This window comes from Pteronotus mesoamericanus, unplaced genomic scaffold (assembly GCF_021234165.1).
Source record: "Pteronotus mesoamericanus isolate MK-2021 breed Mesoamerican mustached bat unplaced genomic scaffold, CSHL_Meso_final scaffold_165, whole genome shotgun sequence".
Lineage (NCBI taxonomy): Eukaryota > Metazoa > Chordata > Mammalia > Chiroptera > Mormoopidae > Pteronotus > Pteronotus mesoamericanus.
The window spans coordinates 1829874-2073666 of NW_026555307.1; the positions used below are offsets into that span (position 1 = coordinate 1829874).

Genomic DNA, 243793 nt, shown 5'->3' on the forward strand with positions numbered 1-243793 from the left:
CAAATCTTTCTCAGGCTGCATCTCTCTGCCCTTGTCTTCTGCCTCTCTCTTCTACTTTTAAGGTCGTTTATGATTGCACTGGGTCACCCAGATAATCCAGAATAAGCTCTCTATCTTAAGGTTGGCTGATTAGCAACCTTATCCATCTGTAGTCTTACTTGCCCTTTGCCATGTAAGGTAACCTAATCACAGGTTCCGCGGGTTAGGACAAGGACCTCTGTGGGATTTACAACACCAGGGTAAGACCTGCATCTCAGAATGTTCCCTGATAAAGCCCTGGCTGGGTAGCTCAGTTGCTTCAAGAGCGTCATCCCAATACACTAAGGTTGTGGGTTCAACCCCCAGTCAGGACACATATAAGAATCAACCAGTGAATGCATAAATAAGTGGAATGACAAAATCAATCTCTCTCTCTCTCTCTTTGTCCCCTTCCTCTCTCTAAAATCAATAAATACAAGTTTTAAAAAAAAAGAATAATGTTCCCTGCTAAGGAGAGGGAGCTGGGAATCGGACATCTGTGAGGCAGCTCTAGCTGATCATTCTTGGCCACATGTGCTGTCCTAAGCCCAGCAGAGCAACACCCTGCTAATAAAAGGACTTAGACAAGGAGACCTCACAGCAGTGGGGGAGGAAGCTGGGCCTGCCGGGACATGGGACACGGGACACAGAGGGGCCTGAAGCAGCGCCGGGAAAACCCCCGATACTGTCCTGCCATCACCTTGCCAAGAGCTGTGAGTGACATTCGAACTCTGTTCTCCCCCATCCTTCCTGGAGGCCTGGAGGATGCAGGGGCCACAGAGCCCCCACAGGAGGAGGGCCCCTGCGACATCCTGTCCTCCTCAGTGGCGGCCATGCCCTGGGCCTTGTTTTTCTCACTGCACGTGTGTCAGTCCAGCTGCCGGGCCCAGAGACCCAGCTTGAGCCAGGACAGCGAGGTTTGGGGTCCCAGTTAGGTCACCAGGGGGCTGGGCCTTAACTCTGTCCAGGAGAAAAGCAGCAGTGAGCCAGCGTCCACGCCCTCTGACGGAGCCTGGACTTGAAAGCAGGCGAGAGTGTCCTTCCACCTTGTGGAATCGGCCGCACGTCTGTCCCCTGCCTGTGCACAAAAACCTCTTTATTCCTCAGACACCAAAGGAGTCCTTTTCCACCAGCCCCACCACCTCCTCCCCAAAGTGACATTTCTTCGGAGGTCCCCTTCTCAGCCTGGCCTTTTAATCACCTGAGCCCAACCCAGGCCTGTCAGGCCCCAGCCCAGTGGGAGAGCAGTCGGCACTGGCCTTGCCCCACACTGAGGGGCCTGTGTGCCCGGGAAGGCCGGTTCTCACCCACTGCAGCTGCACTGGCTCGGGTTTCAGCCAGCCACTAATTTCCTCTCCCTGACGAACGGCCTCAGAAAGCTCCGGCCAGAAACCCTCCACCTTAGCGAGTCTTCCGCTTGCCTGGTGGCTCCGCTCCCTTCCATGAGCAGGGCGCCTGGGAGAGCCCAGGGCAGGCAGCAGTCTCCCGCCTCCTTGTCTCCTTGTCTCTGTCTCTGTGTGTGTGTCTCTCTCCTCCTCTCATACTCTCTCCTTTCTTTCCCTCATTCTTCCATGCCTTCTTCCTTTTCTTTCTTATGATTTGCCTGTATTTATGGTACTAACTCCTGATTTGAGCAGGATGGGGAAATTCAAGCCCATCAGAGAAGGAGGAGACAGAATGTGGGTGAGCAACCCTCGAATATCTGCTTCAGCGGACATCCCGAAGGGGTTTCTCCCTAGTCACCCACAGACCTGCACACATTCATGCACACCCATATAATACATACACACACATCCACACAAGAGACAGGCATACACACATGCACACATTCACGTGTATTGCCCGATGCTATGATTTCCCCAGTCTGGGCTGATGCAGAGAGAAGCTCCGCCCAGCTGGCCGACACCTGCCGACAAGCCTGGGCCTCGGCTCATGAGGAGCCTCCAGGAAGGGTCTCTCCACCTCTCGGCCCCCAGGTCCTGCTCTTCCTACAAGGCAGGGCCACAGCGACACCTCCTGCAGGAAGCACTCCTGACGCCCGCTCAGCACCCAGAGCCAACTTGCAGTCCTCTATTTGTCCTTGCTTTTTGTCACAGAGATGTCCATACACAGACTGAGAAGTTAATATGTGTCCCTTTAAATACTAAAGAAATAATAATGCAGCCCCTCCCCCGTGGCCCTGAGTCCTCACAGCCAGTGGGCCCTGGGGCTGACAAACAGCAAGACTGACCAGCACCGCAGGAGACCCCTTGTGGGTCAGAGAACCAGCTTCTCCTCCACTCAGAGCAAAGCAAAGTCAGCAATTAAAGGGTGGAAGGGCCACATGGATACGCATGTAACTAGGACAGACACTGTACCCTCTATCATGTGACAGGTTATTACTGAGATCCCACATGTGGACTGAGGGGCACAGCTCCAGCCTGCACCCTGGGCCCTGGAAAGCCCAGTGGGGCTTCCTGTGCCCTTTCAGCAGCTACCCAGAGTTAAAGAGACCCCACATGCCTGTTCCCGCCTAGGCTCCAGGAACACAAGGGCGGGGTGTCACAGGCCATCACATTCTTGCTAAGCTATTAGGAATCGCCCACTCTGTTGCCTCTGCTCCCCCGAGTTCCGAGCCCGTGAGGCTGCTTCTGGAGAAGCCGGGCCAGGCCCTGGCCTGCCCCACGCCCTCTCTCGGTTCCTGATGTCCAGGCCTTCTGGGAGGCTGCACAGCAGGCACGGTTCTTCTTCATAGAAAACCCCAAGCAGAGAGCTCCTGGTGCCTCCTCCACCCACCCCGGCCCCGGCCCAGCCTGTCCATTGCCTGGAGATGCTCTGGGGTGAAGCATCGTAATTTTGGTAGCTGGTAGTCCCATTGGAGGGACTCATCCTAAAAGGTCTACCCCCCTTCCACCTCCTTGGCCTCATCTCCTGCCATTTCCCTCATTCCTTTCTTTCCCTCATTCTTCCATGCCTTCTTCCTTTTCTTTCTTATGACCTGACTGTATTTATTATACTAACTCCTGATTTGGGCAGGATGGGGAAATTCAAGCCCATCAGAGAAAGAGGAGACAGAATGTGGGCGAGCCACCCTCGAATATCTGCTTCCAGCTCGCTTGCTGGAATCGTCCCCGCTGGCCTCCTCGCCTTGTCTCAGGTGTCCCCCTACGCTAGAATACCCTTCCCCAACACAGCTCCTCTCTCACCCGCTTCAGGTCGTACCGCAAGGTCCCTCATCTCCAGAGGCCTTCCCTGCCCCTCTATTTTAAACTGCAGTTTCAGGGAAGTGAAGGTCTAAAACAATTCATTTCCGTTCCATTAATACATGTTTGTCTACTAAACCCTCCACTGAGCCCTGGGGTACAAGCAGACAGCCAGGTCTGAGTGATGCGTGAGGGGCCGGCTGGGGGCCGGTTGGGGGGCGGCTGGACACGGAGGCTCTCCCTCAGTGCGCATTATTCCGAAACAACCCTGTAAGGCAGGTCTTCCCACCTTGCATACAGGAGCGCAAGGCCGAGGCTCAGGGCTGGGGAAACGGAGGCTCAGGGGCACAATCAGCTTGCCCAGGCCACACAATTCTGACTGCATCATGACCCTACGCAGGGCGAGGGAAGCCTGCAGCCAGCCGGGGCGGGAGAAGGCCTGCGAGTCTGCCTGCGAGTCTGCCTGCGGGGAAGAAGGCCAGCCGGTGATTTATCACAGAGAGTATCTCAGGAGCTGTGAGACAGAACACAGTCGGAGGAGAGGGGGCGGTGATGGCTTTCTCAGCAGACAACAAGCCCCTGTGTGCAGGAAAGGTACCCAGACAGCTATAATTTGTGTTAATGTGTTGCAGTTTAATCCATTTTAAATATGGGTGGGCGGGGGTGCTAGACTTGACGGGAATGAAACGCGAAATGTAAAGTGCTCAAGGGAGGAGCTCAGCCTCCCTGCACTCATCTGGGTGGGTGGGTAACAGAGTGCAGTGAAATGTACCAAGTGGTGAGGGCCTCAGGCACATCCTGAGCTTCTGAGCTTCAGTTTCTTCATGTGCAATACGATAATAGGTTTTAAATCCCCAAAGATCTCAGCATGATCTAACTTCACCGTTGAACTATCAGGGGGATGATAACAGCCCACATGTACTGAGGGGTGACTCTGCACCAGGCTGTGCTACACAGACTGAGCCAGACAGTCCTGCGAGCCAGCGCAGGGGCATTGCCACCGCCCGTCTGTAAAGACCAGGAGGCTGAAACAGAGAAATCAGTCGCTTTCCAGGGGTGGCACAGCAAAGAAACGGTGAAGCCAGGATGCAAACCCGGCAAAGCGTCTGAGCACCAGGCTTTGGGGAGTGGGAGTGGGGGTGGCTGGACCCCTGGCAGCAAACTTCAGGCTGCAGGAGGGGAAGCCAAGTGGGCAAATGAAGGGACAGTCCATGTTCATGGATTGTTCATTTACTGTGAAAATGGCAGTTCTCCCAAATTGAGCTATAGATTCAATATGAGTCCCAACAAAATTGCAGCAGCCTTCTTTGTTTTGGCAGAAATTGACAAGGCAATTCTAAAATTTTTTATGAAGATGTAAAAATGTCTAAATTTTCTGAACTCAGTTGTGATCATTGCACCGCTTTAAAAAAAATAAAGTTACTAAAATCATCGAGTTGTGCTTTTGAAATGGTGACATGTTACACTACATAAAATGTATCTCTGTAAAGTTGTTTGTAAAAATTCTCAGGAAAGTCTCTGTTTAGAGAAGGCACTCACAGTTTCCACCCAGGACTCTTTGAACAAGGAAAGATTTTCACGACCCTTCCTGCAGGGTCAGAGCAGGAGAGGTGAGAAATTCAGGTTCTCCTCTCCACCAGAAGAGGCGACAGAGGGGTCAGGGGTCCGAGACCCTTGAGAGTAACGGCTTTTGATGTGCTTTGTTGCTATGGCTGTCATTTAATCCCAGGAGTCTACCTCACTTCAAATTCCCCTTGCCACCGTGTAAACTGTGTGACATTAAGCAGGACAGTACCCTCTCTGAGCCTCCATTATTTCTGCCTTAAATTGGAAATGATTGACACACTGCATTGGACCCAGGGCCCCTGACTTCCAGGCTAGAATTCTTTCCATTAAAATTCTACATCCTGTACCCCTTTAATCATTAGAGGCTCCATGTCTTTCTGTAACTAGCGATAACCCGAGGTAGCCACAGCGACTTCTAAGGTGAAACGCTGCTGCCCCAGGCAGGTGCGGGGGGGACTCGGTTCCCCCCATGCTCCCGCGAGCCTCGTGCCTGGGGATTCTCAGCTTCCACTCCGGGCAGACGCAGGCCCCCACACTTCCGTCAGCATGCCCTGTGACTCCCCTTATTCATCCCATTTCACCAGGACATCATGCCCTGCCGTTTCCTGGTTCCCTGCATATTCTTCCCAACCCCGTGCATGCCCACTTCCTCCGGAGCCTCACGGCCCAGCCACCTTCGTCACTTCCCCTCGGCTGAGCACCTAAAACAAAGGCAGTCCCTGAGGCTCAAGTGGGAAATATCATTGGCTCTTACTTCCTGAACTAGAGGCTTTTTCTGCCTGGCTTCTCTGGAGAAGGGGTCACCGTGGCTTATATTCCTTACTTTACATGACACCCTCAAGCTCCTGTGTGTCAGATCATGGTGGGTGGTTCGGCGGAGACCGGAGTCTGTGAACTGGCTAGCTGGAGGAGAGGTGACCTCCTCCACAGGCCAGAAGCAGCGTTCTGCCTGGCAGGAAGGCAAGGAGTTGAAGGCTTACAGGAGGAGGAGAAAAAGAGCAAGGAAAATCCTGCATGGTGCCAGGAGCCAAGGCTTCGGTCCCCTTGGTAAGTGGGGGCAGGTGGGGACGCACGCTGGAGAGTAAAGGATGCAGGCTGGGAAACCGAGGCAGCCCTGGCTCTGGGGCAGCTGGCAGCGAGGCCCCAGGAAAGCTGGAATGGCTGAGCCCGTGAACCAGGCTGGGGTACCAGAGTCCCGCGTCCCCTGCCTTGTCCCCCACCAGTGACTGGCCCAGTCAGGCTCCCTCCCCAGCATCTCATCAGGAGCCGGGAGCCAGAAGCTCTCCAGTGTGCAGAGCAGTGGGAGGGAAGCCTGGCCCCGCTGGGGACCTGAGAGAGGCCGACAGGATCTCACTGCCTCTGTTCATTCCACAACCAACCACCGGTACCCGCTATGTGTCAGCAGTGGGCAAAGTGACAGCAAAAGCTCCTGCCCTCATGGAATTTATATTCCAGTTGAGGGGGGTGGGGAGAGAAACTTAAATATTTAAAAAAGTCAATAATATAAATACCTGGCATGTCAGGTGGTTGAAGAAAAACAAAGGAGGAGGAGAGTGGGGTCAGGATGTGGGGCAGAGTGGGGGCCGTCAACAGGGGGCGGGGGTTGGGGACTAGGGCTGGCGACCCTCCAGGCCGTTGTGAGGTTTGGGCTCCACTGTTAGAGAGGGGCAGGCACTGGCTGGGGGCAGGGTGGGGACTGAACAGGAGGAGTGACCGGTCTCCTGCCCACCTGCTGGCTTCTCTCCCATATTTCTTCCAGCCCATGCTGCAGACACATCATGAGATAAACTGACTCCTGGTGGAGCCTGAGAGAAATTTCCAGCCAGGTCCACCTGCCTCAGCACAGAGGATGAGAGGGAAGCCCTCCTCTCGTCTCCCCTCCACACTTCCACCCACCTTTCTCCCTGACCGCTGCCTCCTGATCTATCTCCCTTTCCCTTCCCTCTATTTCTCCCTCACCCCGTCTCCCTGCCAGGGCTTCAGAGCTAAACACTGTTCTCAGTAAGAGAGGATCCAAAATGCTGCACTCTCTCCCCGCTTCTCGGCGGTGGACCTAGACCTGGGTCAGCAAACTTCTTCTGGAAAGGGCTGGACAGTAAATGGCTTAGACCCTGAGGGCCGTGGTCTCCATCCTGACCACCCAACTCTGCTGTTGTATAGCAGAAACAACCACAGATGCTACATGAATGAAAGGGCACACCTGGGCTCCAATAAAGCTTTATTTATAAAAGCAAGTGGCGGGCCGGGTGTGGCCCACAGGCCCTAGTTTCTGATCTCTGCCATAGAGAATCAACTGGGCTTCATGTACTCGAGATTGAGTTGAGGTCCTGAGCGAACCTACTCAGGAAGAAATAATAATAATAATGGTGGTAATAATGATGACAATATATGCTGAGTGCCAACTTTCCGCATGACCATTCTTCTACCTACTGAATATCCATTCAGCTGGGAATACACTGATGAATAGGACAGAGGGACCCCTACTCCCAGAGCGTTTTGTCTGAGGGGAAGTTCCCAGACACCACACAAGGTAGGTGCAGTGTGTATCTCCGTGTGACAGGTGAGGAAACTGCAGGGAAGTGACAAAATATGCCCACGGTGACATGGAGGACGAATGGTGTGGATGCAGGTGAATCCCAGCTGTTCCTTACTCCCGTTTGACAGCCATACGGATGTCACAGCCTGCATCACTGCCCAGCAGAGGGTCAGCTCACAGCCACGAGCTCACGCCAGAAAATGGCCCCCAGTGGATGCAGAGAGAAGAAGCATGGGGCTCGTGCCTCCCCGAGCAACACATGAAACAGCAAGCTAGCGTTGCTCAAGCGACACGTGATGCCTATAGGACATCATCTTTGACACTCCTTTTGAAACAAAGACTTTATTCTCTTGCCAATGTCTTCACCCTCAGACAGGAAGAAGCCTTTTGATCTATGAACTACATTCCTGCACTGCTCAGAGCTTTGGTGGGATGACTTATGTCAGAGTGACAGGCATCCCAATCCCGGCACCACCGATCACGGACGTGCCTTTGACTAACAGGGTGTAAGAAACTTGATGTGGCCCCCACCTGGCCAGCTGGCGCCCAAGTGCGGAACAGGCTCACGGGCACAGCGGCGGAGGCGAGGCGAGCCCATGCCTGCCCGCCGTGGGAAACCACCGCAGCCCACACGGGGAAGCGCCGGGCACGTCGCTGAGTCTCTCCCCGCAGCACCCGGAATCTCCCGGAGGCTGACCCACATTGAGGGTGGACGCCCCGTCACCACGCCTCAGACGAGGTCATCAGTGCAGGAGCTCCTTGATGAAATGAAGGCCCCCGCAAGAGAAGACAACTGGACTTTCAACCCTAGACTCAGAGGAAGCAGCTCAATAGACTGACCGGGGCTGGGGTCAGCCGTGCCAATGTGGACTTGGAACAGCCAGAGACGACTGCGCCCAAGGAGCTGGCTCCGGGTGCCTCTTGGATTGAGGGTCCCGCCCCAGGAGTGATCCCATCACCTTTGCCAAAGCTGTGGCCGCTTCCTTTCTCAGGTACGTCCTGCAGCCCACAGGTCTGTGGCTGCCACAGGTGAGGCCGCTGTTCAGAGGAGGCCATGCTTTGGGAACAGGGGACCCGAGTGTTGGGCTGCAGGAGGTTGGGAAGGACCTCTCCCTGTCGCATCATGATCTGTGACCGATTCACATAGCTACTAGGCCTGGCCCTGGGGGGTGCCGAGTTTCTGTGAAATCACTGCTTCTGTGTTTACCCACAGACTCACCTCCACGACTGGGATGTGTTCTGACTAGAGCCCCGCCTTGTTCTCCGAAAAAGCCAAGGCCTAGAATCCTTGGCGCCAAAGGCCCCGCGACTGGGAAATGCTTGGCACAGCCGGGCTCCTGCCCAGTCGCTGCCTGTTCCCTCCTGGGGGTGCCTTGCAGCTCCAGGAGGCCAGCTGCCAAGAGCCCACCTATGGTCAGTCAGACCCCTTCAGACACACTGGGTGTTTGGTGAAACCAGGGGAAGTCCCCTAACACACGCACTGGCGATGGCTCTGATCTGCTGAGCTGCTCTATACCAGGACCTCATGTCCTGTCACTGTGAGGACCTGTTGGTCAGCCGGGGCCATAGGAAGCAGGTGGGAGCTAAGGGTCATGCTTACATTTTTAGTGTTATTAAAAGTAAAAACAAGAAAAATATAGGGGCACATATATATATAATTCACAGAGCTTAAAATATTGGTGATCTGCCCTTTCACAGTATTTGGTGACCCCAGAAGAGGGCCTAATAAATAGGGGGAAGGGAGTGGTTGCCATGGCTTCCAGAACTCAGAAAGCAGGGCAGCGGGGAGGGCACTGCCAGTGAGGAGCCGTGTGACAAGGGACAAGGCCAGCTCATGGAACGCTGCCCCCTTGGAGAGCTGGAGACTCCGACCTCCCACTCCCCTCTCTTAACCTGTCACATCAGATCTCCCACAAGCCAAACCCACCTGGAGGCAGAGGTCAGGGGTCCCACTGATGGAGCCCACACAGGCTGGCCCCCCAGGACAGACAACAGGGGAGGGTGACAGTGGGGCACCCTGCAGGGTGGCCACTCCTGCTGACTTTACCTGTGAGGAAAGAAACCTCCGAGAGGTAAAGTGACTTGCCCAGGACCACCAGGTCTGCCTGCCTGAGCAGGGAAGAGGACTCTGCTCTGTGCATCCCCAGCCTCGAGCCCATGTGTCCACACAGGCTCAGCTGAAGCCCCGGCAAGCCCGGAACTTGCCTTGCCTCTGTCGCTGGAGATTATCCAGCTCACTCTTCTGCTTGGGCTCTTCACTCACTAAGCAGCCTTCTGAGAACCATTCCACTTCTCATGCAGCGTTCCTGCAGGGAGAAAGTGTGCTGGCCAGGCTGAGGTGAAGTTTGGGAGCTGGTTATGAAGGTGTCGTGTGGCCCAGGGAAGGAAGGCACTGACCGGCTGACACCAACATCTGGCCCACCGCGGCCCCCTGCTGACCACACGCAGCACTCTGGCATCCTGTGTGCACATTGGTCTCTTGTGAGTTGGGTTAGTATGAGTCACCCCTCCAGAGTGTGTGCACATTCCGGGGCCCAGACTAGATCGCATTCCTGAACCTACCCTAGGGCATAGTGACCTCCCTGGGGCCCTGCTTCCTGGGGGCCCTAGCTTGGGCCCAGCTGGCCTGCCCTGGGGTCCTCAGTCAAGCCCTCCCCAGGCTGCAGCAACAACGAGCTCCCCGAGTTCCTCCATCAGAATTCCTAGGGAGGGCTGAGGGCTGCGTCTGCATTACTGTGAGGGATTAGGAATCAGAAAATCAGCTCTTTTAGACAAACTGAAACTAAACTAAAACTAAAATGCATGGCCACTTTCAAAAGCAAAAGAAAGTAAGGACTGTATTTGAAAACGCGGAAAAAGAATGGGCTGCTGTCCGTCCATGGCTGCTGTGGGGAACCTTTCACATCGAGCGATCGAAAGCAGAAATGCAACACCATTGCTCTTGCATCTCCAGGGATGTCTCGACCTTCAGAGGGGAAGGGCCCCCACGAATACTGCCAACACATGACCCTGAGCAGGTGGGGCTGCCAGCTCGCAGACCACGCGGTCTGGCTGGGGGCTGGCACAGGCTCATACCCTCTTCTCCAGCACACACAGTGGGGGTGGTGGGGTGGGGGAAGGGGCTTAAAGGAAATAACATTGGGAAGCCACTGAACTCAGTGGCTCCCAATGGTCTGTGAGGAACAGACTGAGGGGCGGTAACCAGTACCGGGAAGAGGGTCCCTGCCATTTATGATGTGGCCTCGTAGAAGTTGCTACTGGGATAAGAATTGTCACCAGCATCACCTTGCAAATGCAGGGACGGCATCTTTTCCCCAGAGAAGTACCAAGCTCCACCCTTTCCTCCTGGAGAGTCCAGAGGAGACTTAGAGGTGCTCCCAGCGAGAAGGATACCGCAGAGACTCATAGACACAGAGACTGGGAGGTCACGGCCACCAGACTCAGTGCCAGTCTGCCAGGGCTGCTGCAGACCCACGTGCAGGACGCCTCCACCTCAGAGCATGTCCTGGGAAGCCCAAAGCTTCCCCCGGCACTCACGGCCTCAATGGCCCTCTCCCAAGCTGACTCTGGGCTTGGCCACACAACTTGCTTTAGCAGATGGGACATTAGCTGATCTGAGAAAGCAAAGGCATGATAAGAACTTGCATGCCGCGGACCCAGGGGCCCTGCTGTGAGAAAACAGAGGTGCTTCTGCTGAAGAGAGAGGCCCCGGTAGAGGCAGTGGGGCAGAGGCCCCATGGGAGGCAGGGGCGGCCTGCGTGCTCAGGCACCATGGAGCGGCCAGCTGAACGCAGCCAGCCGGTGACCCCCAGACACTGCGGGCAGGACCCGCACCTGGGCAGCCTGCAGAGCAATAAGAACACAAAATCAAGGTGTAAAGCCATTAAATTTTGGGCGGGGGTGGCTTATTAGGCAACAGTGAATAACTGAGGCCAATGTCCGCCACCCCTGGGACCCCAGAGGACCTTGCCTCTTCAGCTCATCTGTAATTGCACTGAAAATTACAACCTAGTGGCACAAGCCAGTGGCCCCCTCCTGGGCTACGCCTTTGAAAAGGAATGCTGGGAGCCAGGACGACCCAAGTTCTAACCACCTCTGCACAAGCAGCCATGAAGAACCGACATCATCAGTCATCGTATTTGTGCTCCTGGAGTTCAATGGCCCCGTTGTCACTCCTTGTTTTCTCTGCCCTCCATCACCGGCTGTATGTCCCTGGCTGAGCTGCCCAGCCTGTGAGCTGTGATGTCAGGACCCAGTAGGGCAGTTAGTGACCAACCCAAAGTCAATAACCCGCACAGTGGCCCTTTGACTTAGGGAGTCCCGGGGGCTGCTCGCTGGTGGCATTTGAGCTATTTAAGAACACTGCTTGCCTAATTGCATGGCCCTTTTCTGCTGATGAGGCTCGCACTGGGGACGGAATTTGGTGACGGAGGGCGTGGGTTCCCAGCTCGTCTAAATCCAGGAAGAGCCTTTCTCATTAGGAGGCGACTGCAGTGCTGCTTTGAATGTCCAATGTGTGCCAGGTATTGTGCTAGGACATTTGCATACAGGACGGCATTTTTAATAAAAGCCCCGTCCACAGGGCAATGAAACTACTCTGTGTGACGCTCTAAGGGTGGATCGTGACGTCATGGATTTGTCCAAATCCGTAGAGTGTACAACACTGAAAGTAAACCTCATGGACTTCAGTTAATAATAGTGTATCAATATTAGTTTGCCACTTGTCACAAATGTACCTTGCTAATGCAAGGTGTTAATAGCAGGAGAAACTGTGAGGGAGGAGGAGGGTGTATATACTATCTGCTCAGTTTTCTATAAACCTGAAACATCTCTAAAATATATCCAACAGGAAGGAAAGAGAGGGAGGGAGGGAGGGAGGGAAGAAAGGAAAAGCGGAAAAGTTTTGAGACTTCGGAGGGTTTCCCCGGACCCATCTAGTCATGATTCTTGTCTCTTAGATAGAGCATGATGGTGTCTAACACTAGGGCTTGGGCTCCTATGGAAAGATAGGGTGGAAGGTAGAGGACAGCCATTTAGGAGGCTGTTACCATAGCCCAGGCCTGCTGTGAAGGTGCGGACCCGGGGAAGGCGCTGGGGCTAAGGTTAACATGGCCAGGGACCGGGGCAGGAGCGTGGCGGGGAGGCGGCGCCCCCAGCCGGTCTTGCTGGAGCTGTGGCCAGGTGATAACTGTGGGCTCAGGCACTGCCCCTTGGGATGAGTCATTTTTGCAAATAAAATACAAACCGATAACTTTACATACATAATATACTCAGCTCAAATCCTATGAGTAGTGTGCCAAGAGCTAACAATTCATGGAAGCAAAAGAAACCCTTAAATTTGCAGTTTTGACACACAATTCTGCGCAGTGCCATTACCATCTCTAGAAGATCTGAACTTGGCATTTTTTCTGGTGGGTGAATATCCACTGTAGGGTGCTGATCTTTGTAAATACTTCAACAGAAGAAATGCAAGCAGAAGTGGTGAATATTACTATTGAACACTCCAAATGAAATCAGGAAACTGACTTTACCTGAACTTTTAAAAGCCAGCCTCAATGGCAAAACCGTGACCAGGCTCCAGACAATATATTTCCACCATTAAAAAAGGAACTGAACTCACGTGAAGTGACAGGAACCTAGTGCTCAAGTTGCAGATGCTTTTGCTCATCATCTCAGCCACCCAATCAATGTAAACATCAAAGGAAAGAAGTTTTTCTACATCTGGATTTGAACATTAGGGCCTTCAGATAGGGCCAGAGGGCTGTGTATTTTAAAATTCCATCTTTAAGATTAAGTTTTCATTACTAAATATTTGTGGTACTTCAAAATTTTAAATGACTTTTATTTGACATTTATTTTGTGTTAATGTTTCTTTCTATTAACATTTTTTATCATAAAACATCTGAATCAGGTACAAATTAATGTAAAATGCTACCAGTTGTTGAATTATGTAGTATTTTCAAAACATATTGATTTAAAACAATAATAAAGCATGCATTTATCATTATACTTTTTAACTTAAAAAAAAACCCTAAAACTTTTCATATAATCTCATCACAGAAAAATGATTTACTGTTATGGTTTCTCATTCTTATTTAAACCACATAAAGTGCTGTGGAAAATGTAGAATAATTTATGCTTTCAGGAATTCCTGCAATTTCCCAGGAATTCTGATATGTTGTTCCCAGATCCCAAAGATTCATATCTGTTGAGAATTTGGAATTCCTAGCCCGATCTGAGTAGCGGGAGCCAATATGGGTCAGAGAATTGGACGGGACGCGGACATGGAGCTGGGGTGCTGGGGAGAGCGGAGAAGGCACGTTCTGGAAATGGCAGCCCCTGCCAGCAGCCGAGTTCTTTGGCATTTGCCCGAGTGATCAGAAAAATTTAAAAGAATGGAGATGGGACAGACATCTGGGTTGGAAAGACCCACCTTCCCCTTCAATCTTGCCCCCCACTGCAAAGTCATAGGCATGATGCTGCCCTTAGGAGAGCTCCGGGGGAAGGGGACCTTTAGATAGGGCTTCTCTCCAGTTGCTGAGGGCGGGGACAAGGTCTGGCTGGATCACTTAGGCCGCGCAGGTGGCCGCCCGTCCAGACAGACACGGACACGCCCCCCCCTCCCCCGCCCCACCACACGCAGGCTGGGGAAAGTGGGTGGGCTGGCTCTCCGCGCTCCGGTCCAATTTGGCCCCAGTTGAGCAGCAGCTTCCCAAGCCTCGTCGGCAGGGCCTCTGAGCGGGCTGGATATGAGGCCCTGCGTAAACACACGGTATTTTTCTTTGAGGCTTATGAGCGCTTATCCATGTCATAAATTGTCACCTACTTCCAGTGAGGGATTCCAGGCCTGCTTTTCCAGGGAGGTCTCAGCTCTCCCAGGCACGGGGAAGTGAGGGCTCCTGATTAGCTTGGGAGGGAACTAAGAACAACTCCCACACAGGGACCCACGGAAAACGTGAGGTCCAGGCAAACTGGCTCTGTGCGCTTGGTCACTCATTCACTCACTCAGCAAACACTTGGCAAGTGCTCCCTCTGGGTCAGGCCCATGCTCAGAGTTTCAGACGTACAAAGAACACACAGTGCAGGGGGAAAATAAACACTTAAAAACCATCTTTTAGAGACACATCCTGAAATATTTATGGATGCAGTGATAGTATGTCTGGGATTTGCTTCAAAATCCCAGATTCTGAAGGACGGGCCATGGGAAGAGAGGGTTTCTGGGGTGGGTGATCTGTCTACCTTTAAGCATAAATTTCGTAGGAATTATGCCACTGAATGGTAACAGTCATGATGGGGCTGAGCAGTGTGAGAGCTGCGAGCCAGAGAGTTCAGCCTGAATGCCTGGCTCAAAGCTCAGCTCTGCTATTTGCCAAGGCATGTGGCCTTGGGCAAATGTCCTAGCCTCCCTGTTCCCCTGTTTCCTCATCGATAAGATGATATTGGCACCTGTCTTATCGAGCCGTGGGGATCAGGTGCATCGGTGTCTGTGGAGCCCTGGCTGCGTGCTCAGGAAGGTCAGCGTTCAGTGTGTTCCCCTGCCTGCTCTAAGTCTCTTTATTTCCCGGATGAAGACACGGAGGGTCAGAGTGGTGGAAAGACATGTTCGAAGCCACACAGCTGAGAGAATGCCAGAGCCAGGATCTGACCCAAGGAGCTCCCGATTCCCTTCCTCTCCAATGTAGGACTGAAAACAGTGCAGCAGGGGGGACGATTTGGTCTGCTGGGATGGATGCAGCTGGCGGGCAGCAAGGGAGAGCCCTCCATAGCCCTGAGGCCCCACCAGGGAAAGGCCTCCTTCCTCATGCATGCCAGCACCTGCCCCAACCAGGCGGGCCTTGTAGGGACCAGACTGTGACCAGAGCCTGGTGTCTTTGGCCCTGAGGGGGAGCGGTTTTGGGCAGACTCGGCCACCAGGAGCTGGTTTTGCCACTTCGCCTGACCGGCCCTGTCTAACGACACCACCTCTGCTGGGCCCTGCTGGTCCTTCTGGCCCTAACTTAGATACCGCCTCCCCCAGGAAACTACCCCCAGCCTCCACAGCCTGGCAGCTCCTCAGAAAGCTAAACATGGTGCCAGCACAGGGCCTGCAATTCCACTCCCCGGTACAGCACCAAGGGAATGAAAACTGGTTCTCAAGCAAAAACTTATACACGAATGTTCATAGCAGCATTAGTCATAATAACCAAAAATACCAGAAACAGCCCAAGGTCCATCAATAGGTGAATGGATAAGCAAATTGTAGTGAGTCTGTACAAGGGAATATTATTCAGCCATTAAAAGGAATTGATATGTGTGCTATGATGGGGCTGAGGCTCAAAAACATGCTACGTGAGAGAAGCCAGTCACAAAGGCCACGTAGTGCATGTTTCCATTCAGACTGTCCGGGACAGACAAATCCACAGACAGAAAGGAGATTAGTGGTTTCCAGGGTTGGCGGAGGGGTGTGGGGAGTGACTGTTAATGGGTACAGTGTCTCCTTTTGGGGTGATGAAAAAATTTGGAACTAGATAGAGATGGTGGTTACACTAAATGGCCACTGGACTGTTCACTTTTCAAAAGGTTCATTTTATGTTGTGTGAATTTAACCTCAGCTTTTTAAAAAAGGCAGAATGAAGTCCGGGACGATTCAAAGCCCTGGAAAGTCCATTATTCCATTCCTGACATTATATAAGCGCGAGGCCTGCGATAGGAGGGGCGGTGGCGGAGGCAGCTGCACTGGCCAGGAACGCAGGGTGCGGCTTGAAACGCTCGTGGTTTAAAGTAACAGGAAGCCTGAGCAATATCATAAATCAGGATTTTCTGACTGGGCTGCTTGTACTGAGCAGAACAAAGTGTATTGAATGTCCCGAGTAGGTGTGAGTCCCAATTGCCAGGCCCTGCCAAGGGAGGCCCCTAATTTGACAGTGGCCTCAAACTGAAAGTCGCTCAACGAAAAATTAGGTTTCAACATTTTAACGAAAATCGAGCTGGAACTGGCATTAAACATGAGCCAGAGGATTTCAGTAACTGCAAGGAAAACACAGACGGACAAATGTCTCGCATGGCTAAAGCCATTGGGGGGATGTTTCCTCTTTTGGGGCTCACTTACGGGGCTCAGCGCTCCGGTTGCAGGTGACGCGCTGCCTGGGGGCGGGCTGCGTCGCCCCTACTCCTAGCTGCTTCCTGAAGCCTGGGTGCTTTATCCACCCTTCTCCTCCAGCTCTTTTCCTGCTGGCCTCTGTGTCCTCAGAGGCGACGGCATCGCCTCGGAGACCAGGCCCTAATATTTTCGCATCCTGGTCAGCTGGGAGCTGAGAACCTACGGTTCTGTTAAACCCCAGCCTCTCTTCCCCCCAGCTCTAGGGGTGTAAAGCTGGAACTGGACTTTGGGAAGGTCCCACCTGTGCACCTGCGCCATCTCCTTCTGAGCCAAAGTTCTCTCATCTCATCTCGGTAGTGGACACTGGTACCACCTTGTTGGCTTTTCTGCCTTGGCACTCTGGTCCCTGTGCCTGGCACATTCCTCATTCCCTTCTGTCGTGGGCCAGCTCCATCGCCCTTCATCCCTCGCCTTGACCTGAACCTCTCAGGGCTGCCTGGCCTGACCCATACACTGGGTTCCACCCCTCTTGATACACACCTGTGCTCCCCTGCTGTCAGTCTAATGCTGCCTGCAGCTACTTACATATGGGCCCTCCAGGATGATCCAGGATAACCTTCTGTCTCAAGATTATTAACTTGATCACATCTAAGGTGACATAGCCATAGGTCCAGGGATTAGGTATGGATGTCTTTGGGGACATTATTCTAACACAGGTGGGAAATCTATTCTCACATCTCCATACAAAACAGACACAAGTTATGGCCCCATGGACCTGATAGCTTGTAGGGGAGAAAGATGATTAAAAAAATTGCATGAATAATTGCTTTAAGGGTGGTTAACCTTTCTAACTCAATAATGACAGTGACGAATACACACACACAACGCACGCACTCACATATCTATATATAAATATATATAATTCTTTTTTTTAATGGAGCACCTGCCATATGCCAGGCATTTTGTCAAATACTCATAGACATTAGCACGTCTCAGCAATGATATTAGAGGGTGGGTCTTGTTATACCCATCTAACGTAAGTGGAAACTGAGGCTTTAAAGGGTTATGACTGGTCCATGGTTCTTGTACATATGAAGATGCCCAAACTGGGTTCCTGACCGCTGTGCTCTAAAGGGAGCCCAAGTTCTCGGTTCATGACCACATGCAACATGACCGCATGGTGGAACAGAGGTCCAGGATGACTCAAGAACTATTTGTCCACTTCTTAACTGCCTAGGAGAGGAGGAGAGGGCCCAGACAGGCCCCAGGGGAGCGGCTAGTCCACCTGGACCCCTCGAGCCAGGAAGTGAAACACTGCAACTGATGGCATCGTTGAAAGCCTGCAGCATTGGGCTGGGTCTCAGACTGCCCCTGGGGCAAGGCATCTTTCTCTTTGGCAGTAAACAAAGCTTCTAATTATCTTGACTGTGATTCTGAAATGCGTTTCTCCTGTCTCCACTGAGGATGGTTTCGCTGTCCATGCTAGCTCGCAGGACATCCACTATTTTCACTGTCCATTCACGAGGTGTTTCAGTTATCCAGAACTCAGACATCTGGACCTCACTGGGAAAATGAGGAAGGAGAGATGAAGGATCTCTGAGTACCTCAAACATGTACAACAGGTCCGTAATTAACTGGGTTCTTTTGTCCATAAACAGATTAGAATTATCAGTTGAGAAAGGAAAAAGAAAAGGACCCTCGTGCGTAATGCATTCACTGATATCGCTGGCTTCTGATGACCCAATAGGTATCACAATAAAGACAATGGGGAAAAAGTGAAGATAGGAGTATAGCTGTCAGAAGACATGTAACTGGGAGACGAGTCCTGTCCACCTGAGCGGTCCCTGAGGGCACTGTGGCATCAGACAGTATCAGGCACTTCCGCATCCCTCTGTAAAGGCCAAGATGAAAGCTCAGACCTCAGCAAGGTTGGCTTTCCCAGTGGGAAGCAGGACGACGTTGTGAAACGAGAAGCAGGGATGCAAATCTCACTTAGTCTGGGGTAGCTGCAGGGCCCGCCGGACTCACAGGCCCTCGGGAGACATAGAGCTCTCTCTAGGTCCTGAACCCCTCAGGGTGGCTGGGGGAAGGGACTGCTGCCCACGAATGCCAGGTGCCACGTGGGTGCCCTGTAAGTTGTCACATTTGGTTCTCACGGCTACCCACGTGGTAAACACAGCTTCCCCCGCTTTAGAAATAACAGAACTGAGCCAGGACGTGGGGAGTGAGTCTTCCAAGGTCACACAGCCCATGATGGAGAGGCAAGGACTGTACCCCAGGTCAGTCTGACCCACAGCCGTGGGTTTTTCCCAATACCTGTTGCTGCTTGGCCACCTGGCCAGAACAGGAAGGCTCATGTTGACAGGGAGCTGACCTTCTCCTGAGCTATTTCGTTCTGCCATATTTCATTGCAGGGAAGTGGCAATGAGGCAGACTAGATTTGAAATGCTCAAACCTCCACATTAAAAAAAAACATGAATTGCAATGGGTTGAAATTCATTAATGAGGTTTAAATCTACACGTTTATAATGATATTAAAAATCCAATTGATCACCTTTTGAGAATGACAGTGAATCAATTTATCATCTTGAGAACTAGCTAAATAAAAGAGCCAGTCCTTTGCCGTCTCTTTCCTATATGAACTGTATCACTGGGTGACCAAGTGATCAACGAGGGGAGGTGTCTCCATATAAACTCATTCCAGCTAATAAATGAAAACAAGATCATGGAATTAGAACTGGGCTTTTTTGCAGCCCCTAATGAATTAATGGAAAGCCAGTAAGCTTCAGCAACCGCTAACAGCAGAAAAGAGTGGAAATAGAGAAGGAACTTACAGAGGAAAAATCAGAACTCTCTTCAGTAAGCAGGGGAAAGACAAATTCCGGAAACACATAACAGTGATTTTAGCCCCAACAGAGGTGTGTGTGTGTGTGTGTGTGAGAGAGAGAGAGAGAGAAAATGTACCTGGCAAGTGTCAACAATATGCTGATATTGACTGAGATAAATTACCCTTTCTCATGCCTTGGAAGCAGAATTTTAAATGACCAACAAGGAATAAAAACCCTAACATTAATCTAAAAATCTCTTCTTATTTTCATAATAGTCCCATCAAATATGAATTGCAAAATTGCATTTAATATACACATTCCATTACCAGGGCAATTCCATTGTCCTTTATATCTATTTTTGGTTTTGATCCTTGAGGCAACTAATATTCATATTCAGGAAACGAATCTATGAAAATTACACCAGCTTTTGTGCTAAATGCAAAGCGAGTGCGTGCGGGTTCAGTGTTTCCAGGCAGGGAAGGCTGCGCTCTGCACTGCTCACCCTGGATTCCCAACATCTGTGGGTCCACAGCGGAATTAATTCTTCAGGAAAAGACCCCTGCCCTAATTAGATTTTACTTGGCTTATTAGTAAATCTCATTCACCGACTTAATGAGAAACAAAAGTCATGTGATAAAAGAGTCAAGAGCAATAAAATGTTAACTAAATTTATACAGCAGAGGGCTTGAAATTTTTCCTCCATATCAGCAAAACTGAAATCCACAGTGGAAACAGGAATTGCTATAAATGGCTTCAGACCTAGGCATGGGGACCTTTTTATATTCAGGATGTAGCTAATTCCAGAGAGAATACACACAATTTAGGCATTTAAAGTGCTAGACGTGTCCAAATCTTTACTAATTGGGAGTAGGAATCACAGCTAAGATTTATTAAGTACTTCCTATGTGCCAAGCTAGTCTAATCGCCTTAAAATCATTAACTCATTTAACTTCGGGAGGCAGGCTATTATCACTGCCAGTTTACAGATGGGAAAACTGAGGCTCAAAGGCAAAGGGACTTCCCCAAGTTTACTCAGAAATAATAGGCCCTGAAGGAGTCCAAACTCCAGGACAGGAGTCAGAGCCCAGCACTGCCTGGGCTCCTAACACTTAAAACTCGAGGGAAGTCCTTTTCATACTCTTTTGTTCAGAAATTAGTTTTTTGCATTATTATGGAAGAATTCAAAAGGACGATTACATGTTGGGGTTTCCATGAATGTCAGTTGCGGCTTGCATATGAGCTCTTTCAAGTACATTTTTTTCTTTTAATCGTAGTATCTGAATTTCAATTACTATCAAAGGGGAGACAGAGGTCTTCACGTTTCTCAAAGGGGAGCATGGGGTTTAGAACTCAAGGTCAAGATGGAATTGCATTTCCCTGCAGGACATCTTTATGTGGCCAGTTAGCCTTACGCAATAGGGCCCTGTGGTCACCATGGCATGAAAGGAAAAGAAATGTTCATAATGAGCACAAGTGCAGTTTGGGTGGAAATGGGTACCTTTTAATAATTTTTTTATTTTTTAATTATAGCTGACATGCAATATTATATTCGAGTTAGCTGTACAGCATAGTGATTAGATATTTATTTAACTGATAATCGCTGGATAAGCCTAGCACAGAAATGGGTACATTTAGTAAACAGGCATACATGCACTTTGCAATGAACTTGAGCAGCCCTCATCTCACTTGGTTGCCCCAGGAGCTCTGAGAAGGCAGCATTGTTACAGTCTCAGGTGTTGGTGGGGAAAGCCCAAGGTGAAAGGACAAACCCAGGTCCGAGTAAGGACGGAGGGAGCTGCATTCACCCTGAACTTCTTCAAACCCCACATTCCTTCCACCACACGGCAGCCCTTCTGCCAAGCCTTTGAGCAAAAGCCCTTGAGGGTATTGGAATCCAACCAGAGAGAAAATGACTTCCGTATGGTCCAAGCTATGGAGGACATCTGGATGTGCAACTGCTTAGCCTCCTCTTCACCCTTGGACACCTCTCCCCTGCAGGTTGGGAGTGGGACCCAGGCCAGGCCAGTCAGATGGAGTGTTAGCCACTGGAGCCAGCACGTGGATGGACTACCTGGCTTTCTGGTGCCAAGAGGCCAGATGCTGGCTGGCTCCCTCCTTCCCAGAGTCTGAACGTGCAGTCCTTCCTTTGCATTTCTCAATCCCAGCGTCCATCCGATAATCCTTGTTCTTGGTTTGTAATCCCAGCTGGGGAATTAGTTGGGACTCCTGGCTGCAAGGACCAGAAACCCCTCTCAAACCAGCCTAACCCAAAGGCTGTCTGACAGTTGGTTCCCTCAGCTAGAAAATCAGTGGGTGGATCTGGCCGTAGTCACACTTTGCTCCGGGGATCCTACTAAAATTGCCAGGACTCTGTCTCTCCCTCTCTGCGCCTCTTGATACTCATTGTCTCGATTTTGTTCTCAAGTAAAAATGATCTTCAGCAGCATCAGGTCTTCCTGGTCCATGAAACCTGGGTACAGAGGAGAGCACCTCTCTTCCAATAGTTCTGGGAAAGGCCTGGGGAAGACAGGCTGGCTTGGAAGGGCCCCGTGTCCATCTCTGTCTGTTACCATGTGAGGGAGAGGTATGGAGAGCTCCGGGGGGCCAGGTCCGGCTCACGCGCCGTCAGTCGGTGGGCCAGGAACCAGGGCCAGCCTTACCCGAGATGCGCAGATTACAGTGGAATGAAGCGTTGGCTCTGCAAAGGAAGTGAGGCCAAACACATAATCCCACAAAAATGTTAGATAGGACAAGGGTCTCAGGGTCTGGGCGGTTCTTACTAAATGCTATTCTTGCTAAATATTAAAATGTAGCACAGTATTTTGCAGACAAGCTGTAAACAGGAGGAGCCTGACAGGAACACAATCAAATAAGTGAAGCCAACTACAGAAAAGAAATCAATGTGCAATTGACGAAATAATGTCTGTAAGCAATGGCTAAGCCTCAGTCAGGGAGACAGAGCCCTGAATGCAATCCCCTGTCTCCTTTAATTGCTGCAAGTAAATAAAGCTACTTGAATAGGATACCCCAAGCTGGGAATCCCTTGAGTTCAGCAACAAAAACACATGTTCCCCCAATAAAAATAAGATCAGTCCAGTTAAACCAAAGGACCCATATGAGGTCAAGTGCACTGAATCCACTCAGAATGGCAGAGATTCTGAGATACAACGACCACAAGGAGGGATGGCGTAGTCAAGGAGCTTCCAGAAAAGGCATCCATGGGGTGTGGATAACATGCCTGAAAAAAAAGGACAATCTTCCAGGCACAATGAGGACAGCTTCAGGCTCCACTGGGGACCTTAAGGAGACCTACCTTCCAGCTCTGGTGAGCGGAGGGAGAGATGGTCCAAAAAGAACAGCTCATCTAAGTCGTGGCCATCCGAAGTGACCAGAAGGAGGTAAGAGAACTCTGGTGAAACCAAGGAGCCACATTCCTCAGGAATAACTGGCATTCACTTCCTTCAGGCAGAAAGGAGACGGCGTGAACGCCGAGGTGCCGTCCTGCAGGGATGGGAGCGTGGGAGGACCGGTGACCCCGCAGGGCTTCTCACCCTCCTGGCTGCTTTTCCTCCAGACTCTGACTAACTGGCGCTATCAGCCTCCCAAACATCTGTCCACAGGTATTTTATTTGCCTCCTCTCCAAACTGCAAGTAGATACCCACCCTTCAGAACAACCCAAAAGAGGTCCTGGAAAACAAGGCTGGCCACAGCGCCTGGTTGCCGGATGCTCACTGGTGACCAGCCAGGTGACTGGGCTCTGTCAGGTGGCACATCACTGAGATGGGTTCTCCAGGCCCCAAAAAGAGCCCCAAAGGATGAGCCCCACTTCCCACGATGGTGACCTGCCCTTCAATGCCACCTGCACGGGTCCCTGCCCTTCCCATCCCCGAATGCCTCTTGAGACTCCCTCTCTGAGGTTTGCTCTGGGAGGGGGAAGATCTGTGTCTGTCTTGTCCCCTGCTGAGTCTGCAGTGTGCGTAGTAGATGCTTGATAAATTTGATTTGAATGCTGAGTGAACAAAGATGCCTTGGCCTCACCTTCTGAGAATCAAGGCTTAATGTTCTATGATCCGGTATGGACAGGCTGATTTACATGTCAGGGAATTTTCTGGAGTGAGAGAAAGAAAATGACCTGTCCAAGGGCACAGAATCAGTAGTTGATGTGCATCAAGGGCTCGGACCACCCATGGGCATCTTTTCATTTTAAGAGAAAGAAACCCAATCCAGCTAGTTTAACAAAGGAGATTTTAATGATAAAGACACAAGGTGTGTCTGGAAGTCAGGGAGAATGCGCCTTGGCCCCTTCCTCGCTGCTCCTGTGTCCGTCTCCTCTCTCTGCGAGCTAGGGCTGTCTGCTCCTCGGTCCCGAGGGGAGCAGGGTTATGTCCAGGGCGTGAGTGTGCATGTCTCCCCAGTGAGGACACCAGCCCAGCCTGGACGCCAGCAGTTCTGTTGCTACTGGCATAGGCCGGGGGACCTCGGGGACCAGTCCATTGTGATCAAAGGCATTCACGATATAAGCACTGCTTCCCAGGCACGGTAGGGTGGGGGGTGGGGAAGAGGTGTTAAAGGCTCACCTGGGGTCCCTTCCCCTACCCAGCCACCAGCTCGAAGCCTACCCCCACCCCTAAACTGTCTTCTTTCCCTCATCATAGTCTTTCTGACGTCTCTACACACCACTGATCACACCCACCAGATAGCTATTCCTTTCCTTTTTTTAAGAAACTCATTTTTTAAACCTTAATGTGGCTATTCTGTAGGCAGTACTGTCTGTGAAGTGATGGGTTGCAGTTGTTAAAAGTGTTTTTCTCATGTCAAATTACGTATGCAAGCAATATTGGAATCTGAGGCAAAGGGAAAATCAATAATATGGATCCCGGGTTCAATTAGAATGTTGATATTGTATCGTGCATGTTTTTGCATTTTGATTTTGAAATGTTGCAATCTAGTATTTATGTTGATGGCTCTGGTTTGTTGGGTGCCCCTTTAAATTTTGTATCAAAAACCAGTGACTTCTTGGCCTCCCCCAGCCCCTGCCCTGAATAACCATTTAAAGATTTCAAATACCCACACCGGTGTCACCTAAACTCCTCTATGACCTGCATTGTGGGGCAACACTCCACCTGCTAACACTGACACAGATGAGCTGGTCCAAGTCCCTTGTCAACCACCTGAGGAAACCAAAGCCTGGAGATGTTGAATGACTGGGCCAAGGCCACACGGTTATTTGATGGAAAACTCAGCCCTGGAGCCCAGGCCTTGCGGGGTGTGGGCAGGGGGCGTAGGCTGCATTTCCCTCCCATCTCCCCCCACCCACCCGGGGCTGGTTAGGGGAATCGGGGAGGAAAAAGAAAGTCACATGGTGGCCTCAGCCTTCCGCAGCTTTGTTTTATTTCTGGAGGAGCAAACCAGCTCTGGCCGAAGAGGGAATCATAAATTCCGCTGGGAAGGAGCCTGGAACTCCTGAGCCAGGGCCAGCGCTGCCCCTGGGGAGCGCGGGACTGGCTGGGGAGAAATCTCAGCGAGTGCCCCTTCCACAGCCCCCGTCTGCGCCCGGCATTTTTAGGCAGTGACATCATGGTGCAGGGAGCAGAGACCACCCTTGAAAGGAAAAACAAGTCACCAAGAGGGCAGGGGGGTGGTGGAAGGGGACGGGGGGCCTGCTGCTCCTTTGCCTTGGCAAACGCCATCAACTCAAGAATAAAAATAATCCCTAGTTATATAAGGGTGGTATTTTTTTAAGCCCATCCGTGGGTGCCAGGCCCCGGGCTGATGATGAAACACATCATCTCTTTTAAGGCCTACAAGAAAGGTGCTGTTTTATTCCCATTTCACATGCACGGAGACTGAGTCTGAGAGCGCTAGTGTGACCTGCCCCAAGCCTCTTTCTTACTCAGCCGGCGTTCAGACCCAGGCTGCCAGAATTCACAGGCGCCTTGTGAGCAGATGGCTGACAACGCCAAATGAGTGAACCTCCTCATCTGCCCACAGGAGGCCCCCAGCAACTGTGACAGAGTCAAAGGCTTGCTCCCCAGACCCCCGACTCCAAAAATTCAAATCCCCCATTCCCCGAATCTCTTCCCTCTTCCTCCTCTGCCTCCCGTCCACCGTCGGGCTCCCAGATCTCCCTCCTTCCCTAGCTTCTCTTTTACCAGATCATTTGAATTACCCAGAGGGGCTGGTCGGTGCCCCAAGCTTGCACCCCTTGTGCCAGACAGAGAAGTTGGCCCTGAGCGGATGAAACTCAAGATAGATCTGTCCACCCACATGTGAGGTGCCTGCAGAATTATGTGCATTTTTTTTGGTAGGAAGAAGGGGGGGCTTAAATATTTCTGATGAGACTGAACCAAAGCTGGCTGGAACCATTCTGTGAACGGGCCATCTACCGAGACGCACGATCTCCCCACTTATCAATTAACCGCCGACAAGGAACCCACACTATTGCCCAGCCAAGAAGCGCACTGCCTCGAGAATGCATCCAGTGTTCCTTTCCAGAAGTGGGAGAAAAAGCCTTCCTACTGCGAAGCCCATTTCCTGCTCAGCCCAGGTGGAAAATCTGCTAAACTCAAAAGGTCAAACCCAGTTTAATTTTATACCCTTTTGTTAAGAATGTTCCCTTAAAAAAAAAAAACAAAAAAAAAAAACCCAATGTTTCTTTCCAACTTTTCAGAAGTTAATTCATGTGGAAGAAAAAAAAAGATTAGGATAAAATTTCAAATATTAAATTCAAATGCAGGATTAATGACTTTTATTTCTAAGCCCAAGAGGTTGTCTGGAATTTAGGACATTTTTGGAGCGGTTGAGACCAGACATAACCAGATGCAGTTGTGTTTTGGACCAAGTCAGCACAAATTTCATACCTTGAAAGACTATATCCCTGTCTGTCTTAATACAAACAGTCCCTCCTTTTCCAAAATGCTCCATCCAAAATTAATTCAGAGCCATTGGCTTAAAGACAAAGACTAAACACTTTTTGTAAGTGGAAGTGAAAGTAGCTGACGAATGTGAACCTTCATTAAACACTCTGCGTGCGCATGAACCCTTTCTTCTCACCTCCTTTTTCACCCTCCTCAAATATACACATAAACACAGACCAGAGGGACAGGAAAAACAACTAATTTGAAAGAAGGAAATATTCCTAATCCTGTGATAGCATGCCTGATGATGTCTCTCAGGTTCTGCTGACCCTCCAAAGTCCTGAAACGTCTCACACAACGGCCCTCGCTGGTAGTTTTCCCAAAGTGGTTGGAATTACTCAGGATAAAGTCTGAACAGGAATCTAGATCAGTTATTCCCATCCACCAACGGGTCTCATAAAAGTATCCCACCACCCCGTGACATAGGCACGAGCAGGATGGATGTGGAACAGCGGAGACGCGCCCGATGACCGCAGGTCAATGTCTGGCCAGAGGAAGAGTGTGCTCCATGGAACATGAACCCTCCTTGAAAGAAAGAACTCCATGGTTCCACATTTGGTAAATACTCTAAACGCCAAGACAGGCCACCAATTGCCAGTGGGCCCCAAATCGGGCCCACTGCTTGTTTTTGTAGATTAAGTTTTATTGGAATAGGGGCCATACCCACTCATTTATATATGAGAGGGGATCCCCCCGCCCCCCGCAAAAAAACAGAATTATCTTCTAGAGGGCAGGCCCCTTGCAGTACAGGCTTCCCCCACTAGGTGAGTGCTCTAGGAACCCATCGGTATCAGTGCACCACAGCGTTGTCATGAGGGGCTATGTTCAGCTTAAGTGAATTTTTTTTGAGGACTCTTTCAAGCACATTTGCCCACTTCATGATGGGTGATTTACGAGCACACCTGTCCACACTGTGCTGAGTGTTCAGCAATTTTTGACCAAAAATGGCATGACCCCGATGCCCCACTCTCCCTATTCACCCGATCTCACCCTGAGCAACATTTTTTTTTTGGTTCCCCAGTCCTCAAAGGGAAACATTTTGCCTACACGGAAGAGGTGAAACAAAAAACGGCAGAAGCACTAAAAGGCATCAAAATCGAGGAGTTCAAAAACTGTTCTGAGCAATGGAAAAAAATGTCTCAATAGGTGTATAGCATCAAACGGAGAGTACTTTGAAGGTGACTGAAGTTTAAACATGTAAGGATAAATACACAAGTTTTTATTAATAAATTCCAGGGGGGTTTGGGTCCCCCCTAGTATTATCTGTAGCTGTTTTAAGGCTAGGACAGCTAAGCTGAGTACTGATGACAGAGACCAAGTGACCCTCAACGCTTAAAATATTTACCAGCTGGTCCTTTATAGATAAGTGCACAGAGCCCTGCTCTAAGACCTTTCTTAGAGATTATGAATTAATTCCATTAGTGCATTAAAGATTCCAAGAAATCCTGCAGTGAGGTAATCCATTCATCTATGTTTAGCATAATATTTCACAACCGTATTTGATTTAAAAATTTTTCCCTCCATGAGATATGTATTAATTTTTCACATAAGATATGTCCCATACATACTGGGAAATGTGGGTGTGTGTGTGTGTATGTTTCCATGCACAGGAAGGAGACATTAAAACAATCACCACAGGGAAATATCTTTTTTCAGGTACATCTGTTCTAACATGCAGTGGACACAGAACATCCTCAAAGTGGTTCTTGGAGTTCTTTAACCAACCCACACCATATCCATACAACCAAATAAAATGGTTCAATTGTTCAGAGGGAGAGAAATCATTTGATTTCAAATGATTTGATAGTTTCCACAATGGACATCTCCTTATTGCTAAAACAGGAAATAAAAAATAGATTCAGGAAAATGAGACAGAAGCTTCCCATGATGAGGAGGAAGAAAGAAGATGCAAAGGTCATGAGCTGAGTTGTGTCCTCCCCAAAGTCCTGTGCTGAAGTCTTAACTCCCACTACACCAGACTGTGACTGTATCTAGAGACAGGGTCTTTAAAGAGGTGATTAATTTAAAGTAAGATCACTACAGTGGATCCCAAATCAATATGACTGGTGTCCTTATAAGAAGAGGAATTTGGGACAAAGATGCACAGAGGGAAGACCACAAAGACACAGGGACAAGATGGCCATCTACAAGCCCAGGGGAGCGGCCTTGGACAAAAAATGAACCCGGCCAACACCTTGATCTCAGACTTCCCAGCCACCAAGTGGTGAGAATATAAATCTCTGCCATTTAAGCCACCGAGGCTGTAGTGCTTGGTCACCGCAGCTCAGGGAAACTAATTTAACAAATAAGGCATTTTAGCAGAGAGGTTATGAAAAATGCCTGATATTTCATAGCTATATTTTATAGAAAGTGCTTCATAACTAAGGTTTAAGCATCCAGCCTACAGTTAGATCTGAGTTTAAATCCAAAAGTGGCCATGCACTAGCTGTGTGAGCTTGGGCAAGCTACTTCCCCTCTCTGATTCTGTTTCTTCCTCTGTGACATGGAAACACCTTCTCACCTGCGTGCCGTGCTTTCCCCACAGGTATTTGTGAAGATTGAGGGAGATCGTACAAATTCACACAGTTAGCACAGAGGGCCATGAGCAAGCAGGGGGCTCATGGCTACCATATTTCCTCGATGCAAGGCAACATCTATTGTGATCCACCATCAACTTACCAGGAGGTCTTACAAGAGAAAAGACACTAGAATCCCTGTACTGAATCAATGACAAGATGCTTTCTGTTTCAAGAAATGCTTGGCTATGAGGGGAAACAGAAATGTGCTTCTGAGCTTAGAGAAAGTATGATATTGCTCTTGGTTTTATACTTAGAGAGGCATGCCCCTCATTGGGACGTGGACCAATAATAACAGATTCTGATGCAGGGCTCTGTAGCATGGACTTAGACACTGAGCCCCTAAGCCTTGGGCTAATACGTCACACAGGAACAATAATTGATATAGAGGCAATTCCTATTGTGATTGCACTGCTCAGTGACAGGAATTTCATAGAACCTATTTGTCTGGCTATAATTAGAAAAGTTATGGACACAAGGACACCAAAGGCTCTGCTCCCAGCACAACTTGGGAGCTATCCTAAGAACTGGACAAGCAAAAATCATGTCTTGCCTCTTTACTCATTTATTTATTAACCACTTAACAAATATAAATTACCCACATGTGAACAGGCAAGTGATTCATCAATAGAGAGGGCCACCACAGTCCCTGCCTTCCGGGAGCTTACAAATCACAAATGTGTCCAGTGCTATGAAAGGAAAGTGTACCCAGTATAGTGGAGCATAAAACAAGGTAATCAAGTCCCACATTGGGGAGGGGGAGCTCAAAGATGTCACTGAGGAAGGGGCATTTAGCAGAGATCCAAACAATGAGCCCTAAAGGCAAGGCAGATGTGGGGGGAAGAGTGTGCCAAGCAGATGGAACAGCCTACGCAAGGACCCTGAGGCAGGAGAGAGCAGCCTGGGTAGGAGGAACTGAAAGGAGTCCCCTGTAGTTAGAGATTGAGCTGGGGGAAGAGAGGATTGAGATGTGGCTGGAGAAGTAACCACCTCCCCCACCCCACCCCGGCTTCTTAGGTTCCATTCTTATTTGTAGTTGACGACCAACAAAACTGAACTACACAGACTCTGGGTGGAGAGTGAATTTCACTGACCAAGTGAAATTCTAGCTCTGGACACTTACCAGCCAAGTGACCTTGAGCAAATCACTAAACCCCTCTGAAGCTCATTTGCAAAATGGGGATGATTAAAGGACCTACCTCATGGCGTTGTGGTAAGGTCTGAAGAGTCGATCTGTATTAGGCTCTTAGAACAGGCACATAGTAAGTGTGGCATGTTTCTTATTACTATTATACATGGAGCTGTTAGGAAAATTTACTCAGATAATAAATATACAGTGCTTGGAACAGAACATGCCTCCAAGAATGTCATATTTATTATAGTTACAAGTGTCTCTGGCTACCTGAATCAAAATGATTTCTGAGCTTGGCTCAGTGAGAGTGTGGATAGTAGCTAATGACCATTTTGTCATTCTTATTATCAGGAATTCCTGCTTCTCTAAGCAGCATCCTTCACATGGCAAAGCAGCAGTTCCAGAAGAACCAGGGAGGTGCCAGGCGCCAAGACGCCCACCCGTCGGGGCCCTTTCCTGTCCTGGGTGGTGGAGGAAGGGGCAGGGCCATTCCTCCCCATGCAGCTCAGCCAGCTGTGGGCCGGGCAGCCTGCCCGTGTGGATGACATGCTCCGCTGGGACCGATGAGGCTACACAGGCTCTCAGTGCAGGAGAAGGGGGCCTGGGCTCTGCCGGGAGCAACATTCCCACAGGTGCCGCTGGCAGGACAGCCAGGGAGATGGAGGCCAGGGGACCTTGGAGTCAGGCCAGGCAAAGTAGGGGAAGCCTGCGACATGCCCATTTGCTCCCCTGCCTCAGGGGTCACAGGAGCTGGAGTCGGCCAGCATGCCTCGAGCCATAGGCTCTCAATCTGTCATGATGCCCCAGGAAAAAATACAGTGAAGTACTGTTTTTTCATCCCATTTATTACCCTAACGAGACTTCACCTGGAAACACTGTTGGCATCAAGTGGCAAAATGCAGCCTATGGAGAGTATGGGATCGCCCACGTGTGCCGGGCTTGCCCAGGGTGGGAGAGCACTCACTACAGAGCCCCAGGTCACAGAGGCCTGGGCCTTCGAAGGGTGAGACAACAGGAACGGGCGAAGAGGGGCCAAGGGGCAACATCCACCCTGACGGATTTACGGCCTGTACCCGCTCCCATAAAAGTCACTGTTGCAATGATGTCAAGGGGTCTCCCTGGCAGACGTCACTGTGCTGGGCAGGGCCACCTGCTTTGGAATTCAGAGCCAGAAGTCAGCTGTTTCCAGATACAAGGGGTCATGACCCTTGAGCTAGATTCATGGGGGGACTGTCCAAAAGCCATGGCCCCTTCCCTACACCAAGCAGTTCACAGCCACTGGGCAGATTCCACCATTAAAAAATAATGTCCCTGGGCCCTGGCTGGGTAGGTCAGTTGGTTAGAGCATCGTCCCAATATGCCAAGGTTGCGGGTTCAATCCCCAATCAGGGCACATACAAGAATCAGCCAACAAATGCATAAATAAGTAGAACAAATTGATCTCTCTCTCTCCACACCCCCCTACAATCTATCTATCTAGCTATCTATATCTATATCTATATCTATATAGATACATACATATAAATATTTAAATATATATATATATATATATTTTTTTTTTTTTACTAGTTTCTCCAGACACTGCTGTACTTGGGTCCTGGATGGCCACACAAAGGCCCTAGGAGTAGACAATGGACTGGTATTTATCAGCCACCAACCACTGGTATCTGAGGGGTCCTGCCACTTCCTGAGTCCTTTCTGGACCAGGTCGTGGATGTTAATGGTACTCCTGCAAGTATAAGAAGATGTACAGGCCCATGCTCAGAGGGACCCACACTTGCTTCAATGCTCCACTGTAGGCAACTTTAAATTCTTCGTGATATTAGAACCAGGGGTCTCCCATTTTCATCTTGCACTGGGCCACCGCGTTATGTAGCTGGTGCCACCCACACCTCATCCTTCCCAATCCTGTGCCATTGCCGACCCTTCTCAGACCATTGACCTCCTTTCAACCAGCAGCTCCTGAAATCCTCAAGACAGCCCCAGGTCTAGGAGACTAGTCTTGATCCTATTTTGCAAACATGGAAACTGGGATGCACCTACAGCCCTAATAAGGAGCACACCCAGGACCCAGTGCCAGGTTTTCTAAACCCAGAACCCATGTTCCTTCCCTGACAAGAAGGGAGGAGGATGCAGAGGGGACCCCTCCACAGGCCCACTCAGGGCTGCTGGGGAGGCCTCATGGGGAAGGGAGGAATTGGGTCATTACCAAGCAGGGAGCATTAGTGGGGCAGGGAGCTAAGAGAAAGATGGGTGCTGTGACACCCACAGCTCTGCAGGTGGATCGGGGGACCCTCTAGGTCCCTCCTCTCCCTGGCCTCCCCATTCCACTTATCCCCCCTGAAGCTGTGCCATGGCCCAGGATGACACCAGCACCCAGAAGCCTCTGACATCATAAGGGGTTGGCCCCCCAATAACAAGGACACTGGGAGCCCCTAGCACGACAGCAGGGACTGCAGCCCGTGCTCCCAGTCTGCATGACGCCCGTGATGGCGCAAGTGCCTCCTTTGGAGTAAGAAGGAGCCTGACCTCATCCTGTCCGGGGCTGGGCGGCATTAGCAACACAGCCAGGAGCCTGAGGAAATGGGTCTCATGTGGAAGGAGCAGAGGCCACACGCAAAGGCCAAAGGAGCTCAGGAGGGTCAGTCCAGAGAAGCGACAGCTCTGAGAAAATCCTAACACTGCAGCCCAGGGCACGTGCGGATGGCGACTGCCAGGTCCCTGCTTCCCAGGGAAGATTCCGCAGAGACAAGCAACAGAAATCCTGGCTGAAACTGGCTTAAGCCAAATGGACCTGCGTCCGGGGATAGGCCAGTGTTCAGGGAGCAATGCCAATGGAGCTCGGTGACGCCCTCAGGACTTCAGCTTTCTGTCTTTCTGCTCTGCCAGCCTCCTCCTCTAATCGGGTGCAAATTCCTCCAGGCAGCTGCTGGCAGGTCAGCTGAAGAACAGGGAGGAAGTGAGTGGAGTGTCCACAGCGTGGCCACGAGAGTCTCTGCAGACCGATGCCAACCTCAGCATAGAAAGGAGTGAGAAGCTCAGAGCACAGTATTTGCCTCCAAGCCCTGGCTCTGCCATTTACTGGCCTTGTGACCATCCAATAGTCCTCCAACCTCTCGTGAGCTTCCTGTGGCTTTTAGGAAAAATAACAAAGTTTGTATCATGACCTAGAAAGCTGTATCAGACCTCAGTATTATTCCCGCATAACTGAAGCTCAGCTGGGCTGAATTAAGTTTTGTTATTTTTTAAGGAACTTAAGAGGATGTTGCTGGCTCCCATTATCGCCAGGAGTACGGGGAGCAGGATTAGGGGCTGAATGGCCGGGAGTGACTCCCAAGGCCGTGCCAAGGACTGGGCACAGGGGGTTCCCGGCCACTGCCTCGCGGTCCGCTGTTACGGTTTGACTGTGTCACAGATGGCTTCAGCGGCACTGAACAGAAGCAAAGTACCAGCGGCTGAAACAAGATGTTCATAGAATTTATTTTCTTCACATAAAGGTCTGAGTTCTGCTCTCTAAAGTCACCGGCTCCTTTCTCTCCTGCAAGTTGTTGGGTTCCCCACGTGGGCTGTGATAATTCATCCCCATGTCTGCATCAGGCCACTGCGAGGACCCAAAATGAGGGAAGAGGAGGGCCTGCCCTTCCCTTGATGGACACATATGTCCCTTTTCACGTCACATTGACCAGGGCTTGTCTCATGCACTTCACAGCTGCAGTGGAGGCTGAGGAAATAGGTCTTTATTCTGCATTGTAACGGACCTAGTTAAACACTCTATTACAATGCTCTGGAAGAGAGGGGGCGCAATGAGCAGGCCCTCCCACCCTCCCTGCACCCCAGCTGCCCTACCAGCAGCTCCTTTCATTTCTCTAACAGGGCAAGTTCTGCACTCAGGCTACTCCCGGTGCCTGGGACCCTGTTCCTCTCCTTTGCCTAGCGAACGCCTGCACCACCCTCAGAACCCAGCTCAGACCTCCTTTGGTCTCCGTCAGGTCTCCTGCCACATGCCTTGCCCATCCTAGCACCTTCCAGATTTCAGATGATCCTTCTGGAAGGTCACCTGACTGATGGCCACCACCTTCAGGGATGGACAGCTTTCCAATGGTGCGAACTTTGGTTTCTTTCCTGATAGGTGCTAGCACCCAGACCAGGGCTATTGCTATTGGCTCAAGGACTGAGTGAATATACGCACCTTGCTAAGCTCCGGGTCCTTACCTGCAAATGGACACAGCTTAGAGATTGGAGGAAGAACAATTGCAATTGTAACAAAGCCTCACTACTGAGTGGCAGGCACTGTCACCCGTTTTCATTTGTTTGATCCTCCCAGTAACCCTTTAAAGTAGGTTGTTGTCCCCATTTTACAGAAGAGGAAACTGAGACACAGAAAGGTATAAGCTAAGTGGCAGGCTAGGATTGCTTCCCATGGTCCTGACACTAGTACGTAATAGGGATTCAGGCAGTTCCCTTTCTGCACAGACTCCCCATGCACTCCAGACTGGCTGGAGGTGGGGGGAGGCCCACCTCTGTTCTTGTCCCCAGACACTTCTGGGAGCAGGTCCCCAGGTCTCCACCAGCACAGAGATCCATGCTTCCATGAAACCTGCCCTTCCAGAGAGCAGCCACATGGCCCAGTCACTTGCAGCAGCTCCCAGAGACATGCAGCTGGGTGACATATGCCTGCCCCTCCAGGGCCACAGGCCAGAAAACAGGCAGGCACATGCTCCACAGACGAGGACAGAGGGGCATCCAGCCCTGCTGGGCCACGAGGATGTCCAGGAAATGCTAAAACATGCCTGGGGTGACATAGCCAATTTTTACATCATTTAAAAAAAAAAAAAACCAACCTGTTTTTATTACAAAAGGGATACACATTCCTACAGGAGGGAGAGGGGGATACACGTAATACAAGGCAGGAGGATTGCCCAAAGCCCCGTCAGCACTCACGCCAGGCGCGTGCCCGCCTGGGCGCCTCGCTCTCCGCGTCAGGCCTCATTCTTGACAGAGGAAACCACGTTGCCATGACATTTCAGATTCCATGTGTGCATCCCTCCATGACTTCTGGGGGCCAGTGTTACGATTTCCATGTAAACAGAATGGGTCGGCTGTGAAGACGCCCTCACAGGGGTGATGTGCGCAGACAGTAGTGAATGCCTTGGACAAATGGCGCCCTGCTTGCCCCACCCACTAAAATTTGCTGGGGTCCCCTCTGTGCCCTGGGGAAATGCAGAGCTGGCTGAGACTCGCTTTCTGTCTCCTATTCACTCCTAACCCCATCCTCAGCATCTTACCACCCTTTATTTTGCTTCTACTAAACAGTTTTCTAGCACTCTCCATGTGTCAGGCATTGTTCTAAGGACTTCACGTTAACTCACTTAATAACAACCTTAGAAGTAGGCACTCTTATTATCCGCATTTTACAGATAAAAAAACTGAGAGGTCAAGTGACTTGCCTGAAGTCACATGGCAAGCAAGTGGTGGAGTCTGAACTCAGACCCAGGCGCTTGGCTCCAGAGCCGTGCTGGCAGCCACATAAACACAAGCTAGCTGACCGTGAATGTGCGGACCACGCTACACCAGCCTCACCCAGGGAAAGACAGAGAGACAGGAGGTGACATGTGGCACATAAACTCCTGCTAAGTCACATATTTTTTTTAAATCCAGCAAGAAAAAATAATAAGTAAAAAAGGAGTAGATCTGAACCCTGGCCATAGAGAAAAATCACCTGAGGCATCTTGAAAACCTCTACCTATCTCCTAAGTCCCTGTGTCTGGGGTGGGGAATCCGAAGTCTTTTTAAGGCTTCCCTGGTGATTCCACTGTGAGGACAGGTTTAAGAATCTTAACTCTCAGAAACAGGCTCTCTCCACACACCCGAATTATCTGGCGCTGGGCTATTTGCTTTGCCTCAGTTTTCACATCCGCGAAATGGGAACGTGTTTCTCTGGCGCGTATGAGAAGCCACATGTGACGTACACACCGTGGCAGAGCCTGGCACCGACAATCAAGCCCCGGACATTGTCAGCTCATTGCAAGGCACACACTTCTCCCAGCGCACGGGCAAACACCAGGGTTAGTTTGTTCAGGCTGTCTTGACAAAGTGCCACAGGTGGTCTCATAGACCTGAAGGCTGGAATTTGGAGACTGAGGTGTTAGCAGGGACGGCTTCCTCTGAGGCCTCTCTCCTTGGCCTGCAGACGGCCGCCTCCTCCCCACATCTTCACGCACTCTTCCCTCTGCGCCTCTCAGTGTCCTAATCTCTTCTTAGAAGGACACCAGATGAATTGAATCAGCGCCCAACCTACTGACCTCATTTTAACTTAATCACGTCTTTAAAGGCCCGATTTCCAAGTACAGTCATATTCTGAGGTGCTGGGGGTTAGGACTCCAACATGTGAACTTTGGGGGACGCAGTCCACCCAGAAGGATCAGTAATTGCAGACAGCACCTGTGCGTTCTTGGGTGTCGTGTCCCTAACGACAAGGCACAGTGAGGCAGGCAGTGTCCATTTAGTGAGTGAGCTAATGTGGGCTCTGCTCCGGGCGTCCCCCATGCCTGCCTGCCTGCCCGTGGCCGGGCCAGCCCTGCGAGGGTTAATCTGGGGTCTCTGAGTTGGGTGGATTTACTGCCCCCAGACCTTTATCATCTCACCCTGACGGTGAGGGCTCACATTTCCCACTTAATTACTTGTCCCGCAATCAGAAGAGATAGCCGTTCTGTGTTGAGTTGACTGCAGCTGTGAACTGTTTATTTACTTTTCCTCAGCCCGGGAATGGCTGTAATTTAAAGGTTCAGATCTCAGCTACCCTGCCTGGTGCAAACGCTGCTTAAACACTTCCATATTGCTGGGGAGGAATGCCGCTGGACGCGGCCCCCACCTCCCTTCCCGGACCGGGAGGACCGGGAGCTCTGGGAAAGCAGGTGTTCCTGGTTATTTATCAAGACCGCAGGGCTGGAGAGGGAGACGGCTGCCAGTCCATGACTGCTAGCCCTGCAGCCTACCTGAGACCTCGGCGCAAAACCTGCAGCTGTACAGGAGCAAGGACCACGAGATGCTAGGACGGACTACCCCGAACTGCCCCCCTCCAAACAAAGAGTTGTCCCTGCCACAGTTCAAGCCACGGCTCTCACTAATTCCTGCGCCAAATGGTGTAATTACCACTTAAGTTGTCAAATGGCATCCAGATGGTCTTACCTTTCACACCAGCGGTTTAATAAGCTTTTAGGCGTGACCTTTGCAGCTTGTCCTCCACCTGCACAGCCCCCTGGTTTGTGAAATCTGAGCCCACAATTAGATCTGATAATGAGTGCCCAGGCGACCAGCCTTGAACTCTGCAAGCTCGCTTCAAGGGGTGCCCAGCGAGTCACCCCACGCCACTGACAAATGGCATGTGTCCACCACAAACGGAGGGGCCCCCATGCACAGCCCCCCAGAGTCCTGCCGGGGGAGATCACAGAAGCCCTGAGAGACTCAAGAGCACATTTGGGGGGCCAGGCAGCTGTAGGCAGGCTGTTTCAAGAGCTGAATTCTGGCAAACCAGAGGGTCACACCCAACGGTGTCCTCCAAGTCCTGCCTGCCCCAAGACGGCCCACAAGGAGGAACTGTTTCTAAGCCGGCCATCCCAACGCACCAACAGGTCGGCTGCCAACACAGGAATCGCCTTGCTGCCCGCGACCCTCTCCCAGTGCATCCCCTTAAGTATACTCAAGCTGGAATAGCTCCGCAGTGAGGCTTTGGCACAGGGAAGAGTGATCTTGCATTGAAAAGGATCATATTCCACTGTCTATTTGGTCGAATTATCCTTTTCCAGCATGGGGCGAACTCTGCTGATAGTTACGGAGCTAGGAAACATGCATGTACCAGGCACCATTCCCAGGACTTCACATGTCTCGGGCCATTTAATCCCCACAACAACCTAGGTGCTGTTTTTATTCCCCACCCATCCCCCCACCATTGGTAGATTAATAAACGGTGGCACAGAGAATTTAAGAAACCTGCCCAAGGTCCCACAGCCAACGATTGGCAGGAATGGGATTTGAACCCAAGTAAGAAGCATATGTACATTATGAATATGTACAACCATGATCCCATTTGGGTAAGCAAATAATAAGTTAATTAAAAATTTATTGCTATGCACGTAAGACAGCATGTTACATATATTGAACAAAGTTTGAAGGTTTCTGCAGCTGTTCGGGAAATGCCAAATATTCCCAGAAGACCTCCACTCACCGATCTCTTCAGTGCCCCAGAAAATGGCAGGAAAGGGTACACACAAAGAGAAGGGCAAACCAGAGCCTTCGCTGTGATGAGATGGAACAGAGGGTGATGAAGAAGGGGCCGGGCCCTTGGCCAGGGAGAGAAGCTTCCCTGGAAGAATCTTGTCCCAGAGGGCGCTCCACATGCTCAGGGTCTCTGCTGTTGATGCCAGCCCTATCAGCTCAGTGATCACCAGCACTTTGTCGGGAAGGTTATGTCTTTGACTATCATTGTGGACAGTAAGAATCCTTTCCTGAACACCCTATCCAAGCCTGCTGTGTGCCAAGCACCCTGGGATTTCTCCCAACAAACCCCTAAGAGAGATGCCATCATTCCCAGTCAGTAGAGGAGGAGACTGAGGTTCCAAGAGGATCCAAAAAGCAGAGACCAGGAGGGGTAGCAGTGAAGATGAAACTCAGCCTGTCTGACTCTAGCACCTACCTCTTCCTAAGCTGCCGGCACCTACCTGACTCCAGCACCTACCTACCTAAGCTGCCGGGCCCAAACGTGCCCAGTCAGAAGAATTACCTGGGGCCTGGTATATGCTGTGAATCAGGGTCTCACCCACTCCTAAAGAGTTTGACTTAGAAACCCGGGCCCAAGGATCTTCATTTTCAAACAAACGTCACTGGGGTAAGAGTGAGAACCACTGCCCACACACTAAGGTGGAACTAGAATAATTACCTATTACCGTCCCCTCATGGCTTCGTAAGAGCATCTTTCAGAAGTGGCACTGAGGTGGGGGAAGAGAATGGAAACCCAGCCCGAGCCAGTAGGCATGCCTCCCCCTGCCCTCACCAGCTGCACAGCGCCCCCGAGGGCCAGGCGGGGCACTGCGTCCCCCACGGCCCCTCCCTGGTGGGAGACCCACCCGCAGCCTCCACGCAAAGAATGGGCGGAAACGGCCCCCCAGGCAGGAATTCACCCCTGCCATTTCACACTGCTGTTGCTGGGATGGGCCTGCAGGGGAGCGGAGGGCCTGGCGCAGCTGAAAAGGCCAGGGACACGGGGAGCCTGGCCGGTGCAAGGGGCTGGCAAGCAAAACACAGCCCCCCCAAAGCTGGGCTGGAGGGCGGCTGAGCAATCGCCCTCAAAATCTGCAAGCTCATCAGGGCACTTGGAAACCTCGGTGGGGACACAACACAGGACGCATCCTGCTCGGAAGAGATAAGAGAATTCCCAGGTTCTCACTGCCGAGCCTCTCCCTGGGGACAAAGAGCTGGCAGGGAGTGTGGAGGAACAGGAGAAAGATGCCCCGAAGCAAACTCACTGCAGGGAAGCTCCTGCGTGCCCTTCACCTTTCACCCGCTGTGGATGGAACCTGGGGGAGGGGTCCCATGCTGAGCTGGAACCCCGGTCACCCATTTCACTCATCCCAGAAATCGCCCTTCAGGCTGGACTATGAAGCCCACCCCACCACACACTAGCTGTGGAGCCAGGGCCAGTGGTTTTGCCTCTCTGTGTCTCAGTTTTTCCACCTGCAAAATGGGGCTGCTGTGGGGAACTACTTCATGGTGTTCTCCCGGGGTTTGTTTGCTGCAGTCATGTGTGCGGAGTGACCGCTGGCGTTAAGAGAGGACCCGCTGCGCCCTCAGCACTTTCCTGTATGACCCGGTCCAGCCCGCACAGCCAGTCCTGGGAGCGAGGCATCCTCACAAGCTCCATTATTTCAGTGAGGAAGCTGGCGACAGGAGGACACGGAGAAGAAGCGCAGTGGAGCCGGGGAGACCAGGCTTGGAGCCAGAGGCCACGCTCACCCTGTTGCGTAAGGCTCATTCTGAGAGCCTGATAACAGAGCGGCGACTCTAGTTGACTCAAATTACATTCCTATTGCGTGGGGCCGTGCCATGTGGCTCCGTTCCATCCAGATGCTGCGTATTTGAGCTGTTTGCGAACATCAAAAATGATAATAAGCACAGAGTGAAAGCTAGCACTTGCACAGCAGGCCCTGTGTGCCGGGCCCTCCCATGCACTTTCCACACCACAGTCCTCGGGAGGGCCCTGGGGGGAGGGGCTCTTCTTACCCGCCCCCACCCCAGGCGAGGTCATTGAGATTCAGAGAGGTTTAATCGCTTGCCCCACCGCCACCCTGCGCTAATCAGGGGAGTACGGTGCAGGCACCCAACACTTGGGAGCTCACCCTCTTTCTGTGCCCTCCCCTTCCCTCTCAAGGGCAGCGGTCTCATCTTGTCCCTCTCCGTGTCTTCACAGGATTTGGGGCACAGCGACCAGTGGATGGAAGGTTCAAAAGTGTAAGTCGAATTGACTCCAATTTTATTTCCCAGATTGTTTTGAGCACATGGTGTTCAGAACAGGCTAGAGGAGGCGCCATGCTGTTTGGGGAATGCGGTGGGGGGGAGGAGACCTGCCCAGTGGGACTCCAGTAGCTTCTGCCTCTAGGAGAGACGCAAACTGCCCATGAGATTTGTTTCCATAACTCCAGGCCAGAGGAATGAGTTCAGACAGAACCAGCGGGTTTGGGGGGAAAATCAACAATGGGGGTCCCGGGACCCAGCTAGGACACAGAACTGTGACCAGTTTTCCAGGCAGAATGCACACTGAGCTGATGTGCTAACAACCCCTAATGAAGCCACTCATTCAATTTGCCCGAGAGTTCGACAGTTGAGACAGAACAGCCCATAAAACAGAAGCACCGGTGGGGGAGCCATAGCCTTTCCTTTGCCGTATTGATGCCATAACAGTACCTGCGTCTCCAGACCCGCCTGCCACCACCATGAGCTCACCGATGCCACACCCGCCCTGGGTGCCGCTCGTGCTTTGCTGAGCAACCACTCGGAGCAAGATGTGTTGTGCACTTGGCACACATTCTTTCCAGCTCTCAAGTTAAGAGGTGCTAGATCCCTGGCCACTGTGGCTCAGTTGGTTGGAGCATTGTCCGGTTACCAAAAGGTTGTGGGTTCGAGTCCCAGTCAGGGCACATACCTAGGTTGCAGGTTCGGTCCCCAGTCCAGGTGCAAACAGGCGTGAACCAATAGATGCTTCTCTCTTGCAACAGTGTTTTCCTTTATCCCTTCCTCTCTCTCTAAAAATCAATGAAAAATAAAATGTCCTCAAGTGAGGATTAAGAAAAAGAAGAAGGTGCTTGAAGCTGGAACAGCTCATTCCAACACCTGGAGCCTCCCCCAAAAATTCCAGGGGCAGGTTTTGAACTTAGAGCTCCCAGGGCTCCTGCCAACTGCAATCCACTGGAAAGCTCCAAAGACATGCTCCAGAAGCCACCACTGCCTACCTCCTGGTGCCCTGTCTGCAAAGACTAGCTAAAATGAGTTCAGAGACTTGCTACAATGGGAGGGGCTCAGGCAGGTACTGTTAATGTGCTTCCTAGCATCATTCACGCCTGTCTTCTCCCTTGCCACCTCCCAATTTAGAGGAAGCCTATTGTGTTCCTTACTAGTCTCATTGGGAGCTAATATGGATGGTCAAGTGACAGCTCCTGACCCCTGAAACTTAAACAGAGCCTGTTAGGAAACTACTAAGCAAGCTTTTGCTTTCCTGATAAAAAGGCACAGACCCAGCAGGTGTAGCCCTGGAAACCTTCTCCTCCTTTCCATCCCCTGAATGCAGACATGATAGCTGGAGATGCAGCAGCACCTGGAGGCCATGATAGGACAGACAAAAATAACGTGGTAGACAGGATGGTGGCCATGCCCCTCAAGAAATGTCCACATTCGAATCCCCAGAACCTGTGAAAATGTTACTGTACATGACAAAGAGGAATTGAGGCTGCAGCTGGAATTAGGGCTGCTAATCAGCTGACCTTGAGATGGGGAGATCATCCTGGATTATCCACAATGGAAGAAGGACATAAAAGAGGAGATCAGAGATGTGATGATGACAGACAGGCAGAGAAATACACATTACAGGCTTGAAAGATGGAGGAAGGGCCCATGAGCCAAAGTCTGTGGGCAGCTCTGGAGGCTGGAAAAGGCCAGGAATTATACTTTCCCCCAGAGGCTCCTGAAGGCACGCAGCCCTCCTGACACCTCGATTTTATCCCAGTGCGGCCCATTTCAGACTTCTGATCTGCGGGACTGTTAAGATACAAAGGCGTGTTGTCTTAAGCCATCACGTTTGTGTTACTCTGTTACAGCAGCCACAAGACACTGATACAAGCCATAGGAGAGGCCGAATTACCAGTGTTGACCCAATGAGAAGATGCCAGCAGCTGCCTTTCTCCAGACGTCCTCATCGTGTGAGAAAAAGGGCCCTGCACTGGTTTAAGCCGCTTCAAGTCAGACTACTTGTGACTTGAAGCCTTGTCCCGTCCTAATTGGCATCTGTGTGAGCTAGGTAAGCTTTTATTTCAAAATTGCTCTTGTGAGAGAGAAACATAACCAGCAGCCAAAAATATGAACCTCTATAACAGTACCCCGAGGTCGAAGATGAGTTTTGAATGGATCTGGGACCTTTTCCAAGAAAAAAGGTATAGTAAGATTGGATTTTCTTGAGCAATTCTCTTCAGAAAAATTTCCCTTCATATAATGCCCTAAAGCCCTTCAATAGAAATGTTTGCTAATTAAATGTTTGTTGAACCATAAACTGGGCCTAAGACAAAAGAGCTAGTTGCAATAAATAGAACAGTTAATTTGTTTGGACATCGTGGCCACTCCAAGACAGGGTCCCTGGGACAATAGACATGTTCATAGTTGCCCACTTCACAGACCTGGGTAAATTGGTCCTACAGTTTAAATGGCCTTACAGGACCAATTGCTTGTGTTTTGCTTCTACAGCAGGCTGTTGTCATTCATATGAGCTCATGGATGGATAGCCGGGTTTCAGGAACACAGCTTTACCAGAATGTAATTTTTAAGTCGTATTTTCCCAATCTCTTTCATTACTCATCCTAGAACTGGGTTTCCAGAAGGGGTTGCAGTAAGAGGCTGGAACTGCCTCAACCTATTCCTGATGGACAGGTGAATCCATGAGCTCGGAAGCCACGGGCCATTTTTCAGGGAGCTGCCTGCCTGCTCTGTGCTGGGTGCAGGGAAACCGGGACTCTGCAGAGGAGCGCTCAGCGCAGGCATGGGCTTGAGAAGCCCTGCCGACATTTTATCCTTGCTGCTCTGGCAGTGGTCTGATGCCAGTTACGTATGAAAGAGAGGATCCAGTGGAAGATTGGGCAGAGGGCCTGGCAGATGATCAGTTCTCAGTAAATGTTAACTATTGAAATGTTTTTCTTTCTAAAACTCACAGCAACCCAAAAGGAAACCTGAGGAATGTTCCCACATTACAGGCCAGGAACTGAGGCTCACAGGGGCTAAGTGACAGCATGAGAAAGGCGCCAATCTTCCCTCTCCACTAAAGGTGCCTCCCCATGGCACCCGATGGCCGTACCTGGATGTGGGTTGTCGTGGTGATCACAGCCCTCATGCTCTCCCATGAGCCAGGCACCCTGCAACCACCTTCCTCTTTCATTCCCCACAACAGCCCTGCTGAGGGGCCTTGTGCTGCACATTCTCAAGATGAGGAAGCCGTGACCTAGGGGAGACAGCGCGTGCCTACCAGCGTGTGACATGTGGAGATGGGTGTGAATGCAGGCTGCCAACAACCCTTCTGGGCTCTTCTCAGTGACTGTTCAGCCCGCCAGCCACAGCAGAGCCTTCTCTGGCCCCACAGCGCACAGTGAGCTTGGGCAGAGGCTCTCAACCAGGAGCAGACAGACTTGCCCTCCCTTTCCCACCCAGGGCTGGGCTCTGGGTGCAGAGAACCAGCTTACGGGAAATCAGGATTGACTTTAGGAGGAAGAGGGAAGCAGTGGGCCCCCCAAGGCCCGACACACATCGCCTCCCCAGGTTGTGATCTGGGCGCCCCCTCCCAAGCATGCCCCCGCCTCCGTGCGTGCCCACCTTCTCTCACAACCTCCTTACGGGACCAGGCGGGAGATGTTTGGATTGAATTCTGCTCTGGTGACACTGGACAACCCCCTAGCCTTTCCATGCCTCAATTTCCTTCTCTATGAAATGACAGTCACGAAAGAACCCATCTGCAAGGGGAGTTTTGGCCGAAAACACCAATCCCTTCTTTTCCCAACCCATAAAAACGAAATCACTCATTAAATAAAATGAGGCCGTCAGTAAAACATTCAACATTCTAAGAGGTAAACATCTTGTCAGTGCTTTTTTTTTTTTTCCTTTTAAAGTCTCCATCTTTGAATCAGGAGAGCGGCAGGTAATAGATGTGACCACGCAGAGCTCTGGGCCCTCTGCTGGTTGCCTAACCACATCTGCTCCCCACCCCATTCCTCCTTGCCGACAGGATTCTGGTTTTATTTGGCTTGGCAATGGACCTGGCTAAAAATATGCAGTTTCCCAGACTCCTTTGCAGTGGAGAGTGGTAGGTGACATAGCCCCAGCCAAGGCAACAGAGGTGAGCTGCTGAAAGAGGGTCCCTCCAGAATGACAAGGCTGTGCCTCTTTCCCTTTCACTCTTTGTCCTTCCTGGAACAGACATGAGTCTCATAGTTGGGGCCTTCACCTTGTGGTGGTGAGCCCAAAAGGTGGGGAGCAGGGGTCCCTGCCAGGACTACCCAGCCCCAGCCTCCCATCTGAGACAACTGCCCCTCTGTTAGGCATTTTGTTACTACAGCTGAATGTGTTCCCAACTGATGCACCAAGCATCCAGGTTTGAGGAGCAGCCACCCCCACCTCATGGGGGAGTGAACATGAGAGGTTAGAGAGACAGTCTCCATGGAAACAACTACCACCCACATCTGCCTCCCTCTTGCCTGAGATGATTGATGGCTATGAGATCCAATCAACATTTTATATCTCCTTTGAGACACTGAAAGGCAGGCCACTTCTATTCATTAAGATATTTTATTTATTTGTTTTATTCCCTTATTTATTTCCTTGATAAAACCAGCCTTTAGGTTTCCTAAGACATAAAATGGGACACCCAGACTGCCTCTCAGGCCGTTGCTTCCTCCTCAGGCTGAGTGATGGAAATGGCCTCTCAGTGTCTGTCTGTGAAGTGGGGGTGACCAGACCTCGCCTGCTTGGTCCTGCCCAGTTACCTGCCCTGACCTCAAGGATCCAGCCTTAGCCGGGCTCTCTGCCCACACTCCCCTCACAGTCTGCTCTCCCATTCTGGCCCTTGGGTGGTCCCCGTGCATCCCCGCAGGCTCCCTTACCCAGGCTGGTGCCCGGGATACATCTGCCCATCCCCACACTGGGCTGACCCCTCACAGACGTCTCAATAGCTTCCCTGAATCGCTTTCCCAGGCAGGGGTTTGTCCTCCCTGGTGGACAGAGATGCACTTGCTTACTGTTCACAGCCATAAACCTAGAGCCACCCTGGCCCAGAGTGGGTGCTCCATAAATACTTGCTGCCCATTGACAGGCTGGACAGCTGAATCAACAAGCGAATGTAGTAGTTTCACAGTGGGCTTACATTTGGAGAACTGATGTAACAAAGCTTCGTTTTGCCACATCGATGTTTTTCTGCCACAACACCATATCCTTGCATCTTGCACCTCGGGGAAAATGTGGCCGGTGAGCATGTCGCATGTGGCATGTGGGCCCTGGTATGAGTGAACTCTCACACTCCGTGATGGCAGAGGCCACTGACCTCAGATGACCCTAGAGTTAAATGAAGAATATGCTCATCCATGCAGAGGAGGGCGAAAGTAGATTTATAGTCATGAGTATGTGAAATACAGAGTTTATTCTTGTACTATTATTTATTAATTGTTGGATTATTTATTTGTATTACAACTGTCAACCTCCTTTTACCCACCCCTGTCTAACAGGAGACATGAAATACTCAAATAATTACTCTTCAGTTCTCTGCTGCCCTCAAGTGAGGCCTTGAAGAAAGGAGGAGACTCACCGGCTGGAGGGGAGGGGACAGCACGCCAGGGAGAAGGACAAGCACACGCAAAGGCCCTGGGGCATAATGGAACATGGGCGTTTGAGGAATGGCAAGTCGGGGCATGGGAGCCGGGGAGGGGGCCAAAGTGGATCATGGTTGCTGTTGGGTTTTATAACATAACATTATCATTAATTCTGCTAATAACAATGGTGGCCTTTATCAAGTTCTATGTTCCAGGTACTTTACATCCATCATCTTAATCCCTCCAACCACATATGAGGTAGGTCCTCCTATTATCCCCCATCTATTGAGGACAAAACTGAGGCCCACAGAAACCAACTGACTTTCCCAGGACACCCATCAGGAAGAGGCAGAGCTGGAGTCTCAGTCCAGGTCCCCCTGTCCACAAACATGGGCCACATTCCACACCCCTGGGGCCACATGAAGAGAGCTGCTCTTTCCCCAGGTGGTGACATATCAGTCAGCTTTCCCGCACTCATGCTGCACAGCAAAAACATAAAACCTCGTGGTCTACAAGAGTAGCATTTATTGCCCGTGCATCTGGGGTGACACCGGCTGGGCTGATCCACTCACACCTGTATGAGCTCCACTGCAGGGAAGGGCCACTAGGCTCTGCATGTCTCTCGTCCTTCCTTGGGCCAACACAGGCATTTCTCACGCAGATGGCAGAGGCTCAAGAGCACCAGTGGAAACAGGTGTTTCTTCACGCTTCTGTTTCTGTGATGTCTGCTAGTATCCCACTGAGCAAAGCAAATCAGATGGTGAAACCCAGAGCCCAGGGACCAGAAAATCTACCCACCTCTTGGCAGAAGGAGCTACAAAGTCCTTCGCAAAGGGCTTGGACCCAGGAAGGAGTGAAGGCCTAGGCCATTTACACACTCCACCTGCCGCCGGTTAGGAAGGCCTGCGCCAGGGCCAGAGGGGTGTTGAAGCAGGAGAGGAGGGACCCGCTCTGAGCCCAGATCCTCCCCTGGGCATGAGAACAGTGACTTGTCCAAGGCTGCAGCACAAGTCAGAGCAAGAGCTGGAACCCTTGTCCAAACCATCTTTCTCCAAGACCCTTGCTGCATGAGCCTGAGTGGATCACTAGATCCAACCAAGAAAAACAGACATTTCCCTGAGTATTTAAAACAGAGAATTCAATACATGGAACCAGTTGCTCTGGGAAAAGAGAAACTGAGAAGCCAACCGGGAGAGCCCAGGGGCTATGCATCGTCAGAAACCTGCTAGCACCCCAGACTGGAGGGACAGAGACGGGCCAGCGTCGGTGAGAGCCTGGTCCTGCAGGCAGCACCGTGGCTGCAACAGTGAGCAGGAGGACCAGGAGGAGACCTGCTGGCCGCCCCTTCCTCTGCCTCCCCCCTCCCCAGCTCTCAGCAGTGCCTCTCACCAGCCAGGCCCAGCCAGAAGCTGGGCGATGACCAGGGAGCCTGCGAAGTGCAGCCCCTCGGCCCGAGCCGCGCAGCGTGGCATGGGAGAGACGAGGGATGGGGCTGAGGGCAGGCAGATTCAGGGAGTGGGCTCCTAGGAAACCGCCTCCCGGGGACAGGTGGCCTCTGTCTCCTGAGTGCCCCCAGGACAGAGCTTCTCCAACGGCCAGGCCAGTGCTCACAAAGCCCTGGTTCTGATTCAGAAGCTCTGGGTGGGGCCTGAGACCCTGCATTTCTAACAGGCTCCCAGGTGACGCTGACGCTTCTGACCCTGGGTCACACTTTCTATGGCAAGGCAACACAGGGGTGCGGCAGGACGTAGAAGTGCCTTTGTGGAGATGCTGAGCAGGCATTTACTTAGTATTCACTATGGCCCGGCTTTCACTCCTTTTGCAGCAGAAGGAATAAACCAAGACTCAGCATGTTCAAGAGACTCGACCAGGGTCACCCGGCTTATGGGTGGCTGAGATGTGATGCCCGGTGGCCACTCTGGCTATTTATTTCTGGGCTCCTGGGAAGTGACTCAGACACAGTTGTGATGCAATCTTCTGTCTAGCACGTTCCAGCCTTTTCATTCACAATCTCAAATCCTCACAAATCCTTTCTTTTTCAAATCCTGAAAAAGAAAGATCACTAGCTCCAGTTTACGCAGGAGGAAATGGAGGCTTGGAAAATGTAAGGAATTCACCGAGAGTCACCAGTGAAGGAGGGGCAGAGCCCCGTTTGAACCCAAATCCGCCCTGCTCCAAAAACTTCGCTCCAGGCATTACACCCACGGCCTCTCTAATTCACTCATTCATTCATTCACCCAACAAATAGTGATTTAGTGAAGCCCTATGAGGCCCTGATTAAGAATGCAGGGGTCTGTGATCCACCGGCCTGGATTCAAATCCCAATTCTCCCCAGCCCTCCACACCAGGAGCGCCTCCTTGGAAACTCTCCTTGGCCTCTGGGGACTCAGTGTCCTCTGCTGTCAAGTGGGAGGCACCCTCTTGTTGAAGGGCACCCTCTGGTTGTTCTATGCAATACCTGGCATGTCACAAACTCTGGATAAACACCAACTCTGTCGTGAGTATACAACAAGCCTAACACTTAGATTCTAGTTGGAGGAGACAATCAATTCATTAATCAAAAACCTAAGGAATTTGTTAAATGACTGATTTATGTCCAAGATTAGGGTTCCAAGGGAGCGGGGCACTGTAGGATGTCCAGGAGGGCCGCTGTCACACAACAGCAGCGTGGCGTTGTTTGTTGGAGCCCTTGCCCAGGCCAGGCCTGGGGCCATATTTGCTAGGGTCCTGGGACTGGAATCGGGACAGCTCCCGCTCTGTGATTGCGCGACAGCTCCCAGGAAGGGAATGCATTCCACCTCGGTCACTGCAGCCGCCTTGCTGCAGAGCGCAGCCTGGAATGTCTGAGGCCTTCGCATAGCTCCTGCCTGGACACCTTCCGTTCAGCGGCTGCAACGGCAAGGCCATTGAAAGGTGGCCTCAAAAGGCTCGTTTCTCCAAACAGTTCAAAAGACGTTGGGCAAGTTCGTTTCTGAGAGACAGGCAGGGATTTGGGTTCCTGGCACTTGTTTGCACAAAGGATCTCAGGCTTCTTTCCCCTGACATGCAGCTTAAACATGCTAGCTGACCCTTGAATGGAATCCCCACGCTTCCCCAGCTCCTTCCGAGAGAACTTCACTGGGGGAGAGGGGAGGAGGCAAACACATTGTGTCCGGCAGGCCTTACTCCTCTTCTGACGGCAGTCTGTTTAGGGTTCCAGACTGGATGCTAAATGTGTCTTCTGGTTTGTTTGGGTGTATTTTTCTCTCCTCTTTTACCTTTCAACTAAAGCACAACACAAAATAAGCGCTCTGATTGCATTCAGCTGTTAGGAGGGAAGCAACTATGCCTCCCCACCTTCACTGGCAGATCAAACGTGGCTTTCTCAAAAAAAGGAAAAATGGAAAGTTTACAAATACAGAGCCCAGAGCCTGCAACAGCACGCCATCCCTTCAAGCCAGCAATGCGTGCCTGCGACATGCTGGCTGGCTACACGGGCCTCCACACTGTTTCTGCAAGCCTACGGGCAAAGGTGGTGCTGGGGCCACTTTCTGCCCTTATGCAAAATAAAAATAAAAATAGAAAAGCCCAGAAGAGGAAATAAGCTTGGTCTTAGCAGTCTATTAGACAAAGTAAAATATAAAAATATTTTAAGCTGATATTGATCAAATAGGTGGCTCGAGTTCATTTTCTAAAATAATCTTGCCCCAAACCAGTTTATTCATATATATAAAACCTGAAAGTGCTTTCCCTTGCTGGGTTTCTGAAACCCGAAATATTTTCAACTAAATGAGAAAATGCTCGCTGTTGAATGGCCTATTAGAGCTGTCACATATGTGATTGCTGGAAATAAACATGATTGTAAGAAGGTTGGCAAGAGCAGAAACGTAAGTCAACATTAATAGGTGGTGTAATTAAATTATCCCTTAAGCCAAGGTGCCAAGTGACACAAAATTTTTTGTGTTAATTCTAACATGTTCACCTCCTTGGGCTGCACAAATCTGAATAGATCTCCCTCCAGAATTGCTAATTTTATTTTTTTCAGTTTCTACATAGCAAATAGTTCTCTGTTCTGCTAGTGAACCAAAGTACTTGGGACGTACAAGTTCGTATTTTCTCCATATCGTTTTACAAAGGTTCACTTGATACAAACCTGGTTCAATAAACAATGTTTATTTTTTATAGGTTAGTATCTTGCTCAAGAAAATTAGAGCTAAGTTTCAGAAATATTTATTTTCATTTTAACTATTGTTCACTGGTCACTGCCACTCAATACTTAAATGACTTTCTCCCCAAAAGACAAACCTTTAAAGCAGAACAGAATTTATTTAAACAGCTGCTTTTTTGCACATTTTATTAATACATTGATTTGAGTTATGAATAGTGGGTGACTTGCATAGTTTATAAATACATACAGGTATAATAGCTGGCATGCATTTCAATTAAATTTTTAAAGAACAATATGTGATTAATTACTACCACACATGATGAAATATTGTACTATGCTTCATTCGAATATTTCTACATCTTAAAATATTTCATATTAGATGTCTAATGAATTCCTCTATCTTTATTTTCAAGGACAATACTATCATTTTTAAGAAAAGAAGTATCTTTTGTTCCTCCTGTTGAATTATTTTTTTTTTTAAAAGAGTTGTTAACATGTGCTCTAGTTCTTTTTAAATTAAAAAAAAATGGTATGGCAAATTTTTACATAAAACAAATTATGGAATCATGCTCCATGAAAAATTAAAACATTAGAGTCATCAAAAATGTTTTTAAATAATTTTAATTTCAATATTAAATATGTTGAAGAATGTTCTCAACATTCTTTGGAATTCTCTTTAGCAAGAGACTGGGATAGAAAAATGTGGGAGGGGTTGGAAATAAAGTAGCAACTTGGAGAGATAGAGTTTTAAAAGCTCTAAGAATCTGGTGATACTGTTTTAGCAGGTACTGGTCCAATGGAATACAATGTCCGGTGTGGATATTCTCACACATATTCATCACAGGGAAAGAAAACACTTTTCTAAGAAGGTAAGATTCTGATGTCACTATCTGTACATGCCTGATTTTACTTGGCCATTTCTATGCGTATAAAGTTCTATGCAATACAATAACATACATTCTTCATGATTATTATACAAGAACCATAAGGATAGCTTTTATTTCTGAAAACATAGACAGGCAACTGATAAAATACTGAAACAGATTTTATATTGAACATTTCCGGAAAGTATTTCTTTGAAGCCTCCCTGGGCTCTGTCTCAGACCATTTCAGGAGGGTGAGACATTTGGTAATTCATATTTGGCTTAAATACTTTAAATACTCTTGGGTAGTCCGCACATTTCAGGCAGGGTCTCTAAAAAGGTTTTCTTCTTACATTTAGCACTTACTGGACTCACTCTGAGAGAAGCCAACGGGAGACCCGGCACGATTTTGGGTAAATCTCTGTGTCTATCTCCCCCACCCCCACCCCTATGAATCACTCTAGAAGTAACATCGCCATCTACTGGTCAGCAGCCGAATCTCCCTAAGAAGGCGAAGGTTTCTGTTTCGGCAATCCAAATTAGAAAGCTTAAAAATATATCTATTTAAGGTGCAAAATGCCATAGTTTCAGGGGCAGGAGAACAAGAACAAAACACTCTAATCAAAAGCAAAGGAAAGTCTTTTTGCTCACCTCTGGTCTGTAAACAATTTTGTAAACTGGCTCTGACCCATCACCTTACCCCCTGCGAGAACCCCCAAAGAGGAAAAAAATAGTAAGAAGTGTGCTATTTTTAATTTATAAAAATTTTATACTGGTTATGAATTTCTGGAGTGAAGAGTTTTTTCACTAGTCAGCGCCTACCTTTTTCTCCCCACATTTCCGGGGGGCTGGGAGAGTAAGAAAAGCACATATCAACACGTACACGCACCCCATTCTTTTGGAGTTCTTTAACCTAACAAAGTTTTGCAAACACAAGAGTACAAAACTGGGATAACCCAAATATTATTCTAAATTTTTTTCAGGCACTTAAGCAAAACAACTACCATTTTTGAAGTTTATGTAACTTTTCCTTATAAATATAATCACATTCCGATTATACATCTACGATTACAAATGTTGATTTCTGGATTTTCTCATGCAAATAACCATCTCGCTTTCCTCATTCTTCCTGCCCCTAAGTGATCACTGAATTTGCCTTGAAATTTGAGAATTAATTGCCTTCTCTTGGTAATTAAAGCCAGGGTATTCTTTTCACGAGAGAACTACATTGTTTTACAATTTCCCATACTCGGTTGGAATAGTTTCATGGAAAGGAAAGAAGTCTATTGTGGCCTAGAATATTAGCATATGTTTTCTTTAAAATTCTCCTAACATTTGACAAGATGTTCAAGTTTTTTTAAAAACATAGACAACTTATGTTAAATAAAAATTACAATTAAATTTATTAAGGATCACAATTCACCCATTTTTAAAAAGAAACATTTTTACCCAACTTGTATTTTCTTATTACACATCATAAAAAAAATTTTTTTTAACGTCCTAAGAGCCTAAAGTCAGGCTTGCTATTGCATTACAGTCAGAAATTACTTCGTTTCATATATATATATATATATATATATATATATATATATTCACTTCACATATATATATCAAAGTATTTACATTTTGTAACTTAATTTCTCACTCACTAGAGTTTGAAAGATCTGGACATTATAAAGGCAAACTCATTTTCTGCTGGAATGAAATGGGAAAATGAAAATTTTTTAAATTTATTTTATTAGGTAAATTCAGTAGGGACTCACTGTTAGCCCCTGAAATAAACCAGCCTGCTTCTGTTTACTTTCCCCATCTTTTGGAGCCTTAAAATGAAAATTGAAGTCACTGCAATCGGTAAGCACACTCCCCCTCCCCTTCCTATACGTTGTTTGTGTAGAAATTGTAGAGTCTCTTTTCCTAAAAGTGGAGAATGGTTCTGAGGGCCAACAGTGAGTGCAGGCAAGGCGCCCCGGGGAAAGTTAACTGGTCGATAAAGAGGAGGAAGGCAGGACAGGCCGGAACGGAACGGGACACACGGGGTCAGAAAGACACAGGAGAAAGACCACGGAGTACTCACAATTTCCAGTGCCTGCTGCTGTCTCTGTCCTGGTCCCGATTCCAAAAGGAAATGTGGCTCTTTTGTGCAGAACCAGAAATGAACATCCAGGAAGCTGGCAAAATAACTAGCTAAACAATCAATAGAGGAAACACAACAAATTAAAAGACCATTTGGGGTTTCCCCCCCCCCCTCCAATAAAAAGAAAATGAGTCAAGGTGGGTAAAGGAAAAGAACATATTTTAATTTTTTCCTGTGACCTGAGCTGGGCCCCATGTTAATCTAAGTTCGAATTTAGATATTTGCTCTCCTGCATCCACTTAATATAAAGATCACTTGAATGACGGCAATAGATTTAGGTTTATCACAACCCCCGAAATTCACTCTGTGAACCGGTCTGAGTTCCTGCCGCAGATCTGAAATGAGTTTTCCTATGAAAATCCACTTTAAAACTCAGCGACCCCCACCCCTAATGAATGCCTTCAGTGACAGGAAATGTTAACCATTTTAAGCGTTTTATTTGCATTTGCTCCAAAGCTGAGGGAGTAAGGGGAGAAATGTACATTTAATGATTGGTCGTGAAATTGAGATCGATGAAGTGAGCATGGACGTGTTTCTGAGTAAGGGGGTGAGCATCCTGGGTCCTGAATTAGCCCCAGACCAGAGTGACTTCCCCCCGAATTCTCACAGGAGCAAGTAAGCATTTGCATGTCGCGGTCGAGCCATATTTCAGATTCTCTTGTGTTGTTGATAAATTAAAGGCCGTGTTCTCCACTCTTCAGCGACAGTCTGAAGTAAAGTGCCCGTCTTGCCATGTTTGCAGTGCTGAGATGCGTTTTTGTGCGAGTGTTTTCTCCCTGGGATCAAAAGGGGGGAAAAAAAGATTTTTTCCCCCCAAATCAACTAAACACCAAAGCTCAGAAACACACGGAATGTGTATAACATTGTCCTTCAGAAATCCATCTTGAATTTTTTTAAAAGTCCTCTCTTTGATCAAAAGCCGACAGAGAATTACATTTTTCTCCATTCTGTTGCATTTAACATGGACTAACACAGGGTGAGTTTAAACAAACAGATGGCCCAGGCATGAATGCTCCTTTCAGTCTGAGTAGCTAGAGGTGGGCTGGATCCATTGGGGGTGGGGGGTGCGGTTGGGAGGATTAGTTAGGGAGAGGGGTGAGAAGCTGCAAAGCTTGTGGGGGTTGAGGGGGGGAGCTGAGACAAGAATAAACCCGAGATGAAAAAAACTTAAACTACCTCTACGCGTTGAGCCTACAGTCCTCTTGCCAGTGTGCAGCGTAACTGTTGAAATTCTTCTGCCTAAAAGATAAATGGCCTATTTTATTCAAGAGTGTCAAGTAGGGAAACAAAACAAAACAAAAACCCCTCAAAGTATATTTTCAGAAGATAATCTAATGCATGATGAGTGCCCGGTAAGAGGGGCGTGCGGGGAGCGGGGCCAGCTCTTGATGAGAAATTCTGCACTGGAGTCAAGCCTCAGCCACCCAGAGAGGGAACAGGGACAAAATGAGAAAGTCCCGTCCTGTTCAAGGGTCCTCAAAGCGGGTGAACCGGGCCTACTCCCTGCACGGCTGCCCGTGTGTGAACTCTACGCCTCCGACACGCGGCCATGAAAGCCTTGGCCCAGGAGGCACACCCGAGGGAGCTCGAAGCCGGGCGCAGAGCTGGGGCAGGTGGGCGCTGTGAGGTTGCTGCTGCATAAGACATGGTTTACGCTGTGGCTCCTCTGTGCTGAAGAGCAGAGGGGCTGGCTGGGTGCCAGTCTCCCCATGATGAGCATGAACATTCCCCGTGCACCTCAGAGACCTTCCAGAAACCTGTTCCTCCACGAGGGCAAGACGCTCAGGAGGGCAGCCGTCCTCGCCACTGTCCCCTGAATCCCCGAAACCCCCTCCAGATCCCAAGTGTTACAAGAAGTCCCCCATATCCCAGCCAATTGTTTGGACAGGGTCTGTTACCTGGCTCTGGGGCCAGAGGCTGATAAAACACAGAGGGCATCACAGAGAATTGTCCAAGACGGCTTTTCCGTTTTCCCCTTTCCTGCACACAGAGAAAGCATAACCTCCCCTCCGCGCCCCTTCCCTCCCATGCTCAAGGCCGGCGGCTGGAAGGAAGGGAAGAAAAAGTTACAGGTCATATAGAGTAATTTATTAGCGATCGCGCATGCCCCGGGAGAGCACAGTTAATTAAAGGCCAGGCATTTTCTGGAGGCTCAAAGCAGAGAAGAGGAACCAGGACACTAATTGCAAATGCTGACAAGACCAGGCTGCTGTGTGGAAATTTGGGAGGTCTCTGGAACCCCACAACCCAGCAGCTGCCCCCCTCCAACTCCCATCGCGGTCTCTTCGTTTTCCAGGCACCAGCTAATGTGTGTACCTGGAGCTCTTGGTTGCTCAGATTCCCGTTTTCCAACCATGTCGGGGCAGACACAGCTGCCCCAAGCCTGGAGCTCACAGGGCCCTGAAAGGGCAGCCAAGGCAAGAGACCCTGCAGGGGACAAAAAGGAAGAATGTTCTAGAAGGCAACGGAGCCCGGACCCCGGGCCCCAAAGGCAAGTGACATCCGCTTTTTTTCTTTCACTGGTCTTTCTTCAGAACACCAAAAATTAACTAGGGATGGTATATGTTTATGTGTAAAATGTAATTTAGAGATTGCACACACACACACACACACACACACAAACATGTTTTATTTTTAATGTATTTACTTTAAATATCCGGCTATTTCTCCTTACTGAAGGCCCTTTCTCGCACTGTTTTACCCCCCTGGCTCACAGAGCTTCCCTCCTTAATGTAAACGAAGGCATTTCCCACAGCCCTTTTGCTGGAATGTTCTAAAATGCTAGCATCGACACATTTCTATTTCATTTTATTGCAGAAACGTTATTTTATGGCACGGAGTGTGTGGTGTGTGTGAAGAGCGGGCAGGGAAAGGGGGGTCCTGCTGCAGAGGGGAGCCCCCGCGGTGCCGTCGGCCTCATATAAATCCTGAAAAGTGACAGTAGAGCTGGCAGGAGAATTTGGGAAACCAACAGACAAAATATACAGTGCAGCCCATAGGCCTCACCTTTACGAGGCAGAGAGCTTCTGGAATGGATGGGCCGGGACCTCCGAGGCCACTCATTAGGCACTTGATGAATTGGACGTGGGGCCCATTGCCCTCCTGGGGCAGAGAAATGCTCGAAAACCAAGTTTTATTAACCTAATAAAATGAAAGGGGGAAAAAAAAAGTCAGGAAAATTTCAGCTGGAAGAATAAATGCAGGGAACACAGTAAGTTAACCTACTTTTAATATATTTAGAACCATTTTGGCAGCCAAAAGCAGTTCCCAAAAAGACCCCGCATTCCTAATGGCAGATTTCAGCTGACTGGCTAGCAACGCGCACACGCAAGACCCGTCTAAAGAGATCCAGCGATGCGGTGTTTTCACGTTCTTAGGAAGAAATGACAAATTAGTACTTTTTCACCTTATTGAACACCAAAGCCAGTGCAAGAAACGTAGCAGAAAGATGTCTTTGGAGCAAAGAGGCATTTTGGAGAATGAAATGGATGCTGCCCTAGCCCTCTGTGGACAGGAAAGGAAGCCATCAGCACTCAGTAGTCTCGGAGCTGCTGCCCCGCGGGAGAGAATTCTAAGAAGGAATTAGAGAAAATAAGTCAGGCACACACAGATGCAATAGGGCCTCTTTTTATACACAAATATCTTCGGGGATCCTAAACTTTGCAACTGGGGACTGTGAGGTTATATTTTAGAACAAGGCCGGCACAAGCCGGGCTTCCTAGCTCTCCCGGAAGACGCGCCCAACCGCTAGGAGCAGCGAGCGGCCGTGTCAGCGGGCCACCGCCATGTGGACCTCAGAGCACGCTTTGTCCAGGGCCCGGGCCAGGCCACTGCTCACTTCCCTTGACACCCCCAAAAGCAAGAGCGTTTCGTTATCTCTGGATCCCAGAGGACAAGAATGCCGGCGGCTCTGAGCTCACCCAGCCTCTGCACAGGGAGGGAGGGCACGTTTCAGCAGGAACGTGCAGAGGGAAAGCTGTCTCCTGCCCGGTCCCAATTAGAGGTGCACGAGCTCAGAGCTGGCCTCTGGCACCATCACTCATGTGGCAACACGTCGACAGCAAATGCTTTATAAGCCAGAGCCAACAAGCCCCCTGTACCCCCAAACCCCACCTCCTAAATTCAGGAGGGAGGCCGCTACTAGTTAGCGGCCAGGGCATGAATCACCATGGTCGTTCCCCATTTTTTTTTAGTCCTCTCCCAAGAACATCTTTTCATTGCTTTTTTAGAGAGAGAGGAAGGGAGGGAGAGAGAGAGAGGAAAACATCAAAATGATAGAGAAACATTAATTGGTTGCCTCCCGTACGTGCCCCAACTGGGGATCAAACCTGAAACCTAGGTATGTGCCCTGACCAGGCATCAAACCTGGAGCCTTTCAGTGTGTGGGACAGCACTCCAACCAGCCGAACCACACGGGCCAGGACCCCACGGGCATCCCCTTAAAAAAAAGATGCATAGATACTAGCATTACCATTATGTGTATGCACTCGCATTATTCTCTACTCCTTCCTGAGCCAAGTTCTAGCCTCCGGTGGCAGTGGCTCTGACACACCCCCGCCGGGGCCCTGGCTGCCTGGGCCTGGAGAATAGGGTGTCATTTGCATGTTCATTGGGATGTCCAATTCCTAGGGTATTTTGGCAGCTCTGAAATTTGGAACAGCTCTGTTTTTTAAAAGTTGCTTCAAAATTTCATTCCCACAGGGGACTTTTAGGGCAGGCAGTGAGGACCTTCTGTATGACACTGTGATGGTGGTTACATGACGTCATGCATTCGTCAAAATACACAGAATGTATAATGCCAAGAGTGCACCCTCATGTAAACTACGGACTTTACCTAATAATCACGCGCCAGTATGGCCTTATCGAGTGTACCCAAGGCACCAACTCAAGACACTCAAACAGAAAACTGGGGCGGGCAGGAAGTCGTTGGCAACTCTATTTCTGCTTAATTTTTCTGTAAACCTAAAACCACTGGAAAAAGCAAAGTTTGCTAATAAAAGAAGCCTCATTGCTGAAATGATAGAAGGAAACTTCCTGTGCCTGTGCTCTTCCCTGCCTGGTATTTCCTGGGAAAGGACTTTCAGAAAGGAGAAAAGTTCAAAATCAAACCAAACCAAAAGCCCCGCCAGTGCCCCGCTGTGTCATCCACCCCACTGGGGGCCATTCTGTGCGGGGGTCTCGTCTTGGCGGACGTTTGCGGGGACAGGGGTCAGCAGACAGAGGCAGCCCAGTGTCTCCGCTGCGGCGCTGTTGACAGAAGCCAGGCTCCTTCAGCAGTGCTCCCTTTTATTTTATTTTTTATTTTCACACCGATGTCCCACTGCACTGACTGCAGTGGCGTGTCACTAGCAATACGCTGAAATCCTTGCTTTCCTTCTGCAGTCGGTCAGAGCCGATTTACAGTCCGATGTCAGACTGCCTGTCCTTCAAGATTTCCAAGATCCTTCCGCCCCTCCCCTGTGAGGCCAGAGGAGGGCTGAGCCTGTGGATCCGAAAACCTGGCTCAGGTTACAGAGGAGGAAGCCACCTTGGGGTGCAGACTCTGAGGTGGTGGTGACCTGGGGAGCCTCCTGCAGCAACAGGGCCCCGCTACCGGCCTTTGCCAAAGAGAGGCCCAAAGGGCGGGAACCCAGGGGGGCGGCGGCGAGGGGGGAGCGGGAAGAAAGGGGAGAGAGATGCTTATAAAACCATGGTGTTCGCCCACTGTCCTCAGAGATGCTGACATCTGCAGCCTAGGCTACCTTGTCAACCCAGACCCCGGGCCCAGGCGGCAGCTCTGTCCTGCAGCCACCGTGGCGCCACCAGGTGGCGACGGGACCCACTCAGGTCCCCGCCCTTCGGCCCCTCTGCAGGAACTTTTCAAGGGAGTGGCCCCAAGGTTTCAAACGCCGCACAGAGAGGACCACGCCGTGAATACACCCACATCCACCTCTCACTTGTGCCTAGAGCATGTGGCATGGCCCCACTGCGCTCTCTGAAACCCAGCCAGACGAACACCCAGGGGAGCAAACCCAGAGTCTGACACCGCGCCCGCCGCCGTGCACCCACGAAGGGGGTGATGGCAGCCCCCGAGCACTGGGGGTTTTTTATTATATTTTATCATTCATGCTATTACAGTTGTCCCCACTTTTTCCCCCTTTGCCCACCCGTCAGAACCCCCGCTCATGCAATCCCCACACTGTGGTCTGTGTCCTCGGGTCGTGGTTATATGTTCTCTGGCTAATCCCTTCCCTGGGCTTTGAAGCGTCACACCCAGGGAGGTGAAAAGCAGCCCCGGACTGTCCCTGGCTCCCTCAGGCAGTGCAGCCAGTTTCCAAACCCCGAAGCACGGCCCAGCCCTCAAAGTTAGACCTACTTCACAGGGTTGAGAGGGTTGAGGAAACAGAGGATATCTAGCAGAAAATATGTGCTCCAACAGCAAAGGGCCTCGTTAATATTCAATGAGGCTTTGGGCCATGGGGTGGGGGCACCGGGCAAGGCCAGCAAGGGGAGAGAACGCCCAGGCACGGCTGCTTCCTCCTGTTCCCATCCTTCCTCAGGGTTATTCTCTAGACCAAACCACAGACGTTTTTATGGCACTTTTTAAATGGTAGTTGGCACTGAAAAATAAACTTCAGCTAGTACTAGCCATAAACAAGTAATAATTGTCTGAGTTGATGTTTATAGGGCACTTCCAACAGGTTGGCCCAGTACCTCACACATGTTAATGCAGATGACTGGCCACATTCTACCAGGCCCTTCTGAGGAAGGTGCCAGCATTGCGCCCATTTTAAAGAACAGAAAGTTGAGTCACAACAGTTGTTGGTAAGTGACTAAGCTGAGGTCTGAAGCACACAGCCGGGCCCTATCTCCACCTGCCTCTTGCTACCCAGGCCATGAAGGGAGCTGCCCCTTGAGAAGTCTGGTTATGGAAACCCAAGGCCTAAGAGAAACAAGTTTCACTCCACTGGTTTCTTCCCAGACCTGCAACAAGGAACAGGAGGCTCAGGGAGAAACATTGGAGACTGAGTAAAACAGGCTCAGCTGCGCCAAAAGTCATGTGGGGGCTGCTCCCACGTGGGCACAGGGGTGCAGGGTGCAAGAACGCGCCAACCCGGGGATGGCGCCTGCCTCCGGCATCCACCCTCTCCCGGGGTGGGGGGGTAGGGGGTTGTCACCTCTCCAAGTGGGCACCGCTGAGAGCGAATGGACGACTTCCCAGCACAACCGGGAGGAGGCTGTGCAAAATAAGGCAAAATAAGGAGGGTGTGACCCTCCCAGGGCCACAGCCCTGCAAAACAAAGGGGTGGGCCAGTCACAGAATTGTATTTGCTGCTTTTTTTTTAAATTAAGTTCGTAGGGGTGACATTGGTTAATAAAATTATATATGTTTTGAGTGTAGATTTCTGTGATACATGATCCTTGAGAACACATTTTCTTCTTGCATAACCAACCCTTCCCTGTCCAAATTATCAGCCAAATTAATGTGATCAACAATGAAACAACTTTCCCTACCATGACTTGGGTTATTCATTTTTCTTTTAATAGGAATAAATATTTCTTTGCCTATCCCCTAACTCGGAACCTATTTGTTCCCTTGTTTCTTCACTCGCCCTGCTCGGCCCCACCTGCGTGAGGGAGGTGGGGCTTGTTGGGCAGGAATTCCCCCACACCTTTCTCTGTCAATTCCCATCCCTCTGCGGGACGAGCAAGTATTTCTTGTTTGCAAAACGACTCAACACCTTGCATCTAATTCACTTAATGACACACCACATGTGCACTACACCAACACACGCATGTCTACAACATGGTATTAATTGCAGCACACCATTCAAGATTTCGGATGTGCCCAGTCCATCCCACAATCCCTAATGATCGAGACCCAGTGGTGTCAGCCTTATGTCCTAGGCATACAAGTGTCCTACACTGTCAGGGCACCTGCTGCTTTTTGTTTGTATAAGTTAAATTCCTCTGTGTCCGACTGCAGGGTCAAATTGGATGTGCATTTCGAATTTCCAAAACAATTACCAGATTTTGTTCCCTTGCCAACGTGCAGCAATTTACATGACCACAGCAATTTATTGATGGGCACTTTCCCCGACATCAGCAAGCGAGGCATTACCTATCTTTTTATGTTTTTGTCCATCTGAATCAGCCCCAACTTCAAATTTTGGTCATGTCAGAGCCAGAGGAAGAGCACATTACTCCCTTGGGTTATCTTTGTCTCTGATTCCCTTCCCAGCCATGTGTGCAAGATCACAGTGGCCAAAATGGGGCTCCTGGGTAAAAAGTTCCATTGACCAGGTGCATGTTTACCTGTTTCCCTCCACCCTCATTCCACAGAGGACTTGAAGTAGTTGGACATCTTCTGAGAGCGCCTATGATAACGCCTTTTCATCTGCCTCCATATCCTCAAGTCAATCCATGAGTTGATTCCTGCCACACCTGACCTTTTTGTCCCCAACTAAACAAGGTCTTGGTCACTTTGACCTGCAGCTGCAGGCAATAGGAATACAAGGGGGAAGAATTCAGTAAGTCTTAACTGAATGTCATCAACAGGTTCTTGGAAACTGTCACTTTAAGTGAAACCACGTATGAGAAACCAATTTTATACCAGGCTAATTGATAGAAATAAGAGTTAAGTCCCTGCAGCATATTTCTGGCCACAGAAACATCACCAAACTTCTAAATAAAGACCCCAAAACACTTCTAATATTAAACAGCGAAATAAATGTGAGCTCTACATACACTTAAGAAAAATGAATAAAACAAGATAGTTACTTTCCAACCCAGTTATTCCAGTTGAAGGTCTCAGGTGGCCAGAGCCTCTCCTGGCAGCCGAGGGTGCAAGGCAGGAACCCACCCTGGACAAGATGCCCTTTCATTGCAGGGCCACTCACACATACCCCATGCTCACGCAGACAGGGACAATGGAGACACACCAGTTCACCCAGCGTGCACATCTTTGGGACATGAGAAGAAGCCAGAGTACCTGGAGAAAACCTACCCAGACATGGGGAGAACATGCAAACTCCACACAACAGTGGTCCCAGCTGGACTCAGTAGTTTATTTTCTCATCAATACTATAACAAACCAACATGGAATGAAACAACATTATTTGAAGACCTGCTACACACACACACACACACACACACACACACACTGCACACATGGAAAATATGACCTGTGAATAAATGTGTGTGTGTGCATGTGTAGAGGAAAAATAATAAACTATACCATAAGTCAGTATTTCTCAAACGAGACTCCTAAGATATGAATGTTCCAGAAAATGTTATGCCTTAAATAAAACATTCCATGGTTAGTTAAATTTGGAAAATGCCGCTTCCTCCGACCCTCCTGGTGCTTTGCAATGGGTCAAAGATTCTCAGAAGACTTGCTGTAAAAGTACCTGCTCAGCTATGTTCAAGGCAGCATCTCCAGCACGTACTTGGCTTTTGGACTTCGTGTTGGTCTGCACATAGTTGCTTCATTAAGCAACAAGATGCTGTCCATCTACCACATGGAACAAAACCAGACCCATCCTCTGCCATCCTGGTACTCTGTCCAATGACAGAAGAAGTAGACGTCAATAAAATCACCACACAGAAGTAAAGTTACAACTGCAGTAAGTGTTCGGAAATTAAGTGGGTGGCGTGTTATGGGGCATAAAATAGGCAGAGCAGACCTGGCCTGAGACACTCCGGACGGCTTCCCTGCTGAGGTAGCAATGGTGGCGAGAGTAAAGTGATATCGCAGGAGAGGCTGAAGGAGATGCTAACTACTCCCAGCATGGAGGGCCCAGTGAGCAGCAAACCCCACGTGAGTGCAGGACCTTGGAAGGAGGGAACACAGCAGATCTGAGGACCAACAGAGTCAGAGTAATGGAAGCAGAAGTTGGACAATTTGGTTAGATATGCGGCTGGAAAGGAGACAGGGAAGGCACACAGGGGCTCTTACAAACCATATTAAGCATTTTTTTGCATTACCACGTTAAAGCCTGCAGCCCCACTAGACACATAGCTACAGATAAAAAATGAGCAAGGGAGACCACGCCATGAGTCACCAGGGCATCTCAACCTGGAGAGTCAAGAAAGGATACTTGTAGGGTTTCATGCAACATGAGTTAGCAACAGGGTGGTCTGGGCAGGGATCAGTTGGAATCTGAAAGCTGGACAGGTGACTGGGGGAGATGGGGGGTAGCAGCAATGGAGGCATGATGCATGATCAGACTTGCATTTGGTGTAAGAAGGCCAAGTTACAAATATATTTTTAACTGATGGGTAGATGTTCTGGTTCTATTCAATATTTTACTGTGAAACAACCATCGTGAATTTTAGTGGTTTAAAACAGTGATAATTATTTTGCTCCTGACTCTGCAATGTAGGCCAAGATCAGCAGGGGCAGCTCATCTGCACCACTCCCCGTCACATGGGCAGGCTCAAAGGCGGCCAGCCAGCATCGTCGGAAGGCCACGCGCCTGCTGGTCAGCACCATCATGTGGGGCCTGGCTGGGCTGCCCAGCAGAACATCTACACACGGCCCCTCCAAGCAGCCCAGGCTTCTTGACCGCACCATGACAGATTCCAAGGGCGAGTGTCCCAGAAGGAGTACCAATGGCAACAGTATCACCTCTTCCAGCCAACACTCTGAAGTCATGTGGCATCATGCTGCCCCATTCTTTCCACTGAGGCTGTCACAAAGGCCAGCCGATATTCAAAGGGAGGAAAATGAGATTCTACCTTTTATTTTAAAACCACCACAGTAGGAAAGTAGGGAAGAAGGATAAGGAATCACATGACTAGATTTGCATTTTTGAAAGATCATTCTAGTTGTTGTGTGGAGAATGAATCTGAAGGGAGAGAAGGGTGCATGTAGGGAGTCCAGATGGGCAGGTGGGACTGTAGGTTAAGAGATGAGGGTGCTCTGGACCAGAGGAGTGGAAACAGAGGTGCAGAGTCGTGACAACCTCAAGAGGTAACAATGATAAAGCGTGGTGAGTACAAGCCAGGAGTGAAGAACAATTCCTCCTTTTCTGGCTGACTTCGTAATCACTCTCCCTCTTTTCTTCTCCTTGGCCTTCACAGGCTTCATCATGTCATTGAAGTATCTGCTCCAGTGTCACCTCTAGAAGGCTTCCCTGACTCCTCAGTCCAATACAGCCCCACCCACTGACCCCATGCTTCAGGCTCTCCTCACCCAGCTTTACTTTTACCTATGGCATTTACCCTATCCTAAAACCCATTGGTATGTTTGTTTCTTTGCTTGCTGAATGTTTGCCTCCTCCACTAGAGTATAAACTCCACAATGACAGGGACCTTGTCCATTGTTCATCATATCTCCAGTTTCTTACACAGAGTAAGTGCTCAACAAACATTTTTTTCAATAAGTGAAGGACGGTGGGAATGATGGCAAGTGGCATTTTTGGAGACAGAGACTCCTCAAAGAAGGCCAGGTTAAGGGAAAAAATATTGACCTTCAGGGAGAAATGTTGAGATTTAAGTTAGTTTTGTGATATTTTAGGCAGCTCAGACACTGACCAAAGCTGAGAGGGGAGATCCAAGATAAATCTACAGAGTTGTCATCTTCTGGGTAAATATAACAATTAAAGCTGTGGGTTTGAATGAGTTTGCTTAGGGGTAGAGTGTCAAGTAGGAAGTCACACAGGCCTAGAAATGAATTTTGAGAAAACCAAACATTTCATTGTCTAATAGAGAAGATGAGCATGCAAAGAGAACACAACAGAAGTACCCAGAGGTATAGAAGGAAAACCAGATATTGTGCTCCATAGAAGCCAGGAAGGGGTACTTGAAGAAGGAAGGTGTGACCAACAGTGGCAAAGGCTACCTGTGGTCTGATGTTAGGGACAAAAAATGTCTAATTGGATACAGTAATATCAAGGTCCTTGGGGGCTTGGGCAAAAGCTGTGTGATTGGAACAATGGAAATGAAGCCAGAATTCCATTGAGTGAATAGTCAATAAAAGATTAGTTTCATTAGAGAATGAAACAGTAAACATAGACCACACTGCTGAGAAATGTAGCTTGAAAGGAGAGGGACTAATCAGGTGTAGCTGGAGGATGGTATGTTTGTTTTTTCTTAATGTAAAAGAATTGGTCATGCTTATACATCTTTTTTAACATATTCAGTAGTTACCCTGGGGTTTGCAACATGTATCTTTATTTGATCAGAGTTTATTTTCAAATAGTATTATATGAATTCACATGTAGTATAAGAATCTTACAACAACATACTCCCAATCCCCCCTCATATTGTTTTCCCTGTTTTTATACATTTTACTCTTACATGTGATATAAACACACTGTATGTTGTAACTATTTTTGCTTTAAATATCTTGTAGAGAAATATCTTTTATAGAAATTAAAATAAGAAAAAGTAAAATTCATATTTATCTTCATTTTTATCATGTCCAGCACTCTTCATTGTCTTATATAACCCCAAGATTCTGACTAGTTTCTTATACATTTTGCCTGAAGTTCCTTTAACATTTTTCATAGTGCAAGTCTTCTAGTAATAAAATTCTATCACTTTTTTGCTTGTCTGAAAAAATCTTTATTTATCCCTCATTTTTGAAAGATAGTTTTCACTGGGAATATAATTCTAGGCTGATTTTTTGTTTGTTTCCTTTCAGCACTTTAAAGCTATCACTCCACTGTCTTCTGGCTTGCATAGTTTCTAAGAAGAAGTCAGCTGTAATTCTTATCTTGGTTTTTCTATATGCAATGGGTCTTTTTGTCTCTGGGTGCCTTTAAGATTTTCTCTTTATTTTCAGTTCACAGCTTTTTATATCATAATGAAAGCTGGAAGGAACTGACCATGCTTAAAATAATGAGAAGGACCTAGGAAAGAAGGTGCTAGAGAAGCAGGAGACACGTGATTATCAGAGTTCCTGAGAAGATGAGGTGAAAAGTCAAGTGGAAGGATTGGCATGTATGAGAATGAACAGTTTCTCATTATAACAGCAATGGAATAAATGTTTACATATGCAGACTGGTCTCTGTATTAGTCAAGTTTTTCTAGGATAATTAGCCTAACAATCAACTCCAAAATCTCAGTGACCTATATGAATGGACATTTATTTCTCACTTGTAAGTGTTCAGCTTGGTCAAGCTCAGTTGGGCTCAGTTTTGAGTCTATTCCATGTAACCCTGATTCTGAGGAACAACAGGTACTTGGATGGTTCATGGCACATGGCAGGAGCAGAAGGTTGGAGCAAAGACTTACAGTGACTCTCTAAGCCTCTTCTTAGAACTGTGCCCTATCATTTCTGCCCACATTCCTTGGGCCAAATCAGGTCACGTGACCAAGTTCAAAGTCACTGGACATGGAAGTGTGCTCCACCGGGGATGGAGAGGGGTAAAAAAGTAAAATATGACTACTTGTGTAATAATAATACAGTCTATCAGAACATCTTTGGGAACCCAAGTTGAGGACCTTCTTGCTTGATGACTTCTATTTCTTCTGTAAAGTAGAAGACAAACTCAACTTCTGCAGATGAAGGAAGGGGTAAACCCAAGTTTTAGAGAAAATAGAGAAGGTTTAAAATAAAATGGAAATAGTTATAATCTGTGAAGCATGAACTTGAGTAATGTCACTATAGGTTCATTCCCCAGCAAACTGTTCAGCAGTGGGGAAGCTTAGCAAGAAGAACACTCCTGGCAATAGCTTGGCTCCAGCGTGGGCTCAAACATATGAGCAAATCCTTTTCTTAGATTTGATGACTCTAAAGCAACATAACCTTGTCCCTGGGGGCCAGGGCAGCAGGAATTAATAACATGCTTTTACCATAGTTTTCCTGTTAGATTTTTAGAAACATGAATACTTAATGAAATTGTGTTTCCATGATTAGCTTTTGGAATAGAACCCACCTACCTCATTCAATCACCAAAGCCATTTTTTCCTGTGTTATAGCAGAGAGTAACTTAGCCAGGTAACACTCAGCATAAGTGGAAGCTGGAAATGCAGGTGGTCAAGGATTCTGTCCAGAGTTGCTTCTGACCTGCCCCAATATGAGTCTTGTTAGAATGTTCTGAAGGTCATTCCAGAGCATTTTCATTATAGCCAAATGCACTCTGTTTGCTCAGTCCACTTCCTTTAAGTGTTTGGGTGCCATGGTATTCAAGAAAAATTCACTTCCAGGGTTCAGTTCATTTCACTTTAATTGTCAAAATGCCTGTTCCTGGGCTGTACTGAGATCTCATTAAGCCCTACCCTTTGACCCAGGAAGTATTCCATGCCAGCTTCAAGTTCCAGAGGATGGGATTCAGCCAAGAGCCCTGGAGCCCGGCCTGGTTCTATGGGTTCAACAGTCGGGTGAAGGTAATGAGTCCACTTCCAGAAGAGGTGAAGCACTCTTCCTTTTCCTACCAATAAAACACACATTTGACCACCTGCTTAGTCACTCTCTAATTTAAATAAAAGAAAAATCCTGTTTTCTATGAGGGAGCTCATGGTCACTTCATGGGCTCTGGAAGTCTGTATAACTCAGCAATGACTGACCTCACAGGCTCACTCTGGGACAGTGGCAGGCTAGTGAGGAGTGATGAAGCCATCAATTGTGCAATCAGATATTGTGATCAGAAGGAAGTCTTCATTTGTCCCCATAAGCTTGTGTCTTACTGTCCCAGGAAACTGGCACTCAGGAGGCCAGCACATATAAGCCTCCAAGAGAACATGTGTTTGCTCCCTTGGGCATGACCTACATTTGACTTCCGAGCTCCTGATTCAGCTCAGCTGTAATGAAGGCTCCTAGAGTCAGCACAGACCAAAACACAAGGGACTACCGCCAAACATGGAATAGTCAAACTCCCTGGCATATTTTGACTGGCCTCTTGTGCTGGTAAGGAGACTCAGAAGTTTGCCAGTCTTCCCCACCCACTAATACCACCACTGCAGAGCCTTCTGGCTGGGCATTAGCAACTGTCCTGTCCTCTAGCATCTGAGAGCCAGCCAAGGGATCATCTCAAAATTCACATTTCCAGCTAATCATGATTAGCCCGTTTCCCGGGACTACTGCCCTCCTAGGGTAAGGAAACAGGGGGTACCATAGCATCCTAACTGTGACATTCTATTGGCTACAGGATAAGGCAATCTCAGAGTATGCCACTCCCACAGTCTCCTAGGCAATCATGTTCTTTATCATGCAGTCCTCTTATCCATAACTTACTGAGCCAACTTTCTGAAAGGCTGGGATTCAGACAGGGTGACAATCTGCATATGAGGTCCGCTTTGGAGCAAGGAGCCTTTCACTACTGCCATGTGCCTAACTAGTCCTCCAACGAGTTAGCCTGGGAGAGCAACCCTTTTAGGCTCTGGGACCAAGTTGGATCATTATAAAAATGAAAAGTCAAAGTGTACATAGAAAACTAGAAAGGGCCAGTTACTGCTAAATAGATGGGGTGAGAGGCTCATTAGGCAAAAGACTGGATTTAGGTACAATCAGCGTGAAATTGGCTTTCCTAGTTTGAACACTGATGTCTAATCCTCATGACTTTCTGAAAGAGGGTATATCCATTTCTACTTTGCAGAGGAAGAAATTGAGACAATTAGGGGATTTGTTCAGTTTCACAACTAGTGATACAGACACAAATGGCTTCAGGGTCATGCCGGCTCCCATCTAAATGCTGTTATCATTTGGAATAAATATATTTTTATTAACATGTTTGATAAACAACAATAAGCTTAATATGTGACCAATGTAGCTCCAAAGAACATGAGAACTTAGGGAGGGGAAATTGACCTCAGCCATTTCTAAATTTCACAAAGCTAATTCCATTTTTACAAGGCCGAGTCCATTTCCCAAATTTTTCATCCAGGCATTTTCATCAAGTCTTCTTCTGTTAGGACTAGGTTACAGATAAGTGTAAATTGTTACAACACATCTGTATAGCAATTTAGCGATGTGTATCAGGAACTTCAAAAAGACTCATGGCACTTGATGAGGGTGACCTTATAATTTCTCATCCACACCAAGAGATTTTTGAGAGTAAAAAAGACCACTGTCACTAATTACATCAGAACAACAGGCAAGAACGGGGGCACACGGCCAAGCCTAAGGTATGGAAAGCTTACTGCAGTCCAAGTAAGTCTTCACCCAGGATCTAGCCTGAAGAAGTCCCATTCATTCATCCGTATTCATTAATTCATAAATATTAATTAAATACCTATTATATGCAGATATATTTATGTTAAAGGACCACCAAAACAGTGTTGATTTTAGTAGCAATAATTAGGAAACTACCTACATGCTCATGTTAGTGAGGTAGTCATATTCTGGAAGATCCAGATGATGGAAGACTATGCAGATATTAAAAATCAAGTTTTCCCATAATGAATCAGTATGAAACAGAAGTAAAACATTACCTAAAAAGTCTGAAACAACTGTATATTTAGCATGATCCTAATTTTATAAAAAATATATAAATATGCATGCATATGCATTACATAGACAAAAATAGCAAGCAATGTAACAAAGGTAATGGTAGATTGCTCTCAGTAATAATAGTCTGAGTGATCTATATTTCCTTCCATGTGTTTTCTTTCTTTCTGTATTTTTTTAATTTTCCACGGGAGCATATGCTCATTTATCACAAGAGGCAGAACTGAACGCAGGCTCCGAAGAGCTGCGTTGTGCAGTGAGTATGAAGAGCAGGCACTCCACCTCAGTCAGATTGGACTCTCTGAGCTGCGTGACCTCGGGCAAGTGGCGGCACCCCTCTGAGCCTCTGTTCCATAACCTAAAAAATGGGAATAATGACAGTGCCTTCTTTTGGATGTATGGGAAGAAGAGTTGAGAGCACTGGCCGCCTCCCCTCACCCATCTGTCCTCTGCCCAGTGCCGCCATTTTGGTCACTGGCTTTCTTGGGTTCAGGCTTTTCATCCCGTAGAGGAAGGAACCAAAGCTGAGTGAGCTGATGCCCACGGTTCTTTCAGCATGACCACTGCAAGACACTTAGGTACTTCCAGAATGACATCTTCTTGCCAGTGACATAGCGCTCTGGGGGTCCCAATTATCCTGGACCCTGCCAAGCATTCACTCTCTTCAACAACAGTTGCAGATCTTTGTTGAGTGGATTCTGGGTAAAATCCCAGCCATGCACTCACTAGCTCTGGGACTGAGGGGGCATTAGTTTGTCTCTGTGCTTTGGGTTTCTCACGTGTTAAGTGAGAATAAAATAGAACCTTCCTTCAGGGGCAGTTGTTGTGTGGATTAAAAGAAATAATGTGCATAAACGCTCAGAACCGCACCTGGAGTACAGCACATGTTCAGTCGACAGTCACCATCTGCGATCTCTGCTGTGTTACTCATTTGGGGTGCCTCCTCTTAAGCGGCACCCTGCCTCTTAAGTCTAAGTCTTCTTAAGTCGCACCTGTCAACAGGACAAAACGTGCATTTGTGAATTGAAATGCCCCTTTGTAGTTCCCACTCTGATTAAAATTTGGTTAAGATACACATCACATAAAATTCATCATTAATGACAATTAGTACATCACAGTGTTGTGCAAGCATCATCACCGTGTAGTTCCAGAACTTTTTAATACGCAAAGAGAAACCCTGTGCCCGTTAATCAGTCAGTCCCCGTTCCCCGTCTTCCCAGCCCCAGGCAGTCGTTAATCTGCTTTCTGTTTCTATGCATTTACCTACTCTGGACATTTCATATGTCATCATAGAATATGTGGCCTTTGTGACTGGTTTTTTTTACTTAGCAGAATGTTTTTTGAGGTTCAGCCACATTGTAGCATGTGTTAGTACTTCATTTTTTTGAAGCTGAATAATATTCCATTGTATGTGTAGACCACATTTGGTTTATCCATTCATCTGTTGATGGACATTTGGGTTGTTTCCACCTTTTGCCTATTGTAAATAATGCTGCTGTGGACATCCCTGTACAAGTTTTTGTTTGAACACCTGTTTTCATTTCTCTTGGGTATCTACCCAGGATTGGAATTGCTGAGTCAGACAGTAACTCGATGTTTAACTTGTTAAGGAATTTCCAGGCTGTTTTCCACAGTGGCCGCACCATTTCACACCCCCACCAGCAACGTACAAAGGTTCTGATTTCTCTGTATCAGGAGTTTCTCTTGACCAGCCGCTCACTTCAAGGTCAGCCTCTGTCAGGAAGAGGGTTAGGCCAGTCTCCCCCACAAAGTTTCCTCTCCCACAGAGGTCTCCTGCCGGCGTGAAATATGGCATGGCACCATGGAGAAGGGGCGTGGAAAGGTGCACGCTGTCCCAGTGTGGAGCTTTTACCTGCCTGCCTGGCACTGTACAGCAGACCCTGTCCACTCGCAAGATGACCCAGTCCTTGGGCCTCCAGGAGCAGCAAACACATGAATGGCACGGGCACTTTGGAGACAGTCCCTGAGAACACATGTGGTTCCCATCAGGCGGAGCCTGTGCAGCGTCCATCTGTCAACAACTTATTATTACTGACAAAGTACCCTCCCTTCCAATCTCAGGGAGCACTGGCTATGCCTGCGCATTAGCTCTGATTGGAAGCCCCGGGTCTGACTGGAACCGTCATATGCTGCAGCAGCTCTGCTCGTGGCAAAATGCGTGAGATGAGGGAAAATAGTGTCTCCCTTGGTGCCCAGGAGTCCTCACTGTTAAGAGGGGGTTTTATTCAATTTGCAGAACCAGAGAGTAGAATGGTAGTTTCCAGGGCCTGGGTAGGGTCGGGGAGCAGGGGACAGGTAGGTAGCACAGAGGCAGGAGACATTGGTTAAAGTTACAAACTTCCGGTTAGAAGAGGAATAAATACAGTTAATAATCCTATATTGTATGCTTGAAAGTTACTAAGAGAGTAGGTCTTAAATGTTCTTACCACAAAAAAGGGGAGGGGGCTAAATGTGAAGTGATGGAAGTATTAGCTGACCTTATTATAGTTACTGTTTCACACTACACATGTATCAAATCATTGTGGTGTACGTGGTGGGTGTCAATTATATCTCAACAAAGCTGGACAAAATAAAAGAAGTGGGTTTACAACTGGAAGGAAACCCAGGTTTGTGCCTGGAACAGATTTCCCCATGAGTAGAAAGACGGTTCGGTGGAATGTAAACCTCAGACCGGGAGCTGGTTTGAGATGCAGAGTCTCAGGCTCTGCCCAGGCCTGTGGATTCAGAATCTGCAGGTGACCTTGGTCCCCAGGTGAGCCCTCTGCAAGTCAGAGTTTGCAAAGCGCTGCTGTCGAAAACATGTGCAGGCTCAGGAGGGGGCTGAGCTCAAACCTGGCTCTGCCAATTGTTTGCTGTGTGGGACGAGTCAGTTCCTTGGCCTCTCCAAGCTTAGCTTTTACCCACCTGGTAAAAGGCATCCAGAAGCATCTGATTATTTTGATAAACTTGTGCTTTAGAATCATCTCATGGCATGCGTTTTAGTTCTTACTGCTGCCAAACAAATTACCTCCAAATTTAGCAGCTTGCACTGACAAATTGTCCTGTGTCCCAGAGGAATTTCAAATGCACCCTGAACAGTAATGAATTTAAAAGTCTTATTCATAATCATCGGTGTCTATCTGACTCTATTTCACACATAAATACAATGTTGCAATATGCATTAAATTTCTCAGGGATGTAACCGCTGTGTACGTCAAGGCAGGATTGTGTTATGCTTGTTCAGAACCTTCTCAATGGTGATCATCATATCAGAGAATCACATCGCGAATGACAGCCCTATTAGTGGTATTCGAGTCACGTACAAACATCCCATGTTCAACCTACATTCATAGATGCTGCATTCCCAGTGTCTCTATGCAAGGACGCGAAATTCAATTCTAAATCTTTCATCATGAGTTAAGTAGTTGTGCTCTTCAGCATAGTGTGCACTGTAAACTTTCATCAAAATTTTGGAGTTACAAATTTGTGGAGCTGATTTAGTTTAGGGAAGTGCCTGCCATATAACCTAAGGACAAAACTAGACCTCAAGTCAACCGTCCAAATCAGTTATACTTTCTAACTGAAAAATAAATGTGTCTTCCTTTTGTCCATTCAAATACATGTGTTAATATATGTCTCCAAGGACAAGCATCTTATATTAAAATTCTAATTCTAAGGAAGGTAGAAGAAACATGATTAGTTAAATAGAAACGCACACGGATGGATGGATGGAAAGACAGATGATGGATGGATGGATGGATGCATAGGTTGATGGATTCACCAATCCGTCCATAAAGTCAAAGGATACAGACTTACTCTGATTTTGTCACCCAGAAAAAATAAGACTTTAAAATATCTTAGGGGAGCTCTCTTTGCTTTCCCCTTCTAAGGACCACTTTGGGGGCCACATGCTCTCCAAAGTAAAATCCTATGCTTTTCCTTGATAAAATAAGAGAAGAGCATTGTGAGAGAGGAAGTCACAAATAGTGGAAAGAAAGAGGAAGGTAGACAAGTTCAATTCTGTAGAAGTTGGTTCCCTTAAAACTACCCATATTCAAGTAGTTCTTAAAAAGCCTCCATGTACACTTTGGGTGCCAGAGCTGGTCTATAACATCCTATTAGGGACTCGTAATATTTCCTTTTTAAAAAAAAAATTATTTTCTTTTAGAGAGAGTGAGGGAGGGAGAAAGAGAGGGAAAAAACCATCAATGTGTGGTTACCTCTCGCACACCCTGCACTGGTGGCCTGGTCCTCAACTCAGGCATGTGCCCTGACTGGGAATCAGACCAGCCACCCTTTGGTTCACAGGCCAGCACTCAATCCACTGAGCTACACCAGCCAGGGCTGGACTTGTAATATTTCATCATATGTCACCCCTCATGTTCCATGGGACACAATTGGACAAGCCATCAGTCCAGTTCAGCCCCATTAATTTACAGAGAAGAGAGCAGGTGGCTTGTCCAAATGCTCAGAGTGAGTGACTAACCTGGTCCTAAAACAACTGAAGCCCATTTTTCTTGGCAAGCTCAACTGAGAAACAGAAGCCATTCCCCAGACGCAGACCTCTCGGCCTACATCACCCAGGCACATTTGTCAGTCACCTGGGAGACAGATGCAGGGCAGCCCTTTCCCCAGACACACTGGAACCCGACTTCCTGAGAGGACCCCAGGGCCTGACTACTCGGCAGGCTTCTCTCCTGAAGACGCTGACCCCGGCCTCCCCAGTCTAAATCCCTGTCACCCAGTCTCTTCCTAAGACGTCTCCAAATATGTAGCCAGTCCTGGAAGCCCACCTGCAACAAGGTGGCTTGTCCCAGAATTATAACACTTGCAGGGGTTGGCCAGGATCGCTGTCAGACTTAGGAACAAAAGGACCATTATCTTTGGTTGCTTTTTTCAGAAGTTATGCTGTTTGGATTTCATGTCAAGGCCCAGGGCCCAGGTTTTATTTTGCTCTCAGCGGCCTGGCTGTGGCCAGAGTTCTGTGCCTTCACCAGGACCCCCTTGGAAACTAGGCAGATGTCTCTGGGGGCCTTTTACAGCCTGAAAAGTAGTGATCAGGCCAACAGCAGGAACATGGGCCCTTGGAGAAAGTCTTACTGCAAGATGACAAGAACCAAACAGAACTCACTGGTAAACCTGGTGGGGGGCGGAAGGCAGGAGGAGGAGAGGGGAGAGAGAAGAAAAGAACAAAGAATGGGGTCAGAATGGTTTGTACAAGGCAAGAGCATTTGGTGAAGGAGGAAGGCAAATTTGTTTTCTTGCTCTCTGTTTACGAGAGGAACCGGCACACGAGCGTATTCATAGGCCCCCGTTGGATACTTGCTGAATCTTAAGGTCTGTTTTGTTCCCCAGGTAGGTAACACACGTGCCCTGTTTGGTGAACTATATGGAGGTCCTTTATTTGGTGGGCGTGGCACCCTCGAATGTCAAGCTGGGGGACTCCTGAGAGATTCGCGCGTGCCCTTTTCCCGCAAACGTCAGACTGAGGGGCGCTACAACCACCTCGCACCTGCACGTCACACCTGCACTTAATTATCAGTGCTTTCTTTGCCTTTTAAAAAAGATTTTATTTTAGAAAATGTCAAAGCTACAGAAAAGTTGCAAGCAAACTGGACGTCTGCCTTCTACTAGGTTCATTTAATCACATGTTGCCATATTAGGGTTCTCTCTCACACACGTACTCACGCACACACCTATTGTCATTATCACTGAACCCCTTGAGGGTAGTTGGCAGATGTCATGACCCCTTACCGGGAACACTTTAGCATGTATGTCCTAAAATCAATGCATTCTCAAACAGAACTGTGAAGCAATTATGAAATTCAGAGAGTTATTACTAACACATAGCTGTCATCGAATATATAATTCATATTCAGATACCCCTGGGAGTCCCAGGTATAATACGTCCTTTATAGCAATGTTTCCCAGAGCAGAATAATGTCATGATGTTAGTCATCCCATCTGTTCAATCTCCTTTAATCTGAGACGTCCCTCGGCCTGTCTTTGTTTCTCAGGACACTTGCATTTTGGGAGGGTACAGACCAGTCGTCTTGTAGGATTTCCCTCAGTCTGGGTTAGTCAGATGTTTCCTTATTATTAAATTCATGTTACGCATTTTGGGCAGAAACATCCCAGAAGTGACATTGTGTCCTTCACAGGGCATCACATCAGAGCCCATGGTGTCATTTGTCCCATGAATGGTGATGTGAATTTTGATCATTTGGTTGAGGTAGGGTCCCCCAGACTTCCCCACTGTAAAAGCCCCTTTTCTCTCCTTTGTCATTAATAAGTAATGTGTAGGGATATGTGCTGAGCCATGCAAATGCCCTGTTGCCAACAAACTCATTGTACTTTTAGCATCTTTCAATGATTTTTGCCTCAGTCAACTTGGTATTACTCTAAATAAACTCACATTTTGCTTAATCAAATATTTAAAAGAAAATACCACGCCCTGCCATAAATAAAACACTAGTATCATTTTTCCTTTTAAAAGAAAAGATAATATAAATACAACAAAGAGTAAGCTACAGTTGTCTTCTGTGACTCTGAGCTGAGGCTTGCTGTCAAAAAGGAGAGAAGAGCGCGAGTGTGACAGTCAAGGACCCATTTGTGCCCAGCAAAGACCTTCTCCATGAACTGACCCTGTCAATGGATGCTCTGTAGGAACCAGGAGGTAAATGTGATGACTCTGCCCTACAACACCCCGAAGACGCCCCTCCTGCCCATCAGTGAGGAATGACCCCCAGCCCTTTAGGTGATGGCAGGTGATTACTAAGCTGGAAAGCCCAGCAATGAGTGACTTCTTGAGAAGGGGCTTGTGCCAGGCTTCCTGCCTTTTGTTTTACACTTCATCAACTCAGAACTCCTTTCTTCTCCCCAGTGAGGCAATGCCAGTGGATAGTTCGATAATCCAATCCACCTCCTACTAATAATATGCTCTAGAAGTATGTCATTCTACAAAGGCCAGGATCGCACAGGGATCTCTGATGCCTTCATCAGCTTCAGTCCAAAAGAAAGCTGAGTTTGATTCCGCTTTTACCTACCATCTGTACTCCTCAGCAGAACCAGGGCCCTCTAACTTGTCTACTTTCTAACTACATCGACTTGGTGCTCATAAAACATTCTAACCTGGCAGCCTCTGTCTGCAACCCAGAGTGGATCATTTTCTTCCAAAAAAATCCCTCCCAGGGTCTGAAGCAGATCTTTAAAACACAGCCATTCTCCTGGAGGTGAGGAGCCTTCAGCCCGCTGCCCACTGCCCCATTCTCTCTGAGATGACCCCACGTCATTGCCAGAGAACACCAAGTGCTACTTCATAGGATGAACCCAGTTTGAGGGCCACCATTCCAGAACACTGTGACAATCATATTCTAGAGCCCAAATGGGGCGCATTCTAGAAAACAATGAAGGTGAACTCCAGCCTTCAGAAAGAAAACCTATATTCTAGGACACAAGGCAACCCAGTGTGACGTGGGGCACAGCATGGTCTAGAGCACAGGGGAGCCAATGTACCTTCTCAAGTTCACTTATATTTCTTCTTGCAAATTTATTTACCACTTAGAAGGAAAAGCACTTATTAAGCAGAGATCCACCATGTGCCAACCTCTCAGAACACTCTAGATTTCACTTAAATGCTCCCGACAGCTGTCACATGTGATAAGATGACAATGAGCCCCAAGTCACTGATGAGGATGCTCAGGTTCACAGATGAGGAGGTTTGCTGGGTCGTTCGGCCAACAGGTGGCTGAGTCAAACTCACAGCCTAGCATCACTGACCCCACGGGGTCATGCCATGTAGGCAGACAGGCGGGTCTGTGGCCCCCACTGACCAGCAGGCAGGAGTGGGGAGTCCAGCAGTGCAGGGTCGCCTTCCTGCCACTGGAACATGACCCCTGGGAAAGCTGACAAGATGAGCTTCTGAGCGAGCTCACAGGAAGGAAAACTGGGAGACGATGCAGACTGCAACCCCAGGTTCACTTTTGTTTGGAGTTTGATCTTGTTTTTGGTTTGGTTTGGTTTTAATCTTCCTCCCTGCACGCAAGGCTCTGTGAAGGTAGTGATCTCAGCAGAAGCTTTCAGAAAGCATTTCCTGGGCCTCTGCATGGCCCCAGGACATTCACCTGCTTCACCAGTAGTCAGGGCCAGCCTGGAGTGACCTTCACCTTCAAGTCAGACAGAGAGCATGGACCCATAGCTAGGTAGCAGCTGGGGGTGACGAAGACTCCGTGCCCCACAGATGTGGCAGATTCAGCCAGTACTTTTCCTTTCCCCTGGGGCTCAAGCAGGGAACATGGCACACAGAAACAGCAATTCTACCCTTGCAGCTAGTGCCAAAAGCTTTCAAGTCAGACAGACTTGATTGAAGTCTCAGCTCTGCCAATAAGAAGCTATGTGACCTTGTACAAGTTACCTGTCCTCTCTGAGCCTTTGAGTGCAACTACAAAGCTTTTTTTTTTAAAAAAGATAAAACACAACAGCACATGTAAAAAGCCTGGAATAGGAACTAAGCTACTATTAAACAATCAGAAATTGGGGGAGGGAAAACACTTACATAGGGAAGGAACTGTTGTGCTTCAGTAATACATTATATATACATGTATATTGTATTGTATGGGTATGTTCAGATACACTCAGATATCACTGAGTCTCTCAGCTGCCTTAGATCTAGGAAGTAATTTTCATACATAAACATTGTATACATATATTCATATACACCTTGCATCACTGAACTCCTAGCTATTCTTTTTTAAACAATAGGAAGAAGCTTTGAGACATATATATTATTTCTATATGTTCAGATGTATATTGCATCACTAATCTCAGGCTGTCCTGTGACCTACCAAGTCAGTCTCATATATTGTAGACATATAGTCAGATACACATTATATCGATGAATATCCCCAAGTTACCCTATGATCTAGGAAGTATTTTTCTTACAAATACATTACTGCTATATATTCAGAATATAGACTCAAGATGTTGTTCTATTTATTCAGGTCTTCTTTAATATCTTTCAACAGGATTTTTAGTTTTCATTGTGCAAATTTTGCAATTCCTTAGTTAACTTTTTGCTAAATATTTTAATTTTGATGCTATTCTCTGTGGAATTAGTTTCTTAATTTCGTTTAGATTGTTCATTGCTTATGTATAAATACACAATTGATTTTTGTAAATTGATCTTATATTCTGCAAACTTGCTGAGCTCCTTTATGATTACTATGGGTTAAAAGATTATAGAAGCCTGAGCTCCTGAATCATCATGTGGAAAAATGCCCACCAAATCCTCAATCCAGTGTCACATGAGCAAGACATAGCCTCCTATTGTGTTAGACACTGAGATTGGGGATTGATCCACATAGCAGCTGCCACCACCTTAACTAATTCAACCTCCAAATAAAATGCCATTTCCTTTCTTTTCAAAAATTTTATTTATTGATTTGAGAGAGAGAGAGAGAGACATCGATTTGTTGTTCTACTTATGCATTCATTGGTTGCTTCTTGTATGTAGCAACCCTGGCTAGAGATCAAACCCACAACTTTGGTGTATCAGGGCAATGCTCTAACCAACTGAGCTATTCAGCCAGGGCTACCACCTCATTTCTTTTTCACTCCCTCCCTAAATTAGAATATTCCCCCCTTGATTCTCTGTCTTCTTGTTTCCTTGCTTATTAAAAATTATAATTGTTTAGTTATTTGTGTCATTGATATGTGTTTCTTCCCCTAAAGGCCGAGACTGTATTTGTCTTATTCATCCCTCTACTGCCGCTGGCTTTAATGCGGTACATATAACCACAAGGCATGCTCAGCAAATACTTACTGAGTCCATGAATGCATTTTTTCTCTTTTTGTTTGGCCTTTGCTGCCATGCCTTGAACACTCACTTCATGCTAAGCAACGCTGAGGGCTTTATTCCTATTCCTTGAATCTAGGTTTGCATCTCATTGAACCCTCCTGGCAATCTTCTGAGAGAACTATTATTGCACCCAATCCACCATCCAAGAAAGGCAGCATCAGAGAAGGGAGGTCGCCTCCCTACTGGTGCTTAGCTAACAAGAGACAGCCAGGATTTGAACCCAATTTGCATGCATCCTCTCACACGACATCCTCTTGGTCATTCTGCAAATTAAACTTCTTGACCACTTCCACAGGAAGATCCTGTTCTGTGGGCAGCCCTTTAGCATTTCCAACTCCTTCCAACAAAGTGCAGATTGGAGAGTCCGAGGGAGCCCATAGCAGCCGAGATCTCAACGAGGACCACCCAGTAGAAACTATGGTGGCTGGAGTGTGAAAGAGGTGCCGGAGGACTTTGGGGAGCTTTGTTCTTTGCCTGCATCTCCTCTGAACCCTTGGTTTAATATACACAGAAGGAAACTAAGGTTCAGCAGCATACTCCAGGTCACACAGCTAGTAGGTGACAGACAGAACTTGGACTGGAATCCATGTCTATCTGACCCTTCTCTCCTCTACTCACTTGCAGCATAAATGGATGTCCCTGGCTGAAAGGCATCACTAGTAGACAGATCAACAACCACACTCGGATCTTCCTCAGGATTTATTGGCTGCCAGTCTGGAAAATGCCTCTTGCAAATACATATTCAAGTTTTGTTCAAGAGCAGAATATAAAACACCCTCGTAAAAATCTCTCCCTCCCTCCCTTGGTCTCCAATGCTACATTCATCCTGATTTATGGAAGCATTTCTGTGCAATAGGATATGCTGGAAAGTTTGAGCCTGGCTCAAGAAAAAGCACAGTATGTTAATTTCAAGGCAAATTAATTAAAATGCAATCCAAGATCTTTGGAAATAATACAGAAACAGTATTCAATGGTTGGTATCCGTCCAGGCAGAAACAGGCCCACCTGCCTTGGGCCAGCATGGAGACAACCTCATTCTGTCTCATTTTCATCTCAGATTTTTGGTTTCATCATTCAAAGAACTCAGCTTTGAGTATCACCTAGCACTTTTGTATTCCAGTCTTTTCATCTTTTCAATAAATATTAAATATAGAGACTGCTGAGTCAGGTGGGGTTTCATTCAGGGTCCCAGCAAGAATCAGATGGCACATTAAAAGGAGGTAATTTGAGGAAAGTTTAGCAAAGGGACAGCCAAAGGTGTAAGAAGAACTTAAGGAAACCGACAAGGGATAGTGCAGAAGCCAAGCAGTAGGAGTAGGGATGGTACCACCTGCAGGGCTTTGGGACAAAGGGAGGGAACAGGTACCAGAATCCAGAGAAGGTAGCAGCAGAATGAGGGCCGCCTGACCGAGCCATGGTCTTGGGTTGAGGGACTTGTCAGGAAGAAAGCTAATGGAACAAACACTCTGGTCTCTGTCCTCCTGCCTTCTGGTCCCTGCCATGCCTCCTGTTGGCCAAACCCAAGTAGAAGGTGGAGAATGAGGAAGCCATTGATGCAGCCCATATAAGTCAGGCTCCTGGGGCACGGAGTGGGGTCTGGGGGCAGGGGAAGCGGGTGGAGGTGGAGCTCGATCTCAAGCACAGACAGAAGGCATGCAGCACAGGTGGCCTCATCTTGGTCTCTTTCTAGATGCGTGCCCTACACAACTCTTTAACCTCTCTGCCTCCCTCTCTTCTTCTGGAAAATGGGGACAACAGTAGTCCCAGCACTGGGTGGGAACTTTGTTGCGAGGATTGACTGTGAGACCTCAGCCAACCATGACTGCCATCAGTCTCTGTCCTGGTCACTCAGAGAATGTCACAGTTTAGAAGCATCCAAGACTCAGCTATCATAAGAGAGCTCCTGCCTTGGCCCCTTCTTTTCCATGCTCACCTAAAAGACTGAGACCTCAAAGTCACATCATACTGGATATACCATGAGAATAATGACAACAGCAATGAAATTGGTAATACAACTACCTAAGAGGATTACTTCATGAATTAAATAAGCTCATGCATATCACACACACTTAGAATAACATGTGAACCAAAGTAAATGCAGTAGACTGAAAAAAATGGCCCCAGGTTTTCACAGCCTCAGAAATGAGATGTTGCTCTTCCCATCACGAGATAAAGCCTATTTCCCCATGCCTTCACCTCCAGGCAGGTCTGTGATTCGCTTTGACCACCAAACAGTAGCAAAGGTGGTAATGCAACAGCTCTGAATCCCAGCCTTGCCCTCCTGTGTTGGCAACATCCCCCGTAGCTCCAGCAAAAGTGCTATAGCCCCATGACTGGTGGCCCTGGGTCCTGTGCCCACCCTGAGATGATCTGTAAGTTCATGGGGTGAACGGTGGTTACCGATAGGTCTTATGAATGTGTTCAACCCTAGACCTGGGAGGGAGAGGCCAACTTAGCCAACAGCAAGGGAGGAAATTGGGGAAGAGACATCAGGATGCCATCACCCAAATAAGGAGGAATGTCTGTGAGGCCCGAACAGAGAGACCCACATAATCTTGGCTCTGATCTTTGGAATTGCCCAGTCCCAGGAGGGTCCTAAAACTCCCAGTAGAGGAACAGCCTTGCACTCTGATTACATCTAATGCTGGAACCTTCTAGAAGGTCAGAAGACTTTACACACCAAGAGATCTGGCTTCTAAATCACTTAAGTAAATCACAACATATTTTGGCTCCTTCCCACCATGCCATTGTAAAATGGCTGTAGGTCCTTTAGTATGTCATATAACTTCTTTCCTTATCCATAAACTAAAAATATTAATATTTGTACTCCAGAGGGATCATAGGTATAAAATGTCCTAGGCCAATGTCTTGGCTAAATTTTCTATTTCTTTTTTACCACTTTTTTAATATAGCATTTCACAAAGAAAACTGAAAAGAGGTGACAGTTTTCTTATTTGCTTCTATCACTCAATGGGAACCCTAGTCACGCCTTGGTCTGTATGGTGTCAACATCCACTTACTGGTCACTTCTCAACGCTTTTCCTGTCTTTGGAAGTTGGTATTTCTTGGAAGGCACAGGGATTGCTGGAGAGTGTCATAAGCAGTTGGCTTTCATTTATTTCTACAGATAGAAAGTTGTTCCAAGAATCAAATAGAAAAAAGTCATGTCAAATGTCAGCCTCATGATTAGCCACAAAACTCCAGGGTAAAGGATTAATTTGCTCATAACAAATCAAATCATTCTACTGTAAAATTTGAAAAGGTACTCAAAACCAAAGGTGACAGAAAAGAATTCAGCCTTTCTTGAAGTGAAGATGAGTTAGTAACGGCAGCAGTAACAACATTTCTGGACGTTACTAAGCGCTGGGCAGTGCTCTCGTCCTTCTGCACCAACCCCTCCGACCCTTCAGCAAGCCTGCGCGACAGTGATATTACTGTCCCCATCTGAAAAATAAGGAAATGAGACCCAGAGCCCCAAGGAGGTAACTGAATAAGAATAGAACAGGCAGGGAAAGTGGAAAGAGAGACAGACAGGCAGAGACAGAGAGACAAAGAGAGAGACAGAAAGAAATGAGAAAGACAGGAAAGGAAGAAAATAAATGGCCTCAAAGATATCTACAAAGTTTCTCTCCATATTTTCTTTCTTCCCTTTTAAAGGGTGAGGGCGTGGTAAATAAGGAAAAATAGACACTTCTGTAGTTAAAAGAAAATTGTTTCATGTACTTCACTATCTTCACCTCCATCATTAAAGAACTTTTGGGCTCTTAGCAAAGTTTTCTTTAAAAAAAAAACAAACTTGTCCCTGGAATAATCTTGGGAGGGCTGCCATCTAAAAACTTGCCACTGTTTTCATAAGATGGCAGCTTTAAGTTTCCTTCTTTCATTTTTGCATAGCAATGAAATACAAAGAATGCTGGTTGCCCCTTCCCAGCTAACGATCACATTAAAATTCATTCTCTCCTTTCGTCTTTTTACTGTTTATTTTACAAACAGAGACACAGTGTCTGAAAACTCCAGTAGCTCAAAGACACACTTTTCTAGTGAAACCTAACTACTTTCCACTTTCATATCTGAAAATTAGCAAAATAATCCTTCAAGAGAATTTTCATCCAAATGGATCCACTTTCTGGTGGAAGTGGGAATCCGTCCCACTCATCCAAAGCCCATAAACCCAGGCTCTTTCCCAAAGACCCATACGTGCGAAGCAGTCCCCCTCTGAGAAAATTAAAACTGAGAGCCCATGAACGAGGCCTGGGGCCCAGGAATAAGCAAGCTGCCCTGTTTCTTAGTGAATTTCAGTTAAAGTCACACCCTTAAGGAAAACAAGGAGGCATTGGGGGACCATTGTTTTCAAGACCAAGGGAGAAGCAATGATTTTTTAAACAGGATACAAAAGGCACTAACCAAAAAGAAAGATTGATAAACTAGACTTCATCACAATTAGAAACTTGTCTTCATCCAAAGGTAGCAATTTAAAAAATAAAACACTAAGCCACAATTGGGAGGAGATATTTGCAATGCACATTTCTGAGAAAAGACTCATACCCCGAATATATAAAAAACGTCTACAAGTCAATAAGAAAAGATGAAGTAGTCAATTTTAAAAAAAGCAAAAGCCATGGAGAGGCAACTCACAAAAGATGGAAAGGACCAATAAGCACAAGAAAAGTGTTAAACATCATTTTTCATTAGGGAAAGCAAATGCTGAGATAACATTACCTGCCCACCAGAATGGACAAAGTCCACACACGCTGACAGTATCAGCTGCCATGGACACGTGGCCACTGGACCTCTCATGCACGGCCACTATCGATAGTCCCACTATTTTGGTTTCCTGCTTCTCATTCTCTATAAAACTAAATACATAGCCACCTTGTGACCCAGCACTTCTATTCCTAGGTGTGTGTGCATGAGACAGGAAGGCGCCCAAATCCTTGTTCCAGGGTTGGCTCTTGTGGGAACCCAAGATAAGGTACTTCATTTCACAGTCGACTGGCTGTTAAGGAAAAAGGCTCTGGAATCAGAGAGGTGCAAGATCAGATAGGAGTTCTCCTAGTACTGGCTGTGTGATCTCAAGCAAGGATTCACAGTTTAGTTTCCTCATCTATAAAAATGGAGATAATTCCAACTTACAAGGTTTCTGCAAGGATGTAATGAGCTCATTCATGTACACATGGCATTTGTCACACTGCTTGGCATGTAGTCAGCACTTAAAAAGGTTAATATTATTGTCATCATCATCAAATTTCAGAATCAAGATATATTCATTCTAAAAAAAACAGAAAAAATCAACCTATTTCTTATATTTAACCTACATGGCTCCTTTTTTTTTTTTTTTGAGAATTTAATAGAAATTCATCAATAATTCTACTTGGAACCGAGGATGTGGAGAAAGGTAGTCCTTGGGATATCTGACTACACCAATAACAGAAAAAAATACTGAAACACTGGTTGAAAAAAGATTCCATTCCACTTATCTGTTTCTCTACAGAGACCACACATTGTGAAAGATGCTTGTGTGATTACATTATTTGCTGGAAGAGCCAGTGCACCTCATCTCTCTCAAGAAGACTGATTTATTCCACAAGTTTATCCCAGGCCAGACGAAATATGAGCAGACTCATTTAAAGCTAAACTTGAGCAGAATGAAGTTCCTTTTCATGGACACTCTTCAACTTTTCTGATGAGTGCGTTTTATGTTTGGAGGTTGGTCACCTTGTCTTTACTGTTACATTCTTGCCTCCTTTGTTTATTGGCATAAGAGACGGATTATAAACCTGCTGGACGCTTTTTCTTTTTTATGCCTTTCATGTGTTATTTTCCAATCAAAAATGTGATCTGTCCATTTATAAACTGCCTACCTGTAGGAAAGAAAAACGTACAATAGCTGACATCTTTGATGCAGCCTCAAACAAACAGTAGGTAGCGTGCTGGGGAGGGGGTAGCAGGCATGCCATTTGAAAAATGGCACACAGATTATCTCTCTTTTTTTTTTTCCTTTCTTTTTTTCCCAGTTTCACTGGAATTATTTGGAGAGGAGCGAGGCTGAGAGTATATGGCAGTCTCATTACAAACCAAAGACACACAGAAAGCTCAGATCACAGAATGTTCAAGGTCAGTGGTTAAGGTTCGGGCTCCTGCAGCTCAAATTGTGTGACCCTGGACATGTGGCTTTCCCTCCCCAAGCCATGGTTTCCTCCTCTGTAACGTAGCAGCAATGACGGGGCCTGCCTCGTGGAGTTCTTAAGACACATAACAAGAGATATTGCTGGTCAAGCGCCACCACACCTGGTCTCAAAAAGCCATAGCTGCTTTGCTGCTTTAACTATTCAAGTCAGATTGGTCAGTGCTTTCGGGAGGCAAGACCATCATTTTCTGGCTTTAGTAGTAGCATTAATTTTCACTACATATTTTTATCATTGTGTAAATTATTTTTCTCTGTGATAGTGTGGAGTTCATATCAGTTAGGAGGCATTCTGGGGCAGGAATAAAATGCTTAAGTTAAGGGCAATTTAAAATGTAGAAGCAAGTAATTGTATTCCATTTTTTAAATCCTCACCCGAGAACATTTTTTCATTGCTTCTAGAGAGAGGGGAAGGGAGAGTAAGAGAGAGAGAGAGAGAGAAACATTGATCTGTTGTCTCTCATATGCTCCCTGACAGGAGATCACACATTCAACCTAGATATGTACACTGACCTGGAATCAAACCCACGACCTTTCAGTCCACAGGACAACACTCTAACCAACTGAGCCACACCGTCCAGGGACGTATCACTTTTTTAAAAGTCCCTGAGGAGGTGGTCCTGGAGTTGACTTTGCAACACAATCATGTCATTCTTGCTCAAGCCCTTTCCATCTTTCTGCTCTGCTGTCCTCAACTTCTCTTCCTGTGGTTATCAACTCAGAGTCCCAAGATGGCTGCAGCAGCACCGCCCACCTCAACCACATTCAATGGCAGGAAGCAGAGCAGAGACAGGACAGAAAAAAAGGATTTGAGCTGCACGTTGAAGGATGGGTTCATCTGGAACAATCAAGAAGAGTAGGAATTCTCAACAGAACAGAGTCAGCAAGAGTGGAGGTAGGAAAGCCCAATGTTTGTTTGGAAGTCAGTAAAGAGACAAATTTTACCTAAAGCAATGTTTTCAGCAGCCTGTTTTGCCCAAAACTAGTCACCCAAGATGTTATAGGAAGGAAAGTGTTCCATGGTCTATTACATTCGGAGACATTTTCTACTCTAACCCAATGCATCCAATAAAAACAGAATGTAAGCCACACAGGTGTTTTGAATTTTGTAGTAGGCATATTAAAGAAATAAAAAGAAACAAATGAAATGTATCTATTTAATCCAATATACCTAAGATATTGTCTTCTCATTATGTAATCGATATGAATAATTAATGAGATGCTGTGCATACCTCTGTTTCATACTATGTCTGCGATAGCCAACATGCATTTACTCCTACAGGACACCGCAGTTCAGGCCAGCCCACACATGGTTGGTGGTTAGAGGACCCTAACTCCACAGGGAGACGGATGCAGCAACCCCTTTGTTTTGTCTTCTTTGCTCGGTACTTCTTGCTGCAGAGAGCTCACAGTAGGGACTGCCAGCTAGCACACTGTTTCTCAGGCTTTTCCCCCAAGGACCCACCCCGAAGCCACTAGGACCTTGGGGGCAGGGGAGGGGGCGGTATCTGCAATCTTCCCAAGCCAGTCTGCTGCCAGCATGGAATTTCTTTGAAGTTTTCTGTTTTATCCGAAAATTTATGGAGATTTTACGTTCTACCCCAAAATATATCCATGTTTGTTTGAATACTGAAAATGTTTTAGATTACTTGGCGTCTAGGAAAAATCGCAGCTTCACATGTTTATGCTGTAGCTCTCCCTGTCTCCCTGTGGGGCTTGTATGCCCCATTTAAGACTCACAGGATTACCTGGCCTCCAAGTTTCCTTCCAGCTCTGGATGCTCAGGACTTTGCTTTACAGTTCAGTTAGATGGTCCATTCCCTTGCATTTAGGCAATCCAGGAGACTGTGTAAAGTTGTTTTTTCTTTTGTTTTGTCCTTAATCCTTCTAACCTGGGACAACACCCTAACTGGGAGAAGCCTGACTACAGGCTTCTAGGTATTGACATGCCTCCCATCCAGTGGTGAGCAATGTGTCTCCTCCTCTTGATCCTGGGGGGAACTTCATGACCGGTAAAGCACGGTGGGAATGGCTGCCACGACAGGACCGTGAGAACGCCATTCACTTCTGCCCTGCACACCTGGAACCCTGCTTCCGGGTCGTGGGGAAGCCCGGGCAGCCTCACGGAGGCCGAGGGCAGGGGTCGGGCTGACGGCACCTGATGGGGCCCCCATGAACAACAAGCATCACCCAACGGACACGGGAGCAACCCAGCCTGTAGGTGGTTCTAGAGCCCAACCATCGAGTCCTCCCCACTCACCCCACACCCGCCTTGGAGCCCTCCCCCCACCCCGCCGCTGACACTGTGCAGGGCCGAGAGGAGCAGTCCCCGCAGAGCCCTGTCCAAACTGCAGATTTGTGAGCAAAAAATGAATGTGTGCTGCTTTAATCCAATAAGTTGGGGCGGTTTGTGACACAGTGAAAGTGACTGGATCGCGCAGGATGGCTGCCTCACTCAGAGCCAGGCAGACCCGCGCCCGAGCAGTGCGCACAGGCTGTGCAGACCTGCCCAACCCCACGGAGCCGTCCCTGCACCCCTGAGACGGCCGTGAGACTGACTTCTGTCCGCCTCACAGAGTGAAACGAAGGTTAAATGAGACACCTCAGTGACGTTTCCTTTCATGAAGGAATTGGTACTCGTCAGCAAGAGGGACAAAACCCCATGGAGCCTAAACTGCCCTGAAAGCCAATTAAATCACACACTTGCAAGGCAGCCCCGCCACTCTCCTCGAGAGGCTGAAGGAGCGGATCTCTCTCCACTGTTGGAAGACTTTTCTTTCTTTGAATGAGCACCAAGAAATGGCTGGTGGGGTGAGGGGCTATGTCATAAGAAAAAATATGCATCTCTGTGTGTGAGTGTTTCATACCATTCAGCGAGCTGCTTACAGTGTATGAGCCCGAGATACATACCCAAGACCAATGGAGGGAACAGTAACTTCACACATACGTCCACATGCACATTCATATCACACACACACACCTCACACACACCACATGCACTTATACCACACACAACACAAACAGTGCTGAGAGTGCGCGACTGAACCGGGGATGAGGCCCCCACCACACACACGTGTGCACCCAGTAAGTGGTGGCCAGAAATTGGCAGTACCAGAATTAGCATGAATATTAATAAGAATAACAGTAATCGTGGAGGGCGTCTCCACTGAGCTTACTTAAGGCTGGCTCTGCTGTAAGCACTTCGGACAGATAAACCCATGCACCTCACCGCAGCCTGGAGCTACGAGGTCTCTGTCACCCCCACCTCCTAGGTCAGGGCATGTTGCCCGAGGCCACACAGGAGAGCAGGAGAGGCCTCTCAGCCCCTTAACACCTGTCCCCAAATCGCACAGGCTTCCTCCCAAGTATGCAGCACACTCGCTCAGCAGCAGAGCTCTCCTTGGACAGAACAGCGAGGCTGGTCGCGGCCACGGACCCATCTGGTTTGCTGCAGAATTGCAGTGAGTTTCATTCCCCGGTCTACCCAAGATCCCACGGGGGCTGCTAATGATATACAATATAAGCACTGATTTAATGTTCTAAAATCTTACAAATTCTGAATTTGGAAACAGATCCGGCCCCCAGGGTCTCAGATAAGGGACTCAGATAACGGGCCCAGGGATGGATTGTTCAGATCAGGAGTCCCAGTTTTGGACAATTAAAAACAATAAGCCAGCTCACGCTCATGGGGCTGTGCTGGTGTTTCATGGCATTTCGCATGGATTATCTCATCCTTGCTCACATCTACCCGGGGGTCAGCAAACCGGGCCCCCAAGGCCATGGTGAGGCTGTCCAGTCTCCAGCCATGCTCAGCTGGGGGTCAGGAGAATGACTGCCTGGCAACAGGGGGTACACGCTCCCGGCCTTGGCACCGATCGTGTTTCCCAAAGCCAGCTGCCCTTGGTCGCTCAGCCGACGTCAGGCTCGGCGTTCAACACCAGCTTAGAGTTGTTTGTCACAGGATTTGCAGGGCTTTTCCCCAGAGCCAGGGGAGCCTGCATTCCCCTGGAACATTTACTAGAGCTGCCAGGGCCTCCCTCGGGCAGCAGCACACGGCTGGGCTGGGCAGGGACCGACAGGACGGAAGGTGCGGTAGGGCCAGGCGCCCCTCTGTCAGGGGGGCCCTTGCCGTAGGCAAATCACCCGAGCTTTGCAACTTTGGGGCGCTTTGCTGCTTTGCCCCTGAAATGCCGTGCCCTTTGCTTAGGGCGTGGTTCTCAAGCACATGGATCTGGCTGGAATTCCGGCCCTGTTCCCTGTTCTCTGCTCTGGGACTTGGGACATGGCACTGAAATGTGTCGAGGCTCAGTGTCCCCATCTCTGAGGTGGCAACAACTGTATGCACATCATGGGACTATTGTGACAGTACAACACAGGTAAAGAGCTGAGCCACCAAAGGACTTGTACGAGAAGGCTGGTGGCAGCCTCATTCAGTGTCAATACCTGTGCACAGGTGAACAGTCTAGTCATGTTCACACAGTGCAGTCTGCACAGCAATCGAAGAGAGTGAAGCTGCCACACCGCCACCCCAGGGAGCGATGTCACAGATATTGTAACTAGTGAAAGAAGTCAACACGGAAGAAGACAGGCTGTGTGACTGCGCAGATGTGAAGTTCATGGGCTACAAAGCTAACAGAATAGGAGTCCGGGTTGTGTTAATTGCAGGAGATGGGTGCTGACCCGGAAGCAGGCTGTGGAACCCCCGTGGGACTGACAATGCGCTGTGTCTTGATCGGCGGCGGGGCGGGGGTCACCTGGGGAACACACCTGTACTCATCAAGCCTCAAACGTCACATAATTGCTCCGGATGACATGGACTCTGGCCTCAGTGAAAAAGGAAAAAGAAAATGCTGGTGCATCTGAAGTGCTCAAAAGATGGTAGCTTAAAAATGTTTGCATGTGGCCCTCCTGGCTTTCTTTTTTCTTCTTCTTCTTCCTTGTTTGTCCTCACTCAAGGACATCTTTTCACTGCTTTTTAGAAAGAGAAGAAGGGAGAGAGAAACATCAATGCAAAGAAAAGCATCAGTTGGTTGCCTCCTGTATGCACCCGGACCAGGGAGAGAACCCACAACCTGAGCATATGCCCTGACTGGGAATCAAACCTACAACCCTTTGGTTATGGGGCAACACTCCAACCAAGTAAGCCACACCGGCCAGAGCTCAGACTGTCTTTGTTCAACCAGCAAAACTCCCTGGAGAATTATACCCTTAAGGGTTTGCCATTTTCCTTGACTAAGTAGGTTCTTTCTGGTTGATTTGGTTGTGCCTTCTGGCTTCTCTCTGGTTACAATTTTTTTTTTTAAGGAAAAAGAGATGTTGGGGAGTGGGAGGGCAGGACAGGGGAGAGTGAGAGTGTTGGGACGGTGCCAATGTAACCAGCTGCCTTCCAAGACACGTCTGTCAGCAATCGCACCCTGGAATTTCCTCCGTGTGTGCTCCTGGGCTCAACTTTTCCATGAAGCCCACATTCCGGGAGGGGACCCACAGCCTCCGCAGTCGCAGCTTCACACTCGAGGGATGCCTCCTGTTGCAAGACTTCAGCGGGACTGAGAAGCGGCCCTGAGATGCGGTGGATGAGGGCTTCGACTTATCCCAGCAATGGGTAGGTCCTGGCTTGCCTCAGAGTCAGATTCAGAACCTTCCCTCCCTCCAAGCCAAAACACCTCCCTGTGGATTCTTTAAACATTGCTATGTTTATCTAGAAGGCCACGGGGGCTCTGCTGAGACTGATGGTTTTGAGTGAGCTTGCCTCTCACCTCCCAAGCAGGAGGTCTCTACCCCCTCTCTGCAGGTGGCCTTGGTGAAGGAGGTGAGGCAGCAGGAGCCTGGGGGCACACTTGCTGCTCCTGGCCTGAGCTCACTGGCCGTCCCAGAAGGATATGGCCCTCTGGACCCAGCTGACTGGGGCCAGCTCATTGGCGTTCAGGCCCAGACAGCCTCTGGCCCTCTGCTCCAGTCTGGCTGCAGCAGCCAGGTCTCCCACAGGTCTGATCGCAGCACGAGCATCTTCATCAGGGACCCAGGCCCTTGGCTGGCTCTCAGTCCATGCTGAGACCGATGGGCCCTTTTAGACCTCCTGGGACCACCAGTTCAGGTTAGGCCGCCCTCCCGTGACAGGGGGTCATCTCTGGGGCATCGGCCCCCCTGCCTCCATGTCACTGTGCCCTGAGCCTCGTAGTCCACCTGGCCACATCTGAATGTTCTCAGGATACGAGGTGGGCAGCGCCGCTCCTCCACTCCCTGGGAGGCTCCCGCTCACCCCCAGCTCAACGTCCCCAGGACTCCAGCAGCCCCTTCCTTTCTGTTCTGGACCTGACAACTCTGACCCCTCAGTCCTCTGTGTAGCGTCATCATCGCTCTGGACTCTCAAACGCCTTGCACCCAACTCCCAGCGCCTCCCGCCGCAAGCGGTGTCTCACAAGTGCTTCAAGTTCTTCATGGACTTGAAGGTGTTCTGTAAAGGTGCGAGTCACTGCTTTGTGTATGTGGATTATGTAAAACTTTAAATTGCAGGACAACGCCTATAAAGGGACGTGCTCCTGTCTTACGTGCACAGCTCAGAGCTGTCCCAAACTGAACACGGCCAGGGCCAGCACCTGGATTGAAACATTGGGTGCTACCAGCATCCAAGCAACCCCCTGCGATGTGCTTCCAGGCATGACCCCACCCAGAGATAACCACCTCCCAGATTTTTCAGACGTGCAGGTAGTTTCCATTTACCATTTATGTCACCTTATTTTCCTGCTCAGCCCTGTTGGTCCACAGTGGTGCACCGTAGGAATCTGCTCTGTTGCTTCTAAGCCCTGCAGCCGCCGGCTCCAGTTGGCGCCGCGGCCTGCGTCCCCTTTGCTCTGTGCTCCCCAGGGCTCTCACCAACTCTACCCCCTCAACTCCACCGCAGCGGTGTTGCAGAGAACACCCTCACCCATGCCTCTTGTGGACCTCGGGAGAGTGGCTTGAAATAGACACACGGGAGTGGAATTGCTGGCTGTTTTAGCTCCCTGTGGCTGCTGCAACGAATTACCTCAAACGTAGAGGCTTAAAACAACACAAATTTATTACCTCCAAATTTATTATGGAGGTCAGAAGTCCAAAATGGACCTCACTGGGCTAAAATCAGGGTGCACGGGGCTTGTTCCTCCAGAGACTCCAGGGAGAATCTGTTTCTTGCCTTTTGCAGCTTCTAGCGGTCACCACGTTCCTGGACTTGTGGCCACAGCACTCCAACCTCTGCTTTGTCATCCCCCCTCCTCCGCTCAGGCTTCCCCCCATGTGTTCCTCTTACAAGGAGCCTTGTGATTACATTGAACTCAGGTAATGCAAGATCATCTCCCCATCTCAAGGCCCTTAACTTGATCACACTTGCAAAGTCCCTTTTGTTACGTAAGGTCACACATCTACAGGTTCTAGGGATTAATGGGGTGGGGGGATATTCTGCAACCTACCATTCTGGGTGTGCAAAGGCTTAATTTGCCTCAGTACTAAGAATCAGCTTAAGCTTCAAAAGGTTTGCACCCGTTTACACTCCAACCAGCAGAGCATGAGGGTTTCTGTTTTCCCACACCCCCACCTTCCTTCCTTTCAACCCCTCTGCTCTGCCCGACCTCACCTCTGTATCCGACACCTGGGAGAGTCCAGCCTATTCATCTCAGATGATAACCACCTATGAGACAGATGAGTCTCCAAAGGGTCCATCTTTTAAAACACTATAAACTGTAATACCCAGTGCTGGCGAGGATGTGGTAAAAATGGCAGCCTCGTGCCCTACCCATGGAAATAAAAAGCCAGTTGGCAGCCAGTCCCAAGGGCCTTGATAGTACTCAAACACTTTGATTTTGTAGTTTGTCCTGGCCGGCCAGCTCTCCCAGGGAAAGAATCCTAAATACTTCAAGTGAGACGTGCTGAATAAATAGTCTCTCAGCTGAAGGGCGTTGGACCTCGGAGCAGCAAGGGGCAGGAGGAAGAGGAGGGGTGTCAGAGGTGAGCCCTGGGTATGACTCACACACCCTTAAGGGAAATAAGCAGATGTGAGAGCACCACAGGGGAGAGCAAGGCCAGGGCTGAGGAGGGACAGCTCTTTTGTCTGGTGGGTGGCCACCCTGTTGTCACCTCCTCCCTCCACCACAGCCTTCGCCCTGAGCTCATCTCTTCACTACAGCTACTTCCCAGGAGAGGAAATCATAAACACCAGCGAGAAAGGGAGAGGGCGGGGGAGAGAAGAGTTGGAGTCAGAAAAAGGCAGAGGGAGCAGGAGAGGGTGGGGACGAGGGAGGGAGAGTCAGAAGCTCTGGCCCGCGCTGAGAGCAGGGAGCCGAGGCGCCCCTGGACACGGCTGCTATTCCACGTACTCAGGTGGAGCAATCCCATCACACCCTGATCCTCACAAAACTGACTTGACCGAGGTTAACTGCCCAGTTCATTTAAAACAATGCAGAATGGGCCACTCTGGCCAAGGAATAAAAGAGCATCTTCCTGTGCCCCAGGCGCAGATGCAACAGCCTTTGCCTTGGTCCGTGGGGTCCACGTCCTCGGATGGCAGAGCGGTGAGCTGGGAGGAGCCTGGATCCCCGAGCACTGGGTGGCGCACAGGCAGTCCAGGGGGCCTCCTCCTGGACTCCCCAGATGTGAGGATTCAACATCGATCATTTTCAAGCTGCTATTTTTCCAAGTTTCTACCACTCATAGGTGACTTAACCAATACAATAAATAACGAAGATGTTATTAAATGTCATAAACATCAGCGTTCTAATCAGGACTTCTATGATTTGTAATGATACACAGTTATAACATCCTATTACTCTTAGACCTGCACAAACAGGGCCTCTCCCCAAGGACCTACCCCTCAGGGGCTCTCACACTTTGGGGCACCTTCCTCAGAATGTTCTAAACTCCCTCCAGCGGCTGAGACCAGCCGGGTGGACAAGGCCATCCCAGTGGGACACCCCAAGCCATCATGGGACCCACGTGAGCCTCAGCCCTCATTCCCTCCCATCCTCCAACCTTTTACGCTATGCAAGAGGTCAACCAGGTGCCCTGAGGAGTTTGGGGACTTGTGTTTATGGGTCATCCTGCGGTTCTGTGGCCAGACCTGGTGCCTCTAGATGATGCAGTGTACTCTCTTGATATTAGGCCACCAGAATGCTGTTGACACCCTCCCTGATTTGGAGTCATTCAGATTGTTTATTAAGAAAAGAACCCTGCAAAATATATCTACCTGAAGCCCTGTGCATCATTAAGTGGTAATAATTACTGTTAATAATAAATAGTCCATATCAACCCTAAACTCTTTAGTAGTGATACTAAATTATTCTCCAAAAAGTGACAGAGTTTGGGACCAATTTCCTGTAGCCAAACGAGGGCTGCCCCATCAAGGTCTCATAGGATCCCACTCCTGAGGAAGTAGAAACCCATGCGTTTCCCTCTTTCCTCCCTCCTTCCCAAGTGGCTGTGCTGAAGGCTCCTCAAAAAGACAGGTAGCTGCTGCTGTATTCCTCTGTTGTGTTCTGTCTTCCTCTACCTCTACCTCTACCTCTGCACCTATTTCTATCTCTATTTAAAATGGCCACCTGGCCCAGGCCAATGTGGCTCCCTTGGTTGGCTCATCACCCCACCAAAAGGTTGCAGGTTCAATTCCAAGTCAGGGCACATGCCTAGATTGCAGATTTGGTCCCTGGTTGGGGTGAGGACAAGAGGCAACCAATCGATGTTTCTCTCTCACATTGATGTTTCTCTCCCTCTCTCTCCCTTCCCTTCTGTAAGCATGTCTTTGTGCAAGGATTAAAAGGAAAAATTAAAATGGCCACCTGGAGCTTCCAAGTCCAGCAAACACCAAGGAAGTATGGATATTCCATAAGTAACAAAGATGACAAGGCAGCTGAGACCATGCCAGGCATGGAAGGCTCTAACACTTACTCACCTACACACATAGCCACCCTGTGAGGTTGCTGGGGGGCCTGGTTGCCCCCGCCTTCCAGTATTCTGGCCCTTCCATCCCCTCTCAGGAAGACAGTCTCCTCCCTGCCTCCTCAATGGAATGCCGACATGGCTTTACACTGCAGATAAGGACTGTGAGACCCAGAGCACACAAGTGACAAAGTCAAGGTCACACCTGAGTTACCAGCAAAGCTCACCACCCTTAGTTTCCTTTCTCCTGGCCTCCAGCTCCCATCTGAACCCACCTGGGGCAGTTTCCCTCTGTCACAAACAGCAGTCTCTGCAAGAGCATGAATGTCAAAGCATAAAAACAGATAAGAGGGAAAGGGCACCTTGTTAGTAGGTCCCTGTGTCCTCCTAGGCGAGCCCAACCTGCCAAGTAGCCTCGTTATTAAAACCATCATTGTCCTCACTATCCCAGCAATAGGAACATGTTCTCAGGTACCTCCCAGGAAAGACCAGGACAGTGCTGCCCACCAGGGGCTGGGGGGGTGGGGGCCACCTGGGACACATGGGTCCGTGCGGACGTCTGTTTCCACTTCCCTGACACAGGGAGTGATTTCTCCTCTACACCCGCTGCTGCAGGCTCCACAGGCCTCAAGGATTACACGCCAAGTGAACTCGGTCAGGACGGCCGATCAACGGGAGGTAGGACAACATGTTCCATTGTTCCCCTCCGCCTTCCCAACGCCCTGATTAGCAAGAAAATGTCTCCAGGAGACAGATGGAAAGAAAACATTCCCTGGGTTGGGGTCCCCACAACAGACTGATGTGCTACCTTCACTGAGACAGCTCTTTGGGAGCTGGTGGGTTGGGTGTTTTCTGTTACCAAACTAAGCTCTCTGCCCCTGGACCAGTCCCTGTTCCCTGGGAGATTAACCTCAAATTGGGGAGAACTCAGGAGGACCACTCACCTAGATTTCCTAGGGCAGACCAAATTGCACATACTCTACCGTCATTTAGCAATATAGTTATTAGTATGTGTCAATCATTGTGCTAAACTCTACCCAGTTGTCATGACAATAGGGAAGATGTGAATGACACGAAATGTCTGGCACCATGACATGTGCCTTCCATTTCCTTCAGTCCCAACACACAACTGTGAGGTAGCTGCTGCGTTTAGTCTCATTTCACAGAAGTGCTCGGTGGGCAGCTGCCCTGGATGTTTCGGTGACCACCTCGGTGCTGAACCTGAGAACGGATGTGCGCAGCTGTGCAATCATCATCGTGTTGTGTGTATATCATAGTGTTGGATAAGTGGTGTCACAGGTAACAGGTACCTGAGGACAGGCACCAGGGCCAAGGCAAATGCTTTGCTTTTCCTTGTGTAAAGTCACTGAAGCAGAGGTGACCAGTGCAGGTGTCAGGGAGGAAACTAAACTGAAACTGGCAAAGGAAGTGCAGCCAAAGGACAGAAGGCTCAAGGGGAAGATGTCGGGCCTGCGGATGAGCAGAGGCACAAAGAGAGAGACTGAAAGACCAAAGCAAAATGTTGGCTTCTGGAACGATGCCTTGTCTCCAGACCCATAGATACAGAGAACAAGCCAATGGTTGCCAAAGGGGAGGGAGTAGAGAATGGAATAATTTTTTTTTTAACTTTAAAAGAATATACAAAGAGATAATTGCCTACTATAATAAAAAAATTTTTTAAATAAAAATTTTACTCGGAGACAAAAAAAAAAAAAAATTCCTCGTCTTCAACTCTTGGCATTCAAAGCTCTTCTTATGAAACTGGCCCAGCCTCAGAAATTGTTGTAAAAAGCTCACAACAGAAGGAGAAGCACTTCTACCAGTGAGAAAACCCCTTCCAACAATGGCAGCCACTTTCCATTCGTTCTTCTCATTTTGTGTCCTCACTAGACATTACTAGTCAAGCATGGACCTCTAGAAAGTCTCTACCAATCCATCAGTTTGTGCATAAAGCGAAACGCATTTGCTATCCCTGCTTCGCTAAGGTGATTCTCCCCCTCCTCACTCCCTCGCACGTTATTTATGGTCACAGTTTTCCATCCTTCGGGCCCCCACACTTGCTTCCCAGGCCTCCCGCAGCAGCCCCCAGGCTGAGCTCCAGGCGCTGGAGTCACAGTTTCCATCATTCAGGTTGTTTTCTCTCAATTACGCAGTTGGAACCCTGGAAGCACCGCTTGTGTTTGAGGGTTTTCAGCCTTGGGCTTTTGGACCACATGCCGCCTTCTCTGTGACCCATTTTTTTCCATTAGAAAGGTATGTCTAAGTCCCCTACTAAAAGCAGAAATCAAGATGTAGCCGTCTAGAGGCCTGGAACCACCAGCCTGGGGACCAGCAGACCCTCAGGCCACATGGGGAGCTGCCAAGCTGGTTTCACCGACACAGTCTCCTGAATTCCACCTTTGCGCACCGTCAGAGTCGCTCTCTGGTGGTGTCTCCCAAAGGGCCCCACTGAATGGAAAGATGCTGCCCAGGAAAGAACCTGTGAGCCTGTTCACACCTGCCTGTCGAAACTTCCTCAGTTGTAAGTGACAAAACTCACTGGAACTAGCTAAGAATAAAAGAATAAAAGCAAACAAAAAAGCAAATTTATTAGAAGGAAAGATATTGGACCCATGCTCAAGGTTCTGACTTTGCCATCTTGAAATTCTTAACAATTTCATCTTTGGCAGCCCAGCCCCCTGGGGACCTCGAGGGGGTGGCATAGGACATGCCTCAGTGCCTCCCCCTTTATGACTGTATCCTTGTCATCCTTCAGGGAACAGCTCAGATGTCACCTCCACAAAGAGGTCTTCCCAGGCCACACTTCCATTAATTTCTAGCACGGCATCCTGTCTGTTTCCTCTAGAGCCCTCGTCACAATTGATCATGAAGTTTTTATTTGTTTCTTTTCCAAGCATCTGTCTTCTCATGAATTCTAAATTCCATGAGCAGCCACCATGTTGGTTTTGTCCACCAAAGCATTCCCTGAGCCTGGCGCTGTGCCCCGAGGTACACTATGTAACAAAGAAAGGAATGAATTTGGCTTCCTGACATTCTGTGCCTTCAAGGGGAACCTCCCCTGGTTACCACCAAAATGGGAACCATTTTAGGCATAACAACGGTCACACGTAGCAGGTGGCTCCCAAAGGAATCCACAGTTTGGGGGTTTTGGTGGCTTCCTTCTGAAGACATTCACATCCTAATCCCTGGAACCTGTGAATATGTTGCTTTATGTGGCAAAGGGGAATAAGATTGCTAATCAGCTGACCTTAACATAGGGAGAGTATCGTGGATTATCCAGGTGGGCCCAGTGCAACCACAAGGATCCTTAAAAGTGGAAGAAGGAAGAGGGTCAAAGGAAGAAATCTGATGGCAGATGCAGAGATCAGAGAGATGCCACACTGCTGGCTTTAGAGATGGAGGAAGAGGTCATGAGCCCAGGAGTGCAGGCACCTCTCGAAGCTGGAAAAGGCATCGGGTTCTCTCCTGGAGTCTTGGGAGGAACCAGCCCTGCCAACACCTTGACTTTGGCCCGGGGAGACCCATTTTGAACTTCTGACATCTAGAACTGTAAAAAAATCAGTTTGTTTTGTTCTCAGCCACCAGATCGGTGCTACTTTGTCACAGCAGCCATAAAACACTAATACACTAAGACAATGCTTTCTCTAAGAAATGCAGCTGATTCTTGCAGCAACCCTTTCAGTGGGGCTATCAGTGCCCACATTTTGTTTATGAGGAAACCGAGGCACATAGGCACATAGTCTTTACTCAGGTTCCGCAGTTAATAGGTGGCAGAGCCTGGCCGCAGACCAGAAGGTGAGCCTGGAGTCCATGCTAGTTTCTGGGTGCTGCTGCCTCCACAGAACATCTCCAGTGATTGAACAAGGCAACAGGTATGAACACTTAGCACTGTGCCTGGCGCATGGAAAACCCTCTAGATGTGAGTCTGGCTATGGCCAATAGGATGGGTCTGACTTCTCCTTAGAGGACCAACAGCTGTCCTCTTCTGCGATGATCCTTCATGATTTCCATTTCTCCCCTTGAGCCTGGCACTGGGCGTGGGTAGCCACATAGGTGATTTACTGCACATCAGCAGTTATGCTATAATAGAAAAGCCTTGGGCTTGGGGCCAATGGCAGAAGTTTAAAATTTTCCCTGGCACCAACCAGCTCATGCCCTTGACCAAGTCACGCCTGTGGGCATGTCGTGGGGATCACGTGAGAAGATGCTCTGTCTCTCCCAACACACAGGTGGGGTATGCAACAACAAGGGCTCTGTTTCTCCATGCTGCTCTGACCCTGTAAACGCCAGAGCCCACGAGGCTTCCTGCTCGCCCTGACCAGCAGCAAAGAAGTGGGCGCATCGCCTCCTGAACATGGGGGAGTTTGGGTTTCCTCTCTCTGTCCGGGTGGCTGCCCATCCTCTTTGTCCAGCCCACGATCCAGGTCAACAGGACATGTGGACATGGAGATGGATTGTCTCCTGAAATGATCTCTCCGGGAGGGCGGGCTCAGCTGTGAAAACCAGCTGTGTACTCATCCAAGAAAAGGGCAGGCAGCCATTGAAAATAGCCCTGCCCAGCTCCCTCTGCGACAGAGACATCCCAGTATCTTTGCTTCCTGCTGCCTCTCTCCCCCGGACTCTGGCGCCGGGCTTGCATTTGGCCCTGAAAAATGAGAACAGGCTCGGCTGGGAAGCTGGAGGCAATTGAGCTCTGGATTTTTTTTTTAATTAAAAATTAAAAGTAAATCATCAGTGACTTAGAGAAAACATTTCTCTGCAATCCAGAGGTTCTTAACCTTTGGGGGAATTTGGACCCCTTTGGAAGTCCTGAAAAACCAAGGAGCCCCTTCTTAAATAGAATGTTTCAAATACATAAAATTTGCAGGATTGCAAAGAAAACAATTATATTGATATACAGTTAGCGAACTATGTTTAATTGTGATTTAGTCATATATGTGTGCTTTGTTTTGTTTTTTAGAAAGACAGGTCTCACAGAGGCTCTAATAGATTCTTTAATTCCAAGTATGTATGAGCTCAAATTATATTTCAAAATAGTGGCCTCACTTGTACTCTGATGAAAAATATCTGGGGTTTCATTGGTGACAAGGTCACAGATTCTGTTAATGCTACTGGTTGTAAACTGTGTCCGTAACAGAAGGAAATGCTCCATTCTGATTAGAGAAAATATAGATGCAATATGTTTCTAAGCAGGTTCACCGATGCCCTGCACGCTCTACCCTGGTTACCTTGACCAGGGACCTTGAGGATGGTCACAGTACTGCTGGCCGCATCTGGACCTCACTCAGAGAGGCAGCAAAGCGAAAGTACTCAGCAACAAGCCTTCAACGCTTTGCAGGCTAGCACGTGAAGTGTAAATAGTCTAAATTTCATGTTTTAATAGGAAAAAAAACACCCTCAGGGAGAAGGAAATTTTTGAAATAGATTTGGTGATTATGTCTAGGTTCAGGATTTAGGGTACATTTTTCCCTTATATGTGTGTGTGGGGGGGATTATTTTTAACTATTATTAGACTTGTATAATAAAAAGGAGGCATTCACTGGATAGAGATGACCACAGACGGAGACCTTTCACATGAGTAGTGCTGGAATTTTCCACAACGAATGCATATTATATTTTTAAATTTAAAGCTACTAAAATCCATTGAATTGTACACTTTAAATGGTGATTATATGATATGTCCATTATATCTCAACAATGCTGCTAAAAACATTTTAATTAATCTGCTAGTTTTGGATACTCAGCTTGGACACATGACTAACTTGGACAACTAGTTAATTAATTAAAAACTAATCAAAACAAACCATAAAAAGAAAAATTATGAGCCATTTGGGAAATGTAAACATTATTTGGGTTCTAGATGATGTAAAGTGAGTGTTGCTAGATATTTCAGGCGTGATAATATTATGCTATGCTTAACAGAAGGCTCCTGAGCACGAAGACATCTCTGTGCTATTTCTTACAATGTGCGTAAACCTACAATTACTGAAACATAAAAATTTTAGTAAAAAAAAAAAAAAAGAGAGAGAGCAATCCTTACCTTTTAGAGATACATACTGAAATAGTTACAGATGAAAAGATACAGTACCAGGAATTTACTTCGAAATAATCCTGGCTCGGGGGGAATGAGCAGAAAGTATGGGAGAAATAAGATTGGTGAGCTGATAATTGTTCATGTTGGGTGATGGGCGTGTGGAACTTTGTTTTATCTTTGTAAACATTTTTAAAAGCTAACCTTTTAAAAAAAATAATTGGACAGGCAGTAGTAAAAAAATACACAAGGTAATCAGGTTTCTAGAAAAATTAAGTTTTGTGTTTAAAAACTCAAGAAAAAAAAAACCAGTTTTTATCACTATTTCCCTTTTGTTTTATAATGTGAGGAAATTTTAAGCCTAATAACGTTTTCCTCCACCAGCATAAGCTGACACTGAATCAGAGAGGAGGTCTTACCCAGCATTCCACTCTCAGGAAGCTGGACTCCCAGAACACCCCCGGGTGGGCAAAAGGATCCTGGAATCAAAGTCCAGAACCAGGACCCCAAGCCTACCTCCCTCAGCTGCAGGCGATCCCGTCCCCACTGAGGCTCAGTTTCCCCCATCCAAGTGAGGAATTTTGTACTAGCAGAATCTCTAGGCTTCTTCCCAGCCGGAACACTCTGTGATCACCGGAGCCGTGTTTACTTGGGCTCTGGCTGAGCAGGGATCAGGGCCCACAGGCCCCCTCCCACACACAGGCTCTGACATTCCCTTGCCAGGACCCTGGGGAAGTCACAGGCCCCTGCTGCTTCCCAAAACATGGGCGCTCCACACCCTGCCGAGGACCCAGCATGGAAGGCTGGGCGGAGGTTTCCGCACACATATTCATCCTGAGCTGCAAATGGTTAGGCCCAAGGGTGTTTACAGGGACCCTGTAGGTGAGGGCAGAGGGTGTGAGCAGCGGGCCCCGCTTTGGCCCGGCCTGTGGACAGGCCCGCTTCCTTCGGGCCTCTCCCCTCCGCCCCACCTTCAAGCTCCCCCTAAGCAGAGGCTCCTCTCTCCAGCTCCTCCCTAGGTGTGACCCGGGCAGTTGCAAGCACATGGGACCTGATGGTAGCCAAGAGTGACAAGGGCTTCATGGCGTCACTGGCTGATGATGAGACACAGACAAGGCATGGACCTCCTTCGGAGTGCCCTTGACTCTCGTGTGAACCAAATTCACACCCAAGTCCTACAGGCCCTGACTTCCAAGCTGCCACTTGGATGGCGTCGCTTACCTCAAACACACTACAGGGCTCCCCTGCTCTACATCCAGGGACCCCAACCCGCTCTGCCATTCGAGCTCTGGACACCCTGGTCCCAAACCACTGCTTCAGCCTGGTCTCCAAAGCTCTCCTGAGAGTGTCCCCTTATGCACGATCGTTCTCCACAGTGGCCTCGGGGAAACGCAGCCTACAGAATTATCTGCAGGCACGGCATTACTAAAAGGCTCCGGGGTCAGGTGAGTTTGGCAAACACCTGGTTAAACAATTTTCAACATGTCTCTGACAGCCTTCTCAGTGACTTCACTATGCCAACCCAGCAAGGAGAATTTGAACCACCAAGAGGGACACAGAGATGTCACCTGTTCTCGGCTGATTTGACCCCAGAGTTTGTATATTAACGGGCATCTGGGGGACCAAGAGCCGATGTACTACTGGAAATGCTCCTCTCGACAGACTGATCTCCACTGGTATCAGTTTAACCAAGAGCTGCTGCCATGTTCCAGCATTTTGCTGTTCATTTATTTGGGGCTCGCAGGTTTTTTCACAGTCAAGCCCATTCACGCTGACCTTGTCCTCTGGCCACTGACCTTTAAACCAAGATGCAGAATTTTGTATTTACTCGCATGTATCTGCTTTGGGTTCTTGTCTTGTCATAGCAGTGGCTACACCTGTTCTTAGTGCATGCATTTTCTGACCTTCCAAGCTTTCAACCATCCTAGAAAATTTTATTGAGCCCCTGGTAAGTGCACGGCCCTGGGGCAGAGACTCCCGGGGCCGACCACCCAAAGCGCCGATGCACGTCCTGCCACAGAGGCGCGAGCCCCCTCCCTCAGTTCTCCTCGCAACCACCCCAGCCGGGGTGCCAGGGCAGTGATTTTGGAATTACCAGATGTTTCTCTAGAGTTAGGAGTGTGATCCTATAAGTCCAAAATCAAGGCAAGCAAAGAGAGGCGAAAGCAAGAAACTACTAGTATTCTCAGCTACAGTGACGGTGACCATCCCAACATGGAGACAGAATGGTGACAATCTCAACCTCGAGCCACTTCGATTTTAAGCCCCCATTTTGTCGTCATTTGCTGCTGCCACCCCAGGACACTCCCTGGCACCTCGAAAGCACGTTTGGCTCTAGATCATCTTCTGTCGCTGGCCAGCAGGGAGCCCGCCATCCCTTCCAGAACCTTCACTGCTTTCCAGCCAGGCTTCAGGGAGCGGCCCTAGGCGCATCACAAAGAGCCAGCATGTTTGGCTGCATGCTGGGCATGGAGTCCTCGGAGCCACCTCGTGCTGAGGAATGAACCCAAAAAACATGAGAGGGTGGGAAAGTTTAGTGGCCTTAGAAGCCATGTAGCCCAGTATCACTACATGAGTGGATCAAGGGCCTATGGCAAGTAGAAAAACCAAGAGGAAAACTGAATGAAACAGTTAAAAGCAGCCACATCAGGGCTCTGGAAATTGACTAAAGGCAGACAACACACTGAGAGGAGCCTGTTCCTGAAAAGCAGCTTTGGCTTGGGGCGCGAACGCCAGAACCCGCAGCCTGCTTGCCTGCGGCTGCCGCATCAGCCCTGCCCCTCCCCCTTGCTCAGTGAGAGATGGGGCTCCACCAGCACGGGGCTCCTTGGAAACCAGCAGCTGGGGTGCCAAGGGGCACACTCTCAATTTGGGGTGGGGGTCAGCTAACAGCAGTGAACTGGAAACACGCAGGGGACCCTCAGCTCCAGCCATGAGAGGCTGTGATCTCAGTGGGACGAGCAGCGAAGTGTCCAGCAGTTTAACCAGAATCCTGGAAATGAGAGCAGCACAGAGCTTAGGATAAGATCCCTCTTCCTCCCTGCCCATCTGGGAAAAGGAGCCAAGAAGCTTTGTGGACAGTGAAAGTGAGGAGACTTGTGGATTAACTGAGCTGTGAACTGAGTTAACTGTAAACCTGAGGATGAACTGAGCTCCCCGACCACAGATTTCCACCAGCAAATGAGGGAAGCCTTTGGGCTCAAGGTTTCGTGCACAATCTTGGCCAAATTCACTGGCTGAATGCTATGCTATGCAGATACGAGGGAACTGCTAGGAGGCCAGGATGAAAAGTAAAAACAAGAATCAAGTGAGTCTGCGCCGAGACACCAGTGGCTGTATGTGGCAGGGGAGACAGATTTCACAGTTTAAGTCCAGGAAGGTTACTTAAAAATCAAAAACAAAACAATGATCAGAAATACAATCCAGAATCCAGGTTTGCTGCAACGTAGTATCTAAAATGCCTGGCACCATGGAGAGGCCCACATGGTGAGGAACTGAGGCCTCCTGCCTACAGCCACCTGAGGAACTGTCTAGGAAGTGGGTCCTCCACACCCCAGGGTGGGGTGGGAGGCCTTCAGGTGAAACCACAGACTTGACCACCCGGCTGATTACAAAGTTATGAGAGACACTGAACCAAAGAGTCCAAGACAAACTGCTCCTGAACTCCTGACCCTCAGAAACAATGTGAGGTGATAAAAGTTTGTTGGTGTATTAAGTGACTACGGTTTGGGGATAATTTGTTACGCAGCACTAGATAACTAATACATCTGGCTTCTGCAATGAAGAAGGGGTGTGGAGAGGAAGGGCTGTGTTTTCCACTTCAATGATGGAGACATGGAATTGCTGGAGAAAATTTATATTCCCGTCCACACACATGCATTAGGCTTCTGGACCCACCGAAAGAGTACAATATGTAGGTGAGCATAGTATCCTAAACATTAAAAAAGTCACCCATTGTTAACTCAATGTGCTCTTTCAAGTTTAAAGGGTTTTTCCTCTTTCTACACAAAGCAATAACAGCAGGAATTCTCTTCCCATGGATGGAAAAGTGGGGTGACGGGTGTAAAGTGAGCTGAGGGTTTATTCTTCATGCCCAGCAGTAACATGACACAGCCCTGCCCTGAAAGGATTCCATGCTTGGGAGGCAACAAGAATATCAAATACAAATGCGCCTGTTCCAAAGAGGGGGTTGCCATGGCAAATGCGGTGAGAACTAGCTCCCATGTGTGATCGTCCTTCCTCGGAGTAAGCAGGGATGGAGGGCAGGGCGATTTGGGCTCCAGTGGGCAAACATTCAGAATGTGTACACAGGCCTAGCTGTGAGGAACTGGGAGGGACCCACATCGGGCAGCAGAGTGAGCCGATGGCGGGGCAGGAGGGGTGGTTCTGGACAAGACTGGGGCAAGCACGACAGGAGGCCACCAGCACGGCGCTGTGTTTCAAACGAGAACACCGAGGCCAGAGTGTCACTTCTCACATTCCGTCCCCTGTCCAACCATAATGAGACCCAAGGGGCATTTGATTCAGGACCGGGGAGGAACCTTAGCCACAGAGACCTGGGTCTGATTAGGGCAGTCATTATGATAGTCAGGAGCAACAACCGTGTGCCCGCTGCCATCCTCAGAGGCTGGTGCTGTTATTCTCCCATATTACCTATCAAGAAACCAAGGATCAGAAATGTTGATTCACTTGCCTAAGGTCGCACAGCTAGTGAGTCTATTAGAACCAGCATTCCAGCCTCGGTCTGACTCCACAGCCCCATGCCTTAGCTATTCTGATATACCTGCCACAACAGTTAATGAGGAATGTGCCAGAGAGAGTTCCCTCTGTAATATTTCAATATTACTAGTACCCAAAATTCTGAGGGAAAATCTTTAGCTGTTGGGTGTCATGTTGCAGCCCATTAAAAAGTCCTTAGGAAAACAGAGTCCTGGAGTCTTACTTCTGTGCTGTAAGGGAAAGACTAAGGAGAGTTCTGTTTTCCTTTTTCTCTGTCTTTCTTTTTTTTTCTTCACATCCCCTAATTCCACTTAAGGGAAAACAGTCTGACTTGAAAGGGAAAGTGGCTAACAGGGATCACGGCTTGTTGAGGATAATTGCTTTTTTTATGGTTCCCCTCCAAAATATATAATAGTTCATTCGACGGCTCTTACATGATTTCTTTCATTTTAATTAAATTTTGTAAATAGGTAAAAGTTTTATGTGACACAAATGCAAAAGAAACGCCAAGTGTTCAGTGAAAAATTCCCTCCTCTCCAGTCTCCATCACCCGATTTGCCAACACCCCCATCTCTGTGTCTGCTTCTGAAGACTTTTTCCAGAAAGTTCTTTTCTACCAAATGATACCAGATTATTTGCTAAATCTACATCTTGATGTGTTCACTTTACAACATACCTTCAATGAAAGAGTTGCCATTCCCAGCACACAGTAGGCTTTCGATGTTTGTTATTGCTGCTGACACCACCATCATCATCATCATCATCATCATCATCATCATCATCTCTGTCCCCATCATCGAGTCATTCCACAGGGATACACAAAGGACATCCTCTTCGTTCCCAGCTGACACCTTCCATTGTGCGGACATAGCACAATTCCACTAGTTCTTTTAGTTGGCCACTAGGCTGTGTCTGATCTTGGAAGGTTACGGACAGGGCTGTATTGATGGCCTTGTGTGTGTGTCATTTTGTACATGCACAAGTCTAGTCCTAGGGTAAAAGTCTTAACTTTTGTGGAACTGCGGGGAACAGTGTGTTTGCGTCTGTATTGTTGATAAATATGACCCAATTCCCCCCCACAGAACCACAGTCCCTGCATTCAGCGGCATCAGGGGCCCAGGCACCCGAGTAAGCATCTCATCCAGCCCTCCACCTGCGCCCAGGCACCCCCGCACTTCACACGGCGAAGGGCCAGCTCTGCCTATCATCACCCGTCTCGAGCCAGCTCCTCCGGGTCCCCCGCTCCTGTTCCCACGCTGGGGGCTCGCAGGCACCGGCTGTCTGCTTCTCTTTCTCCAACACCCTCTCCTCTTCCCCTCTCCTCCCCTCGGCCCCTCCCAGGACCAGCCTCTGTCCCTTGCCTGAACCATACCGACACAGCGAGCATCCTCGGCAGTGCCAGGGCTGTTTTTCAGGAAATTAAAAGGAGATAGTGCAAGAGGGTCTTTGCAGAGCAGATTCAGGAAGGGGCGATCAAGCCCACTGACAGAGTCCAAAGCACTGGCTGTGGAGCTGAGGTCCTGAGGGGGACTCTGGAGGGAGCAGCTGACTGAGCCGTCAAAGGTGAGGGGGCGAGGTACCAAGGGCACATAGTCTACAGCAGGGCCCACCCTCAGGGCCACGCGATTTTTGAGGTCAGCACCTGTGGGTAGGCCACCTTAGATTCGTGCTCTGAGTACCTCTCTGGCCCCACCCTGGTCTCCAGCCCAGGAACCAACAGGCTAATGAGGCTTCAAGATGGGCCTCAGGGTGTGATGAGGCCCGGCACCCCTGCGCGATGCCTGGGCACATGCTCGGCCCACCTGTGTGGGCCTAGCTGCTCCGGGGAGGGGAATGTTTTCTCCTCGCAGTGGGTGGCAACCAGGGCTCTTTCCCTCCCTTCGTCCCCAAGGCTGTAAACCAGAGGCTGGACCCTCCTCCTAAGGGTCCAAAAAGGAAAGTGTGGAAGGTTCTAGGCAAAATACTCCACCTATCAGGCCGTTGCACATATTTATTGGGGGATGGGCTGCATCGTGGACTGGAGAAGACATGGGGTCTGAACATCTGAACATCTGAAAATATCAGCCACCAACTATTCAGTCTTAGACAAGCCCCCCCACCCACCCCCCGCGAGGCTCAGTTTCCCCACCCATGGAAGGATGGTGGCTCTGCTCTCCTCACAGGGTTGCTCTGAGCCGCAGATGAAAGAATGGCTGGGAGAGCTCCGAGCAGCTGTGTCCTGGGAGGTTCCGCTTGGTTCCTCAGCTCCTGCCCCTAGGGGCGTCTTTTCCCTTACAGGCCCGCAGACCACCGCACTCCCTCAGTGCTCATCTCTTATGGCCACTGTAACAAATCACCTCAAACTTAGCTGCTTCACACAACACCAAGTTATTCTCATATAGTCCTGGAGGCCAGAGGTTCAAAACTAGCCTTTCTGGACTAAATCAAGGTGTCGGCAAGGCTGGTTCCTTCTAGAGGCTCCAGGAAAAAAACTATTTCCTGCCTCTTCCAGCTTCTGGAGGTCCCGGCATCCGGGGCTTGTGGCCACATCACTCCAATTGCCGTCACAGGGGGCTTTTTCTCTTCCATATCGCCCACCATGAGATATTTGTATTTGCATGTGGGGGTCACTCAGGCAATCCCTGGAATTCTGCCATCACGAGATCCTTATCACATCTGAAAAGTCCCTTTTGCCATGTAAGGTCACATTCATGGGTTCAGGATTTGGACACCTTTGGGGGAGCCTACCACACCCTGCTTCCCCATTGGCTTCCTCTAGCTTTTCTGTAGAAAATTGCCCATAAAAGTCATTTTCTAAGGTGTTACCAAAACCTCCCCAGCCGGGATCTGCTCTGTCATTAAGAGACTCAAACTTTTGGCTCGTAGAAAAGGCTCGAGTCTGGTCCAGGTGCAGTTTGGCCATTGCAGGATGGAGAGCAGCAGTGTGCCCCTCTCTGGCCGTAGAGGGCAATGGCTGCTTATAATACTACTTTATACTATATTATATTATATTATATTATATTATATTATATTATATTATTATTAGCTGTTCTTGCTCAGACTCCATCTCTCAAAGTAAGCTGGCAAACAAACTCAGCCTTCCGAAAACCAAGGTCCCTGCCCCGGCCACTCTCTGGCTCTCCCAGAACAGCCCTCATTTTCTCAAGGCAAAATCTAAGTCTCTACCAAACAGTTTCAGGAAACCCCCAAACAGAGGGGAATAGGTAAAAAACAAGGCAGCTTCTTAAAAAGGGTCTCCTCCAACCTCCTCCTGCCTTCCCCTGCACCCAGGGTGGTCCCATGCTAGGACAGTTTCCTCCCGTGACAGCATCGCAAGGCCGAACACCCCCACAGAGCTGTTCTCCATAGCCCAGTGATCGCTTCCTTGATTCTTTTACAAAACTTTATAAAATATATATCACAAGTCTTTAAGGACATTTTAGAAGGTTATGGGGGGGAGGGAAACTACACTCAAAAGACCTGAGATCTCAGCCTTTTGATTTCCACCAGGGACCCTGGGGGCCAAAGGCAGAGAGAGGTGATGGAGAAGACGCCCCAAGGCCTTGGCTGCACCCAAGAGGCTGAGAAGACGGGAGAGGGAACAGCCCCTCCTTTCCTGGGCCACAGCCTGGGTTATTTATGGGTCGGAACCGTCCACATTGCAGCCCAGCCCTGGCAGCCCCAGCGAGACAGGGCTGCTCTCACCAGGCCAGCCTCCAGGACGGAGGAGGGGAATGTCTCCCAGACCCCAGGAAGGTCTGCTGCCCTCCCTGAGGACACGGACAGATCATACCCAGTGGGAACCCAGCATGGAGGCCAAGTACAGGGACAGCAGAGGGCGAGGCCCGCCAGGAGAAGAGGAAGGCCCCCCTGCACGCAGGGCCCGCCCTCCGGCCTTGCTAAGCTGTCGTTCCCAGTTCCCAGGTTCCCAGGTTCTGGGGCACACGGGTCAGGACATAGCCTCCGCATGCCTGCCTCAGTTTGCCCTTTCAGTCAGGGGGTTCTGCCTGAGCCATTGTCCCGACATTTCAAGCCCAAGTGCTACTTGCCCTTGTAATAGCCACACCGCTGGAGCGTGAAGCTGTTTTTGAAAAACTCAAGAGGCTGGCCTTTCTGAGAACCTTTCTTGAGTTACTTAGGCATTTAAGTCACACCCTTCGCTCTGCCTTGGGGTACGAAGATAGGGAAGCTGCCAAGAATATAACTTGGAGGACACACCAAGGCTGGGGCAGGGCTACCGAGGGAAACGTCTGGGCGCCATGTTGGCGCTCTCCCACCCCCAGGACACAGAGCCCGCCTCTCCTCCGCAGCCACTCCATCGGCTCCGTCCCAAACTCGCAACATGGTAACCACGTCTCTGCGGCCACACTGGGAGAGATGCCAACGGAATTACCCAACAGGGCACTTTTTCAATTAGGAAGACTACCCAAGCATCTTAGAAAATGGTTGGATCTATGAGTCCTGGGTTCTCAATTCTATCTCAGAAAGTAGAGCAAGACTCGATTCACTAAGTTTCCGGGTCCTAAGTGCCAAGTCCTCCTGGTACGTCAAGGGTTGTAACCACGTTCCCAACCTCCTCAGGCATTGGTTGCCAACCTCACTGCCCAGGCTACAGAGCTGACAGGTGAACTTAAGCACTGCAGCTAGGAACTGAGTCTCTGTGTGTCGGGCTTGAAATACAGGCAAAAAAAAAGCCAAGTATCACCATTCAGGAAACTCAGGGAGATTGTCACCAAGTTTGGTGAGAGAAAACGGCTTAGGAAAGAGACATTTTTTCACCATGGAGTCACAGGTCACCCAAAATAGAACTTAAACTCAACTAGCATACGTATGGAGATTCTGTTTTATTTCTAGGGCTTAAGTAATGAGACATCTAGAGACTGGGAAGAAAATGTTTGTCTGGCTTCTTGTATTAGGGGAACAGGAACATTCTGGAACATTTGACAAATAGGAATGCTCAGGAAAAAAATAAAAATAAAACCAAAACAGCCTCTTCAAAAAGACTGAGAAAATTGACATAAACTCTTGGCAAGTATAATCAATAAAAAGAAGGAAGAGTACAAATAAAAAGCATTAGAAACAAAAAAGCTAAGCCATATCCACAGGGAGGAGATTTTTAAAGTCCTAAGAGATTCCTACATACAACTTTCAACACAAGTTGAATGGTGTAGATGAAATGGACAATTTACTTGGAAAATGTGAATTACCAGTGTTGGTTGAAGAAGACGCAATGATGAGTAGGCCAATAACCATCACGTGGTTGTCACCTGCGCGCCCCGAGGCTGCTGTTAAGGTGACAGGAGAGCGTGTGTGACCACTCTGCAAACTGGAGAGTCACCCACAAATGTGAAGGTGAACACGCTGCCCCTGCCAGCAGCCCCTCCCTGGACTCCCCTAACAGAGATTCAGGAAGGGCCAGGGAGCCCTAAACTGTGTTGTACAAATACAACAGTGTGTATGTTCCCTATTGCTACTGTAACAAATGACCACAAACATGCTGGCTTATCTGAGGTCCCTAGAATAGCCTAGAATAGCTGCATCGAGACAGGAAGTAGGATGGTAGTGCTGGGGACGCGGAGTGATTGTCTAATCGGGACAGTTTCAGTCCAGGAAGACGGAAAGCGCTTTGGGGGAGGGTGCTGGTGGTGACTATACAACAATGCAAAGGGACTTACTGCCACTGAACGGTACACCTAAAAATGGTTATAATGGTATATTTTGTTATGTGTATTTTTACCACAATTTAAACAAACAAACCAAACTTTTGGATCAGAGGAACATGCAGGCCGTTTCCAGCCTGCGCCTCCTCTGGACCTTCAAGGGCCCGAGAGACTGGCCAGGACCGGAATCAGCTCGCAGTGAGCCCTGTCTAGAGCGCAGTGGTCAGAATTCAGCACCCTGGGCTCAGGGCTTACATCTTCTTCCAGCCAGCTGTGCGATCTCAGGCAGGTTACTTAACCTCTCTGAGTCCCAGCTCTCCTGGTTTGCATCATACCTGGTATCCAGCAGTACTGTTTCTACACATCAACTAAACTGGTCCCTCTGGGTTTCCATGTTGCCATCAGAGAGAAGGAGACAGGAGCCCTGGACACCCACCTCCAGTCTACTTCCGCATCAACTCCCTTTCCTTTCTCAGCATTGGCTTTGCCACTTTCTCATTTGCTACTGTCCCTGGTGGCACATCGATGCCATCTCAGAACTTCCCTTTTGCTGAAGTAGCAAACAGGGACACATTTTCCTTGACTCCCAAGATGGACAAATAAACCCAGCCTGACCCCTGGGAGCCCACCCCAAGCCTGTAATGAGCAGGGTGATTATTCCAGAAACAGCCGGCCTGGCCGCCCCTGCTGCTGAGCACAGCAAGCCCCGCCGGCGACATGGGTCACAGTGGCGACATGGGTCACTCTAATTCCCTCTCACCACAGACTCCAGGAACACACAGATCCCATGCGGGGGCCAGAGCCCCTTAGGGACACTGGGGACATGGGCTGCCAATTCCAAATGAACCTCAAGGCCCAGGAGTACTGGGTAAGGACGCCCCGCCAGGGCCCCACTCTCTGGGATTTCTCCTCCCTCCAACCCAGGCACTAGTACCTCCTCTGGGCTGGAGGGAGCATTTTCTCCCTCTTCTCAATCCGTCGCAGACTTTTTGCTGCTCAGGTCCTCAGAATTCAAGAGGAACCAGGGCTCCTGTCTCATGGTCCACCTCGCAACACAATGTCTTGTGGGATTTGCCCAGCTCAGCAATAATGCTGGACCCCAGAGACAGATTTCCTGGAGGAGGAAAGAACTGTGACATGTTTTTATTGCTGCTAAACCCACTCTGTTACTCCTCCTCTTTGAGGGAACAACAACTTTAATGGTGCTGAGGCCACCCTGGTGGTCTGGCCCCGGGGGTGGGGGGGGCCTGAGTCACTCCCATCTCTGGGCTGAGCCTAAATTGCAGGTTGGGTAAGTGACTGTCACCATGGCCTGTCTGAGAAGGCAGAAGCAGCTCAGGCTCTTTGCCATCTATGTTGCCCTCAGTTAAAGCCACCGTCCACTGGGAGGGAGGGTGGGGAAAAGCCTTCAAGAAAGATGGAGCTATTTGCCCTAGCCAAGGGGTGGGCACAGCTCAGATGTCCAACTGACAAATGGATCAACAGAAGGTGAACAGCTGCACAATGGAATAGGGCTCATCCATAAACAGGAATGGAGCGCTGATAATGCTACGGTGTGGATGAACCTTGCAAACATCATGCTGAGTGACAGAAGCCAGACACCCAGGCCACATACTGTATGATCCCATTGATGTGAAATGTCCAGAATAGGCAAACCCGTAGGACAGAAAGCCGAAGAGTCTTGCTTAAGGCTGGAAGCAGGAAGAGGGAGGAAGGGGAAATAAGGGGTGACAGCTAAAAGGTAGGGTTTTTTTTGAGGTGATGAAAATATTCTAAAATTGGCTGTAGTGGTGGTTTCGCATATCTGTGAATATACTAAGAACCATTGAATTCTACCCTTTAAATGAGTGAACTCTATGGTATGTCAGTCAGTAAAGTTGTTGAGAGAGAGAGAGAGAAAGGAAGAAAGAGAGGAAGAAAAAAAAGAAGGGAGGGAGGGAAGGAGAGAAGGAAAGAAAAACAAGATGGGGCAAGACTCAGCTTCACCACTTACCAGCTGTGTGACCTAGGGCAGGTGACTAGCCTCTCTGTTTATTAGATGTCTTTACCCTGAAAGTAAGCCATAATTATACCAACTTCTTTCTCATCTAAGGACTATTTAGACAAGGTGTGTGAACTCTTAGCACGTGCCTGGGGTCAGTACCCAACCTCCCTTTCTCCCTCTGCAAACCTAGACCGCAGAGATTGTCACAGAGACCGAGCAAATGGGAAGAGCTGTGTCACTTGTATTATTGATAAAGCAAATTGGAGAACATAGTCCTAGCTCCTCTGCTTTATGGATGGGCTAGTGAGATCGATTTTTTTCTGGCAGAGCCACAAACCGCAAACCTCCTCTGGGCGGTGGGGGCGGGGGTGCATCTCTGCACAGCTTACTGTGTGAAGAGTCAGGGACAGATGGCGCCCGCTCCTTCAGGCCCATTGGAGGGAGAGGGGACGTGTCTAGGTGGACCACAGAGAAAAAAAGCTCATGGAGACAAAGAGGCCAGAAGCCCGGGCAGTGGGGTGGGGGCTACCTCCACCTTGGAAACAGGAAACAGAGCACATTTCCCCGCAACAACAGCCAATCGGTATGTTTATGATTATTATAAATGATGAATGGAGTCAATGCCTGGCAGGTGTTCAGTGCACAAAAACTATTTTTTCTTTTGGTGCTCAATAACTTTTTATTAATGTGTTAACATAATCCCACATTTATATATGTGTGAATATTGGGGCAAAAACTGAAAGTGTAGCCGTCAAAGCATTAGCAGTGCATAACTCAGGGAGGCAGAGCTATGGAAGATTTGTGTTTTCTTCTTTGTGCTACTCTAGTTTTCCAGATTTTTTTCTAATGAGCATATTTTTATATTATTTTTAAGAACCATTTCTTTTTGGGCTCTGAAGATCTGAGGACACGCTCCCTGCCCTCAAGAAGCTAAAAAATCTGTTTAAGAAGAAGATACTTTATAGAGTAAACCATTAGGGAAGGGACACACACATGTGGTTTAGACAAAGTGAGTAATAAGAATTCACACAAGGAAGAGGCCCTGGGGGCGGGGGTTGCTTCCCAGAGCAGGGGAGTCGGCCTCGTAATTCAGGCACCAAACCACAAAGGTTCTTTTTCCACCAGACAATCCCAGTTCCCACACTTTCCAAGTCCCATAATTGGTCTCAAAGTCAGATTCCCAACATCTTTGGCTTCACTAACAATTTCTGGCTACCAACTATCGTACACACACTTTTACATCTGGCGTCCCAAGACTCTGATGTACATATTTCCAGTCATTTTGAGTCTTCATCTTGGCCCTGCTTGTGCGGTTATATCATTTATTGTAAAATGCCAATGGTCAAACTAATAATGCTCAGTACCAGAAATGATAGCCATTCAGTACCTACCCCTCCTATTACAGAACCTAGAAGCCTGGAAACTACATTTCCCAGAACCCCTTGCCATCAAGATTATTGTAGACTGGACTCCACCATCAAGAGCCGTGCACACAAGATTTGAGAAGTGGGAGAAAGCCTGAAGACACAGCTCCCTGGCACCAGTGGGCAGACACATGGGATTTGGCCGGTGGAGGTTTGGCAGCAGCTGCCTGGGGACCCCACCACGCACCTGCCCCAGTACTGCAGGCAGCTGTGATCTCCAGTTCCTATGAGTTCCCCGTTTGACAAACCTCAGTGGCAAATCTGAGCAGGAGTGACAACTTCCCCTCATCCTGTTCCTCTAGCTCTCCAACAGTTTTGAAAGCCCCTAATGCTCTGAATTAAATCTCTTCTTTTTCTGATTCAAGAGCTTTCCCATCTGATTCCTTGGTAACAGGAGCTAACATTTACCAAGTGTCTCTAACTTCTAAGCACAGTGCTAAATATTTTACCTGCATTATCTCACCACACAAGATAGCTATTACTGTTATTACTGTTATTATTATTATTATGGTCATCATTATCATTATCCCTATTTCTGCTGTGTCCAAGTTCACAGAGAAAATAAGACACAGCTGAGACTTAGATTCGGGGCTACCTTACTCCCTCGTCATGACCCACCTTAACACTTTACTGAAGTGCTCCAGCTGGCTCCCCTGGAAAGCTCTGTCAAAGTTCTCCAGGGACTGGAGCTTCTTTATCTACAAACCCAGAAAGTGTGGATGTGTCTCTGGAGGCGCATCACTAGAGGGAAAGGTGCCAGAGGACCTGGGAGAAGACTGCATCCTTAGCTTGTCTCCTTCCGTCCCTGAAGATGTACAGATAAGGTCAGTTACCAAAGTGCAATGTCCAGTCTCACCTGGTTTAGGATAAGCCCAGATGCGGCCGACCTTGCCTGTTGGCGGAGGCATTGATTATTAAGGGAACTTGAGAATACTAGGATTTGAGAATTTCTTGGCCCATTTTGGAAATCCTTTGAGGCTCAAAGAGCCATTTCCTGGGTCCCTCGGAACTCTCTTCCTGTTTATGCCATCTCTGGAAGGATAAGATTGTTTCAAATGCAACAAAAGCTTTGTTTTGAATCTAATTCAAGTGAAAGGCCAAAGGCACCTGGAGCCCATGGGGGCTGCGGGCAGTTCTCTGCCCTTCTCTGCTGAGTCTTTCAACCTACTCGGCTTCGGGAAGGAAGCAAATCAGTTCAAGAAACGGGACTAAAGTAGTTTCGGGTTTAGGATAATTGTTTTTGAAATTGGAGGAAAATATGTATATATTTATTTTGGGCCCATTAGAGCTTTGAAACGTTAATGTCTAAATTGCCAGGATTATATGAATTCCCTTTCAAAATTATTGTCATAAAAACCTGTAACTTGGTTTGGAACTGTCTACCCACCCTGGTAAGTGAGACCAGCCCTGCACCATTGATCTTTTCCTCTTTAATCAAAGCAGATGTGCCTGTTCAGCTCCCCTGACTTTGGAAAGTCCTTGGGAAGACCTTCTCCCCTCTCCACCATGGGAACCGGTGCTTCTGCCAACAGCGAGCGCTGGTCTCAAGACCAGTGTAGGATCCCCTTTTCATGGAAATGGTTGAGGGAATGCTGGAACCACATGATTTATTATGCTAAACATTTCCCCTAGTGAAAAAAAATAAATTGTGGTAGAGTAAGGTTTGGAGCGCCAAGCAGGTGGTTCTGAGCAGGGAGTAGGCACATCCCAGGGCCGGCCAGGGAGGGAAGCCAAGTGGCCCTGATTTCAAATGTCTTCAGATTTTTCCAAAGTGAGAACACAGTAAAGTTGTGAAAGTTCCCTAAAGAGTCTAGAGATTGGCTGGATCATGTCACAACTAGCGTCTACGTAGGCCAACAACAGCCTGCACACGAGATCCCCAGAGCCCCAGATGGTCCAGGGTTAGGCGCGGGGGCCGGGGAGGGGGTGGGCTTCCCACCTACACCCTCATCTGCAGCTGTCGGGTTTATTTTTACACTGGGTTCTGCAATGGATTTCAGTTGAGAAAAGTTATCTGAAACAAAGAAAAATCTAAAACCTTGTATCTTCTCTAACATTCCCAATTTTTCATATAAAGAAAATGAGGTCCACAGAAGAGAAATGACTCACCTGAGGTCGGAGTGTTAGGCTCCCAGGCCCTCAGACCCAGAATGACAGTAACAGTACTTGTTCTGTGTTCTGTTACCTGGGGCAGAGCCCAGCAAGGGAGCCAACAGATTTTTCCCTTTTCCTCTTGAACACATAATTAGGTAATTTCCCAGTTGTGGTTAGGTACGGCCACATGATCAGATTCTGGCCCATCAGTGTACCCTCTGTCGGGTCTCCCCCGTCTAGTGGGCAGATCCAGAGGATGCAGTGAAAGATGCAGATCCTGAAGGAAGGAGCATGGCTGTGTGGAACAGAGACCCAAGAGAGCCACTTCACTGAGAAGCAGTTATACTAGAGGGTAGCATGAGTGAGAGATAAACTCCCACTTATTAAGTCACTGAAATGTTGGTTTACTACAGCAGTTAGCCTACCAAGACTAACTCAATACTGTAAAAGAATAGCCACTAATTTATTTCAGTTTGGCTTTTTGCCCACACAAAGTCTCCTTCTTTTGTTTACTGCTCTTCTTTCTTCTTTCTCCTTCCTCCCTTATTAGTTAATCCTACTGTCAATCAAGATGCACCACCCTCCATAAGCCATGGGAGTGGACACAGGACCCAGCGTCAACCCATCAGAGTCTCTGTCCTGGGTCTTTGAATTCTAAGCGGAGTAAATGAAGGAGAGAAATAGGTGCAGCTGATTCATATCATTAGTGGTTCCCAAATCACAAGAGCTGTTCTGGTTCCTGTTTTTTCCAAGACCTAATTGTTAAGTTTTTCTTCCATGCTCCCATCATGCCCTTCCAATTAAGTTTTCTTTTCTTTCTTTCTTTCTTTCTTTCTTTCTTTCTTTCTTTCTTTCTTTCTTTCTCTTTCTTTCTTTCTTTCTTTCTTTCTTTCTTTCTTCCTTTCCTTTTGTCTCAAGTTTGCTAAGTCCATTTCTATTTCTCACAAAAAACAAAGACAACAACAACAATTGATACATTATAAAGATGAAATAACAGGATTGTCTAACATGGGGTAGTATATCAGATCTCACCTAATAGGTTTATAAAATATCACTTATTTAAACATTACACTTGCCCTGCAAAGGAGAAAATAACATCCTATAATTAGTGAGACTTACAGTTTGAGAAATGTCACTTGCCTAAGGTCACACAGCTCGTAAGCAAGTGGGGCAGCTGGAGTCAGATTTAAAAAGGGTGACTTCAGTATCCTATCCAATAGTCACCTTTACAGATAATGAACAAATTTTTACTATGCTTTTAATTGTAAAAGTAATGCATCTATATTATTTTAAAGATCTTCAATTTCCTTTATCATCAGAACCACTTTTAATAGTGACTTACATATCATTTCAAAATTTCTCTATGCATATACCAGCACAGATTTTTTTTATTTTAGGTAAATGGTTTTATTCTAAACATAGTCGTCCGTATCCTACTTTTTAATCTTATACCTTGAGGATCATGCTGCACAGACCACCCTTAATCATTTCATGGCTATTCAGTCTTGTTTTATAGGCATGTACCATTACTTATTTATAATCATCTGCCAATAGAAATTTCAGAGGTTTTCAGCATTTTCAGCATTTCAATATTCAATATTAACTTCATATTTTACTGACCTATTCCAAGTGAAATATATTCATTTCAATATTCATGGGCGTTTGGGCACATGTATGAGTTCATCTACAGGGTGGATTCCTAGATGTGAAATTGCTGGATCAAGATGCACATGAATTTTAAATTGTGATATGTGTGATTGGCTTGTTCTCCCAAGAAATGACCCTGTGCAAACAGATCTTGAGAAAGTTGAGAAGTGGCCTTGAAATGTGAGATATCATCATGGACAACTGAAGGAACATTGTTGGGTTCTATGGCATGAGCATAGAATCCCTGCCTTTTGCCCACGAAATGCCAAAATTGCAGCTTTTGACCTTTTGGGTAATGGCCAAAAGGCATTTTCCCTGAATCAATAAACCACACAAACCCAAACAAACAAGGTTCTCTCCACCCCCATCAAGAGAAGGAGAGTTTGATGTACGTCCCCCCTCCCCCCTACCCCACCCCCTGCAGCCAGTTCTTCATGTCATGAAACTCTCAGCTGAACATATAAGAGTTTCAGAGAAAGTTTCTGGTTTGGATTACCAGAAAAATAATGTGGGACTGTAAATAGGCCTTATGACTTTTTATGAGGAAGCCATGTGATGCTTTTACTGCCTTCGCAGCAATAAATGTCGACATCAATTTAATTATTTGCTGCTTCCCTGCCTGCCCCCTTTCCACAGAGGAAAAAATATACCAGAATGTTTTCACCTGGCCTGCAGCCCCATCAGACCCAGTAAATGAGTGTGTGAAATGCTGTCTTCAGACAAAGGGTCTGAACAGTGGAACTTCAAGCTGGAACAGGAGTTCAGGGGGTAACTCACTGACCACATGGTTCCCAGGTCCACCCCCCGGACAATCTCAGTATTCACCGCATATGCCCATAAAATGAAACTGAAGCTCCCAACACATACAACCACATTCTCATTTCAGTTTTATAATGATTCTGGGAAATGGGAATCATTAACCTCTCTGAGCCCTGCTTTCCTCATCTATCGAAGGACCTGGTGCCAGGGGTCAGCAGTAGAGTCAAGAGGTAGATAGAATAGGGCGCCCCAGTTTTCAGGGCAGCAATCCCATGATGGTTAGTGATCTCAAACTGAAAGTTTTGAAAATAGTCTACTTCTCAGAAGTCTGCCTTCGATAGCTCTGATCTCACCTCCTATGACGTCCCCCTCCCTCCCGCCTCTCCAGCCACTCTCAGACACCCCAACCACCTTCCGGTACATTGAACGTTCCTGGTTGGTTCCTACCTCAAACCCTTTCTGCTAGCTGTTCACCCTGGCTCAGGTCCACATGGGTCCCTGTTGAACCTCTTTTGAGATTTTTCTCAAATTCCACCTCTTCCGAAAGGATTTTGAACCAATCGTCTTTTTAAAGTTGTAATGTCACACCCACCCCGAACACTCTCCCACCTCCATGAATTCTTTTTACTCCATAGCATGCCACCAGCAGACATACATTACATTAAATTATTTATTTTTTGTATCTACCTATCGCCTGTAATGTAACCTCCATGAAAGCATGAAAGCAGGACTTGTTTCTGTAGTTTTATTTTATTGTGTTTTTACTATATCCCTGGAGCCTAGAACAATGCCTGGAATAAAATGCCAGTGAATTATGGAAAGGTGAGTGAATTGAGATGAGGTGACGCTACTAAGACATTGAGATGTACTCAAAAACCCCTGTTTCCCTTCCTGGACACACAGGAAGACCACATTTCCCAGCCCCCCTTACTGCGAGCTGGGGGCTGCATGACTGCTTTCTGACCAACGGGATATGGGCAGAAGCGTTCTCAGCCACTCCCGGACCTTGTCTAAAAAACATCCCCTAGGATCCTCCAGTTCTCTCTTCCACATTGTCAGTGACTATGGAGACCACATGATGACAGAGTGAAGCCACATGTGTCCTGAGTCCCTGAGTCACAGCACAGAGGCAGTCACCCTAGAGGGTCACCAACCTGAACTATACTTTGGGCAAGAGAGAAGTGAACCTTTATTGTAAGAAACTGTTGAAGTTTCAGGGTTATTTGTTAGTGCAGCAAAGCTTAGCCAATCCTAACTAATGCAGGTGGGAAAATACTGAAATACAACTCAGGAGCCCTGGGTTATAAATACAGTCAATTATTCTATAACATGACATATGTATGTATTCCTTAAAATTATTGCACAATGCAAAACTGGATGATAAAAATCTCAAGGATTATGAGAAGAAATGGATTAAGAGCACAGTACTCAAATACTTCATCAGTGACATGTTAAAAAAAACAAACAGGAATCTGATAAAAATGATACCTAAATTTCACACACATTAGTTAAGGTGCAAAAAAAAATCCATAAATACTATAGTAAATGTGACACTTGACCTTGAAAAAGATCTTAAGTTTTCTGGAGAGGGGAGCTTTAGAAAGGTTGCAACTTCTGAGTTACTATGAGTGATGGAAGGAAGGTTATCTGAATTCCTCATCTAGAAAGTTTCACTGGATCTGGGATCAACAGGCTAAGGCTCTCAGGCCAAATCTGGCCCACTCTCTCTCTTGGTAAATAAAGGATTTTTGGAACACAGCCAAACCCATTCATTTGCTCATGGCCTGTGGCTGCCTTCACAGGCCCGTGGGCCCTTTACAGAAAACATTTGCCAACCCCTGGGTGAGGTGATCTCTGTGATCCCATTGGGCGTGTCACTTTCCATACCTCAATTTGCTAAGAGTGGTGTTTAACACCTGGTTCTGATCCCCTCCTTTGTGAGCAGGAGGACTGGGCAGGCACACGCACACACACGTGCACGCACAAACCACGGCAGACCTTATCTGAGTAAACCATCCAAGCCTGCGTTCAGCTCTGCCCCACCCCAGGCACTGTTCCCATATCTGGGGGCAGCTGTCCTCTGCACCCCACCCACAAGTGCCCTCTGGTCAGCCCACACCCACCACAGGCTGGGAGAGCTGGAGTGAAACCTTCCATTTCCCCTTCCTCTCGAGGGACGCCTCAGAAAGACTGTCTGTCTGGGCCATTGACGGACTAGAGGGAAGGCCACGAGCTTAACCTAATGAGTCAAGTGCAGCACACCCAGACTAAACATCCTTAATTAAGCCCCCACAAAGGTTCAATGGGCAATTAGACTCCCCAAAGAAGGGCTGAATTAGACAGATTGGCCCTTTACCCCCACAGACCAACTAGCACGTTCCTCTCCAAGGCCATCATCCCAAGAGGGAAGGGCCATGAACCTCTCACCCAGGCATAAAGTCAGGTTTGGCACAGCTAGTCTCATGCATGGTTTCCCAACAAATTGTTCCTGGATAGTGGGAGTGTCATAGCCATCACAGTGACACTTGCTAACCTTCTAGGCCATGAGTCATGAGAGCCTGAGAATTAAATGAGATAACTCATCCAGAGGGACCCTTCTATGTTACATTGTAAAGGAGCCCCCATTGCTCCCTGCCCAGCACCCCACAATGGTCCTTCTCACATATGACAAGTCCAAGAGCCAACGAAAGCCTGGCAAGGCCCCCAACCTCCTGCTGCCTACTTTGCATCACACAACAGCCTGGGGCTGATCCTGACCCATCCTCATTGGCCTCAGGGCCTTTGCACCACTGTTTCCTCTGGAACACTCTTCTCTGAGGTATCAGCCTGGCTCGTTCCCTCACTTCTGGGTCATCATGTCACAGAAGCCTTCCCTGATCTGCTTCCCAGCCCAGATGTACACCACCCCACCCCTCTCTCCCCCTGGCCCTGCTTGAATGTCCCTCACAGCAGACACCACCTGCCCTTATGTGACATGCCTCTCATTCACCCTCTGCCTCTCACGCTGGGATTCCTGCTCTGCTTACTAACGTGTGCCAGCACCTGCAGTCCCAGACACAAGTGCTCTACAGATGTCTGCTGGATCAATAAATAAGTTCATGAACATGTACTTCCTGGTGCCAGGCAGCGAGCCTGCATGCCTTGTCTCCCATAATTCCTCAGCACCTAACCAAGTATACCCAGTCTACACAGGGGAAACCATGTCTCAGGGCCCCTAAATGGCTTTCCCAAGGACACACGGCAGGATTAAAGCTGAGGCCTGCCAGCTCCCAGACCCAGGCTCATAAACACTACAAAACACAGGGCCTGCGTATTAGACCTGAGGCAGGTCCCCGTATGTCTTCCATGCCCACTTTTATGTGCCTTTAGGGCTGTTCTGAGTAAGTCGATAATGGTGGTATTCCCACTCACTGGCTTTCTCTAAAGCTAACCTGGGAGGAAAAGAAAGGTTCTCTTCCATGAATCAGCCCAATCATGAGCTCTCTTACCTGGGCAAGTAGTGGTCTCATCAAGAGGAGAGGTGCAAGTTACTGGATTATCTGGCAGGTGAGCAGAGAGAGGTCTGTTATTGATTTTATTTGTGGGTGCATCTAGGACAGGGCTGGGAATCTAACCCTAGGCTTCTCTTGTCTCCCAGCTTCAAACAGAAAACAAGGGCAAGGTCCCCTGAGGTCCCCTCCCAGCAGACACCAGGCAGCTCCCACCACCCCCCAGCTCTCCCCTGTCCAAACAAGGGCTTCCCACCCAGGTGTGTGCCACAATGGGGCACACAGAATATGGTAACACTGTGCAGCCAACAAGGGACCATCTAAAAAAAGGTAAGTGCATCTATTAGGGACCTGGTGAGAGAAAGCATCGTATTTTCAACTTATGCTAAGAAAAAAATAAAATTCAAAGTTAAGGACCATGTTTATATATTGACAGAGTATGAAACTTCCAAATAAAGGCGATGTCATTTTTGAAGTAAGCTTTTGATCTTGAATGTCATTTTTAAAAATCAGGTTTTATGCTTAAAATGGTTACACACCAGCCGAGGCTCTCCTAGTTTTTGTTTCTCCCAAAGCACATATGATGTGAGGACTTCAGAGGAAGTAGTTTATGAGGGAGGTGACCTCAGGAAGCACAAGTGAGGAAACAAGAGAGTGAGAGAGAGAAATGAGACAAGCCAGTAAGGGGTGCATTAAAGATGAGAGGACCACTGTGGGCTCACGGGACTCAGTCCCACTGGGGACCCCTGAGAGGCCATGTGGAGCATGCTCCACATCACCCCACTGCCCCACAAGAAAACCACAGACCAATATCCCTTATGAATAATGATGCAGAAGTCCTCAAGGGAAGACCAGCCCACAGAATCCAACAGTGTACTGAAAAGATTACACACAATTACCAAGTGGGGTTTATCCCAGGAATGCAAGGATGGTCCAACATGTGAAACTCGGCCCATGTAACACACCACATTAACAGAACAGAGCAAGGGTAGGGGGGCTACTACATGATCATCGCAATTGACACAGAAAAGGCAATTGACAAAATGCAACACCCTTTCATGATTTAAAAAACACTCAAAAAACTAGAAGCAGAAGGAAATTCCTCAACAATTTTTAAGAAAAACCCTCAGCGAATATCACACTCAATGGTGAAAGCATGAAAGCCTTCTTCCTGAAATCAAGAACAAGACAAAGATGTCTGTTTTCACCACTGCTATTCAACACTGTAGTAGAAGCCCTGGCGGGAGCAATTAGGCAAGAGAAGGAAATAAAGGGCATCTCAATTGGAAAGAAAGACGTGAAGCTATCTCTGTTTGTAGATAACATGATTCTACCAACAGCATTGCCAGCTGGAGGGCAGAGAGTCAGGGGCATTCATCTACCTACCCTTCACACTCCACCATCCACACCCCCACCCCCACCAGCGCCCCTCTGCATAGAAGGATGTGCCCATTTCCTCTCTTCCAGGTTGCACCAGATGAAAGTGAAACAATCCCATAAGCCAAAGAAAGTTCTCAAAACAAAAACAAAAAAAACCCGGGGGGCTTGAGGTGGAGGCCTCCAGCTGTCAGATTCCTCTGCCGGAACGGGGTGTCCAGGACAAGGCACCCCAACACCCACCACTGATCATGGCACTTTAGTGATGATTTCTTCCCAGTGCCACTAATCCCTGTCAAAGAGACATTTTCTTTACACACAAAGGTAATTTTAAAAAACTTTTAACCAATTTTTACAACTATTTAAAAATGTATAATAATGGAAGCTGTTCTAATTTTGTTTATTGATTTTTTAATCTTCACCAGAGGATCTGTTTATTGATTTTTTTATTTTTTTTTTTTAGAGAGAGAGGAAGGGGGGTGGGGAGAGAGAGAGAAACTTCAATGTGAGAGAGAAACATCTATTGGTTGCCTCCCATATGTTCCCTGACCAGGGATCAAACCTGCAAAGTTTTGGTGTATAGGACAACTCTCCAACCAACTGAGCCACCCAGCCAGGGCTAATCAGCTGTGTTAAAGACTTAACTGCTCATCATTTCTATTATCGACAAATATACCAAAAAAAAAAAAAAAAAGGTCTTGGAATTGAAAAAGAACAACAGATTTCAAATCCAACTGAATTTTTCTATATCAGATATTTCAAAATAAGGATATAATTTTTTCTATAAACTTCATGTAAATGAAAGCACTGTACATGTGCTCTTTTACATCTGGCCTCTTAGCTTAGCATAAGGTATTTGAGCTTCAACTGTGTCATTGTGTGTAGGTAATGTGTTCTTTTTCATTGTTGAGTTAAATCCCATTGCACATCTGAATGGGTACATTTTATAGTGTGTAAATTATACCTCAATAGAGCTATAAAAAATCAGGAAGTATGAAGCTCTAATTTATAGAGTGTGCAAGCATCCCTGGTCCAGGCACCCACCCTGCAGCACGCTGGGTGTCCCCCATCACGGCCTCAGGCAGACAGGAGAACCTCATCTGTGAGGACGGAGATGTCGGAGATGTTGGAGGTGCACTCCCCGCCTCCCCCCGAGCCAGCTTGTGTGCATGCTACACTCCCTATACTGGAGGGAACACAAACTCCCCCAGCAGCTCCAGCACCCTTTGTCCATGACAGACAGTGGCCCTCCTCTGAGCAAGACACTCACCGGACACCCAGGTCGAGGGTACATCTGGGCTGCCGATAGGAGCAGCAAGAGCCTAAAGCCACAATGAGGGATGCACCGTCAGACATCAGCCAGGTTGCTGGCGGCTGAAGCAGGCTCTGGACTGAGGAGTGACACCTAGAGCCTGTCCTGGTGCTATCATGAGCCACAGGCTGGGCCACGCTGGGCTGGAAAAATCACTTCCTCCTGGTGGCCTGCAAGCCCTTTAGCCAACTCCCCAGACTTGAACTTCTGTGTTTCACTGTTTAGTCCTGCGAGTTTGTCTCATCCCCACAAGTGTGGTAAGCTGTCTCACCCCGGGGCCTTTGCACATGCTGTTCCCTCTGACGGGACTGCTTCCCTCTCTTATTTCTTAACCCCTCTTCCTTGGGCAAATCTCGCCACCAAGGCCAAGTGCTTAGGGAAGGCCTGGCTCACCATCCCCAGCCCAAGTCATAGGAGCCCCCAGTTCTGTGTCATGTGACTTAAGTTCCTTGTGTGAAGGTGTGGTCTGTCCCCTGCTGAACTGAAAGTGACTGAGGACAGTGAGAATACCTGCTCTGTTCACCACAGTAGCCTTGGTATCTAGCACAGTATTCGATACATAGCAGCCCTCATGTAACATTGGGTGGAAGACACGAATGAACACGCGACCTCATGATAGTAGAGTTTGGCTAAGTTACTCAACCTCTTTGAGCCTGATCTCACATTTCTAAAAGAGGGTAACACATCATTCACCCGGGGGGCTGTTATGACAATTCTGTGATTTCACACGCACAAACGCAGCCAGCCCTGGGCCTGGCACACACAACACTGTGACTGTTCATTGAGCCCTTTCTCAGGGCCTGGACCAGATCTGGGCATGCATTCACGCCCACCGAGTCCCCCCTTCTTCCCTGCAGGGCTCCAATGCTGCCTGTTCCCATTTAACAGATGAAGAAATGGAGGTGTAGCCGTGGTAAGTGACTTGACCCAAGTCTGATCATTAAGAGCTGTGCTCTTAGTTGCAAAACTGTCCCTGAGCCAGAGAAGCAAGGACGAAACTGCTCAAACTCTTGCTGGTGAATCTGATACAAATGTGGTCCCCTCTGCGAGGTGGGACCATGGGGCTTCATTGATGCTGGACATACTGGGGTTTCCCACGAGGACCACGAACCACGTGTGTAAAGGGAACATGGAAAACGAATGAGGGAGGGAACTGCTCACAGATTCCACCCCCCAGGCTGGGCTGCCCAGGGTTCTCAGAGGTCCCAAGACCTCATGTGGGGAACACCCAGTTAGATGCTCTCAAAGACCCCGGCCCTCCTCCAACAGCCGTGACCTTTCACCTAGCTGACCAGAGGGAAGACCACCAGGGAAGCGAAGGTCAGCCAGCGAGGGGTGGTCGCAGGGAGGCGGTTCCAGGAGGGGAGCTTCTGGGGGGTCTCTGGGAGGGCGGGGTGGGCTGAAGGGCTGGAGGGAGGAGAGGGGTGAGAGCTGGGAGGTCACAGGAAGGGGCGGGCCTGAGGGGACATCCTGCAGCCTTAGCCTCTCTCTTTCTCAGGAGTCCTTTCATTTAGGCAAAACTGAAGGGGAGGGAGAAGGGAAGAAAAACAAAGAAAGAAACAAGAGCTGAGAAAGAAAGACACAAAGATAAAGACAAAGGGAGAGAGAGAGAAGGTATGGAGAAACTAACAGAGAGAGACTTGAGGAGACCAAGAGAGACCCCGACAATGGGTGAGAGACCTAGAAAAACACAAAACACAGTGAGAGAGAGAGAGAGAGAGCAGGGAGGAAGAATGGCAGGACCTCAGCAAGCCCATGAGCGAGAAAGGCTGCAGGGGTCAGCCCCTTTGTGTACAGCCAGAGACTTTTGTAGGAAACCCCCAACTGGTATCCAAAGAGTACGAGATATGAACAGAGTCCCTGGCAAGCCAGATATCCAGAGAACACGAGTGTGTCCAAACGGCAAAACCAAATAACACACAAAGGGTGTCCCCTCCTTTCTCCCCTCTCTCTCCTCTATCTCCCTGCTCTTGTCCTCACTCTCTCTCTCTTTCTCTCCTGCCCTCTCTACTGACCTGGGCCGGGGGGCGGGGGGGCTGATGGATGGCTCTGGGGGGCAGACAGGGAGGGAAAGAGGGCATGGCTGGCAGGTTTGGCTGCAGGGGCCTGCTCCTCATTAAGGCTCACTCAGCCTCACGACACAGCGCTAATTACGGTTGAGTATGTCATGTTATTTTGATTCATATTTCCTGTCTGGAAAACAGACTGGAGTGTTGGGCCCTGGGCCAGGATGGAGGCCGGGAGGGCAGGGGCAGGAACCTGCCCCCTCGATGACCAGAGCCCCCTGCAGGAACAGGGAGCTTTCCAGAGGGCCAAGCTGCAGCCCCCACCGACCTCCCTCTGTCCTGTCCGTGCTCTGCCCCCGCGTTGCTGACATCTGGCCCGTGCCGAGTTCAAACCTGGCCTCAGCTGCTCCTCCCAGCCAAGCCTCATTTGTCCTATCTCTGAAATGGGAACATGCAGCACTGCAGGCTGTGTTGCACGCCCTCAACACGATGAGACTGGCACACACGTGGCAGCGGTGTGTTTTGTGGCCATCCTTCAGGGCAGCAGGGGCCCAGGGGACAGGAGCCCCTCGCAGGAAGAAGAGGAGCATGTAGATAGGAGGGCAGGCTCTGATCTCTGCCAAGGATCCAATTTATTTTCTGTAGACGGGCTCACACCACCCCTTCCTCACAGGTCTATGAGCAGGGAAACTTAGACTAGCCCCCCACACCGAGGCATCGCTTGCAAATGGAGCTGTCACTGTTCTCATGAGGAGGGGCTCTTTCTGCCCATTCCCCACTGAGTCTCTAGCCCCCCCCCCCGCCCAGGGCTCACTCTGACCTAAGCAAGTGGAACCTGCAGCATCACTCAATCGGCTTCACAGAGGCCTGCCACCTCGAGCCCCTTCTCGGGAAGCACCCAGGTTTGCAGCACAGCAGGCTGGGAGGCTGGGAGCAGAGTTGGGCTGCCATCGGGAAGGCAGATCCTTGCCCCCTTCTCTTGCCAAAGAAGCCAGGAGCCAGCACCAGGGAAAGTTCTCAGGGGTACGCTTGGGGGTGGGAAGCGGAGGACATTTTTCCTTTAGTCTGTGACAGAGAAGCCCCTGAACTCCATCCATGGGCCAGATGTGGTCCTGGGTTCAGCCCTCCAGGGCTCACTACCTACTGGTGGTGTAACATCCACAAGACAAGGCAAGACAAGATGGATGCTGCGTGCCCTCCCCAGGAATCAGGACAGAGGACAGCTCACAGAGAGGCTGTGTCCGCAGCTGGGAACCACGGCATGAAATCCACATTGAACAATGATTTCAAGAATTTTGGGCTCTGGCTGGATGGCTCAGTTGGTTGGAGCGTCGTTCCATACACTGAAAGGTGTGAGTTTGATCACCAGTCAGCGTACATAACTAGGCTGCATATGGGAGATGATGAGGTGCACATGGGAGGCAACCCATTGATGATTCTCCCTCATATCGATATTTCTCTCTCTCTCGACCCTCCCTGCAAAATCAATTTTAAAAAAAAAAACATGTCTCTCGGTGAGGATTAAAAAAAGAAGAAGAATCTTGGTGTGTGTTGTTAGTGAAGCAAGCATGGTACAAGACTAAGGACATACACATGTGTGCATGGGCGCTGATGTACATGCATGTATGTATCAGAACACATGTATAAACGCATATACACTTGTGTGTTCATATATAAGATCATGTCTAAATATAAAAGTAATGTTATCCTTTGTAGAAAAAAGAAGAACATAATCTATTTGCATGAAACAACCCAAGGGTCCTTCAGCAGGTGAGTAGATAAATAAGACGTGGTTTAGCCACACAAAGGGATATTACTCAGCCATGAAAAGGAGTGAAGCTCTGACACAGGCTGCAACATGGATGAACATTATGATAAAGAAGCCAAACACAAAAGACCCCATACTTATGATTCATTTATCTGAAATGCCCAGAAAAGGCAAATCTGTAGAGAGAAAGTGGATGAGCGGTTGTCAGGGGCTGGGGGGATCACTGATTTCTGTAAGGACACTTGCCAGGAGTGAAAATGTTCTAAAACTGATTTCAGACCATGTAAAGTTACTAAAATTCCTTGAATTGTATACCTGAAATGGGTGGACTCTATGAAATGTAAAATAGACCTCGGTGAAATTGTTTTTAAAAGGCTCTGTCTCCTTTAGCACCAAGTTTTCTGAGCGCGGAGGATGCAGGACAAGTGGACAGAAGCCCTCCCAGGAGGGGCCGAGGCACAGGCTGATGGAGGAAACAGAAGAGAAACTTCCCGGGAATCACCTCAGCTTTCTTTCTGAACCATGGGAGTACTGCCCACTCAAATATGTTCATTTAATACGAAAATAAACGAACATCTTTTTGAGGAGTGTCACACTGTAAGCATGGCTGTCCCCACCACACTCTTCCAGGAAAACCCCAGAGTGGCCCAAGTCTCCTGACCCCAGCTCTAAGCCCCTGCAGGGCGGATCCCTGAGAGACCAGGTGGTAATGAAACTACGGGCACCAAGAGAGTCCTACTGACTTTTGTCCCAGGGAGGGGACAATCACTGCAGTGGGCTGCTGCTTTCTGCTTACTGAGACCCTCTGTGCAGTGACATTGTCACAGCTGCTATAGCCCAAGAGCCCTGTTGGGGGGCTGGACGTACCTCAACTCTAAGAGCCCACAGGTAACGGTCACCATCATCATTATCCTCATTGGTAAGAAGGGGAAACTGAGGCCCAGGGATTTCTCCTAGCTCCTAAAGGGCAGGGCAGAGGTCTGAACCAGACTGGCAATTTGCCATATTATTTTCATCTCCAGCTGAAGATGGAAGCCCAAGGTGTCATGGACCTTCTTCTGCAGAGACCAAAGGCACAGGCAACTCTGGACTCAGGTCGCCCACCCACCCACACTCTGCTCCCCACCACAGAGACAGCCGCAGACCCCTTAGAGGGGCCAGCAGAAAACTGGGGTGTCCCCAGGTTGTCCTCCTGCCCTCCCTCACGTGGGGACATGGTGGGCAGGACCCCATGGCCAGAGCGCCTGCCTTTGCAGCAGAGAAGCTCTGCACCCTTTCATTCCTCTTGCACTGCCTTCCTGGGGGCCTCAGACTTACAGTATTACATTTAAACCTCCATGGCAGGTCCTGAGAAAGCACATGGGCGTATTTCACTAGCAAAAACAAAAAGCCGTGGTCAGTGGGCTTTGGAACCGCCCCCAGACCATGGGCGGCTTTGTGTAGAAGGAGGGGCGCCCAGGACATTGATGAGCCGTGAGCACCTGGGTGCCATAAACCCTTCCAACTGCACTGCCTGATGCCCATGGGTCTGCCCGGCCGACCCCTGCCATCCAGGTAAACTTGCTGCAGGTGGAAGGTAAGAGCCAAGCTGTGTGGTTCAGCTGGAGCTTTTTTTCTCAGTTATCCATGAGAACATTCTGGGTGGGAAAAATCCAATCCAAAGATCAGCCCGAAACAAAAGGGTAACCCCCATAAATGTTCTCTCGTTCACTCATTCAACAAATATTTACTGAGTCACATGCTGAGTGCTAAAGACGCACCGGTGGGCAAGGGACGAAAGTCCTCGCCTTTGCAGGCTTCACAGTCTGGCGGAGGAGCCAGATGTTAAATTTTTTAAAAGGTATGATGCAGCCCATGAGGACTGGCAGTTAGGAACTGAGCAGGAAGTAAAGGCAAAGAAAAGGGCAGGAATCTCCTGGACTGGTCAGGGAAGGTGTCCTTGAAGCCATAGTGCGAATGAGGAAAGGAGTCCACTGTGGAAGGAGCCAGGACCGAATTCCAAGCAGATGGAACAGGCGTGTGGAGGGTGGCAGCTGGGACAGAGCATGCTGGAGGGGCGAGCAGACCGGGTGGGGGCAGGCTGGATAGTGGGGAGATTGGCGGGGTTCAGACTTCCTTGTAAGGGAGGGGGAAGTTGTGGAAAGATCCTGGCAGGGGGTGATGTGTTCTGGTGTTGGAGGCGCGCCCCCCCACCCCCGCCCGGCTTCTCTGGCTGATGATGGGAGACAGGACTGGAGACCTTCACAAGGCCCAGGCTGGGGATGGGGGTGGCCAGCATGGTGGCGATGTGGGTGGACGACCCAGCATGGTCAGGACTGTCTGGGAGAGGAGGAAGGAAGACACCATGGTAACTGACAGCCTGATTCGATTCCTTACGTGTCACCAAAAGCCCTGGCAGGGAAAAGCATGTCACCCGTGTGGAGAGGCGGAGAGACGAGGGGAAGGGGAGCAGGAATCGCTGCTGGGGAAGGAGAGGGAGCCAGCCGCCACCCAGGACCCCAGGTGCTGAAGGGAAGGGTGGTCCTGCTCAGCAGGCATCTAGTCCCTGGGCCCAACAGCCAAAGGGCATGACGTGCAGAGGGCTCCTTCCCCTCCGCTCACTCCCCACTTGGAGAATTGCGTTTCCTACCTGGAACCTTCCTCATGAATATTATGCACAGAAATGAGAAAGCAAATTCCTGGCTCTGGACAGAGGGTCACACATTTCTGAAAGTCATCCGTTAAAAAACACTGGTTTTTATTTTCACAAAAACCCTGGGAGATGAGTTATGAAAGCACAAGGCCTGGGAAAGACTTCGAAACAGAACGCCGTGGTGGAGGGCCGCTTTCACTTGGAGCTGTGGAGGCAGCGGGGCCTCCGCTGGGGGTGGGGAGAGGGGGTCTAGAGACGGTGAACCAACAGTCCTGCCGAAGCACCAAACCTACAGCTAGACAATTCCTTTTCTTTAGTTTGAATTACCCATTCATGAAATGAAAGTCGATCTATCTTTCAGTACCAAAAACTTATTCTGAGCCAGGGCTGCAAAGAAACCATTATACACCAAAGGCTGGAGAGTAGTGCAACTTGGATAATAATATTACTATTAAATAACAATGTTAATTTTTATCATTGTTAGTAGCATAATCATTACTAAACATTGATAATTAATATTATTAATTAATGAGTACCTAGTAATTAATATTAATAGCCAATCTATATGTCCTACGTTGAGTCTTCACAACAACCTTATGACATGGGTACAATTTTTGCGTGCATTTTACAGATGAGGAAGTGGAGGCTCAGAGAGGTTCAGTGACTTGCCCAGGGTCACACAGCTATTGAAAGGCAGAGCCAAGATTCAAATCCAGGCAGTCTGGCTTTAGAGAACTGGCTTTCTAGTGAACTGAAAATCAATCAGAAAGCCTTCTTTGTTTCAACACTCATTAACATATCCAACAAAATTACAAATGCCCTCTCTGGTCATAGTACATAAAAGTTTGTGGTAAGCACCAGTACAGAGGACAGAGAGAAACCTTCAGCAAAATAAACACGTGCACAGAAGGTCTCAGGCTGGAGGACCGCGGGGGTCCCGGAGCCCTGGGGAGGGAGGGTGTGCACTCAGGCAGGGTTTCTCCTCCTCCTGGGGGCAGTGGTGGGCCAGCCAGCAGGGCCAGGGTGAGGTCACCCGGGACGGGAAGAAGTCAGGTCAGTCTCCCTGACCCACGGGTGTGGAAGGGATGCTCCGGGCAGAGGCCTCCGCCAAGACAGGCACCCACTCCGCTGTCCAGGTGTGAAAGGTCTGAAGTGGCGAACCACCCACTCCTGCGGCTTCCCACTGAGGCCCGGCCTGGAAATACTGCTCAGGCACCCGTGCTTACATGTATGCGTCCATCCGTCTGTCTGTCCATCCATCCATCCATCCATCCATCCATCCATCCGTCCCATAAGGCCACAGGGACAATTCACAAGTAAATGCAGCACTTATGTAACTAAGTGCAAGACCGACCTGAACAAGCCATAGACTTAAGGCATCAGCAGATACGAAACTGGGTGAATTTTGGGATCATGCACAGCCGGGCTCAAACCCCGACCTCACCACGTGCTGCCTGCGTGGCTTTGAACAGCCTCCTGGTTTCACAGGACTCCAGTTATCGGGTCCCTAAAAACATAACCCACAGTGCTGTTCGCAGTATTAAGGAGTCAGGGTTACATAAGACAATTGTCACAACCCCCGGTGTGCAGAGAGCAGGCAACCTGGCAGCTATCGTTACTGTAAAATAGGGGGATCTGTGCTTTAAAAGAATGAAAGCCAGAAGGCCAAAATGTTAACAGAATTTTGCCCTCGGTGTGAGGGTCACACATGATTTTTATTTTCTTAGAGATAAGCTTCCAAGTTATCTAGATTTTCTGCTTATAAACATATAGCTTTTATGGGAGAAAAAGAAGCAAGTTATAATTTTTTTTTAACAGAAAACCATCGTGTCTGACAAGGCTTACCTCCCTGGGCTGGGCCGCAGAGGGTGCAATCAAGGTTCACGGGAGTCGGCAGGCAGCCCCTCCGAGGCCCACCCCCCGACAAAACCAACACGCGCATGTTGCCAACACCTTAAGTAAAAAATCTTTCTTTCCATAACTCCTTGAAATCTGCCCTAGAGTAAAGCGTGTGGGGTCTGCTGGGGAAGATTGAAGGTCAAGGCCAAAAACCCATGTGAAGGGGAAGCCTAGCTTTGGTTGGCACCCGGAGGGCCCACGTGGGACGAGCAGCTGACCTTGGAGGCCACTCAACGGACTCCCAGGAGCTAAGGGCGTTGAAGACCGCTCTGCCAGCTAACCTGCGGCAGACCGTGACCAGCCCAGGAGGTGGCGGCACCCCAATGTGTGGTCACCTGGCTGCTCATTAAAAGCGTCCTGAAGCCCCCAGTAAACGCTGAGGGCTAACCTGCCAGGGTTGCCCAGGTCAAGGTTGCTGCCGTGGTCGTAAAAATGGCAGGATGCTCAGAGCACTATGTTTCTATGACTTTATGAGTCTCGAACGCTCTCCTTCCCTCTAAGTTGGTGCAAAGACCCTTATTAAAGCTATAAATTGAATTAAAACTCACATTTAATACTTAGTTATGGTGTGGTTAACGGTTTTACAGGCCAGGCTGTGGCCTTCCTATTTTCTTACAATGTTGTCCTTTATGTTTGCAAAACCAGGCTGCTCAGATGACGGGGCGGACGCCAAGTTATTAACAATTATTACCTTTTACAGTCATTTTTGGCCCCAGCACGCTTTTTTGGTGGTCTCATAATTTCAAAACAGGGACCTTTGAAATAATACCTCGAGACCAAACGGGCCTGCGGAGGACACTTCCTCCCTCCTGGCCGAGTCCAGCCTGGTTGCCGTTGTGGGATGTGTTCCACCCTCCCCTTCCCCCACACCTCCCCCCGCCCCCGCACTCCCCATGCCCGAGGCATGAGTGGTACCTCCTGGCCTGGAGTGCAAACTATCTCCTCAGAAAAATGGAGCCCTTCGGGGCGCGACACGTCACACTGCTTGCTGGGACAGAGGGTGACATCAGGCCGCTAGTGACAGGCCAGTAGTGATGTGGGTGGCCTTTGCTGTCGTGAGCTGAGGACAGGCAGAGGCCCCACACAGAACTGCTGGCTCTGTGACCCCACTGCCAGCCACGCCCCTGACAGAGCTGCATAATTATATCCCATGCAGCGGCCATCTGGACACAGGGTAGTGTGTGTGCGTGGTGTGTGTAAGAGAGACCGAGGACAGCCCTGGCTGGGGACCTCAGTTGGTTGGAGCAGCATTCCATACACCAAGAGGTTGCAGGTTGGATCCCTGGTCAGGGCACATACCTAGACAGTGTGTTCAATCCCCAGTTGGGGTGCATATGGGAGGCGACTGATCAATGTCTCTCTCTGCCTTCCCCTCTCTCTAAAATTAATAAATATATCCTCAAGTAAGAATTAAAAAATCAAACAGTTCTGCATTTCAAACAAAGGGAGAAGGGGATAGGCACAGGTTTTCATAGGTAGAGACCAGGAAGTAAACAGTAAGGACTGGGTTTGGATGTTGGCTTTTAGTCCTCCCTCAATATTTCAGGGAAAATGCTTGGCAGGCCAGGGTGTGTGGAAGGACCCAGATGGACCAGGCGTCCCTTCTCAGTCCTGGCCTCACCAGCTCAGCTCCACATGTGGGGTCCACAGAAAGTTGCTCACCAGCACCCCCACTTTAGTGGTAGATCACCTCTCAAAATGTCTCAGTCCATCAACTGATGAATGAATAAGCAAACGCAGCATTCCCACATGATGGAATATTATTCAGCCATGAAAAGGAGTGAAGTCCTGCCATGTGTTACAACAGGGATGAGCCTCAAAGACATTGTACTGAGTGAAACAAAGCCCATCACAAAAGCCTGCATATTTTGATTCCATTTATAAGCTCAGGATAGGTAAATCCATACAAACAACATAGATTGGTGGTTGCTAGGAGCTGGGGGAAGGTGAATGAAAAGTGACTGCTAATGGGTACAAGCTTTCTTTTGGGGGTGACGAAATATTCTGAAATTAAATAGTGGTGATGGCTGCACAAGTCTGTGAATCTACTAAAAACCACTGAATTGTACATTCTGGATGGGTAAATTGTATGGTAGGTGAATTTTATCTCAATAAAGCTGTTTAAAAAAAAAAATCTCCTACTGCGCACCAAGCATCCCTAGCTCTGTTCCAGTGCCTGGGTGGCCCTGGGCTGTCAGGGCTTCCTGGGTGGTCAGTACCCTACCACAGACACATCTGACTCCCAAGAGAGATGGTCCAAAGCAGGATGGGTTTCTGCAGAGTGACGTGAGCTAGGTGTTTATTTTTCGGGGGTCCCCAGAAAAATCACCTCTACCTGGTTGGACCTTCCTGCGGTGACCACACTCTGCAATGAGACAGGCTTCTTTCACTGGGTACCAGACTGGCCACTGAGAGAGCCTGTGGCCGATGCTGCTGGCTTATAACCCCGCAGTGTGAATGCAGGCGTTAGGGCTGTGTTTGAAAAGTAAGCATGTGGGTGGCTTTTAAACATTATACTCAATTATAAAGGAGTGGCCAGGACCTTTCGTCTGTGGTGACCCTGCCCCTACATGGCCATCCTGAGAAAAGTCAGCCATAGTCTACAGACAAAAGCCGAAAAGAAGGGGTGGGGGCCCATTAAAGATGGATGCGGTCTTTGCTTCTCCTCCCGCAGAGAGGCAGCCCAGCGCGCTCCTCCTGAGTCCAGGCCGGGGACTCGGTTGGCCAATGGAATGTGAGAGATGACACGCTGGGATGCCCAAAGCTTGGGACACTCACTCTGCGAGTCCTGAGCTGATATAACCACTCTGAGACCGCTGTCTTGGGGAGGCCACCTGGAGTTGACAGCTCCAGCTGAGCCGGCCTTCCAGCCACCCCTACCACGGCACCAGACATGGGAGCAGAGTCGCCTTGGACCCCAGGACAGCCCATCCACTGGCTGAGTATCACCAGGTGGCCTCCATGGATGTGACACAGAGCAGAAGAACTGCCCCCACTGAACCCTGCCCAATGCCTGACCCACTAAACCGTGAGATAAAATATTACCATCTTAACTCCTGCCACCCAAGCCCCTGGCACTGCGTAATAGGACACTGGAAATTCTCCATGAGGGTAACGCTGCAGCCTGGAGGGTGTTTAGAGACTATGGGCACATTTGGTTGAAATATTGAAGGGGTGCTACCAGCATTTATGGGAGGAGGGGTGCGGGCAACGCATGATTAGCATCGCGCAATGGGCAAGGCAGCCTCGTTCAGCCGAGAACTGGCCCACTTCCTGCACAACTGACATGCGTATAGATGAAAGCTCATTTTATAATGTCCTGAGCCTGGAACATGACTCCTTTTACATACCAATATAAAGCATCTTTAAATGATTTTAACATACCCTGAATTTTCCAAGAATGCAACCACCGTGTAAATCAAGGAAAGACTACAATTTGCTTGGTTTGAAAGTTTACTAGAAATTGTTCAGCAAGTCACACTGAGGGCTGGGGAACCCTCGTGGCATCTGAGCACCCAGAGCAGCTCCTTCTGAAGCTGTCACCCCACCCCCACCCCCACCCCCAGCAAGCCTCTGAGTCTATGAGCAAATACTTAGTCCTTCTTTCAAAATCTCAGATATGAAAAGAAGGGCTGGACAATATGTCATGGAGAAGTACCTTCTTTAAAACCCAGAATCATTCATGATAAGTGGGTGGAAGCATTTGATGATATGGTCAAGATTTCTAGCATGGGCAAGCTGGAGTTTTTATGTATTAAAACATATACTTTAAATCAATAACTCTCCCTTCGTTTCTCCTTTGTATGAACGTGCTGCATTGTTTGTGAAATTGTGTTTGTGGGTAGTTATGTGAACTCCATTTCAGAATAAGAAGGGAGGCGGTATAAAATAATTGTTATAAAAGGAGACTCCGGGTTTGACAAGGCTGGAAAACATCATGCTAGGCAGACGGGTTCCTAGTGCCACCCAGCAGGCTTGGAAGTGTCTTGAAAGAAGCACAGGAGCCTGCAGCTGCTGTGATCCTTCCTGCCTGCTCCCTCCAGCAGAGGATTGTAAAGATGACAAGGGTAGTAGCAAGAGTCCCTTGAAAGAGAGAGAACAGCACTTTGCTGGGATAAGCAAAATAAACAAAGATCTTTATGCGCAGGTCAAAATTAATTGATAAAACATACCTTTGACTCCCCCCGCCCGGGCAGACCCGAGCTGAACCCCCGTTGCCTGACTCCTGTGTCACCCAGGGCAAGGAAGACACCCTCTCTGAGCTCCCTTCTTGTCCATCAAATGAAGAAACTGAGTGAGGTGATTGGAATGTGCCCCTGGGGAACACAGAGCCCCCGACGGGCAATGACCACGCCCTTGTCCCTGGAAGGTGGCCCCTCTGCTATGACGTTCCCTCCAGGGGCCAGGTGAGGGTGGTCCATGGACTGAGAAGGCAAAGTCATCTTCATCCTCAAAGTCAAAAAGCACCATTTCGAACTGACCAATATTAAAGACGGAAGAGAAAAAAATATCCCACAACCTATTCATGGTTCATAACACGCATAGCAAGGTCATTTCTGGAGAGAAAAAGTGAAAAAAAAATAGGGCTTTTCAGCCTGTGAATAAAAAGTGTCCTTTAACAGGCGATAATTATATACAGGAAGGCAATTAAAGTTTTAATAATTTAATTACCTTCCTGCAAACCCATCAAGGGAAAATATGGAGTGAAAACATTTTTGAGGGCCAGCGGCCACGACGAGAGTGATCAAAGGCCTCTGAGATAGCTCAGCTCCGAGGCAGTTGACACATTAATTTTTACGGGCTGACCGCCGTTATTAATAGAAGAAACTCGATGGAAGTATTTTTCCACGGTGGGGGGACCACATCATCATTTGATGCCTGATGTTACAGCAAACATAGTTTTGGCTTCTCCCTGGAAATAAATCTTGTTTTCTTTGACCTTCATTTGGCTTGAGGCAGGGCCAACATTCAAGACTGGGCTTCATAGAGAGGGCTCCCAGCTCAGGGCTGCCACGTTGGAACAACAACCAGAAACCGTGCAAGGAGATCAAAGGGAGTCCAGTTAGAAACCACAGGTCAGGGCTGGTACAGCCAGGCACGACGAGCCAAAGCATCCCTCCCGCGCTGGCCCGCCGAGCCCGCCCCGACCTCAGCCGGCCGCTCACGCCGCGGGCATCACACCCCCCCAAGGGCCAGCTGTCCTGTTATTGACCGAACGTCTTCTTTAAACCCACCCACTGCTTTGTTGCTGTTTTATTGTCGTATATTATCAGTAACATAAAATGCACCATTTTAAAGTGTACGATTCAGTGGCGTTAAGTATGTTCATGATGTTGTGCAACCATGACCAGTTCCTGAGCGTTCTCATCGCCCCAGAAGGAAACCACACACCCAATAGCATGCACTGCTCTCCCCGCTCCCCAGCCCCTGCCAGCACCCATCACTTTCTGTCTCCGTGGACCTGCCTGTTCTGGCATTTCTTCTAAGCGGAATCCTACACTATGTGGCCCTTTATGACCGGCTTCTGTCACCCATAACTTTTTTAACTGAAATAAGTGTATCTTAAAAGGAAGCTTTGTATTATTATCAATAATCAAAGCCCTGTACCCCTTGCCATACACAGAAAATAACCATGAAAACTGATACACGGAAAACAAGTTCGCAACCAAATTGCTCACTGTGTTGAGCTCCTGCTCTGAGCCACTCACTGAGCTGACCGTCTCTGTGGGGGCTGGGACTCCGTCCTGCTGGGAGCTTCTGAGGAACCTTTGGGGTTTTACTTGAGTTTTCCTCCAAGTGCTGGGAAGCAGGGGCTGACTCCTCCAGGTGGAGGGTCGCCACCTGGGCAGTTCATCCCCCCACCCTTCCCAGCTGCAGCCATAGAGAAATCCCTGAGGCAGAACAAAGAGGCGTGCAGGGTCCTAAGCGGGGGTACAACCGGTGTGCAAGAGGACCGTCCACGGAAATGAGAAGTGGGCAGGTCAGCAGGAGCACACAGGAGCAGAGCCCGGGGAGGGTCTGCCACGAGCACAGCATTTCACATCAGCACATCCGTTTCTGCCTCATTCTATTGGACAGTCCACTGCGTGACTGAGCCATCACTTACTTAATGCATTTTCTACTCGTAGAAACTTTTTGCTATTTAAAACCATGCTGAAATTGATATCTTTGTAATCATTCCACATGTGTATGAGTATAATCTTAAAGTATAAATTTCTGGAACTGGAATTGCTGGGTTCAAGGATACGTGTAGATTACATTCTGAGAGAAATTTCCAAAGTACTTTTCTTTACAGATGTTCTCGACTTACACTCTTGCCAGCAGTGCATGAAAATGCCCACTTCTGCATCCAATCACCAACGCTGTGAGTTATCCCTCTCCTAAATCTTAGCCAGCCCGGAGGTGAAAAATGCCTATACCTCGCTGTGGTTTTAATTTGCACTTGATAAGATTATTTCTATTTCCATTTTAAGGAAGAGGAAACGGGCCCAGAGAGGTGAGTGACTTGCCCAGGTTACACAGCTAATAAGTGCACAACCACGTCCACCCGGCTCCATTTCCTAGGCCTGCCCCGCTCCTTTCCTCCTTTCCCCTATGGCGTGCGATGGATTCTGTCCCTTGTAAATGTGGCTTGTGTCCCAGATGGAGTGGGAGCTTCCAGCTGGCACGTGTTGTCCCCCTCGTCAGCCCCCCGGGCCTGGCCCTGGATGTCCAGTGAAAATGCTTATAGCGGGCTTGACCCTGCACCCCACACGCAGCCTGGCATCCAGGAGGCCCCACAAGCAAAGGGCAATCCATGGGGACAGAACGGCCATGGATCCTTGTCGTGGGGACACCTCTGTGACCTCGTGGGTTCTGCCAGCTTCCTAAACCACCTGACTAACCAGGTGGTCACAGATGAGCCTCAAGGGCATCTTTAGAAAAGGGGACAAATGAGGATAGGGAAAAACCAGCAGGACCATCCTTCGCCAGCTACACATCCAGAGCTGGTGGATTTCACATCTCATTGGTTCTGGCAAAAGCCAGACTGTACTTGTTTGAGGGTGGCACGTGTCTATTACACCCTACTGTACACACTCATAAAGCCCCGCTGATCAGAAAGTTCAAAAGATGATCTGAGCAGCCCTAAGGAAACAGAGGACAGAGGGAGCCAGCCATTGACCATGCACGTGAAGGGCTCCTGACAAGGTCTGTTTAACACACACATTTTTCCATTCTGTGCTCCATATCAACATTCAACGGTCCATTTTACAGATGAGAAAATGGAGCTTCAGAATGACGCTGCAGCTTGCTTGAGGCCCCGCGGCTGACACTGGCAGATCTAGAGTAGATTTGGATGAATCCAACGCTCAGCAACTACTCCCTGAAGACCGCCTTCCCACCACCCCTCTCTGGGGCTGGGGTTGCCCAAGTCTTGAGGCTCCAGGGATAGCTCTGTGTCCTGAACTCTGCTCCCACTAAAACCTCCTCTTGTCACTTCTCCTGCTGAAGAGAACATCTTCCATGTCCTGGAATGCAGCTTGGCGGTGGGGGATCTCGAAGACTGCCAGGACCTCCCTCAGTACCCCTGCTCCCCTCCCGGCACTGAGATCTGACCCGCACGACGGGAACTGGGCGTTGGCAGGCAGAAGGACTACACACCCCCTCATCCCCTCCTGGGCTCAGCAGGTGCCGGGTGTGGGCCCGAAAGTATGATTCCAGGAGATGCTTCATCAGCCCTGACCTGAGGCCCGGCTGCGGGGTCTGGGAGGAGGAGCCGCACATGGTCCCAGCTCCTGCATGATCTCAGAGTAGCATGGATGTCTAGGCTACCATCCAGCTAGCCCCCTCACAGCTTGCAAGCGCAGGCTACAATTTAAATCTACATCTGCAAGGCTGAGACAGGGATGAGCTGACCAGGATGAGCCCACCCTTCCTCAGGGCCCTCTCAACAGGATGAAGGGTCTGAGAGAGCCACTGGCAGGAGGTGGGCCCCTTAGCTGAGCAAGATCCACTGCCATGCTCAAAAGGTTGCATAGTCTACAATTTTGTCGCTATGGCATTCTGGGGGACCAAATTACCAGGGTGGGGAACTGATCAGGAGTTTCCAGGGGCTAGTGATGAGGGGAGGGAGTGACTGTGCAGGGGGAGCCCGAACCAGATTTCTGGAGTGGTGTTAACAATCGTAGAGCCGTACAACAAACACAACGTTGACTTTAGTGCCCGTCAATTGTTAAAAAATAATAAGAAAGGAAAGTGATCAATATCAGCTCTGTGGCCACCAGCTCTGACACCTGTGCTAATGAGGAGAAATGCCTCCCAAACCGTGGGACTCTGACCAGAGCAGTAGGACCCTGATGCTGCATCGGTTGGTGCCCAGAGAAGGGGGAGAGAGCCTCCCCGTGCAAGATGGAGAACGTTCACATGTTTGCTGGAAATTGCATAACCATAACTCATGCTCAGCCAATTTAGTCCTGAACCTAGAATGAGGTAATAGTTATACACCCTGAGGAATCTTAACAGCATGGAGGAGAAACCCAAGCAAACCCAGCAAGGGAGAAGTTCTACCAGAAATGGGGAGCTGGAGCCTGACCTGAGGCCTCATGGTTGTTTTCCCTCTCGAGATGTGAGCTCTCAGCAGGGCAATGTTAAAGCCCCAGGTGGGCTCTGAGCCTCCCTGTCTGCAGCAAACACGTGCCGCAAAGGCAACGTTGCGGGTAAAATCCCCAACGCACAGTTTCACATTGGGCCCCCGCCATGGTGGGTGGGATGGTCTCAACCCTGCAGAGTTGCCACATGCACTGCAGGACTTTTTGCCCTCCTGGTCCCTAGTCCCTAAATGCAGTAGCTCCTCCCAGTCACTGTGACAAGCAAAAATATCCAACCCTGTGAATGGCCAAACAACCCTGGGGGTGGCACCACCCCCAGTAACCACTGCTCCAGTGGTCAGGCAAAAATAAACGACATTTAGTTGGAAGCAACTGCTTCCTCCGCCCTGATGGGGAAGTGTCCCAAGTCCTGGGACAGGACGGTTTCATGCGAAGAGATGGAAACCGTTCATGAACAAATACCCTCAGTGGTTTCTGTCCCCTCTCAGTGAGGAAGGACGCCGGCTCTGACCGTGCAGCCCCTTTCCTTTCTTTATGCCCTTTGAGGGATGGTCTGTAACCGTCAGGCTGAACCACGCGGGCCAAGCCATCGGCAGCATTGCATCTGGACCTTAGAGCTTGGTTTTCAGACCATCAGCAAGGCAGCCTCGGGTCAGATAGAACGCCCCAGCTGTGGAAAGGAAAACCTAAGTCCAAGCCTGGACCTGGTCACCTTACCTCTTTGAGCCATAGTTTCCTCATCTGTAAAACAGGGATGACAGATCAAGCTCTTTCCCACACTCATGTTTTGCATATACTGCTCCCAGGCTCTCCTTCTGTCTGATTCCTTCCTCTTGTGGAAGTTTTCTTGCCAATGCCTGTGTCCTCAGAGGTGCCTTCCTACCAAAGTGAATTTCGACCCTGTCACCTGGCATCACAGTGTCCTTTTGGCTGTCACAAGGCATTCATTGCTGCTCAAATTGTCTCTGTCCCCTTCTGGACTGTCCTTCGCTCCCAGACAGGAATGGAAGCGCCATGAGGATGGAATCTAGTCATTTCACCTCCTCCCTGTACACCAGCGCCCAACATGAATTCCATGCTTGTTGCATTTTTGTTGGATGAGTGACTCATCCCCAGTTTCCCAGGTTGCTCCAAAGGTCGTGGGAGAAACTGTGTGAGCAAGCGCTCTGTACCTCAAAGGCACCCACCACACACACCCCCACCCAGGGAACAAGAGCAGAAGCTTGGTGTAAAAAGCCTCAAATCATAGGATTCATAATGCTGCATTTTGCCTGCTTGCCAGAATACATTCTTGCTAGGAAATAAAAATGTACAACACTACTGCAAATTCAAAACCAGTAGGAGTTTCCGTTTATTAGCCCGAGCAGGTACATCTTCCCCTCCATGTCAGTTACATTCAGCAAACATTTGGAATCAACTTTCAATGTTCTTTCAATACAGAAACCTGGCCCAGGGCTCCACTCTTGAGCTTAAATTACATTTGAACACTAAGCTTAAAACAGGAAATGAAACCGAACTTCTCCATGGTGTTTCCACGCCCCACCCTCCCAAGAGTGACCCACCAGGCGGCATTCAGGCCAGGAGAGCAGGTGACCCAGGCACGTCACCTACCCCCTCAGTGCCTTAACTTTCCTCATCAGTGAAGTGGGGATGGCACTCACTGCATAAATAGATACGTGGGAACCAGTCCTTACAACAGCATCTGGCAGACACTCAATAAGCATCGCTTAGGATCCGTACTGCGCAGGGAGGCTTTGAGCCAGCCATTCCACCTCCTGAGCCTCATTTCCTAGTCTGTGAAGTGGGCACAGAATCCCTTCCTGCTTGCAAGGTTGCTGAGACGGGCCAATGAGAGATCATGCCGAGAACATGCAGGTTCCCAGGGATGCATGGTCTGGCTCTCCCACTGCAGAACTGACAGGCATTCAAGAGAGACTAGCGAAGTTTGAGAAGGACTTTTCTTGAAGCAAACGCCATAGAGGTGGAACCTCTCCCGAATTTTTGTCAGACTCCGACCCAAGTGCTAGGGGCAAAGTGGGGAACTGTGCTATGATAGACACCATCATGGAATTATTGGAACAGCAAGATGGACGGTGGCTGAAGGCGCAGATGCGAGGCCTGCTGGGACAGGACGGGAGAGTGGGCGGTGGGCTGCGGAGCCGGAGGATCTACTGCGCAGCACCACTGCTGGCCTGGGTGGCACTCTGTGCAAATTTGCAAAGGACACCCTTCCCAAGGACACTTAGCTACCAATTTCCGCAAACTTGAATGTTAATGGTGTCTGAGACTGGACAGTGCACAGCCTGTACAACTGTACTCAGCAGCCAAGGAGCCCGTACACCCAGCAAAGCTTAAGGAAATCAGCTGAGTGCAGATCTGTGGATGTAAAATGGTTGGAGTTCATTGGAACACTGTCCTGTAAACTGAAAGGTCGTGGGTTTGATTCCCAGTCAGGGCACATACCTACGTTGCGAGTTCAGTCTCCAGTCAAAGCACGTGTGAGAGGAAACCGATCAATGTTTCTCTCCCTCTCTCCTTCCCTACCCCTTTCTCTAAAATCAATAAGCATGTCCTAGGGTGAGGATAAATTAATAAATAAGCAAACAAACAAGCCAGTCTAGTGCTTGTCAGAGCCTGGGGAAAGGAGAACATAGGGAGTGACTGTTTAAAGGGTACTAGGTCTCCATATGGGGCGATGAAAATGTTCTGAATGGCACGTGGACCAGGTGCCCACCCCTATGCTGGAAGGCTACATGAGCTCCCACAGGACTTACATCTCCCTGGGGGTAAAGAAAGGAGAAGGGATGCAGAGGGCTCTGCCTCTCCAAAAGGAGAATCTCAAACAGGTATGACTTGAATCCTTGGAACAAGCAGATTGAATCTTCTGCACTCAGTGGAAATGGGATCTCAAGAGAAATAAGGAAAGGCATGATTGTGCACACCTGACTCCCAATCACAAAAGTCAGCGTCTGCACTTGAACTAGAATCCTGTTATCATTCCCACGGTACCTGCAAGGACACAGGGGGCTGGGCGGGCTAAACCACTTGCCCAGGCGACACAGGCAATACCGAATACAGGAACCTGGACGGCCTAACCCCAGAGCCCCCGCCTGTAGCCAATCCCTCCACCACCTGCCACATGAGGTGATCAGGCTGGAAATGTTGCCGGAGCAAACGAATAGAGGGTTGAAATCAAACGCATGTTTGTGAAAATACACAAAGTTTGAAGCATGGAGATGATGATGGTGATGACACTGACAATGGTGATGATGATGATGATGGTGGTGATGGCACTGACAATGGTGATGATGATGGTGATGGTGGTGATGGCACTGACAATGGTGATGATGATGGTGATGGTGGTGATGGCACTGACAATGGTGATGATGATGGTGATGGTGGTGATGACACTGACAATGGTGATGATGATGGTGATGGTGGTGATGACACTGACAATGGTGATGATGATGATGATGGTGGTGATGGCACTGACAATGGAGATGATGATGGTGATGGTGGTGATGGCACTGACAATGGTGATGATGATGATGATGGTGGTGATGGCACTGACAATGGAGATGATGATGGTGATGGTGGTGATGGCACTGACAATGGTGATGATGATGGTGATGGTGGTGATGGCACTGACAATGGTGATGATGATGATGATGGTGGTGATGGCACTGACAATGGAGATGATGATGGTGATGGTGGTGATGACACTGACAATGGTGATGATGATGATGATGGTGGTGATGGCACTGACAATGGAGATGATGATGGTGATGGTGGTGATGGCACTGACAATGGTGATGATGATGGTGATGGTGGTGATGGCACTGACAATGGAGATGATGATGGTGATGGTGGTGATGGCACTGACAATGGTGATGATGATGATGATGGCGGTGATGACACTGACAATGGTGATGATGATGGTGATGGTGGTGATGACACTGACAATGGTGATGATGATGATGATGGTGGTGATGGCACTGACAATGGAGATGATGATGATGATGGTGGTGATGGCACTGACAATGGAGATGATGATGGTGATGGTGGTGATGACACTGACAATGGAGATGATGATGATGATGGTGGTGATGGCACTGACAATGGTGATGATGATGGTGATGGTGGTGATGACACTGACAATGGTGATGATGATGATGATGATGGTGATGGCGATGACAGTGAAGGTGAAAGTGACGATGATGGCGGTGGTGATGGCGATGATGATGATAATGGCGATGATGATGCGGCAGGTGCTGCTGACGGCAACTGTCTTAGCCAGTCTGGGTGGCAGTAACAATATATCATAGACTCGGTTGCATAAAAACAGACCCTTATTCCTCACAATCCTAGAGGCTGGGAAGTCCAAGACCAAAGTACCAGCATGATCAGGACCTTGGTGACGGTCCTCTTCACGGGGTACAGATGGCTATCCTCTTGCTGTGTCCTCACTTGGTACAGAAAGAGTGAGCACGGGTCTCTCCTCCTCTTCTTGTAAGGACGCCGGTCCTATTATGAAGACTCCATTCCCATGATCACACCTAAACTAAACTACTTCCCACCCCATGATACCATCACATTGGGGGTTAGGGCTTCAACATATAAATTTGGGAGACTACAAACATTCAGTCCATAACAATGATGATGATGTGGATGGTAGATACGGGAATAGTATGCACAGCTCAGCCTGGTTTTAATTACTTACTCTGGAAAAATATTTAAAACCCTGTGTAAGCAAAGGAAACCATCAACAAAATGAAAAGACAACATACTGAATGGGAAAATATATTCATCAATGATACCTCAATGAGGGGCTAATCTCTGAAATATATAATCTCCAAAATATAAAGAACTTATACAACTAAACACCAAAAAAACAAGCAGTCTGATTAAAAAATGGGCAGAGGCCCTGACCAGGTGGTTCAGTTGGTTGGTTGGAGCATCATCTGGTACACCAGGAGATCATGGGTTCAATTCCCAGTCAGGGAACAGAAATACCTAAGTTTTGGGTTCAGTCCCTGGTGGGGGCACATACAGGAGAAAATCAATTGATGTTTCTCTTACATGTTGATGTTTCTCTCTCCCTTCCTCTCTCTCTAAAATTGATAAACATATCCTTGGATGAGGATTAAAAGATTTTTTAAAAGGGGAGGGGGTGGGCAGAGGACCTGAATAGACGCTTCTCCAAAGAAGACACACAGATGGCCAGTAGATATATGAAAAGATGCATAACATCACTAGTCATAAGAGAAATGCAAATATCAAAACCACAATGAGATATCATCTCACACCTGTCAGAAATTCTATAATCAATAAATCAAAAACAGTAAGTGTTGGCAAGGATGTGGAGAAAAAGAAACCCTCAGGCACTGATGGTGGGATTGAAAATTGGGGCAGCCACTGTGAAAAATGATATGAATTTCCTCAAAAAAATTAAAAATAGAACCACCATATGACCCAACAATCTCACTTCTAGGTATTTATCTGAAGAAATTCAAAACACTAATTAGAAAAGATACACACATCCCTGTGTTCATTGTAACATTATTTACAATTGCCAAGGTATGGAAGCAACCCAAGTGCCCATCAATAGACAATTGGATAAAAAAGATGTGGAACATACATACAGTGAATATTACTCAGCCATAAAAAAGAATGAAACCTTACCATTTTCAACAAAATGGATGGGCCTAGAGAGCATTATGCTAAATTAAATAGTCAGGCAGAGAAAGACAAATACTGTACAATTTCACTTATATGTGGAACCTAAAAAACAAAATAGAAACAAACTCATAGGTACAGAGAGCAAATTGAGGGTTGCCAGGGAGAGGGGCTCAGAGGCTGGGTGAAAAGGTGAAGGGATAAAGTACAAATTGACAGTTACAAAATAGTCACAGGTTTGTACAGTACAGTATAGGGAATATAGTCAACAATAATGTAATAACTCTGCATTTTGCCAGGTGGGTACTGAAAATATCAGGGAGAACACTGTATAAAGTGTACAATTGTCTAACCACTATGCTGTACACCTGAAACTAATAGAATACTGAATGTCGACTGTAATTGAATTTTTCATTTTTAATAAATAAATAAATAAATTACATTTGTATAAGACTTAAAAAAACCAATAAAAACAAAAACCTGTGTGTAATTTCCAGCACAGGACAAAGCTCTCAGTGAATGTCAGCTCTTGTGACTATTGTCACCGTCATCATAAACATCTGGTTTTAAATCAGACTTTCTAAGCATTTTTAAGTAGATTTGTAAGCATCTCTCAACCTGTGGCCTGTGTGAATTAAGACCCAATCAGGGAACTAAACTGCATCTCCTAACCAGAGAGTCCATGCTGCAGTGGGTGGGGACCAAGAGGTCTGGACAGTGGCCCCTGGCCCTGGGCTCCCTCCTCCCTCTGCTGTTTTCCTCTGTGCTGGTTTCACCGGGGTAAGCTCGCCCACCAGGATGGCAAGGTGCTACGGGCAGCCCCGCGTTCAAATCCACACAGCTTGGCTATCCCAGGGCAAAGGCAGTGTCTCTTCCGCCACGTTCCAGCAGAAGACCTTCCCTGAGGGCTCTCACTGTTCAGCCTGGTCCAGTGCCCACGGGAAACAGGGGAGATGGGGGTGGAGGGAAGGTGATTCCGTGAAGAGGAACAGAGGAGAGATGGATGCAGGTTGGGCAAAATCAACAATGCCCACTGCATGCCCATGACAGTGTGAAGTCCAGGCGCAGACAAGCCTGCTTATGGGGGGACAACATCTATTCAACAATCATATATGGAAGGCTTACTTTACATCAAGCAAGCCTACAGTGCTCACAGGCCAACCATGTCCTGCAGGAGACCCAGTCAGAAGGGGAGAAACTGGGTTTCTTACCCACCCAGACCCAGGAGAGAGGCTGGGGTGAGAGAAGACACTCCCTCCTGGGTTCTGCCATCACAGGAAAGGGTTAACAGTGCGGGGGAGGAGCTGCCTAGTTTGGGCAGCCCAATGGGAGGGAGCCCACCCACAGGCTTCCTGTAGGGGAGGGAAAGACTGGGTGGCCTGAAGGCAAGGTATGCTGGGGTGGGTCTGGTTACTCAGAAAGGCCCAGAGCCAGCAAACCGTTGGGTCAAAGTTTGGCCCCCAAGAGCCACTGGGTTGAGTTCATTCTTCTCAACTGATATCATGAGGCATCTTCTGGAGGAGGAAGGAAATGATTTCCCCAGGAATGCATGCAACGATGATCGAGAGGGTGTTTCTGGGATTAGGCAGATGACAGGAGCAGCAGGATTGAAAGTGTTGTGTGTGTGAGTGTGTGTGAGAATGTGTGTGTGTGTGAGTGAGTGTGTGATAGTGTGTGCGAGTGTATGTGTAAGACTGTGTGCATGAATGTGTGTGTACATGTGTGAGTGTGTGAGTGTGCATGAGTGTGCGAGTGTGTGTGAGTGTGTGTGTATGAGTGACTGTGAGAGAGGGCACGTGAGTGTTGTGAGTATATGTGTGCGCACAAGTGTAGGAGAGTGCATGTAAGATGTGTGTAAGGGTGACTGTGAGAGTGTGACACTGTATGCATGATTGTGTATGTGAGTGTGTGTGTGTGTGTATGTGTGTGTTGAAGGAAAAGGAGATGCGTGTGTGAGTGTATGTGTGAGAGTATGTGTGTTGGATGAGGAGAAAGAGGTAAGTGTGTGTGTGACTGTGTGTGTAGCATCATATAAATAAGAGGAGAAAGAAGCAGAGAGACTTCCATTTGTCTTAGCAAGTAAGCCTCCAAAACCAATTGCAATAGTAGTAAACCATCCACGAGAGCTTCATAGGTGCTAGGCAAGGAGCTGCATGCTCTCTGCAGCTGTCTCCTGCACCCAGGACAGCCAGTGAGGTGAGGAGGGCTGTGACTCAGAGGAGTCACTGACGCGGCCGACATCGCAAGCTGGGGATCTGACCCAAACCTGTCTGATTCTAATGCCTACAACCTTCCCACTAGAGCCTGTGGCCTCCCCACCCCTGATAAAGAGCCATCCGCGTCTCCTTGTCCAGGATTAGGAAACTCACCAAACCTGAGGAAACCACGCTCTAGGCCAGTGGGTGCAAATTGAGACCCTCAGGTTGGAGTCACCCCTCTCACAGGTTTGTTTCATCATCCCCTTGTTTTATAAAAATTAGGATTTGATTACCCTCCAGCAGTTCCCCATAGTCTCACCACAGGTATTCCCTCATGCCCCAGATCCCAGTCCTTTATGTTGTCTGCCCAGCTGCTATGGGCAGTGGAGGGCCTCAGTCTAGTTGTCGCACAGCTATTTCTCAAAGTGAGCTGGGACTTCAGCCCTGCCTGTTAGTTACACAGAGGTTGTGTAATACGTGGTGGTGACGACGGTGAGAATGACGTTTAAAAAAAATTACTCATGCCCTGGCCAGTGGCTCATTTGGTTGGAGCGTTGTCCTGTGCGCCAAAAGTTTCCAGGTTCAATCCCTGGTCAGGGCACATGTGGGCGGCAACCAATGTTTCTCTCTCATATCCATGTTTCTCTCTTTCTCTTTCCCTTCCTCTCTCTCTAAAATCAATAAACATACCCTGAGCTGCGGATTAAAAAGAAAAGGAAAAAATTTCTCATGACCCTTGTGATAGATACAGTGGAGAATTTTGCCCCTTCTCCCCTCAGTGATGCAAACTCGGGGGATGGGAGAAGGCAGGGCACAAGAGAGGCTGGGCACATTTGCTAGGCACCTTCAAAGCTGCATTTGAAAGCCTCATTTCTCCAAGGGGCGGGGGGGTGGTGCTGATAATGGAGCTGGAGCCAGAAGGGAGGGATGGAGGGAGGGCAGGGAGAGAGCCAGCCGGGCTCTGACTCCCCAGTTACCCTCCTGGCTGAACTCACTGTGGGAAATCAGAGTTTAGCATTCTTCCCCCAACAGGAAAGGAAACTTAAAGACTAGAAAAAGACACTAACACCATGCCTGGCAACCAGTCAGCTTTCAGCAAGTTGCAGCCATGTTTGTCCCATCACAAGGTGTTCTCCAGGTTGATTTCCATCGCTCAACAAAAACAAAAAAGACTTTAAGTCTCCCGTCTAGAAAGTCTCCCTGAGGATGATTGCGTTCTTGCACAGACAGCTCTTTCTGCGGGCATGGGGGTCAGGAGCCCCGTCCTCTGCAGTAGGATTTGATTTCCAAGTCCAGGTTGCTGCTCTATCAACAAATCCGAGTCTGTCAGGTAGTAACGAGCCGTCGTCCTTTCTACCTTGTTAATTAGCTCACTGGAAGCTTGGTGTGAAAGACCTTTAGATTCGATGTTCTCTAAAGAAGGAAAATGTCCTAACTCCCCAATGACTTTGAGTCCCTGTGTCCCCTGCAGAGCCATTGATGGTTCCAAAAGTTTTCACAAAGGAATGGCCCAAACCCCTGGGGACAGCACAGAAAGGTGGGTGTGGCCCTATTAACAGGTAAGAGTTGCCTAAGAGGTGAGATGCAGTCTTGCAGGTCCTGAACCACCTTTCCCAAATTCCCAGGAGAGGGCCATCCACACCGACATTCCACGCATAATCCAGAGGCCCTGGAGCCTCTCCCTGCGCGTCTCCTCGGGCAGGGGTGGCAGCTGTTCAGTGGGGCATTTCGGCTCATGGAAAATTAAAATCTATCCAGGGTACAAGCAGGCCAGCGGGTGGGCGCGTGTGAGCACACATCCAATTTACGCCTAATCTTCCCTTTTGTGTCAGCCAGAAAGGGTGGGTGGGAAGGTGACTTTCAAGGTTGGAGGGTAATTGACCCGAGAATGCAGGGAGCAAACATCTTGAAACAGCGCGGAGAGCCTCTGAAACTGATTGGAACCATTTGTGTGGTCAAGAAGAATGAGGGCCGCAGAGAACTGCAGAGCCGGGACAATATCGGCTCTGTTCTGAGGCACGGAACAGATGCCAGCGTTCCTCCTGACTTTACAGCTTTTTCTTGGCTTGTGCGGGTGAAAGAGGCTGATTAAAAACGGGGCCCGCACTGGATGCTGAACAGCCTGCCAGAATGTGGCACAGGACCCAGTGGGCCGGGGCTGGGATCCTCGCCGACTCCAGCTCCCACCGAACACAGGCATCGGGCGGCCCCCGCCAGCCTCTGAGGCCCCAGGGTCCCCAGGGATGCGCCTTCACTCTCTCTGGGAGTTTTCTCCTGCCCCTACGCCCAAAGTCAGGCCCAGGCTAAGAAGCAGAGTGACACCATCACCCCTCAGCCTTTCTCCAACTAATAAAACCCCTCAGAAATAGATGGAAAGACATTCATCCCCTCCAAAGCCATTTCTTCCTGTAGCGGTGTCTTAGGTAAAACCGAGTAAGCCCAGGGCATTGAGTTTCACTGGGCGAGTCACTGTGTGGTCTGCTCTGAGAGCCAAGACTTTCCAACCATACATTTCAACGGCGGTTACTCAAGTTTGGGTAAGAAAACACTTACCCAATTTCCGAGCAGACGGTGAACCGCGAGGCCTGTAACAGATACGAAGAGACGGGTGCGAGTTTCCCGGCAGTGCCGGGCTCCCCGGCCCAGAGTGCACGTCCGTGGGGCTGATACAGGATGCAGCCACGTTTGCCAATTAGCCCCTGGCCCCTTCAGTGGGAGATGGGGCAAAGTTCCCTGTGTGCATTTCAGAGAGTTTCACATGGTGCCCGCTCCCCTGCCAGAGGGGTCGAGGCTCGCGGGAGGAAGCTGGAATGTGGATTGGAAAATGAAAATACTCTGTTAATGAGGAGCCAGAAAAGACTGGAAATGCCAGAGCTGGAAGGGGCCTTAGAGAGGGGCGAACTCAGGTCTTGGGGCTTCGGTGGCCTCCTCCATAAAAATGAGGGAGTGGGGGTGGAGGGGGGTGCCTGAGGCCAGCCGTCTGAGGCCACCCAAGGTGTTAGTGGCTCAGCTGGGCTCAGACCCCTGACCCCAATCCAGGCTCTTTCCACCACGGCATGCTCCCGTCCAGAACAGAGCCCAGTCAGTGAGAGCATTCAGCAGGAGGCAGCTTCCCTGCAAGTATTTGTTCTGCTACACCCAGGAGAGAATTCTCCAGACCAGAGGATCATCTAACCTCCCTATTACACAAATTCTCTGAGATGGATCTGAGCCACTTCATTCATTCCACAGTGTTCTGACTTGTTCCATGTTGTGTGTGTGTGCATGTGTGCGGTATTAACTGAGCCTCCCACCTCCACCCCAGCCAATGATGTGCTGCTCCTGCTCTGGGCTCTAGGCATCACCCCCTCTCTGAATACGTTCCAGTCCAGCAGAGGAGGCAGATGCTAAACAAACAACTAGCAATGCAGTGACCCTCTCTTTGCCACAGACAAGGAGTTCCTTGATGGTGGGACAGTAAACTTTCTCCATCCCAAAACTCAGTGCTGAGCAGATGGCTGATAGAGATATACACTGTTGGGTCATTAGTACCTGCTTGTTGATTAGCTGATCAGTTGGTTGGTTGGTTGGCTGGTTCACTAATTATTGATTGGTTACTATTGGTCAAGTGGGTGGATGTTCATTAGTTGGTTGGTTGGTTGGATGGTTGATTGATTAATTATGGGTTGGTTGTTCTTGTTTGGGTGAGTGGCTATTAATAATCGGTTGATTGGTTGGATGGAAAGAGAGATGGATAGTTAGCTGACTGACTAATTCTTGGTTAGTTGTTACTGGTTGAGTGGGTAGTTGTTTATTAGTTGGTTGATTAGTTGATTGGGTAGCTGGCTGAATACAAAACAGATCTAAATCATCACGGTGTTCTAAAGAGAACATGGATTTGGGGGTCAGAAAGCACTGATCCCACCCCCAATTCTGCCCTTCCAAACTTTGTGACTTAGGGAAAAGTCCCTTCTCCTTGACTTTTCCAAGCCACAAGTTCCGCATTTGTAAAATAGGACTAATACTACCTACTTTGAAGTTAATATATGTGTAAAGAGACTAGTACATCAATGGCATTCAGCAACTGGAAGCTATTATCATTGCTATTATTCATCATAGAAGTGATGAATTACATTCTGTAATTTTTCAGGCACCTTTCCCACAACCCCCAACACAATGTCACTTGGAGATTTTGCACACTGTCACATAGGCCCCAGCTATGTGATGAGCAATCAGCCTCTGTGATGAGAATGAGCCTGTGTGACGAGTCCAGAAAGAAACGGGGTCATCATAGCCATTGCAGAGTAAGAACCAACCTGTAACTCAGAAAGTGTATAGAACCCCTGAATGAGTTTGAAATCCCATTGGCATTCAAGTCTCCCCTCTCTTGGCCATTTGGGACTAAAAGCCAGTACCAAATACAACCATCTAATGGAGAGAAGGTACCCCAAAACTCACCCATACATGACCTACAAGCATCCAAAACACTTATAGTTTGCAAAGCACATTCATGCCTATTATGTCGTGAGACCTTCAGTATACTCCTGGAAAGCAGGCAAAATTCAATTAGTCTCCTTAGTCTACAAGTGAGGAAACTGAGGCTCTGAAAAGTAGAATTACTCATGTAAGTCACACAGCAGAGCCCAAGGGAAATCCTATCCTTTTCCTATACTGGGGCACTTGTTTAAGATCTTAGAGCACAAACGTGTATTGAGCAGGAATCCTTGGTCCCAGAGCGTCTCTGAAGTTGTTGTTTCAGTTTAAAATCCAAGGCAGGTGCTTTTGTCAACATGCTCTCCCTCCACCACTCGAACACAGAAATTACCATTTTTGCAAATTTCCCATGAAAATCACTAAAAGCTATAAATAAAAAGTAAACACTTTTTTAAAAAAATCGTTCAGTCCTCACTGAGGATAGTTTATTGATTTTTAGAGAGAAAGGAAAGGATTGAGAGAGAAAGAGAGAAACATCAATCGGTTGCCTCCCACATGTGCCCTGACTGGGGATCAAACCCATAGTCTAGGCATGTGCCCTGACCAGAGATTGAGCCTGCAACATTTCAGTTGCTCCAACCAATTGAGCCACCCAGCCAAGGCTAAACACCTTGATATTAACTTTAAAGCAAGTATCATACAATTCTTGAAAATACCCAGGTAACCAAAGGCCAGCTCAGAGGACCCCGGCTCAGTTCCCGCCACATATGCAGGAGACCTGTGTCCAATTTTATCTCTCCAGGATCCTGGGAAGTGAGCGTGGCTTATTTCTTTTTTCTAATCATATCTGGCTCCAAGCTCTTTTGTATCATTGTCCCACATGTGACCATCTCTGTTCTTTTGGCCTAGTAGATTAGACCAAGTAAAGAAGAATATTAGTGAATTAGAAGACAGAGCTAAAAGAAGACATAGAATACAACACACAGAAATTAAGAGAAGGAAAACATGAAAGAGAATTAAAATATATGGAAGATAAAATGAGAAACTCCAACAAATATTTAATAAGTTTCCTAAAGAACAAAATAGATAATGAGAGAGAAATTTTAGGTGAAATAACACCTAAAATTTTTCCAAAACCAAATAAGGACTTGAATATTCAGACTGAAGGAAAATACTGACTCATAAGCAGCTTGGAATGGATGGACAGATGGATAATCTAGTGGTGGACTTGAATAATGACATATCCATGAAAAGACCCCCTTAGCTTAAAATAAAACAATGAATTCTCAATTTACCTGGCTGCCATGTTCATCTCCCAGAAGATGGAAAAAGATATAATACTCTGAAAATCATCATGAACAATAAAAAAAAAAAACCTGAAGGACTTCTTGGAGATGTGGCCATGTAGGAATTTTATTGTAAAGTAAAACAAAGTAAATCCTTATTTCACCTCATAGACAAAAGTAAACTCCAAATGCATTAAGCAGCTAAATATGAAAAGCAAAATATTTAAATGTTTGGAAGAAAATATACAGAAATAGTTTTATGAATTTTGAGAAGGATTTCTTCAACAAGAGGTAAAGAGAAAAATCACAAAAGAAAAGTTGGTAAATTGGGGGATGCATGTAAGATTGCAGGGCTGAGTCCCGGAGAGCAATTAGTCAATGATGGGGTTCCAGTAGCCAGCAGGAGAAAACGTCTGGGAGAGGCTGAGCTCTTTCACACCCCAGAAGGCAATCATCTATCCAGTCAAAGTATCCAGACCAGCAAGGAACACGTCATCATCATCACCACCATCATCATCATCAACAAGTAACACATAATGAGCACTGACCATACACGTTTAATCTTACATATTCTATCTGCATTCACTCATTTAATTCTTATGAAAACCCTCAGCAGCATAGGTAAAATCACTCTTCTCACTTTGCAGATGAGAAAGCAGAGAGAGCTTAGGAGACCTGCCCCCTGTCATATAGCTAGGAAGCCATAGGTTTGATGCCAGGGCTGGCCCATGTCCATGTCCTCTGGCCTGTGTCCTGAGGTCCTGGCTCATGTCTGACATGCTGGTTCTCCACCAAGTGTCTTCAAAACTGCTCCCTTGAAGTCCATCCTCTTCATGCACCAGCGAAAATATATTCACCTATGGACATATGTGTATTTGACAGTTTGTTAAGACCTACTAGGTCCCAGGGGCTCTGCAAGCCCCCAGAGATGTTGGATTCTATTTCACATGTATTATTTCATCACAGACGGATGGAAAATATCATGGCAAACATTTTTTGTATGTTTAAAAAGACAAACAAACATATTGACTGTTTTCCAAGGGTTCTCCCTACCTGAGGGCAATGACTCTGATGGAATGCGAAGGGTCCACGCTGCAGAGGGTAACAGGGAATAAACCCTCTCCCCCTCCCAAGTTTACTGGAGAAAACCGTTCTTTGCAGTTGGAAAAACAACTACATTTCAATCAGGATCAAATTCCAAAGGCTTTGTCAGCACTCACAAGTGCCCACATGGTACAGAGCCCTGGCCTGGCCAACTGCCTACTCAAAAACCCATTTCTACAACACTTTGGATATTAAAAACAAAAATACAACACAAGATAAACTCACTGAAATCCAAATGAATGGATTCGTTCCCATGTTAATGCCAGTTGAGGGTGTTTTATAGCCTACACTGTGTACATTTTACACGTCTATTTTTAAATACTACACACTTAATGATCATGATAGAATGTATAAAACCTTTTATGAATTCCCTCTACAAAATTACATCAAGATCTAGGCAATAAAAGTGTGCAGTTGATGCTATTAAGCCATGATGGTGGGGCCTAAATGAGTCCTCTTTTGAACCAGGGGCATGAGCTAAAATATCTTGATCTTCCTTAAAGCTGCCCCAACTGTAAACGCACCTCCTCCAGGAGATGCAGGAACGCACAAGTGATCAGATGCGGCTGAGTGATGGTCAGGCCATAAAAGCCAAGGTTGGCTCCCATTCGCAAGACCGTCCATCTGTGAGAAAAGCCTTCAGGCCCTTCAATAAAGCAAGCTAACACTACAGGCTAGCTGATGTTCTAGGCATTTAAATACATTAACTCATTTAAGACTTGCCACAGCCCTGTGTGGTAGGCAGTCATTGTCACTAAAATAGCAAAATACTAAATACAAAATACAGAGGTGGAAACTGAGGCACAGAGAGGTTAGGCAAGTTGCCCAAGGACACACAGCTAGCAGGTGGCAGAGCTGAAATCTGACCCCAGATCAACTGGCCCTGATCCCTGCTCTTAACCATCACAGTCCCTGCTTCTTGTGAACGCCCACTAGCAAGGTCATATGGGTTGTAGGTACGTTGCCAACAGACATAGAGATTATATAACAATCCCAATTTCCCCATCAGAATACAGATTCCCTCCCTCCTGATGAAGCTGGCGGTGGCCCCATCCAATATTCGTGCCAGTCCTAGCCCATACAGTACATTGGTGTGAATTAGAAAAAATGTGCCCCTTCTTTAATCTATCATAAAATGGTAATTATATTTTTTGTTGGAACAAGGTCACTTTACTACCATTAGCTGACAGCGTCATAATAAGGCTCCATGTCTGATATCTGTGATGTGAACGGAGCCCTTGGGTGTGTGCAGCTTATAACCTGAGTAACTGCAGACCGTGGCCCCGCCCTCCACCCTCAGCCGTGTCAGACAAGTGCAGTTTAGACAGCCCCTCACCCCCACAAAACAGATGGTAGTAGCAAAGCAGAGAGACTAGGAGTATGGTCCCCAGAGTCTCACCTCATACAGCCATTGCTAGCACTTCATGAGGTAAGGTAAGGGAAGTGTCCCTAGAAATTGCTCAGCAAATATTAGTTATTGCTCTCATCAGTCCGTTCAAATCAGCCCCTCCTCTTTCTCATCCTCCGTTGCAGCCCACAGGCAGCATTAGAGAAGCTGGAAATTTCTTCTCCAGGGAGGAATTTGTCTACACAGACAATCAGCGCTTCAACGAGCTCTGTCCCCAGGCAGTTCTCATGCAAGTTTCCTTACGTGTCTTGTTAAAACTTCATCAAAATGTTATTTCCTCTTCATGGAAATGTTGGTTTGTTGATGGCTAAAGTGACCTAAAATCTGTTCTCTTTACCTCTCTCAGTACTATGGACACACACCCCCCCCCCACTATTCCTCAAGACAACCCTCTGAAAGAGGTATTTTTATCCCCATTTTTCAGATGAGAAAACTGAGGCTTAGACAAAGGAAGTGCCTTGCCCAAGATCACGCACCCTGTAAAAAGCAGATCCAACAAGTCCAACCTGATGTGTTTGGACTTCGTACTATTGTTCTTAACCAAAGCAGTAATTCAGCCAAAATAGAGCCATTTTGGAGCTCTTGTAGGTAAAGCAGTCCAGTCATAGCCCTGAAGCACGCACACCACCGCCAATGAAGACAGCAGCCCTCTTTAGACAAACACCTCTTCTGCTTCCCTTTCAAGTCAACATTGAAAACTGAAGAGCAACTCACCATTCACAGTATTTGGTTTCTCATAGAAACAGTCTAGAACTCAAGGTGCTCTGAGCATTTTAACACCTTCTCGCCTCAAAGCTCCAAAAGGTCATCATTCATAAAGGGAAACAATGTTTTCCCTTTCTGGTCGAACCTCATCACCCTTTTGTTAATAACAGCTCTGTTGAGATCTAACCTGCACTATGTTGGATGTTTTTGTAGCTGTGATCTCATTTAATCTGCATCAGCATTCCACTGCAGAGATCTGAAAACAGAGGTTCTGAGTTCAGAGATGTCCTTCCCAAGACCACCCAGCTGCTTCACGGCAGAGGCAGGCTTTGAACCTGGGTCTGCATGAGTCCACGTCCAGGGATCTTCCCATTCATCCATATTCTCTCTGCAAAGAGTGAAGCTGTCCTGGCTGGTGTGGTTCAGTGGACTGAGTGCCAGCCTGTGAACTGAAAGGTCGCCGGTTCGATTCCTGATCAGGGAACATGTCTGGGTTGCAGACCAGGTTCCCAGCTGGGGGTTGTGAGAGGCAACAGATGGATGTATGTCTCTCTTGTGCATTAAAGTTTCTATCCCTTTCTTTCTCCCTATCTTCCTCTCTCTCTCAAAATAAATAAAATCTTTTTAAAAAAAATAAAGTTAAAAAAAGAAGAACGAAACTCCAGGGTGCAATGGGAGGCAGCTTCCCTGTTATCATTTCACTGTGGCATGTTTTCAAGGCAGCTACAACGCTGCACTCCTGTGTGGTTTATATAAACTCAAATGCGTGCAGTTTATTGCTTCACCCATGCGTTTCCTTGGACTGAAGATATGCCCACATCTAGGGAACCCCTAAGAAAAAGCATTACACAAATAAAGGGGGTTTTCCTCCCAAGTTTCCTTGATTCTTGGAGCTAATGAGATATCATGTCAATATTTCTGTAATTGTTAAAATCCTACAAGAGAAAATTAGTTAATAACAAAAGATCCTAGGGTTGCCAGCTGCATGCAACCTTCCTCTGCCAAATTTTTGAATAGACGGGCCCCAATATTAAAGCTGGTGGGGGTGGCGATAGGGGGGAATGGTCTGCCTGAGAACACTCGTTGTGACGCTTTACCCAGAAATAGGATGCAGGCCAGTGACAAGGGGCTGGAAATCAGGGAGAGGGGAGCTTCAGCAAATATCCTTCCATCAGACCGGAGTGCTCGACCAACAGAGGGTAACACAAACCCCGTTGTTAGAACCAACCAACTAAAGCCAGTATATCACCATTATTTTACAATAATTCAATGTCTTCAAGTCAATTAATTTATTTCACAGTAAATTAAAGTCAATGAAATACCATTAAAACCAAAATATTCATTGCCTTTGGCATAATTATAAGACAAGTGGAATATGGTCTAGCCAGGGGTGTCCAACCTTCTGGCATCTCTGGGCCACACTAAAAGAAGAAGAATTATCTTGGACCACACATTGAATAAATTGCAACATGTAATCACCAAAAAAAAATCTCATAATGTTTTAAGTAAATTTCCTATTTTGTGTTGGGCCACATTCATAGACATCCTGGACTGCTTGCAGCCCGCAGGTTGGACATCTCTGGTAAAAAGAATGTCATCAGTGACAAGATCACGGACTGAGAAGGTGACCCCAGAGCCCCATCTCAGCTCCCCTCACTCGCTGAGACACTGGCTGACTCATTCATTAGTTTCCTTGTGGGTAAAATGGGAGCACAGTGTGTGACGTGGGGCTGGGTAAATGGTACAGCGCTCTTCAGATACGTGTTGTAGGCATTAGGGTCCAGAGGAGGCAAAGGGGTTTCCACTCAAGTTTACTGCATGGCAATGGAGAACTGTGTTAAGAAGGATTCTGACACTAAATCTAAGGTCATTGGGTTGAACTCTGAGATCAATCAGTAATGCCTACCATGATTGTGGAAATTTGAATTAAACAAATGACATAAACTCCCCCTAAAAACAACACATGATCACCCTCCCAAAATATAGGGTTATTTTCTGTATAAAAATCTCCAAAATGCGAGACCTTTGGTAACATACTCCAGGCATTAGCCACCCTCCACAGGACATTTTCTCTCGACAGGTTTAATTCTTGTGCACTTTCCAGGGAAGGCCCAAATCCCATCCTTCTCTACTCCAGACTTGATACCCTAATGGAATGTGTGTTTCTATTTTCTCAGGACTTCTCCTCTTCCAAACAGGACACAGAGATGTGCAGTCTTCAAAGACTTTTTCATGTTCTTACAAAAAAGCTGAGTTTCCCATCTGCCTGAAGGTTGCTTTTGGGCCACGGCCATGGGAATCACAGAGAGCCCTGCGACATTCCAGTGAGTTCCCTGACATAAGGACTTCACCCTGGCCAGGGAGCAGGGACCCCACTCCACATTTGGGCCTAAGACCTGCAGCCCCGGGTGGGCGGCTGCTCCCCAAGCCACCCCCTCCTGCTCACGGAGCTGTCACTGCTTGGAAGGCCCACGTCTGCTGCCCTGGCCACAAGCAATGCATGCTCCCCGTCCGTCGCCAGGGGCCGCGGTGCCAGCCCCACGTCAAGAGCCAGATTGTGGTGGTCTGTCTGTGTTTGTTGAAATTGGGCCGGGAGAAACGGCCTCCCAGTCAAGACTGCCTGGAATGTGCGCCCGAGCGCTGTGCAGACGGCTCTGTCAGCAAGCTCAGGAAACGGGCTGGAAGGGCTGGGACGAGGCCCAGGTCTGGACCAGCTCGCCCAGCAACACGCCGCCGGGAGGGAAAGCCGAGGGACTGCACCAGGACAGAGGTCCCTTCTGTGTTGACGCCATCCTGCCCTCTCTCCGTTTGCAGTGTGAGGCCCTAATTACATTCACCAAGTAGAAAATCCAGTAGGAAGCCTTCATTTTCCTATGTGATCACTGAGGCTTTTTCCAAAAGGAAAGCTGAATCATGCTGACCCTCTGGAGGCTGCCAGCATAGCCTCTTTTTTTCAAGGCACACTCTCTGGACACCCCCCGCCCACACACCCCCCCCCACCTTAACAGATCCACAAAACAACATTATTTACAATGAAAGAAGCTCCCATTTATTGAGCACTTACTACAGGGGGTCTGTGCCATGAAGAGTGATATTCAAAATACTTAGCAAACAGCAAGCCACAGGCACCATCTGGTAAGAACACACTGGAACAGGCCTCGGAAGCCCCTACTATGCCCAGTTACCCTTCAGTCTGGATCATGAGGAGGGTGGGAGGGGCTGGTCCTGGGGGCATGGCAGGGGCAATAGGAGGGCATGTGGGGTCTCTGGGCAGTCGTCATTTTTGAACAATTGTGACAAAATTTCAATATTTAACCACAGTCATGATCCTGGCGCACTGTACCCATGCTCCTGCACCAGTAAGAAGCATCTGTGCAAGGGGATCTCCAAACTGCCCCAGATAACTCTGCCTTGTCCTGGGTGCACAGGTCGTCCCTCCCATGAGAGGTGGAGCTTGTGCCCATTTCCTTGACTCAGCTTGGCCAACAGAATGCAGAGGAAGTGACATCTAGGTGGTCTGAGCCCAGGTAGTAGAAAGACCTGGCGCTTGGAGCCCTGAATATCCTTGAAGGAAAGACTGGCTATCTGAAGAGGCCCTGGAGAATGAGACACCACAGGGGGACAGGCCACGCCAAGGAGCCACACTGCTTGTCTGGCCACAGCCCCTGCTACCCTCAGGGAGACAACTGGAGAACAGGGTCTTATGAGAGGCCTCAGTTGGATGAAAATTGGGCAGCTGAGCCCCCGCTGGCCCATGGAGTCATGAGACTCAATAAGAGGCTGTTCATTAAGCCCCGATGTTTGGGGATCGTTTGTTACGCAGCACTAAATGACCAGAACGCTACCCGATCTGACATGTTCTTTTATTTATTATCACTGCGAGGTAGGCATTATTATGTTCATTTTACAGACCCTAAGAGGTGAAGGAACTAATCCAAAACCACACTAAGTCCTAACCGTGTAGCTCAGTTGGTTAGAGCGTCATCCCAGCATACCAAGGTTTGGGGTTCAATCCCCAGTCAGGGCACACACCAGAATCAACCAATGAATGCATGAATAAGTGCAACAACAAATCAATGTTTCTCTCTCTCACTCTCAAATCAATAAATAAAATTTTTTAAAAACCTCACTAAATACTCAAGACCAGCTTGGCCAGTCCTCTGACCCTCTAAACCATCCTAATTTACGGACAAACCCGCAAGTTCCTCTCACTCACAGACTCCCACACTTCACCAAATCTCCAGAAAGCATCTACATGACCTGTGATTTCGGCTCATAACTTTGTCCCATCTCCCCGTTCTGCCCATTAGGGCGTCTTGGCTGTGGTGAGAATCGTGCCATTAGAACCAGCAAGCCCACCCTTGTCCTGGGTGTAGCCTCTCCCCTTTTCTGAGTGCCCGCTCTGCCCCCACCCGAGTACCTTCTCCTGGGAAAGCCGCCGGGCACGTGACAAGCTCCGTGGGTATATTTAGCTGCTGGGAGACTTCTCAGGATGGCAGTGTTGATCCTGGACCCCAATCCGGCCTGCGTGGAAGAACCACATGTAGTTTTCTCACTGCCTGGGCTTCATGCTTTGCACACGCACTGCGCAAGCTTCCTCTGAGAAACGTTATATAACATTTATGAGCTGTATTCCTGATGGTGCTAATGAAACTTGAAAAAAGTTTCATTTTTTTCCCACTGCAAAGTACTTTTCCATATTTTTCTGTCTTTGTTATGAAATCACCCCAGCTATGTTAGTTAATTATTCAAAACAAAACTGCCCAGTGAGACTGAATTCATCCCATCAGAGGGCCAAGTGTTTTTATTCCTGTTGTGCAGTGGTTCCTGTCTCTGCCCAGCTCTCCCCTCGGCCCTCATTAGGGTGATGGATGCCCAGTGTAAGCAGTGACCAGCTGGAGAGCAGAACAGCACATCATTCCCATCCTTCATATTCCTCTCTGGTCCTATTCTCGTGCTTCCCTCTGCTTGTCCTTCACAGTTCTGTGGAACTGCCACCTCTGCCAGGAAGCCCTCAGGGGGCTCCCCTTCCTCTTCAACTACGATGTCTTCATTGACACCTGAATTCCTGTCTCTAATCTTTCATTTTTTAAGTCTAGTCTTCTCAGCTATAGCCTATGCTCCAAAGTTCCAGTCTCATGCAGATGTCATCATTGTCATCAGAGCTCAGGACCCACCCAGGGCTTCCTCTGGATTATCTCATTTCATGCTAGATACAAGATATACCCATTTTGCAGAAGAGAAACTGGAACTCCAAAAAGGAGAGCCATCAGGCATGGCTGAGATGAGCCCCGGTGGCCTGTGTCATTAACTACGTTAGTGATTAATAATCCATAACCCTGACGTCACAAGTCAAAAGAAGAACAAGAGCACAATCTAAATTTCACCTGCAAATGAGCAACAAAAGAAAAGAGAGCTTGTGGATGGTAATACTCAATGCTGGACAGGTGTGTTGTGACAGGACCTCCATTACATTGCTCATGGTAGTCAAAATTAATACAAACATTTGCATATTTCTTTTGGCAACATAGTGCCAGAATTCTAAAATTAGCCAAAAGGTTTTACTCGGTAACTCCTGTTGTTCCGATATCTCCTAAAGAAATGAGCAAGATGTGGGTAAAGATTTATTCACAGCAATGTTTACCTCAGTATTGCTTTCAACAGCAAAAATGTGGAAACAATCTGAAAACAGCAGTAACACCCTGGCTGGGCCTGAGCAGCTCAGTTGGTTAGAGCATCATTTGAACACCAAGTTTGTGGGTTCAAATCCCCAGTCAGGGCACATATAAGGATCAACCAATGAACGCATAAATAAATGGAATAACAAATTGATCTCTCTCTCTCCCCTGTCCTGCCACACCCATTCCTCCTTCTCTTTAAAATCAATAAATTTAAAAAATTATTTTAAAAAAAGAAAGGAAAATAAAACAGCAATAGGGACTGGGTATGGAAAGATAGCTGATGTTATTACTTCCTTCATTTTTCTGTATTTTCCAGATTCCTTCAAAAGTCACGTATTTCTTACAGGATCAGAGGAAAAATCAATAGTATTTTTGAGGCAAAGCAGGGGCATGGGTCACCTACTTCCTGTCGGCAGAGAACAATCTTCCTGGAGGGCATTTTGGCCGCACACGTTCTGGCCCACAATTCTCTTTCTAGGAATTTGTCCCACAAAAATCCTCAAACAAAGACACCAAGATACGCATGCAAGGATAGACACTGACGCACAACTTGCAATGGCAAAAGACTCAACCAAAAATTTACCCAAAGGAAATGGTTAAATAAATCATGGTACATCCATACAAAGGAATACTGTTCAGTAAAAGAAAACAATGGAGCTAGAACATGAACAACTGGTCGTGATATATTGTTGAGGGAAAAAAGCGGGTTGTAGACCTGTGTGTATAGCATGATCCCATTAAGTAAAAAAGCATAATATATGATTGTTTATAGAGACATTGGAAAGTCTAGAAGGATATACATCAAACTCTTAGCCTGGGGTTACCTGGATGGGGAACAAATTGGAAGAACAAGAAACTTTTATGTTTTACTTAGCTTTATATTGCTTGAATTGTTTCCAAAAGCGCTATTGCTTTAGGCAAGTAAATATATTCTTTCTTTACTTTCTGTTATAAAAAAAATTCGAACATGTGCAAAAATAGAAAGATCAGTGCAATTAACCCCAATGTACCCGTTGCCCAGCTTCCAGCTTCAAAAATGATTAGTATAGTCCGGACTGGGTGGCTCAGTTGATTGGAACATTGTCCCCTACAGGTTACAGGTTCAATTCCTGGTCAGGGCACATACCTAGGTTCCATAAACATATCCTCAGGTGAGTATTTTTAAAAATAATCAATGTAAACTGTAATTAAAAAATAAAATTTTAAAAAAGGATCCACTCCTGTCCAATCTTTTTCCTTTCTACCTTATGCATCCACATTGTAGTACCAGTATACACCTAAAAAAGAACAATTTACTTGATGTCAAGTATCTGTTCATATTTCTAACTTCTCATAATATTATAAATTATTTCTAATGATTTGTTTGAATCATAAATCAAATAAGGGCCATAAATTACAAATGTTTGATATGACTTTTCAATCATTTTATTATACAGATCATTAATTCTCTATGTAATATGTACACAGACAAATATGTATGTATATATAGGTACATGTATGTGTGTATATTGCTGTATATATGTGTAGGTGATGTGATTCCCCTTTGAAAAGCAGGCAAACTGAGGTACAGAGAGTCTAGGTAACTTTACCTGGGCACACACATTTGCATGGACAGATTAAGGGAATGGCTGACAAAGAGGGATTGATTGAAGAACCCCGGTCATTTGCCCTATAGGGATTCCCACAGTCTGGGCTGGGCTGCTTGCAGACCCACAGTGAGGTGCAAGCTGCTCTTCCATCCTTTGTGTATCCTGTAAATTGGTGGTTAGATCAGGAGGGCCAATCAAGTTCAGGTGTGATGTTTTAGGCACGATTGCTTACAAGATTCTTCCATCAAGAGTCTCGCCGGTTTTGCGATAGTAGCTGTGTTGACACTCATGGCTGATAAACCACGGGCTGGTGGTGATGCGTTAGGCATGGCTCCACGCACTGTTCAGCATGAAATCAGCCTCTCTCCACCGAGCAGTGGCTGAGATAGCAGACACACAGGCTGGCTGGAATCCCAGGCAGCTTTTGGCAGCCTTAGTTCTTTCTTCCAACTCCTTTAAGCTTGATTCCATGAGCCCCAGAAGCATGGGGAGATGGCACATACCCTGCACTCTCTGTGTGCCCTTTTGCTAGTCACTCGGCCGTGTCTGAGCCACCATAACACAGGATGACGCCTTCCTGTGTGCTAACCATGTGAAAGCACTTGGGAAGCTGAAACACTGTGGGGAAATAGGAGGGAAGGGCTTATTTATACAGGTGTTTCATCCCACGGTCTGAGGCAATTCAGTAAAAAGGATGACCTCACAGGCCCTGGGGCAAAACCGAAGGCCTCTAACTAAGGCTTTTTCATTTTCTGGTTGTGTGACAGACAGGAAGTTACCTGCCCTCTGTGTGCCTCAGTTTCCCTGCTGTTAAGTGGAGATGACTTGATCACCCGCTTCCTAGGGTAGTAGTGAGAACGGCATTAGGTAACATGTATGAATTGTTCAGAACGATGCTGGCACGAGAAATGCTAGCTTCTATTTTGTGACCTGAGGGGGGCCCGGGGGCGCACGGTGGCCTAGCAGACCCTGGACACTCCATGGCAGGCAGCTGGGCAGTGAGAAGTGTTCTGTTCTGGAATCAGCCAGTCAGAGCCATGCTGCTTCTACCTTCGTGATCTTAGGCAAGTTACTTCATCTCTCCCGGCCTCAGCTTTTGTGTCTGTAAAATGTGATAAAACCCAGGCCTCGGGGGTGCCACAAAGACTTGGCAACCCAAAGTATGCAATGCTAAGAGCTCACATGTATGGATTACTTCGCTCCAAGCACTCAGCTCCAGGCTCTCTCTGCCATGCTGCATTTTGTCACAACTGCCTTAGGAGAGCTGGCCAGTTTTTACCCCACATAAGGCTACTATCAGGTCACCAAGCATGCAGACTACCTGTCCCTTATTTGAAACTCTGGGGCCAAATGTGTTTCAGAGTTCAGAGTTCGGGGGATTTTAGAAAGGCAATGAGGTATATACCATGGGTCTGGGCAATACCTGCAATCAAGCACATTGATACTTCTGCAGCAAAACCCCCCGCCACTAAGCGGGACAAAGACCTAAACACTCATCAGTTCAGGTCAAAGTTTGCCACCCAAATTACAGCAGGTCTTCAGATAATATTGTTATGTTCAATGTTGTTTCATTGTAATGTTGATGATATGCCATAGGACCTTAACTCTTGTTTATATCAATTAGCTTATGATAAAATTAGTTTCCTTACATATAGTCTCCCTTCAAGTCACATGATATTATCTATGACATTAAGTGAGGATTTATGGCAGTTTGCAGCTTAGAAAAAATGTTTCGGTGTTCCGATCATTTGAGATTTGGCACCACATATGACGGTGTGTGTACCGGCAGTGTAAATATCTGAGAGACCACACCTCATGACCTTGTGACAAGAACATCAGACGAACAAGCAGCCTTAAAGACCCCTGTACCTTTTCACGGATAAGGCTCTGAGGAGCCCAAGCTTGGATAATCCTTTGGACTGTGGGGAGAGGTGGGCAGTAACAGGGTCCAGAAAGGCTGAGATGAGGGTGGGGACAAGGTTTTTACCATTGGTCCCTTCGTCCATGCTCTCATTTCCAGAGTGATACTGGGGTCCCTGAGCTGCCAAGAGGCCAACTGGAGGTTCTGTGGACTCCAGTCTCCCTGATGGCCCCTGGGTCGAGTTAGTAGCAGGACCATATTAGGGGCATTCAGTGCAATCTCTAATCTTGTCATCCTGGTGTAACGGGGCACAGCCAGGGTCCCCCCACAAAGGGTATTTGTAACAGGATCCAGAGATTGGGGTGTCCAAGAAAAATATATTCTCCCCACCCCAGGGCTGGCCACCAAGGGGGATGGAAGCCTTGAGCAGGGCCATTGAGAGTCATTTTGTATGTCAATAGCAGGATAGCTTCATTCCTCATATGCAAATAGGGTTATTTTGCATATCACCAAAGCTAATCAGGGAGGTTTAAAAGACTTAATGAAGAATGTAACTGGGAGAGAAAGAGGAGGGGGGTGCGCGGGGCAGGGGAGGGTGGGGCGTGCAGCGGGGGCCTGCAGGAGAGACAAAGAGACACAGACTCTGGGGAACAATGTGAAGACCACGCGGGAAGAAAGAGGGGAGAAAGGACTCTTGCTACATGAGAAGGTGCCACATGGTTATGGATTAAGAGCTGGAGATCGCAGCGACGCAGTGGATAGTGCTGAGAACCACGGGAGGCCTGCCTAGCCCAGCCCCGGACTTCTGTTCTTTTTCTTCTGAAGGACGGTACCCCTGACTGGCCTGACTGGCCTAACTGGGCAAAGTGGGGAAGGCAGGACGGCGTGTGTGCTGGTGATTTTTTTGAAGGGATTTTGAGGTTTAAGGGTGACATTTAGCCATTAATCAAACCTGTATAACTTTTGAATAAATAGCTCCTTTCCTTTTGACCAAACTCTGCCATTCAGAGCCATAATTCCAAGGGTGCGGGCAAAGGACCTACAACCGAGGGACCCCAGGGAAGGGGGGTGTCATTGTTTCGGTAATAACGTCTGGGCTTCCCCCTCTCCCACGGGTCCATTTGTTCGCTAACACTGACACAGCTACTTCTTTCCAAGAGAGACCTCACTTCCTCAGATAAACCATTTCTCTCTCCTTTCTCCAACTCCTTCTTCTATGGAGGCAGCCACAAGCTACTGTGACTCCGCCTCCATGGCCTCAGTTGATTGGCCTGGGGGAAAACCTAAGACCCAATCAGAGTGCTTCCCTGAGGTTTTTTACAGTATTGGGAGAAGGAGCAGGAGCTGTCCCTCTCTTTGGGGCTACTATGACCTAGGAGGTGAATGGCTCAGATGCTGTCACTTCTGCTGTTTTGGAGAGGAGAGAAAACAGTGGCATGAGAGAGAAATGGATGTGAGAGGGTACAGCCATTTCTCAGACTTCCCTGGCTGAGCTGACACAGAGACCCAGGTCCACTCCTGCCCTGTGCATGGCTTGGATTTTACCCTCTCAATAAATCCCCATTTTTACCTAATTTCAATCGAGCTGGGGTGGGAACAGGGGGTGGGGGAACAAACGGTCCCAGCAGCTGGCCATGAGCAGCTATATGGCTTGTAAATGAGAGCTATGTTGGAAAGTAAACCCCTGCTTCTGTATTTGTTCAGGAGGTTGGGGGTGGGGGGTGAGCACACCTTACCCCCAAACCCACCCGGCACCTGTTGAGAAACACTGACCCCATTGCAGAGTTTGGATTTACACGGACTCTGTATAACACCTTATAAAGAAAGCCACTGGTGCAGAAGATTAAAGAACGCCATTAAGTTGGTTGTTTTATTTCTTCTGAGACTGAATGAACACTGGAAAAGTGCAAGGAAACATTGCTGAGTTATTTACTCTCCGTTACCAGGGGCCGTGGATCGCCTCACACAAGCAGCCCCAGTTGGGTCACGGTGGTGGTTTATAGGGTGTAAATGTTGTGGGGGAGTCAGCACCATCCTGGAGGGAAGCTTGAAGCAGTCACGCGGGTCCGAATGGAAAGTTAGTGCCCATAAAAGCTCGTGGGGGCGGCCTGGAGGCCTGGCCCTGGTGGGACCGTGAAGGAGGTCTACCCCGCTCCATGGAGTCCCTGCCAATCCTGGCTGGAATGCGTGTCAAGGCCCTGCCCACCTGGGCTGCACCCTCTCTTTATGGAGTTCTGCAAATCCCTTTCTGGAGCATGTGTTTCAAGGAGAAAGCAGCCCCTTTCACTGCTGGCCTCCGCTTTGCGTGAGAGGAAGGAGGAATTTCACCCTTGGACTGAGGAAGCCTTGTCCGACGTGGAAGCTATATGGGTTTCTGGCCTCCCTTTTTGCAAGTCTCCTGATTATCTGGCTTTGGAGAGCAAATGGATCTTGGTAAAACCCCTAGGAGTTGAGGGGGTAGAAACTAACTCGAATTAGCTTGAGCCAAAGAGAGGGGTTTGTCGTAGGTGACATGGGTAGGTAGTTCATGAGACACTCAAGTCTCAGATTAATAAACCAGGAACAGAAGCCTTCAGAAATCAGGGCAGACACCCATGGCATCTCCCTCTCTCCCCCAGCCCCACCACGAGAGTCCTCATAATGCTTTTCGTGTTTTTGTGCGGGTGTCTTGTGCCCCACCAGACCCACTTTCTCTGGCTCATTGTGGGCACAGCGGAACATGAATGCCCTGCAACCCCCAAGTGATACGTCCATCATTCCAGCCACTCCCAGGGAGCAATGTCTTCAAATCCCAAATTTCTAAGTGATAAAATTTGATTGGCCAGCCTGCAGTCAAATGTCCATCCTCCAACCCAAGTCCTCATGGCCAGGATCACAAAAGGAGTCCCTACCTGGTTCCTTTTTTTCCTCCTGGAAGCCATTCCTATATCCAGTAGTCAACAAATACGTAGTAAGCCCCTACTGTGTGCAGGCATGCACCAGGTCAGGGGACACCATCACAAGCAAAAGAGACCTGGTCTTTCCCTTCATGACTATCTGGACAAGAGGCAGACAGGAATTTAATGAACTTTAGGCAGAGAAATGAATCAGGTGTGGATAGGCTAGATTTCAGGTGAGCCACCAGAAAGCTAGGTTTCAGGTGAGCCACTGGGAGGCTGTAAGGAGTCTGGTGTCTGGAGGCCACCCGGGTCCTATTTATACCCCTAAATCTCCTTTCTCCATCTCTTGACTCTTGGCTCTTCCCTCATTTACCCAGAATTCTATTCCAGAGGGGCCAAAACCCCTCTTGACTCTCAGATCCTCCTCTGGCTTTCCCACCCTGAGCCCTGGGAAATTCACCAGCATGGAGAAAAATATTTATCTTATATTGAGCCACATCCCTACCAGATGACTAATATCCCGCCCCCATGCCGCAGTGAAACACTGACTCAGCACACAGACTAAGGGACAGCAGGCTGCCACAGCTAGCAGGCCCCAACCATAGGAACCAGCGAAGAAGGGACATTGGACAAATTGTCACAATAAATCTGTGACCACCCTCCACTTCCACTTTGCCTGTTAAGCCACAATTACAAATCTGTGTCTTTGAGTCCTTCACAAGAAAGCTGTGTGAAAGATGCTATGAAAACAACTCATACACAGAGTGTATCTGATTGATGGGTCAGGAACTGCTCCAGGCACTTGGCAAGGGTTAACTCAGTCAGCCACACATCCCACCATGGCAGGTACTGTTATCCTGCCCATTTTATTGATGAATAAGCAAAGGCAGGGGCCCCTCAACCACTGTAACACAGCCAGGAGGAGAGACAGCCAGTTTTGTAATCATGATGGACCTCCTGAGTCCCCCCTTTTCACTGCTATGCTCTTTTGTCCTACAAGATACCCCACGAATGCATCCCAGATAGACTAGTTTGCTGTTTTGCTAATTATGTTCCCTCATCGAAGGATGAAGCCTGTGATGAGGGAGCTCTGGGTAGGAGATCCTCCAGTGATCGGGGTCAAAGAACCCACACACTCAGCGTTTGGAATCTATCTTCCTCTAAAGGCTGCAGCAGAGGATCCCAACTGTAGACCAGTTAAATGAGAACTTGCCGGAGCCTTACCTCTCCTCATGTGCTGACCCTGGTGGGATTAGAGCGGGGAGGAGGGAAAGTGAGAGTGAATGAAGATGCCAACCAGGAACCACCTGCCTCTTTGCAGGATTCCAAGCCTGGGGGGCCTGATCTGGGGAAGGAAGAAACCTTAAATTGGATTATGGTTTGGAATTTTGACATTATCCTGGACTGGACTTCTATTACCTGGAGGAAAAGGCTACTTTTCATTTAAAAGTGACCAGAAAATATATGGAGTTGCCCAAGGTTTCACCTAGGGGGAGAGGGGACAGCATGTAGGGGGAATAGGTTTAGTGGGGAGCTGGGGAGGGTGGCATTCAAGAACTCAATAAATGAGTTACTTCATCATTTGACAAAGGATTCTGTGGGCAGAGACATTTGGGGAAAACAAGTTTAACCAAATTAAGCCAGTTTTGGGGTCGTCTTTTCTAACAAGCTCATTGGCATTGAATGAGTTTCTATTTTCATTTCTTTCATTTTCTTTCAAGTTAGACTCTACTCTTATATGTAAAATATCCAAATAAATAGTAAACAGAGAGCCAAACAAAAGCACACTCCCCAGAAAATCAGGAAGTCTCTGGGTGGACCTGCTGTACAGCGGCCAGCACCACGCCTAAAGGACAGTCGGCATTCCTGTTGCCTGTTTTCATCCTTTGGATAATTTTATTAACAGATTAATTTATGGAGTGTTTTCCAAAGTGTGTTCTATAGGACCTTAGTTTCAAGATGCTGGGGGAAAAGGAATGAAAGGATTTCCATGGTTAAATCTATTTGGGGGAAGAAAGTTAAACAAAATTAAGCTATGATGTCATTCACAACCTCTTTCTGGGAAGAAATTGACATTCTGATAAAATGCTTAAGTGATTTTCAAACAAACTTCGAGTTGACCCTCAGTGAGGAACAACGATTGTCAACCAGTTATTCATTTTTCTTGTGTCCATGCTAAAGATGTGAGAGATGAAGGAAGCTTTTAGCTTTCACTTTACATGGTTTTGTAATCTTTGAATTTTTTGCCATAGCCACGTATTATTTTAACAAATGGTTTTTGGGATTTAAACATATATCATGGCCAGGTTGTGGAAAAGCTTAAATGCCACATGGGAGTATCTGGAAATTATCACATGAGCAATAGGGAGCCATGGAAGATCTTTGCGCCAAGAATTTCCTGGACTAAAGTGTCATTTTTTAGAAGATTTACCTTGAACTAGTGATTCCCTCCCCCTTGCCTGACTGTGTTCTCCTAAGCTTCTCCTAAAATGAGTTTTGGATATTGCACTCTTTCCGTGTGAGTAGTCAGAATAGATTTAAATAAAAAGTGACTGTTAAGAAAAAGTGCGAAACACTTTGAAATAGATAAAAAGGATTACTAGATTTCATTGGAATCAATGAAGTCAACTGATTGATTGGATTGAACTGAAATATTAATGGATGCTTCATGGAATGCTGGGAATTGCCCAGCAAACCCTCCAGAGCCACTTTTGTCTCTCAGGGGGCTATTTAACAGCTGTGTGTTATAGAACCCTGAATAAAGCTAATGATTGTTGTCCACAGAAGTGCAAATAAATTCTGTCTGCAGAGATACAATTCATTTACCCAGTAGGAAAGATGATTCCAAATATCTCTTTGCCCTGAAGATTTAAACTAGGTGTGTACCTACTGGGAAATTTCTTTCACTTTTCCTGATTGTCTATATGCATGTCTGTTCTTCACATTCACCTTTGAACCGGCTTTAATATCCTACCGACTTATTAGTGATCTAAGTAGTAAAATCTCGTATGTTTATGTGTGCATTTTATACTTTGAAAGTCATGATTTTATCTTTTGAAAATTATGTTTTTATGTGACCGATTCGGAAGGGAAGAAATGAGACAATGGCACTGCTCCACAGTCATCTGCACAGAGAAGAATTGGAGATGACAGGGTTGAGGATCTGAGTGCTTTATGACTGAGCATGTGAGGCAGCCAGGGCCGGAAAGGAGCGATGTGATTTGGAAATAGTTCAGCAGTCAGTTGGGCATGGAGTGGCAGGGGACCATTCCAGATGTGGCAGAAGCGGGTGGGGGTGGGAGCGGATGGAGAAAGAATCGGGAACAAGGGAAAATCTGATTATCAGATGTGCAAATCACTTACAGACATGTTTCTGTAATTAAATGATGCTAAACAAGACAGAAGGAATGAAGACAAATGAAGAGTTGAGAAGACTGGATGTGGGGAAACTTGTTATTCTAGAATCTGAACAATGAAGTGTTTTCTTAAAAGATAATCAGATAAGGGAGCAAGAGGAAGACTTGTCCCAAGCTGCATCGGAGCCCATGATCATCTAATATTTACGTGAAATGGAAAAGCTAATGCAATTACAGGTCAATGATCAGGGGAGCAGTGTCTGTCTGTTAACACTCTTCTTACCCGGGGACAGAATGGGCAGGCTGTGTTTTGAACAATAATAGTCAGGAACAGAATGGGTAAGGGGTCAGCTTTTGGGAGCCAATCCAGGCTCTGAGGGTTTTTCCAGGGTAAATGTGACCTCTGTGAGGAAGAGAAAGAGGGCAACTGGAGTTCTTTCGCTGGACTTCAGCATGGATTGGGAATTTCGCTCTGGGAATCTCGTTCGCCAGGCTGTCACACACTGTGTCACATGTTTGGCAGGACTGGAAAGAGCATCCACCAGACTAGGGTGGGCTCTTTGCTCCATACCCTCAATACCTCTGTGAGGTTGGAAGAGATGTCCCTAGATGGGCAGGAGCTGAACCATTGCAGGTTTCACCTGCTCTAAAGACAGACCAGGACAATGCTTCAGACTGAAACCTCTGTTGCTGCTGCTGCTGCTGCTGTTGTTGTTGTTGTTGTTGTTGTTGTTATTTTGCATAGTGCAGCTCTCTTGGTTCAAAACTCATATATGGGATAAGAGGTACAAACTTCCAGTTATAAAAGAAGTAAGTGGTAGAGATATAATGTACAACATAGAGAATATAGTGAATAACATTATAACTTTGTTTTGTGACAGATAATAGGTAACTAGATTTATCATGGGGATCATAATGCCTATAAATATTGAATCATTATGATGTACATCTGAAACTGACAGGTATTGTATACATCAACAAAAAATAAAACTCACATACAGGGACCACAAGGAGTATAGGATTTGGGTTGAGATTTTAAAAGATTTTGGGCTCAGAGATTTTAAAGTCAGAGCTCAAATTCTTGCAGCTTCTATTTGCTCTCCAACCCTTAGGTCCTTCGTTTTAAAAGGGGTTAATATCCCCCAGACCTGAGCTTACACTGGCTTACAATGAGCTCAGCAGCAGCAGCAAAGAGAGAGATAGTTGTTGCAATACTATCGTGGGAGATTAATAATAATCATGTCTTTAAATTTGTCTTGAGTTTTATCACATTGTAGTCTTTTCATTTATAAAATGAAATGACTTGGGTGTATCGGGAGGGGTAGGAATAATAATTTCTATAATATTTAATACCAGTTTGTAGCATTTACTACATTCCAGGCACTGTCTACTTAACCCTCACAACAAATCTACAGGTTATTGATTGTCACTGTCTCCATTGGACAGATGGAGATGCCAAGGTCCACAGGGCTGGGAACCTGCCAGGAGAAGACAGCGAGCGAGTGGGATTGGAACCCAACAGACAGCTCCAGGAAAGGAAGGTCCCTTCTGTGGAGAGAGCATGCCAACAGAGACAGGGTAGGTGGAACCCTGTGCAGACCAGGACCTCTCAGCCACAAGAGGGCTCTTCAGCACACCATGTCGGAATTCCCATTCTCTGAGCTGAATTAGGGGGTCCCCCAAAAAATGCCCACAGGAGGCCTCTGTTTCCTGCACTTTCCAACTTGCTTTAAGACAAATCGGTTTTGTGGCCAGGAACCAACTGCCTCTTCGTGGCACAGGAGAAATTCCCAGCTGCTTTTATTAAGGAAAACTAAATGCAATGTGAAAGTAGCAGTACCCTGGCCCAGCTGGCAGCGTGTCCGCTGTGGGCAAAGAGAAAGACAGATTTCAGCTGGGACAGACAGTTTGTCTCCTGGCCAGGAACAAAACCTCACCAGCCACCAGGTGGGGGAACAATTAATTCATGAAGTCAGTTTTCGAGGCCCCCACTGGCAAAAGCAACATCTACGCACATAGTTTTCCTTTTGTGCAGGAAGCAGCGGCAATGCGGAGAGACAGATGAGTCGGGAAGTCAAGTCAGGTTCAGTGATTTTTATTGACCGCCCAAGGGGCTGCCTGGGGGTGCTCACCAGCTTGACCGGCACCATGCCCCCTGAGAACGTGGGAAGGGTTAAGCCAGTGTCTGGAGATCAGGGCAAGAAGACATCCCCAAAAGGCAGGGTTTGGATTCAAAAATTATGCTTCTGTGTGGAGCCTCAGAACGCCTGGGCTCGGCTCAGCCAAGCTAACAGAAAGACCTTTCATGAAGCTCTCAGGAGACATTTCAAAAAGAGAAAAGTAAAGTAGAGCCTTTCAAGGAAGAAAGTTCAGCCCTCAGCAAAAACGGCGTGTTTTTTTTTAGAAAAATTTAATCAATTTTTGCGGTTTCAATAAAAGCAAAGGGTTTTGTGGTTTTTCCCTCAAATTTTTCACCATTTTCCATAAAAACAAAAGCCAATCTTTGAAACCATTTTCCCCCCAATGAAAGGGGCAACGTTTTGCCCGGGGACAATTTCTTGGAAAAACATCTCTGCAGCATTTCAGCTTTATGATGGCTATGCTGGAGCCTGAGGGAGCCGTTGGCTCGCTGTCCATTGTCCATGCTGGGTGGGTTTCACCTGCCTCCAGACATGAACGCCTGGGATCCCAGAAATGTGCTTCTCTTGGAAAATTGCCGCACAATGAGAAGAAAATCTTTTTTATTTCAAAAGGTTAATTTAGAAGGGGGCCATTTCACTTTCAAGAGAGTCAAACATGAAGGTCTCAGAGTGACTTCTGATATACAAGGGTTGTGCCCTAAACAGGTCTAATTGTGAAAGACCAAAAAAAAATATATATATATATATATATATATATATATATATATACCCTCTGATGCCCATTATAGTCCCATGATTAGAACTGTCATATTTGATATCTAAAAGGATATGAGTTTAGCACTACTTTACAGATGAGAAAACTGAGACCCAGAAAGGCTGTGTGACTTTCCCTAAAACATAGAGATTATTGGCAGAGCTGAACTTCTAATCCAGGTCTCTTTATCTCCACCCAGTGGTTTTGGGTTTGTGTTTTTATATTTTCTTTTGTTTTTTCATATCTGATATCCTCTCTCAGTAAAATTTACGTATTTTTGTCAGTTCTTAATTCCTACAACAAATATCATCTATACTTTTACCAGCAAACTTTAACATTTTTTGACCATTGGGAACTGAAGGTCAGTAACTTCCAGCCTCTTAGATTTGAACTTCAACAAAAAAAACCTCAAACACTCACAAAAATCTTCCTTTCAGACTGGGATCAAGAATGTTCCAGGAACTTTTAAGGGATCATCTTGATAAAGCAACCTAAGACTCTCATCCCTCCTGGATTTCTGTCTCCCTACACTTAGCATCAATAACAAGAGTCTCTTAGTTTTGCTCTTTGCCTTGGCTGCTAGGGAGCTCGGAGCTAAGTCAGGAGTTTATCTTCTATCGTCACCCTCCATCTGGGTTTGTTTATATAATTTCTATATTTCTCTGCACCTTTATTCTCTTCACTCTTGTCTTTTATTCTGGACTAATGATTTTTATGCTTTGTATTTTATGTTTAAATAAGTTATTTTAAATTCCTTCTGAAAGTAGGTAAAGAATAAATACTAAAATAAATAAATACTGGCTCTCTCAGACTTCAAACTAAAATAAGTAACAAAATTACTTGATGACAGATAGCCGATTGCAAAGGAAATGCAAAAGTAAATATAAAAAGAACTTTCCTCAAAAATGCCAGCAAAAGAAAGCCAATATGTTATTGGTCAACTTTTCAGAAACACAAAGGAAACATTCTCTCTCTAGGATGTCTGAACTGGTAAGAACACCGAGCATGTCAACTCCAATTCTACCAATTCACAGATAAGGATCCTGAGGCCCAGAGAGGGTGATTAACTTTTCCAAGGCCACACAGCTTGAAATTGATGAAGTCAAGATCTGAACTCTTTCAAAAATATCACTTCCTTCTTCATAAACATTCCTGGTTCCACCAAACCACATGAGACAGACTTGAGAATTTAATTCATCAATATGAGTTTTTATGGTTTAGCTTTTTTCAAGCCAGCCTAAAAGCTAAGTTTTTTTAAAGGGGATTAGTTTCTACTCAGTGACCTATGCTAATCAACGAGCGCTCTGTGTGTGTGTGTGTGTGTGTGTGTGTGTGTGTGTGTGTGTTGTGTGTTCAGGTGCCTTTGTTGAAATAAGACAGATGAGCTAAAATGCAATAACTTTTATAACTAAAGAAATTAGGAATTTAGAAAATTATTGATAAAACAAGCTGTCACACTTATTCAATGAACTTTTTTGTTCAATCAATATTCAACAAGAGCCTCCTAGGTACCTAGTGGCATGAAGGGGAGGGAAGCAATAAACAAAACAGAAAAAGTTTAAAATTTTCAACCCCTGCAGAGCCCAAAGTCCTACCCCAGGAAACTGATGTCTGAGAAAAAAATTTTTTGTGTCAAGCCCTATACCTTGAAATAAACTCTAAACTGCTGGATACTGAAGCAAGAGAAAAACCCACAGCCTGTCTATGAAATCAGTATCCTTCTGAACAGAGAGAAGGAAAGCTTGAGTTTCCATAAGCAGTTGCTTTTGTAAGGTGAATTAAAACAACACGGTCATTTAAACTCTCCCAGAACATGAGGTATCACAGGAATGTGTGTCTGCAGGCTGGGAAGCTGGGGCTCACTGTGCCCACACTCAGCCCCTCTGTCTTCACGAAATCCCCGCTTCAGAGTCTGCTGAAAACTTAATATTGAATTAAATGGCTTCCCCGAAATCTGGGACCCACAAAGGCAGGCTTGGGATCTAGAACATTAGTTTTCTGTGTGTTCATGGAGAGAGATTGATTTAAATATGTTGAGAACGTCTTAGTGGTAAAAGCGAGTGGATTTTTTTTTTTAAGGAAAATTTTATTGGGAATATTTTTTCCCCTTAGGTGTGAAATTTGGCAGGTAACTGCATTCTCTGATGGACTGTTGAAGACTCGGTTAATTAGAAATAAGATTCGGGTCCAAGGTAAACATCTTGAGCCCGCTAAGTCTTCTTAGGATGTTTGTCTGAAATGCTTCTGAAAATAGTATAGCTTTCTATAAAGAAATATTAACCGGTGTTCATAAACGGAGTTGACTACGTTCTAACCCAGCCCTTACTAAATTGGTATTAGAGGAGGGATTAGGCTCTGATTTTATTTGAAAATCCCAAGAGGAAAAGCAACTCCAACTACTGCTTTCTTATCCATTTTTCAGAAAGAAGGCAATGGGAGTCTCCTCTTCCGTCAGAGAGGTGGGAGACGGTTAAACGAGCCCCGCTGGCTTGGTTGCAGAAAATAAGCGCGGCTAATTGCCTGCTGTTTGTTGATACAATCAACCACACTGACAGAAGGCAAACAGTGACACGTCCATGGCGTTTCATTTAGGGGACACTTAACCCTCATTTGTGCATCCGTGCGTCACACAGCCAGGGACCACCCTTGCTTTGGGACGGTCTCATTTTCTCCATTGAATATCCCTTATTTCTCCTCTCAGTCTTCACACTGCACCATGCTAAGGGGAATTTCAAGCCTCCCAGAATTCCTGTGAGGAACACACAGTGAAGGACACACCTGCTCATTTGGGGGAACAACTCCCCCACCCGCCCCCGCCCCAGCCCAAGTCCTTCTGGGCTCCTTGATGGACACTGGGCCTCTACAGAGCGCCCTCTAGGGGCCAGGCACCAGTCAGCATCTATTCCCTCCTTTTTAAGATGAATAAGCCATGCAGAGATGCATAAAAATTAAGCAAATGGCCCTTCCAACCACAACAAGGCGAAAAGGACACTTTAACCCAGATATTTGGAGAAACAGGCAAGATAACAAAGAAGGCGGAAAGGGTGGCAATGAGGCTTTGGGGGAGGAGAGGTCCCAGGCTTGACGACACCAGCCTGGAGTGAGCTGAGAACACAGCTGGACTCCACCACGCAGCGCAGAGCCCAGCAAACACCGATCTCAGCAAGCCTCATTGCCAGGCCTCAGCCATGGACCCCCTCTTCATGAAATCATAATTTTAAAAGCCACACGCACAAAAGGATGCATGGGCGAGCTGCAGCCCCCTCTACTGTGGGGGAAGAAGAAGGCAGGTGCTGGGGTGGGCGTGGGGGGGCTCGGTGTCTGTTCCAGGCACACGCTTCCTCCTGCGGCTCTGATGATCACGTCCCTCCTCAGCGTGTGTCCAGCCAGGAAGTGCCCTACCTTCCTTCCCTCTGGCCCACGCCAGTTCTTCTCCCAGCCCTTTCTGGCTTTTACCAAAATGCATGAGGAGGAATGAATGAGTACACACGCGAGCGCCATCTCAGTGTGAGCTTCTGTTAATCACCAGAACTTCAGCCTCACGCCGGCAGGGCTCGGGGTCCCTTCTGTGCTCAGCACTCATGATGCTGCCTGGCACAGAGTGCGTGCTCGATAAATACGTGTCGGACAAATGGATTATGCAAAAAAAAAAAAAAATGGAACAAAAAGACTTTGTTAAATGATCAATTAATGAAACAGGTCTCCTGGGCCCCAGTTTCAATTCCATGGAATTCTGTCACCTCCCTGGGCCCGGAGGGATCCCATCCTGCTTTTTTGCCTCACGAACCCAGCGACACTCTGCCTCCTTCCCATTCCAGCTCAGGCTCATAAGAGAGAGGGTAAGCAGGGCCTGCTCCCTGACTGTCCCCACACCCCGCACCTGGCAGGAGTTTCTGTGAGAGGCCGCCAAGCCTGGCAGATAAGGACCAGGACTTTGCTTTGTGAAGCTGACCATGTTCGGCCTGGCTGTAAGGCATGTCCCTCCGTCCCACTGTTTCTCGAGTGTCTCCAGCTCCCAGAACAAATGTTTCTCCATCTTCCACAGGACACAGAGGGAGGAACGCCTGGCCCGGAGGAAACCCTAGACGCTGGTTTCTGAGGCTGCAGCTCCGATCCGCACATGACGCCCTGTGGGTGGGGAAGGGTCCCTCCTGCGTGCAGGGGCTCACAGCCTGGTCAGTACCAGAGTGTCAGGTGAGCATCTTGGCTCTTGTGGGCAACAAAAGGAGGCACTCCCCCTTGGATCTTGGTGTCTTTGTTTTGAAGTATATTTTTCCTCTGATGCATCACAAAAATGTGCCCATCACCTCTTTCCCCTGTGTGCCTCCCCTTCCTCTCCTCTCCCTGGGGCTCCTCAGGCAAAAATGCATAATCCAGAATGCAGGGGCAGGGGGACAATATTTTTTTTAAATAAAAGAAAGAAGATCTGTGCCCTTCCTGTGTGCTTGCAGATGAGGTGATGCTCTGCATTCTGTGCCAAGGAGCTGGGAGAGGGCGTGTGAGGGGTGCTGGTTGGTACATTCCGGGAAGGGGGATGGAGCAGGTAGTCTCCACTCAAGACTTGTGGCTTCAAGACCCCCCAAAATAAACTGCATTAGGACCCCCAGATTGCTCCAGTAAAGGTGTGTTGACTCCCTAAGAATTTATTCATTCAACAAACAACTCCTGAAGGCCTACCAGGTGCCCACACGTGGGGTTCAGCAGTGACTATAGTGGACACAGACCATGTCCACCAAAGATGGGGTAAGGAAGCAGGCCCTACACATCAGTAATTAGTTACTCAGTATGTATGAGTGTCCTGTGGCTGCTATAACAAAGTTGCACAAACTAGTGGCTTAAAATATAGAAATTTATTCTCTCATGGTTTGAGGGCCAGGAGCCTGGAATCGAGGTATTAGTAGGGTCACATGCCTTCTGACACTTGTAGAGGAAAATCTGTCCCTGCCTTTTTCTCAGCTTCTGGTGTGGCCAGTAGTCCTCAGCGTTGCCTGGCTAGTAGATGCATCTCTCCCATCTCTGCCTCCATTGTCACATGGCCTTCTCCTTGTGTCTCTTTGTCCCTTTCTTCTTATAAGGACACCAGTCATTGCAGGAGGGCCCATTTGAATGACCTCATCTTAACGTGAACATCTGCAAAGCCTCTATTTCCAAATAAGGTCACATTCACATGTACCTGGGGTTAGAACTTGAACATACTTTTCAGGGGACACAACTCAACCTACAATTGTGTTTGGAGAAAATAAAGCAGAGAAAGGAAGTGCCGGGAGGGGGTGAGCTGTGGGAGAAGGGCAATGTGTGGCTGTGTGTCCAAAGGTGACGCTGTCGGTGTTAGTGGTCTTAGCGGGCCAGGACAAAAGTGACCACCACCCTCTCAGGACCCTTGGCATTCTGGGGCTCACTCAAAGCTCAAATGAAAGTCACCAAGAGCATCACTTAGCCGCCAAGACTCCTGCACCGATTTTCTCGACCCTTCTACACCCGCGGGGTGTTTGTCTGGCTTTGCGGGTAGGGCCCTTTGCAGCCTGTACTTCAGGCGAGAAGTTGACACGTCTCCACTAAAGCTGCCTCATAAAAGCTGGAAATATATTGAGCAAAGGATTCCATTTCCTGTCCTCGGCCAGCAGGCGCATGTACCAGCCTTTCATTCTCGGCCAAGCACTCCAGGGAGGTAACACTGCAAACCATTTTTCTGGATAAATGTTTATACTGTATAATTTTCCTTTGGTGCAAAGCATTTCATATACACGGGGAAACAGAGAAACAAGCCCAGCTGAGCTGCATAAAGACAGGAATCTATGAAACCGAGGGACAGGGAAAGAGGACAAACATTTCAATGGTCGAATTCAACGAGGCAAACTGCGGCTGCTCTGGACGCCCCTGGGGGTTCCCTCTCCTCGCCCTGGAGCTGCGAACAGGGCGCACCGCCTTGGATTTTAGGAGACTTGAGAGTTCTACACATTTGTCTAGGTTCCCCTGGGCCAATCTGTCGCAAATATTTTAGATAAGCTTTTCTCTTGTTAATGCCTCCTTTGTTTGAGATCTGAACTGGCTCTTGTTTGGTTAAGATCCTGAACAGACCAGGAAAGATTTTTTTTTTTAAATTAATAGCCTTTATTTTTTAGAGCGCCCTGAGGTTACAGAAAATTGAGCCCAGGGTTCCCACATGCCCAAGGCGGACTCCTGCCCAGGCCGTGGGGCTGAGTCCAGGCCCCAGGGTCAGGCCCTTACGGACTAGGAGACTGGCTGTGACTGAGGCCACCATGGGGACAGGGACACTCTAACAAGCCTGGCCAACAGGATCTGCTCCCCAGCACTTTCATTCTACAGGGGATGCAGACAAATAGCCAAGAAAAGTTGTTGTTTATGAGTATATAATACAGGAAATACCCAGGACGGTGGGATAGACTAACAGGTGGAGGCTGCTTTGACTGGTGCTCAGGGGTAAAATCTTTACACAGCGTTGTTCACAGCTGTGTTTTATTAGTGAGATTAAAAAATTATAATAGCCTCAAGGTTCAAATATAGGAATGTGGTTAATTACCCTCAGTATCCAGTGGATGAAATACTATGCAGCCAGCAAGAATAATTTAAAGACTATGTAATATCTGGAAAGTTGTTTACAATATAATTTCAAGTGAAAAAAGCAAAATACAAAACTGTACTTATACATACTAACTGAGGCACATAAAAATATGTGTACACTGAAAAGAAATACATCACAGTTATGGAGTTATATTTGGCAGCTGAAGAGTTGACGGTGCATTTCTTTAGTGAATACCTGTGTCTTATACAGCAGGTGGGAAAACAAAGAAGTGACCCAAAAGTGCAAATCAGTTTTAATGTCAACTGGAGGTTATGATTTAAAAGCCAATATTTAAGGCAGTAATTCTGTCCGTGGCATTTAGCAATTTGTGATCATTCACTATATGCTAGCTTAAAAACTTTACCAAGATACTTTGCATATATAGTCATACATATATATTTATATATACACATATATGTTCATACATATATACTACATATATACATGCACATGCACACATAGACACATAGACTCACAAATGTGGATATATGTGTGTGTGATATATACATATATGTGAATGTATATATGTATACATATGTATAGGTATACACACACACACCAGGATTTTCTTTCCCAAGGAAAAGTTTCAAATCTTAATTTCTTTGGCCAAAAAAAAAAATTCTCTGAAGGTGGGCTCCAAATAGTCTTATGGGAACAGATGACCAGCCAGGATTTATGAGTATATGATGTAGAGAGGAATAATTTTTTGCACGACATGTTCCTGGCAGAGTATCAGCCATACATGTTCAAAATTATTTTTTAATTAATTTCAATAGTTAAAAAAAGAAAAGGAAAAAGTCATTGAGTAATTAAATTCCTGCCTCTAAGCATTTTCACTTAAATGGATCCATTTGCTTTTTAACTGACTCAGTAGAAATTCATAGGCTAGTAACGTCGGAGTCAGACCGTAAACCTGGCCTCTCCGAGCACTAATCTGGACCCAGTTTAAACTGCCCCGTTGGGCCCAGGTAAGTCACTTGGGCTTGGATTTCCACTCATTATCAGAGAGTTAAAAACCACTGGATTCTGAGAGGCTGGTCATTGGCCAGTGGGACTGGGACTGGCCACAGCCCCGCTGCACACCCCATCCGGGCACAGGGAATAAGGAAGGGCTTCAGAGGAAGTGCTCGCTGCCGCTGCCGGTGAGGGGCTGTGAGCTGGAGAACGCTCCCCTTCCAGCCTCATTTTCCTCATCAGAATCCCAGGAATAACAAAGCACCTCTCTCATCAAGACTGAACAAGATAAAGCCGGACTCCTGTGCAAACGCACTATCCCCAGATAGGGTCCCTTGCAATGGTTTTCTTTCTCCTACCAATTCTTTTTAATAATTGATTCATCAAATGGTAGAGTTGAAGCTTCTGGTCTTCCCTTTGACAAAGGCTGGTTTTGAATGAATGATAATGGCTAGTTTGATCGAGCACTTACGATAGACCAAGCATTTTCCCGTGTTAGCCTGCAACCCTTCCAGGAGCCCTGTGTTTGATTACTAATCAAGCAGATGGGAAGGCTGAAGCTCAGTAAGCAGTAGAACTGGGATTTCAACTCAGGCAGTTGGACTCCAAGCCTATACACTTAACCCCTCCTCTAAGCTACACGTGAAGGGGAGAGGAGCAGGGTGCGGACAAGTTTATTCTCCAGTGCAAATGCTACTTGGGATCGGGGAGCCATAGGCATCCACACACCTGCCTGCCTCCTGCCTGCTCCCACCAGCCCTCAACTCCAAGAATCTGATGTTAAGACCTTGACATGGAAGCCAGACAGGATTCCGATTTCTGCTCTACCATTATCAAGCTGTGTGATCTTGGGTGGGTTACTGGACCTCTCTGTTCTCCTTTTCTTCAGTTTCAAGATAAGGATAGTACCTACCTCACTGGCTCTTGTGAAGACTAAATGAAGTAATGTACATAAAGAGCTTACAAATCAGGAGAAGCTGCCTAACTTGCTCAGCACTTCACCACCTTGCCCCACCCCCACCCCATCCCAACCAGCTTCAATGGCAGCTGGGAAATGAGGGACTCACTTCAACCTAGGTTGGCAAACTTTTCTCTGTAGAGGACCAGGTAGTAAATATCTTCAGCTTTGTAAGCCATACGGCATCTGTTGCAGCTCCTCAACTCTGTCGTTGTAATGTGACAATAGTCACAGACAATCCATAAATGGATGAGTGTGGCTGTGTTCCAATAAAACTTTATTTACACAAAGAGGTAGTGGCCCTTGGGCTGTAGTTTGCCGACTCCTGATGTAGATGGGGCTGGGGAAGGGTGCCCTGGACCTAGCCAGAGTTCTGGTAGAAAGAAAAAGGAAGGGTGGATCCTGGGTAGAAAAGGTACAGAATGTGCCACAATCACTAAGCTAAATCCATGAGAAGCTACAGAAACAGAAACGAAGAGTGGGGGGCATTGCCGACTGGAGGAGAGCACTGCCTGAGGTCTGCGTGTGCACGGAGAGCAGCGGGTAGACTCCCTCTCTCCATGAGAATCCCAGGGCTCTCCTGAGACCCCAGTTCCAGGTCTGCTTTCTGGGATGGAAACTTCCCTTGACTTTTAATGAGATGGGCAACTGTGGATGCTGTGCCTGCCTGCTGGGTAGCTGCGTGAGGATGGGGGTCCTGTAAGGCCCCTTTCTGCAGCTGGGGTCTCCCCCAGACAGTCTCCTCTGTCAGGGCACAGGCTCAAGTCAAACTCCACAAGCTCCTGCCAGCCTTGCAGCCTTTGCAGGCGCCATCCCCTCTGCCTGCAGCATCCTCGTCCCTGTCTGTGCTTCACCCGGCGACCCCCTCCTCCCGTAGGTCTCAGCATAAGCATCAATTCCCAGGCCTGACCTCCCTCGGCCAGACACCCCCATTAGGACCTGTTTAATAAACTCTCATCCACCTGCACTTCCCCTTGTAATTCTGACCGCACTGTGGTTCCACAGTATTTATTTGTCTCCTTCATTGAACTCAAGAGTCTGAGGGAACAGGCACCACGCTGGTCTTATCCTCCATGTTCTAGGTCAGGATCTGACTCAAATATTTGTTGAACAAATTAACGAATGAACAGAAATAAATTAAATCTCCTGTTCCAAAGATGATGTTAAAACTCTGTGACCTTACATCATTGGAATAAGCAGAGTGTCTTAACCACTTTTTTCTCTTCTATTTTCCAACTTTTTAAAACAGGTTTTATTTACTTATTGAGAGAGGGGAAGAGAAGGAGAAAGAGAGGGAGAGAAACATTGATGTGCAAGAGATGCACAAGAGAAACATCGATCACGCACCCCTAACCAGGGACCTGACCCACAAGCCAGGCATGTGCCCTGACCAGGAATCAAACCAGCAGCATTTCAGTTCTGCAAGCTGATACTCAATCCACTGAGCCATACCAGCCAGGGCTATTTTCTTGCTTTCCAAATTTATAAAAGAGGTGAAGTGAGTTCACATAAAGGGCTAAGCTCTTTTTTTTAAAGATTTTATTTTTTATTTTAGAGAGTTGGGGAAGGGGGAGAAAGAAAGAGAAACATGGACATGAGAGAGAAACATTGATGGGTTACCTTTCATACGCACCCCAACGGCACCCTGACCAGGGACCAAACCCACAACCCAGGCGGGTACCCTGACCGGGAATCGAACTGATGACCTGTTGCATTTCATGACAACACCCAACTAATTGAGCCACACCGGTCAGAGCTAAGCTCTTTTTTTTCCATTTTTTTTTCTTTTTAAGATTTTCAGTGGCTGATGTATTTCATTAGCATTGAAAACAATATAGCTCCATTATACATTTTATAAACACCACTAATCCACATGTGTGCAAATTTGCCTCTGAGGACAACTTAGTATTTTTACGATATGCTTTCAATATTTCCCCGTTGTTCCAATGTAATATTTTTCGCTATTAAAATACATAATAAAGTTCTAGAGGAAAAGAAAACAGGGTCATTCTAAGCAAGTAAAAGCAAGAGATTAGGACTTACATAACAACTTTTTCCTTTGTCTTTGACAAGGGAAGAGTCTGAAATTAAGTTTAAAAATACATTGAAATAGCCCTGGCTAGAGTGGCTCAGTGGATTGAGTGCCGGCTAGTGAACCAAAGAGTTGTTGGTTCGATTCCCAGTCAGGGCACATGGCTGCGTTGTGGGCCGAGAGGCAACCCATCAAAGTTTCTCTTACATGTTGTTGTTTCTTTACCTCTCTTTCTTTCTCCCTTCCACTCTCTCTAAGAATACATAAATAAAATCTTTTAAAAAATACATTGAAATAGTCACAGGCAGGTTTTAAGTTTAACTTCAACTTGTCACACTGCTTCCTCACAATCAAGAGGCTCAGCTCATCCTGCTCGGCAAGGACACCGTGGTGTGAAATGCCGGACGGACAACTGGCTTTTAACTCAGGGAACCCTGGGAAGTGGTGTTTGCTGACTTCGGACTGTGTCCTCCCATCTATTCTTCTCCCTATAACAACACTAATTCCATCCTGGGGGCCCTACCCGCATGATCTCGTCTAAACCTAATCACTCCCAAGGGCCCCACCTCCAAGTACCAACGCATTAGGGGTTAGGGCTTCAACATATGTGTTTGGGAGGCACAGGTTCAGTCCATCACACTCAGCATTTTTAATGTTGATTACATCTTGAAAGGATATCGTATTGGATATATTGCGTTAAATAAAGTATATTATTAAAATTAATGTCGCTTTCACTCTTTATAATGTGGCTATAGGAGGATTTAAAATTACACATGTGGCTCATATTTCTATAGATAGTGCTGGTATAAATAGACCACAGATTTGTATCCATGTGCATAATGTATACTGTGTGACTTTGAGCAACTCTCTGTGCCTCAGGTTCCTAATCTATGAAATGGGCGTTGCTCTGGCACATGAAGGAGAACTGTTTCTATCTGCATCGTCACCTGGCAAACAGCACTTCCAAACCAGCCATCTTCTCCAGAGCAGGTGTGTCTGCTGGAGTCCGGGGGTGGGGGGTGGGGAGGGCGTACCTCTCACTTCCCATTAGTCCTGGCAGGACTGGGATCTCACAGCCTTTGTTTGGTGAAGAACTGATTGACTGATTGGCAGGGAGACACTAAGCAAGAAAAACAAACAGGGCCCCCTCTCTATGTGGTTATTTAAGAGAAATGCTTGAAAACAAACAAGCACAGAAAGAAGTAGTCAGGAGAAATCTAAGCCATTAATGAGGTGCCCTTAGAACTCACTCCAAGCTCCAGATAGGAGCGGGGAGCAAGGAGGGTTGTGAAGGGCAAAGGAAATGGAGGGGAGGAGACAGGAGAAACTAACAGGAGTTTGACAAGAGGAAGCTGACTCACAGTTCAGGTGAAGGAGAGGAAGGAGGTCCCCACGTTTGGAAGCAATTATTTAAAGATTTTGCACCTTTCAAAACAGTGGACAGCAATTTCCAGCTCCAAATGCCTTTGTGTTCTCCCACTGACGAGCTCCTGTGAACCCAGCGGGCAGGGCGGCACTTTCCGCACAGGCTCTGCCAAGCCAGGGGAAGCAACTCGACCTGCGGCTCCTTGTGCTGCCCCAGGCTGGGGCGGCAGAGCGAACATGCAAGGATGGTTTGTCGGCTGTCACTGGGATGAAACCAGCTGGAACCCACTCACATCCTGCACCAGCCAGTAGTCACATCGTGATGGATGAGGGTCAAGAACCTGCCCCTGACCTGTGTCCTAACGGGTGAGCTTTACTTAGAGCCCCTGGGTCTCCCGCGGGGAGGAGGATGGAGTTCACTGAGTCCCACAGCAACAGTTCTTGAGCCATCCAGAGGTCCTTGTCAGGGGCGCTCTGTGGATATATTATTTTTAATCCTCACCCAAGGATATATTTATTGATTTTAAAAAGGGAGAAAGTGCAGCGGGGAGAGAGAGAGAGAAACATCAATCAGTTGCCTCCCCTATTCACCCCAATCAGGGATTGAACACACAGCCTAGGTATGTGCCCCGACGGACGATCAAACCCGCGGGACAGTGCTCCAACCAACTGAACTTCCCGGCCAGGGCTCTGTGGACATTTTGATGAGCAGGTGAAAGCTGCTGGTTTTGTAGAAGAGTCCTACACCCTATGGTTTCAGCAGGGATCCCTCCGAACCATATGCGTCCTGGTAACACCGGTTCCTAAGATGCTGAGCAAGCAGGCCTACTGGAATTCCTCACTTGGCCTGCCCCAAAAATCGAAAGATTCTGATTAAGACCCAGCCCAGACCAAACCAACCAAGTCCAGGCTCCTCTCTGCCTCTGCTCTGCTCCCTGTCACAGTCACCCACACTGAGCACCAGGCGCCAGAACGTTTCCCAGAAGGCACTGCATGCGCCGCTCTCTCCACCCCCGGTGCACTCCATCATCACCCCTCCCTAGCAAACGCCCCACCTCCCGCCCCTGACCCCTGAGGTAACCTTTTCTGACTTTCTCATGCTTCCACCTTAGTGGAGCGCTCCCCTTCTCTCCGCTGGCCTCCTCTAGCCCTGGCACAGCTATTGCTGGCCTCCGCTGTCCTGCATCATAATTATTTCTAGATTTATCCATTTCCATGTTCGGCTGCCAGCTCTCGGGGAGACAATGAGTGCCACTATCTAAATCTCCTTGGCATTTACACATTGCGGGTGCTAAATGCAAACAGGGTAAATGATTTAATTAAATGAAATTGACTAGGCAGAGTGTTCAGAGTTATTCTGAGCCCTTCCTCTTTAATGAGGAGCACAGGGGTCAAGACCATGGATTCTGAAGCCGCCTACCTGTGCTGAATCCCAGCCTCCAACTCCTTCCACCCTGTGCAACCTTGGGCAAGTAACTTAGCATCTGTGTGTGCAATAATAGTATCCAGCTCCTAGGGTAGGAGCAACCCAGTTACTCTATTTGAAGTGCTTAGAGCAGTGCCAGGCCCACAGGAGGACAGGGACACGGAGCAGGGTCAGCTGTGATTATCCCATGGGCATAGAGTACAAAACCAAACGCGTTTTATAAAATTCTGATGTTGATCCCAGCAGCCCACTCTGAGCTCACTGCTTGAAACAGAAGGCAGGTGGGGAGTGGGGGTGGGGGTTAGGGGATGGAGGGATTGAGAAAAAGGAAAAGGGACTCAGGGACACGGACAGCAGGGTGGTGACTGCTGCGGGGAGGGGATATAAGGGGACGAAATGGTAATAGAAAAAAACACAATAAAGATTAAATAAAATAAAAAAAAAAAAAACAGAAGGCAAGGAGTTAAACCCTTCAGCCTCAGGAAAGAGGGATTAGCAGCATTGTGTCTGTTTAGTTACTCAGCTCCCTGCCTCTCCAGAGGAAGACAGCCTTGAAAGATTAGATTATGTGGTGTGAACTGTGGACGGGGCTGCCGCGGAGAGGAGGCTGCGGAGGCTGCTGTCGCCTCCTAGCTCAGCTGAGGTCTCAGGCTAATTTCCCGTAGGTGGTCTGGGCCAGATTTCCTGGAGGCCCAGGGACAGAACAAACAGCCTTTCCCATCCCCCCGGGGATTAGAGCGTGAAAGCACTTTTTGAACCTTTAATTAAAAAACTGAAAGGCCGTGGCCATTCTGCAAACCCCACGTACTTAATGTTTAAAACAGCAACACTGTCAAGCAGTCTCGCGAGTGATGGACCCTGGCTTTAGACTATTGAAAAGTGTTCGCCCTCCAGAAAAATAATTCAAACAGAGTGACATGTGCTTGACAAAATGATTCAAAGGGCACCTTTCCTCCCCTGGAATGGTCTTCACTTACCCAGGTGTCAGGGCTGTGGGAGATGTTGACGAGGGACATTTAGAAATTGCTCATACTATGATATTATAATGTTCCAAGGGAGCCATGGCTTAGCACCTCTGGAACAGGAGTATGCCCTTGTTCAGGGTATGACACCGACATTGGATGTGGAAAGGCCCATCTTTCTGTTGAAGTTGGAGATACGCATGTGTTTGTTCTAGAGATTCAGGACGACTCCCAGAGATTCAAATCTTGAGCAGAGAGGCTCAATTCCAGACATGGTGGAAATGAAAGGTTCTTGCGTAAGCATCACAAAGCCTGAATTTAAGGCTCGGCCCTGCTGCTTCCTGAGTTGTATGAGCCTGCGCTGGCCTCTTGACCTCTCTGAGCCTTGGTCTCCTCATCTGTATAACAGTAGAGATGTCAGTACCTGCTTCCTAGGTTGGTAGTGAAGACTCCATGATAACTTGTACTTGAAAACTCTGCATTCCATCAGGAGGGTCCTCCCTCCAAGGGTCCGTGTGTGGTGTCTCACCATCCAAAGAATCTTTAAATCTTGTAAAACATCCAGGTGCTCAAAGAGATGTAAATAAAGACCTACATTGCTTCATCTGTTTTATAATGGCAAATCTATTGGAAATCAACTTAAGGTCCATCAAAACTCAATGTCACCTCTAGAGAGTGAAGAGGACAGGGCAGACATACGAAGACCACCATGGAAAGAATGCCTAGATATTTTGTTAAACAAGAGGGGAACTTCAGTCCCAGCAGTGTGTACGGTGGGGGCCGTTTTGCTCATTATTGAACCTGCAGCTCCCGGCATCACACCTGGCACACAGAGGTGCTCAGAAATGTTAGTTGAGCCAACGAATATACGTACACTTATCCAACTGATGCATCATTCCACGACAGAAGTCTTGCTATCCATACCAAATTTTAAGTGCCTAGAAGGAACGTGGAAGGAGACATCTAACCATTTAGGGTAATTCCCTGCGGAGAGGAGGGGCAACACTTTTTACTTTGAACTTCAGATTCATTTGAATCTTTAACCCTTGAAAATATACTCTTATCTGACTTGTATAATCTATTAAGTAATAAAGAATCCCTCCCCCCAAAAAAGGAAAACAAAAAGCAAACTCATGTATGACTAATACGACCTATTGAATCATGAGAATTCAGGAATCATTTTTTATAAAAGAGTCTTTGGTGACTCATAACTTGAAATTAAAATTAATAAATTCAGAGGAGAAAGTTGCACAGCACTGACTCCCCACCTGCAGGAGTGGGAACCAATGGAACGAGCCGAACAGGGAGTCATTGTGTCTGAGTAACTCGCTAATAAAAAGGGGCTGAAGTTAGAAATCAGAGAACTCCCAGCTTTTGCCTCTGTATTTGTATTAACCAAGATCACTTTGGGTTAATAAAACTCAAAATACACAGGTGAAGACACTCCTGGCATGGAACCACTATGTGGACAAGGCTCGGGAGTGGCCCAAGCCCCTTTCATTTTTTCAAAGCCTCTTCAAGGAAGACTATAGAGGAGACAAAGGTGCCCCAAACAAGGGCTATTCTCAAAATACAGAAAGGAGATTCAGGAAGGTAATTGGTTTCGGAAGAACATGACACACTTTCTTCCTGGTATTTCTTTTCTTATACATACACTCACATGCACACGTGTGCGCACGCGGACACACATGCGCAACAGCAGCCAAGGAGCTTCTAAAACAAGTTAATCCCAAAATTAAAGATGAAAAAGAAACCTCCCCCAGGACACCAGTGACGTTTGAAGTTGGGTTTTCTGTTTGTTTGCTTTAGAGCTCTCGCAATCTCTTTCCTGAGCGGTAGGTGAAACTATCTTTGGAGATCAGGCAAGGAGACCTCCTGCTGGCTTTTAGTCAAAAGCTGAACAGATGTTCCAGCAGCTACAGAACCAGCCACCAAGACCCATTATTTAGTCGGCGCATATGAAATTGCAAACCCGCGGAACACTCACCCCCCACATGCACGCCCCACACTCATGGTGTCACATCTGCTCCGATGATCAGAACTGCCAGTCTCCATGGCCCCAAGACATCCCTCATTAATTGCCCAGTTCTCCTCTGGGCTGTAGGGATTGTCCTGTGGGGACCTATTCCATGGTCTTGCCCTGACATGAACACTCTGGCTTAATCTTGGAAGCATCTCCCCGTTAACTCCATCCCAAACTCTACCACGCACGACAGCTTTCCCAGGTGTGCTGGGTCCTTATCTGCCTCTTCCGCCTCTCAAACACATCTGCTTGTTGGGGCCTTGGTCTCTTTGATGAGTTCTGCCATCTGGTCCAGGAATTTTTGTAGGCATCTGGGTGGCTTTAGAGAGGAGGAAATGATAGTTACTCTAAATGAGCCCGAAGAAGACACAGATGGAGGAGTCCCGTGGGACACTGTGACATTGCGTGGAACATTTATTTCAAAAGACGGGGGGAGACCTGGGGCCCAGCCACCTGTCCACTAATGGTATGGGGCACATGGCTCTGAGATGCAGGGCACCCCCAGCCTAGACATTCAGCCTTCTTCTGGGGTCTACTCCTCCCCCAAACTAACCGTGTTGCCCCATCAGAGAAGCTGCCATGCTCTCGGGGGGTCCCACGATGTGCCATTGGCCGAATAACCACCAGGTGGAAGCAGCTGCTGGTGGTAACAGAGGATGAGAGAGACAGGGCAGAGAAGTAGGAACAAAAACCATGCAGTCACCACAGAGTGTGAGACCCTTTGCTGTAGTTCGCTGGTCCAACCCCCCCGCTTCAAGTCCATGAGCCTTTTGTCTGAGTCTTGTTTCTGTCACATGCACCCGAAGAGCCCTGATGTGTCCAGTTTGTGTGCATCTGTGGTAAAATACACATAACATAAAATTTATCATCTTAACCATTTTTAAAGTGTACAATTCAGTGGCATTTAGTATAGTCACAGGATCATGGAATCATCGTCTCTGTCTAGTTCCTAGTCATTTTCATGAGCCCAAAGGCATTGGCTGTCACTCCCCCTCCCCCTCCCCTCACCCCCAGCACCCTGGCTGTCTGTCTCCATGGATTTATCTATTCTGGATATTTCATATACGTGGAATCATACGATACTGAGCTTTCGTCTGAGTCTAGTTTTAGGGCGACCCGAGAGCAGCACCCACCTCTCAGTGGGAGACAGCAGCTGCAGCAGACGGCCCAGCTCCTGGGAAATTGAATCCTTCCTCTTCCCCTTCATTCAACTCACATTTGTAAACACTTGCGTAGCTCCTACTGGATTCAGAGTGCTGTATGCAATTGCATGAGATGAATACGGGGTAGCCACTGCCTTCCAAGAGCTCACACTACCTGGGGGAGCTTGTGCAGGTTTGCAATCCTGTGAGATGAATGATCCCCTTACCTGGCAAAGTTGGTGTGACATTTATCTGGGTAAAGAGAGGGCCAGGACTAGGGTTGGGGAGCATGGTGCCCAGGGTGCACCATGCAAGGTGGCGTTCACTCTCAGGGCCATGATAGTTCAGGGCTGGCACCTGAGGGTGGATGCCACCTTCACTTGTGTAGCTGGAACCCCACTCCCCTCAGCCTGGTCCTGACAACACACAAGTCTCGCTTTAGGGCCTCCTCGAGGCTGGGCGGTGCGCCACAGACAGTTCTGAGACCCTTTAACTTAGTCGTTACAGCGAGCCTGTGAGACAGCTCACGCTGTCCCCCCACACACACCAGGCACAGAGAACTTAAGAAGGGTCCCTCCGGCCACAGGGCTTGTGTGTGGCAGAGCTGGGCCTTGAGTCCAACGCCAAATGATCACAGAGCTAAAACTTAATAATGAAAGTCCATGTCCTTACGTGGTGTCCCAAAGTTGGGGGAATTTTCTGAGAGGCTCCCCTTCATCATCTGGACAATATATTGTGGGCTTGTCAATATTTTGTTTTATTTAGCCCTTGTCCATAAGAAGTAACCGAGGTCCACCCCAGAAGTCCACTGTCGGTGGCATCCTCCCCCAGAACCCCGGCGCACAGCCTTAACTCTGGGCGTGGCAGCTACTTTCAGCTGAAGGGGGCACGCCTGCCGGCGGAGCACGCATCGGGGCCACAGTGCCCTGCATGGCCGGGTCACACATCGCTGCCCCACACACGCGCGCCTGCTGGAGATCGACTCAAGATCCCTAAAAGGTCCTCGAGAGGCACAGAGAAGCACGTTTCTGACTTATATAGACCCTTGGTGGCCTGCGACTGCCATCCTCTTCCACACTTTGAGCCTGAAGCCCCTCTTCATCTCAGCCAGTGCCAGCGCTGGAACCACCAGCAGATCTACATATACAGGTATGTGTGTATATGTATGTGTGTGTGCATGTGTGCATGTAATATATATGAAAACGGTATGGAATTTCCACTCCGAGATCTGACGCCTAGAAGTAAAATGCATATGGCTCTTCCTTCTAAAATGGTCAGTGTGGATGGAGAAATGAGCATAATGATACTTATATAAAACTAAAACCCAGGAAGTCAAGTTCTCCTATGAAAGTCCCCTTAATATGTTGAGGAGGGTTTTGTGTAATTGCAAATACATGAGAGAAAAATCATAAATATACTTTTCATTATGGTTGAGGAAATAGAAACGAAGTCTACTTTGCCAATAAGGGGTGGGGGGAGGCCCCTCATTTATGAAATGGGAGGGGAAGGGGAAGGGAAGGAAACATTTGGGATTAAATATTGTCATTTGAGTGGCGCAGCTGATGAAAGCCAGGAAATTTGAAATGTACGCACCGACAATCTGCCACTCCAATTTTACACTCCGGACCCCTGAACAAAAGCCGCACTGTGAGGTGCCTGGGGACGGCGGCTGGCGTGACTGCGGAGGGAAGGGGCACAGGTTTCCTTTCCATTTAATGGCTTCTCAATGTCGAGTGTGAAAACCAAAATGTTCTGTGGGGCCGACGCTGGGCCCTGCCTCCCTCCCCCCGACGCCCCCCGCACCCCGGGCTCTGGGGAGATGGTTCCGTGGTTACGAACAAGGTCACCCAGCCCCTTTCTTCACCTCAAAACATTTACATTCAGGGGTGCTTTCACCCATGGGTCCCTTCCTGTCCCCATCTGGATATAGACAGGCAGCCGATGTCCCCGGTCTGGAGCCCCGACACCCCCGGCGCTGTCCCCGTCCCAGTAAATCAAGTAAACCAAACCTGGCCACCACGGCTGACGCCGGCACCTCAGCAGAAAGCCAGAGGCCAGAGTGCGAAGAACCAGCTCAGGAGGGGCTCCGAGTCCGGGCCGCGTGCGAGGGTTCAGAGTGAAAGAGCACATTCTGGGGAGAAATGGCAGGATGACCGTAAGTCGCAGTGATCCCTGAGTTCTCCCGCATTTGTTTGCTGAGTTCAGACAATAGTTTTAGAAATGATGTGCATGGTCTTCCTGATAAAACCCTGGAGATTCTAAAACTTCATGTGGCCAGGCAGAAACCAGGGAAGGTAAAGAAGGAGCAGGAGGCCGGAAGGCAAGGCCTTAGGGCCCCCTGACCCGCAACGACCTGCACGTTCTCCGGGTCCCGAGACAAATGCATAGGCCAGCATGTCAAGAATTTTTCCTGAGTGAAGAGCTGGGTACGTGTTAGGGGAGAAGGGGAGAGGCACCCAAACCTTGAGGAGGAAGGGAAACATAAGAGAGGAGCACGAGGTTTACTGAATTGGATCATTCTTTCCCCTTTACATAGTTTAAGGCTGAAAGCTTCGGGCCCTGAGAAAAGCTACTGGGAACCTCACCGTACACTTCTCATCAGGTTTCAGGAAAACAAACAATGAAGCAATGTGGTTTTGTCCCCAGCTCTAAGGGACTCCTTTGCCCTGGTTTAAAAGTCCCCGCTGAAGGCCCCATCGAGCACCATCGGGCCTGCAGTGAAGCCCCACACTCACATGGACCCGCCCTGCACCACCGTCCTCCCCTGCAAACTGGCCTACCCTCTGCCATGCCTGAAGCTGTCCCTTCTCCACACCTTTGCCTGGGCTGTGCTATCAGCTCAAAATGCCCTTTCCCTAGGCCCTCTCTTGAAGAAATCCTAATATCACCTCCTCCGTGATGCCTATCCCAACGCGCCGGGCAGAACAGATCCCTCTCTGTCCGTGTTTCCTCCAAGCACCTTGGCCAGAACCTCCAGAAAGACTATCACTCTCTGAGGGCCGAGAGGCGGGGTGGGGGGTATTCATCTTTGCACGCCCGGCTCCCTGCACAGTAGATGCCCTGTGAATCTGACCTCCCTGGGACAATAAGGAGGGTTTGCATTCCCCACAAAGCCCCTCCGTAACAGGAGGGTGTCAGAGGCCCCCACCATCCCTGCCCAGCACCCAGGCTGCCAGCGCAGTCACAGCAGGTGCTTTCTACCAACAGGCCCAGGGCTCGGCACTTCACACACCCATCATCAACCTCTCAGCAACCCGCTGGGCGCAGGCTTTCATCTCTGCTTCTCAGATAAGGAAATGTGGGCTCAGAGTGCTCTCTTAACTTTCCCAGGGACACAGAGCCAGGGGCACAACCCAGAGCCCACCTTCTCAATTACTTACAAAAACAGTTTTGGGTTCTCAGCCTCACCAGCCTTTCCCGCAGGATTTCCAGGCAGAGCTAAAAAAAACAAAACAAACAGAAAACAAAAAACTCTTCTAACTTCTAGGACGGGTCCTCATGCGAGCAGAACTCAAAACTGAACAAAAGCTTTAAAGTGTTTCATTTTAGGATTTTTTTTTCTTCCAGATAACTGGTCCAAATGCCCATGGTTTTTTGCCTTGATCGTAAAGTAGTATTTTGGGGGATAAAACAGAAACTTCTCTCCCTCACCCCCGGCTCCATTAAATGTGGGACAGCGCCACCTTCTGGCCAGTAGGTACGGGACAGCTGGTGTTCAGCATGGTGTCCCTGAGCCTCCTGAGCAATTCAGCCTCTTGCGCCCCAATTAGGAGAGGAAGCACATGCGGCACAAGGTGTTCATGTAAAAAGGAGGCTGGATTGTCCTCCCTGGTCTCGCTTAGCTGCTTCAGGAGCTACAACAACATGGGCTTCCAGGGCTGCCTAACAACATGTTCCAAAGGTCAGTCACCAAAGGGGCCTCTGGGCAGGGAGGGCCTCCCAGGTAGGCCCTTGGAGAACTGCAACCAAGATGAGGGAGCCCCGTCCATGAGCCAGGTTGGGGGCCCCAGGCATGGGGCAGACGGTGTTGGGACAGGCAGGTGATCGGTGCCCAGCAGAGGACCTGGCACAGAGGTGAGCCCCAGTAAATATGTCATGAAGTGAAAATGAGATGAGCCAATGAGCAAATAGGCCTGCCCTCAGTGAGCCACAGCTGCAGGCATACAAGGCGGGACGGCCTGAACCAGGCAGGCAGGGTCCACACATGTCCAGCCCTTACACAGGATTGAGGACATCAACACACAAATAAATACATAGATAGTAGTCCCACATAGATTGTTACAGTAAGTTATTGTTCCAGGTACGTCCCTCCACACACATTCCAATGAAGAGTTATAGGTGGAGTGGGGTCCCCTAGAAACAGAGGCCACTTGAAACTTACATTCATTCATTCATTCATTCAGTAAATATAAGCTGAGCATCTACACAATGCCAGTTACTGCAACAAGCACTTTATGTGCATGTGTCATTCGATCTTCATTGTAACTCTTAGGAGGTAGGACTAGAATATGCCTTTTATAGAGTTGGAAATTGTGTTCCAGGGAGGTTAGATACCTTATCTAGTAGGTCACACAGCTTCTCAGTGGCAGAACCAGAATGTGAGCCAGGGTTTAACTCCGGTGCCCACATATTAAGTGGGCTAAGACTTGTGATGGTCCTTCATCCAGGAAATATTTACTGAGCTCCTGTCACAGGGCGAGCACTGAGCCAGGTTCTTAAAACACATCACAGAACACAGTGAGGGCCCTACCCTCAAAGAGCCGATGCAGGGAAGATAACAAGCTAACAAGAGAATGGGACGCACGGGAGAGGGAGTCAGACTGCTCAACCGTGGAGCTGGACAGACCTGCTCTTAAAACTTGGCTCAGAGAGCATCCCTCTGAGCCTTGGTTTTCTCATCTGTAGAACAGAGATAAGGGCAAGGTCCGCGTGAAGACTAAAAATTGCCTGACACGTTGGACATATCCAAGAACAGTGGCTGTTTCTTCAGTAACTCAGAAGAGACAGCAAGTCCCAAGTAGGGCAACATGAGGCCCGTGAGCGGGGGCGACAGTTGGGAGTGGGGGTCGGCTGGTGTGCAAACTGCTCCAACAGCTGTGCCCGCACGCCGGCATGGGAATGACAGAAGTCTGGGCAGCAAGGCAGCAGGAGGTGGCAACCAACACATCAAACCGCCTGTCGTGGCACTTACTACAGTACTCAAATGTGTCGTATTTAAAGAACAGTCTTTTTTTTTAGAGTTTTTATTTTTACATAAATTTAGGTTTGCAGTAAAGTTCAGAATAGTATAAAAATTCCCATATACCCTTAACATGGTTATCCCCAATGTTAACATTTTCCCACATCTGCCTTATTATTTTCTCCCTGTACATTGTTTTTTGGAGACATTTAAGAGTAAGTTGTCACACAGACATGATGACCCTTTAGCCCCTAAGTACTTCTGTGTGTACTTCCTTAAAACAAAGACATTCTCTTTCTCAACAATAGTCCTCAAAAATCAGGAAATTCATTGTTACAATGACACTATTCTACAGACCTTACTCAGATTTTACCAATCGCCCCAATAATGTCCTCAACAGCAAAGAAAATCCCAGACCACCCATTGCATTCCCTTGTCATGTCTCTTAAGCTCCTCTCCTCTGGAACATTCCTCAGTCTGAGAATTTTACAAAACCAATGAAAGGTATCAAGTCACAAATCCAAAAAGATCAGGGAACCTCAAAATGGACTACATTTTTAAAAAACAGATCATATTCAAAATACTGAAAGACAGAGAGAAAAAGAAAAATCTTAACAATAACCAAAGAAATTAAGAAACAAATATAAAAATATCAGCAGAATTCTCATCAGAAACTATAGAATCAAGAGGACAATGAAGTGTCATCTTTAAAGCATTGAGAGAAAAAATAAATGTTAGCACAGATTTCTTCCCCCAGGAAAAAAATACCCTTCATAAATGAGAGCAATTTCTTTTAATTTTCAGAAAAAAAACAAAATCTGAGATGATTACTTACCAGTAGACATGTGCTGCAAGATATTAAAGTTTGTTAAAAAAAATTTTGATGATATTTTGTTGATTCTAGAGAGAACGGAGGGAAGAGAGAAAGAGAAACACCAATGTGTAAGAAACATTGATAGGTTGTCTCCCATATGTGCCTAACCAGGGACCAAACCCACAACGTAGGTATGTGCCCTGATCAGGAATCGAACCCGTGACCTTCTGGTGTGTGAGACAACTCTCCAACCAACTGAGACACACCAGCCTGAGCAAAAGTAAGTTTTTTAGGCAGAAGGAGTATGAAATAAGACAGAAACTTGGATCTACACAAAAAAATTAAGAGCTCTGGAAATGATTTCAATGATGGTAAGTATAAAAGTCTTTTAATCACTCTAAAATATTGAGTGTTTAAAGCAAACATGGAAGCAAAAGATTGTGGATTTATAAGCTAGGTAAAAGTAATGTATAGCAACAGTGGCACAAAAGGTGGTAGAACTCTCAGGAGCAGACTATAACAAAGCTCTTACACTGCACACGAAGTAATGGAGTGTATAAAATGTATAAGTGAAATGCATGAGAAAAACAGAACAAAGGTAGGGGCTGGGGGAAATTTTTACTTCATCTCTTTAACCAAACCGACCACATCTGTGAAATGAGGAGACCGCCTACATCCGAGGGCTACGAAGAGCACTAAATGAGATCACATATGTGCAATATTGAGCCCAGTCCTGACATGCAGTAATCGCTTGGGAAATAATTGTTGAATGAATGAATGAGTGAATGAATGAATGAATGAATGGTGTGTTCAGTAGCATATATCACATTTACTTACAACAGAGTTAGGATTTCTTCCAAAGCAGAGAACCCAAAAGGCTGAATGTAGATTTCCTATGTGGAGCTCACAAGTAAGTGGGTTCGGTGCCAACTAGCTTTTTGTCTTCAAGCCCTGCTCTGTAACATAATCAGTTCCACCTCCAGAAACTCAGCCCCCCTCTCTGGAGCTTACTACAAGTGAGGCAGACAGAGTTTAGTTAGTAATGGCAGTCAGGAAAAATAAACTTACCTAGAGAAAGGGACAAAGAGAACCACAAACAGCCTATGTAGAAAAAAAAGGAATGTTTTAATCCGCCAACATCTGTAATTCCCATTTATCTTGTGATGAGCATTTGGACTTCTGGGTTTGACCTTGGGAGGAGCCCAAGAAGTCTGGCTGGTCTGAGATGAATGCATAAACCACACACAAATTCTACAGCAAACCAGCCAGCAAATATTCTCCAACCTGCCCTCGACACGTAAATACTGTGAATCTAATAAATCTAATATTAGATAACATTATTGTGAATGGAATAACAACTTTCATTAGACTCTGTGCCAGAATCCTACCCTCAGAGCAGTAAATACAGATCATGGAAAGCTCTTTAAATGGGATGCTGGTCAAACGAATTACCCACTTTCCATTTTCCCTGGGAGGAACGTGACCTGACTTAGAAAGAGGAACTGCTCGAGGAAAGGAGGCAGTGGGGAAGCCGGGGGGCGCGTCTGGGGAAGGGCTGGTGGCTCTGGGAGGCTGGCACGCTGAACATTCCATGCCCCACATGCGATCCTCTGAGCCCACCATTTTGCTCCAGCAAATTCTGCAGCAACCAGCTGTGCACGGACGCTTGCTGGCAGCGCCTTGCCTCACTGCACTGCGTGTGTCTTGCTTTCTGCCCAGTTTCTCTGCTACTGCCTCCTGGGAAGCCTCCAGAAGCCCATTTCATCGTAAAAGTACCAACAACCTATCACTCTGTGGGACTGCCCTTCACCAACGGGAGATCAGAGCCAGTGGATAAACCCTCACCCCTTCTGTCTCCAGTGGACAATTTCTAGGTTCAGGCTACACACTTCCTCAGAAAGTCTCCAACAGAAGCGAGCCCCAGTCACTCACTGCATGGACCTAGTGGCAGCCCTGCCTGGGGCCAAATGGCCTCATGCCACTTGCCCCAAAGAATCAGTTCGTTCAATGACCAACTAACTTGCAGGATTTAACAACTTACACAGCATTTTGTTTATCTCTTTATAATGTTCACAGCATTGATATTGGGTGGGATAGTTTTAATACACTTTAGGACTTCTGCAAAGCAACCGATTTTCATTTTGTCTTCAGAAGAGCATTTTAAAACATAGGCCAGCTCCCTGCGGTGCGGCTGCAGCTCCCCAGCCAAGGGGAAAAGGTGCAGAGGAGCTCAGCACACAGCGGGCCCGGACTGCTGATCCGATGGACAGCGAGGAGACAAAGCGAGGGGGTGTGGAGAGGGGCTTGCCCCAAACCCTGCATTCCTGGCCCCACCTTCCTCTTCAGCCCCTAATGATCCTTGCAGGTGGGGAGGCTGGGTTCTGGGCGCTGCTGGGTTTGAGTACCAGCAACAATACCTGGTGGCTTTGGGGCCCTGGGCAAATAATTTTAGTTTCCATAATCTCTATAAAAAGGGATAAAACACCCCACCCAGAGAATTACAGTGAGGGCGAAGTAAGATGGTATCTGTTCTACATGCAAAGCAGCAAGAATGCAATAAATGTGGGAAGTTTTTAATTATTGCTCTGGCCACAGACACTGCCTGGAGCTCCTGCAATTCTGAAGAAGTAGCTGGAAGACACAAGATTTCTCTCAGCTAGAGATCTGCTCATTTTTTGAGAACCCTCCTGCCCCCACTCTGACCCATGTGGCTCAGTTTGTTGGGCAAATCAAAAGGTCACTGGTCCGATTCCCAGTCAGGGCACATGTCTGGGTGTTGAGTTCATCCTGGTCAAGGAATGCACAAGAGGCAACTGATCGATGTTTCTCTCTCACATTGATATTTCTCTCCTTCTCTTTCTCCCTCCTTTCCTCTCTCTCTAAAAATAAATAAATAAAACCTTTAAAAAAAAATAAAAAAGAATTGCCCTGGCCAGTGTGGCTCAGTGGGTTGGAGGGTCATCCCATAAACCAAAAGGCCAAAGTTTTGATTCCTGGTCAGAGCACATACCCAGGTTGCAGTTTCAATCCCTTGTTGGGGCGTGTACAAGAAGGCAACCGATAGATGTTTCTTTTTCACGTTGATGTTTCTCTCCGTCTCTCCCTCGCTCACTTCCTCTCACTCTCTAAAAGGAATGAAAAAACATCTTCAGGTGAGGATTAAAAAAAAGTAGAAGAACCTTGCTGCCCCACCTCTACCCCGAGTGTGCTAGGCTAAGTGCTGAGAACATAAAGACACTCTCACACTGTCCAGAGACTTCCAGGCTGGAGGGAGGTAGGGGGAAGGATGAGGCAGGGCCCAAAGAACAGCATCCACAAGAAAAGGGACTCTGAGAGTGAGAAACGGAGGTAGAGAGGCCTGTCCTGGCAGGAGAGTGAGTGGAGAGGATGGAAATGAAAACTAGTAGACCAGTCTGGCAGCGGTGTGGGGTTTCACAGGTCAGAAGGACCCAGACTACTGAGGACTTTAGTTAAAAACCTATTCTTGCAATTGGTGAAGGTGTCCCTTTAAGGGGATGGGAATTTTTCCTTTGAAACAAAGTTTTACCTTGCACCACTGGCACAGATAAACGTTACCCATTGAAGGACAGCTTCTGAACGGAACCCAGCAGAAATTCCCATCACCCTGCAGATGCGTGTCCCTCCCTACCCGTCTCCTCTGGGAAGCTGCACTCAGTCCTGCTCTTGCTCCAACCCCTGTGAAGAGGTCCCACAGGTGCCTGGGTGGCCCGCGCTCACCACGGATTACTCCCCAGGTGACGAGGAGCACAGTCGGAGAAGGAGGGCGTGGCACCGGGCGGAGGCGGAGAACGCCTGAGCAGCTAGGGCTGGCAAACCTGCCTTCCCCGGGAACAGCGGCTCCTCTGCAAGGAAACTTCCAGCTGTGGGAACTAGGAAAAGTCCCTTAACTTACCGGTGTTAAGTTTTGTCATCTGTAAAATGGGAATGACAACGGCACCCTGCCTCACAGGGCTGTGATAAGGAGGAAGTGCAGAGCTCATGGCACACAGTTCATACAGTGCCTGGAACCTACGAAGCACTGCACAGACGGTACCTAGTTATTTTTATGTCGTCGTTGTCGTCGCTGCCACCTACCACCCTATGGCCGTGTGTGGCTATGATGGTGGAATCACCCCATTTCATATCCACACTCAAATACAGGTTCTCCTCCTGGACATGGGGTCAGAAAGCTCAGTGTGGAACATTCTGGTGCCAGACAGCAGCTACTCAGCACACATCACATTTCTTTACTCCCGCGGCCGGGACAGACATTGCTAGTTGATCACAGAGCTCAGGTGTGGTCTTGTTCTTGTTCTGACACACAGCTCCAGGCAGGCCAGTGAATAGATCAGGGCTGGCCCAGGGGATAACATGTGTCAACCCACGGAGACCTCCACACTCCTGGAGGAAATAGGCTTAAACTGCGAGCAGTAATTGGGACGTGCGGACTGGGCTCCTGACTAGCCGGCACTACTTCACCTCTGGAGTCCAAGACTTGAAAACAAATTCAAGTTCACTCAAAAGAGCGTGGGAAATACACTGTGGTGTCCTCAACTGGACCTCATAACAGGGAAAGGACATGAGTGGAAAACTGGTGAAATCCCAATAAAATTGGGAATTTAATTAATAGCAATGTTGGTATCTTAGTTTTGGCAAATGCCATGATTACATAAGATACATTAGGGGAAGTTTGGGTGCCAGGTATCTGGGAAAATCTGTACCATCATTGCAACTTTTCGATAAATATAAAGTTATTACAAAATCAAACTTTTTAAAAAGTCCAACAAACAGCAAGTACTGGTAAGGAGGTGGAGAAAAAAGGAACCCCTGTATCATGTGGGTAGGAATACAGCCACTATGGACAACGGGGTGGAGGTTTTCCAAAAAATTAAAAACGGAACTGGCTCATGACCCAGAGATTCCACTTCTGGATATATAACCAAAGAAACCAAAAAAACACTAATTCAAAAAAAAACATGCACCCCAATGTTCATTGCAGCATTGTTTACGATAGCCAAGATATAAAACAATTCAAGTACCCATCAGTAGACAAGTGGATAAAACAGCTGTGGTACATATATACAGTGAAATACATATTACTTGGCCATATAAAAACGAATGCAATCTTACCATTTGCAACAGCATGGAGGAACCTGAGGGTTTTATGCTATTAAATAAGTCAGAGGAAGACAAATACCATATGACTTTGCTTACACATGGAATCTAAAGAACAAATTTAATGAACAAGCAAAGTTGAAACAGAGTCACAGATACAGAGAACAGACTGACAGTTGCCGGGGGAGGGCGCCTGGGGGACTGGGTGGAAAGGGCGAAGGGCTTAAGAAGTGCAAGTAGCCACAGGAGTGTAAAGTACCATATTTTGCAGTGCATAATGCCCACTTTCTGCCCAAATTTTCGAGGGAAAAATAAGGATGCGCATTATACATAGGTAGTGCTAATTCCATATCTATAATTTTTTTAAGATTTTATTTATTTATTTTTAGAGAGAAGGGAAGGGAGGGAGAAAGAGAGGGAGAGAAACATCGATGTGTGAGAGATACATCGATCTGTTGCCCCTCAACTGGGGACCCGGCCCACCACCCAGGCATGTGCCCTGACTGGGAATCAAACAGTCAACATTTCGGTTCGTAGGCTGGCGCTCAATCCATTGAGCCACACCAGCCAGGACAGATGCGTTTAATTCTTTACTTATGTTTACTCATTAAAAGCATAACTCTAGAAAGCAATGAGGACATCTATATGCAAAATAATACCTTGGAATACAATAATCAGTTTTGTTTCTAAATATAAATGAATAAAACTTGTATTAAAAAATTACAACGAAAGATTCTTTTCCTGAAAGTTTGGGCCAAAAATGTGGGTGCACATTGCACAGGGGAGCACATTATGCATGGCGAACTACAGTACAGCATAGGCTACATAGCCAATAGTATTGCAATAAATATGTATGGCCCAGGTGAGGACTGGAAATAGTGGAGGGAACACTTCGTAAAGTACAGGGCTTTCTAACCACCATGCTGTATTCCTGATACTCATACAAAATAATGTGGAATGTGAACTGTAATTGACACAGCCACAGCCAGGAGCTGACGCCCGCCTGGCTGCATCACCTGGGGGAGGGGTGGCTAAAGCTCTGACTCCACAGCTCACCTGGGATGCGTACCCATGACAATCACATGTGCCCAGTTTTCCAGGATCATCCCAATTTCCACTCTGCAGGTATGATGTTGCCTAGCATCAATAGGTATAAATATTTCTGCATAATTTTTCATTTCCTTTCATGAAATTCTCTTCTTTCCAAAATAGGCTATTTATTAAATAAATGCATGCTTAACTATGATTCTATTTGAATAGTTTCAAATTATTTTTCTTAGAAGTTTACACATCTGGGAAAAAAATAGTTTGCCAGTCTGTATGTCTCATTTATTTTTTATTTATTTATTTTTTTTTGAGAACATGAGCAGAGTCTATAGAACCTTAGTGGCTTCAAGCTCTGAGATTCTGTCCCTTCCACATGTGATCCATTCACCATTCACCCTCTTGCAAGGAGACACCCCTGGGTGGAGCCCACACTCATCTGCTGCATAGCTGTGTGACCGTGGGCAAGTCACAGCACCGCCCTGAGCCTCAGCTCCCTCAGCTGTTAAAGGCAGAATGAATTAAGGTCGTCATGTAAAAAGTGTGTGGAGCACATAGTAGGGAAGAAACAGTGAACAGTAACTATCATTACTGTTGGCCACTCAAAAAAATACCAATCTGCTTCTCTTCTATATATCTATCATAGAACACTCTGATGTAGTCATTTATAACTGTAGCAAAGGCTCTCTAGTTCATTTCTTATAACAATCTTACATTCCAGAGCATGTAAGTGATCATTTGCCCATCCACTGTGTTGGTGGTAAGTCAGTGAACATCTCCGGCCCTCCCTTGATCCCAGGTATTTTCCTGCAAGAAAAATCAGCCAAGGTGACAGCCAGGGCTGTGGTCGTCCAAAGGCTCTCCTGTGCCTTGAGGACTTGCTTCCGAGTCCACTCCCATGGCTGTTGAGGTTTCAGCTCCTTACCATGGCACCTCTCCATAGGGCTATTCATGACACGGCAGCTGGCTTCTCCTGAGCAAAAGATCCAAAAGAGAAAGAGAGAGAAGACGGAGAATCAGAGAGAAGGAGAGAGGGAAAGAGAGGCAGATAGACAGACAAAGAGATGGAGGCAGAGAGAGGCAGGGACAGACACATAGAGAGACACTGAGAGACAGAGAGAGGCAGAAAAAGAGAGAGAGAGACACGCCAGCTTAGAAGCTGCAGTAACTTTTGTGGCCTGATCTTGGAAGTGACATAGCTTTACTTCTGCAGGTTCTATTGGTCACACAGGCCAACCCTGCTGCAGTGAAGGAGGAGACTACGCAAGGGTGTGGATTCCAGGTGGTGGGGCCATGGGGCATCATAGAGGCTGGCTGTCGCTCTGTGTCTGAGGTCCGTTCCCAGCGACACCGTCCGGGAGCACGGATGGGGGCACCCATGTCCTCTTCGGGCCCATCATCAAGTGGCTTCCATCAGTTCGGAAGGACGACAGGGCAGTCAACTCCTGAGATGACTGGAAAAACTGCATCCTGATAGCAAATGAATGGAGAGGTTAACCCTAGGTTTCCCATTAACTGCAAGGCACCCGGCAGGCAACCACCTAAGGCATTAACACCTCCCTGTCGCCAAGGGTAATTATTTCAGCGCGTTAACAGGCTCAGGCCTCATATATGCCTTTCAGAAACTCAACCAAGAATCACAGCCGCAGGTCATATCAGTTCTGCAGGTCATTGCAGATGGTCTTAAACTTTACCTAAGAAGGAAGAATTTGGGACTGTACACACAGGGTCCACCTGGGCCAGACCAGGCCAAAATCAGCTCCATCTCACCTGAAGGACAGAAACAAGAGAGCACCCTGGAAACCCCAAGCAAACTTTGTTCAAAATGGTTTAAGGGAGGAAGGAAAGGAGCAATTTATAGAAAATAAATGATGAAATGAAAATCTTTTTGTTTTTACTTTTTTCACTGTTTCCAGAGGTAGAAAATTACAGCCTCTGGCTTCCTCCCAAGCAAGCCCTTGGCACCTGGGCCCTAAGGGACCCCCAGAGATCTAGAAGTCACAGTGCCTCAGGTAACAAGGGGCAGTTCCAGGGACTGGGCCCAGCCAGGCTCCTGGGCATTTCACATCTGTGTTCTAAGAGGCAACAGAGCTGGAGTTCTGTACCTCTGTACAGTGAGGGGATAACAGTACCTATTTCAGAGGAGATTATTATTATCATTGTTATTATTCCTGATGATGGTTATGCCTTACATGTAGTAAACGCTTGCTCTGGGCTGGGCTTTGAGCTTAGTGTCTTACCAACATAGTCTCATTTGACTGGTGAAGAAATGGACGCTCAGAAAGGTGAAGTCATTGGTCATCCCCAGATGGCTGGGCACACATATTGACCCCAGCACTGGAAAAGCAGAGTGGGCCTCAGCCTGTGATGGATAGGTGGGTGGGTGGGTGGGTGGGTGGATGGATGGATGGATGGATGGATGAAGGATAATTGGATGAATGGGTGAGTAGGTAGATGGATGGAAGAGTTGATGGATGGATGAAAGGATGGGTAGATGGACAGAAGGACAAGTGGATGGGGTTGTGGTAGTGAATGGAAGGAGGGATGGAGCAATGAATGGGTAGATGTATAAATGAATGGAAGAATGAATGAATGGGATGTGGGCAGGTGAATGGATAGAAGATTTGATGGATGGGAGACTGGACAGATGAACAGAAGAATGAATGAATGAGTTGATGAATGGGTGGATGGGGGGATTGATGAATGAATAAGCAAATGAGGGAACAGGATAATTGGTCTGATTTTGACAAGCCCAGTTCCTTCCTTTGAAAGAAGTATTAGAAATTTCCACATGTTTTCTTTCCACAGTCCTTGACAAATAATTCTCGGTAGAGCAAGTTTTGGCTGTGAAATACCTCTTCTTTTCCTGAGGAAAAAGAGCATCTCTTCTTGCCTCCTTGCAAGTGATGCAAAACATTTCACATGGCCCCAAACAGATCTAGCACCTACGGGTCAGGAGCTAGGGAACAGCACCAAACACATACATCATTAACTCTCCCCTGGAGTTAATGGCACCACTGATTTGTGCCCATGAATAAAGCATTACCCACATTGAGAGTGAGACAGCTCATCACCCAGGATCGTTAAGTGCCTCAGGAAGACTGCAGCTACATGTGAAGCCAATTAAGAGGGCTCACACTGGGTGTTGGGAGCACATCAGGGGCTGGGATGTCCCCTAGCACATAGTAGGCACCTCATAAAACATGTAAAACAAGCCTACAGAATCCCTCTCTCCCAAAGATTGGCCGACTCCACCAACGTGCTGTCCTGGACACCATCCCTCAGGTCCCCTTGGCCTCAGGCGACAGAGAGCAAACACAGCTGAGGACAACCGTGAGCGCAGAGCACAAATGGTCCCCACCTATGGCTTGGTTATTTCTTTTCATGTGTTAATTGGGGTAAAATACACAAACAAATTTACCATGTTAACCATGTGAAGTGTACAGTTCAGAGGCGGTAAATAAAGGCATGGTGTGCTGCTCTCACCCCCATCTGCCTCCAGGGCTTTCTCCTCGTCCCCAGCTGAAGCTCTGTCCCCCTTAAGTACTAATTCAACATCCTCGCCCTCCCCCGGCCCCTGGCCACCACCATTCTACTCTCTGTCTCTATACATTTGACTATCCTAGACGCCTCATATAAGTGGAATCACACAATATGTCTTCCTGTGCCTGGTTTATTTCACTTGTATATTGTCCTCAAGGTTCATCCACATTGTAGCAGAATTTCCTTCCATAATGAGACTGAATAAAAGTCCACTGGATGTCCAGACCACATTTTCTCTGTTCATTCATCTGTCAATGGAAACTTGGGTTTCTTCAACACTTAGCTATTGTGAATAGTGCTGCTATGAACATGGCTGTACAAATATGTCTCTGAAGCTCTGCTTTCAATTCTTTTGAGTATATACTGGGAAGTGGACTTGCTGGGTCATGTGGTAATTCTATTTTTTAATTTTTTGCCAAACTGTCTTCCACCAGGTCTGTACCATTTTACATTCTATTAACAGTGCTCAAGTGTTCCAATTTCTCTGCTTCTGTTATTGTGTGTGTGTGTATATGTGTGTGTATATATATACACACACACAAAAATGGAACTATTTATTAAAAAAATTGTGTATTCTTACATGTTTAAACTTCAGTCACCTTCAAAGTACTCATTTGATGAAATACATCCATCGAGACTTTTTTCCACTGCTCAGAACAGTTTTTGAACTTGTCGATTTCGATGCCTTTCAGTGCTTCCATTGTTTTTTGTTTCACCTCTTCCACATCAGCAAAATATTTCCCTTTGAGGACTTTTGTCAGACAGGGGTGGGGGGGTGGTAGTGGGAAAGTCACGGGGGCGAGCTCAGTTGAATAGGGAGGGTGGGGCACGGTGGTCATGCCGTTTTTGGTCAGAAACTGCTAATCATTCATTGTGATGAGGGCAGGTGCACTCGTAAATCACTGATCATGAAATGAGCAAATACACTGAGTCTTCAAAACAAATTCACTGAAGCTGAACCAGCCTCTCACACCAATGCCAGCTGGTGCACTGACACAGATGGGTTCCCAGAACACTCGCCTAGCGAGGGCCGGCCTCCAGAAGATAATTTCAGAGTTTTTTGGTATAGATATATATAGATATAGATATATAAATATCTCCAACCTAATGAGTGAGGTGGTACCTCATTGTGGATTTGATTTGCATTTCCATTATGTTGAGTATTTTTGTGTGTGTGCTTTTGGCCCTCTGTTATCTTTTATCTTCTTTGGAGAAATGTCTATTCAAGTCCTTCACCCATTTTTGAATCAGTTAATTTTTTTGTTGTTGAGTTTGAGGGGTTCTCTATATATCTGGATATTAATCTCTTATCAGATACATGATTTGCAAATATTTTCTCCCATTCTGTGGGTTGCCTTTTTACTCTGAGTGTGTCTTTTGATAAAGATTTTTTTTTAATTTTCATGAAGACCAATTTATCTATCTTTCTTTTGTTGCCTGTTTTTAACATCATTATTAAGAAATTGTTGCCAAATCTAATGTCATGAAGCTTTTCTCCCAAGTTTTCTTATAAGAGTTTTATAGTTTTAGCTCTAACATTTGGATCTTTGATTCATTTTTAGTTAATTTTGTCCTGGCCAGGTAGCTTGCTTGATTAGAGCGTCATCCTGATACACCAAGGTTGCAGGTTCGATTCCCAGTCAGGGCACATACAAGAATCATTAATTTTTGTTTATGGTGGTAGGTAAGTGTCCAACTTCATTCTTCTTCCTATGAAAATCCAGTTTCCCTAGCATCATTTGTTGAAAAAACTACTCTTTCCCCACTAAATGATCTTGAAAAATTGTTTACTCAGGTATGAAAGGGTTTCCCCCACTCCAGGGCTCTCTATTCTATTCCATTGATCTTTATGCCAATACCGCACTGTTTTGATTACTATAGTTTTATAGTAAGTTTTGAAATCAAGAAGTATTACACCTTCAGCTTTATTCTTTTTGAAGATTGTTTTAGCTATTCAGCATCCCTTGAAATTCCATATGAATTTTAAGATGGGTATTTCTGTTCTTGCAAAAGGTATCATTGGGATTATGATAGGGATAATGTTGAATCTGTAGGTTACTTTGGGGAGTAAGATTGCTAACATCTTAACAATATTAAGTCCTCCAATCCATAAACATAGGGGATCTTTCTGTTTACTTTCATATTCTTTAATTTCTTTCAGTAATGATTTGTAGTTTCCGGCATACATGTCTTTCACTTCTCTGGTTAGGTTTATTCCTAAGTATTTTATTTTGTGATGCTATTGTGAATAGAACTGCTTTCTTAATTTCCTTTTGGGGATTGTTCACGGTTAATGTACAGAAATGCAACTGATTTTCCTGTGCTGACTTTGCATCCTGCTACTTTGCTGAATTCACTTATTAGTTCTAACATATTTTTGTGACATCTTTAGGATTTTTTACATATAAGATCATGTCATCTGTAAATAGAGCTCACTTTACTTCTTCCTTTCCAGTTTGGATGCTTTAATTTCTCTTTCTGGAGCACTTGCTCTGGCCAGTACTCTGTAGAACAGAACTGCTGAAAGGGGCCTCTTTGTCGCATTCTTGACCTTGGAGGAAAAGCTTTCAGTCTCACCATCGAGTGCGATGTTCACTGTGGGTTTTTCATGTGTGACTTTTATTATGTTGAGACAGTTATCTTCTATTCCTAGTTTATTTGTGTTTTTATCATGACGGTTATCTGTTTTTATTTAACAAATATTTCCTTCGCAATTGCCTGCAGGCACTGTTGAAACTGCTCTAAAATTATTAACTCATGTAATCAGCACAGCAACTTTATGAGGCAGGAGCTACTACCTCCATTTTACAGATGAGGAAACAGGCGCACATTGGACACAGCAATTCAAACCAGACCATCTGCTCAGAAGCCATGTTTGAAGTGACCAGGGAGCAGAAGAGGAGCCAGCACATCGACAATCTCTTACACCACAGACACTTTATACATATCAGGTTAGCGAGTCCTTCCCCAAATCATATGATGTAGATATTTGTAGGCCCAGGTGACCACGGGGCAAAGTGATGCAAAGACACTTAGGAAATTAGCCCAGGGCCACACAGTTTGTGAGAGATAAAGCCTGGGCTTCAACTTAGGGCATTCTGACTGTCCAGTCACTAAGCATCCCCAACACCCCCCATGAGGGGCAGCTTCCAGAGCCGCACTGTCCAATAAAGCAGCCACTGTAGCCAGTGAGCCCTTGGAATGTGGCCAGTGTCGCATGCTGAAAGATGTTTCATTCAAATTAAATTAAATGCAATGTATTATTGCAATTAATTTTGCTTTTGTCTCTGGAAAACTTGAAGTCACGTTTGTGGCTCACATTCCATTTCTGTTAGATACCTGAGGATGGAGGAGGGATTGCAAGAGCCAGGAACACGCCCAAAGGAGAATCTGTTCAGACACAAGGTGCCTCCCTTGTCTCCCCCAGCACTCTCCCCTCTGGTTATTGTCCCTGGTCCTGGGTGCCTTGGGAGATGGTTGACAGCTGGTGTCTGACTCCTTAGCACTTCAGGCGGACCCCACCCACAGGAGCTGCGGGCTCCCTCCAGTGGCAGAGGTTCCTGGGAATATAGCTCAGGACAGAGAGACGCCAACTACAGAGTGTTCTGTCCACTCACGCCTGGTGCCCTCAAATCTTAATAAAATAACACCCCTCCCCAGAGCCCAACAAGAAGTTTGGCATCTGGCAAATGCAACACTTGTGCCCTGAGCCCCAGGGCAGACAGAGAAGCAGCTCCCACTGTCAGCAGTGCAAGCACCCCAGCCCCTCAGCACAGGGACGGTCCTCCTGGTCCACGCCCAGAGCACTCAGACTGCGGGTTCCCAAAGCTGGGCCTCTTGGGCTGTGAGGAGCACCTCTACGGCATGGTCACTGAGGACCAAAGATGACCAGGACACGACACTGGGAGAAGAGAAGGGAGAAGATAAAGGAGGACAAAGCAGCAAGAGGTGGGGCAGGAGGAGGGAGGGGAGGAAATGGGAGAGGAGAAGGAGGTGGAGTGGGGGAAGGAGAGAAAGGAAGTGAGGGAGGGAGAAGGGGGCTCCCAGCCCCCAAGCCTTGCAAGGTGCTTGATTTGCATTATCTCACTGAATCGTCATGAAACCCAATGCCCCATTTCTCAGATGTAAAGGGTAAGGCTCAGGGAGGTGACATAACCAACCCAAGAGCACACCACTCGCAGGTCAGGGAGCTAAATGCCACCAGGCCTGCGACATCAGACCTTATTGCCATAGCACATATTCAGTCGTGTAGGAACTCAAGAGTGTCGTTTAGTGACCAGTCACGGCCTCTCAGTTCTAGCAAAATGGGTCTTTGCGCGCGCGCGCGCGCACACACACACACACACACACACACACACACACACACCCTCCCCGCGCCAGAACTGCTGGTGGGAGAGAACGTCCCTTTGCTAGTGTCCTGGATGCCCCGGAGCATGCCGGTGGCAGCGCCCACAGAAGCTGCCCCCCTCCAGTCTCTGTCTCCTCCTCCCACACACACTCTCCTGGTGGTCGCACCAGCCCCTGGGCTCCAAGACAAGCCAGCAGGTAACACCTCCAGCGCTGACCTCTCGCTTCCACGGAGACTGAAGGCACTAGCAGCCAGGGGCTCCTCAGCCGCCCAGCACAACACCTTCTCCTCCTCCTTCCCCAGCTTAGTAAATGAAACCTCAGGTTCCCGGGTCTCTCCTGTCCCGCTCCCAGCCCCAGCCAGTCCATTAGCAAATCCTATCATCTCCAATCACAAAATACACCTGGATCAAGGGTTCATATCCTCCTTCCCAGGTTGCCAGGCAGCCCCCTCCAAGGCCGTCCGCAGCCGATTCTCAGCATGGCCACCAGAGGGCGCAGGCTAGACTCCAATCCTGGCGCCTACCAGTGAGACCTGGAGCCGCAAGGACTTCCCCAAGTCAGGAGGAACCTCAAGTCCGTTCCATGACAAGGCGGCCTCATGGCCAGGCCTGAGCTGGCCCCTCCAGGCCACCTCAGCCACTCCTGACCACCGTCAACCACTCTCCCCTCTCCAGCCACAACGGGCTCCTGGCATTCCTCACTTCACACCACGGGTCGTCCCTCCGGCCTTTGCACCCGAGGCCCTTCGCGGGGCATCTCCCGGAATCGTGCCCTCCCCTTTCAATCATCTGCCCACGGCCCACCCGGCCCCGCCGCCACCACCCCTTTCCTCTGCTTCCTTCACTTTTCCTCCTAAGGCGACACCACCAGGTTGAGCATTTGTCTCTGTATTTGTATCGCCTTTCACTGGGCTGTAGTCAGACCCGCAGGAGAGGAAACCAGCGTCTAAGAAATATCACCGTCCGGTCCTCAGTTTTGTCGACTGATGAAAATCAGAGGCACACGATGCTTTGGTCATCGCTTTCCCAGCTCCTGACCCTCAATGCTCACAGCCCACGGGGTCCAGGGTGCCGTGTGTCTTTGGCCCTGCTGACTGTGCATGCCTCACACATGCGCATGCCCATGAGCTCAGCCGCGGTCATATCCCACCATGAAGCAGAAACACCCTCTTATAACACACTGGGCTCCAGGGGATCCCTGTTAAAGATTTAATACGTTGACTGGCACTCTCAGTCGTCCTCAGCTGGAGCCACAAGAGCTGGCCGAGGGGATGGGCAAAGGCTATGGACAGGCCGTTTGCAGCAGAGGCAGCGCAAATGCCAGCAAACGTGCGAACAGCTGCTCTCGGCTTCCTTAAGTAACGCTAATCACAGTGGCACTGCGACGGCATTTCTTACCTCTCAGGCTGGCCAGGCTTCCCAAGAGAACAGGGTCCAGGGCAGGCGTGGGAAGAGGGCGTGGCAGCTGTTGTGCTCACACGCACAGTGGCCCTCTTACAAACGTGTTGCACCTGTGTCAGTACAGAGCGTGTTACACGCAGCACCGGGCAGAGGACACATTCCTTCACTGAAAGAGCAGCCACGATTCACAAGCGCATCTGCCAGGTGTGGGAACCCCTTGTGTGTGGAGGTCTATTCGGATACGTGTATACAACGCATAGTCCCAAACCCATTTGACACCGGAACCCTCCACGAGCGGCTTACGCAACGAGTGTCCCACGGAACCCTAGTGAGGGCAAGCGGAGACACAGGCAGGGAAGGGTCGGATCCTGGGTCCTCCGTGGTCCCATGAAGCCCTGTGTGGTCCCACATAACCCTATGTGACCCTATGTAGTCCTGTGTGGTCTGAGGTGGACCCATATGGCCCTCCTCCCTGGTCCCATGTGGCCTCCATTTCTAAGCAACAGGTTCCTTGTCTGCAAAAGTAGGATAACAATAATCTCAGTTTCCAAGTTGTTGTAAAAAATTAGAGGTCCCAGGATGAATATAGTTTAAATCCATATATCACGGTCCCCCTTGACATAACAAATCTAAGCCCTGATTGTCAAGGGATGCTAAAGTCATTAGGTGAGGCTTCGCTGGAGTCAGGCTGACCCCCCGGACTTAATGATCATGCAGTGTTTGAAGAGTGCTACCTGGTCACCAGGGACCGCCAGGATCGGGAACCTCCTGCCGCAATGCCGCAGGGAATACACGGTACAGCCCAGGAGGCAGTCTTGCAAAAATCTGAGTCACATGAGTATCTTTCATGTACCCGCAGAATATATGGGACTGTGACCTAGACGCACATATTCAGAAACAATTACCTGTAAATTATTTCTGAAGGGATGGACAAAAAAGTTCTGCCACCCACCTGGCTCTACAGATAGTCAAGAAATAAATGTGTTCCATACGTTACTTAATACGGTGAGGAAGAACATGCTCTTTTCCTTATAGGATTACAATCCAGGGGAGAAATGGGCTTCAGGCAAAAAACATATACTATCAAATCACAGCCTCCTCGATCAGACAGACCTCACTTTTTTTTACAGTATCACCATGAGGCGGAGTCAAAGTTGAGAGAAGGGAGAGACTGGGGTCATGATAATAGTTGGGGGGAAAACCTTTGAGGGGAGGGCTTGACAATTTGGGTTCAGACTTGGAATGTGGTATCGGGCCAAAGGAAGCCCGCCCCACTGAAACACAAAGCTGTGGGGACAACAGTCACTGGTAGCAATCCAGGGCTACCAGTGTGATTCCTAGAGGAGCAGGAATTTCGGCTCCCTTCAGGAATTAACAGGGGGTCGCTGTAAGCTTGTCCAGCGAGACCCGTGATACCACCGACTGCTGTCACAGGAAACCTTGGACCAGACGGCTGGGCGGACAAAGCAGCATAAAACAGGCAAACAGAAACCCCAGCGGCCTGACCAGGAAGAGCCCTTTAAAGAAAAAACCGCCGAGTAGGTACAGGTCCTTTAGACACATTTGTGGAGGGGCAGGAGGATAAGTGAGTCACGAGTCCTGTCGGGGACATCGTGAGCCCCCGCTGCAACAGGGCATTGTCAAGGCACTGGGAACAGAGCAGTAAAGAAGAGAGACAAGATGAAGACGAACCAGGGTCTCGGGGAAATTCCAGCTCCCGCCGCCACCAGCATAGGTGCACCCACACGCCGGTGTGCTGAGCTCACTGGCTGAGGCACGCCATGGGGGTTTGCACCCTGACTTACAGACAGAGAGGTGGAAAGAGAAACTGGGGACAGAAACACATCCGAGGCATTTCACAGTAAAGAAAAAAGGAAGGCAATAAAAACTTAAGTTATTTGTTAATAATAAAATTATAAATGCCTAAAACCAAAAAAAGTCTATGACAATGGGTTACTGAAAATGTCATGAGAGCAAGTGAGACCCAGGGTTTAAAATTTTTTTGATCTGTTTATTGATTTGAGAGAGAGAGGAAGGGAGAGGGAGAGGGAGAGAAACATCGATATGAGAAAGAAACGTAGATTGGTTGCTTCCCATACAGGCCCTGACCAGAGATCAAACCCCCAACCCTTTGGTCTGCAGGACAATGCTCCAACCAGCTGAGCCACACTGGCCAGGGCAAGAGACCCAGGGTTTAAGAGGAGGGAGGAAGTGGATGGATTTGGGCTCTGGGAGGTAAGCATGGAAATGCTCTACAAATGTAAGTGTTTTGGGGGGAAGGAACATGTCTTGGGAGTGAGAGTCAAGCAGCTAAAGCACACAAGTGACTATCTCTAGTCTCTTCTAAAGGGTTGGGACCATTAAAAATTCCTGGGAAAAGCACTGCCTAGATCCTCACTGCCTCCCGGGTAAGTCTGGGGCAGGAATTCTCCTTCTGCTACCCGTGGCTCTTCTCCATGCTGCACCTCACCGGCAGCTTCCGCTTTGATAGCGTGGCACCTGCTAATAGAATCGAAAGGGCCCCTGGGCCTGCCTGCTGGGCTTGCAGGTCGCTGCCGCCTGAGGGAAGTGCTGCCTCAGGAACTACAGAGCCGAAGTGCCCCTCTGAGCTGTGCCAACATTAGGACCATTCACGGGAAAGGTAAAGACCAAAATGCCCTGCCAGGGGCCCAAACACAGTAGTCACGTTTGTCGCATCCAAGTTAGAGTCGGAAAATCTGAGGAGAATGCCCCCCATCACAGCAGCTCGGAGAGCAGGCTCTCCTCACCCAGGGAGACGAGGCGGCTGCCGTTCCCCAGCAGCCCATCCCTGTCGGTTGTCTTCTCAGCAGGGTCCAGTGCTGCCTCTGCTCCTGGGTGAAGGCCACGGTCCCATCCTTGAATGACTCTGGGCCCTGGAATGGCAGCGTGGTGGGAACTGGGTGACATGGAGAAGGCGTTCGAAGACAAGAGCTCACCGAGCTCACACGGGTACAGTCAACCATGATCATGGTATATACCGCTTTGCTACAGACTGTGAAGGGAACTAAAGCTATCAGACAGACAGTAAAGCGTGCGCTCAGAATACAGCAAAAGAAAATGCTGTCTGGCACAGTGAACCAGGAACAGTACTGACTGTCGGGAACACTAAGACCGGCAGACACAGCGCCTGCCCCCGAGGAGCACAGGCCTGAGGGGCCTTGTGGAAACGCGGAGCGCCGCGCTCCTGCACGTTCTTCCAGACGTGAACAGTGTTGGTTCCGCTCCTGCTCCCCGGCCGCTCCCGCTCAGGCGCCTGTGCCGGCTCCTCCTCTCCCCGACGCCACCCTGGGACAGAGGACCCCGGGGCTCAGTTCTCTGTCCTTTGATCCGCTGCCTGCACTCACTGCTTTCATGGTGGTCCCAGTTGGCCTCCTGGCTTTCGTGACCATCTAAATAGCGACATTGCCCAAATTTGCCTCACCAGCCCAAACTCCTCTCCTAAATTCCAGGCTCGTAGTTTCCAGGCCTCAGATTCAATAGGCCTGAAATTCAGCTGCTGTTCCCGTCCAAACCTCTTCCTCCTACGGCTCACAGAGGGAGCCAGTCTGCAGTGTTTGCCGCAATCACCAGAGCAACAAGCAAGCCAGGCAACGTAACGTCTGTCCTCGTTTTGAATTTTACTGCATGGGGAAAGCCTACAAGCAGGTGTGTAATACGCTGTTGCTGCTTGAAAACAGCATTACCAGGAATTTCCAAACTGGTTTCTAATCCGTGACAGGTTTAGATTGCTTGCCCAAGTTCGCTTTTATGCATAAGGAAAAGGGGGATATTGCACTGCTCTTCCTCTGGCTTTGAACAGAAGCTTTATGAGCACTTTTAACTTTAAGACGGTGGGCGTCAGGAAACCTGGATAGCAAATTAAGAAGCCAGTCAGAACTGCAGATATTTAGGGATTTTCGGTTAGTTACAAAGACAAAGGAACAAGCCATGATGGTGCATCTTCAAAGACCCCTCAGTCCAGTAACGCTCCAGAGCCAGGTTTGGGATCACAAAATAAGAACCGCTCACACGGTCTTCACACGAGGCAGAACATCAGGCGAGAGGCTGAGAATACTTTGTGATCATCCCAGTCCCCCACCCCGTTCCCCCAGCTGGGTTTCCCGGCAGACAGTGCAGGCTCACTCCCTGTCGTGGGGGAGGGGGCCACAGCTCCTTCCCTTTATGAGAGGCCTTTCATGACTGGCTAGAAAAACAAGCCCTGGAATTCCATCGGTGAAGACTGAGAAAAAAACAGTATCCCCTAGCCCTGACCAGTAAGGCTCAGTCGGTTGGCCATGTTCCCACAAAGTGAACGGTTGCCAGTTCGCTTCCCGGTCAGGACACATGCCTCGGTTTTGGGTTCGGTCTCCAGTCAGGGTGCGTACAAGAGGCAACAACCAATGGATGTTTTGATCACACAGCCATGTTTCTGTCCCTTTATTTCTCCCTCCCTTCCCTTTTCTCTAAAAATAAGTAAATAAAACCTTTTTTTTGTTTTAAAGAGTATCCCCCAGAGGATTGTAAATGGCAAAGACTCAAGAGGACATTAACAAACATGAATCACTGGCAACCAAATGACAAAGAACAATGAGAGCCTGCTGGGGCCAAAGAGCAGAGTCCAAGGATCTCCAACCGAGCAACAGAGTCCTCCTGAACATCAGAGTAAAAGAAGGACATTCTCAGGCACGCGAAGCCTCCAGAGTCAGGAGTTAGTAACACCACCTATGTGGTCTGAGCAAAGAAAGCGCCTGGCGTGCACCTCCAGAGCCAGGAAGGGAAAGGCTAAGAACTGACAGAAGTGCAAGAACCACCAGACCAACAGACTCCACCCGCCTGCAGAGCAGTTCCACCCCGGGACTCACTGAAGACGCTGCTCTTGAACTAGGAATCCTACCCATGCAAACGTGCTCATCTTGAAAATACAAAGTATTCATTTTCTGAAAATGAAAATACTACAGAATTATATGATAATCTTGGAAAATAAACTAAAAAGACAAACTTGGAAGAAAATGTTTACAAACTTGAACCAAACTGGAAAAATTTATAAACATTTAAGAAGACTACTGTATACATCAGCAAGAAAAGCCAAAGAAAACCAAACAGCATCATGATAGAAAGGCCAGCGGTGGACAGGCACAGCCCCTTCCCATGAAAAGAGAAACAGGCCCAAGTGAAAAGGCTGCACAGTGCACGTTCCAACTACACAGCATTCTGGAAAGGGCAGAACACAGACAGTAAGAAGAGCAGCAGTTGTCAGGGGGTGTAGGGAGGGAGGGGTGAACAGGCGGCACCCAGGGGACTTTCGGGTCCTGAAACTATTCTGCGTGGCACAGTTATGGTAGAAACATGTCATCATACATTTGTCACCTTAAACCATATGACACAAAGAGTGAACCCTAATGCAAAGTATGGACTTTAGGTGGTAACCTGTCAATATTGACCCTTCAATTGCAATAATGTTCTAAGTAAGACAGTAACAATAAGGAAGAACAAGAGGGATGGGTACATGAGAACTCTGTACTGTCTGCTCAACTTTGCTGTAAACCAAAAACAGCTCAAAAATTTGTCTATCACTGGGGGAAAAGCCTCTAAATATGTAAGCATATTCAATATAAACCTCACTCATGATCAAGAAAAAATCCCAAGCCTCCCAACATACTCTTGGGGCCTGGGCGCAGCCGACGCCCCAAGGCACAGTCCTCGTCCGGCACGTCGCTAGAACCCTGAGCCCCCTCGACTCCCCGCCCCCGCCACTGCATGTCATGCCATTCACGTGAGCAGTTTCAAGAGGCGACATCTTTTCATCAGATGACTCACTTTCCCAATGAAAACACTTCAGATTCCCTGCAGAAGAAAACCCAAACCCAGGACCGCGCTGCTGGCCCCTCGGTCCACCTCCCGGGCGCCTCCGTTCACACCCCGCACTGCCCCTCAGCAGCAGGCCCGCGTTCCACGGAAGCAAGGACTCCCCCCGGCTCTCCAGCGGCCACGCTCAGCCCGCCCCGCGCCGCCCTCTGTCAGAGCACCACGCCAGCCTCCGCAACTCCTCAGGTCCGGCTCAGTTCAGGGCCGCCACACGCTGCCTGGCCGGACCTACACCTCCCTCCTTTGCTCAGGGACGGAGCCACACACCCTGACGGGACAGTGACAACCAGACTGTGATTCGCCATCACTTCAGAGACTCCCATGTGTTGACCGCGAGGGTTCCGTCATCTCCCACAATCATTTCTGTGAATTCCCTCCAAGCTTCTTCAGGAAGACGAAACTGCCTCTTAAAATCCCGTCCTAGGAAACATCCGTCGCAGCAACCAACAGAGGAGACTGCAGATGGGCAAGGTGGTGCTGGCCCATCTCCACGGGTCTGTGTGCTGGATCACAGGGGACCTTCCCCAGGCCTGATTTGGGGGAGGGGCAGGGACAGGACCAAGACTCCGGGCTGCAGGATAAAACATGAGCGGGAGTTAGGAGTCTATGCCAGAGACGTCACCACACAGGCTGCCATGCAACCCCGGGAGGCGATCAGAGATACCGGAGGACACTTACTGGAATAATGAGAAGGCCATTCCTCCAACTGGTCCCCACCTCACCCCTGGATCAAGCAGTAAAGACAATGTGTCTATGGGCAACAATAGACATGCTCTGGGTTCTAGGCACTGAGTGCTCCCTGGGCAGTATGCCCTTAGCTTACAAGAGGCATAAAGCACCACTGGCAATGGCTTAGGAATTGTCATTTAAGGAGGATGGTCACAGCTACCATCAATGAAATCTTTAAAACCCACGAGAAAACAAAAGTGTTTCAGCTGGTCGATGTAAGTCAAGTAATGGATGGTATTTGTCATTTTTTTATGACGAATGCCAAGAACAGGAGGTGCACTTGGACTTTGACTTGAAGAGCTCTCAAGGATCATGCCATCCCCCCCACCACCAAAAAATGACAGAAATGCCTGGGGCTGACCTGCTACTCTATGTTTTGTTTAAGCATGTATTTTATATGGCTCTACTTTCCCATTTTAAAGTTTGAACTACACAGCACCTAAGGTATGTCATAAAACAAACTAGGGAATAGCTACATAACCAGAAAAACTTACAGACATTGATTCATTTTCTGCTGTTCTTGGACAGATGTGGAGGACCATACAAGTGGAGGTGCACCTGGAGAAGGAAAAGGAAGGCAATGGAGTTATGAGAGGTCTGGCCTGCCCAGGAGTGCTCATCCTGCATCAGAACTCACTAGAAAGTTCTGTGACAGACACCCATGGGAGACTGTCTCTTGAAACCTTCAGAAGTGACTGGAAGGATGATGAGGGAGCACCCACCCATATGTCTGTAGCTCCCACATGGTTCTGTGGTGACTGAGTGGACACATTTCTCATGAGTGAGTAAATAGCAAAGCCTATTGAAATAGTCCTCCATAATCAAACATAAGGTGAAAAAGGGAATTTTGTTATAGTCATCAATTTTCTTACTCTTTTAACAATTTATGATCAGGAGGTGCCAAGGATGCTCTGAGTAAAGAGATACACTGAAGCATGGCCAAGTAAATTATTTGTACAAACTTGTGTGTTCTGCTCAAAGGGCCTCTTCCTAAGAAACCGACTTTGCATTAACTGCATTGCAGCGGGCACAACGCGTGGCCTGGGAGCGTGAGCCCTCTTACAATCCCACCTACTGACCGGACACCTCGGACAGGTCATCACCTTCTCAGATAGACTCTTCCCCTCTCATGGGGGCAGGGCATAGCCCTTGCAGGTGGCCTTCCCAACCTGGCCAAACATGTAATTTCCCGTGCCTGGCAGCGTTCACGGACTAGCCCCTGTGACTATCACCCCTCTCTCCTGAATAATTCTTGGGTGCCTGCCAAGTGGCAGGAGATCCTTGTCATCTTGCAGCTGCCCCAGACACACCTCATATATAAGTTTACCCTAATAAATTGCGTTGATTCCTAGACAGGAGTGGCCAGCCTCTCTCTTCAGTCTGTTCCCTGCCCTCGCTTTCAGAGGTACATTGTGCCATCTTGCGGCTTTTCCCTGGGTCTGCGTGTACAACCACCACCTGCCTGCCCACTCATGCCCTGACGTCCCCTCCACAGGACAGCCTCCAGCAGGGCCCCGCCACCCCCCTCCACCCAGAGCCGAGACGCACTCCGTGGGGCCCTTAGCTGCCACGTGTGCTGAGCTCTGGGTGTCCCAGCCTGTAATGCCCGGGACCTGTGCGCACCTGCCCGCCTCCAGAGCGCTATTCTGAGAGCTCCCAACCCCTAAAGAGAGAACAGTCTTCATGCTGCTTTCAGAGAATATTATCAAACGGCCTAAGAAAACTCCAAAAGCAGTGATCAAAGACAAGAACTTCTCATGTTAGATACCCAGAAAAGCCGCCTGGCCGTCCACAAGAGCCACGGAACCTTCCTGGAGGGCATGCACTCAGAGGCTGCGGCAGCGAGGGCTTGGTTCTGACTCTGACACCAACAGCGACAGCGGGGCTGAATTCCTCCCACTCTACGCTCTGACGAGATGTGAGACACTGGGCTCCGGGTGAACAACAGAGGAACAGAGGGGGGGCCAGGACCCGGTGGGCTCCCACAGGACAAAGGGTGGAAGGAGCGCGGCGGAGCACCCAGCTTCCTGCCTCTGAGACTCTGGGCTTGGCTGGAATCACAGAGGCATCGTTCTCGCCCGTGAGACGAGAGGACGGGAAGGGTTACATTTCCAGCAGACATGACGGCTCGGGCCTCCCCGACTCACTTCCGCTGGAGACACACGTCTTCCTGGGTCGGTGGGATGTGAAGCAGAGACAAGAGAAGAAACCAGGTGTCTAAAAATGACATTGGGTTTAAGACCAAACGCAGAGGAAGGAGCAGCGGGCGGTCCGGAGCAGATCAGCCTTGCCGTGGGGCCCAGGGCCGGGGGCAGCAGCGCAGGAGGCAGCAGGCAGCGTGAAAACCGTGGCTGAGGGGGAGGGGTGGAGCCCGAGGCCCACAGGAGAGGGGGTAGGGGGTGCCAGGAGTCGGCAGAACTGGGATGAAATGCGGCAGGGCAGACGGGTCGACAGCAGCCTCTCGGAGGCTCGCTGAGGCAGGCGCCGGTCGGGGGCAAGAGCTGGGGGGGCAGGGCTGAGCCACCCAGAATCATCCTGCAGAAAGGGGACGGCCCATGAAGATCTTAGAGCGTTTGCCAGGAAATGCCCCAAAGGTGGGCAAATGCTAACCCAGAAACACTAGCCAATCCGGCCATCCCAAACGGCCACGGGGTCCTAGTGTGCAGAGTCCCGGCTGGGACGAAGGAATGACGAGACGATGAGAGCGGCCCAGACACAGGGGCTGAGGCTGCCCCACGCCTCCCCGCAGAGTCAGCCGCTCTGCAGAAGTGCTGCCCTCTGCCCGCGCTGGTGGCCCAGCCACGTGAGGAGGGGCACCTCAGGTGGCCTCCCTGAGAGGAACAGACCCACAGAAAAGACAGAATACAGAGAGCGACACCAACTAGCCCCAGACCTGGAAGAAAGCTTGTGGCACTTCAGTGCACAGACGGCCGCCTGGCCCACAGCGAAGCCCGCTCCACTGCCTGCCTGTTTCTCGGTCCCAAACCACAGATGTTTCTCTCACTTCCTCACTTCAGGGAAGCGCGTCCCTCACTTCCTGGGTGAGGTACTTGGTGAGAACACGTCCCCTGGTCTGCTTTCAATGGGGAACTGGGTAGAAGGTGCTAAAGAATGTGTAAACCAAAATCTTCTAAGATGGATTTAGGACAGACACATAAGGTCCTTTTCAGAGAGGTCAACAGGTCCACTTTAGGCCAAAGAGAACGGGGTCACCATGTCTCTCTTACTCTGCCCTTGACTCCGAGTCCTGGGGCCTCATAATACCTGCCCCACCCCAACGGGGTGGAGGATGAGTGGGCTGCTCCCAGTGACGCCGCTGCCCCTGGGGACTTCGGCGTTGACAGGAGCCTTCACAGCCTCCCGCCCGGGGCACTGAGGAAGGCCAGCGGGCTGGGTATTTGGGGCTGGGGAAACTGGGAGCGCTCAGCGAGTGTTGCTGCTGACTCTGCAAACTAAAGCAGCAAGGGGCAGAAATGGGGGGCTGGGAGGACGGGGTGGGGGTCGACACATCTAGAGGAAACTGAAGGGAAGGCCGAACGCAGGGCTGGAGCCCCGTGCCCGGCTGGAGCGGGGAGCAGGCCCGCAGGCAGCCCCGGTAGCTGAGGGCGCCAGCGGGAGGCTCACGGCTTCATTTCCCACTTACTGTCAGCCGCCCGCTCCTGTGCTCAGGCTGTGGGCACAGAATCCAGAGGAAGGGAGCCCTGGACGCACCTCAGAGTTTGTTCCCAGGGCAGACGTGTTCTCAGATCAAGGCCCTGACACCTGTGATGAGCGGCTGAAAGGAAGGATACTGGCGCGCCCAGACAGGGAGGGGAGCGCGCCCTCCACCCAGCTGGCGTGCTGTTACTACCGGTGAAGTCTTTAAAATGTCAATTGTGACACTAAGATTAAGGTGTCTGAGAATGAAACTGGACTTTGGGTCAAATTAATGTAGGATCCATTGTTGATACTCACGGTGTCTGCTCTTGGAACGAAGTTAATGATGGATGATATTAGGTTAACTTACACTTTGCATAGACGTCTCGACAAGATACACCCGTGATCTCCAGCTTCCGCAAGTTTTCACAAACGCCATACTCTGTAACAAGAGACAGTTCTTAGACATCACAGCAAACAAATCACAAAGCAACGGAAATGGATGGACTGATAGAAGAGAAAGGAGGATTACTTTTCTCTGTCTGGCTTATTTCACTCAATATAATCCCCTCAAGGCCCACCCATATTGTCACAAATGGCAGGATTTCCTTCATTCTTATACTTCATGAGTAACATCCCATTTTGTATGTACTAATTACATCTTCTGTACCCATTCATCTTTTGATAGGGACAGGTCTTGGCTACTGTGAATAATGCTGCCACAAGTGTAGAGGTGCAGATATCTCTTCAAAGTCTTGTTTTCATTTCCTTTGGATAAATACCCAGACCCGCAATTGCTACATCATATAATTGTTCTATTTTTAACTTGTCATGGAACTGCCATGCTGATTTCTGGATGAACCAATTTGACCTCACTCATGGTTGGCACGGGCTGATTAGAAACATGTATGTGATCCAAAAAAAAAAAAAAAGTTTGGATACATCCTGAATGTCTCATCCAAGTTCAAATGATGGATCAAAAGCAAAGCTCACAGCCAAAAGGTGGAAACAACCCAAGTGTCTATCAGCAGATGGGTGGATAAACAAAACATGGTTTATATAATGGATATTATTCACCGTATCAAAACAAGAAAGTTCTGACACAGGCTCTAACATGGATGAACCTTGAGGACAATATGCTGACTGACAAAGTCCAAAAGAAATGTACAAACACTATATGATTCCACTGATATGGGGTCCCTGCGGCAGTCATTCACAGGGACAGAAAGCCGAATGGTGGCTACCGCGACCTAGGGGAGATGGGTGAGGCGTTCCTAATTACTGGGTGCAGCATCTCGGTTTGGGAAGATGGAGAAGTCCAGGAGAGGGCTGGTGGTGGCTGTAGCCCGAGAATTCAGTGGCATCTATTCACTGCCACTGAATTTAACCTTTAGTATGATTACAATGGCAAGTTTGTTCTTATTTCACCACAATGAGAAAGAAAGGAAAGAAGGGAGGGAGGGATAAATGGAAAAAGGAAAAATAAAAAGGAGGAAGGAGAAGTTTCATTGCCCGGGTGAATAACAGTGGTAGGAGCTTGGCAGGTGGTTCAGAAAAATTATCCCTGATCCTGCAGGACACCGAGCTGGTGAGTCACTTTTCTGCATCTGCACCCTCCACCTTCACAGAGAACACCCTGTTCTGTCTTGAATTGGAGATCGTTCCACTTAGTCTTTCTGTGCGTGCGACATTTTATTCATAGGATACATGAGTGGTAGTGAAATTTCTGGCCCAAGAGTGATACACAGGCTGAAAATGTTGATGTGTGGACTAGCGTTTCTTAAGTGGACTTGAGGGGCAGGCTTTGGGCGATTCCTAGACTCCCTGAAATTGCAGACACCATCAGATGCATGTGAGCACATGTACAGCTTTCTAGGGTTTTAGTTTCTCACAATGTCTCTTTGAATAACAGCTGCCTGAGGGTAGAGGATGTGTGTCCCTGCTACAGAATCCGGAACATCGTGCCTGTAAACATCAAGCTTTGCCAAATTCCATGTTTTTTCTTGTTGTTTTCCAAAGTGGTTATACCACTCTAAGGTGATTTTTTAAATAACAACTTCTATTAATTTATTTTTAGGGAGAGGAGAAGGGAAGGAGAGAGGACCACTGATGTGTGAGAGAGACAACAATCGGTTGCACAGGCCCCCAATCGGGGGCCAGACAGCAACCCAGGCATTGCCCTGACCAGGAACCAAACTGGCTAACTTTCACTTTGAGGGTTGATGCTCAACCACCTGAGCCACACCAGGTTCAGAGCACCAAATTCAGTGTATTAAAGTAACTCATTAACCTGACAAGTCCATGTACTCAGGAACTTTTTTATACCTTTATCCCACTCCTGAAGGTCTTAGCATTTCTGCTTTCCCTAAATGCCCTTGCCACCTCCCTCTCCCACCAGGCTACACTCTAAAATAGGAATGGCAAAGAGGACATCCCAACAGAGTTGAAGTTCACAATGGAGAGAAGAGAGCGTCTGCTGGGGAGGAGGTAGAGAACGATGCTGACACGTGAGGATCGCTCTGGAGGCTGGTCTGAGGTTGTGCATCAGTAGCAGGAGATACTGTTTACCCTGATCTCCAAGAGAAGTATGCACATAGCAGTGACATGTATGTATGGCAGTTATATATATGGCAGTTACATGTGTTTGAATCTTTCAAACTGGTTGCCAGGTTGGAATGACCAATGACATCAGAGGCTTCCGACCTTCCTGATTGGAAGGGTCAAACTCCGTGACGCTCGGCAACGAAGGCGGACAACAGCTTCTTCTGTCCAGTCCAGCGATCACCCAGATTTCCTGAAAGAGAAGAGTTTGAAAGAAATGGCCGACCAGGAGCCAAGTCTCCAGTCAGACAACACGAGCCCCCAGCCTAGCACATCGAGGTACCCCCTCGAGGTGAGAGTAATTCAGGTCAATCCAAAGCCATCAGGTGAGGAAACAGGGCATAGGGATTTGACAGGGGTGGCCATTAAGGACAAAGGGGGACCCGAGTAAGGTGTGTGCGAAAGAAAGGAGAGATTCATAAAGGCAGGGACTAGAGGAGACAGCAGGAGCTGGGGAGGAAAGCCTGGGAGGAAGGGGAGTTAGGAGATGAGAGTCAAACAGGAGAGAAGGGGAGGGAGGACACGATGAGGGTTGCTTTTGTTCTCCTTCCATGGGGGAAATGGCCTCAAACAAAGAAGAGTTTTGAGGACAGAGACATAGAACAACGGCAAGGTGAATGGGGGTGGGGCGTGGACATCACCAAGGAGCAAGATGAAAGATGGCGGGGAGAAGGCCACTAGTCTATGAGAGGGGAGAGAACGGAGGGGTATGTTCTGAGGAAAGGATAGGTGGGGTGAGTGGGGGTGGGGTTAGGTGACCAGTAGCTAAATCCAGAGGAAAAAAGCCTTATATTGTACCTTGGGTTCTTTACTCAGTCCCCTGTGTGGATTCCAGCCCCCTGCCTCCATCCAAGGGCCGTAAGAAAAGGAAGCGGTCAACAGAAGAGGAGGAAGAGGCGGAGTCCGCCCCTGGGCCTAAAAACATCTGGGTCGTAGAGACACTGTGTGGCCTGAAAATGACGCTGAAGAAGAAACGCATATCCTCGGTGCTGCCAGAACACCATGAAGCCTTTACCAGGCTGCTCAGTAAGCAGATGCCCTGTAGAACACCCTCCAACCCTCTTCTTTAAAAAATAAAAAAATATATATATAATAATTATATTTTCCTGACACAAAAGAACTCCCGGCTAGTTGGTGCATTCTCTGTCCTAGGAGGACTCCCTTATTGGTCATTCATTGGGGACACTTAGAAGTGACACAGGATTAGGGTTGACTTGAAAAGGGTTTGCATTTGGGATTAAAAGACCTGGTTTCAACCGTACCCTCTGAACTTTCTCACCTCTGACTGGCCCTCTGAATCTAAATATCTGCATCGCTGTAAGGGGGGGACACTGAGGCCGCCGTCGCCCTCTGACGTGACTGTCCATCGAGAAAATGATGGAATGGCGACGGCATCAGCAGGGGCACATTTTTGGGTGATGAGGGGGCAGCACTGAGTATTTAAGATCTGAGTCGTGCGGATGTGCCGCTGACACCCTACCTGTCGCTCGGTCCCCCCGCCTGGCTGGCTGGGGGTGGCGTCGCCCCTGCTTCCTTACCTGGGGACCAGTCTCCTCTGTCGCTCTTCCTATCAGCCTCTGCCTTGGCCACAATCCGGAACCTTCCCCGCTTTGCCCCAGAACGCTCCCACCGCAACCCCGTTCCCGCCGTAAGGCTAACGCCTGCCCTCTCTTCACAGAGGACCCAGTCGTGAAGGGGTTCCTTGAGTGGGACAGAAGCCTGAGGCTGTCAGATAAGGTAAGAGGTGTCCCTGCTCCCCCTACGACCCTGGGGCAGGGGGCAGCTTCCTGAGCCCACAGGTCCCAGTCCACCCAGGGGCCGTGTCACCACGTCCCTTCGGGGACCCAGGCCTTTCCTGCCGAGGGGACGGCAGCCCTGCCTCTGGCCCGGCTCCTCTGGGATCTGAGCCCAAGGCTGTCCCTGTGGCTGTGGGCACATCGAGGCCCCTCTTCTCTCAGCTCCTGGGGCTCCCCCCTTGCTCCAGCTTATCACACACCCCCCGCGATGCCGGCCTCCTGCACTCACGCCCTGAAACCCCCAGCGCTGGCCATCCCGGGGGCGTCAGCCCTTCCCTCCTCCCTCCGTTCCTCCTCTTTCGCAATGTGAGCCCTTTGCAATGTTCTGCCCCTCTTGCCACCAGTACCTGCTGGCGATGGTCATCGCTTACTTCAGCCGAGCCGGCCTCTTCTCCTGGCAGTTCCAGCGAGTTCACTTCTTCCTGGCCCTGTGAGTATTGTGCTGAATCTCCTCGGTCACCGCTCATCCTCTGGGGACTGCAGGGAGAGGAGTGGGCCTCCGACCCTTCATCTGTTTTTTAAAACACTTCCACTGTGTACTCTGTGTTTACACATGATAGGATTCTAGTACAGTGTTTGTTCTAGTCTTCTTTGTAAAAGCCAACAACCCTAATGTCAGTTAAAAGACGGGACAAAGCAGAAGAAAACATAAAAGCCTCATAAAGGGTTGACTCCACTCTTCCCCCAAATGAATAGGTGTGAGACTGACCATTTCTAAGTTTCTCTACCCCCCACCCCCCACCTCGTAACACTGCCAAAGGCAATGGGGTTTCCCCTCAATTCAGACCCTCATTAAATAACACAGGTCTATTGTAAAAGGTTCCCCAAGGCCCTGGTCATGTTGCTCAGTTGTTTGGAGGGTCGTCCAGTACAACAAAATGTTGCAGGTTCCATCGTGGTCAGGGCTCCTGCAGGAGGCAGCCCATCCACGTTTCTCTCTCACATCCATGTTTCTCTCTCTCTCTTCCCCTCTCTCTAAAACCAGTCAACATATCCTCGGGTGAGGAGAAAAAACAATAATCCCCAGGGTTTTTTCTTACCTCTGACTATACTTCTAAAACACAGGACTGGCCTCTGCACGAGCCCCTCCCAACAATTTCATTTGCTAGTTTTGTTCTAAACCACGGCCACAGCTCTCAGTTTGAAGTCAGCTCTCTCTACGACCTCCATCAGACTCACTCACCACTCTGATGTATCATTCCTTGTTTCGCTGCCCTGCCCAACACCCTTCTCTGATATTATATTGTGTTTTCTGTCGTGGTATTTTTTACACACGTGTAACTAAAAGAAATGATTTCTTCTTAAAACAAACTCAAACACCAAAATCTTCAGATCCCCTGACTTTTGTACCCCAGTAGCAAGGACTTTAATTAAAAACGCTACTGCAATGTGATATTTTGGACTACAGTTATTCCTTATCTCCACCTTTCTCCTCCTTTAATCCCATTCCAAGAGACGAGAGTCAGGGGCAGCCTTGTCAGAACGTCAATGGCTTCCTAAAACACTCAGCACACTTCTTTTCATGTTGCAAAGTTTCAGTTATATGGGGTCTCTGAGGTCATCGGTTTTGCACTTGAGTATGAGACACAGCACTCCGTCCTGCATTCTAGGAAACCTTATGAAGGGCACCTCAGGTGCCCGGAAATGTGAGGCTGGGAAGATTATTCTAGAGGGGCTGCTGAGTGCGCCAAGGAACCAAGGGCTCTATCGGTCATGTGATGGGAAAGCGATGAGCACTGAAATGGACCGGCTGGTCCCTGCCCCCAGGAGCGCCCTAGGGACTCACACCACAGGGGGGCAGGCATGCGCGCGCACAGCAGGTTACAGGAAGGGGGCGGCTTCCCACTGAACCTGATCTGCATCATAGAGGGACGAGAGGGCCCTGCAGCTCTCAGCTCTCGGCAGGGGCTCCTTGATGACGGGGTGGCACTCTGTGACACCCCATAGGGCTCCTGTGGGATGATCCAGGGAGGATCCTGTGTCCTTCCTGGGAGGCTGACCTCAGCAGGGGTCCTTCCTGTCCTGCTCCTGACTGACACCCTGATGGCTTTCCTCAGCTACCTGGCTCTTGACATGGAAGAGAACTACCACGCCCCTAAACAGGCCATCTTTTCCTTCCTCTATGGGGACAACAACTGGGCCCAGCGTCCCTTGTTCCACAAACTGCGATTTCAGTTCTTTCGTTCCATGGGCTACAGGGCGTGGGTCACCAAGGAAGAGTGCGAAGAGGTAGGTGGGCTGTGGGGATCTGGCGGAGGGGGGCCAGAAGGGAGAGAGAAGGGATCGTGGGGGATCGTGGGGGATCGCAGTTGGGATCGGGGGATGAGAGAGATTTGGGGGCTGGCGAAGGGGAGGGACGGGGTCCACCCGCAGAGTTCTCATCTGCTCAGGGGCTGTTTGTCTTTGCAGATCCAGGCCTTCGACCCCGAGCTGTGGGTGTGGGGGCGAGATCGCGCCCTCCTTTCTGAGATCGCGGAGCCTCAGGTAGGTGTGCAGGAAGGTGGGGCTGTGTCCGCACAGGTACACATGGAATGATTGGTTGTCCCTTTAGGAAACCCAAGACCCAGAACTGCTGGGCCCGCGCTCATCGACCCCACCCCTCGCCCTCCCCCTTCTACACACTGTGAAGTACACCCGCCAGGCACGCAGCCAGGCACTGAGTCGGCTCCCAGCCACAAGCTGACAACCGCTCCCAAGCAACTTGGTGGGGTGTGGGGGTGCCAGGCCTCATGATTTGGCTGGAATCATTTAACCGAAGCAACTGGGTCCAAATAACAGCTTTGTTGAAATGTTGAGTTTTGTGAAAAGTGAATGTGTTTCCAATATATTGTGTGTTGACTTCCTGTTGTTAATTCAATGGGCCTGTCGCCCCTGGGGAGTACCAGCTCTAGGGACCTGCCTACAACAAAGCAAATGTGTGACAGCAGTAGGATATGAGAGAGAACCATCTCTACATCTAAAAATAAAAGATAAATCAAGACTAGCTCCACTTTCATCTAAATTTACTCTCAAACAAATTGCTTATGGCCACATCACAGGCATGTTCTCCGTTTCCCCTGGCTCACCCTTCTGTCCTGGTGAACAAGTACACGTTTTCCCCTCAAGTTTATGGTCCAGGAACTTTGTCAGCATAAGCGAAAGTTGAGAAATATTAGCTCTGACATGGTTCACTACAACAGACATATTAGTGTTACAGCTTTGGGCAGAGCGTCAAGCAAAGGTTTGGTTTCAGCCTTGTGAACTAGCCATCTCAGACCATTCTGGCTGCTGTAACAAAAGACCACAGACTGGGTGGCTTAGAAAGAACAGACCTTTACTCCTCCCAGTTCTGCGGGCTCAAGGTCTGAGATCAGGTGCTGGCACGGACGGGTTCTGGTGAAGACGGACCCTCGGCTGTGCTGCAGGTGGCCAACTGCTTGCCAGGCACTTACATGGTGTGAGGGGAGAGGCATTGCTCTGGCGTCTTTTATGAGGGTGATAATCTCATCCATAAGGGACCCACCCAAGACCTAATCACCTCCCAAAAGCCCCCACTTCTTTTTATTTTGGTATATCCTTTCCCAAGGAAGTGGTTATTGGTTTTAGAGAGAGAGGAAGGCAGAGAAAGAGAAAAATAAATGTGAAAAGAGATCCAACCTAAAACCTAGGTACATGCCCTGACTGGGGATCGAACTCAAAACCCTTCGGTGTATGGAATGATGCTGCAACCAGCTGAGCCTCCATCGCCCTAGGGGTCCTGAATCTGGGGGCACATGAGCACCATGACTGTAGCACTAGCCAAGTTTAGACTAAGTGTTACGGTTAAACATTAGAATCCAGGGTTAGAGCTAGTGAGCTTGTGATGTTGATGTGTCAGGGATGCTTGTAGTGTGGTTGCAAGTTCAGATTTTCATTTGCATAGAGGGACCAAGGCAAAGCAAGACTCTCCCTATGTATGCTGCTCCCTGAACAGAATCACCTCAGGTCCTTGCCAGGAAGCAGGTCACTGGGTATATGAGGTAATTTTTCGACTCAGGGTCATAAAACTTCAACCATCATAATTGAAAAACAATGGTTCGAGATGGGGTTGAGAATGGAGGATTAGAGATAAAATTGGATTTGTAGGTTAGTCTAAACTCTGGTTAGACTTGCCTGAGGATTTAGACAATCTTTCTATCTGGGGAGTTGTCTTCTTGAAATGGGACATCCTGCCTGCCTCCATTCCTTCTAGGTCGCTGAGCCCAGGAGAAATTCCAGTCCTCAGCAGGAAGTCAATCCAGGCCCTAATGACAGGCGTGAGGAAGGGAAAGAGGAGCCTCCCGTGGAGATCGTCTAGCAGAGCCCAGAATATCCCCGAATGAGCTGGAGAGTCATCATGTCCTGCTCTTCGGAACATTTCTTGGAGTCCATTGAAGGACAATAGAAAACCAGAGTTTTTTCAAGTTTTTGTCCCTTTGGAAGTCAACATCCCAAATTTCAGACTGTTTAATTCATATCCACCCTGAAGTAGAAGCTGGAGGTCCTCGTTTCTATACACTTGGTTCCAACAGTCTATGGCCATCAGAAGATGGAGTTGCGGGGCTCCCAGCAGAAGGAAGTATGTAGGAATATAAACTTAGAACTATAAGATTGTAATAGCTGAATGTATGACATAAATTTTATTGATTTATTTTGAAAATGTTCCCATAGGATTATATTTATTCTCATATTTAATATTTATATATTTATTACTTAAAATTATATGTTTATGTTAAATAGTTTTGAAATAGTCATAGTTTAGAAAACATGCTGTCACTACTGAGGGTTTTCGGTGACTATCATAGCTGTCATACAGATGTAAGTGTAGTTTTGTTTACATTATCAGGAGGGGGTTTTGTGGGTTTATCTGTTATAGAGTATCAATTATCTTATAGCTAAGTGGGCAGTTCTTTCATATTCTTGTCAATATAAAGTTTTATTTTCTGTTTGGTCTCTCTTATTGAATTGTGAGAATTCAGTTGTAATTGTTTAACTTGCCTGGCTGACATGTTTGTCTGTTACTTTAGATCATTAAAGAGCGCAGTGCAATGCATGTCTTGAGCAAATGTAATAAAGAGGAAATTCTCACCTTCGTGCTGTGTGTGGTTGTCCCAGATTGATCAGCTGCTCACTGTCGAGTGGCTGTGTAGCTTAATGGGGTCATGGTTAAGCAACCAGAGAATTTCTTAGCTCTGAAAAGTAATCCTGAGTTGTTTCCCACGCCGGGAGGAAAAGCAAGAGGCTGAGGCAGACCCGCAGCTAGAGTCTGAGCGCAGGAAGGAAGGGCACGACATGGAGGCAGGAGAACGGGAAGGGCAGAGAGAAGGAGAAAGCATAGCGGGCACCTTGACAATAATCTGACATTCAAAACAAAGCACAGGTGACTCAACAAGGTGCGCTTTGCTGGAAACGGCTGTGACGAGCGGACGCACCGGCACCAGAGAACACACACAGTGCACACTACCTTAACCCCAACGGGAGTTCTTTTCACAACCTCCAGTTCCAGCTTCATGAGGTCGAAGGACAATCTAGAGCCTGTGGGCGGGGGGGGGCGGGGGGGGAACCATGGGAAAGAGATGCGAGTACTGGAGAAATTCTGATAAAAATGAAAAAGAGAAGAGAGGACGCGCTCAGGCTGTGAAATGGGATGGGCGGGGAGGAAGGGGAGCTGATCGCGTGAACAGAGGACGCGGAGGAACGCAAAGCATCCTGGGAGATGACGTGGCCCGAGGACGCTGCGACGGTCCCAGGTGTCGAGCTCCCGTGTCCTCAGGTCGTGCCTCCCTCGCAGCACACAGATGCGTTTCACCCACCGTAGACGCTCAACCGAGACTTGTGGACTCGGGTTCTCCTTGGGGGCGCGACATCAAGATGCGATTTTTCTCTCCCTGGCCACGCGGTTGAACTCCATCTCCAGCCCCCTCTGCTCCCCAGAGACGGGGCTCTAACCCCTGACCTCTCATCACAGGGTTGGTCTTTCTCGCCTGACTGGCCCCCACCCTCGGTCACCCCCTCAGCACCAACCCAGGGGTGCTCCGAGCGGCCCGGCGCTGTACGCACACCCTCCTGTCTCTCAGGAAGTTCCGGGGATGTAGGAGCTTCCTCCGAGGAAACAGAGTCAAGGGCCAGCCACAGTGTTCGGTACACAGCACAGCGAGCGTGGCCGGGGGCTCTGTCGGACCTCAGGCAGCGGGGGCGGTGAACAGGTGTGGGGGCAGGAACGTTTTAGGCCAGAGCTGTGGCGGGGGACCCCGAGGAAGCCCAGGAAGTGGGCGGTGACATATTGGGGTGCTCACGGGCCATTGGAATAGCACAGGAGGTGCACCAGTTCCGGACACGCGGGCAGCTAATCACACGTGAATAACAGAGCGAGACAAGGCCAAAGAGAAAACATGGCTGTGTGCCGGGTGTGGGGTTCTTTTTCTCAACAATCAGGGAGGAAGGTCCAGGACTAATTTTCTATAGACACAGTGGATTGAGCACCAGCCTGCGAACTGAAGGATGGCTTGTTCAGTTCCAGGTCGGGCCAGGCACTGGGCTTGCAGGCGTGTGGGAAGCTTCTGACTGTTGTTTCCCTCCCTCTTTTCTCCCTCCCTTCCGCATCCCTAAAAATAAATAAATAAAATATTTTTTATAAAGAAAGAATAGTATTGTGGGGTATTCCCACCCACTTACCCAAAGACTCTTTATCATTCAAAGATACATACAAAAACACTTACAGGTAAGACTTTTAAAAAGCCAAGTCAAGGGGGAAAATACCTGTCGAAGGCAGATGAATGGTCACATGCGTAAAAGGACTGGAAAATGCCCACTGGATTTGAATATAATTAGGCCACTGCTAATCTTTCCCGACAGATGCAGGAAAATGGTATAGACAAAGCCAAGACACAGAGAACTGAAGTGGGGGTAGGAAGTGAGGACATTTTTACTAGAGAATACTTTTTGTATCGTTTGCTGGGCAACCAAATAAAAAGAGTAACAGAAATATTTGAAGGGTGAGCAGGTCATTGCCCCATGACTTCCGGTTTTACCCCTGGATTGAACAATAAAGATGGAAACATCTTCATGCTCACTAATTTTTTTTTTTTTGTCAATGCTGTTAATCTAGTTCAGTGTCATTTTCATCTCAAGAAAATATTCTAGTTGTTACCTGTAGTAGTTCAAATTGAGTCTTTTAAAATATCTTTTCTGTCTCTACTCAATTTTTTCAACATATGGAATAAAGTTCTAGACAATCTTACTGTTCTCTGTTAACTGCAGCATCTGTATCAGTTCTAGGCCCAACTCGGTTGATTGATTATTTTCCTTATGGGTTGTACCTTCCTACTTATTTCCCCCAATTGCTCAGCTCTTTCTCAACTCTGTCTCACTCAGTTTTCCCTCCCTGTCCCATGGCTGGAAACTCTAAGGCAGTAGTCCACTTTGTGTGTTTCCGGCCTCTCACAGGAATGTCTAGTGTTTTTCCATTGAGTAAATTCCTGACTTAATATTCCAGAGGGCTGAAGCATAAACATATGAGTGCATGCGAGAATGTGTGTATGTGCATAAATTTTAGAAGTGTATATATGTGCCTCTGTGAGGTTGAGATACACACACACACACTCTCATATATATATATATATGACCTACATAGGTATTTGTCAGACATACCTGCATATTACATCATAAAGTTCATGTGTGTATATGTACATATACTCATGTTAGTGAAGTAACTATCAATTCTCATTTTCTTGAAAGTTTTCTTTTTTAAATTTGATACGCAGTTCAAATATCATCAGAGCCTTTTTCAAGCATCTTTAGAGATACAAGATCTTTCTTCTTGCAATATTCTGATGGCATATTATATTAATGGAATGCCAAATATTAAACTAGTCTGTATTCTTGGAATAAGTCCCGTTTAGCTATTGTAATGAGCATTCCAATCTGGTATTGGATTCTATTTGCTAGTATTTTAATTTGGATATTTGTGCTGCTATAAGTACTATTGACAGGTAATTTTACTGATTAATTGAGCAGCCTTCTAATCCCCACCACTCCTTGCCTTCTGGACGAATTACAGACCCAGAAGGTTATTACGTCCCATCGGCGATTTATAAGTTCCCTTGTCTTGCCCTCGGAATAACCTGGACGTCCTGCTTGTCACTCGGTTCTCCTTCCGCCATTTCTGGGAATCTCGCCTGCGGGACCTACGGTGGGGGCCGTGTCAGAGGGCACGGAGCCTTCATACAATAAATAACAGGAGAATGGAACAAGTTTACTGAGCACTTCCCTTCTGAAGTGTGAGTTAAATGTGTGTGGGTCCTGCAGCTGCTCCGTCACACAGCACTGGACACCCGTGTTTGCTGGTCTCTCACTGGGGTTCCTGCATTCCCACGGTCCTCTTTGCTGCCGCTCTTGGGTGTCTTTGGGGTACGTCATTCAGTGCTGTAAGGAGACCCTTTTATTTAGATAATAAGTTGTCTTGCTCTTCTCAAAATACCTTTCAAGTGTTCTTAGGTTTACATGATGGTTTGACTTGGTGTACAGTTCTAGGTTCAAAATTTCTTTTCTTTTAAAAGTTGTAGTTCATTCTCCATGAAAAACAGAATGTCAGTTACCAAGGTTCTTCCGCATTTTCTCTGTCACTTCTTTTGGATTTTTTTCTTATCCTTTGGATATTTTATCAGGAAGTTTCTGGACCTCAGGGTTTTCCCCGCAGTGTTCCTCTTTGAGTGTTAGACAGCCCCTTTGGATGTGAAGGCTACATGGGTCTTCAGCTCAGGTCTCATTTTCGGTTCTGCCTTTAATATTTCCTGTGTTCCTCCTCCACATTGGATCTGTTGGATCTGGCTTTCTTATCTCAGATATTCTTTCATCATTTCAGTTTCCTATTTTTCTGAGAGACTTCCTCAATTATATATTCTACGTCCCACTTGTTATTCAAGCTTCTTCGTTGAGGATTTTTTTTTAATTCAACAATCTGGTCTTTATTCTCTAAGTGTTCTCTGGTGGCTATTTCTTTGCAGAATGTTCTCTTTTTATGGAAGCAATACTCTGCTTAATTTATTAAAAAATATAAACCAGAGAGAGAGAGAAAGATGGCGGAGGAGTGAAAGGGAGTCACGCTGACCTCCTCCCAAAACCAAACTGGAATTGCAACTAAATAATGGAGTAATCACCTGGAAAGCAGTGGAGCGATAGTGGGAGAGGAGCCTTGGTGCCGCGGACAGCGGATTCGACTCTCACACATCCCAACGGGTGAGAATTGCGGTGGAGGCTCAAGAGGGTGGGCTGGGTGCGCACGGGCACTGGCACCAGAGGGACATTGAAACGGCCAGTTAGCGTTCCCCCAAGAAGAATGGGGTCTGAATCATAAACAGGAACCCCTAAACTACAGCAGCTAAAGCCGAGAAAATACAGACAAAACGCAACCCCAAAAAGCTTAGGGGCGCTCTCTGCCAGAGACAGGTGGCTGGGGATGCAAAAAGACATTTAAAGGGCAAACGCAAAAGTTGCAGCGGCAGCCACCGTCCTTGATCGCTGGGTACAGGCGGCAGCAGGGTAGGCTGGTGCCTGGGAAAAGACTGGTGAGGAAAACTTTGTGAAGAGAACTGACATTGCGGCTGGTGGAGCCCGGGTGATAACGCACTTCCCACTCTGCAGCTCCCATCTCGCTCAGGCATAAGGGAATCAATTAACCTGCCTTTTGTGCACTCCGCACACAGCTTGTACGCCTGTGAGCTACGGGGCTGAGTGCAGACTGGCTGGGAGAGCCTTGAGGAGAGACTGGAGACGGAGGCATTGGGGAAAGAACGGGAGGAGGAACCGGGGAGTCCCGACTCCCTCCACGTTCGGTAGTCTCCATTGTGGGCTGGAAAGGCGCGACCCCAAGGAGGCAGAAGCGGGGCGCGCATGAACCAGACTGCCTGCGATTGAAACGCAGTCCGCACAGGGGTTGGATCCTCGGCTGAAGGGGTCACAGAACTGCCCAGAGGCCCCTGAGGGGAGACTAGAAACGGAGGCATTAGGGAAAGAACGGGAGGAGGAACCGGGGAGTCCCGACTCCTTCTCCTTGCCGAAGTCTCCATTGCGCGGGAAGAGGCCACACCCCCAAAGAGCCAAAAGCCGAAAAACAAACATAGACACCCCCAAAACACCCAGAGCAGGCGCGCACACTTGCGCCGAATGACTGGCGAGGGTTGGCAAGCGTGTGTGTGACCCACGCGGGCTGGCGAACGCTTGCACCTGCCGGCAAGGCCTCACACAGACTGGCACCCATACGGCCTGCGAGGGATTGCACAGAGGGGCAAGGGCAGGCATAAATTGACCTACCCGCCGTGATTGCGGAGCAGCCCACAAAATAAGTAGAGCTGCCCAGAGTCCCTGGAGGAGAGACCAGAAACAGGGTTAACCGGAGAGTCCTAGAGCTGATTTCCTCCCATTTCCGTAGTCCCCATTTGGCGAGGGCAAGCAACGCACCCAAAGAGCCAAAAGCGGGGAAAACACACAATAGAAGACCCTAAACTGACCAGTGCCGCGAAGCTCGCGTGCCAGGGAGGCCAGATGAGTACTGGAGGTCACGAATAAGCCCCCTGGTCTGGGGCAAACACATGCAAGCCCAGGCAGGTGGGGGACCCTGCCGCGCTGGGAACGCGCTCAAGGAGCTCTCGTGAGAGAACAGAGAGATCCCAAAAAATAGCCCAGCCCTGACCGAAGGGGTCACAGAGCTGCTCCAAGCAGGAGTCAGACACAGGCATTAGACTCCTGAAAGGCTCAAACAAACAACCCAAGGCCCTATAGGGTCAACAACTGACATCATCAGAGGCAAGCCCAGAAAGAAAAGTAAAGGACAAAAATACTTAACAGACTCTCACAAAAAATGGGAAGAAAAAGAAGTTCCCCCCAAATGAGTGGAAAAGGGGACTCCCCACAGAGAGAGCTCAATGAAATAGAGGCAAGGGAACTATCAGATATGGAATTTAAAACAATGGTTCTAAGGAAGCTCAATGAGCTCAGCCAGCTCAAAGATAACTATGAGAAACTGCAGAGAAACTATCAGGATCTTACAGCAAACTATATCAGCCTGGAAAAGGACATAGAAACTATCAAGAAGACACAAAAGGATATGAAGAATACCATTTCTGAATTGAAGAACACAGTAGAAGGAATCCAAAGCAGGCTGGATGAAGCTGAGGATCGAATCAGTGAGATGGAAGACAAAGTAGAAAAAAGCTCCCAGAAAGAACAAGAAATGGAAAAACGGCTCAAAAAGAATGAAGAAGCATTTAGGGAAATGCAGGACAACCTGAAACGCAATAATATCCGTATAATAGGGATACCAGAAGGAGAAGAAGAGGAGCAAGGAATAGAGAACCTCCTCGAAAAAGTAATGATGGAAAATTTCCCTAATTTGAGGAGAGAAAGGCTCTCATGGATCCAGGAGGCACAGAGGACCCCACTCAAGAAGGACCCAAGGAGGTCCACTCTAAGACACATCATCATTAAAATGGCAAATGTCAAAGACAAAGAGAGAATCCTCAAGGCAGCAAGGGAGAAGGAGAAAGTAACATACAAGGGGGCCCCGATACGCCTAGGAGCTGACTTCTCAACGGAAACACTACAAGCCAGAAGGGAATGGCAACAAATATTCCAAGCCATGAAAAGCAAGGGCCTACAGCCAAGGCTGCTCTACCCAGCTAGGCTCTCCATTAAAATAGAAGGAGAAATACGCAGTTTCCCAGACAAAAGAAGGCTAAAAGAATACATCTCTACCAAACCAGCACTCCAAGATATGCTAAGGGGACTGGTTTAAGCAGATGAAGGAAAAGAATGAGACAGAGAGGAACACAAGTACAAAGAGAAAAGATGAGTAAGTTTCTATCAGTAATATCTCTCAATGTGAATGGACTCAATGCCCCAATCAAAAGACACAGGGTAGCTGAATGGATAAAAAAACATGACCCACACATATGCTGCCTACAAGAGACCCACCTCAGAGCAAAAGACCTACACAGATTGAAAGTAAAGGGATGGAAAATAATATTCCAAGCAAATGGACATGAGAAAAAGGCTGGCGTTGCCATACTTGTATCAGACAAAGTAGATTTCAAAGCAAAGGCCATAAAGAGAGACCCAGAGGGGCACATTATCATACTTAAAGGAAGAATCTATCAAGAAGACATCAACATTGTAAACTTATATGCTCCCAATATAGGAGCCCCCAAGTTTATAAGGAAATTGTTGGATGACTTCAAAAAAGATATAGACAGCAACACACTGATAGTAGGGGATTTCAACACCCCACTGTCAAAAATGGACAGATCTTCCAAACAAAACATTAATAAACATATCATGGCGCTGAATGACACACTGAATCAAAGAGACGTAACTGACATATATAGAACCTTACATCCCAAAGAAGAAAAATACACATTCTTTTCAAATGCTCATGGCAGTTTTTCAAAGATAGACCACATGCTAGG

The 243793-nt window shown here is 48.1% G+C and overlaps 1 protein-coding gene across 1 annotated transcript; it reads left to right on the forward strand.

Annotated features, from left to right (window-relative positions):
* Window positions 1-106870: 106870 nt before the first annotated feature.
* On the forward strand, window positions 106871-235650 carry LOC129083009 (speedy protein E4-like). Its single transcript, XM_054588798.1, has 7 exons — window positions 106871-107009; window positions 230356-230565; window positions 231218-231276; window positions 231680-231765; window positions 233393-233564; window positions 233745-233819; window positions 235546-235650. Exons 1-7 carry the CDS (start codon window positions 106871-106873, stop codon window positions 235648-235650), a joined length of 846 nt encoding a protein of 281 aa, XP_054444773.1.
* The last annotated feature ends 8143 nt before the right edge of the window (window positions 235651-243793 follow it).

Excerpts from the sequence above, each read along its gene's own strand:
- LOC129083009 (XM_054588798.1), top strand. The coding sequence starts at position 106,871 with ATGTTTGTTATTGCTGCTGACACCACCATCATCATCATCATCATCATC. Across the intron at positions 230,566-231,217 it reads AGCCTTTACCAGGCTGCTCA|AGGACCCAGTCGTGAAGGGG; the intron begins GTAAGCAGATGC and ends CTCTCTTCACAG. Across the intron at positions 233,565-233,744 it reads CCAAGGAAGAGTGCGAAGAG|ATCCAGGCCTTCGACCCCGA; the intron begins GTAGGTGGGCTG and ends TTGTCTTTGCAG.